This window comes from Lonchura striata, chromosome 10 (assembly GCF_046129695.1).
Source record: "Lonchura striata isolate bLonStr1 chromosome 10, bLonStr1.mat, whole genome shotgun sequence".
Lineage (NCBI taxonomy): Eukaryota > Metazoa > Chordata > Aves > Passeriformes > Estrildidae > Lonchura > Lonchura striata.
Window position 1 is genome coordinate 12681237 of NC_134612.1, and position 266150 is coordinate 12947386.

At 38.2% G+C, this 266150-nt stretch overlaps 7 protein-coding genes and 1 long non-coding RNA gene across 13 annotated transcripts; 3 read left to right on the forward strand and 5 right to left on the reverse strand.

Moving 5' to 3' along the window:
- Window positions 1-264: 264 nt before the first annotated feature.
- Window positions 265-55696, reverse strand: TFDP2 (transcription factor Dp-2). 3 transcript variants are annotated; one of them, XM_021536946.2, is made up of 13 exons: window positions 55519-55696; window positions 44444-44537; window positions 38922-38988; window positions 30156-30259; window positions 26940-27061; window positions 24498-24545; window positions 23215-23377; window positions 22545-22688; window positions 20228-20296; window positions 18462-18613; window positions 14078-14244; window positions 8716-8821; window positions 265-7825 (listed from the first exon to the last, which is right to left on the reverse strand). In XM_021536946.2, exons 2-13 carry the CDS (start codon window positions 44483-44485, stop codon window positions 7657-7659), a joined length of 1353 nt encoding a protein of 450 aa, XP_021392621.1. In that variant the 5' UTR covers window positions 44486-44537; window positions 55519-55696; the 3' UTR covers window positions 265-7656. The 3 variants fall into 3 exon arrangements, with proteins under 3 accessions (XP_021392621.1, XP_021392620.1, XP_021392622.1); XM_021536945.2 differs by having other exon boundaries at window positions 22545-22691; window positions 55519-55694; XM_021536947.2 differs by lacking the exon at window positions 24498-24545 and having other exon boundaries at window positions 22545-22691; window positions 55519-55692.
- A 1696-nt stretch (window positions 55697-57392) lies between these two features.
- GK5 (glycerol kinase 5) lies at window positions 57393-81566 on the reverse strand. Its single transcript, XM_021536941.3, has 16 exons — window positions 81428-81566; window positions 80293-80386; window positions 77246-77321; window positions 76744-76837; window positions 75614-75745; window positions 74521-74596; window positions 73843-73904; window positions 73681-73754; window positions 73298-73358; window positions 72071-72197; window positions 69427-69531; window positions 67002-67087; window positions 65706-65809; window positions 65152-65211; window positions 62826-62959; window positions 57393-61738 (listed from the first exon to the last, which is right to left on the reverse strand). Exons 1-16 carry the CDS (start codon window positions 81557-81559, stop codon window positions 61602-61604), a joined length of 1554 nt encoding a protein of 517 aa, XP_021392616.2. The 5' UTR covers window positions 81560-81566; the 3' UTR covers window positions 57393-61601.
- Window positions 81567-87003: 5437 nt separating this feature from the next.
- XRN1 (5'-3' exoribonuclease 1) lies at window positions 87004-121618 on the reverse strand. 3 transcript variants are annotated; one of them, XM_021536938.2, is made up of 43 exons: window positions 121437-121618; window positions 118596-118828; window positions 117259-117356; window positions 116804-116913; window positions 116585-116695; window positions 116278-116360; window positions 114026-114113; window positions 113735-113903; window positions 113454-113521; window positions 112192-112326; window positions 111193-111256; window positions 110348-110453; window positions 109604-109693; window positions 109291-109447; window positions 108839-108958; window positions 107979-108148; window positions 107059-107179; window positions 106868-106966; window positions 105715-105818; window positions 105082-105213; window positions 103675-103837; window positions 103416-103529; window positions 102852-102950; window positions 102585-102700; window positions 101591-101737; window positions 101189-101278; window positions 100114-100249; window positions 99334-99390; window positions 98538-98670; window positions 97513-97582; window positions 96241-96466; window positions 95481-95582; window positions 94735-94830; window positions 94393-94507; window positions 93799-93863; window positions 93306-93416; window positions 92844-92966; window positions 92373-92529; window positions 91881-92056; window positions 91552-91665; window positions 91354-91471; window positions 90208-90359; window positions 87004-90009 (listed from the first exon to the last, which is right to left on the reverse strand). In XM_021536938.2, the coding sequence occupies exons 1-43, from the start codon at window positions 121509-121511 to the stop codon at window positions 89719-89721; spliced, it is 5304 nt and encodes a 1767-aa protein (XP_021392613.2). In that variant the 5' UTR covers window positions 121512-121618; the 3' UTR covers window positions 87004-89718. The 3 variants fall into 3 exon arrangements, with proteins under 3 accessions (XP_021392613.2, XP_021392612.2, XP_021392614.1); XM_021536937.2 differs by having other exon boundaries at window positions 92844-92969; XM_021536939.3 differs by lacking the exons at window positions 87004-90009; window positions 90208-90359; window positions 91354-91471; ... (13 more) ...; window positions 100114-100249; window positions 101189-101278 and having other exon boundaries at window positions 101630-101737; window positions 102585-102626; window positions 121437-121614.
- A 1203-nt stretch (window positions 121619-122821) lies between these two features.
- ATR (ATR checkpoint kinase) lies at window positions 122822-161639 on the reverse strand. Its single transcript, XM_031505647.2, has 47 exons — window positions 161573-161639; window positions 160842-160933; window positions 159796-159939; window positions 158364-159256; window positions 157173-157360; window positions 155792-155986; window positions 155352-155578; window positions 154838-154990; window positions 154502-154694; window positions 153666-153925; window positions 153089-153279; window positions 152877-152977; window positions 152390-152561; window positions 151577-151744; window positions 150579-150773; window positions 150048-150233; window positions 149519-149611; window positions 148004-148134; window positions 147668-147811; window positions 146706-146799; window positions 145889-146014; window positions 144266-144472; window positions 143946-144059; window positions 142908-143023; window positions 141909-142029; window positions 140910-141047; window positions 139539-139746; window positions 138855-139033; window positions 137839-138003; window positions 137383-137474; window positions 136728-136819; window positions 136170-136347; window positions 134828-135004; window positions 134279-134438; window positions 133579-133758; window positions 132107-132249; window positions 131565-131662; window positions 130258-130490; window positions 129451-129585; window positions 128673-128873; window positions 128218-128361; window positions 127349-127499; window positions 126510-126666; window positions 126229-126382; window positions 125140-125291; window positions 124800-124905; window positions 122822-123492 (listed from the first exon to the last, which is right to left on the reverse strand). Exons 1-47 carry the CDS (start codon window positions 161629-161631, stop codon window positions 123319-123321), a joined length of 7980 nt encoding a protein of 2659 aa, XP_031361507.2. The 5' UTR covers window positions 161632-161639; the 3' UTR covers window positions 122822-123318.
- A 315-nt stretch (window positions 161640-161954) lies between these two features.
- On the forward strand, window positions 161955-204956 carry PLS1 (plastin 1). The gene is made up of 16 exons (XM_021536934.3): window positions 161955-162102; window positions 181461-181568; window positions 184946-185109; window positions 186240-186369; window positions 188021-188153; window positions 189054-189135; window positions 190423-190588; window positions 190684-190826; window positions 191900-191995; window positions 193150-193345; window positions 198261-198339; window positions 199385-199499; window positions 200262-200395; window positions 201296-201419; window positions 203433-203557; window positions 204021-204956. The coding sequence occupies exons 2-16, from the start codon at window positions 181499-181501 to the stop codon at window positions 204154-204156; spliced, it is 1893 nt and encodes a 630-aa protein (XP_021392609.1). The 5' UTR covers window positions 161955-162102; window positions 181461-181498; the 3' UTR covers window positions 204157-204956.
- Window positions 204957-206458: 1502 nt separating this feature from the next.
- On the forward strand, window positions 206459-224107 carry TRPC1 (transient receptor potential cation channel subfamily C member 1). 2 transcript variants are annotated; one of them, XM_021536927.2, is made up of 13 exons: window positions 206459-206707; window positions 207846-208000; window positions 209221-209322; window positions 210154-210356; window positions 210907-211038; window positions 212330-212525; window positions 213452-213788; window positions 215289-215428; window positions 217422-217565; window positions 220122-220297; window positions 220448-220649; window positions 221157-221351; window positions 222185-224107. In XM_021536927.2, exons 1-13 carry the CDS (start codon window positions 206572-206574, stop codon window positions 222410-222412), a joined length of 2346 nt encoding a protein of 781 aa, XP_021392602.1. In that variant the 5' UTR covers window positions 206459-206571; the 3' UTR covers window positions 222413-224107. The 2 variants fall into 2 exon arrangements, with proteins under 2 accessions (XP_021392602.1, XP_021392603.1); XM_021536928.2 differs by lacking the exon at window positions 207846-208000 and having other exon boundaries at window positions 206506-206707.
- An 869-nt stretch (window positions 224108-224976) lies between these two features.
- LOC144246803 (uncharacterized) lies at window positions 224977-227401 on the forward strand. Its single transcript, XR_013340514.1, has 3 exons — window positions 224977-225417; window positions 226847-227005; window positions 227373-227401. It is a non-coding gene; the product is annotated as an uncharacterized LOC144246803 (long non-coding RNA).
- PCOLCE2 (procollagen C-endopeptidase enhancer 2) lies at window positions 226397-249275 on the reverse strand. Its single transcript, XM_031505646.2, has 9 exons — window positions 249052-249275; window positions 247583-247691; window positions 240814-241069; window positions 239040-239164; window positions 235998-236134; window positions 234645-234799; window positions 231347-231430; window positions 228546-228713; window positions 226397-226955 (listed from the first exon to the last, which is right to left on the reverse strand). The coding sequence occupies exons 1-9, from the start codon at window positions 249138-249140 to the stop codon at window positions 226819-226821; spliced, it is 1260 nt and encodes a 419-aa protein (XP_031361506.1). The 5' UTR covers window positions 249141-249275; the 3' UTR covers window positions 226397-226818.
- Window positions 249276-266150: the final 16875 nt, after the last annotated feature.

The following is a 266150-nucleotide window of genomic DNA, read 5'->3' on the forward strand; positions in this document are numbered from 1 at the left end:
CAATATCCCTAAACATTTTGTGAGTTACCAAAATGTAACATGTCCAGCATCTCCCCATGGATAATGACACAGGAGGTTGCTCAGAATGACCAGCCCAGGAGGACAGAGTTCCCAGGCTGTGGTGTTGCAATAACCAAAGGGTGCAATGTTTCCCATTGAAGCAGGGCAGGTCCTTGTTTTCCTAACGAGGAGCACAGCCTGGCAGTGTTAACCTTGAGCGACCTTTTCTCTGCAGTGTTCCTCTCAAAGACAAGCTCGGTCCTGTTGCCTTGAAATTCTTTTATTCAGTTCTACAGTTAAGGTTTACATTTCAGTTCACAGAAAACTTGTTCTTCTCCAAAGCATACACAGCTTTCACCTCAGCCAGCCTGTCTGCTCCCCACCCTCATTTACAATGTACAATTCCCACTTGCAGCATTTTCAGTAAACATGGGATCAATTGAGTATACAGAAAAAGCTATAAAATTTCCATTACAAAAATAACAAGTATTTATTTACAAAGTGTTTGCTACTACAAAGTAATATTTCCTATTGGTTCAAATATACTATTTGCTAATGCCAGTGTTCCTATTAGGAAAGTAAAACTTTGTATATGCACTTTTCTTTATATCTTTGTCAGTGTTTAAAGCACATAAAATACTACCACATTATTTTTTTACACTACTCCTAGCCACGTAAAATGTGGTAGTGGAAATTAACACTATTTGTTCAGGACAAAAAAATCAGCACAGCTTAATAGCAGACTTTCTGCAAAAATAAAACTTTAGTTTATAATTTATAGGTATTTGGAAAGAAAGAAATCTATGGAGAATTCAAAAATATGCAGCAAATGAAGATGAATAGGAAACTTGGGCTTTCCTGAAGATACAAGAGTTTAGCACAAGAAAAGGGAGAAAAACACCAAAGTGTTTGTGTGATGCTCCGTGCCAATACACATCTTGGGAGAGAAAGATGAGTAGATTAAAAAAATTAATTAAAACTTCAAATCCCATATAATTAGCATGCTTGTAATTGGATTTGTCTCGTCCCACCTACCATGTTTACAAAACCCTGCTTTGAGTTCAGCATTGAGGTCATTAAATAGCTTTGTCCATGACTGGCCTTGTTATTAAAAAGTTTAATTTAAAAGTTAATGGACTTTCAAGTTGTTTCTGAATTTTAAATATAAAAAGGAAGCATCCCTACAATTACTTCCATGTAGAATATAGTGTATATTAAAATGTGCTACTGTAAAGGGGGGAGGAGGGCCAGACCTGCCTTTTCTACCCCTTGCTGCATGTCACAGCAGCTTCAGAACATGGGCTGATGGCACATCAGCATTCAGAATTCATGAATCAGTCCTCCTTGCCAAGGGCTCATCCACTGCCAGATCATCCCCCAGGTGCCAGCAAACAAGTCCTGCTGTAAAACTCTGCCTGTGCTTGCTGGCCAGTGTTTCCTGATGCTGAGTAGGATATGCAAATACAAAGCTTGTGCCTTGGTCCCAGGGCATGGTTTGCAGTCAGGGCCTGAGGAATGAGGACAGGCTCACATCCTACTTCTTACATGTTCATTCAAAGTAGGATTCATTTTTTACAGTAGGTGCTTGTGAGAGGCAGTGTCATAACATTTGCATATGCTTCTCTGAAGTATTTTTCATGTATACAGCATGGCCTTTAGGACAAGGGAACGTTTCAGAAACTTGTATGATAGGTTATGATTCAGCCAATGTTTTCCTGGGGAAATTCCAGGAGATCCACTTAATCCCTAAATTAGTACAACCAAATCTACTATTTGTTAAAGTTTCAATAGCAATTTAACAAACCCATCAAAAAGCCTGGAGACTGGTTTTGTGGACTTAACCTTTTCTAATAGTTTTAACTTTTGTGGCCATTCAGAATAGTTGTATGTGACCTGAAAATGTCAGCAGGAAGAGCTGTGGATATGTGATGTTCTTCCCTCTCTGGCTGCCTGGCTTGTGTGGGTGGGCAGCACGGGAACCAGGCAGTGTGAGGCATTCTCCTCTCTCAGCCTGGAGAGGAGAATAGGCTAAAACCAACCCACCAATAAAGACTCAATTTGTTTTGGAAAGTTTCTGCATAGATGAGTTTGATTTGCATCTACAACTGGGTTTAAATTTGACATTGCTGTATCTTGCTATCCCATGCTGTCCATATATCTAAAGTACCTATGCCTGGAGAAAGTTGAGTACTTAAGAATGGCATTTAGCGAAATCAGATTTAGGTGATTGCACTTTTCTAGCCAATACAGAAGATGAAGAAGAGATGCAAGCTTGGGCTACTGGGAGGTTCCTGTATCTGCTTGGAATGATCATGGCTCTGTTACAGAGACTGACCTGACCCAGGTTAGTCTGCTTTTCTTCTTAAACAAATGCAAAAGTATTTATTTGCTCCATATTGGTCCTAAGTAGGAGGCTTTCCCTTGGGATTTGGATGGTTACATCTCAGATGTTACTTCTGACCAATTTTGAGCAAGGATTTTTGGCGTCCTACAGTTTAGGTGGATATCCTAAATATTGGACTCTTCAGTACTGTCAAATATATGGAAGCAGAAAAGAAAACATTTGGGTTTTGTCTGATCTCTGGGTGGGCAGGCAAGGTAGTGTTAAAGGTGGAGAGTGGCTATATGGCTGAGATAAAGAGTCCTTGCAGTTGTTACTGCCAGGCTGCTGTAATGAGCACTCCCTCCCCTCCCTGTCCAGTGCCAGCTGGGGAGGGATTCATGGATGCCACCTCAGGCACCCAGACTGAAGGAGCTGGGGGGGCTCTTGCACATGCAGCTCAGCAGTGACCTGGAAGGACAATAATCGTTTGCAGATGGAATGAACAATTGGGATCAACACTGGTTATGGGTATTTTTTGGCAATATACCTGGACTGGGGAGAGAAAAGTTATTCACAGTCTCTTAAAAATACTCACCAGACAAAATTCTAACAGTTAAAAAGGAAAGAGATAATCTGCTTTGGGAACTTTGTTAAGTCTAAGGAATGAGTTTCATGAAGTTTTATGGTATCAGGATTGGGTTGTGCGAACACCTGCCAGTAGAAAATTAAGTACTTGGAGCTTTCCATGTGCTCAGGTAGGTGTGTGATGTCCACAACATCACAAATGATTCATTGGTGCATTGCTTGCAGACAGAGGCCAGAATTCAAGAAGTGGCACACTTTTAAACAAACCTCCATAAACAGGTCCTTGGCTTCTCCCTCCCCTGTTCATCACTACTGCTGCAAGAGGCACCACTTCCCAGTGCTGACACCTGGGACACCTTCAGCCTCAGAGTGACCCAACTGCAGCAGAAGGATGTCACCTCAAAGTATGGCTATTAGTAGAATTTTTAAAATCAAAAATTAAAAAAGCATACATAGTCTTTCCCCAGCTCATTACATCTGGTTATTTAATATAATGATGTTCCTGAGAGATTCCTGGAATGATAAGATATAACTGAGGTGAGTCAAGCAGAAGATAGCTTGCTTTGGTTTGTTTCTCTATACTGTACCCTGTGGTACTAGCTTTCATTTTAAATGAATCCAAACCCCAAACATCTTTAATTAGCTAAAAGGAAAGTCTTTACAATCAACTGCCTGGATTATTTTCAGCTAAAAAGGGCCAGTTAACTACAAAAATGAGTACTGCCCAGAGTTCAAATATGGTCAAGTTTTAGCCATACTCTTAAATTGGAGTGGTGGATTTGGTCAAAAGAAAGAGCACTTGAAATTTTAAACCTTAACTGTGGAATTCTATATTCAAGCATCATTTCGTGTATGAACATGTACTTGAAGGCCTCATTTTTCTTTAAGAAACAGCAGGGTTAAAATTTGGTTATTAGGCCTTTTTACATAATATTACTTCAGGCTGATATAGTTGACCAACAGAAGCCCTTCTCTGGGAATTCTGTATCCTCAGCAATTTCTAGCCACTCAAAAGGATTTAGGGCTATTTGCAAGCTGTAGTTTAAAAATTAAAACCCCCTAACCAAAATTCAAACACCTACAGCAGCTTTTACTGGGTTTATGGTGTTACTTTAAGTCATACCTTCAGTTGAGCTGATCTTATTTGTTAGATACACACACTTTCTAAGATTAGGGGGACTGTTGGCATTAATTCCAATGTGGAAATGAGAAGACTGGTGCGCTTTAATACAATTTTAAATACCCAAATCCACAAACATTGCGTCAGATTTCCATATAATAGAAAAATGCTGAATCCCACTTGGAGTTTTTAATCTAGATAGTGGAGCTGACAACTTTTTCTAAGTCAAATTTAGATTTTTCAAGCACCACAAAGTTAGTCCAGAAATAAAGTTGTTTACTACACTATAGCTATAAAGGCATTTACATACAGCATTATATTGCTTGCAGTCAAGTGCCTCCTGAATGTATAACCAAGAGAGAGTGTTCAAGACACAGAAACTTCACATAAATTTATCTTAAATATAAATTGCATGAAAATTTACAAAAAAAACCCCAAAAAAACCCAAAGTATGATCTAGTACCAGTTGCTGCTTTATTCCAGTCAGCGAATGTCAGGGGTATTGCATGAGGCAGGAGATTATGAGGGAACTGAAGAGAAAATGGGGAAGCCAGTCTTGGTCATGACCATTTTCTTGTGGAAAGCATTTGCTGGGCTCTCAGCAGGAGGGAGGGCCTGTGTGCTGAAGCAGCTGAGTGTAAGCACTGCCACGAGCTCAGTGAGAGCTCTGTGGTTTGTTAATATTCTCAACCCCCTTATTACTCACAATTGCAGCAGCTGCCTTTGGTGAGGTCTTGCATTTACCTGTTTTGGTTTGCAGTTTTTGTGTCTTTTTTAAAATATGGCAGCTAAGATCATCAGGAATGATGGAAAAGTTTGCCTGAGACCATACACAGGTGACTATTGCTGGATAAGGCCCCAAATTCTCTTAGTTCTTAGACTTTAGTGTAGCCACAAGACTGCAGAGCTTCAGCTGAACTTCATCCTCAACTGCTACTTGGCACAAGGGATGCCCAAGTAAAGAATTTACTTTTGAAGTCTCTTCTAATGTTCTAACTTGTTTTGTCCTTTGTATTCAACTAGTCCAGGAAAAATAACTTTTAAAGCCTTGGTTCAACTGTCAAATAAATGTTATTTGCTCCAATATTTTTTATTTTTTATCTTTATTTATTTGATAGTTTGATGTTTGCCAGAAAGCAAGCAGCTGTGCAGGCTGCAGCTTTGAAGGGCACAGACATCAGTGGAGGAAAGGTGTCACTGAAGATCTTCCCTCTGTAAAGCAGAAAGCCCACTGACTACTAATAAAATACATTCTATTCCTGGGTGGGAAGCCTTTTTTGCCAGGTTCTTATAGTTCAAAGTGCTTCTCTTTAGGAACTGTTTAGTGTTTTGCTGTTTTTACTTTTTACACAGATCTTGAGTGGGAAGTGTGAAGAAAGTGTAATGTTAATGTATTGTTGGGGAGAGGGAGGTATAAATACTTTGGAAAATATTTCCCTCATAAAGTATTCCTTAGGATCATGCATATAAAAGTTACTTTTGATCTGTCCTTTCCAATGAAAGCTTACTGACAGGGCATTTTGGAAAAAGCAATGGGTTTTTTAAGAATGAAAGTGATGATCTGTTTAAATGAAATGTCAATCATGAAGCTGACAATTCCATAGTAATATGTGTGAAGTACCTTTTCCCTTCTCCCGCCATTTCAAAAATGAGTCACTTGGCTCAACGCTCTGACTCTCTCAGCAAGAATATCTGCTTGTATCTGTAAAGCTTTTCTGGTATGGAGATAGTGTTACAGATTTGTGGAAGTGAGGGTGTGTAAAGCCCTCAGTCTGCTGTTGCCTGTGAGCCATGAGGACAGGATGGTCTTAACAGTCTTGCTCCAGGGGTGAATACCACAGCAGGCATTTTAGTTTGTGCATTTGCTATTCAATTGTGTAAAACAGATAGCTCAGTCAGGTGCAGGAGTTTGAACTATCTGTGAGAAGTTTCTATCTGGATGCTTCCATTTGTAATGTAAACGTGGGGGTGGTGCTTGTCTACTCCTCACAGTTTTATCTGTCCTGCGAGCAGCCAGCCCTGGGCTAACTCTGCACACGGCCAGGCAGCTCTTGAGCTGGAGCCTCATTTTTCTCTCTGTAGCTCAGCCTTGATGCTTTTGGATCTTGCTGGCCTGAGTGAGTGCAGGTTTGGCTGCAAAAGATGATGTGGACAGAGCTCAGGCTGTGAGAGTGATGCTGCCATTGCTCAGGAGAGCAGCAGCACAAGCTGCCTCATCCCCTGGCACAGGAACAGAGCCAGGACAGCTGCCTCAGACAGCTGGGACACCGGGCAACCACCTACAGACAGCGGGAAAACGGGAAAGATTTTCCTCATGAGAAATAGTTAACTTAGAGGCTAGGCAAAGTCCTGGACACTGCAACGCCATGGGAAGAGTACATCTACAGTGTATTTTGCATTGATATTCAAGGTTTTGGGTTTTTTTTAAAAGGTCTTTATGATTGGATGTGATATTAGCTGTGGAAAACAGCCTCCTGCTGCAAGTCTAATTTAACAGTTCACATAGGATATGTGTTGGGTAACTTGAGCCACAGATTATTTTATGTGGTTTGAGACAACTTTCAAAGGTGCATCAAGGTGAGTGCTACTGATACTGATACTTAAGTTACTGATAAGAAAGTCTGTCAGAATCCAAGCTGACCAGATTGCAAAACATTAAATGATGTATTGTTGAATTTTTTTCCCTAAGAACCTCAGCCTATGACTTTAAAAGTTATGTGACCTACCCACCCACTCCAAATTTCAAGACTGTCTTGAAAACACACTGCCTGAGATCCTTAACATGGTGGGAGACCTTTTTCAAAAAAACAAGACATGCTCTACTATCAAAGGGATAAAGTAAAGGAGAAGCTACACTGAATATGCTGTAATCTAGAAATACAATTTTTTTACTTATTTTCCATGAAAAAAGCTGGTGCAGAGAATACTGTTTTTTTCCTGACTGTTTTAATAATGGCTAAGAATAATCACTTATAATAAATTAGGCCTGCAATATAAATGAACATATGAACCTTTTATACTAATGTTACTTGTTATTTTAGAGTATCTAAAATGGATATAAACTATTTCAAGATTCATTTAATCACTTGCAATTTATATTACTTTAAGAATCTTCTATACAGCAAGTTGAACAGAAAAAAGCAAACATTTTAACAGCCCCTTTTCCCTATAACCACTTTCATACAAGATAGTTTTAAATAACGATTTTAGCACATTTGCGTGTGCTCTCTCTCCCCCTTTTTCTAAAGGCAGCACAGCCAAAAGACAACACAAGAATTGGCTTTTACTGACTGACTGTTTTCTTCTCCATCTGAAAAAGACAAGGGGAAGACAAAGATTTGAGTCCCAAAACAGAAAAGATGATCTTAAGGTGTACTTTGCCAAATCTCCAGGGACTTTGTTATTTTCCTCATTAGTTTATAAAACCAACTTTGCTCTGTCTCTGCATATCACTCTGTGTTCAGTTACACAATTCTTCAATTTCAGCTATGGATAAACTTGTTTTGAAGCTTCCATTTTGGTTCACCAAACGCAGTGGAAACCAAGGCAAGAAACCAGTAAAATCCAAACAGGAACTCCCATTAGGAATATTTGAGCAGCATTTTGTATATTCCATTTTCTACTGTCCTCATTCTGGGGAGGAAGAATCCTCATCTTCATCCTCTTCGTCTTCCTCGTTGAAGGAGCAGGGCGTCTCCCCCCGGGACGCTGCACTGCTGGACTGCTGACTGCTAGGGGCAAGCAGCTGCCCAGTTGCTAAGGCCACTTCAGCATCCAAACACAACCCTGGATTCTCACTAGCAAGACAACAGAAAGGGTGAATTTTAGAGGGTTTCCCATGAGGTTTTAAGCTTTTTCTTTTTGGCCTCAGCTTTTCCTTTAGTCGAAGAAATGAACAAGGAAAAAACCCGAAGTGTTACAGTAAACACAGCTATTAGTTAGGAGAGTTGCTAAAACGTTGGAAAGTTGCATAGAAAAGAATATTGGGTCACTTCCTTTTTTTTTCATAAAGAACTAGTAGAATTGCTTAAGCTGAAGAAAAAAAAAGGAAATCCATGACAGTTTCATTAATATACAGAAATGTTTGCAATATAAAATGAAGCTATTAAATGCTATGAGAAAGAACCTGCTCCAAAATAATAATCCCTATAATAATCCCTATTTCCATTTTCTTATGGTACAGGTAACCTCCAAGCAAAGTCTGGCTGCTGAGGTGTATTTAAGGTTGGAGTTTGCACATGGTGGTTTTTTGTTTGGTTGTTAGTCTTTAATTTAAAACTCTTATTAAGTTGTGTGGACTAAACTTCTTTCATGAGTGCTTAAATAGTAGTGCATTTAGAGAGCAGACATTCTTATGCATTCTTCAGAAATCATACTGGGCTTTTCTCCACATGTAATTATCTTTCTGTAGTCCATGCCCAGGCAGGAATTTAAGGTTAATCAGGAAAATGGGCTTGAAAGAGATTCTATTATGAAACATAGGTACAAAATAGCTGTTCAATGTTCAAAGCATGTTGATTTGACCTTTCAAATATCATTTTCCTTCAAGGAAGACAGAGACTTTTTTACAATCAAAATCAGCCATGATAATATCTCAATTCCTGCATGCAAATTGTATGAAATAGCAAGGTTACTAAAGTACCACAAGCATATATAACTATCCTTGAATAAAAATTATTTTATTTACCTTGATTTAGCATCATAAGTGCCTCCAGCTGCCTCAAAATGGGAAACTGCTTGTGCTGAACTTGAAAGTAACCCTTGGTTTATCCAGGAAAATCCTGCAGACATATCTAGAAGAAAACATAACTATTTATGGTAGTTACTTACATTTTTTCTTCCTTTTACAATTTTAAACTTTGCATTCTCTTTGTCGTTAGTTTCCCTTAATTTAGTTTAGAAAGTTTTACACTGTAGCTATGTCGTGTTTAATCATGATAAAATTATATCCTGTGTTTGTGGATGCACTTAAGCCTTGCACCCAGCTTTTCTCTCTGTCTGAAGAAGGTTAGCCTGGCCGGTGGCTGTGTGCAATCACAGCTATCTGAAATAAGAGTTCTGGAGTCCTTCATGGAAACTTACTGCCACAGCCTGACCCTGTGAAATGCCCGGACAGCTCCAAGTGCCTTGGCTGCCCAACGTGATGAAGGTACAAAAGGAATTGTATTTATTTGGGTTTGAGACAGTGCAGTGAAGCCACCCAGGCAGTCTCTGTGTCACTGTGTGTGTTTCGGTGGCCAAAGGCAGTTTCAGCTGGTGCTCTCATGGCTGGCTGTGGACATGCACAGACCATGGCAAAGGGCTGGTGCCAAGAATGGAAGACAGAGCCTGCTGTACACTGCACATGAGACATGAAAGGCACTCTCGTCCCTAGGGATAGGAAATGGTGGGGTTAAAACCATTAAAATGGTCTGGCAATAATGCCAAGTTTCTTTAGGTAGTTTGTTAAAAGTCCCCTGAGAGATGTGAAGAAGTTACTTACAAGCCCCAGGGTACTTGTTTTCAAATTCCCTAACAAGTTATGCCTGTCAGTTGTTTCCAGTTACACACATTTCTGCCTAGAGAATCACCAAAACCAGTCTACTGACCCAATTACATTTATGGGATTTGTTTGTTTTTGGTGTGTGTGTTTTTAATTTGTTTCTTAGATAAGACATTTCTATTCACCTACTCAAATTCTATCTTGACACAAAGTTAATATCAAAACAAAGTTACCAAGACTGCCTAGTTCTTTTCCATGGTACTTGCAAGTGGTTCCAGCTGGATACATTAAATTAGAAATCAGAGTCCTTACTCTTAAATTCTATGTCTAACTAAGCCTCTGTTTTAGACAGCACACTGGGACTGTACTACTCATAATTATCTAGAATTGTTCTGTAACATCAGGTAAAAGGAATAACTGTGGTTGTTACATACACATTTTCATTTGTCCTTCAGTGTTCTTGTCAAGCTTTGGTTCCTCTAGATTTAGCAATGCTGCCTAGTACAGGGACTGTTTTTGAAGCAGGTTGATGCAGCCATGTAAATTGGCTCAACATCCACTGGGATGGATCCACAGGCTACTTTGGTTTGTGCTGTGGAAAGCTGTTGCAGCAAGGTATTTAAATGTCGTGGTACAAAGCCAGGCTAGCAAGGGTGGTGTTCCTGGCAGCAGTCCTTGGAACATGATAGCAAACCTTGGTAAGTGGCAGTTTTAGGGTGATCTGTGAGGACAGAATAGATGAGAACAATTAAATGTAGATGGAGCTTGATGTCTTGCATCAAGATTGTCCGAAATGCAGATTTCATGTTACAGAGAACATGTTCTCACAGCTTCCTCCTGTCTGTGCAGGAGGCTAAATAATTTACAATGATTGCATTGTATTTAGACTAATAGAGCTGTACCAAATTGTTGCTCCCTGGTATTTTGAAGGAGTGTACCTGTGTGTACATGTTTAATATTTCAGAAGAATAACAAGACACTGCAAGTAATCTTGTGGTTTATTAAGACTTCTGGATAATAGCTCCTTAGTTTTCTTTTTGAAGAACAAAGTAGAAGCATGGCAGAAAGGTGATGCATAAAAACATATCCCTGCCTTGTATTTTCATTGCTTTATATTTCTAAATTCAATTTTCCAGTGGGCTCTGAGGAGCAAGGGATAAGAAGTTTGTGAAAGATAGGGAATTAAGCCATTTCCAGTATGGAAAAGTCTGTCAAAATAGAAGTGTGCCTACAATGAAAATACTTATTTCTTCTGGCTGTGTAGATCAATTACTAATAGCTACACTTAAAACCAGGGAAAGCAGTTTGAACAAACCTTCCCAACATTGTTATGTACTAGGCATACTTGTAGCAGATACACCTGGTAGAAACTTATACTTCATTTGAGAAGGCTCTAAAGCAATACCCTCGATAGCTTTACAGTTAATGTACAAATGCTGCATGGGAGTGTTGTTTACATCTGAACAAACTTGCTCAGGCAGTGGCTGCTCTTAGCTCTTTAGTTCCAACTCCAGCCCATTTTCTAGTCATGGATAATTATACAGATAAACAGCAGAGCACTTCTTCACACAGGGAAAAAAACAAGTCCTAAACTGCACCCCTTTGCTCACTGCCTTACTGGGAGACATAAGGTGAGATGTTGTTATCCTAACTGTTAGTGCCTCAGAAATCTTATTTCCTGCTATTTTTTTTTTCCTTTTAAATCTGCAGCCTCGTGTCTAGTAGCCATGACTCAAGGGTGGGACTTGGTTGTGTGTTAAGTGCCTTTAGGATGTGCACAGCCCAAGGGAGATATTACTCTGGCTGATGTTCTACGAGTTTATGCTTGCCCCAGGCAGTGGAGTATTTCTGCTCGCCAGGCAGCCTCACTCCCTCCTTCCCACTTGAGCTCTTCTGCCCTTTGCTACATAGTTCTACTTGTTTCCTTGTTGCAAACTCCTCTGCCAGACAAAGCCCGGACCTTAGCACCAGGAACCTGCTCAGGGAGAGCACACGGGAAAGCACCTGGGTCAAAATGCAGAAATGAGCAGGAATGTATAATTAGGATGTGTCCTTGGGATGTCCTCTTAAGCCAGTGCAAGTCTCATGTTTTAGAGATTGTCAGTTATGACAGTCAAACAACAGAAAAGTGTGTTACAGAAATAACGTAAGATAAACAGAATCTTTTCCTCTATGAGGTCAATATGCCTAAGCTTCATCTGATTTCAGTGGCAGTCATAGCTGGGGATCACACCAATGAAGTATTTAAAATGCATATTACAAAAATACATTTATTTGCTCAAATACTGTGAAACTAGCAAACCTAGAAGATACTACTTTTATGAAATTTGGGCACTTGAAGAATGGCTAAAACACATGATACTTCAAAAGAAAATTCACCAACAAAGCTTTGATGTGCACATCATCAGTTCAGCAGTTCCAAGCAATTTATGTGGCTGTTCAATGCAAATAGAAAGTTACCGCTTTTCAAAACTGAGATGGTCCAATATTTTTTGTCAAGTTAAAGTTTCTTTAGTTGAACTGGTTTAGACTTAGGATTCTTCCTGCTTTTCTAGTCCTACTGGTAAGCATTTTAGTGCAAACTATTGTTAGTGTTTGGAAATCAGGAATTATCTGAAAAAAATGTCCAGGCTAAGGTCAAACTAACATTGTTCCTGTCAATGCACTAACAGGAACACCTACTTGGACGTATTAGGACTGGACTGGCTTCTAGAGCAGTTGTCCATAGAGTCAGCTACTGACTCTTGATTGCAGTGTATTTACTCAGTGAATAAATAAGAGACCTGGATCTGGTTTTCCTGTATAGTAGTAACTGAAGCCATGGTTCTTGGAAGAACCATCATGACAATGTAGAAGTTACCATGAATTCTAGAAACCAGTGATGACCCTTTTATTTCCCTACTCTTGCTGTATAACAAAATGTCTAAAGACTCCCAAGGTTAAAATGGGAAGATAACAAAAAATATGTAATCAGGCAGATGCTGGCTTTTCAAATATTGTACAAAACATTTAAATCTCTTTCCTTTATTGGTCATTTACTACAATTAGAAACCACCACTATGCAATTCATAATCTTTAACTGTCGATTTCTGTAGCACAATTATATAATAAGCAATAATAGAATAAACATTTAATACATGCACTGGTATGTAAATTAAAGTACATATTTTTTTTTAAATATATATACTAGGAGGAATACCTCTGAGCTAATTTTTACAGAGGCTGAAACAGCTGAATGTAATCCATATATGAAGGGTACATTACTTGCTTTAATGATTTTTGAGTAAAAAATAAAATCAATGCATTTCCTATGATTAAAACTCTATATAGGTTCCAGGCTGCTGGTTTGCTATAAGGAAGTACTCAATAAACAGGTCATGACACAGGGCAGGTAAATTAATGCAGGCTTAAAATGAAAAAGAAACTTTAGTTTGATCCTCAATACATGGAAGCAATTAAGTAACTTCAACATCCCAAAACTATTAAAAGACACGGGTTCTGCTCCTTTCCCCTTTTTTACACTGCTGACAAATCACATGCTGATAAATAATGTTGAGTTGAATGAACCTGTGAGGAACAAATCAAGATTTCTTTCAACTTCTCTTTTTGTTGAGAATGCCATTTTATAAAGACTTCAGGTGCAATTTCAAAATTGACCAAAAATAAAATACAAAATCTTAGTTTTAAAACCCACAGGACAAGAGGACCAGGAAAACACAAATAAGTATTGATAAACATAAGCACATCTGATGTAGTTTGATATGTTAAGCCATTTAAAATGTACTACTTTTATCAAATATAACTGAATTCTAATTTATATATAGTAATGGAGAAGTTAGGGCAAGAGCTTCATTTCCTTTCCTCAAAAACAAAGGTATGTACACATTAATTAATCGGGTAACACTTCCTTTACAGATGAAGTCCCTTCAGAAACTTGAGAAAATGCTGGGCTAAGTTTAACCTGTGGGTGCAGCAAGAAAAACACACTGACAATAACTACAGGAAGTGAGAGCAAATTGTGCCAGCTCTAGTCCAGTGATGCAACACTGAAGGAGTTCTAGTCTTGTGTCTAAGCACAGCCTGTTCAAACATGGGAGGTAAAAGCCTCTGCCTGGGACACCTGTCCTCGAGTCTGGACTTGCTTTATTTAGAGAAGCTTAGTTCTCAGGTGGCACCTGCTGGCTCCTGAGGGATTACACCCAACCAGATCAAGATGCTCTTTTTCTTTCCTTTTCCTCAGTTTGGGAAGAGCTGCCTTCTTCCAGTTTGCTCCTCCATACATTCAGTTACTCAAAATTAACACTAACACATTTGTTCTTGCTGTCAACTTAGTTATTTAAGAAATCATTTCTTCAAAATGCAGCTCACACATCACACTGTTATAAATCAGTGTGCATTAAGTCAACAGGACAACAAGAAAAACCTTCCAAAATTAAAAGTAAAACAACTGGTTCATGTACCAACCCTACTAAGTGCCACAAACCCTGAAATTTACATACATAATATAATTAAATTTGCTTCAGTTAAGTAAGGTTATGGATTTGATCAGGAACAATATTTAACTTACCTGTGATGTAGCCTTCTAAAGCTTTTGGCACCAGTGACTTTGCAGTTCTTAGGTCCTCAGCTGAGCATTTGCCTGCTTCGAGCCCAAAGGACATTCCCATTCTCTTTAGCACCTCGCTGTCATCATGAATCTCAAAAGTATTATCAAAATTAAAGAGGTATTCAAATCTGCATATAAAAAATTAAAAGTGAGATGATTCTGAAAGAGCACAGCTGCGCTCTTCTTGCCTGTTCTTTCTCTGGCAGTTTTGGCATGTACTAAGGTAAGCATCTGGAGTCCTGGTTTTCTGTAAAGGGTCCTTAAGGAAAGAGAAGTGCAAGAAATGCTTTCTCTTTTCTGTGACTGGCATGCCTACAGGTTTAAAATGGCACATTCTCAATTAAAGTAACTTCACCAGTGAAGGAACAAAATTTAAAATTTTCTACCTCATTAAATAGATTCAAAGGGGAAGAGGGAGGCCTTAATTAAACATGAACCTTCATTTGCACTAAAGCCAGTAAGGTCACCTGAACCCCTGCCACCAAAATAACTATTTTGTTTTTCTGCTTTTACATTTCACTTTCTGTTCTAATGTGCAACACTCCTCCTGTGAACTGACCTATTTACTTTGGTACAATTTTGCTTTTTTGGATGCAGCTAGAAAAGCAGTCTGTTCAGAGTATTGTGTGTTCACAACCCACCGTTTCTGCTGCAGGACTGTCAAAATGTTTTTAACTGCAAGACAGCTTTAAGAAATGCAGGGGAATTTAGGCTGGTCTTACACTGTCATCACAGGTATTAAAAGCCTGGACACTTCTGGTCTGTAAAATAAGGCTTAGTTCTCAGTACCTCCTTTCCTGCTGACAAAACCTTTATCCTTGGAAAAGCAACTCATCTGTGAGATACAGTCTTTAAAAGATAACTCATGGTGGGTCTTCCATTATCTCTCCAAGCTCATGTCCATGTCAATTTGCTTGCTAGGTTGTTTTATAATACTTATTTTCTTATATCTGAACCAGGAAACATGGAAACTTTACAGCTCTTGAGTTTATACACACAATTTTTCATTGGTAATCTAATGCTTTGTGCTGAGTATAATTGTCAGTTACACACAGCATTTCTTTTGTGACTCATACCATATTACTTGTTAAACTTATTGTTTATGTACCTTTATTTATTTCAACATAATCACATTAAGAGGGAAAATAAGATGCGTTGTTATAATTTCAACCAGTACAATTACATTGCTGCTGCCTAAACTGGCACAGCTTGGTGTCATACCAAGCAATTACCAGCAAGCTGTAATTACTGACTCATAACTCAATTCCAATTTATGGCACAGGATCAAAAGCTGCATTTATTGATAGCTCTGCACTTCTCCCATGTGCTGTGGCCAAATACTGGCTATTAGAAAGGAAGGTAACTTATTTTCCTTTCCCACCAAATTTACACATGGAGAAATTTACAGTCTTCAGTGTTTCTCCAGTTTAGTTTCTGGAAGTCTGCAGTCACTGATACAGGAAATCCCTACAATTCTTCTATTTTGCTGTTAAAAACTTTTTGAGGATTTTCTTTCTTTTGACATGACCCCCTTCTGAACTTATGTAATCTTTTACTACTTGCATACAGTAGTAGAAACCTTCTTTTTGTCATCACCTGTTATCTTCTCTTAATGTCTCTCAATTTAATAAGCAGCTGTATGCAGCTATTCTCTATGCACGTTTGCCATATCACTCATTATTTTTGAGACACCTGGGAACCCCCTGTCCTCTGTCCTCTCCTTTCCAGGCCAAGAAGCCCATCTGTTCCTTCTGTCAAAGCCTTTCCACAGCCTCCGACCTTCTTGCTGCCTTCCTGTGTCTCTCTTGGTTATGCCATACTTTTTCCAAGAACATGAGAGTGTGTAGTATTCCAGATATAAAGCACTGTATGCATTGGCTCTGCATGCTTTACATTGTAGTCCTTACTGTTTTTCCTAGTAATTCCCAGCACAATTTCAGCTGTTACTGAGAAATCAATTTTTGTTCTCACAGGAATTATCTACTGGGCTACCATGTTGTTATTCAGTACTACAAGCCAGGGCCAGAGGCTATTAATACTGTGTATGCAAAATTTGGGTACACTTCCAGTCCCTTTCCCATGCTAAGTACAAATTCACCAATGATTTTAATCTGGATTTTCTGCTTCTAGAGGCAGTTCTGTCTGTAGTGGTACAAGTGGCCACTTCCTACATGTTCTTACTAATATACAGCATTGTATCTCCAGTGTTGTACACAATCTTCTGCATTTCCCCTTTGAGATGTTCCAATTTTCCAAGTTTCTGATACATCTGTTGTGAATAAATGCTTGTTTAAAACAAGGTATTCTGGTTACTTTTTCTTTCTTTTTCCTAGGACCAACAGCATTTATACAGAAGTACCACATACACTAAATAAATTTTTCCTGTTTATATGGGACTTACTCATTCAGGTGCCTCATCTTTAAAATGAGTTCTTAACTATTTCCTTTTTACCTGAAGACTTTGCTTTTCCTACTCCAACTTCAGAAATGCCATTCCCAGCATGCTGCTTGGCACTCATGTACGTTCTCAAACTCTAAGCAAAACTTGCCCAATACTCTCTCTTTTTAAAAATTTAAAAAAAAAAATATTTGTGAGACATTTCACTCTGTTTTGGCTGATTTTGCACAGGAAAATGCTTAGAGGACACAAACCTATTTTCCTTCTGATACTATATCACTCTTATACATATAACATTTTCAAGCAATTACTTTCTTTTAGGAGTTTTTCTGTAAATACAATTTTGAGTAGCTAATGCTGTGAGCTTAGCTCTTCATTTGACTTACTAACATCAGTACTTCATACAAATGTTATTTGGAGAAGAAAGGAAAATGGAAGCCCTTTAAAAAGTGGCTTTCAGTCTGGAACCAAGTGCAGAGCAAGCCCTCAAGCCGACCAGTGATGGAGTCAAGCAGCACAAATACTCTCCAATTAACTACAAACTGGGAATTCTTCAAACCAAGTCACCACCTTTGCTAACTGCATTATTTAGCAGATCAGTGTAACAGTTAGAGCAGTTTCTGGCACTGTTTACCTATTACTGCTGCCACTAATTAGTTGCACAAATAATAATCCCAGTGGAAAGCTGGCTTAATTTGGGTTGTACACTTAATGACCTCCAGGTGACATACTACCAAAGCTGAGTTATATAAATTGAAGTATCAACAACTTCAGTAATTTTGATGTGCTCACTTTTAGTAGGAGTGTTTTCACACAGTTGGAGAGCATAGAAGTGTGTTACACTGCTCTGGATCCCAAATGCCAGATTAATCTCTGATTACTCAAAGCCACAGCTCTGAAGTTTCAGTATGAAACTGCTCAACTTTCTAACAACTTCAAACCTAAATGTTTAAAAGAGCAGGAAGACCTCTATAGTGAGACTATAGAATAAAAGTATGACTATGCTAAATCAAAAATGATCGTAAAATTCCCAATTTGCTGAACTGCAGTGCTCATGAGAGTATTCCACAAGTTTTGTGACAGAATACATTGGACTTCAGTCTAATTTTCTACAAAAATTCAACTTTTAATAGTATTGCTGCTTTGCATGCTGGTGCATGGGTTACTAGAGTCTGTCTATTTTTGCTGTGTGATTGACTTGAAGTTCAGTACAGGATTTGCATAGCACAGAGTGAAATCTGTAATCTACAGTATTAGAGCAAAGCCAGCTATTTTCAGCTAATAAACTGATTGTGAGCTGATTACCAATTAACGTAACAGCACCTCAAACTTCAGCCATATTTTCACAGGATGAAGAGCACAAGCACCCACAATTATATAACTGGAAGATTTTTCAGATTAATGTGAATGCAATTGTAGCAGTTTGCTCAGACAGTATCACAAATTTCTGTATCTTTTCCTTCAAAGAACTTTTTGCTGCTTTCAAAGTTGTTATCATCACCTGGAGTATGTTACTTTTGTGTCACATGGGTAACTTTGTGTTTCTGACTGTGCATTTTAATGGCATACTAAGAAGAAGAATTCACATGGCTGCTTTAAAAGGTAGTGCTGTCCTAGTAAATAGTTTCATTCAGTTATTTCTTAATAATAATAACTTCATAATAGTTATTTCTTCTGTGCAGGGAATGCTCTTTGAAATGTCAGCCTGAAGTGCCTTTTACAAATGAAAGTCAGCCTGTTTTAACTAGTGTTAATAAACTCATCCATATTATTACTCCAGTTGCATTAAATATTGAAAAAAACAAGCAACCCCTTGAAGTGACAGTTGCAAATGTAAATGCAATAATTACTTCTAGTAAACTAGAACAATTTCCCTCATTTGTTTGAGGAAAAATTCTAGTCCACAAAGAAAATAAAATTATAAAAAGTAATTTCATAAACACTCACTTATCACTTGATATGCTGCAGTCTATAATTGTTCTTTTGCTAGTGTTGACTATTAAGAAAGGCAGCTGTATTGTGGAGGTCAAAGATGGAGGGCCTTGATTTTGCTGTTCATTTTGCTGATTTCTTTGTACCAAGTTTTTAAATGCTATTTGCTGTAAAACAAAAGAAAGAAAAAATTATCACTGTCAATAAAACAGCAGACACCAGTGTTTCCAAGAAATGGAACTCATAGGTCTTATTTACCAACTATCAATACCTCAATAATTTTTTGTCAAAAAGTGAGTTGTGGCCTTACTTTCTCTTGGCACTGGTGAAGTTCACCAGGAGCAGAAGTTAAACCCAATTTTTTGCACACATATACTATTGACTCTGTTTCCCCTCTTCCCCTCATTTTCCCTGGAGAAGAAACAAGAAAGGAGCAGCAAGGCTTGATGGAGACTGTTTTCCCAATCCCTTTGTAAAGGCTCTGGAGTAAGAGGTCTTCTCTGGTACTTTTTATGTGTAATTGCCTCAGGGTAAGAGAGAGCTACACTGAAACAAAAATTCCCCCACTTCCCATATCTGTATTTTTATTTTCTTTCCCTTCTCATCCATCACCTTCTCTCTCTCAAAAGAATTAGTTTGGAAATTCTCCTCTGGAAGTTATTAAGCAGATGATGTTTGTGACACCACTCTCTGCCTGCCGGTTTCTTATATCTGACTGCACTTGTATGAAAGTGTGTGGGTTTAGGAAATGTTATTTGAGGGACTGAAGTCAGTATTTACCCACCTGAGGCACTGCTTATTTCATTTAAGGGGAAAAAGATGGATAGCCACAATCCCAAAGGACTGGTAAACCCTTTGGCAATCAACATAATCAGGGCAATAATGACAGTTGTAGACAGTAAGGGAGTCAACTCTGTCAATATTCGGACTAAAAGTTAAGAGGGCCTAAGTTGCCTTATTTTCACTAGTGTAATTTTATGTTACTATTGGAGGAACTGCTGATGTATTGGGTCAGACAGATAGAATCCCAATTGCACCCTAAGCAGAGAAACAGCTTTTGATGACAAACAAAGAAGAAGCATCAGATATTTGAAAGTTTCAGTGAATATCAATTACATGAAAATTGTCTCAGTGTAGTTGAATCAGCAAAAAAATGTAGCCTTATTGTCTGTAATCTCATAAAACTGATTACATTTAAATACTAAAAATCTGCACAGACTAGAATGTTAAGGAATGCTCATAACTATATTTATGAAATGTTACTTTATAAACAAGATGCATTTGAAATATATTTCAGCAATTAAAGCCAAAAGTAATCTCAAAGGTATATGACAGAAAGTAAAGGTGTTGGATTTGCCAGACTTCCACTCTTAAGATCCAGAAATATCTATACAAAACAACTCTGCACACATTTACACAAGTTGTGAACTTCATAGCTTAGGTCAAAGAGAAAATTTGAAAAATGACTCAGGGTAGCTCTGGGGGAACTTAAGAGTCAACAAAGGGGACTTGTGAGTTGTTCTCATTCCCACTAAGGTGGGAAAAGCTTCAGCAGAACACTTAGGAAAGCTTGTGGAGTCTGCTGGTTTACAGCAGGCAAAACTGAACCACAGTGGCAGTAAGAGGTCCCTCTACCAGAATCCAGAAATGTCACAGGGGTCAAACTTTTCTCCTTAGTATGTCACAACTGTTAGTTAAATCTAGAAAGAACTTCAGAAGGTCTAACATGTTTGATTTGCACTTGATATTTTCACTTATGGGGAAAAAAAAATTCAATATACCTGCAGTAGCAGTTCTTGCAGCTGGGCTCGCTTCTGTTTTATCCTTTCAATCCGCTTCTGTTTTTCTATCTTAAAAGATAAATGTAAATGCATCAAGATACTTAGTTACCTTGTCCATTCCCTTGTGCCAAACTGGACAGGCGTTCTTTGTAAATGAAGGCAAATTGCATAGGAATAAGAGTTTATCCATTAAACAGGTCTGGCAGACTGTAATGTCTTCCTTTGTCAACAGTTTTAACTCCAGTAAGGATTTAATTATCACAAGAGACTACTATGTCCCCCCCCATTCTGCCTCTTTTATCTTGCACTGTGTGCAAATTGGTACCAAATCAAACACTTGCTCAAGGGGATGAATTGGGGTTTTTTTGCTTCTGCCCTCCACTCTTTTGGAATTGTGCATGTCCCACTGTTCTAGCTGCAAGCTACTAGACATAAATATATGGAGGCTGGGCTTCTGATCACCTATATCTTACAGTGACCTCCACTTTTTGTTTGAGACTTGATTAAATTGACAAGACTGCAGCAAGAAAAAGGGGCAGAGGTAACATTTTCTATGGGAGCACAGCTCTTGCAGCAGCTCAGTTACTGCAGGTTGATGTGGCCAAGCTGCTGCAGCTGGGACAGGGCAGAGTTGACCCTGCAGCTGCAGCAATGTGTGGAAATGTCCTCTGGTGCAATGCTTAAGAATTGGACTACTGGGGCTGAAAGGGCTTTTTGCTCATCATCCTCTTTGGTGCCAGCACTGTATTACTGGCTCCCAAAATTAAACTAAACTCTTAAACTCTTAACTCCCAAACTAAACTCTTAAATTACTTTTTCATTCAAGCTCTGAAACTAAATAATGTGGTATTTTAAAAACTTATCTGGCCCAAACTCCTCTATTTTATTTACAAGGTTGCTTTGTGGTGGTTCCCTCCTCACACAATTTAATGTTTAAAATGCATCTTTCAGTTGGCTTTCTGTGCTGGGATCTTAAAACCAGTCAGCAGTACAAACATTCAGGCATGGTTTCTATATAACGAGCTCTTTTGCACTGATTTTTGTACTGGTAATCTTATTACAGATTCACATTGTAAGAACAGTTGCCACTTTATACAGCCTTAAAAGCAAAATTAATTCTGATTTTCACACCATGAAAATACAGCTTTGTTTTACATTCTTTTCTATTATGTCAGAGGAAACAACATTTTTTGAAAAATATGCCTGGCTTCCATTTTGTGCACGTGTAATTAGAGCCTGAAACAGCAAATTGCATATGATTATTGAAGATAAGACAATGAAATTCAAGTTCCATATTTGTAACAATAACCTATACTGAGACAATGCATTCACAGGAATGCATGCAAAATGTAGATTTATCCAGAATTAAAAAAAAAAACAACATCCTGGAGCATAATGATTGAACTCATGCATTCTCCTTGGATGTAATGGAAAAGGACAGTAAAAGATTTTCTCTTACCACATCTAGAAAGACAATTGATGTAAATGACCCTGCACAAAAAGCAGTGTTCTGTACTGCAGAGGCACCCACCCACCTTTTAAGATACCTCATGTTCAAGTGTCACAAACAGAAATGTATTTGCAGACAGCCATTACAGCAGGCTGCAGTAAATACAGTGACTTGTGCTTTTTATTTATAGCACATTTGGCCTGAAGGACAGGCAACATTTGTGCATATAAATTCTGGCATCCCTGCAAAAAACACTGTAACTCTTAGCCTGCTGAAAAAATAATGGAAATAACTGATGAGTAAAACTTCTTGCTTTCTCTGGCAGATCATAACTAGTATTTGACATTCCAGCAGGAATTATGTTTCAGTTTAATTGCCTTTGAATTATATTTCCAAGTATAGATATTAATAGAGAATTGGTCTAATTTTAAATGTAAACAATTTTGTGAGCATAACTGAACCATAAATTCTTTTGACTTTCTTCTGGTTAATTCAAGGTACTACAGACTTTAATCTTAAAAATGATCCCTGATTTAATCAATGACCATTTTTGTAAGGTAAACAGCTCTTTAAAAAACTAAATCTAATGTATACTAAATGAAACTGAACTAAACATATGCAAACATATTTTTTCAGTTTATTCCCAAAACTAAATATAATGTATACTAAATGAAACTGAACTAAGCATACACAAACATATTTTTTCAGTTTATTCCCATATCAAAATTTGTATTTCCATAGTGCACAAGCATCAAAACTAATCAGGTTCAAATTAAGAAAAAAAAAAAATCCCTCTTCTATAAAGAAGAGCAAGTCAATTATCAGAGCATGTGAGTAAAACAGAATTTCCCATGTACCTCCCTTTACCTCTAGGTTCTGACATTCCTGAGCTGAGTTTGTAGGAAGGCCGATCCATCGGATTTCCTTCTTCTCCTTTGAAATGATGTTCATTGCCATCAGGACGTTGAGGGCATCGTAAACTCTCCGTCTAATATTTTTCTGATCATAAGCCTGCTAAGAAAAGAATACAACACTAATTACAACAAGAGAATTGAATTTAAAAAGGAAAAGCAATTTAACACATCCTCCATAGACATGGCTGAAATGTCAAAATGGCAGTTGTGGTCAGAGTGGTGTTAAACCACGATCCTTTTATCTGTGATACCCCTTAGATACCACACGGGCATGTTTGGTTGCAAATGGAAGCTTCAGGCCTTCCTGAAGCATCTCTACAGAAAATTCCATCATGGCAAGTCTGGCACAATTGAAAAGCCTGACAAGACCACATATACAAGAGTAGCCTTTCCTTAAAGTTAATTATTTTGGCAGATTCCTCTATGTTGTTTATAATTTAGAGGGAGTTCAATTCTTCATCTTAATTCTGTATTTTTAGATTTCAAAGGGTAAGTCTTTATATTTGAGAACTAGTTAAGTGAAGGAGAGTATAGACTGTGGCAGGACAGTGCGGAAACAGTATTCCATGATAAAACAGACAAATCTGTATTGGTATGACAAAATTCAACACATATTTGCTTACTGAATCTGTTGCTAGGTGGCTGTTAGAAGTTGTGAATTCTGATACGAGCTCATCAGCGACTTCATTGTATGAAGTTGTTCCTTTACGCTGAACTTTTTCACAAACTTTCATTGAAAAATGTCTCAGACCCTTCCCATTTTTATCTCCTTTCTTGCTTCTCTTACTGAAAGAGAAAAGTATTATTTTAATACATTGAATGTTAATAAGCTACTTTGTTTCACAGCAAAAGGTCTACCTTTTGTAACAGAAATCTGGACTATCAAAATGAACAATAAAAGTTTTGCATCAGTTTCTTGTTTCTTACAAGATGGCAAAAAGAGTGCACTAAAGCCCCTTCCTTGACTATTTCTACATTGGTAGCATTTGAACACATGCTGCTGGGAAGATGCTTAAAAGGGATTTGTAATTAATCTCCAGGTATTCTCACAAAAGAACAACCAGAAAAAAGAGGAAAATCTCCCAGGGTGATTATATACCTGGAAGCCATGTTTATGTGGAGCTCTCATGTGTGTGCCTAAAATAGAAAGGCTCAGACATCCCTATGTAATATACAGCAGGAGATACTAAACTTGGTCATTAGAGGAATTAAGGTGTGTCCATCAAAGAATATATCCACATATATACATCATAGTATATATACATATATACATCTATTCTATGATGTATGCATCATAGAACAGATACAAGGATCTCTTTTGTAGAGAGTAAGTACATGGTTATTGGGTTTTAAGGTGCCAAATTAAGAACTGGCAAACTGTCAGGGTTATTTTCCATTCACCTTCTTCCAGAAAAGCTAATGGTAATGTAATAGATAAAAACAGGAGCAGTTGTTTTTATCACACAAACTAGGTCTGGATGTGTAATTCAATAGAAACCTTTAAAAAGTTCAGCTGTGTTTTTGTTTATTTTTTCTTTTTTTTTTAATTAGTCTCATGGTTTCATTTGATAATGTGTTCCATTGTCAAAGAGACAATGGAGAGCTGCTATTTTACAGAAAAAGGGCTCCAGTCAGCAGTAAAATACTAAATAAACCATTAAAAAAAACAAACAAATAACGGTTTTCAAAATTGTGAATGCATCTAAGAAAATAGAATACAGGTAAAAGAAACAAAAAATAGTAAAAAGGAACACCAGCAGACTAAAAAAACCCCAAGAGAGCTTTGATGTGAAGGAGTGAAAACTGCTGAAAGAGGAACTGGACAGTTATCTTTCTGAAAGGCAAATATTTCTGAAGTAAAGCAGGTATGACTCTATACATAATATACACATTCAGCAACACTCACCTTTCTGAAAAATCTGACTCTATAATTTCTTGAGTCCGTTTTCGCTCCCTAAGACAAGACAATTCAAACTTAAGTTGAAAATAACATTATATCTGTAGACTACTAAAATCACTGTATATGGGGCCTAGCTGGTTCTAGTGTTTGCTGTTACATGTTTACTGAAAGGGAAAAATACAACACACAGAGCTTGACAGAATTTGAGGAAAGGTGTTTAGGACTTGTGGAGGAAGTTGTTGGAGCTCACTGCCAGAAAAATGTTATTCCAAATTTTACCATGCTTTGCCCACAGGAATTGGGGGAAGCCACTTCATCTGGAACTACAGGAAGTGGTGGTGTGAGCTAGATGTGCAAAGTCCATCAAAAAGGAGAAGATGGACTCCTTTGAAAATTCCTATTTAAAATTCTTACATATGTAAGAAAAATGTCTTTAAACAGTGCATAAGGCATATTTTCAAGACAGTGAATGTTTAGGAATCTTTAAACAAAACTCCAGGGTAAAACACTAAACATATTCCTGTTAGAGCTGATGGATACAGAGCTAAAGACAGACTCCGAAGAAGCAGCTGCCACGAATTTTGAACAGCAGCAGCAGTCTGCAATCACTGGCCATTCCTTATTCTCCAGTTTATTCCCCACAGCAAGCAGGAGCTGCTTTTCCAGCCCTACCTTTTCCTTAACCCAAGGCAGGGCCCAAGAGCTGTACTGAGCTGGGAAACGTTGTCTCCCCGTGCTTTCCAAAGCTGGGCTCCCAGCACAGACTTACACAGCTGAACACCTGACAGTGCTGGGAAGAAAGCAAAACAAAAAGGATGGGTTTGAAAACCTGTGCTTGAAAGCCAGCACACTTTGGTTGTGTGATCTCCCTCGGCAGCACCAAAGGGATTTCAGTCCATGGTGCTTAAGTGGAGGCTGAGCAGCTGGGGCTGGGGTCTGCCCTGGGCCAGCAGTGAGCGAGAGCTGTGCCCTGCTCTGCACTCCAGGCTGCCAGAGCCTGTGCTGAGTCCTGCCAGTGAATGTGCTCCTCTCATTTTGGAAATAATTTGGAGTCTGTAAAGTAAACAATGGGTAAAGCAAGCATTCTGAAGTTTCTTCAGCAAGAGCTTGCTACCTCAGTTCAGGAATACCACAGACCTTTCCATAGCTCTGTTCCTCAAGTTAAAATATGGCCTATTGTACGGATTTCTGCATGCATCACTATTGACTGGTCTGTCTGGAGTCATCTTGAGCCTAAAATTATGGATGAAGCAAAAGATAAAGCTCACTGGAAATCCTGTGTATCGACTTGGACAGCACACAAACAGAAGGATGGTGCTGCTTGGTGTTGTTTGATGCATGGCCACAAGGCTGCTCTGGGAATCACCACCACTGGATGACACCTTGGAAAGCAAGGCATGTCGATTCTTTGGTTTAGCAAGCTGTGAGAGACAGTAGAGTTTGTCCCTCTTCTGGGTACTGAAAGAGCACCTGTCTGGCCTCCACATTTCACAAAATGTGCAGGAAAAAAGTGACAACTCCTTTCTCAAATAAAATCAGAACTAAGTGCATTCAAAATGTATTTCAGGAAATGAACACTTAGCAAAAAAAAATCAGCTTAAAAACTGCATGGCTGGGCCTGCAGTTTATTAACTCTCTGGGGAGTAATTGGGAAGTACAGCCTATGACAGACCTTGCTCACAGAGTAAAATGGAGAAAGTCAAGGCACAAACATTGCACTCTCATTTCTGCTCTTTCCTAGATGCTCAATTTCCCACCTTTATTGTTGAAAAGGTAATACTGACATTCATCACTGATTAGAAAAATTAATCTAGATCCAGAAAATATTACTTTTTCAGAGGCAAATCACTACATCTGTTTTGAGACAGCTAAGCTCAGCAGCACTGATATTAAAACAAAATATCAAGAAACACTGTAAAGACCAGATTTAATTAGAAGAGATAAAGAGAGTCATGTTTGGCTGGAGCACCTCAGAACCCTATGAAACTTGTTAATATAGAACAGTAATAAAAATACCACACTGATTATATTCAAAGTTTTCTATTAGGGTTTATTCTTAAATGCCTTTTGAAGTGTTTTTGACAGTCTCTCCCCCTACAGCAGTAGACACCTGCTGCTGTGCTCAACAGCAGTGCTACATAGATATACATACCATGGACTTCTGGAAAAATAAAGGCTTCTTTTAACAGAGTCATTGTGACTCTCCATTTTTACCAAAAAACAGACACTGTCAGAAATCACAATTAAAGCAGACAGTGAAGTGACTGGTGCTTATAATTTGTGTTCACATGCTCCATCAGAAGTGCCTCCCAGTCTGAAAAGCACATGCCATACTCCATTTAGTAGTGCAAGAACGAGAAACTGTAAGTCAGTGAAGATTCAATAGTATAAATAGTGGAAAAGATGAGAAGAGATGCTCAGACATCTTTCAATGAGACTCAGCCTTACCCTGGGACCCAGCCAGAAGCCTCTGTTATGTGTGTCTGTGTGACCATTGTCGGAGCTGCGTTGTACGGACTCCCAATCAGAACACTCCCTGAACTGGTCAGCCTTTGCGGTGTGCTTATGATCTGTAAAATTCAGCAATAAAAACCACAGCTCTAAAGAAAACAGAAGTAATTACAGCCCAAAATTCATACTAAGCTTTGCACTAAGAAAAGTAATAATAATTCTGTACAAGAAGCAGTTGTAAAATACAGAAGAGATGGCATCAGAAGATCTTCATACAGCAAAGCCCTTACAGCACTGCTAGGTTTCCTATTAATTGTACCATACTACAAGAACCAGACAAATTATTCCAAGTAATTCCCAGGTATGGCAGATGGGATCTCTACCTATAGACACCCAATTGTTTTCTCATGAGTACATCTAGGCAACTTCTTTACCAATGTAATCAATACAGCCTTCCCTGTTTCCAGTGGACTTGTCTCTTGTAATTGTCAGTACAAAAGACAATCTGAGCTGCAGGCAAAGCTGCAGTTTCTAGCGTTCACAGGATCCCAAGGCACTCTGGCAACTAATTGTACATACAGAATTCAATGTAAAGTCTTTATGCTATAGATAGAATTTACATTTATGCAAACCTGGTGAAATTGTAGGTACACTGGTTAACACCAAGACATCCAGTCTCAACTTTTAAATCACACCCAAGTTCATTTTTCAAAGTAGGTCACCAGAATAATTTAAATAATATTTTAAAATGAAACATTATTGACAAAGCTAATCTTTAAAATATATCAAATTTAATTATTTTGATTCCATTATGGTAAGATTCATATCAAAGCTTCTTGGACAGTGCATTTTACTCTTATACCTTACCTATTTTTTTTAACTTTGTTTTGCTTTATTTATTAGTGACATTTTGAGTAGTAATTGAATTAAACTTTGTTGTTTCCTTTACTATTTAACTTATCCAACACCTGCGTAAGCATCCCAAGGCACTCTGGTAACTAACTGTTTTAAGTATATGCTGTAAGTATACAGCAGATACATAGTACTGCAAGCGTGTATATATATATATATATATATGCACATATATATATACAAACTACAGATAAGTATACAGCATTTGTTTGGTATCTATCACTATTGTTTAGACAAGTAGCAAAGTGGAACGTGAAGAATTCCCCATTTCCTTAGCTCATTGAGCATTACTACACATTCCCCCCTGGTACCATGTTGTGACTACATACATGCCTTTTTTGTCTTAAAGACATGCATTTATCTCATTTATTGTCTGCAAATGTACAGCTTGACAGAACCAAAGGAAAAGAGAATTTTAGAGGAACCAAACCACAGGTACAGGTTATGTATTTAATGCCTGGTTGATGCTGGAGAACCAAAGGCGCCTGGCTTTACCCGCTGCGGGCAGGAAGGAAGGGTCGCTCCTGTCACCTGCGTGCTGCTGCGGCTGGGGCAGGAAGGTGCCCGGGCAGGTTCGTGCTCGGGGCTGGTGAAGGAGCGCGGCGGCGGCCGCCGGCGCCAGCGGCCCGGGGCGAGGGAGGGCCCGGCCCGGGGCGAGGGAGAGCCCGGCCCGGCCCGGGGCGAGGGAGAGCCCGGCCCGGGGCGAGGCAGAGCCCGGCCCGGGGCGAGGCAGAGCCCGGCCCGGGGCACGGGAGAGCCCGGCCCGGCCCGGGGCGAGGGAGAGCCCGGCCCGGGGCGCGGGAGGGCCCGGCCCGGGGCGCGGGAGGGCCCGGCCCGGGGCGCGGGAGGGCCCGGCCCGGCCCGGCCCGGGGCGAGGCAGAGCCCGGCCCGGGGCGCGGGAGAGCCGAGCCCGGCCCGGCCCGGGCCGCGCCGCCGCCCAGCGGCAGCCGCCCGCTCCTGCGGCCTCTGCGCTGCTCCGAAGGAGCCGCGGCGGCCCCGGGGCCTGGAACCGCAGCGCGGAAAGAAACCGAAATAAATAAATTAAGCAAGCAGGGGGCTGCTGACACAGGCAGATGCTGAGGGAGCGCTACCATTGCCTCTCGTAAACATTCGCTCTTAAACAGCCTGGCACAACACAGCTGTATGCTGGGTGTCTTAGAAAGTCTGCGTTAATGGCTATTTATTAAGAAAACGTTTCCTAAGTATAGATCTATCCTTGCAAAGCAGCAAAATAAAAAATTAACAAAAAGAAGAATAAAAATGGTGTGTCTCACATCACGCAGTACCTTTTGCAACTTCTACCTGCTATAGAACCTCAACTTCAAGCAGGGCTCACTGAAACCAAAAGCAGGGCTTGAGAAGTCAGTCATAAGAACAGGAACTGCATTAAGTGAGTGCTCTCCCTGTTGTGGGCTATTTATTGCACTGTCAGGACACATCCTCAGAGGCAGATCTGTTCCAGTGCAGTGCCACAGGGCTCAGGCCACAGTGAGACAGACATCAGCACTGACGTACTGAGCTGCTCCTGGCAGGCAGCCCCTGGCCAGTGCTGGGGGCAGAGCTCTGTGAGCAGGGCATGCCACAGGGGTGGCTGCGATGTGTGTGCCCCTCTGCCCAGCTGGGACAAACCCCACATTGAACAGCAGACACTACTCGGGTGAAAAAGGCTCAACACCATTTTTATGAAACACATCAAATAGTTCTGTACTCAGGCTAAGTGCTTGGCAAGGAGGTATCATGTTACCAGAAACTGTTCACAGTCTTTATTGTCATACTGTTTAGCTCTCTGACCACCAGAAAAATCTAAATTTTTTCTCAAAACTAGATCAAAAATCCCTGGAACATCAATATACACATACAATTATCATGGACAGGAAAAAAGAGCTTTAAGAAGAGTAGTTCTAACAAGTCTAGAATTCCTACCAACACATCAAAGACATTCTCTGACAATGCTGGATATTTACTGGTGAGAACATGACTTAAAACATTCAAAGAGTACCAAGTAATGAGGGTTCTTTCTTAATACACTTGTGAGCAATAGTTAAAAGTGTCAGCTGGTAAAACTGTTTCAATTTCCACCCAAAGACAGGTACCTCCTAAGGGCACATACAAGAGCATTGCTGGGAGTGGCAGCTCCGGCATGCCAGGCCTGCTGTGCCCCAGGTCACCACCCTCCCATCCACGTGAGGCACTTTGTGGCTGAGGCAGGAAGAAGCAAGTTCCTCTCGTGTTCCTGTCTTACACCCCCAGGAAGTCACAGCCAGTTGCACAAGCTGGCAATACTGGGGTTGCAAAACTTACCATTTGGGGTCCAACATTCACGTTGATTGGTCCCAAGGTTTTTGGCAAAATTTTAGTCGGAGAGTTGGTGCTGGAAACTGGCAATGCGATTACTGAAATATTGCCTAAAAAGAATGGTAAAAGGAGAATTTTAAATTCGTTCCTTAGTAACCTGTGAAAAATGCTGTGGCAAATTCTCACACCACTCTAACGCTTTGGAATCAGGCTGGCTTTGTTTCATTCGCTATGAACACCCCCTGAGGTAACCTCCAGACCTCTCAGCAGATGTGACAAGGACACCTCACAAAACTACACCTTCACTACATTACTTTTAAAATGACATGTATTTTATTTCCAGAAGCAATTTATTCTTGCTTAAGACAAAGCACACACAGCCTGATATTCCTCAGCATTAGAAGTGAAAATTAATGAGAATACTTCTAAAATAAGCCAACGTACAAATCCTAATAATGTACATACAATCATAATCACATGTACAAAATATGCATCCATAAACCTTCAAAGCCTTAACTATTCCTCATCTGACTGTCCCAGAGTGTTCCACAGCCATTGCTGATGTAAGCCAACCATAGCCTGCACTGTACAGATGGAGTAAGTGATGCCTTTACAACTCACCTAAAGTCACAGACCAGGTAGCTGGATGTCACAATAAAATCTCGCATGCCATCTCTAGTGCAGGGTGTTCTCATCCCAAGATATTTATCATCTCTGTGACCCCAAACTGCTTATGGATCTAAATCATCCTGCCTTCCACAGAGAAGGGCAGCTCTGTGCTGAGAGCCCAAAAATACTGCTGGCTCATTCTCTCTCCCAAATTGCAACTTGTATCTCGATTATTGAGAATCAATGTTCAAATCAAAACTGTTGCAGCACCACTTCGACCCCTTGGGTGTTCAAACCGTTGTGCACAAGCCTCTCAAAGCCCTGAGCACATCAGCTTATCCAGACTGCCACTGTGGTGGCAGCAGCTTTTCCCTGTGACAGCATCAAAGGAGGGCTGGGAACTGATCAATCAAACAGCAGCCCCCGTTCCTACACACAGCCTGATGCAGCAAGGGGAGGGATGGATCTGAGGCACAACCAAATAGAAGGAAGAGCTGCCACTGCCTGGTAATCCAGTCAGCCTGGCTCTAGGCCAGGCTCTAGCCTGGCTCCTGTCATGAGGACAAGGATAGGTTCCTGGAGAGCTCCTAATGTTCTCTGGCGCTGCAGACAGCAGCTGAAGGCATCTGAGGTGACAGGTCCCTTCAGAGCAGCACAGGCACCACCCTCCTCCCACAGGAGCCAGCCAACACTCAGCTTAGCCCACATGGCCCAAGCTGACTCAGTGGTGTTACACATCCCTGCTCCCCCCTGTCTTTTCTCACATCACCTGTTCACCTCCACTGCCCAATTTTCTTTTCTCACTTGGTCCTGAATCATGGTCTCTTTTTTTACATTTTTTTAAGCATACCTATGTTTTCCATTAGGTTACTGAAAAATTATAAATTCAACAAAGTAACTTCTCTGCAACCAGAAGCAACACAACTGAGAGGGAAAAGGATCTTCTGCAGTTACAGCACAAACGTAGAGAAGATGTAGATTTATGCAAAGTCTCACCTTCATAAGTAATATTCAATAGATATATGAGAAATACAAGCAAATTGAGACTAGGATGTTCTAATGTTCTATGTAGATTCTTTTGGCATCTGGAGTAATACTACTTAATATTAATTTTCCAAAAGGCAAATCTGTATCCGAAAACATTTTCAGAAGCAGCTTGCATCTCTACTCAATAACATGAATAAATTCAGTCATGTAACTCACCTAGAAAAACAAATATAAACCTCCCACACTTGCAAACCCCCAGTAAATCTCTGCTCTGTTATGAAACATCTTTTGTGAGGTAGTGCCAGAGCAGAAGACAGTAAGTAATTCATGATTTACATACACTGTGTTCCCATGCTGAGCTCAAAATAGTTCTCTCACTTGTCAGTTTTACTTTTGCTAGAGGATTTTGTCCAGGATTTCCCAAGCTGTGCCAGCATATTCCATCAAAACCTAGTCTCTCCCCTCATTCCAGGCTGTTGCCATCAATGTCGTGTCACTTCCCAATACTGCTGTAGAAATTTTCCTCTTTTCTACTGCAACTGAAACTTTTGACCCCACTACCTCCAAGATCAGCTCTCATACTATTTCTCCTTGTCCCTTGTCTTACCAGGGAAAAGAAATAAATTATTTCTCTGGTGTAGACAGCGTAAGGTCACATGGCCAAGTGCAGTAAAATGGCACAATGTGGGTTTTGGCTCCCAGCTCTTTCACCACAGAGCTGCCTCCAGCTGCACTTCCCAGCCTGCAGGAGGCACGGGGCTGTCACATTTGTCCGTGCCACAGTGGCCAGTGGGGCTCACAGCACTGGGCAATGCACACGGCCACCCGCCACACCCAGCACTGGGCACAGCTCGTTCCCTTCTCATGCGCCACGCAGACTGGGATCCACGGGATCTTTGGGATCCAGCTGCACCTGTGACTGCTTTGAACTTCTGCATGGATGTACTTCCCTCACACAACATGCAGACCCATGGCCAAAGCCACACAAACCCACCAGATCTACTGAGCAGCACAGGGAAAGCCACTAATAAACCACTAATTAGCAGCTACTGCTGCACTGCGCCTTCATTTACAAGGCTCCTTGGAAAATGGAACATTGGCATCATTGGGGTAACTTCAGTAAATACAAGGGTCATTCAAATGACCTGATCTTGATTTTAAAAAGACATTTGCTTACATATGGTGTGTGTTTAAATGTCTTTTTGGCCAGAGTTACTGTCAATAAAAAAGATTTTCATCTTCTAATCCCTATGCAAATCCCTCATTTGGCAGCAGTACTATCAATCTTAAGAGTTGACCAAGTTTTCAAAGAAATGTTTCCCTGCCCTTGTTCTTACTTCTAATTTTCTTTATTGGCAAATATAAATATGTGGATGTCTAGATTTTAAAATACAGATAGGATGAAAAAGAACAAGTTTGTTTTTATAAGTGAGGTATTTCTTATCCACAGTGGCCAGAAAGAAAGAACAGCCAAATTCTTCACAGTAATAGGTTGCTTTTTGTGTTTGTTAGCAGTTGAAAAAATAGTAAACAAAGTTTTATCAATTACAAATAAAATATTCCTCCCTACCATTTTCTTTTTTTCTAAATAGTATCATGATCTAGATACTCATGTAACCTCAATTGCTTCAAATATTATTATTATATCATTATATTATTATATTTAGGAGGAAGTAGATGTGACAAATCATTCAACAGATTTCAGTATTCAACTGAAAGCAGAAATATCATCAAAATAACTATATATACTATCACAAAGCAACTGCAAAGGCTTTAAACATGACCAAATTCTAAATAAATGCCAAGTCTTAATAACACCCATCATTTGGGGACAAAAAAGATTACACTGATTTATGTCCTGGGGCACAAGAGCAGTGAGTACAGCGATAAGCTGAACACAATGAGACCCATCAGTCTTGAGTCACGGTAATCTCACTGCATGGATGGAAAAGGTCAGCACAGATGGATCAAAATGGAATGATTTGTATAATAATACTCAATTCTTATATAATGTTTCTCAGCAGTACTTTCAAGGCACAAAGGAGGTCGGTGTCATTATTCCCATTTACCTATGGAAAACCAAGCACATGGGAAAGAAACATTCTTAAAACTCTCATAGGGAGGCTTTAACTGCAATACACAGAGAGCCATCCCAAAGTGAGCCTCCTTAGCACTGAAGCAAATTCAGAATAAGAATCTGCCAGTGGATATATATATATATATATATATATGTTTGTCTCAGAACAAAAGCACTTTGCTTCTACACAAATTATTTTTCCATCCTTCAATTACCACTATCGTGGCTTCTCAGGGAGAGAAACCAGTTGCTATAATTTCATATTTTAAAAAAACATCATTGCTACATAACTATTATTCTTCCTGGCATTTGTGCAATAATTTTACTGGCGCACAAAAAGAAAAAATCAATACAAATGATCTTCAGCTTCAAGCAGTCACAGATAAAGTTATTAATGTTTACGTACATGTGTGCTCACATGCACACACAAAGCAGTTCACCAAACTCATTCTAAATCATGTGCCACCCTAAATAGCCTAATTTCACATAAATAACATGCACTCCTATACAAATACAAAGCTAAAGAGGTTTTAGTGATTCTTTTTCCTGTATAACTAAATCTGTTAGGTCTGCACATTAGTTGCAAAGATAATCAGAAACAATGTCAACTGCAGAATCTATAGAATCTGTCACAGCCAGTTTGAAGGAGACCATGGCTGATGGGGAGCACAGCCCAACCAGCTGGGGTTATACACAAAGCATACATCAACAAAAAAACCATTGAATTTTCAAACAAAACACCAGGCAAGTGTTGGTAATTTGGATTTCATATTCACAGCTCTGAACAAATGTCCACTTTTTAAAAGTGTCTCAAGGAACAGCCATTTTTAATAATACAGCCTACAGCTTGACAATGATGGCAAAAACCCCAGCTCAGAGCTGTGAGATATCAGCATCCCATTAGGATATTTTGGAATAACATATGTGATGTGTCCTCAGGCTCCTCTATTACACTAAGACAGTAAATGTACTTACCTCCAAGATCAGTAGGATAAAAGAAAAATTATTATCACATTATTAGTACACAAGTACTTTTCTTGGTACAATTCTTCATTTGCGCATTGCACAAAATTACCAGGCTACAAACCTAACTTTAAAAATTCCATAGAGATGAAATCAAAGAAATCTGTAGAAAAGAAAAAATAAAATGGGGCAGACAGTTTTTCAATGTACTTCAGGCTTACACTGAGCAGTACAATTTCAGTCTTTTACTGTTCAATTTGAGACAAATCTATAGGAGTTAACAGCTGTATGAATCTGAAAGTACCAGGCACAGGCCTGCAGGATAACTGCTGCTGATGTCTTGGTCATTTTAGCAGTTCTCTTCAAGCATACAATGAAGTACTTCTCTTACAGCAGCCCTGTGCACTAAGTTTTTCAAACACCAGCCATGTTAAGACTTAGTAAACGATAGGTACTGTGTAATACAAAGATGCATTGAAACGAGGTTCATTGCAAAGTTGTATCAGAAGTGAAGATTCCCACCCAAAGCAGGCTCTCTACAATTATGATAAGATTAATGGTTCCTCCCTCATGGAGCCTGTAGCAAGACTGGTGCTCTGTGGCTGGACTCCCTTTTCCCTCCACAGTAGTAAACAAAGAACAACATGTAAACTCATAGGAACTGGGAATACAGTAACAAAGAAGTATTAACTAAGGACAGCAAGATTCCTCAAAACCTTTGTATGAGTCTGCATCACATATTTTAAGTTAAGAATCCTGTACCTATGGCCCCAGGAGCAGCAGATGTGCCCAGTCCCACTCGTCCCGTGGCAGCCTCTCCTTCCCCTGGGCATGGGGTGCCCTGGCATCCAGCCAGTGCCCAGGCTTTGGCCGGTGCTCTTTTCCATTCAGTATCCCAAGTATATTCATTTACTAAACAATGAGAATCAGAGACATTTTTTTTTTCTGTCTGGGAATATTAAAATGCAGGTCTCCTACAGGAACAATTTCAATCATTAGTAATTTCAGGTAAGGAAGTGAAGCATGGCCAGTGCAGCTCAGCCTGTCACAGCTGGACAATTTTGACTGCAACAATAAGAATCTACTGTGTCACAGACCATGTGAAAAGGACTTTTAGAAAGGAGATATCCTGACTGTGCTGCATGGGCTACTAAAATATTTTACCCAGTGGTGGTCCTCACACAAGCAGTCCCTGGCATTAGCTGAGTACCATGGCCATCAGTCAAAAGCCATCTGCATGTAGCATTCCCTCTCAGATCCAAGGAGTGCTCATTTCAAGCAGAAGAAAGCTCCAAATGGAGGGGCTTTTAACCAAAAGAGCCTGTTACCTATGAGATAAAGGCAACACATGTAGGGAAGTGAATTGTCTGTTGAACTAGAACTGTTCAGAAAACAAAGTGAACAATATTTGAGTTAATGTGCTGCTGAGCACTGTGAAATTTCTTCTAGGCACATGTAAGAAAAAAATCTGGTTCCCTTCATAATTAGGCAGGAAGTATTTTTATGAGGATTACAAATTTGGATGTATATGCTTTGATTCTGCAATCCTCACATTTAGAACATCAAATTCCCTAGTCAATTTGCATTGCATTTAGATACACTGGGTATTAGAAATTATTTTTTGCCCTATACATCATCTACACGAGGAATAAAGACATAAATACTGAAAGTATTCTAAAAAGCCTGAATGTGAAAAAGCTGCATCAGCAAGATGACCATATTCACTAAAAAACACAGGAAACAAGTTAGAATAAGAAAACTGAACCCCCAAATAAACCAAACAACCTGCCAATCTAGTTAGAAACATTAATTCAGATTTAAAAATCAGCAAAAGTGACACAGCAGCACTCTAACACAGATCAGATTGCAATACATAAGCAGTCTGTGAACATTAACTTCTCCTGTAGCAAAATATACCAGGAAAACACCCAGAGGCTGTGCATGGGCTCTAAAGGTAAAGGACACTAAAGGTAATGGTGGGAAAGATGAATGGAGCATGATCAAACAAACAATGCAATGGCAGCACCAGAGTTACTCCCCAAGATGGTTCAGGGGAAAAACTAGCAGGGAAAGGAGATTTTGAAAAATGAGCCTGTGAATGGAAGAAAAGCAGAGAAATACATTTTGAAGTGCAAGGGTCACGTGATCAGTTATTTTGATTAGGCATTTTCAGTGAGAAAAAGGCAGAAAGTTTCCCCAGCACAACGATTATCTGTGGTGGTAAGGCTGAGGAAGGAGACTGCAGTGTCTGTGTGAGCACAGGAACAGCAACAGCTGACCTGGTGTAGCATCCTCAGAAAGCCAGGCTGCTGTCACCAGGCAAAGGGACAGGGCCATGGCTCACCCAGAGCAGAACAGCATTTTTCAAAATTAGACCCAGTAAACCTAAAATTTCACAACAGATTTCATGGTAAAATAAAAGATGAGGGCTTATTAATAAAAAGGAAGACATTTTGCAAGGAATTTTCTATGTGCTCAAGTTTCAGCATGGGAATCTGAAGTGTTCCATTAATGCAATACTGTTTGTGCTAGAGGCAAATAACAAAAACACACCACAATTATCTTTCTGGAAAGAAAAGAAAAATGTAACTGTTTTTTAACCAAAAATTTCTAGTCCCTGAAATCTGATGCTTTCAAGAAGGTCTTCATTAGAGCAAATGGCCTCTCTCCTTTGTTTTTGAGCATATCATATATCCATCATGCCACAGTCTAAGGGTACTAAGGAGGCACATTATAAATAGGCCCAGATATGTAGCAGTAAATTGCCTTTATTTTTATTATAGTAAATTATTTAATTTAAATAATGTATATTAAAAAAAACCCAACAAACAAACCAAACTGCCTTCACTAGGAAGATCACAAAGCCCTGTTAAGAGTCAGTGGATCTGAATGCCTGTTTGGAGTCTTTGCCCCCTCCATAATTTCCAGAGTTCAACAGTGGACATGCTAAAAGAACTAAAGGATATTTTAAACTGAAAGCAAGGGACAGCTTAGATACTGGCTGTATCTGTACAAGTTTCCCCAGCTTTTATGGAATATTTGATGTTCTAAGAAGAGTAATCCATTGTGAACAAAATGTTTTATTTCAATAGAGATGGCAACAATTTCTAATTATACCTCAAGGTTAAAAATAAAAGTCATTAGATGATAACATTTTGTAAAATATACAAAAATTGAGATAATGATGCAACCATCATCCCAAAAGCAAAATCTGATAAAGAGTGGGATATGGGTCACTGGGACATTCCTAACAGTAATGACCAATACTTTATAAAGTTATTCCATTATTTTCTGGATAAATCAATTGCTTGTTTCAGAAATTATTTGAAAATCTTGCACTTAGTCTTTTTCCCTAGCATCACAACACACTAATCACAAAACAATGAAGCACAATGTGCAATAAATAATTCTAAGCCTCCACCCATTTGTCACATTCTGCACAGTTTAGAAAATTAGGAAGATACTGTAGCTCCAGCCATTTTCTCTTTAGCTGTCTCATTTTTTCAGTCTCTTAGGTTTGATGGCATCAGCCAAAAATCAACCTTCCTGTTACTACATGCATTTGATTATTGCAGTGGATAACAGCAAACCAGTATTTACTTAAAAAGGTTGATTGAAATGTTTCCTGGTCTGCAAATCCTTGAGTTTTCTAATATAGATAAGGGTTTATTTTACTGGAATACCATAGCTGTTATGACTGATCATAAATTGGTTTTGACTCCAAAGTGATTAATCTAGAAGTGCTAAGATAAAACAGGACAGGACAAAACATTATTATTGTAAATTATGCAGAACATTTAGAAAGAAGTATGACATCATGCTTAGCCTTCTCTGTCATTCTGACTACAACAGAAACAGGGAACTTTAAGGAAATTCAGCATATTATTCACCATCAAGGAATGAAAAAAAGGGCTTATGTTAGCCTCTTATTATTTTTATCACACCTTCTTTTCCCCTCTGAAATTCTGAAGGCCTTCCCATCTTTGCTGCTGACACTTACATGTTGGTATTAAACAACTACCAGTGGGGATGTATGAAATATATTTTGAACATTTAAATTCTGAGTATCCCAAACGTGAATCAATCATATGCAGTGAAATAAGTCTTAATGTATATATGGAATAGAATTCTCTTACCTTTTGTTGGACTCTGGTTCTGATCTATAAATCCTTTCAAGTCTCCATTTGTGGAAGTCACACCAACCTGAATGAAACATTTTTGAAGTCTTAAAATATGATAAACCTTTCTATGTTTTCTAATATGCAACTAATAATATTATGAAAGCAACTTTCTGCATTATGAAACATCACAATCCTATGGACAGCAGAGTCTAACAAGAGTAGGAGACTCAAGGCAAGGTATCCAGGACATTTGGAAACTCTACTTTTAACTAAGTTGCTACCTAAAAAACACCCTGAATTTTCTGACTCTGTACTACATATGACCCAAGCAGCCCGTTCTGGCTGTTATGGTGTAAAGCACCATCCCCTCCATGTCAAAGGGAGCAGCTGCCACCAATAACACAGCAGAAATCTGCCCATGTCCAATTGCCTCAGTACTAAGCTGCACAGTCTAGAGGTTTGAGATGTGACTATTGATGCATTCTAAATACATTCCCTAGTCCTCAGAGATACCCTCAGTAAATCGGTGTAAGTTACTGGAGACACGGAAAACTTAAATCTTATACAGAATAGTGCAACTCAGACTTTGGCATGCACAAAAAGCATAGGAATGTGTAGTTTGTACAGAAAAATACAAGATCACAGCTCCTGGATGAGGAAGGGAAGAAATGAGAAGTCCGTCATATCCCAGCCTTTTTAAAATATTACAAAATTTGAGTACTTCTGTAAATCATTGGGGCAATGTGTTCCACTATCCAAGTTAAAAGAAGGTAATCATATGATGAAGGATCAAACATTTTGCTTTATTTTACAGCTGTATGTAGCAATAATGGAACCTATGCTAGGGCCACTTGAAGAATTTCAATACACTCCAGTTGGAGCATCATTTAATTTTAGATAAATTAACTAAAATAAACTACACAAGACAAAAGAATACCTACTATAAGCATTCCATCTCTCAGTTCTGATTAGAGACCTTGTATTCAGGAAATAATTTTTGTAGGGGAAAATCTGCACACAGCATTGTGACAGACTCTTGAAAATACTTCTACTAAGATATTTGTTTCCCCATCAGGAGGCACGTAAGAAGTGTTTCTGCACTACTCTGATTGTAGAACACTGCCCAGATGAGCTCAGTTATGTGCTCCCATAAACAAGCCCTTCGAGATGCTCGGTACAGTCCTCAGTTTATCTCAGACACTGTCACTATGGGCCGGCTCTTTCCTGCCCTTCCTGGCACACCCAGATCCTCCTACACTGGCAGCCTCGGGCTGTTGTGGTGCCCGCAGAGGCTGTGTCCAAAGAGGCTGTCCTAGTTTCCCTCCCGTTCCCGGGCTGTCTCCCAGCAGGTGGCACCGGTGCAGCAGCGATGCAGCAGAGCCCTAGCAGGAACGCCCGGGTTGGAGCAGGGCAAAGGGAGGAAGACACAAAACCGAACCAAAAGGTCTCCTTAGCACCTCAGGTTTGGTAGCAGATCCCCACAGAAAGGAGCAGCACTCCAGAGCTCTTGTGCGTGGGCACAAGGAAGGCACAGGAGGCCGCTGAGGTTGTGCTCCTGAGATTCAAGCAGAGGCCGGCACAGCTGGGAGCTGCACAGGGCAAAGCGCTGCAAGGCCCCGCCAGGGGAAGGGGCTGCACTGCTGCCTCACCCCTCTGCTGCCTTCACACAAACAAGTGACAGCTTCTCCCAGGACCCCTGCCTGCCTCTGCAGCAACTGGAACACAAATGGGAAACATTTTCAATCCAGGGAAAGAATAGGGGTCCACAGGGATAAATGTTAGATTACGGGCCTGAACTCATTTCAAGAGAAGGGGTTACGAGGAACATCTTTAAAGACAGCATTGAAATTTGTTCACAATTGAACATTCAGCTCTAGATCTACAAATGTACATTTCCCTGTTAATTCAGATCAGTGTTTTAATCAAACACTGACGATGATGTACATATACAGTGTCAGAATGAAAATTCAAACTTCTACATTTAATTCTCTGAAAGATTTAGAAGGAAATGCAACAAAGTACTTGACAGAGTTTTTGGTGTGCATTTGTACTTCAGTGATCCAAATGACACAAAATCACAGAAATACGTTGTTTTCATTACAATGATCATAGTAGCACATTTATAAAGGGCAGCATTTTTCTCAATTTTATAATCCTTGTATCTAAGTTCAGAAGAGCTTCAAAACAAACTTGTTCAAAATAAATTTCATGAGAACTGAAGTGAGAAATGTGGCAGATCTAAAGGAATTTGTTTCTCCTGCAGAAGAATGATCCTAAGTCCTCAGAAGAAGCAATGTGTGATGTAACATTACAATCCTGCTGCACAGTAAGACCTTTATAGGATTCCATTTCAGTGTTCAAGAGGTCCCAGGCCATGTTGTTATCTGAGACAGACCATGCACTGCTTTTGGGAATCTTGTACTGTAACAACTCCTAAGCTGAAAACAGTAAACAGTCCAACGCTTAACTGGTACCATTTGTTAACTTTCTGTACTGCTCCTGTGATATTTCTACTTTATAACACTGGCCCAGAGTGTCTGGATCACTGGGCATGGAAGGAGCTGGAGTCCTGCTTCTGTTCTGGGCAGCACAAGGAATCCAGCCATGATGGAAGATGAAGAAAGGACTTGGCAGGCCTTTGCATACTACTAAATATCTTAGAGGTTTGTTTGCCTTTCCTGTTAGGTGACTAAGTTTCCAAACAGGGTGAGGGGGAACAAAGCGTCACAGCCAGAGTCTTGGATGGGGCCAACTGCCACGAGCAGCTCTTGTAGCTTGCCTTGTAGCCCAGCCCTCTCTACTGCTTGGCTGGGCAAGTCTCTGTGACCACCCTCAGCAGTTAAACTTTCTTCCATGCTGACATGTGAAAGAGATATCACAGCCATTTAACTGACCTTATCTATGGCAAGACAGCCACCCTCTGAGAAGCACTGACAAATAACTTCACAATCAAAACTAAAAGTCTTTTTCAAAAAACTTCCTGAAGTTATATCACTCATTTGTTTGATTAAACTAAACTAAAAATAAATTTACCATGAGTATTTGCTCTTTTATTTCTCCATTTGTTAATACTGTTTTGGTGTCTTTTTACCTGAAGGACTGATGGGAAAGGAGATACAAAACAGGCAAGAAAAAAAGCCCACATTTTCTCATCTAAGTAAAGAATGAAATAACACAGTTGAACAGAGTGATTTGAATTACATCTGGGTAATATATATGGTAAGCACATAAACATCTCTTTTCCAAGAGAACCTGTAACTTTTATTCAACATTTTATTATTCATGGGGAAGGTTTTTCATCTTGCACACACATTCAATCTACAGGAACATTCTGGCACGTGCCTGAAGCACAAGCTGCCTTGGACAGAAGATTGTTCAACACAGCCTTTTGCAAGGTGGAAAGCTCTTCCTGCCCCAGCTCACTGCACGGAGTCAACAGGAGCACAGACACGCCCAGCTGAGGGGCAGTGACTGCAGAATGCAGAGGTGGCAGCTTCCTGCTGTGCACGTTTGACAGAAGGTACGTGCCATTCAAATGTTTCCTGGAAGATGCCCAAATTCCAGTACTTTAAAATTTCCTTTCCTTGATGCTTCAACATAAAGGAGTATGATGGAAGAAGTACTCTCATAGGGAAGCTCTCTCCCTCAACTCAACTGTGCAGATCACTAAACCATTTCTGACACTGTAACAAATACTAACATTACATTTGTTTTGTGCTGCAGAAATCCCCAGGCATATATAGAATCTAAACCCTGCAACTCTGCAAATTCAGAAGCATTGTGGCCTTCTAACAGCACCAGGAAATACCAGGGCTGACACTGTTCTGAGTAACCAGAGCAATTCAGAGTAACCAAGGTTGGGTAAACCCTAAGAAGTGCTACCAATGACACAAAGCATATGACCACTACATAAACAAGTAAACATGAAAACTGAGTCCTATATTCACCTGCACCACAGTAGCTCATTTTTTCAAAAAAATAAACCCATAAATATTAGGTATCTGACTAGGTTTGCATGATTTTGACATGCAAAATTTCAAAGCATGCATATCAATAAAATATTTATTCTCTAAAGTAACCACAGCATTGTGCTGAAGTAAACAACATAAGCTTATTTCTATATTCAGAACAAGAGTAGGTTACCCAGACTGAATGCCACGCCTGTTCTCAGAGAATTTCAAAACCCAAAGCCCTGATGGAGCCCTGAACAAAGCACCAAGCAACTGGGTTCCAGTGTCAAAGAGCTTTACACAAAACACCGGAGTATACGGTCTCCTGAAATCCCTTCCAGCCCCTGCCACTCTGTGACTATTACACGGCACTCCATGGATTTTATTGGGATTGGTATTTATCCTTTGATTGCATCAAACAAATTGTCAAAGCCACAAATGACCTGGGATTTATGCAGTTGTCCCACATACATAAGTAGAATTACTTATTTGTACTAGAGTTGAATATGACCTATGAAACAATAAGCAAAGGACTTTGAATATACACATCCGTTGACTTTATGTCTTGGTAAGCTTGAATCAAAAAATGAGATATAAGACACCTCAACGCCTGGAACTACACACCAAATGAAGTTATTAATAAAGTCGACAGAAATTTCCAATACTTGAGAATTAATTTAACTGGCACCAATCTAACCCAAGCCAATATGCACAAAAGTTTTTGCAGTTACTGAACAGAGCACCTGCTAGGCTACCTGCACTTTCATTGTGGGGCACTTCTTTGGTGGTGTTGGTTCCTAAATCCACTCAGATTCAACTAGAATGCAGGATGCCCTGTCAAAGGCAGTCAACAGGCAAATTGCCCAGGGCCCAAAGTCATACCCAATTCACTGATCACCAGGATTAATCAGAACTGTTCTCTATACAAGCTGTGTACCTCAGGAAGCACAGCTAATTAGGCAGAAAATTAAGGTCAGGATGTTAAGACTCAGAACTCAGGATAAAGGAGTCAAATATAGAGTCCTGAGATACCACTACAGGCTGGGTAATGAGCAAGCAAAGGAATGAGAAGGTCGTCAGCCTTCTAGACACCAAGAGTGTTGGAAACTCTGGAAACCAAGAGTGCTACCAACATTACCCAAAAAAAATGCAGTCTATTTTTTCTTGAGATCTGAGACTCAGACTCAGTAGTAGGATTTTACAGACATGCAAAGGTGAGAAGATTCAACAAAATGTGCAGCTTTCACACAAGTTTGAAGAAATCAAAGAATCACAGAATATCTCAAATTGGAAGGGACCTGAATGGAGCAATATGAAAACAGCATAAATCACTGTCTCAGTTATCAATCTGACCCACAGCTGAGTAAACTCCACATGCTTAAAGAGCTTTTAACCAGGATAAATTTATCAAAATACTGCAGAAGATGATAGGGGTCACATTTGTGGTATACAAAAATCAGATAAGATTTCTAAATTTTAAGGCCTTTGTGATTGATTTCTTATATTTGTCCACACAATTCTGACAGTCAGCAGTGACTGGCAGAATGCCAATATAAAAGGTAATACATGTTGAAGAGTTATACTTACATTTTTTGCCGTCATGTCAGACAGTATTGCTTTATATTTCATAAAGCCATAAGAGATCCCTTTTCATCTTCACAGAATCTTTAAAATGAACATCCTGTAAGACAGTTAATGAAATATCTTAGTTGAAATCCAAGCTTCTGATAAACCTGACAATAGTCAGGTTCTGCAGAGATACTAAGAATATTCATTGATTGGAATAGGCAGAGATTAAATCCTATATATAAAGGCCCAATTTACATAAAGCCCTGACTACATTAATATGTTGGCAAACCACATTTTATCATTACTAAATTTTTGTAATTAAAACAATGCAATTTTTCCATTTAATGCAGACTGGCTTTAAAAACGGAAGTGAATTACTTCTCTCCACTGTCTCTTTAGCCAACAACAGAGTAGGCTTTTAATGAAATGTATATATACAGAAAACAGAATTCAGAATTTTTAGGAAACATGCAAGAAAAAAACAATTCAGATCTAACTCATCTTTTAAATAATTTCATGTTTTTTTATTAAACCTGTGTAGTTAGAATTATAATATTAGAATTCCAGGAAAATACAAAAATTTTGGTATACCAAAAAGTAGTATAAAGTGATTTATTTTTTTTTAATGAAAGCTTCCAGAAGCCTTATAGAAAACAGAAGAAAAGTTACAAATCAATGCCGTCAGCGAAAACTATTTTAAAGGTAGAATTAACTTGACAAAGTGTTTAGGTACCTTGAAAAGTACTTTGTAAGTATTACTTACAGTTTAAAAATGGACTACAAAAGACATTTGAATTGCATTTGGATGAATAAGAGAGAGAGAGAAATGTTCATACTTTGAAGCGTGGAATCAATTCAGTAAAATTAGAAAGATACCTAAACTATTTGTCAAAGAAGAGTCATGACCATCAATAGCAGAACTCACCAGTTACAAAAGTAGAGTGCAATTCATGCCATTTTCTCTGTATTTTAACCTGTGTCAAGTTTGAGAATATGCCAGGGGTTTTTCAGTAGTGTGTGCACTAATGAGGAACTCTACCATCACATCCTATCACTGCTTTAGTAGTTTTGGATAACCCAGGAGAATTTTAAATTCTAGGCTGTTTCTACACATTTCTTTGTTTATTCAGACATAACAATTAAACTGGTAGAGGTGTCCTCCACTTCCTGTTGACCAAGTTGTACTTATCTTCCTTGGTGCCTCCCTTTACTGCAGCCATAATTAAGCAGTTACTCCAGCATGTGAACACCACACAATTCTACTAAGACATTCTCCTGTGAAAACTTGCACATTTTAGTTTCACCACAAAACATCCAAGAAAATAATACAAATTTTTCTCTGGCTTCAGAGAAGATACTACAAAGAGGTATCTATTCCCACCCTGGGGAAAGGAGCTACTGGATCTGGTAGTAATCCTGAAACCTGAGGCCATAAAGCTACAGAGGTCATGGCAAGGAGCAAATACTGAATCCTTGCAATGCATCTGAAAATTATGATCTTTGGTGCCTGTTCTTCTTCGAAATTTCTGACCCTTGCAGATGAACTCTCCAAATCCATCATCTGGAGCTCTGGCCAAAATTCACGTTGCAGTCTGACCTCCCTCTCTTTCTTTAAGAGGCTTTACAAGTAATTTACTCAAATAAAATGTAGTTAAGAACATAATTGCTGTGCAATTTTAACTCCTTTACAGATAAGCAAACTAAGTTCATCTTTGACAAGTTATTTGCTGTCAAGCTTAATGATCCAGAAGGTATTGTCCATAAAGTATTACAGTCCTTTGCCACAATGCTCTTCAGCCAGTAAGAACAGTTGGGATTCTTCCAGCTTTATGAACACATTTTGTCAAGCCCGAGAAGCCAGACTTTGTGACCCCACCATCTGCCATGACCTCTTGTCAGGTTCAGACAAAAGAACCGACACAGATGGCCTCAAAATGGAGATTTTCTTCATTCCCAGTTGCTGCATGTGCTTGCACCACACAGACAGAAAAACATAAAACTCAACCTTTTTTCTTCTTTAGCTGGTTTCTACTGAAATGAAGCTGCACAAAGACAGAGCTCAGAGCACATGAGACTCAAAGATTGCTTTTTTCTGAACTACATTTCTCCCTTCATAAGCTAAGCCTTGGTTTATAATCCACTCCCATAAATTTGCCTTTTGGTCATATATTGTACACTACAAAGAGCCAATCAAACTGTCTGACTTTGTAAACTCTGAGTTGTAGCTTCTTTTAGAACATATTTTCAAATCACTTATGCCATTGATATTAAAAAGCCAGTTTAAGCATTAAATTTACAAGAGCCCTGACAATCAAGTTCTAGTTACAGCAGAACAGTACAGGAGTTTTATCTGTACCTATTCCAACTACAAGTTAAAAGCCAGATCTATTCTGAAGTTTTGATGATTCTGACGCTGAATCGCAGTGCAACAAACAGTGCAAAACAGAAAACAGTTATCTGCAGAGTAACATTGCATTCCTTCTTATATTTATTTTCTATCTATCGTCCAAAGTCTTATTTTTAAATTATCCCTATAAGACAACATAACAGTCTGTTCACTGCTTTACCAAACTTACTCTGGTTTCTCTTCTAAAATTTTATCAGTCCTTCACACCCTCACCTAGAACAGCACCATGCAAAGATCCTCTTCAGTGCAAGAGTCCAGTTCCCAACAGAAAGTGACATTAATGTAATATTACATCAGTACTAAACACCTACAAATGAATACAACTATTGGACAATCACCTAAATTGTTATGATGAAAAGTCTTTACAGAACACATGAAAGGTAAAAAAAGAGATATTTTAGTATACTAGAATGATTTTTATTACCTCTAAGGAGTGATTTTTTCCATTGACCTGATAAACAGTATTGCAAAGTGAAAATTATTCCAGGTAATTGGGTCAGCTTCAGCTAAGAGGAAAGTGTGATGATGTATAACACTAGACTTTCCACAAGAAAGTAATTTATACTCTTCATATCCCTCTCCATAGTACTAACTTTCAACTATTACAAGACTGATTTCAGAAGACAGAAGTAACAAAAAGACTCCTTATTAATCAGGCTGATTTATGCAAAGCATCTACATGGCTTAGACCACCTGTTATACATATGCTGCTTCAGTGTGTCTCAAGTTTTCAGATCAGTAAAATTTCAGAATTATTAAGTACTTATCAAAAATCCACCTGCTCCCAGGAAGTGTTCCTCCAGCTTGTTCCTAAAACATGTTTCAATATCTAACTACTTTTTGAAAAAAAAAAAAAAATTAAAAAACCAAGACACAAATGCCATATAACATCCAGCTCCTCACTCAGTGCATCTCTTCAAAAAAGACAACCAAGGTATTTATTCAACAAGTCACATCCATAACATGGGAAATAAGTCACCACCTTCAGCTGTCACACAGTAATTTTTATTTTGAAAATAACATTAGAAAGTAGCTCTAAGGAAGCCCTTGAAAGGAACTCCCAGCATGACATGTATGAAAAAACAACTTATTTTTCCATCCTTTACTGTGAGCAACTGTATGCCTTCTAGAGAGACTGAACAAAGCAAGTCTATGTGACTTGACCACTAAATGATATAATAAATTTTTAACGAAATAAAATAATTTGAGAAGAGTAGTCAGTTTAAAAGTGTCATTGTTTAATCACCTTCACTTGACATAAAGGCTGCAGCCTGTGTGTGAATCCAAAGCACAATTCTCCCAACTATACAACACAAAAAGAAAATGAGGATTACTGCTTTAAACCTAGATCCAAATGAAAGATAAAACTACCTGAACCTAATTAGAAAGTGAAGATCTCATAGTCTAGATAAGATCGAGCAAAATGCCAATTTATCATCAGAAAAAATTAACTGACACCTCCTGGCAACAGCAATGATTATAACTCAAGTTTACACAGCACAGAGAACCTGCAAAAACAGAGGAGGCATTTCACAAGTTCAATGAGTATAAACTGTAGCACTTCAGCTCCATGAGGAGAACCACCAACCTCCCTGGATCGCTAAAAGCAAATGTCCCCTCAAGGACTTAATGTAGCAAATAGTGAGGCAACAAATGAATTGGATACCATTCACCACTTTTGGAGTGGATCCAAATGCTACATCCCAATTACTCTCACTATTTGCTGTATTTACTCACTGTTGTACCTATTATTTACTACCAATGTACATATTATATGACTGTACATGTAAACAGACTAGAAAAAGCACTGTTTGATGGAAGCTACTGAATATCCTGAATCCCAGTGATGAAGACAGGTCTGAGTGAGAAGAACACGTAACACAGGAAGAAAATCCAAACCTGGATTCAAACTCTCTCCTAGCTGAAAGTGCTCAAAGTCTCCATTCATTTAACTGCACTGCTGACCCTCAGGTTCTGCTGCTTCCCAGTCCTGGCAGTGCTGAGCCCCCAGCTCCAGCAACCTGGACCCGGATGCTCCTTCCCTCAAGGGACTTGGTTCCTTAGGCGTGTTCCTGGACATGCTCAGTGCCAGCACCAGCAGTGAACTACATGTCTAAGAACAGGGGCAGCACTCATGGCTTCTTTCAAAATCAGTGGGGTGAAGCATGTCTCTTATTGTCCAAATAAGGAGAACTTTACATTAAACATGTGGAATAATTCCCAAGCAATTGAACCTTCGAAGGCTCTTTTAATTCCCCAAACCAGCTTACTGTCAGTCAAGATAGAGTACATAGGGCCTGACATCAGCACAGTGGGTAACATTCATGCAGCACTTAAAGCATGGTCTGAAATGTCTTTTTGAGATTTATAGACAACTTTTATCACTACTAAGATAAATCAGGAATTAAGACAAATTTAGCTGCAGGGTTTTTTAAGCAGACAATCAATTCTATAAGCTCATTTTTTGTTCTCTCACTGTGTTTCTAGCCCATAGCTGACTACTACACAGGCACAACATTAGGAATCTGCTGCTTCCGTAGTATGAAGCAGGTAAAACTTCCTTTCAGAGAAAACAGCCCACTGTATTTTCACAAACACATTTTTGTCTGAAGAAATTTCATTTTCACAAAGGATTGACATTTGAAAGAAATTTAGTGACCTATGTGATGACTGTAAAATACCTTGGTAAGATGGTGTGCCAAGAATACATTGGCTCCTCTTTCAACCAAGCCCAGCTGAAAACAGCATCTTTTTGTCTACTGAGACTTCACACCAGCTTCTTCCTAACATCAGCCCATACACTGTATGATAGATCGGAGAATGCTCTAGATCTTAATCTGGTTTTGTAAATGGTGAGATTTAAAACTTCCAGAATTATCAGCGTATTAACAAATATATGGAAATGTTTAACCACACTGGTGAGATGTACTGTTGGCTACACTTCACAGCTGGAAGAATCTTAACATCCAATGAACTGAAGATAATTTTATATCTGCATTTAGTTAAAGATGACCAAGTTATATGGTAACAAAAAACTTTATTATGAAGACTTGGTAGCTATTTCTTCCATTTTCCTTATAGTTTGCTAGAAGCTTTGCTCTAGTTTAATGCCGTTATTTAACCTTACTCTTGCATGAGTTGAAGATTATTACAGTATTCACCAAAGGGTAAAGGTTACAAAAATTTCATACTTTTTTTGTTATAAATTGATACAAAGGCAAAAGGGGATTTTTCTGGTGATGAACAAGCTCATGAATACTCATTACAGCACACAGCATTACCTGAAGGGCACAGTTCCATGAAATATATTGCACTCTGAGATCCCACCCCTTCTAAGATTGCTACAAGGGATCTTCCACTTTTACCCACTTCTTCCACTTTCCACCCCTTCCCACTGCTGCACACTCTCACCAGCTCCCATTCCTACCTGATCCCCTCAGTGAGCCAGTTCAGTTCTAATATTGTCAGAATTCCAACAGTGGGGCTGACGGGGGGTAGAAGAAAGTGCTCCACATGCTGGGACCCCTGACAGCTCCAAGGGCCACTTCAGCCTGTGCACAGGACAGGACCAACCCTCAGACTCACCAGCTCTGCCTGGTTTTCAGAGCCATATCATGATTCCACTTCTGAAGAAAAGCATTCATGATCCCTCAGAATTTACTTATGGATTGAAATGTGACAAAAGGTTGGATATGGTTTGTTCATATGAAGACTACTGTATGCTTTTGAAGAATTCACTGGGGTGTGTGCATGCTTCAAAAATCCATTAGGAAGGGGGATATTTTTGTCTCCAGATCACAGCTTCCTCAATTTCTTTTACAGCAAGAAGCAGGATTAATAATTTGCTTTAGACAGAGAGCAGAAGTCTGCTGTTATTCCAAATCAATACACAGCTTGAAATTGTATCAGTTGTATGTAAGGAGTTACTGATCTAAAAAAAATGTTGAATGTGTTTTCAATTCTAAGTTGAATTTTAAATAAACTGAAGTTTACAATAACCCGACTACACCTTTAAGAGAACAGAAATATATTTCCCACATTCCTCAAATCTCAAGGTCAAGTTTACAACAAAAGGAAGTTACCTCACTCCTTCCTTCCAAGAAATGGAGAGCCCATACACATACAAGTTTCTTATTTCACTCTGAGGACATAAGCTCACTTTCACTTGCAGTTTCTAATCTCATCCATAATTACTGGTCATGTTACCACCATATATTCTTGGATGACCATTACAGTTCACAAGTGACTTTTAGTATGTCAATGCATTGGCATTCACAAACCTTAATGAGCAGCTACTGATATATCTGCTTTAATTCCCACAAATAGCTGCTACCAAGTTGAAGAATTCCTCTATACAACTAAAAGGTCACAGCCTTAAAGACAGTGGGTACCTGTTGCAAGTTGCTAATTTCTTTCTGACCTTTTCTTTTTTTTTCCTGTAATTTGCAATAAGAAAATAGTAATTGAAAATGGTCCCATATTCACACAGAACACATTTGTGTACACCATCCATGGCTAAATGGATTATGAATTCCTATCAAATTAACCTTTCCATATACCCAGCCAGATGTTATAGTCACCCAAGAGAGGTCAGTGAGGGACTCCACTGAACAAAAGTACTAAAGAGGTTGTAAGCCACAACTGAATCATTTGCTATTCCCACCCAACCAACACGAATCTGGCAGCAGCAGGAACCTGATGGAACAGGAGAAACCTGCCTTGCCAAACAGAGGAGCACACTCACACACACAGAAAAAAATAAATTCAGCTGCAAGACCAGAATTACATTCACAAATGGATTTTGGTCTATAGGTGGTAACAAAAATTCCATGGTTTGGACATGGTTTGCTCCATTCACTGTTAGCAAAGATCTGAGGAACAGAAGCACAGTCTCAGCTACCATCACTGCCTTCTCTGACCATTGTTTGTGTAAAACCTGTTGGTCAGGGCACATCCACTGACTGAAATAACACAAAACTAGTCAAAACAACATCACCTTTATAAAGTGGATGATTTCTACAGTTCATGTTGACTAACAGCAGGTTAAGAAGTTTTGTGAAAAACCTGGCTGTTCATGTCAATCAAATATCCTACAGACTGTAAAACAGGAAGATCCCAGTGCAGTGACAATTCTGGATAATGCCTTCAAAGATACCTCTAAACAAACCCCATTTGTGCTTAAATTATTTGGGAAGTTACCAATAATCAAGTTGTCTTCTCTTTTAAACCTTATCAAATCAGAAAGAATGAAACGGCCAACACCTGAATTGCTGCAGTTCACAACCAAGTACACTAACAAAACTGAACACTCATCTTTTTCCAGCTTAGTTCCAGGCTCCATAGTGACAGCCAATACTGGATGTGAGCTGGCTAAAGCACTATTTTTTACCAAGTCAGTACTAAAAAAATCTATAAGTTACTTCAGGTTTCAGTAGAGACAAATATACTCAAAAATGGCTTCACATTAGGCAGTGGATTTTGCAAACTGTGTTCTGAAAGGCAAAGAGTTTCTTCAACAGTACTAAGTGAATAGCTGGACCTCAAATTATTTTCAAACATCATCTTTCTTCATTTAATTACTGTTCTGTATTTCACCAGAAGCATGGTGTTCTACAAAGTTGTGCTCTTGTTACATTTCCATTATAATGGTCTTGCAAACTGAACTATTGTAGGCCTGCAGTTTAACTTGCTTAGATTGATTTTTATGCTAGAAATATTGAAAAGCATAAAAGTAAATTTGAACAGTCTCTAAAGCCCTTTATTGGAAATGGCACACAGGACCACAGGACATCAGACCAAGGAGCAAAGGAGTTCCTTTAATGAAACTACAAAAGTAAGATCACTTACTACTGCCTCAGATCTTTGCAGAAGAGTCATAGTCTACAAATCAAATAATGGGGGAAAAGAGAATTAATTTCATTCTAATACTGGATGTTACAAAACATACATGAAGAATCAATCCAGGAAGCTGTTAGAAAATTCTCACTCTCTACCACGTGTGCACCTTTTACAATATTTCCTTGCATATCCCTGGTTTCTCAGATCCCAGCACAGGCATTTGTGCCCTCAGCTCCACCATGGTATGTGGCACTATTACTACACCAAGACACTGGGATTGTTTTTCACCTAATACCTAAAGTTTTGTGACAAACCGATTCCAGTGGTTTCTTAGCTTTATGCACAAAAGAATATGCAGATGTATTTCCTTGCAGCAGAACAGACAGCTGATTTTCCCTATTTTAAGATTCACTGTTGGTTCATTAAGAGTCATGTATGGTGAATCTAACTGAAAAGATAGTGGAGAAAGTCTTATACCATTACACTCAAGAAATGAAAAAGCAAACAATTTAAGAAATTATCCCTTATTAGAGACAGCCCTAAGAACATTATTTTAAGGTAGCACACCATAAGAAATGCAATTCTAAGAACTGAATTAGACTGGCTATAACTAGAACTCATTCTGTTCCACATTAGGATGCAGAAATTCAAATATTTCTCTCTACATAGGATGGGCTGCTTCCCCCCCATACCATGCAAGTCACTACTCTATATTGCATTTAGAGAGTCACATTCAGCTTTCAAAGGCACAGTGACAAGGTCTGCACATCTAAACCAAGTAACATCATACACCCTTGAAGAGGATGTAATGCTGGAATTTTGGTCCCTGTTTCTTCACTAAACCTGTAACAATTTTAGCCAAAGCTACTGAAAGATCCTCACTGGGAGGGTGCTCACAACTACTCAGGAAGTGTGTCCAGATGCACCAGAGGTCTCTACAGTGCTGTCCAACATGGACAAGAGTAGACAGAGGTAAGGAATTCTCTTGTGTTACTGACATCTCCTGCAGAACAGCACTGCTGCTGCCCAGCTGGGCTGCTTGGCCTGTGCGTTTTACACGGGAGAGCTGCTGCCAAGATGCTGTTCTGAAAACTGTACCTTCCCACTTTGTAAAGGCCACCAGTCAGAACCCTCTGCAGCAATCAAAGCATTCCTTTTACTGGTGTGTTTTCCATAAAATTAATTCTATTAAGATAGTACAAGTCAAATGGTTTCTTTTTGCTTTGCTGCAGTACTGATTTTTGTTCAAAGAGGAAGTGGTTAAAAGCCAAACAATTTGACAGTAATATAAGATCACTCTTAAATTTACCCATGAGGCAATCTTATTAATATTTAATAATTTTCTTTTTTTTCCCCCTAGGATAGAAGTAAATAATTTGACCTGTTACTCTGTCCTCTTCTAAAGGCACTAGACTCACTTCACAGTAAGAAACTTTTCAAAAGAAAACTTGACTTTTTTTTCCTTTTGACCACCTCTCCCACCAAGACTTTTCTATAACACAAATTTCTTCTTAGTCCTCCATGGTTTTTTCAAAGTGCTATATTTAACACCCTACACGTTAGTTTGAACAGAAGTTCCTGAAATTCAATACTTCACAGAGTAAAAAACACCAGTGAGTACACACAGCATTGGCATACATATGGGCTGTGAAACACAGTTCTGCATTTGCCCTGTAACATTGGTCCTCTCAGTCTTTGCCACACTTATAAAGATCCCTTTTTGTGTATTTTTTGTGTATGTATAATCAAAAGAACTGAAGTTAATTTGGGAAGGGTAAAGGAATAGAGAAAATGGAATTTATTTCTTTTTTAACAGCATCCATTTTTACCAGCATGTTATTTTTGAATCAAAGATTGTACCAAGTTGCAATTTGTTACAGCACCACACAACCTCCAACATTTTACTATCTTTTGTCAACATAATTAAGCTACATCAGTGATAGTAGTTGAAAAAAAAGTCACTGTGAGCCATATTAATGAAGAGTCAAAAAAATAATTGAACTGCTTTCAGAATTATGAAAACCGACCAAGAAATAATTTGTAAAAAATGTTTACCCAGCATACTACAGTATATCAATTAAAACTATTCATTTTCTCTGTCAAATCAAGAATTTACAGAGAAATTACAGAGAAAATGAAACCCAAAGTTTCATTTCATTTCAACCCTTTCTTCAGAGGAGAAACCTTTACTCAGTGAGAGAGAACGCTCTCATTTGCGGTTTTCTTCCACATTTCAAGGAAGTTTGCTTATTCCGTATTTTCCTCCTATTGTTTGTATTCTCAGCTCCAACAGACGGTGTTTACACTGGGTTCACCTCTGCCGCTGAGCCCTGTACCGCTGGAAGCCCGGGCAGGCCTGTAACTCCCAGGAAGAGGCAGGCAGGGAAGTTTTGTTGTTGTTGTGCCGGACTGACCCTCTCCCGGTAGGACCCGCGGGTGAGAACCGCCCCGACAAGAAGTCCGGGCGGCACGGAGCAGGGCCGGGAGCTCGGCCGGAGCCTCGCCGCTCCGGGCCGGGCCGCCGCTCGCCCCGCAGCCCGCACAGCCCCGCGCGGCCCGGCCCCGCCGCGCTCCCCACAATGGAGGAGGCGCCCCGGCTGTCACCGCCGCCCGGGCCCGCCCGCAGGTGTCGGGCCCCGGCTCCCACGCTGCCGGGGCGCCCGCCCGGCCTGAGGCACCGGGGGGACGCGGCGGGGGAGACCGCGCTGCCCGGGGCACCGGGGAGGGGGCGGCAGGGCCGGCGGGACCGCGCTGCCCGGGGCACGGGGGGCGGCGGCCGCTGATGGCTGAGGAAAGGGGCTGTCCTTCCCCCCACAGCCCCCCACACCCGCCCCCGCCCCCCGCTCACCCGCAGGACCGGCCAGGGACGAAAGGTAAGGCGGGCGGCAGCGCGGGCTGGGCCCAGACAGCAACGCTGAGGCGACGAGACGGCGACGGTCCCTTGGCAGCCGCCGCGGCAAGGAGCGATCGAGTCGCGCCGACGACGCCTCTCGGCCGGGCCGGCGCCGCGCACTCGCCGCTGGCGAGGAGGCCCCGGAGCCGGGACCCTCGGCGGCCCCGGTGCGTGGCGGCGGCAGCGCCCGCAGCGCCCCCGGCCCGGCCCGGCCCCGCCGCCCCCCCGCGCCCGCCCCGCGCCCAGCGCTGCCCGGTCCTGCTCCCCCGCACAAGCTTGGCGGCGTCTGCCGGCCGGGAGCGCCCATTGGCCGCCGCGCCGCGTGACGTCAGGCGCCCTCCCCGCGTCATTGGCCCGAACCCGTGTGTGTACACACACCGCCCGCCAATCCGCGGGAGCGGGGCCGGGGGGGCGGGGCGGAAGGGCGTGGCCGGCCGGGACCGACCGGGACCCGCGGCCGCCGCCTCTCCCCCGCGGCGCGCGCCGGCCGCTGTCAGGGCGCGGGTTCGATCCCCGCGACGGCTCCGGGCGGCCGCACCTGTCCCAGCGGCGCCCAGGTGCTGCGGGCGGTACGGAGCGTATAAATACACAAACCCATACATATTTATAGGCCTGTATTTACACACAGCGCGCGGCGCCGCGCTGGCTGCGGCCGCCGGCCGTGCCGCTTATCTGCGAGGAGCCGGTGGGGCTGCGTCCCGGGATGCAAAGTTCAGCCCCGCCGCGGGCGCCGCAGGAACGTCCGGCCTCGGCGCGGAGCCGGCGGCACACGGAGGCCAGGGCCGGTGCACCGTGCCCAGCCCCGCGCTCCCCCTGCGAACAAAGGCTCCCGGGCCCACAAAGCGCCGGCGGGGCCCGGAGCAGCGACCGCGCCCTCGCACCTCCGCCCTGCGAGACCCGGGACCCGCTCCCGCAAAAACCCGGACCCAGCTCGGCGCCTTGGAAAAGCCTTAAGTGCTTGATTTCAACATCCTTAACGCTGTAAAAAAACTGTTTCAACGAAGCAGGGTTACATATTCTTACAGAGACCATATAAATAGAAAGCACTCCTGGGAGCAAAAAAAATAAATTCGGCACTAGTTCCATTCAGCACAACGATGCAACATTTGTTAAGTCTTTCTCGAGTGCAGCCAGGCACACATCCAAGGCGTGCAGTTACCCATTTTGCATATTTCTCTAACACAAACGCAGCTTAATGCCACTGAGCAAGCTGAGCAGAACAAGGTTTATGGGGACACAAACACTATTATGTGCTTTAGATTCCTGCAAAACATACATGGTAAGCTTCTGTTTTTCTTGCATTACAAACATTAAATACTCTAGAAAGACATATTTTTGATCCTGTACCCTTCACTAAAAAGGGAAGTAACACCAAAAAACCAAGTGTTCAGCCTATAAAGTGGAGTTCCTAAATATCAGTCTAAGGAATATTAGCAATATTAGCAAACAAGACCTTTATATTTATTTCAATGGGGCAGTTTACAACCGAAAATCTTGCATGTGCCTAGGAATTTGCAGATTGTGGTTTTAGTTTATTTTCATCCTGTAAAAAACACTTCCATAACATGTAACAAAAACTTTTATCAATATTGTCAGTGTTATGCAAGATACATTCACAAAAGCAATAGAATTGGAGTCCCCTCTAACAGGTACGACCACAACCACTAATATGACACACGCCCTGACAGAAGTGCAGAAGGCACACGCTACCTTCAAAAGGAAGCAAACTAGAAGCAACCAGGTTGGCTAGTTTACTGCACTATTATTAGTTACCACAGCTAAAGAAATACTTGAACCCAGCCTTAATAAAGACACTTTGGCTTCATAGATCTCTTTTTGGTTCGTTGGTTTATTTACTTTTTTTGCAAGAAACACTGATGAGCTGAAGTGAGATACTGGAACTGAGTATCAACATGAAAAATAGCCATTTTAACCCCCAAGGAGAGAGTCTATATACACACATCTAGACATATATGTATACACAAAGACACTATTAAGTTTGAAGGTGGTGAAACAATGACCAACTTGCTTGAGTGTAAGTATGCTACTTATGTAACATTCTAAAACAATACACAGTCCTTCAGAACTTTAACAAATCCCAAATTTTACCCCAGAATGAAGGCTGCACTGAAAAAAGAAAAACCCTTAGAATAGGGTTTTTGAGACATGCTAAGGTGGGTTGAGCAGCTACACCTGCCCTGCAGGAAGCTCTCGTGTGTCCCTCCATCACCCATCGGTGTCCCAGCCTCAGAACACCACCTTGCTCCCCCTGGCCAGTCAGATCAAGTCAGATCCCTCCTAGATGCCACCTCTTTCCCCTTTCATAATACATCACTTCTCAGTATCTGCTAGTTTTACTGCTTTCCTGCCAGTCCACAGCCCTTGCTGTGATAACCTGCATGAACATTAACCCAAAACAGCTTCCCCCTCACCACCACCCCTTTTCTCCTCCTCAACCTGCCCTGACTCCCCATAAAGCCTTAAACTAACACACTCCCAACTTCTGGGGCAGAGCACTGCCATATTCCCAACTCACCTGCAGGACTGTCACACCTCTTTGTTTCCAGAGGGGCTCACTTCTTTGCACTCTTTAGCTCAGAAAATAACACAATCCCATTGACTAGCAGGAAAGGGTTCTTCCCTCTTTCTCTTCAACTGGTGAGCCTTTTGTGCTGTGCCCTGATCCTGGAAATAGTGGGACTAGTTGAAGGACCTTGCTACAGAGATTATGCCAGTAGAAGGTAGCAAGCTTTCAGCAACTCGGTATTTTGCTTTTTTTACTTTCTCCTGACAGGAAAGCAAGTCTAAACACTCTTGTTAAAAACAAATGAGAGCAACTAAATTAATTTTACATAAAATTAGCTGTTAGAGTAGAGCAGAAAATACTGCTTAAAAGAAGACTACTCAAAACTTGGTTATTACAGTAAGTTTTTTAACACATCTGACTTGATCTTTTTTTTAGCTATGTAACCAAATTAATACAGCTGCTCAATATTTTCAACTATCTGAAGACTTTCATCTGCCCTTTCTCTTGATATACAACAATAGTAGCAAGATTCCTCCAACAATAGAGGGATTATTATGAGGCATCATTTTTCATGCCATAGTCCCCACATATTTACTAGGACTATATGTTATGAATTGTACAACTGCCAAACTGATATGACATTATCTACTATCAGCACGGTGGGATCTGTGAAGGCAGAATGCCCAGAGATCATTAACACATCTCAACTGTATTGCCAATCTTCACATGCCAATGAGCTGCACTGCTGTCCAATCCCAAGTACAACATTAAATTTCAACTGAGTATCTTAAAATTACAGAACTGCAACCTAGTTAATATCTGTAATTTTGTATTGTTACCTTTACTATCAAACTCAGTTGATAAAAAATGTAAAATTGCATATACTTTCCAAGAGAAAAAGACAAAAAAGAGACAAAAAAATTAAATACAAGCAAAAAGCAGCAAAAGCTGTCATATTTTAAATAAAAGTTAGTATGAGTGAGGTTCCAAAATGGTTTTAATGCCCTTCTGTGCAGCAAAAATTGAGATGCACAGCACCTGTAAAAATGTATCTAAAGCTAATTTCAAATCAATTATCAGGTACCACTTTCAGATAACATCACATTAAGGATTTCCTGGGAAGATAAAATCAAATTTTCTTGTAAAACATAAGCAAAAGAGGTGTTGATCAGTAATCAAATTTCTTCAAAATGTCAGTTTGTCTGCTCAGTCTTTGGGCAACTTCATGTCACAAGCTGTGGCACATGCTCTGATCTCCAAAGGTTGGTCCATCCTGGGAGATTTTCAGGCACCCTTCTGTTTCAGAGCCTTATTCCCTACTTTGAACCTCTCCACAAGAGAACTCGCAACTCTGCAGGCCATTTGAAAGGTTCCGCTGGTAAATACACTAAGGCCTTTTCTCATCCTTACTTGTAGTGAAGTTTCTCTGCCATAGATTTGAGGCTAGTGAAAGGAAATCAGCTAAAATTCCAGCTTCAAATAAACAGTGACAATGGTAAAATGGTTATCCAGAGTGTGTCCTCTAGGATACCACTTGGGGCAAGAGGACTATATAATGTCTTGGCTATCTTTTCTGTCTCTAGCTGTACCATTGCTAGGGTGAAAACTACCACCACTACAGGTGGAGTATCAGGCAGATGGTGCAGAGTTGCAGAGTGATTTGAACAGAATCAGGTTCAACTCCTGTTAGAGCTCTGGGAGCACTGCAACACTGCCTGCTCAGCCCAGCAAAACCTCCAGGCTATCAAGAGAACCTAAGTTAAGGAGCCTTCAACAAAAGGGCAATAGGGGGACATTATACCCAGGCAGATGTTGATGGAACTAAACCCCCTCAGTGAGAACAAAATGCAGAATAACAGTGACTGAGGCACAAACTTCTGCCCAGAATACCAGAGTTAAAGTCCTTCCGCTTGGCCTTGGAGAAAGAACCTTCTTGCTAATGAGCATTTTCTTTAGCAGTGACTTTGTGATGACAGAAGAAAATCCCAAGCTGAATACAGGTGTTAAAGCAAAGTAGTTGTTTCACATATCCTGTAACTGCAGAATCTTACCTTACAGCAGAAGGAGGAATGGAGGGAATCTTTTTGAAGGACTTACTATTATTGGAGTCTTGGCACTACAGCCTGGCATATTACTAGAAATCAGCAGACACACTTCCTTCTGTGCTTCATTTAAGGACTCACATTAAAGAAGGTTAAGGAGAATTGGAAAGATACCCGGAGAAAAGAAAATTGCCAAGATGTAGCAAAGGTTGAAGGGCAGAATATAACAGAAGAACAAGGAAAATGGCAGGTTAAGCTAAGGCTGACAAGTAAATGAGATGGAGGCTGAACACAGCTAGAGGAGATGCTCCAACTCAGGGTACATGATTGAAGGAAATCAAGGAAATGGTGTATGATTTGACCTTCTGTGTATCAGCACAAGAAAAATGAATTATAGTTCTTCAGTTCTCTTTCAATGATCTTAAATCTATAAAAAGTTTTTCCTCCAGTATCTATGGAATATAAATCACCCACAGCTTGAACTTTGTATTATTCTGAAATTAAAATGTTTAATCATTTTACATTTTGGAAGCTGATTTACACATAATCCTGAGAAAATTACAATAATTTAACATTAGAAATAAGCAATTATATAAGAATAATTAACTACACATTTAATTATATTTTATTTGTTTAAAAATACAAAAGTAATTTATAGCTTCAAAAATAAACTTTTTACTCCCTTTTAGCTAATAATAATAGGATTTTAAAATGGCCTTGAAGATACTAACAGTACAGATATTTACAAGTTAGACAGCATACCGGAATTAGTTGTAATGTATCTGTGCTGGCCACTCCAGATAAGATTGCTTTTAGTCTTTATAAATTTTTTTTAAAATTGAGCTACAAGCTAGCTACAAAGTATCAGCTACAAAAAAATCCTGTTTTTTTTTTAATGGAGTGCTGAAAGCCTATTTGCTTTTGTATTTCATCTTGATCTAGTGCACAAGTAATGTGATCACAGTGCCTAGTGTCAACTAAAAGGTGGTAACAGGCTACTACCAAAACAATGTCTTTGTAAGCAATTGAATTCATCATAACCCAGCCCCAACAATCATTTTGTTTTGTAGCAATGCCTAGGGGAGTAAATGTTCTTTTACCCTTCCTTGATGGTGAACATACGCAAGATTTTAAAGATCCAGAGGGAGGCTAGTTGCTCAGTGAAAAACCCATCACAGTTAAAACAGCCATGGGCAGTACATGGTAGGATTTGAGCAGCTGGGCCACCCAAAGGAGGTCACTGAAGGGACACAAATGCTGCAGCTGGACCACAGCTGCCACAGGGATGATGGGAAGGTTCATTACACTATGGTAAGTAATCCAGCAGCAGGGGGGGAACTGAAATACCACACAACTTATAATACACCATCACAAATTCCAGTTATGGCTTTTTACTGCCCTGTTAATGCCAATACATTATAAAATATTAATTAAACCGTCTTAATTCTTCTAAAATTAAACACAAATTTCTACCAGTGTGGTGAGTGTTTCATTGCTTGCAGCCATGCATCCATAGCAGGTCTGTATTCCTCTGAATCCTTTTGGGGCTCAAACACTGCTTCTATTCGCCTTAGCTTCTTGAGTTGTTTTTTGTCTGTCCAAAATCCTATAAACAGAAAATTCATTTTCCAGCCCAACTACGTTATTTTTGAGTTGTTTTATTCTATTTCCAAGAGATCCAAAGCAGAAACACATAAGAAATAATGACAGCTTTTCTTTTTACTCTACCATCAACTTTTTCAGAGGGAAGCATATTTTTAATATTGTGAAAATCCTTTCCAATAGGATCCACTTGTTTGGAATCCTGACAACAGCGCATCTGCTTAACTGGGACGGTTTCCAAGGAACAGCTCTGGTACACTGAAGTTCCCTTAGGTTTCAAACAAAATGCTTTTGGTTGCAGGTCTTTCTCAACAAAGAAGGGCCACAGAAACCAAGACTTAGCTGCTTTCCTACTGTCTTAAAAATTGTATCAATAGCAAGAAACAGCTGGTGTTACAGATTCCTATCAATTTATGTTATTAAATCCTTCTTGTCTGTCAAGGGCTGGCACTTTTAATTGCTAAATAAGTCTTACCCAAGCATATAATTTTTGCCTTCATTTGTGTTATTTACATATCAAAACACTTCAACAAAAACATGTTTTGTAGGTGCACATTAAACAAAACCATCAACCATTTATAGCTTTCAGTCTTGTTAACAATATGAAACAATTCTGTATGACTAGAGCTGGTTTTCCTGTTAATAATTAATTTGTACTTCCATTTCTGTGAAAGCCTCAAAGGATAAAGGCTGTGTTCACAGAGCACAGGACCCAGCCTCAGTGGGAGTGACAGAGCTGCAGGTAAGCACGGTGGCTCCCTGGCCACATGGTCCATCCCCAGCCAGCAGCACTAAGGCAGCACCAGTATGGGAATGGACATGGAATGTCTGACTCAAGGAAGGGGAGGCAGCAAAGACAGGGCTCACCTTTCTTCTCTACTAATAAATCCTTCTAATGGTACTGTACAGAGAAACATAAACACTATTTATCTATTTATCTTAGATTCCCACAAAAATGGCTACAGTAATCCTTTAGAGGGAAGGGTCACAATTACTTGAAGTTATGCCTTCTTTTTGTCTGATCTCTTTTCTACTGTATTTACAATATGCATTACAAAGGGGAAAATAAAGCCTTTTTAATGTCTACGTACCTGAAGCAAGGCCTGCTAGAAAAGCTGCACCAAGACTAGACATTTCCGCATTTGCAGGTTTTTCTATTTTCTTATTAATTAAATCTGATGTCATCTGCATGACAAAACTATTATTACTGACACCTCCATCAGCTCTATGGGGAGAAGGAAAGAAGTAGTTAAAAAAATGTGTTAAGTGCTTATTGCCAGCATTTCAGAAAACAACGTTTGGTATTTCACACTTATGCATAAATCTTCCTGTCACTCATGCACAAATGCATTTCCACTTTATGGGTAAATTTAGAGGACAGAACAAGGTGCCAAAAAAACAAAAAAAGAAGAAAAAAATAGTTTAGAAAAACTTGGAGAGGAATGGTAGGCAGACAGGGACACAGGACACTATCAAAAGCTCTGAAAGTTCTGTCTTTTAAAACTATACATCCTCTTGGCTGAAATATTAGGTTTTATAACAGAACCTTTACAAATTTATCAGCACAATATGACAACAGTCAAAACCATTACACCAAACAAACCCCTTTCACATGTTCTCAGACCTGAGGAAGTACCGTTTTCCTTAATACCAAATCTTTGTATTAGTTAGCTAGAATGCCTTCAGAGTTGCCTCTTTTTAACAGGAAGTTCAGAATGAGGCTTCCATCTGTCTATTTTCCTAATTTGAGAAAACTTTAATGGAGAAAATGAGAACTTATCAGTGCTGATCTTAAATCATCTGCAAACATCTTGCAAACAAAAACTAACAAAAGGCAACCATTGAAATGTCCTAGAAGGTTCATTATGCCCTTGTACCCTAATACCAGTCGTGTATGGAGCTGCTGTTCTATCAAATGTGGTGCAGAGAAGACCTCTAGTGTTTATTGCTATAGAAAGCCTTAGGTAATAAAACTCACTAGATGTAGGATGTGGGCTAAAGCTTAGGGCTCTTGCTCTGTGCTTTCCTTGATGGTGTTGAGACAAGCAAAGAGAAATAATAAGAACCCATTGAGGACTAATGAAAACAATGCCCAGAGACCAGGAAGGAACAAGGAATACAGGAAAGCAGCTTAAAAAGGAATGAATAAATTTATAGGATAAAAACAACAACAAAAAAAACAACGGTAACTGACAGATGCAAAAGATGTGCAGATGTAAAGATGGTAGAGCAGTTTGCAACCCTACTGAGTGTGTCTCATTATGTTTTAATATTTAATCCACAAGCTGAATTGCTACTGATTTTAGTTAAGTAATACAGACACTGTATAAAACTATAATTTTATATCCATGAATAAAAAAATAACATGAGCATACAATAAAAGGTTTATATTGCAATGTAAATGGAATCAGTATTCTAATGCTCCCTAGGCTGTATTTCTATACTTTCCGTTTTTTAAGAGTTTGCACTTTTAATGTGACTTTTCACATTTCCTATGTTAAAAAGCTTCCTAAGTAATCAAAGTTCTGGTACTTTACATCTTTTATTAAACCCCTACCCCTGGCTGTTTCTTCCCCTTTGCCTACTCTCTCCCAGTATGTGACGGAAAGCAGAAACTTTTACCTCCTCCCACTTCTGTATTCTCACTATTTTCCCCCACTGATAGTCTGATTCTGACATGCCTGCCAGTCTGTTCTTCCTTTGCAGAGGCACAGGAGGGATGGGAATGCTCACCTCTGCTCCTGACAGCAGTGCCATGCTGACCCCTGGCTGTCCGAGGGAGGAATTTTGTTGCAGAACTTTCTGAGCCTCAGAGGGCTGGAGCTTCTGACAACTGGTGTACTCAGAGAAAGTCCCTATCAAAATGTGAAATGTGCTCTTCCAGCATTGTTTGATTCAGCTAAATGTTGTGCAAGCATATTCTAGGGATTACAGTTACCTCACTAAATTCCATATGGCTCTTCAAAGACTAAAGCAAAACAGATGTCTTAACAATTGAATTCTAAAACTAATCTCCCTCTTTCTCTCCTAAATAGAACCAGTTTTAACCAATGTCTTCAAACAATTGTCTGTGAAAGACCCAACACAGAAAATGTCAGTATGAAAGAATGACAAAGGGTAGAATGACCTTTGTGCATTGCTATATGCACTCTAGTGCTACCTGAAAACATGGATATGCCTTCTTTTTAAATTGTGTTCCAATAATTAGAGTAGTTCATTACTTCCACACTAACAATCACCAATGCCAATAACTGTAGGTAGACTATACTGCTGCTTCAGTTACATTAACATTTGACTTGGAAATCATCTACTTCTAAACAGCAGAATTTTTACAGTAAAAGAAAATGCATAATAAAGCTCAAACCTGTTTAAAATCAAACTCTCATATATCTAATTTAAGAGTTACAGGGAACTTACCGAATAGTTCGAAGAGGAATGTGCACCTTCTTCACAATAATATCATAAAGCAGTTTGTTTCTTTAAAAAAATATTGAGCTGAATTAATCATTACATATTCCATAAAGTATTTTCAGTATCTACATAGTCAGAAAATAAATCGAAGGCAAGAAAGACCTCGGTTCTGTTAGAATGGCTGCAATAGCTGTAAAGTTTCTAGAATGGGTAAATGAAAAACCCAAACCCAGTGAAACTGATGTTTGGTCTTTGTCACTGTTACAAAGGCAAAGTGTGGCTAAATCATGACCCACTCTACAGCAAGTACTGTAGAAGGTTCATTTTTCCCACTGAAAGTTACTGATAGGTTTCTAGAGATGCAATCATTGACGTAACAAGTGGCTTAGAGTGAGGAAAGTAGGCCAACAGTGCTAACTGGAGTTTATCCAGCTATTCTGTAAGGGGAATATCTGAAGCCTTAAAGTTTTGACTTTTTCCTGAAACCATTTCATTTAATGGGAGAAGGCTTCAGATCTCTACATAAGAAAATGCAAGCCAGATAATTTAGCATGCAGTACCTGAAAGCTACAGATTCCAATATAGCTCGAACAAGATGGTTTCTGTTAGTGGAAGGTTTCAGCCCCATGAAAGAGGCACATAAATATGGGTCATCCCCAGAAACCTGCAGAAAAGATGTCACCATTAGTTCAGGGAACAGTATTTGTAGGCTTTTGTAAAAGAAGTTAAAGAGTAAGAAAAAAATAACTTACGACAATTACAGGCAGCATAAGTGAAAGAAGAAAATTGAGAACAATATGTAAGAGGTATATAGTGTTATTTTAGCTTATTCAGCAAACAGTTTAAATTGCTTCTTTCAACAGCAAAACGTTTAAGTGACTTTCTCCAAATCAGACAAACTAAAAAAGACTAATCCATACAATTTCCCTTTAAAATACATTTAAAATGTACACCAATTGTCTAGGACAGAGCACACTCATATTGCTGATATTGCTGTTCTCTAACAAGATTTCACACACCCCCCTCCTGAACTCCTGAAAAAAAATGAATTGACCCTCAAAAGTAATATGAAAAGAACAATAATACTTTATATGGATGTATGCTACAGCCTGTTATCAGTGACACTGAAGGAAACTGGGCTATCTGGAGAAGAAATTAAATTCTTCTTTGCTTTGTTCCATTAGCATACAGAATTTGGACAAAGGTAAGGGTAAGATGTCAAGCTTCTTCATAAAAAACCACTAGTCCTGGGAATGATCAGACTGAGTATGGTTAACTCAGACTTTTAGCAACACATCGAGAGATGAGCTCATATCACTGAAGCCAAACAATTACTAAGACTTCTGAGAGAGAAGTCTATTATACTGAGTTTGAGCATTCCCAGGAGTAGTGGGCAAGTATTACCTTTGCTTTTCATAATGCCAGGACTTGCAATCTTGCTAATATTTAGATACTTCTAAATATTCTGATGAGTTACAACCTACACCTTGAAAAAAGGCAGAATAAAATAAATTATTTTAGGACAGTGATTAGATTGTCTCAATGAAAGCTCTGCCCATCGTAGCAAAGAAGCTGTGACATTGGTTTGTGTCTCTGCAGGCACTGCCTGTGCTACCAGAGGAAAATAATTTAGTCTACCTGCCCATCACTGATTTTCTCAAGGGGAGGAATGGCATTTAATTACTCTGATATGACAATGGCCTTCATGTATTGCCATGAGCAACAGACAATAACCACCTCAACAGTACATAATAAATACTGCGATCAGATGTAAATTATTACCTTTAAAAATGTAAAGCCTAATTTTTAATGGGGTTAATAAAATATAATCTTGATTTTATTAATAATATTTTTACCTGAAAACCTGGAATGAAACAAACACCTTGAGAATCAGCAGTACTCTGTGCCATTTTTGCAGTTTCATCTACATTGGTGAAAAGTTCTGTAAAGATACACAGGTTGTAGGAAGTCATTATTTCCTTCAATTTCTTCATTTTGTCTCACTAAGAGAAAAACATCTAGAGTCACACTACTCCTTTTTTAGTATTTTCAAACTGCATGTTCTAAGGGAGACAATCTCTTCTCTATTTCATGTCCATCGGTCACATCAATAATCCCAAACTATTCAGATGAAGGCTAAACTTGAAAGGATCCTGTCCTATTTACTGTGCTGCAGCCTTTTAATCTTCAAGACATAAATGGGAATTAAAAATGATAGTGGCACCTAAGAGTGATAAAACCTTAGAATCATAGAACATATTTTTTCTCCCCATGTTGTTACTGTCAGTCCAACCACATAACTACAGAGAATATCCTTAATACCCACATTTTATCAGCACTCTTACTATCTTTACAAGTGACACAAAAGGTAATACAGCAGCTCTCATCACAATAATGCCTCTTGGATAGACACTGCTTTTATTCTCTGTCCAGTCAGATGACTCCTTTCATAACTTTACAGAAACTGCTTTTTAGCTTGTTCTCAACCCACATGCACTTCTTGTACTAACATCCCTCTTCCACAGTTCTAACTAATGATGTCCTTATGTGGCCACAAAACATGATTTTACAGAAGACTAGAAGTCTTCTGTACATGATACTGCTTTTTCTTGTCTAAAAAGGTGAATTTTCCTATTAAAGGTAAACTAGTTTAATCTAGCTCAACTTACCTTTGAAAAGTCCACTGTGGTAAATGTATCAGGAGTTTCAATTTACCTTTGTAACCTTTATGAATTTGTGGGAAAATGATGGATTCTACTGTGTTCAGACTAACAAACCTAAACCACAATTTTTTTCCTTCTTGTTGTCTTTGCTACTACTGAATTAAACATGTAGTACCTCTATGCCAGGACAGATCAAAAATTAAATAAGACTGACTTCATGATGAAATTCCACATACTACTACTTCTTAAAAATTCTTACAAGTTATAGGATTCCACTAAAAGAAGTCCACTAAACTAAGTTTGCCTTGCTGCAAAAATTACTATTTCCAAACCTTCCACACTGTGTCTCATCTTCATCCATACTGAGCCTCACCACCCTTACTGAGGCCATTAGCTTACCTTGTGTTTTGGCCCAGTTCTTTCTGTAGAGCTAAAGTTTTTCTGTTCTCTAAAGCTGATAAAAGTTTCTCAATTCTACTCCTTTGCAACAATACTTTCAGAAATAAAGGCCTTACTAGTTACAGAGTTTAAAGCAGCTTGCCTTTTATTTATCCCATCTCTAAAACTTCCCCCCTTTTTTTTCCTATGGTAGCAACAGTAGGTCATGATCATTTCACTACTGACTACCTAAAAATCTTTTATATTTCTGCATATACCAATGATACCTATTTTAAGTATAGATAAGTTCCATATGGATAATTACCCATTTTAATTTTGGAATCTGAAGTAGCAAGCTTACATATGTAGCACTGACACTTGAGACTGCAGCACTGAGCTGTGTACTGAACTGAGTAATTTCCTCCAAAGCCTAGTAGCTGTTACTCTCTAGGCTTAGTCATATGCTGGATGAAGATGTGAGGACCAATCTGGGTCATACTTAACCCTTAGGGATCCATACCAGGCATATAGATGTACACATGCACCTAAAACTGACAGCTTCAAGAAATGTGGAATTTTGTGGTGAGTTACACTTGAGGAAAATCCTCCCCAGACAGTCCAAAGTTTTGAGATATTAATCACTTTTTTCTCATCCTAGTAAAGAATGTACTCAATTTCTAAGTAAGCCAAGTAAATTTTCAAGTTCTAATTAGAATACTGAGAACAGTTGTCCTATGAACAATCAGTAGGTTTGAACATCAGCTACGACAGAGGTAGTATTTCTTTAGTCTGTCATTAAACTGGAATGCAAAACCTTTTATTACAAAACAATAACAACAGCCAAAAGGTACATTACTTCCATGTGAAGCAACAGTTACTTGCAAAATTCTTCATGTTATCTTCATATAAATCAAACCTGTTATTAGTTATGAGATGTACAGCTCAAGACCTCTCAAAAGCAAGTGAGGAGTAAAATGTTTCATGAAAATAAAAGTTAGTTAGACAGGATGGCCTGAAGCAGAGACTGAAGAGAAGATGATTGTGCAAACTAAACTCCCTGCAGCAAGCACCCTCAGCAGAGTGCCTACTTAAAGGACTGTGCATTTCTGCTGTCCAAAGCATGAAGATTACCTTCCTTCAGTTATGAATAATAAAATCAGACCTAGTGACACACCTATGAACCCACAAAACAGCTTCTTAAAGTTACATAATTCACTCTCTATAAAATGAAAGAAGTTACCTATATCCAGAGCCCATTTTATGGCAGTGCCGACGTCCGATATAGAGCCTTCAGTTAAATAAACAACTTCTTCCCCAATCTTCCATCCAATCAGTGGATAAAGACCTTAATTATTTTCCATGAAACAAAACATTCAGTTAAAATAACTGTTTCCAGAAAAACATATACAAACATTTCTCACAATAAACCCACCTAAAAAATATCAATTCCTTTGTAGAATTCCAACTAAAGTCCTCACTGGTAGAGGTTAAATGTGCTGTTTAAAACTTTAGTGATGGGATAGCAAGAGAACTGAGCAACAGGTTGTTAGACCAAAGTTAACCTAAAAAAATTGCTATCAAATTACCAAAAAACACCTTTAAACTGAAGATCCATCTGTGCCTACTTTTGTTTTTTACATAAAAGATTGTGCATACCTAAAGGGTTTCTAAAAGTCAGAGTGCTTTTCCTCAAAACATAAAGCATGAATGGGAAATATAAAACTGAAACAGACATATACACACAAAAAAAGTAACACAAACTTAGAGCACAGATCTTATTCACAGAAGAGGATGAAAGTGATGTACTTTTTAATTCCCTGTTTAATATGCAATGCTTCCTCACACAGAAAGCTAAAAAGAAAACAACTTTTACCTGCACTTCAGCTAGAGAAATGGCTTTTCAGGTCACTAGATAAGAACCCAAGTAGACAGTAGTCACTGTAACAACCCCACCCAATCCAGCACAGTAACTGTTGGAGTGAACAAAGTGCCTGTACTTTCTGGAGCCCAGCTGAGGATTCAGAGATCATGGGTAATGCAACAAAGGTAAACAAGTCCCAGTGTACCTTTACAAGGACCAGAAACGCATCAGAAGGATCTAGGGGCTCTCTCTGCTTTCTCAAAGTGACTTTGCTGATATATGTGTTCCTCATAGAATCATCTCCAGTTTGTTTGCCTGTGTGCAAATCAGTTGCATGGGAGTACCAGTGCAATAGCAGAAACTTGTGTTAGTACTAGGAGCACTCTGGTGCTTACAATGTAAGCCAGCACTGATTAATATCTGTATTTGTCTCTTGAAAGGGGAATGTTAACATATATAACTCCAAATCTTCCATGCAGGTGTCCCTTGAAATCTTTATTTTTTACCAAAGGTAGATTCACAAAGAAAATAAGCCCAAAAAATTAATCAAGACAAAGATCCTTAAAAAGAACAGCTAATTAGGGACAGAGACATCCATCTATCACGTGGCTTCCCTAAAGATGCTTACACCAGAGATTCTAGCAGTGTAACATAATCCTACCTCTAGGGAAGGGATCCCCATGACACTTGGCATGACCAGAGATATTAAGAAGCTTCAGACTACCAGAGGTAGCTTTAAACCTATACAACATGATTCCATCAATGAATTGTGAGATGGGCTGCTCTTGAAGGAACTACTTTCGTTTTCCTTTTTTTTTTTTAACTGTTATATGTAGGAGCTAAAAGTAGAGCAGAAACTAGAACAGCAGCTAATGAACAGCTTGCACAAAGATGCTGCAGGGATTCATCTTGCAGTCTTAAATACATATGTCAGCTTTAAAGATTGAACACACTACATTTCATGCCCAGGGCACTAAGAAAGCCAGGCACCTAACTTGTCCCACTAACCATACCCCATGACAGCTAAAGAACATAGGGAAAATAATTTTAACAAAAGTAACAGCCTAAAGCAGTAAAAGTTTCACAGCACTGCCTTAGAAGATTTTAACTCCTATCAGACTACAATACCTAAATTGAAAAACTTTACAGTGTGTTTTTTGCTATTACATTTTAACTAACTACATATACAGTATTTCCTAAATGAAAATATCATAATAACGACATAATTAATTAGCGTAAAAAGCATTTGCATTCATAGGGAATTCAATGTCTATGCCATTCAGTTCTGACACATCTCAAGTATTTGCCAAGGTCCTTCAAGACTTGAGCTGGTAAAATTCTCTTTATCACACTGCTGTCCTCCTTCCCAGCCCCGCTCCATTTTAAGCAGTAGACATCCTGAAATTAGTAACTCTTTAAAAATATCAGACAGAGCGAGACTGTGTCATCTTCAGTGTTTGCTCTCTTGACAAATAGCTATCTCTGACAAATTACTTGACAGACCACAGATGTTCAGAATGACAAAGTTTTAAACACTAGAAACACACAGGAGAGCCCATTTTACAAGACAATTTACAACTTCTAACCCTGCATTATTGCAGGTGCTTCAATGCATAAGGGCTCAAGGGGAGCAGCTTGCAGTGATTCACTGCAATATTTTGACATGAGAAGCCAGAGGACCAATCCCTTTTTTCTCCTATCCTGTGTAACACTGCTATGAAGAACAGGTGAAGGAAAAAAAAAAACAAAACAGGAGGGGTGCTGGTAGCAGATATAACTACTAATGATGCTAATTAAATTCTCTTCCTGAGAAGTTTACTTTAGCATAACCAAAATTTACATTGCTAATTAAAATTTTCCACAGTCTTTTCCTCTGAAAGAACTACCAAGTTGTTTTTCTACACTAACAGACAGAAGGAAAAGCACAGCCCTGTTCTATTCTTTTGTGTACCCTCAGCATAACAGCTATCAAGGAACAGCTGAAAGAATAAAATCCCCTAAAACCAAAATTTCACTGTCTTACTTCCCCGTGATGCAAAGAGATGCTCTCCAGTATTCACATTCCAAAAGCCACCTGTTCCCATTGTCAGTTTAACATCTCCTGGGTGAAAGCAGCATTCTCCAAACATAGCTGACTGCTGATCAGCTACCTGTCAATCCAACAAAAATAATGGGACAAGTCAGCTACTGACTACCAACCTGCCACGCTGGGTTTGAAAATATCTCTGTAAACACTCTGGATTTCTGAACACAAGTAACCATTCAGGAACTGAGCATTCTGAGAGGATTCATTTACAATTTCTTAAGCATTTGCAGGCCATTATAACAGTCAGACTGATCACTGGCATCAAATTACACCAGGCTTCACAATGTGAAGTGTCTGTAGTACTCCTTGCAACAGTGAAAAAGATTATGGAAACAAAATAAGTATTTTGTGGTTAATATTTAACAAGGATAAGGGAGGCATTTACAATCTCAGGGAGCAGAACAGAATAGCTTGGCCTGAATTCATTTCTCTCCACGTCGAAAGTTGAAGCTTTGAGGTCTTGTCTTCCTTTTTCCTTGATACTCCTCCTGTACCAAATTACTCCATGCTCTATTTTTCAACCATGATTATGGTTATTATATTATGGTTATTATTTACTTACATTTTTGCATTGGTGAAATAGTAAATTTACATCTAGATTTAGTCCACAGTACTTTAAATCAAGACAAATTCAGGTTAGCTAGGAGACAGTTTTTTCATTTAGCTCAATTCAAGCAGATTTTGCTCCAAATCATCACTTTATCCAAATTCTAACTCCTGAGGAAAGCACATGTTATTTGACACTTATTTTTAGTGAAAAATAAATAAGGCATAAAAGGTACCACAAGTGGATCTATTATCAAATACTCTTACAGTTGTTTGGTGTTACTGAAGTCAAGCCAGAATGGACTCTTGCATAACTTTATACAGAACAACTGATTTTAAGCCAAACACACGTTACCAGAGCTTAGAGTCCTACATTAAGTACTTAATAATTTGGTCACACAACCTTAGTGGACCTCAACATCTAGAAATCCCTTCTTGTTCCTTTCTCCTCCTTCTGCTTAAGGTTGTAGACTGGGATTTTGGAGAAAAATTCAACAATCAATTCTATTGTAGTTAAGTCACATAGAATAAATAGAGAATACTAATGAAAGAAGCAAGTACTAAATCAAAACCAAATAGAGTATAAACACAAAGATTTAAGAACGTATTTTCACTTACCATTGCCATTATTGGAATAGGTACCCCAAATATTTCAGAGTCAGTTGATCCAAAGTTGAAGCTTAAAACGAATCACATGAAAATGACCTTTTTGTTAAAATGAAATCTAGGTACATACAGCCTGGGTCTGGATCACACATAAGAGGTAATGCTACTGACTTATTTTAAAGAAAACATTATAACTATCACTTTAAGAAATACAGTAAAAAAGTTTTGCATTTTTTATACTTTTAATATAAGGTAAACTGCATATAAAATTATTTTTGTGCTCGTGTGTATTATTTGGCCTGTGCAGAATATTTAGTATTTCTTAATTAATCATAATTAATTTAGCAATTAATTTAATAGTTATAATATTCTTTTAATTATACCTTCCTAGTTACCTTGTGTCTCTCACTGATGGGTAAATAGACACTGGAATAGAAAGTAGATTACACAAAGTGGGATTCCAGCATTTCTGAAATGAAATGGAAAAAGTAAAAACATTAGTATCTGTCTGAGAAGCACAATAAGTAGCAACAACATTCTTTGGGAGCAGGACATACCGTAAAGGGTTCAAAAATGCCTGTAGAACTGGCATTTGAGTAATCTGTAGCATACACAGAACCTAGCATGAAAAGAAAGAACAAAGATTTTTAGACACTCAAATATTTTAAGAGTTTTCTTTAAGCATCTCACTGACTCCCATGAAATATAAATCAAGTGTGTATGAGCAAAATCACAATGATAAAATCAGCACAGAGATTTTACCTGCTGCTCACTATGCTGTGCACAGATTAATTACTCTATTTCCTCTTATGAACCTGTCTAGAACAGACAACAGCATCACAACAACTGCATCACAAGCATAATCTGACCCCTCAGGCATTAGTCCTCAGGACTGAAACTTGTAATTCTTCCACATTTGTAACAATTCTTTGTTCTTTTGCTTTCACAGGTACTTTTCTTCAATCAACACCAATTAACTCTGTTAGTCCTCTTTAAATCTTATACATTTAGATTACACTGAATAAATATATCCCTTCCAGGCAGGCCCAAAGAATAATTTATTCAGAAGTTCTTTTTGTAACAGTAAATACATTACCATTTTTTATCAAATATACAAAATCACAAATTGCAAAAAAAGTATCTGAATTCTAGGATAGATAAATGACAAGTAATGAACATAATTTCTTAGATTCCAGTGTGTTTTACTGATATTTAAGAGGAACTGTAATGTTCACCTTTAGTCAATCTATACAATAACCATGTGTCAACTGTTCCAAAGCAGCAGTTGTTTTTTTTGGCAGCTTCTTCAGCCTGGGAAAAAATACATGAAAAAAAAAAGTATTTACAACTGGGTACAATAAGAGAAGCGTATTTATTGATTTGTTACTGTCTTAATGATTAATCATAATGTTCTCAGATAATAAGTTCCTTATTGTAAATTTTTCTTCAAAAAAACTAAGTTTGCTATTTAACTAATATTATCCTTCAACTTCATGCTCCTAGAAGAAAATAAGAACACTGTCTTACAGCTGTTGCTAAGGAAAGGGAAAGAAAAGCAAGTAATCCTCTACTGTAAGGGCATCATAGCCTTATGAAAAGAAATTTACAGTCACAGTTATAGCAGTGGTGAAAGAGTGGTAGATAAAGAAAACAAAGTCCTGCATGGTGAGTATTAGAGCAATGAATATAACAATACATAGCTCAGGGCTCATTAGTCCACTAGATTAATCCAGCACAACTTATTCTACATGCATTTTCCAATTCAGAAAAATGCAAAATGAATTGTGCACCATGGTAGTATTTGTGAAACTGCAAAACACTGGCATAATGCAGTATGGAAAGGTAAGAGGTCCCATTGGAAATAAATAAAATCATCATGCAAAACCAGAGGGCAAACAGCTTTAAAACAAAGTACAATCACTAACTGTATAAATGTATCAAATGAAATAAGATGATTATGTTGCTTATGTATGAAGAAAGCTTTTAATTATGACACATTTCCTGAATGAGAGGAAAACTTTGTACAAATATAAGTTACTGTTTAGGTAGACAGGCTTTGAACATTAACACAGAAAAAAATCCTTTCTGGTTCTTCTGAGAAGAATGAGCAAAACAAAACTGAAGCAATTACTGCCAATAGTCACAGAATCACGGAATGGCCTGGAATCAAAGGAACCTTAAAGGGTTCCAGCTCCACAGTCATGAGCAGGGACACCTTCCACTACACCAGGTCACTCAAAGCCCCATCCAGCCTGGCCCCGAACACCTCCAAGTCACAAGCCATCATTATGACTTAAGAAACCTATTGCTTTTCCCTCTCCAGCTTACCTCATGTATGTTTTTAAAAACCCATGACAATTTCATAGAAGCTTGATGAGTTGAAAAAGTAAGAAAACTGGGTGCCAAATATCGATCACTCCCAGTCAAGAAATGAAGCACTGTAAAAATAACATGGATTACCTGTTTCAAAAGAAAACAGTTACTTAATTTTTAATCTTGCCCTTTAAAGGTTACTGATCAAATACCTTTAAAGGATGACAACACAGATGAAAGCTGCTGACATGAGATCAAATTCAGAAAGCTAAAACTCCTTTAGAGGATCCTTGAGCAGGATTATGTAAGGATCTTCATATCAACAGACAGCTTTCCTGCAACACACACCACAGGAAAGAGCAGCTGCACTAAGCAAAGCTGCTTTAGCACCTTCTGCTGGACCATTGACAGCTACTGCTCTGTATCGCCAGCACTGGTCACCTCCGTGAGTACAATGCATGATGTGGCTGACAGCATTACACGCTGTTATTCCAATGGAAGTTCTCTTACAGTTGGCAGGCTCATTATGACTTACTAGATTTACCAAAATTTAATCACTAATCAAGTTTTCACAAAAGAAGTAACTGGTAAACCAAATAATTTAATTTCTTATTGTGACTGTGATGGTTAGTTTTCACTTAGAGGAAAAGTAACTTCTGTTTTTGCACTTAGAGCAAATCTTTCTCTTCTAAAGGTATGAAGCACAAGCCACAAACAGCATAAAATGTACCTCTTATAGATAATATAAGCAAAGGGTACATGAAAAAAAACAAACCAAGAAACCAAAAGCCCAAACTACTTCCAACCCAGACCTACCTACATCCACAATCTACGCTGTAGTGGAGTCAACATGCAACGTTTTAAGGTAATAGATTAAAAAGTAACAAAATGAGCCTTAGACCTATAGGTATCTTCTCCTGTAATAATTACTTCAGGCTACCAGTACTGAACCTTTTTTCTTGAAACTATCTTCCATGCTAATATTACTCCCTTAAATGTTTATTGCTCAGTTAAATGATGGCCTCAGCACATCACATCACCATGTGAACAGGACACTTGCAGTATTCTGTATATTGCCCTCACTTGTTATAAAAGTTAAACAGGTCTAATATATCCAAGCATTATCCAGACTAGCACAGTTTTACCTTCAGCAGAAGGGAGTTATTCCAGGAATTCACAAGTTCAGCACTTCTTAAGTCTTGCCAACTTATGAAATTATGAAAGGGTTTCCCTGTCCTCCTGAAAAACAGTATTTCAACAATTAAAACTAGAGAACACAAATTGCCCAAAACATTCAACATTATTCACCATTTCCAATCAGGACAATAAACACTAGGTTAGTCCTATAATAACTGCTTATCCTCCTGGTGGATTTGAGGAGTTACTAAATCAGCACACAGACGTTTGGAGTGTCAGACTTCTCACCAGAACTAAAAAATATATATGTATTCATCTCTTCTAATGTATAAAGAACAAAAAGGCCACACACTCAGGATCTGTTCTGAACTGCAGTAAGGTGTGGCTGTGCAAACACAAAAGAAGATGAGTGACTTGACAATTTTTACTTTTGAGTTCAAAACTTCTACAGCCTTTTTCCATCCAGTCTATGAATACAAATTCATTTTAAAGAACACACAACATACATACTTGTGCCATGTAATGAAAGTTCCTCTTTGGGTGGAAATGCCAAGACCAGCAATTTGCCTCATGTGAAGTCCTGCAGCTAAAAATCAAAAATAAATCACAATCAAAAAACAAGCATTTATTTGGAGAAGCAAACAAAAATATAACTTCCCCAATATAACTATAAAATCTATGGAATACTTAGGAAAATAATAGTTTGTGAGAATATAAATCTCTACAAATTGTTCAACTGAGTGTTAAGAGCAGAGAAACATTAGAGAGCGCTGAGTGAGACAACTGATTCCAAAGCAGATGAACAAACCTATGTATTTTGCAAAAGCAGTTGTGGCACATGGACCCTTTCCACCCTCTGAAAGGCCTGCTGATAATTTATACGAACAATCCCAGAGACAGGCAGACAGATTATGTATGTCCACGTAATCAATTAAAATGTGTATTTCACATGGATAAATGTGAACAAAAGCACTAAGGGAAGTATCTTCACAGACTTAGGGAAAGAATTTCTATAAAGAAACAAAACTATAATGATCCTGCAGGCAGTAAATAGATTAGTATGAATACACCATAACTTTTTGCATCACTTTGATAATGACGTCTCACTTTAAATATTTCTTAAGCAATGTTTCAAAATTCCTAAGAAAGAATTTGCTTAAATCAGGTAGCGCTGAATGCAACAATGTATACTTTAAAGTCAATAGTACAAAAATGTGCATTTGGATATACATCAATTTTGTTGTTAAATCTTACCTTCAAATAACTGTTACAGAACACTTTTTCTAATGTAAGTGTAAATACTTAAATATGTCCATAGCCATTTTCAAAGCAATTCTGGTCAGCTTGCTAATTACCTCCAGACATACTTACAGAAGCAAAATGACATTAAGAAAATACACATAAAAAAATTTCCACTTAAATGACAGATTACCCACCCTGTCCTAAGTACTGTTACTCTGAAGGGCTCTCAATCCAGCTCCTTGAACAAATCACAGGTTAAGTAGGTCTTGCTCATACGTGTTCTCATGTTAATTTGTACATGCAAAGTTGCTCATTTGTGTGAGCATGTTGTGCAGACTCTACACCCAGCACCCTCTCAGTGACAATTACAGAAGGGGTTTCACAGAGAAAGGGCATATCCTGTGTTACCCAACTCTATGTGTGCTTCTGCACCTCCCCTTACACTGGGTCCTTGCATTCCTGCCAGCAGTGCTATCAATTCCTCAATCAGCTGAAAGTTAAACCAGTGCTTTCGAAAGGCAACCTGCTCCACCTGCCTGCACAAGTGCTGCTGGTAGCAGGAGGGTACGGGAGGAGGACCTGGGAGTGGGTGGCCTGGGAACAGCTCTATTTCTTTTTCAGACAAAGCCACAGCTTTCAAGTACTTCCACAGCTCACTAAGGACTACTGACATGCGTTACCCCTTCCCACAATCTGCATGGTCCTGCCACTTTCCCCGTGTCAACTATCGTGCTCTCCAGACACCTATGTAAGTGGAGCTAACTTCCACTACAGACAAAAACAAACCTAAAGATAAACATGGATATTTTTCAGTTACTCTGTCTTTTGGATGGAGGAGCACAGTAAGAGACAGACCGTGCAGCCAGAAGCTTCCACCTTTAGGTAGTACTGAACTACAGCATCTCATCCACACGTGCATGGAATGACGTTTAGCTCCGCAAGCCCAGCAAACCCAAGTGTCACTGTGTCCCTTCTGCTTGCAGACAGTCATTCCTGCCCCTGCTACCACACCCTCTCTTGCGTCAGCATAAACATTGGTGAAGCTCTGCTGGCATAAATAACCGGACAGTGATTTGACTCAGGAAGCTGCACTAGACTAGAAACAACTCTGTAAAAAACGACAGCACTGTGAGCTATGCTTACACACCCACTTAAAAATGACTTGCCAACAATGTGTGCAGCTTGGCCACAAGGAAATCTTCCCTTTTTAAAACTAGCTGAAAAGTCTTGCTTCCTGACTTGTCCCACAGAATGGAAATGAAGGAAGACAGTAAGGTCTTTGGGGGTTTAGGTGGCATTGCTTTTCTCATGACCAAACAGTTGTGGCTGCTGACAAAACAAACCAAGAGCCCAAAATAATCAGCTTCATCTTACACCTGGTGATATTTACTTTCCCTGTTCCTTAGGCAGCCTTCCAAGGGAAGGGACAAGCAGTTTTGCCATGAGCCATGTTTGAAGGCAGAGCAACACTGGAGACCAAGCAAGAAGGGCTGAACATGAGGAACTGAATGAATTGAATGAAAGAGTGCAATGTGCACACACAGGCCAAGGAGGATGGGGCACTGTGGCAGGGCAAGCTGGGGCCCAGCTGACACGTTCACAGAATCAACGTGGCATAGGTGATCCAGGATAGATGGCAGAACACTAGAGGTAGATTAATCTGAAAGCTGTGAGAGTTGTAGAGAGTAAGAGCTAGATTAGAGCAGCATCCAGAAAAGTGGGGGGAAAAAACCCACGAGAGGTTTGTCAGAAAAGGGAGTTGTATGTATTCAGTGTGTGGAGCACTAGGAATTTTTAGGCTAAAGTACAAATAGAAAAGAACATAAATATGGGAATAGGATAGTAAGAGCCACTAAAAGTTTGAATGGGAAAATGAGGAATATCAGGTTGCAATCAAATGAGCCCAGCTCTGCAGCATCCTGCATTCATTCTCACTCACACATACAAAGTGGTGGTAGAACAATGGGGCACTGGAAGGGGAACAAGGCTGCTCTCTGTTCCTGCACAGAGGCATCTGGAGGAACAGACACTGGGGAAGGATGCATATACAAAAAGCTGGAGCAACAAAGTGCTGGTACTGATGCATAAATCAAGTATTCACATTGCTTCTACTTCAATACTAATCTGGCCCCTATTAAAGGAAAAAGGTGATTGAAGAACCTTTATTTACATAATGATTGAATAGGCCTTAAAGCATGTTGTAGTCCTGTGCCCAGTGATGATTTTCAGTACTAGCTAAGAAATGGTTTTATTATCCAAGTAACTAACTTCATTAATTTTTTAAATAAATAATTTCTCAAAATGTAAGCCCTTACCTTGTACAGCCTCTTTTATTACACCAATAAATTGACTCCACAGCACTTCAGGATCTAATTCAACCCATCCAGGACGAGGATAAAGTGATTCTACCTGTTCGGGAAACACAAATAGCTTTATTATGATCCCTAGAAATCAGTAAATATATTTGAATTTGGGTTGTTTTGTTTTGTTCTTAATTTAGTGAATCTTCTGTAAAAGTAGAAACAACAGTGCGACTTTTAAAACATTGCTCAACATGGGTGTGTGACCTGTAGAAGAACTCCTTTGTTCCAGGGGAATAAAGAAGCTCACACCCCTTGAAATAAGGAAGTCCAAACCTCTTGGAATAAAGGAACCTGTAAAACCTCTTTGAGGAAGGAAGCAGGTGTCTCAGAAAGTCGTTTCTGCTGCATTGCTTAATTCAGACGTCGATGCCTCTGAGCTTCTCAGTGGCAGCACAGTAGGGCAGGGATCACCTGCCAGATGAGCTTTCAGTGTCGGGGAGAGTCAGCTCTATCCAGAGCAGCCCCTTCCATCTCCAAAACCCATCAGATTTCTTATACTTTTCCTTACTGCAAGGGTTTCATTGCAATAGGTAACAGTAAAAACAGTTAATTCTGGAGATTGCCTTAATCTTAAAATCACAAGCTGTACAAACCAAAAGCAGCCTGAAATTCATGTTCTAAAGCTGACACTTTTTCACAGAGTGCTGTTAGATGACGGGACGCGAGTAACCGTAAGTCCTAAGTAAATCTCCGCTATGCCCTGCTAACAAAAGTGGTTTTGTTCAGACAGAGATTAGTCGATAGGTGACCGAAGGTAAGATTACCGGGAAAGGTGGGAGGGGGTGAGCGCTCCGGTGGTCCCGGCGGGGAGCGGGCCTGTGGGTTTCCTTTCACCCCCCGGGAGCCGGAGCCGCTCCTGTCCGCCCTGGCTCGGGGGATGCCGCGCACTGGGACCAGCCGAGCTGGCCGAGAGCCGGCGAGCGCCGGCCCCGCCGAGCCCCGACGGGCAACCCCGCAGCCTCTGGGGGCCCGCTGGGGCAGGGAGAGCACGCTCGGCCCCGCCCGGCTCCCCAGGCAGGTGCTGCCCCCGGCTGCTCTCGCCGCTCGGCCCGGCCCGGCCCGCGCTCCGCAACCCGCCCGCACTCACCTTCCTGGAGCTGGAGCCCCTGACAGCGGCCGCCCGGTCGTAGACGTGGCACTTCACCACCGTGCTGCCCACGTCCACCCCCAGCACGTAGCGCGCCGGGGCGGCCCCGCTGTCGGGCTGGCCGCACGGCATGGCCCGCGCGGCCCGGCGCGGAGCGCGCACTGAGCGCGGCCGAGCCCGCCGGGGGCGGCGCTGCCGGGCCGATGGGCGCGGGCCGCGAGCGGCCGGCCCGGCAGCGCCGCCCGCCCGCCGCGCCCTCACCGCCACCGGGGCCGGCCCCTCGGCCCCGGGGTCCCGCGGACGCGGCAGGAACACGAAAGCAACGCGCCGCGTTTCGTCTGTGCCATCTTTACATCAATCCACCACATGCACTTAAAAAAAAGGCTTTTAGTTAAGCACCAAATGTTACGGGCTTTTCTAAAAGGCTGAATTCAGCGAGCGCCGCTGGGACAGATGCCCACGGTGCGGTGCTGACCGCCGTGATCAGTGTCTGATCCCAAGTTCTCCTTACACTAAAAGAGGTATGTTTTCTCCTGGGATTTGTCACTGAAGGCACTGAGTATCAATGAACAAATCACACATAGTTACACAAAGTCATGGGCTGCGGCAATTCACTGGTGCCATCAGTTTGCTTTACAGAGGGAACGGCACCTAAAATTACTGCTGAAACGGTTAGTGACAGAAATGTTCCCGTATTGCCCTTAGATGGGGTGGTAATTTTTAAATAGACACAACCAGAAATATTAGCAGTAAACCAATAAAATTCAGAAAGTTCAACCCCAAACCAGTACCAGTAGAATTTCATTTTAACCCAAATGTAATCAGAAGAGTTAGTAAATTATTTTTAACTAATTTAATTAGAGCAGAAAAAGCAAAAAAAATACATTGAAAGTATTTCTCCTCTGCACTTCTGCTTTGGCCCCTCTTAGAAAAAACCTGCACTATGAACAGTATTATATGAGATAAATCTGGCATTACTGGATCTTTAAACCAGAAATACTACCGACAGTGAAAGCCACATTAAGAAGAGGCTTCTCACCTCACATGAGCAGTCGCAGAGGTCACTGGGACAAAGGTACAGATGACAGGGAAGTGAAGGCACATGAAAGAGAAAGCCAAGAAACAACTGCTTTACCTCTCCTCTCTAAGGAACAACACATTACAAAATCAAAATCTCTTTGACTTTTTATTCTCTTTGACTATCTCTTGACATATGGCTAATAGATGTATGTCAAAGGTACCAAGTACTTCAGATTCTGATGAAGAGTACTTTCCTTCAAACTAATTTATCAAAACTAACAGCATAATAATTACTTAAAACTTCTGATGAAAGCTCCCTCAATAAGATTCAACATGTGTAACTGGTATAAAAGGCTAAAACCTCTCCAAACATTCAAAAATTAAGAAGCCTTAAATAAAAAAGGCATCTAGATATCCTTCATGTTTTTACAGTATCAATACAAGCAGGGTCTGCCTCACTGCAAGATTAAGCAAAACTTCAAAAAGAAAATGGATGCAGGTTACTTTTTTCTTTCACAAGCTCCTAATATAACAAACACATACCCTTTTGGATTGCATTGAAGTGGCCATGTAAAGTAGATTTTTTTCTTGCAGATCTTAAATTCTGTTTAATATGTTAACAAAGAACTTAGATGTGTGGAAAAAGATAACCTGAACCAACTTGTGAAAGTGTCAATGTACACATAATCTTAGTCATAGACAGCATGTATTAAAATTGCATAATTTATGAGAGGCTTATGAAATACAAATTTCTTATTATTGTTCTGTTTGTAATGTCATAAAATTAATGCAATAAAAGACAAATGTGCTTTGATATGTGCAGAGCGTGTCCATGCATGACTTTGTTGTTAGTTTATATTGGTCTGTTATAAATCATCTCATTCCCACACAGGCACTCTGTCTATCCAAAACCTTTGTCACCCTCAGAGAAAGATCTTACTGTCAATATGCACGAAAGCCCACAGGCAAGAAATATTCAATCTGAAGTGAAAATGTATGGACACTTTCCTGGTAGCAAGCCTACATAACCTATACCAGCACCTCGAGAGCATGTGCGTGCCACATCACTGCTCAGAGAGGGAGCTGGCACACCTGGGGCCACATACCAGTACCTCAGCAGCCATATCCCGTACTTCTGCACCTTCTCTGATGAAATCCTCAGTTTCTTTGCTCTCTGGAAAGCGTGGCTGGTCTTATTTTTTACTGGGTTATCAAACCAAATGAAGGAGTGGAGGCACTCCAGGGACCTGTACAATGCTGTAGCAAAGGAAAGAGTCATTAAGTAAAACCAACCAAATGGCAGAACATCAGGGTCAAGAAGATCCTACAGTGCTAAGTGGGGACAGCAAAATCCCTAACATGATTTATATTGAATATAATTGAATATTTTTAAGCAATGTCATCACATTCAGCATATTCTAGTTAGCTAGAGATAGACTTTATAGGATGATGTAAGAGACCTTGAGAGATGGAACTGGCACTGACCCAGCAGACCTAACTCCCAGAAAGAAAACATGATCTCGACACTGTCTTGATATTTTCTAGGACCAGATTATTAAATAAAATTTCCAAATTAACTGTATTTTGAATAGTTAACTAGTTTGGTTTTTTTTTAATGAAGTATTCTCAGGTGCATTTCTGTTGTGTTGGAGCATCTTCATTCACCTAAGGTGTCCAGTATGAATCAAACTTGCCACTGGCACTGCTAACAGGATTCTAGATACTGAAATCTTGTAGAGCCAAGACCCAAAATTTGTAATGCATGGGGGTTTTATCTTCCCTTCCTCAAGTTGTTTTTTTGGTCAAGGTGCATCTATCTTCCTACTGGCTCCTCAAACTGTGAGTTACCATTTTACCCACTTACTTAGCTCTGCTTTTTAACAAGTTGTAACATTAGGAAAGCTTTGATGTGAGGCCTTTTGTCAGTCTGCACATAAACAAGAAAAAGCCCACTAATTTCTGTTGCTCCATTGGCTGGTGCAGCCTACATCCATAATTTATTAAGATTCACCTAAAAACTTAACAAATGGGCCAAAATTAAAATGATCATCTTTGTGCAAATGTTGCTGCAATAATTTACCATATGACCCTTTCTCATTAGTTCCTCCTATACTCCTGCAGAAGTTACCACTCTCCTTGAAGTCAACAGACAGAACCACATGCAATGACATCACTTGATAAATCATGTTAGATTTGTGGGTAATTTGAGCTTTAGGTAGCCATGGGATGTTTCTCAAGGAGTTCCATTCTTGGAAATCATCCCACCCTCACACTTATGCAAACTGTATCAACCCAGCTGTTCTTGGGGCTCCGTGATGAACTATTACAAAAAATAACACATGGGAAAGTGGCAATCACATTAATTCCTTGATAAGGTTCATAATGTGGCAACAGTTTGGCATGACCCAGAGGGAGCAAGTAATAAGAGACTGGTTAACCCAGGATTATCACTAGAGGATTGCATATCAAATCTGTGCCCACATGGATGAAGTTTTGCACTGTGCCTGAGGCACAACTGGTCCTTCCTTTCTGCCAGCTCTGCAACACAACTAAACTTTGACAGGAAATGAGGTGGACTTTAGGACAATTAAGTTGTAAGCCAAGAATTTATCCACCAAAGCAAGTGAAGTGAAAACTGGTGTGCTTACTCTGTTAATGTTTCATATTTTGCCCATTATTTTACTCGGCCTAAGGAATATCTATTTGGAGAAGAGCAATGTGTATTAACAAGACAGTGTCTATAATCCTCTGGATGTCTCTCAAGGAATTATTGTGTGAACTGCAAATTACATAACTATGAATAATTTTCAGAAAATGAGTGATTGAGTTCCTGTGTGTGTATATATATGTGTGTGTGTGTGTATGTATATATATGTGTGTGTGTGTGTATGTACATATATATGATGGTCCTGTGTAACTAAAAAATCCAGGGCTGAATACCTCTTTAAAAGAACATTTATTTCAAATCTAGAACAAAAAAATATTAAGAAGACAGAAAAATGGCCATCAATGAGAGAATATCCAAAGAGAATGGATATACTAGAAGCTAACGGGATGAAAGAACACTTAAGAACTATTTTTTCAGTAAGACCTAGCTATTAAAAATAACTGCAATTATACAAAATACAGGACTAAGTCTGATTATCAATTTTCATAAATCACTGCCAATGCACTGATGTTTTATTGACCAAGTTTTACTAGAAAAAGTTTCAGAGCTTTTTCTGTCCTTTCAAATAATAGGAATCAGGTTTACTATATGCACTTGATGGTACTGTGACCATTCCTTTGATTTGTATTGTATTTCAAAGCAGAAATAAACCAGGAAATTTGTAAATTATAGAAAAATAAGAGTAAACACCCACTTAAAAATTGACAAAAATAAGGAACTGTTGTTGGAACCATGGACTCTTTTAAAAAAGAATAGCCACTTACCTCATGATATTAGATTCTTCAAAACATTTATCAGTTACAGTCTCAATATTCAAGGGTCCTCATGCACCTGAGTTTGAATTCTTTTGGCCAAGAGTGTGTATTCAGACTTGCCCTTATGCCCTTGATGTCACTGTGTCCCCTTTCCAGATACAGAAAGAGAAGAACATAACTGTCTCTCAGTAGTAAGGAAGGCTGATTACGGAATACTGAAGGAGATCACATTGCAAATAGAATTAAAAAACATCCTTATTGTAAGTAACAATTACTTCTTTGAGATTCCTCACCCTCAGGGGTCATCTATATAGTAGTTCAGATCAACTCAATTAAATTGAACAAAAGTCCTGTCATTTTTGAATGGGAGCATCCATGCAAGACTTACTCTGCAATAACTGGTAATATTTTCAAGTTATCCCTTTGTTTAAGTTGCTCGAGTTTTCTTTAGTGCTATATATTGAGATAGCAGAACTCACCATGCAGGGCAACAGCAGTTAAGAGTTCACCGACTAATCATCTGAAGACAATTTATGAAATACAAGATTTTATCTTGGTGTCTTTAAGTTGAGCAATATGACCTGAGTGTTCACACTAACCAGACTTGTTCTGTGCAGAAACACTAAGTTGCATACACACTTACATAAAGTTGAATCAGCTGGACATGCTAAGAGCGTAATCCAATCTTTATGCTGGTTGCTTTAAACAAGCTAATTCACACTAAAATGTGCAAGAAAGACATGAATTTTCTGCTTCTCAGCCAGCAGCTGGTTCTCTACGTTGTTAACAATCACTAGGACTGAGCTTACTGGAAAATAATCTTAATGACTTTTCTATGGGGCTGGGTTTTTTTAAATCTGATTGGTGAAAAGGACAAAAAATTTTTGGAAGATCACTATTATATTAAATGCTTTTAATTTCAAAGTGACCAACAGTCATTTGAAAAAAACTTCGTATTTTGATCACAGTTACAGTTGAAAGCCATCAAGAAACAGTCAGGAGGGCAGGTCCTGCTTCTGAGAATCACAAAAACTGAGTTTCATGGGATTTGATTCATTTAATAAACTTCTGGGTTGGAGGATACACAAGTTCCCACGTAGTATTTGGAAATAAAACAGTAAAAATAGGTAATGTTTCTTGTTTCAATATTTAATCCAAGCAGACACAGACAGTTTATAAAATTACTCTATTGCATTAGAGTTCTATATAGCATTTAAGTTTTATGAATGTTTTTCCTTCAGTGTAGCATATATTCATATTCCAAAATATCTTTGCACAGTCTTTGTGCAACTACATGCTAAAAATCTGCAAATGCACACTTAACACTAAACAGCACAAAAAATACATTCTGTATTCATTCATATGCAAATTTAAAACATTTCACTTGGCAGATAAACAATGAAAAGTTATTTTAAAAAAATCAGAAACTACAAAAATGCGCACATAAAAGTCTTCCCTTTTGGATTTTTAGTAAAATACTGCTCTGTATAAGATCTAATGAAAAACTCCAGTGCTTAGAAAATACTTTATATCTATGAGAAAAAGAAATGCCTAAATTTATATCTGAATGAGCTAAACATAATGACCTGGTAAAAATATAATCATGAAATCAAAGGGGACATGGCAAAGATCAATGTTACATCTACCAGGACATGTAAAACTGTAATAAACTGGGCACCAGGCAGTCACTTTCATAGAATAGAAAAACTACAAATCAGGGACGAATACAATATGCAGCAGTTACAGAATAAAGGGTTTAACCACCTAAATATACTACATATAGTAATTCCACTTGAAGAGGGAGCAGAAATCTTAATCTGAAGTAGAATAATTAATAAAAATTGCTGTGTTCACTGGTACATAAGAGTATAGCATCCTCCGTAACTGTTTCTCAAAAATCTGCATAAATTGGCTGTACAGACACATCAAAATTCTGTGATGCCAGAGTCTAACATAGCCTCATCTCTGTCACGGAAATTTTCAAATAGGTATTTTCTCTTATGATCAGATCATTCAGATAGATACAGTGGACCAATTAAATGTCCCATAACCACTTCTAAAATATTGGCATGGCAGCATCACATCAGTCTCATGTTGCTAATGAGAAAAAAAACCCCAAAAAAGAGAACCTTCCCTTCACAGAAAATGGCTTTGAACCTCTTGAGACTAGATGACTTTAAAGACAACAACAAAATCAATGTGTTTAATACTATATGAAAACTATTCCACAAGTTTTGTGATATAAAAGAAAATAAAATTCTGTAATCTTGTTTTTACCTCTGTGATCCTTTTTATAGAGCTTGCTGCTATTCTACAAATACTGCTGAGCCAACAACTGTTTTGGAGAAACGAAAATTAAAAGACACTATAACACAGTAATAATGTGACACTTCATACTACACCAAGAAATGAAGGCAAAAAAACAAATGAAAGAAAGTCTATGGACTTGCAGTCCCAGAATGAAACCAGTTCAGAAGCAACAAAATCACTCAAGTTTGCTTTATTTCTAGTTCCTAGGCCTTAGATAAAAAATACTTCTTTTTCTAGAAGAGATGAAAAATGAAATTTAATCAATGTCAGTAAGCAGATACCAACAGAGGTTTCAAACTTTCTTAGACTGAAGATTTTATATTAATGTCAATAAGATTGGTGCATGTGGGTTAAAAACAATACAAGGACTTTTGAGACTTCTTGTTTTCCTATATGAACAAAGAATCCCATAGTTCTGTCCAAAAATTCACGTCAGCTTTTCATCTGAATATTATTATGGAATCAATAGCAACAGTTCCTGAAAATTTAATTTTGCAACACAGAAATTCCCTCACAAAACTAAAAAAATATTAGAAGTCATTAGTTATTATTAAAAAATAACCTACTATTGAGAAGGTTTCAGGGCACAGACTATTGGAGGAAGAAATGGACTCTAAGTAAACATAACTTTGACAACCATACAGCAAAATGGGGTGTCTTCAAACTCTGGCCATTTTTATAGTTTAGAAAAAAATCAGGCTATCACAAGCATTGAGGAGGCTATGCACATCTGTATTAGATAACTTTGTTATTTTATCATCAGAAAACAATTAAATTGGTAGATTAAAAAAAAAAGTTAAATGTACGCTACCAAAGGGATCTCTACTTTGCAAATATAATTTTTCTTACTCAATACATCCTATGAATTGATCTCCTGGAACAGATTGTGCAAGAGCAACCAGTTTTTGCCACTCCAATACCAGACACACAGTAATACCTATGTTCTGAAAGCTGTAAAGCTGTTGCCCCCTAGTACAAAACCCAGCAGTTACTACTTAGAGGGGATTTGGCAGTTTCTCTGTAGTTAGCTTTTAGTTACACTGATTCATCTCAGAGGGACCTGGAGTGCCAATATAAAAGCTGCATTTAAATAATATTTAACTTCTGTCTTATTACACTATTTAAAATCAAGCTAGAGTACAAAATGTGCTGTTAAATACTGTTAGATGCCCAAGTTATTACTGTTCCACATCCCTCCCAAAAAGCACATCCAACCTGAGTTAAGGTTGCCACTATTATTGCTGCTCACCCAATATTGTCTGTAAGCCACTGTTTAGAAACCTAGGCACAAGGGATGGCATGGCAACCCTAACTCAGTATTTCCTGGCTTTTGCTAATTTAAGTGAAAATAAAATCAATTTTTAACATAATTTTTATGGTTTTAATGACAACCTGAAAACCATAGCAAATAAAATGTATCTCCTTCTATATTATACTTAAAGTGGCTGGTCTTTTTAATAGAGATTTCTGATTTTTTTAAATGATAGAACATAACAGTGGGGAAAGAGTTAAAGATAAAATACACCTAGCTACCAGATTTATTCTGAAGATTTTGGTGCGCCAAAATTGACAGCCAGTTTTCTTGGCTTTCGCTTGCTGGAAGTGTTTGGTGTTGATTTGTTATGAGGAACACTTGGAGTAGCCACATTGTCTTGAAATGAAACAGTGGATTGAGCAGCTTGAGGAGATTTTAAAGGAGCTGAAGAACTATCTTGCTGAATGTGGTCAGAAGACATTGGCTGTTCATTCTTTAGTGGTGCAGCTTGAGGGGAACTCTGAAACTCCTTGAGTTCAAAGTTTTTCTTGCTAGCAGCCCTTTTTTTAGTTACCTTTAAATTAAATAGATATTATTTAAAAGAATGCATTCTCAAAAACTGCAAATATTCCACTTTCAGAAAACATGCATACATATCTTAACAACAATTTTCTAATACTAAATACTGCTTCATAATGGGGTGTTGTCAAATTCATTTGTAGTCACATTTTTTTACAAAAATACAATATGACGACAAACCTGCTGCTCTTACCTGCAGAGGTATAAACTGGTTGTGAGAACCAACTGGTATAGTTCCTGCAAGAGACACATTTCCTGGATAGGAACCAGGATAATAATGCTTAGGCACTGGAGCACTCCAGGACACTGGACCAAACATGTGAGATGACGGAGGCATCATATTAGCTATGAAAATAAGAAACTTTTAGCTCTCTTTCCTCAAAAAAAAAAAAAAAAACAAACAAACAACAACAAACCAAAAAACAACCCACAAAGTTGCCAAGAGCCCAGGACTACTCCAAATACATCTGCCTGCATGTTGTTTATCCTTCCAGCAAAGACTCATATTATGCTTCATATTTACTTCAAAATAGCCAAGTATTCGGAACTACGCAGATGATGATACAATTAAGAGCACTGAAGTAATGATATCTGCATTCCAGAGTGCACATAATGTGGGATCTCCACATCTTCAGCTGAGCCAACTGTATCAGGAGAAAGCTGCAAGTTTAGACCATCATTTTGGAACACAGCAACCACAAAGAAACCACATGGAAAAGAGATGTAGTAGCTGCTGTGGGAGTTTCTAGGATGCTACAGGGGTGCTGACTCATTAATTCCTAGCTGTGATGGGAACTTCAGTAAAATATAAAACAACTGGGAGCCAGAATACAAAACAACAGCACTGGGACTTCTAGCAATTTTTAGGGGGGCTACTTACCATGCTCATGTTTGGCAGTGTACAAGAGGACTGTGATGTAGCACTTCAGTGAAAGTTGGTTATAGATGAATAAAAAGTGTTGCATGGAGAAACATTAATTATATGGGATGGGGGAAAATCCATGTTATAAATCAAGGAGGCTATTTCTTACAAATTCTGAACTGGGATTATCTGCTTTCAAATAATCACTGTTGTTTTGAAGGAAAAAAATGGAAAAAGCATCTAAGATTGAATAGATGAATACATTCTTGAGGAAAATAAATAATTTATAGAGATGATTCTTCATACTGAATTAATATGAACATTGATGCAAAGAGGGCCATGAACGGTTTTCAAAACTGTTCAGACATGCAAGTACACACATGAAGACCAAAAAATGGGGCTTTCTGGAAAGCATTCATTTTCATATAAAGAACATATCATGATATTATTTGAAATGTGTACAAGTCAAACACCTACCAGGGGGCTGTGCAAATACTGGAGGAATTGATCCAGGCGGTACAGGAACTCCTAGTGGTTGGTAATTTGGAAACACTGCTGGAGGTGGAGGTGAAGCGAAGTTTACTCCTATAGAACCCTATGAAGAAGGAAACAGAGGTTTACCAACAGATGCAGTGCACAGAGACCAAGATTTGAAGAGATTTTTCACATCCTCACCAAGCGCTGTAAAGCAAAAAGCGCAGCTTTCTCCTTTGCTTCAGCTTCGGAATGACACTGCGGTCCGTGAACCAATAAACCATTTGACAGCTTTATGTGGCAAACTGTCATGGTCTAGAAAAAAGAGAGAAAATTTTTGAGGATATTTGTATTGCTAACAAACTGTGAGACAGAAGCAGAGATTTGTTTGTTTGCTTTAAAAAAAGGCAACAAAGGGAGGAGCTAAGGTTTAGTTTTAGATAGATTTCAGCGGTCAGTTTAAATATTTAATATAGAACAGCTGATAGAAAGTTGAGAACTTGTACTTTTGCAGAAAAAAAACATTTTACCTGTGGTGTTTTTAGGAAAGAGAAATCTGGTTGCGACATTCCAAGAAGAGAACAAATACGAGAAAGCTCAGAAACAGTTGATAGTGCAGACTGTGGACAAGTGAAAGAGTGACCTCCAGTTTCTATTGTTGGTGTGCTCTGGGGGCCTCCAGGGCTGTGCTTGTTCATATAAGCAGCTGACAAAAGGGGAAAAAAAAAAAAGCTGTATCACAATTCTTTCCTTCACTAAAAGGATGGCAACTTGGTTATTAGCAAAAAAAACCCAAAAACATAAAAAACACTTATTTGATTTTTTCCTGTTATTTTCATACTGTTTAACAAAAACCAAGAGACTATAGCTGAAGAGAGTTTTAGATCCAAATACAAAAGTAGAACTAAAAAAAAAAGGAAATTTTATTACTATATTTTGATAAACAGAATCCTGCTGAAACTCTGTTCTAAAATGTCACTACAAGGTGAAGCTCTGAATTATGAGCTGATGGTTACACATACCCATTTTTTTTGTTGGTCTGTATTGCACAGCAGCTCCATGGCAATCCTGTCTACTAGAGGGAGCAGGAACATCATTAACTTGTGATTTAACTTCATTCCTTGTCTGCAGATCTGAGCCATCTATCTTCAAAATCTCTTTAAGCATCTGTGTTCCTTTCTTTAAAAATAAAATAAATCACTCAGGAACATGCTGACATCCAGACAATATGACTTCTTAACATTGATTATAATAACTGGTAACAGAATCTGACTTTTTATTTTCCAATCAGTTATATTTTATCAAATAAAAGGTAACAGCATCTTAGCATAAACAAAGGTGTGCACTAATTTTCTCTGAGAATAGCTAATTAAAAATCATTACTACATTTTAAAAAGCAGTATGAGGTTTCATGGAGATTCTTTATATAGAAGCATTGATGCTAAGAGAGCAGATGTTAATCTGCAATGTAATGATTCCTGCAGTATACAGACCATAGCAAATGACTGTGGTGATAGATGTTCCTCGTTTGTAGCTCTAGCTTCCTTGGAATAAGTCTGCACTTCATTTTCTTTGGAAATTTTCAAAGAAGCTAGAAGCCTTTCCAGTTCATTGTCCTTCTTAAATTAAAGAAGAAAAAAAGGTAGGTCAACAAAGTGTATTTACATGTAGATGCAAGAGGAAGGGTATATGAATTTGAGGTTCATTTTATTCTCGTTCAATTTTTCCTCTTTTAGCTTGGGGCAGGTCACAGTCATGTCTGTTCAGAGTGTGAACAGATACCTAGAGACTGCATCAAGTTCTGCATATGAAAATTGATATAAATTATTTAAAGAACAATTGAAGTTACACAGGTTTGTTGTGTTTTTTAAACATGAATTTTCAAACAAGTAACCAGGAACAACTGGAACAAAATGGACTGGAAACTGAAGTTACTCAAACTCCTTAGATCCTACCTTTCCACCTGTGCAGGGACCATCAACTGCAGCCTTCTGAATTAAAGGCATGTTGGGACTTCCATTCCTCTTCAAAAGTTTGACATTGTACTTATTCATACCTGCAAAATTCTGAAATAAATTGCAGCCATTATTATTGAATACTCTATTACTCATTATAACACAACCGTATTAGAAATGCATCTGCAAAGAGCTTTCACAAGCTAATTTTCTTAGAGGATTTCAGCTTATTGAACACCTAACATTTGTGTTTTCCCATTACAGTGTAGCTTTTAGAATCTAACAGGAATAGGAAAGTTGTTTGGTATCATCACATATTTCATGCACTTTCTCTCATATTCTGTCTATAAACCTCTAATGAAAAAAATATCCAAAATAAATGTGCTGACTAAAATAATCAACTAAGATACCAATTAAAGACAAATCTGTAAAATGATACATCACATCAGAATAAAATGAAAAGAATAAATTAACTCAGTACAGACAAAATTACCTGTTGGTTTGACATTTTATTATGTGGTTGACTTTCACCTCTTGTAGTTTTGGAATCTTCTTTAACTACAAAAGAATGCATTCTTTTGAAATGCTTTTAAAAGCTGTAACAGTCAAGACTCAAAACAATTAGTAACTCCATACAAATACAGAGATTTGCATTAATTTGAATAGTTTTATCAAATGTTTAATTTTAATTCATAGGTAATTTGGTTTATGCTTTTCTTCTAGGATAAAATAAAATTAAGTATATCCAATAATATATCTAAGTTTCTATTCTACAAATATGATCACAAGCAGATTTTCAAAGACACGTGGTTTTTTGTTTGATTTTTATATTAGATGGGTGGCAAGTCAACAGAACACAGAACAAGAACAATTTGCCTAAAAGCTCTAGGATTAAGTGTGGAACAATCTAATATGCCCACCAGAGACATTATTTGACAATAACAAGTGCAATACAATGTTTATAAAACTGTAATAAATGATTTCCTGTCAGTAACTACGAAAAACCAAAAAGCTCTTCAGACATTTCAATGAAGGTCAGATAAAGCAAGTAGTTCCCCTAAACAAAGTTTCTAATTGTAGTACTTACATTTTTTAAAAGGCTCCTGTTTTCTTTGCTGACATTTAAAGCTGCTGTCATTGAAGCCTGGCTTGTAAAACTGATGGCCACTTCCCAGCTTGATTTCCTGAGGTAGAACTGCACCCTAGGGGTTCAAACATCAAAGCTGAACCAGAAAGCTGGATATCTATTATTTACATAGTAGTGCCCTATGATTACCCCTTTCCAGAGCTATGCATACTCCATGTAACACCACTTTCATCCAGAGGATCTATTTGTAACATGAAGTTTTCTGATACAATGAACTGATGTATGGAATTAAGTACATTCATAGTTTGAATACAGAGATCTGTTATAAGTTTCTATACAAACCTTCTCATGCATGTTTTGCTGAATGTGATGAGACTTCCCAGAACTCTGCAATGACTGCCATATGCTGCAGAATTCATCATCTTGCTTACTCTGTGCCTGACAAAAGAAAAAAACAAAATCTCCAACAAACTCAGCAGCAATAAATCCAACTTTTGAACAGCTAAGTATATACCAAGATATTCTGGAAATTGCAAGTTTCAAATTTAACAGTCCTCAGATGACAGATATTTTCATACTGACACTAGTACAAGCTGCAGGTAATTAATTATGAAACAAGCTGTGGTAGTTGATTGCAGTTACAATTTTTAACAAGAATCACTACTAAAGTGAAATGAGATTAGTTTGATGATTAACTACAATGAAACTCAGATAACAGTTCAGAATGGTTTAAAAATCATGCTTTCATACTGAGAGTATTCTTAGATTTTATTATTTATGATTTATTTTGTGAAGTCTTGCCAGCAAGGCTCAATTACTTCATTACATTACAGGTATGTTACTTCAGAACTGAAGCCCAGCTATGCAAAAAAACACTTTTAAAAATCTAATATCTAAACAAGGATAACACAGGATATTATATTCATTCAAGAGCAGAGAGCAGTTCTGCTCCAGTCTGTATCTGAACTAAAACATCAGGTGTACTAAAACAAAGCAATTTATTAATCATGAGAAAATGACACCCACCCTGAACAGAGGGCCAAAACAGAGACATTTGGGTCCGATACTAAATGAATCCGAACACTCACTTTATTTTTCTGATGGCCACTCAGAAATGATCCTTTCTGGGGTGAGTTAGAGTTGCCCTGATTTTCAGCCCTGAGATTGTAATGCTGTCTTCCATTCAGTTGCTAAATCATTTAGAGAGGAAAAAAAAAAATTAATAAATGTTTCATTGTCTTACTTTTTCTTTTGGGAAGTACTTTTTCTTGTATAGACTTAAAAACATGAGACAACTATTTTCAAACACACCTATAGCAACATGAAGTTACTAAGTAAGGTAAGTTTCTTTAAAGAAGTCTCTTGCTAAAAAAATAAAGTGTCATTAAACCACCAAGAAACTCAATTCAAAACCTGGAATTTTTCCTCCTTTAATGTAGTTTCAAAGTAAATTATAACCAAGAAGCAAAACTGATAGGGAAGTAATGTCTTCCCTTTATATTAATGGACAAACACCCTATAAGGAAGCATTAACTGGATCAAAGTTTTAAGAAAATAATTGCATCTCTGTCCAAACACACTATTTGTTGACACAAATATGGTGTCACTGCTCCAAAGTATGTGTCTCTCAGAAAAGCAATTGGAGTTACTCAGAGCAAAACCACTGTCAATGCAGAAATTTTAGTCCTTTTCAGTATTAGATTTATTCATTTCTCCAGCATAAGAATTATTCTACTTCTAATATATTGACATAAAAACTAAATTTTATTTTGACCAACAAAGATAACCATGTCAATATTTCAGACTCTAGGAAAAAACATTTTTGTACAAATGTGAGAAAGGTCTTACTTGAGTAGGAACAAAAAGGGAGCGAGGAGAATGGTTGAGGCCTCCCAGATGCACTTTTTGTGAGCATACAGATGACAGATCAGATGCATATGAGTTGTAGTTATTCACTGCTGGCTGAGGTTTAACTATGGCCATCAGCTTTTGATTTCCCATTTCTGACCGACCACCATGAGACAGATTAATTAAGGCACTTGAGGGCAGGCGATAGCCTCTGGCAGGTGAGCACCTTGAGAAAAGTGAATTCCACAGTTGTTTCATGCAGTTCAATTATTGCCAAAGAACAACGACTCAAGTTTGAAGGACAGAAGCTGAAAACTATGCAGTATTGAAATCTAGTAGCATTGCAGACAACCTGAAACCCATGGCTCCCCTTTACCCTCTGGCTGTCAAACAGTAATTAGCACTACCCTCAGTTTATATTGTACCTTTCAGTGCCGAGCTTAAAGAAATTTTTAAGATGAGTGAATTGTTATAGCACAGTTCTGTAGTAAATATTTCTGTAAAAGAACCAGAAAACAATACTCTTTTATTTTTCAGAAATGAAAACTGAAGTTTCAGGTTCAGTAACAGAATTACAAATTGAAGTTAAGCAGCATTTCTGAACACTGAGTATTATCTGTGTTACAGGACATGCAAGGGCTATGCCTGCTGAATGCAGGTAGTAGGGAAGAATTTCCTCTAACTTCCATCATTAACACCTTAGGTAAAAGAACAGTAAAATGAAGCCTGCTGGGTATATCTGAGCACTTTGAAGTTTAGGTGTTTACTTCAATACAGAAGAGTTATCACACTTATAAAAACAAAAACACCTCCACCTCCTGAAGAACAGTTCCGGTTTTTAATGATTGGAATTTAGTGTCTAAGTATCAACTACTGAGTTCAGAGTCCCTCCTTCAGAGGAACAGATGCCTTCTGCCTAGTTTTTATCTACATGTTCAATGCATACTGATAAGAACCTATTTTCTACATATTTGTTTAGAAAGACATCTGGAGCTAGTGCTTTATTCTGCTGGTTCATATTTGCTTTCTGCAAGTCAGAAGTTTTCACATCAAAAAAGCCTGAAGAGCATTTCCACAATGTAACATGCTTCACAAAAAATTATCACTACTCAAAGAGAATAAAGAAACAAAAAAGAAATAAAAACTGACCAACACTGCCAAGAAACAAAGTATCAAAAAGAGACATTAAAAATACACAACCAAACCAAAGCCAACAATTCCATGCCATCTCTGCCAATAGCATGAATTGACTCTGAACTCTGCCACACAAACCTTATAGTGAGGCCTCCAAGGAATTCTTCATCAAACAAAACTTCAAAGAGCACATCTGTTTCTCTAGTAGCTATAGAAAACAAAGAACAACATCAACAACAGACCCCCAAATAATTTCTGAGTAATTTCATTAACAGGAAATTAATTGGCAGAAAGAGATGCAAGACACTTCTACATTCAGGCAGTCAGAAACTAACAGCTTTAATATTAACTTCTTGCATAATCATAGACTAACACACCTTCAAAATTATAGTAGCACCTAAGAGTTACGGAGAAAATATTTTTTTTAAAACTGCACTCTAGTCTAGTCTCTTTGAGATTGTTAGATGCAAACTGAATGAGAAAGCAACTACTGAAAGGACATTTGTAATACTTGATCTGAAACAACTACACTCTGGGGGACTCAATAAATCCTTGAAACATATTTATGGTTAATCTTCTTGTCAAACAAGCTATAAATATATGCTAATTAATGGCAAAATAAATAATAAATAAATAATGTATAAATATAATATTTATATAATATAAATAAATAAATATATATATATAACATTTATATTATATATAAATAAATAATACATAAAAAAACAAATTCAAAGTAAAACTATTTAAGACAAATCATACTTGATAAAGCTTTATGTTCAATGTAAGTATTAAGGCTAATACTTGGTTTTATGTCTACTTCACTTAACTTTGCCTACATTTTCCTGTAACTTCATTTTGCTCCTTTTCTGAACTGCCTTCTTGATATTAAAAAGAAACAAAAAGTAATTCCTAATTTATATAGGAAGGATCATAGGGTAAGTAATTTCTTTTTCAAATAACAGCTGTGTAACACATGAAATTAAAAGAGAAGGTACATTTTATTCAAAACAGTAAATATATTATTAACAGGTTCAAATTGCATATGCTTCATAGCAAGAAATACGTGCATTCACAACCATTACATAAAACACTATCCTGAATCCTGCTTTCATACTACTAGTTGAGCTGTTACATAGTTATAATCATGAAGAAAATATTACCTCCTTTAATTCCAATAATGGTGCCTCGTAGACCAACAGGAACAGAAAAGTTCTCTCTGACATTGACAACACGGTCAAACAGCCTGTACTCTGCATCTCGATCTGGAACAACCCCCTTCTGCTGTTCTAATGGCTGAGAACCAAAAGACTGTATTAGTGTATGCAACACAATAACAATTAGAATAAAAATGCATTTATAACAGTATCTGAGATACACTATAAACTTTCTGGGGAAAAAAAAATAGGAAAAAAGCCCCAAAGGAATAAAAACCTTCCCTCTCCAGATTCAAAGCAAACTTTCTTTTTTCCCCTTGCAACTCTCACTACTGCTTCTGCCTGAAAATGTGTTGTACACTAGTTGATCAAGAGGATCAATTCAGACAGAACTAAAACATCACATAAAACCTGCCTGTATCAGTAACATGGGCAAGAGGAACAGTTGGTTTTATGTGAAGAACTGAATAAAAAGGAAAACATGGGAAAAGAGACAGCAGAAAGCACATTTTATTTTGCCTTCATTATAGAGCCAGTAAGAACTGCAGAAGCATAAAGGGCAGAGGGTAGAAAAAACCTGGAAGTCAGTGCCCAACATGACAGACTTTGTAGTTAGAAGAAATTCTCTCTTCTTGTAGAGACAGACTACTGTTTCCAGAATTATTTTCTACAAGGCATAATAAAATGTTTCCTTTCATCAATATTGTCACAAAACTCCATTCTCTTAAAGTTGGTAAGCTTAGGTAAAATAAATATGATCTGGAGAACTTAAATCCACCCCCAACCCATTCACATCACTTACTCTGTACAGCAAATGGGGTTTCACAGTTACTCGCACCTTCTTGTTGCTCTTCCTCTGCTAAAGGAAAGGAACAGAAACTCTTTACAAACCAGTGTAGGAACAAGCACTAGAATACGTAAAACTAAACTCCTGAAAAGATAACATAGAATTATTTAAGTTTCTTTTAGATAATGATATAGAGCTTTAATGAAGTCTTTAGAGTAAACCTAGTTTTTTAAAACATGTTGGATTTCATACCAAACCGTTAATTGTCTAAATCCATATTTCACACCAAATTTCTAAGACTTCCTTGCAAGTTACTTCAAAAAAATGATCCCATTATTTCATTTGGTTATGTCCTTGGCTTTTATTTTAGTAATTTCTTTGCCCATTTTTTTCATCTGTGGCCTTCAGAAAATAACCTTCTAATTTTCTGCAAACCAAAGAGAAACTGCAAGAGAAGAACAGCTGGGATTTCATGTAAAAAGAATACTTTCAATATATTTTTCTACATATACTGATACCTGTCCCTTTACAAAACCACCAAAAGGCACAGCTCAGAGTATGTCCCATTGCTGATAAATCACCCCTAAATGCATGAATTTCTTACAAAGATTAATAATGAGCTCTTCTGAATTTCTGAGATAATATTACAAATCCAGATTTTACATTATATTCTGTATCCTTTTTCTTTGGAATGGCTAGTAATCTTCAATTGTCTTATTCAAATTCAAGAACTCCAAAAATAATGAGCACTGCCTTTTGGTTCACCCCTGCTCACAATGACACCAAGCTGCGTACCTTGCATTTCTCTACTTCTTCTTCAATTTTCTCAACAATGGCTGCATCCAAAATTTGCAAGTCACAAGATGAGCGAGACAAAGCAGACACAGGATGTGCTTTTAACCAGGCAACAATTTCTTGCACTTTCTCAGCTCTGAATAAAAAATGGCATGAATGAAAGGTTTTAGCTGCATAAACCAGGCATTTTATCATGCTCCCTAATTTAATCAGTCAAGTATTATCATATAGGTACACTGATTGTATATATTCATAAAGTAATGGAATCTAAAGGTTCTGTATGACTTAAGAAAAGTCAAATTTACTGTTTCAAAACCATAACGAAGTTTTGTTTCAGGAAAAAAAATTATTAAATTAATTAAAAGCATTCAGCAAATCAAGTTTGCATCCAACCAACAAACTGTGTCAAGATGTGATTATTGGTTCTGTGACCAGCTGTTTCTCGCAACACAGCAAGAAAGAACTCCACAAGGGAAGACTCTGGTAAAATGAAGAAAAAAATCAGATTCTTCTACGAGAGGAGCCCTACACTGGTCTATCACGAGGTAAGAGTCCTGTAGATTTACTGACTGAAGCCCATGGATTTGGTTTATTGTCTAATAACTAAAGCTTCTTAAAATTGCCATACTGTGTCTGGAACCAAGGTTGCTATTTTTCTCCCATATAAATGTACACTAAAAATGTGCAAATTACTTCCAACTCTGTAAGATTTTTCAAATTCCAAGTGATTTTAGACAATTACCACAATTACTGGTTATTTTAAAAAAATTATTTATGACTAATCATAGCTATGCTTACTGTAGTCTATTTTAAAAGCAAAAAATATGAAATAGCCACTGAGAAAATGGTATTTCTCATTTACTGTACTAAAGGTTGAAGTCTGGCAGAAACTTGGACTCCATGACTGAAAAGTACAGCATTCAAATAATGTTTTCAGCCATCACTGAACAATCAGGCTGCTGGAGGAACAGAAAGGTTTCAGGTACATAGCAGCCACTGCACGATCATTACCGGTTGCACAACTGTCAGTCTTTATTCTCCTTATTATAGGAAAGATTTAAGGACCATGGCTTACCCATTCTCATCCTCTCCAGGCCAAATGTCATCTTCATAGCAGATATCTTCCTGGTTGTTCTTAGCTACATAATTAAATAGTTCAGGCACCCTAAAAACCCCCAAATACATGGAAGACACCTTTAGTTTCACATCAGCATAAAGCACAAAAAAACTCCATCAAAATTAAGTCTGCTGGGCTTCAAAAGTTGTGAAGTCCAGATGGGTTATTTTTTACTTAATTTATTGTCATACTGCTAATTTTCCAAAGGCAAGCTGCAAATACAATTACTCTATCCCAGAACAGAACACTGGAATAAAAGAAACAAACTCATTGTTCTTAGAAGATCTGTGACCAGAGGACAAATTCCAACCATTGATACAAAGATGGGTAATTTGGATGAAGCTCATATATCCAATTTACCTTTCTAAATACTCAGCAAGTAGTTGTTCTACTGCAGAAGAATACATCCATTCATTTCCAACTTTCTTAGTATAGCCAGGAACTTCTTCATTTTTCTTATTGAACTTCAGGTTTAGCCCCACATTTGCTTTGTGATCACCATGAGGACTGGAAATAAGAAAAAGTTCATTAACTTCCAATATATGTGTGTTTACATACATTAAAAAAACCCTCATAAACATACATTCACGGCTTTAAATCACAAAAAAATTAAATTCATTGTATTGTTGACTTGTCAACATTGTGTCAGCTGTAAATGTCACAGGCCAAAAGCTGTGCTATGCTAGCTGTCCCCCTGTGTGCCTATACTTCACTGCAAATGAGGGTAGGAAGTATCTTATATTTCTTCCTTAATTGAGATCTAATCAACCTGGCATTTACCAAGCTGCAGAAGGATGTCCTTCTGGAATCCATCAGGAAGAAATGTACACATTAGATCACAAGAAGATGCTCAAGCATCATCAACCATATCTTTAGAGAGGAACCACAATTTTGACATTCACAGGACTATATGGATTCCTTCCCTTATGTATTTTAAACAGTCTTAACTAGTTCTGAAAAGAAGCTACAGGTACAATTAATCTCCCTATAGTAGCAGTAATAAGTACAATGAAATTAGATCCTGATTTAACTTTTTTAATCTCAGTATGGCAAAGTCAGTTTAAACTCCTAATTCGATTTTGCAAATAGCTAACCAGGAAAGTCAATTTTATGTCTATCTACAATATGAAAGCAAACAGAACTGTCCAGTGAACAAAAATGTAAAACATGCTTCTGACAGAAAAAAAGCACTGCGTATCAACTTAGTTTACAGCAAATACACATTAAAGAAAGCTTCAAATCACAAAAGAGTGTACACTTGATAAAAACAGCACTTAAACACAGCAAAAATTCAGCAGAGTTACAGCAGAATTTAGAAGCTTCTCTACAGTTAAAATTCACAAAAAGAACTTACTTCTTCTTTGATCCTCTTCCAATAAAGATACTCCCTGTAAATCTGGAGACAAGATATCCACTTACTCCAAGACGGCTGGCCAAAATATATGCAGGATTGTATTTCACAGAATATTTCTTTAAAATAAACAAACAAAACATATTGGCAATGTCTAAAGGATTTTTTATACAAATGAATGAAATGGAAGCATCTCTTAAAGACATTTACCACTGCAAAATCTATTTGATACATTGTTTAAGCTTTTACTAGAAAAGCAGAAGCACTCACATGCTGGTTCTGTATTAAAGTATCAAGCTGGGGTTCACATGGAATATTAAAAACTACCCGGATTCTGCCTTCTGGGATCACATCATGTGAATCGTGAACCTTGGAGAGAAACACCATAGGTTAGAAGTGCTATAAAAGTGCTTTGGATAACACACCTCATGTTCTACTTCATCAACAATTTTGCTGCAGTATGCACAGAAATGCTTTGGGATTCATCACCTTGCCTTGACCTGTACCGTGCTTCCTCATAGAGACAATCAGTCAGCATTAAACCAAAGGAATACATACATGACTGAAAATAACACAAATGGGAACCTTATGTATTATCCCAAAGAACTAAGAAAAATAATCCTGCATTCAAGTTCTGCTTTTTCGTCTTACAAAAGCAAGAAGAACAGGGAAAAGAGAAGATTCCTCTCTTTCTCAAACTAAACCACACGGAAATCCTAGATGAAAAATTTCAGCTAGCAAATGGCTACTACTGTCACACAACATCTTACATTATTTTAGATTTGCAAAAAGAAAAAATCTACAGGGAAAAATTATGAAATTACTGGAACTAACTTCTCCCATGCAGCCGTAGTAAGGAGATCCCAGCATGAAGGCTGTACTTCCAGGAGGAAACAAATCATCCAAAGTTTTGATGCTTGAAAAATGAGAGTCAAAGGCTTTGATATCCTACATGAAAGAGACAACAGTGGTAATCTTAAATATCGTTCAGTTCCAGTAGAATAATTACAAAGTTAATATAAATAGACACTTAGTTTAAAACATAGTCTGAGTCTGAAATAATTCAGAGAAGATACTGATCTTGTATATTTACCTTGACAACTGTTTGGTAAACAAAAGGAAGAACTTGTTTAGACCACTGCTTCTCCAAATAAACTTCTCCATTTTGGTTTAGTTGATATCTATTACCAGTGAGTAACTGAGCATATACAACTACTGATGTTTCATGGATAATTATTCCTTTCCTTCTCTGGTACCTGAATGCAAAGCATAACATTTAGCTTGACTACAATAAACAGAACTGAACCAAGAGGGTAGAATTAATTTATTGAAGTAAAATTAAATAAAATAAAAAACCCTCTTTAGAAGAGGACTCTGATAGTTTTCTTTTTATTTTACAAAGAATACCCAAAATAATTGGCTTAACCAACTGCTTACCCACTGTTGCACAGCCATCACTACAGAGCTCAGAGTATTAATTTAAGCACATTTAATCTTTACAGTAGAAGGCTAGGGGTAATTAAATCAGTTTACTTAAATGACAGATAATGAAATGCCAAATTGGCACCAGATTGATTTTTGCCTTTTTGCTTTCATATACTCTCTGTCATCTTTACATATACATTTGTAGCTCTCTAGCCTATCCCAGTATTCATAGCTAGCATTTTACCTACTCTGTTAGACAGAAAGACAAAATAAATTCCTTGGCAGCTCCAAGTGGGAGGTCCAAGGTCAGATTCTCTTGGAAGCCAAGGTTGAAACCAGCTCTTCAAGACACGTTTTCATAAACAAAGTTTAGTTCCTGTCTAAGGGTGGGTGGGGGAGAGGAATTCAGAAAGGGTTGAACTGAGGGGGAATTACCTCATCACTATGTCTCTAATTGGGGATTCTTGTTAGTTATGCTAATTGGCTAAACACATAAAAATTGTATGTGGTTTACTAAGTTCCAGGTACATCTTCAGGTGCTTTCCATCTAGCCCGCTGTGCACCTAAGGATCCTTAAAAAGGTAAGCCCTTTTTATTATAGAACTGTGTCTGGCTTGTGATTTTAAGACCAGCAAGAAGGCATCAAAACTACTGTAACTCATTTATAGTCTACTGAGCACCCACACTCTGGAAGAGCAAGAGCTGTATTCAAATTTAACAAAGCTAAGCTATTTGAGTTGCAAGTTGATTCTGTATTACTTCATTCTACATTCCTTCAACTGAAGATTGCTAACACCAGAACAGAAAACTGAGAGGGAGAATAAATACTGAAACTCATTCATTTTAGAGTTCTTTTGTAACAGCATCTAACTTTGGTTACCTCAGAACAGACTTAATATATTCTGAAATTTCAACATCAGCAATTTTATTTTGTTTTAAATTTAAGTAGACTTGATTAACATTTATCATCAAGTATGCAGCAGCTCTTCTGTGCTACTTAGGTCTGTAATACAGGAACAAAACACAGCCAAGACATAAAATGCAAAGCTACACTTCAATTTTTGAAGTTACTTACTGCTCTGAAATGCCTTGAACTTCTTTTACCCACATGCTTTGCTCCTTATCTCCAACATAAGCCACTTTAGTTGGGGGCACTGCATTTCCCATGTAAAGCTTCTGTGTGCCATGTGGTTCTTCCAAATAAAACCTTGAGAATATTATGACAGATAGGAAATTTAACCAAGGAAGATTAACCTAGACATAACCAATTGTAACCAAGACTAAAAATAGTTAGAAATTACTTGATAAGGATGTGGAAGACTTGCAGCATAATTTTCCTCAATCCCTTCCACAATGGGCCACACAGCATGTTTTTAATAAAAAATACCAGTACATGTTATATTCATAAAGGAGGATTGTATAGAAATGTTCACTGTGTGGATTTCTCTGCATGCCTTTTTCCCTCAAAACTAAGAAGGAACTCTCCCAAGCTTCTACATCTGTAACAAAACAGTGAAGGACTAGAATGCTATAGAGGCAACCAAACCTCAGAATAATGTTAAATATTTTTCACCAAGCAGCCTTTGTTACATTTGAACTAACTGGTTGTTAGTTTTACAATAAAATCAAAATTTCTGTGCAGCCAAGGAACTCAATTTGAAAAAAAAAAAAAAAGAAAACAAAGAACTACATATCAGGTAACTCTTACTTAGTTTCTCCATCTGACACTGCAACAACTCTGGCTTCTTCAAGGTGGGGCCAGTTAACAAAAACTCGCTTTCCAAGTACTGAACTGGCAACATTTTCTACCATCTGAAAAAAACCCCACAAGTCTTATTACTAATTGTTTAACATATTAAAATATTTCTGTTACAGTATTTTCAAGCTATTTTTGCAATAAAAAATACAGCAGTTAAATAATAGATTTTCTTGCAGAATAAAAAACTCTTTTTATCTTACTAAAATATATTTGATACAGATTACATAATCCCCATTTAAAAATGTGGCTTTCAACATGTTGTGTGTGTTACTTGGAAGACCTGGGATAATTTGTATGTCTCATATAGGTTTGCTAAGTACTTCTTTTGTTAAATCACTTAAAACTATTTGTGTCTCTGGGACACAACAAACAAAATGACCATTTAAGATTACCAAAGTATTTTGAATGATATAATTATATATCACATTGAAAAAATGAAGAATAGTTATGCCCACAACTTACTAGCATCTGTAAATTCAGTCTCATATTATGTTCTTTTTTCCTAACAAGTCTCTATTTTTTAATATATTAATTGGGCTTATTTGATTTTTCTTGCCATGTATCTTGAATTCCCTATCCCTCTACTGTAATATCATATAATATATTGTTTTCCTCTTCTCTCCCTTATTTCTGATTTTTTTTTCTGTTCTGCACTTGTCATTTGATACTTTGACTCTTCTCTCTAATCCATCTATCAAACAGCCTCATTAGAGTGGAAGGTGTTAAGTCTGCTTTGCTGGTTAAAAGGAAACACTTTTTAAGTGGTCATCTCTTCAGCTAGACAAAAGACAAACACCACTGGTCTGGATAGTGTTCCAATGCATTTATACCACTCATGAGCCACCAGCTCCTTACCCAAGAACCTCTAAATGCTACCAGAGAAAGGCCAGAAACTCAACTAAGGACACTGATATTTCATATTGTGAAATCTGGAAAATGATAAATTATTTTAGCAGATAATCAAAGTTCTAGACTGTTTCCCACAGAAATGTTAACACCTCAAATCTGACCATTTAACAAATTCAGACTTCTTAACAGTCTTTTGTCCAGCTATGGAGCTTTTTTTTTGTTTGGTTTTGGTCTTTTGGAGCTGAATGCTTACCTGGTCCTTTGAGTTCTCATCAACTATGATTTCCAACATCATGTTCTCTCCATGGCTGCTTTGCTGAAACACTTGTACACCACTTTTTTTAAGGTAGAACTAGGTGAAACCAAAACAGCACATAAAACTTGAGCTCTTACATAGTTATCTACTACATACAATTGAAATTCTGGAAAAGAAAAATCTTTTACCTTATGTTTAATGTGCTTCAAAGTAGGAAATCCACAAAAATATAATGCACTCTTGTTGATTTTAGTTATCTTATTGTGGGTTATTTCTACGTGCCAAGCATTCAAAGGTATTGTTTTATACCTAAAAAAGAAGTGGCAAAACATTTGCCAGTGCAGATTGACCTTCAGCTCTAGAAAAAATAATTACTCATTCACTCATTAATTGACAAACCATTTGCTTTCCAGCAACTAATTGATGTCATTTGGAATATATAGAAAGGATTATAAAAAACCCCATGCTATTGCTGCAGAGAGGATGTTCATAAGGAAAAAGACAAAACTTCAGGATACATGCCAAACTCAGTCTTTTAAATAATTGTAATTACTCAATTCTAACTAGCAATGGTTCCACATGGTATCACTCATCTTCATAACTGTCCACTCTTTACCAACCGTAACCCAGCAACAGGCATTCCTCCTCTACACTGCTTTAAAGTTTGACTACTGTTAAGCTTATGTTTCCATTTCATCTTCAGTTTCTGTGAAATAAAGCTGGCTAATTTCAGTGAGAAGAAGATGAAAAACAAACTTGTGTTTAATTCTCTGCACTGGATCCAGATGCATACATTTTAAAAAAACCACTCTGGAATTAGCATGCTAGTAAATGATCACTGTTCATCAGATACCTGTACCAGATATCTGATACAAAGTTTAGTCATTCTCTGGTTTGTTCTTGACAACTTAGCATTGGTTCATCTGTTTTGCAAAGTAACATCTGAAGGGACAAATACCTTTACTGTACCATTCAAAGGAGGCAACATCCAATTCAGTATTTCTCATTTCTCAGTCTACATACTGGCATATGCAAGGTTTGGTTAAAATGTTAATAAAGATCCTCCAAATACTTTTAGCCTGCTCTAAAATAGTTACGCCAGCATTACCTCGTGTGACATCGTTCTATTGCAGGGAATTTCTCTGGCCATGGTGACAGGTACTGGAACTCAGCATCTTTGTCATACCAGTACATCAAACAAGCACTGTGAGTGTTTCTTCGTTTCTCCTCTTCTTTTAGGCCCTTATTACAGGATTCCATGGCCTGCAGCAGTCGTTTCTAAATTTTAGAGGAATTAGCACATGTGAAACTGCCAACAAAAATTAGCATGGAAAAAACTACACTGGGAAAGTAACCCAAGAAATCCAGATACCCTATGTTCTCATTGTCCAGCTGCAGCCTCACCCTTCCCCATGTCCCTGATAAAAATGCTCTCTGAACAATTACCATGGAATGGCTTTAGAGAATAATCACCTTTCTGCAAGCCTGTTTCCAAAAGGTAGCCTTGTCTAATACTGTTATCCTATATGCAAAAGCAAAGTACTATTTTTTGCTCTCCATAACACTTCCCTACTACTGGTGTACATGTGAAGGATTTACTGTAAAAATACTTTTTTTTTCCAAGTGTTTATTTTATTTTTCCTACAGATGTTCGCTATTTTTATATGTACATAGGAACAGAATATTTTTCTCAAAGAAACGGAACTAAAATATTTGAATAGCTGATTAAAAACATTAACAACACCAAGCCCACAGCCATTATTTAGGACTTCTGCCACCTAATTTAACTTTACTTGTGGTAACTTAATCTAGACTTACTCCTCAAGCAGTGAACATTAATTATTCTGTGATCTTATCGAGTGTTAATTTAAACTTCCACTTAATTTCATGTCTAACTGTTGATAAATTAAGAAATTCAGAAGTTTTGTAGTGCAGCTTTTACGGACAGCAGATGCTGAAAGAACTCACCTCATCAATAAATGGGATTAATACTACAGCTTCCCATTCCTGCTGTTTACCATTTAGGTCAGTTTTAAAATCAGGTGGATAATATTCTATAATAGGAGAGTCTTGACTAGTCATCAAATGCTAGGAAAATACAAGAGATGACATCAAAAGCAATTTAGCACTAATTGTAGGAAGAGACAAAGCTTGTCTTAAAACCAATTCAATGCTATACAGGAATGAAACATTTAACCGTCCTAGCTGGAAATTGCTTAGCAAATGTAAAATTTTGTATTTATTACTAACTTTACAAATGCACTACATATAGTCTCAAGTAGCATATTTCATATACCTAAAAGATAGAGATAGAATTTAATTAATAAGACATGCAAAACCACCAAGAATAGAGTAAAATAAAATAAAGCAGACACTGGGAAAGCAGTGGATAGATAATGAAATTTAATTCTATATCTTACCTGGTAACATTTAGGTAGCAGATCTTTGCTAGCTGCTGGAAGTACAGCAAGAAGCTGTTCAAATGGCATGAAAGGTTTTCCAAGTTCAAATTTGATTTTGAGTTCACTTATGTTGTGAATATCTGACAGGTAAGGTGCATAATGATAAGGGTAATACCTGCAGGTTAAAAAAACCCCTAAGTTACACAATGTAATTAGAGCACAGCAGTGTTCACAGATCAGAAACAAACCAAATTACATTAAATGTTCCCAGCATAGAAGGTGAGATACCACTCTATCTTTCAGAAGTCTCTAATTTCATGTTTTTTCTTACCAGCTCCATGATTGAACTCCATGGTAATAATAATGCAAAATCCATTGTATTGCCTGCACATAACATTCAGCTTGATCAGCTAAGAAGGCACTTAAAAGAAAAAGGAAAGATACTTATTAGTTTTCTCATTTTCACTGGTATATAAAAAGTACTTAGCACCTTGTACATAGGGATGAAGACAGAATATTTTGGGAACCTAATAATACCATGATTTTCTAGATTCATTTCCTCTCTGTTCCTCAAATACTTATTACAGAAAACTTGATTTGCAGCTCTGTTTGCATTAGGCAAAATCATCACCACTGTAGTACTCTGCCATGTATTCTCTGCTTTTGACATGGGATGAATATTCTGTCTTTTATTAGAATCACAAAATGTTGAGGGTTGGAAGGGCCCTTACATATCATCTTGTTCCAAGCCCCTGCCATGGGCAGGGACACCTTCCATAGACCAGACTGCTCAAAACCCCATCCAACTTGGCCTTGAACACTTTCAGGGATGGGACATCCACAACTCCTCTGGGCAACTTGCTCCAGTGCCTTTCCATGCTCACAGTAAAGAATTTCTTCATTATTATCTAATGTAAACCTACTCCCTTTCAGTTTGAAGCCACTAAGCCTTGTCCTGTAACTACACACTCTTGAAAAATGTCTCTAGTACATATTTACAAATGTATGTCTCTAATATCTATCTCCAAAGACTTATCTTCAGCATTTAGGAATTAAAAAAGAAGTATATACTTACTCAGATACTACTTCTACACCCATTTTAGTCATGTAGTAAGTTCTTTTGTATTGCCTAAACTCGGTTTCAAACAGATCATCATCTTCTGGTTCATCTTCCAATGTGGCTGGAAAACCAGTCATAAAAAGAAAGGGTTAACATTCACTTTTCTACTACAATAAGGTTTGAAAGCATTCACTTCTGACATAATGCCTTAACTTTACTCCTCAATTCAAAACTGTAAGTACTCACACCTTCCTGGCACTGAATGTAACATGAAACAATCAAACAGAATCTTTACCCAGAGAAATTCTGAAATTTTTAAGACAGGCAACCCATTTTTTAGCCCAATTACAAGAACAGAGAAGGTATTATAAGATGTCAGAAAAAAAAATCAGGGAAAACATTAAAATAAATTTTAAAATTTAATTATGTTCAGCAACATCATCTCATATCATATAGTAATATTTATACATTTTGGCAATTAATTTCAAAACATGAGCAAAAAACATTTCCTACAAATAGAATGAGTTTAAAACCAACCACAACCAAAAATCCTGAAGGCACACAAAAATGTTTCCCTGTCTCCCCATCTAAGAAAATACCTATGCATACAATTATCAAAACCTTAATATTATTGAAGGTTTGTTCATTAATTCCTTTAACTCATCATGGAAATACAGGGTAGGGAAGAAACACCTCTAAAGCTTTAGCCCCACTCTCCCTCACCAGAGCAGCTCCACTTCCCAACAATTGACTACATGTCTTGCATTCAGGCTCATCTCTGACATGCAATTCTTACAGTTCTTTGAAATCTATACACACATTTTTTGTTATATGTGTATTGAAAAATTATTTGCACTTACTTTTAGGAGTCACTTCACCTTCATTTTCTTCTAAAGCAGCTAAAGATATAGAATTTTCCTGAGCCTATTAAATTAGGATTTGAGATAATGTAAGAATACAAGTTAATGCCCAAACCCCATTCAAAACTTGCTACAATCAAAATGTATAAATATTATTTATTTTAAAATCAATTTCCTTCTCTTACAACTGCTTCAAGAATATTATTTGAGCAGACAAAAAGGACAGATCATACAAAAGAAGCAGTCTCAAAACATTAACTACTCAAAAAATACCTGAATATTTGTGTTCCAAAATGCTATCCAAAACTGCTCTGTACACAAAGAACAGGATAACAATATACAAAGATAGATTAAATGCAAAGGAATTTTCTCCTGCTACTCTACACCCTGCTGAAGCATATAGTGAAGGGCAGTCAGTGGAAGTGGTGGTGGGGAACTTGACACTGGGGCAGAGACAGGATACTGTCATATAGCAGTGCACACATATACAAGGTGCTGTTCCTTATTAATTGGTTATATCTAGAACCACAAGTTTAATACTGATCTGAGATACCTCACCAATGAAATTGCTCGTTCCCTATTTGCTGTCCAGTGGTTAGCCAATACCAGGATTGTACATGAATATTCTATCAGTGTATCTGAAATATATGGAATTTCCAGCAGACTATGCATTAAAAATTATGATTATGAAGCATGGCAGGTTTGATCATAACACACACAAAACTCAAGTTCTGCTGGTTTTGAAGAACAGCAAAGCATTAAATACATGTTTATGAGACTTTAAAAGTCATGAGCATCTGCCCCTGCTGAACCGTTTCATCACTCACAACCAGTAATGCATACAGGCAGAATGCAAACTGTTACAATTGACTACCTTTTCTGGTTTGAAAAAAATCTCAAACCAGAGGTTTATGCCACTTTATTTGTCTAAGATTAAATTACTGATTTGCAAAAAGTAACATTCTTATTTCTGAAACTGTGCATATATAAAACACTGACCTTTTGTTTCTTTTGTTTATTTTTTCTGGCTTCCTCTGCTGCAATCCCAGCTGCTTCATTGAGGTATTTATTGCCCACTTTACTTTCAAACCATTTTAGGTCAACAAAGACTTCACTGAAGTGTTCACGATCAAACTGTGAGATTAAAGTAAATTTGCAAATATTTGAGGGATGTCAAATTTAGAATGCCAGATTAACAATGTCTTTGTAGTAGTGCATTAGATTACATCTAGAGTCATCTGCACATAAACATTTTGCCCTAGAGATACAACTAAATAGATTAATACTAAAAATCCTGTTTCTCAGCAATTTGTAACATACAGCCAAGCCATATTTTGTTTTCTTTCAGTAAGGCAGCAAGGTGTAACAAAAAAGAATGAAATAACTTCTACATTTCACTATCAACTCTAGAAGTAGTACACATATAGGGTCTGGGTAATACAGCCTTATGCCACAGGTCTAACACTTCCACAGCTCTATCCAAGAACCAGAAAATAAGGCTGAAGCAGGGACAACAGATGATCTCCCTCTTTCCAAGTTCAGCAGAAGGTTTAATCCTTTCCATTTCAATATGGCCTATACCTAACTTCATCTCTAGGATGGATTAGTGCACCGGCACTTAACAGGATTACCTCCTGTACACCAGTTAGTTCATGAACAACACTGATGCCTGCTTCTCAGAGATGCTTCTTGACCTTTACTAGTGATTTTCATAAAAAACCTGGAAACAATTCTCCCCTCCGAGACCTTCAGACATACCCCACAGGAAACTAACAGCAGGGGAAACAAAGAACATCACTGGCTGCAGCAAGCCCTAAGAACACACAAAAATCACAGACAATTCTGAGCTGGTAGAGACCCACAAGTATCACTGAGACCAACTGTTATGTGACTGGCCCTACAGGGACTGAATCCACATCCCTGGCTTTACTGGCATCTGCTCTAACCAGCTTTACCTGATACTGCCACACACTTTGATGGGAAGTGAGTACCATGATTCTACTGGTGAATCCTCATTTGACTTGCAGTATTAAAAGCATTGTGCTGGCTAAAGTACAGATCAAATGATTCAATCTTTTTCCTCTTACACTATAAGATCAGACAACAACTGATTGGATTCCATCTGTTCAATACTAAAACAGTTGATTAAACCACCTGTAAAACACAGCCATTTAACAATTCATTAAAACTATGGTATGGTGCATTTTAGGGTACCACACTGAGTTTAAATTCAACATTCTATAAATTTCGAAGTTACTTACATCTGACAATTTTGCAAGGTATTTCTCAAAACGTTCTAAATTCAGGTGCCCATTTTCATTGATGTAACCTGTTAGGAAAATTAAGTATGCTTTTGAACTAACAATTCAACAACTTTAAGATTTGCATTTAAATACCGCACAGGTAATAAAATGCAGTCTTGCTGCCTCTCTAAGGAAAGTGTAGTAAATGCTAAACATTCTAATGTGAAAAAAAGGTCAATAAATACAAATACATCAATGTTAATGCTTCTACTTTCCACAACTGAACTTAGTCTTCTCACCTCCCAGTTCTGGCAAGATAGCCATGTATGTTCTATAAAGTAGCGGCAGTGCATCATGATTAATGTGTAAATGAGGTAGATGAGGAATAAAATCATTTCCTACAAGGAAACCCATTAAGATCCAATCATCTATTATCCTTTCAATATCATATTCAAAAGAAATCTTGTCCTGGAGGAAAAATAGAAAGGAAAAAAGAACAACACTCAGGAGTATAATTTTTGTTGTAATTTTTGCATAAAGACTTCACACATTCACATATTTTTTCCCATCGCCGCTCCATTAGAACTTACTTTTACTGGGGAAAATTCATAATCAATATATTCTCTCATCAGTGATAAGTGCAGTAAATGAAATGTGGTTTCCTCTGGTGCACACACTCTGTAAATTATTCAAACCACCAAGTTAATTATTTATAAACACACTTTCAACATTAATATTAATAAGTCCAAGGTTACCCAAACACAAGAAATTTCACTAGGATTGTATCTTCATAGAAGAAGTAATGTATAAACATTTCCATAAATCTTTTTTAGGATTAATCTGATTTAGTCTATAAAATTTTGCAGTAGAATCTTCTAAACAACAAATGTGATTGTATGGAGAAGAACTAACTTAGAGAACAGCTTTGTAGTTCCATGTCGCAGTAACTATTTCCTAAATCCTTATCCCATTGCTCAAAAAAGAGACAAACTATTTTTCTAACTATTCTGAATGAGAACAAAGTACACAGATTTCCATCTAAACCACCTGGGTTACATTTGTAGTAATTTGAAATGCTTCTTGTAAGAGATCAATATGCTCAACTTGAAAACATACTCTGTATGTATTATTTTGTGGCTTAAATGCAGCACTAAAAGAATAACAAACCTACTGCTTGTTTATGGCATAGTCAAATAATATTCCGCCTTCCTTTCTTCTCTTTGCTAAAACTACTCATAAAAACCCTAACCCAACATTAGCTCCAAATCAGTTAATACCTACATCAAAAGATTAATGACCTAAATCACATATTTCAAATTAATAAGGGACTATTTCACCTTGTAGACACTATAACTAGCTGAGATCACCTCCAATGACAAACCAGCATAAATACTTGTTTCTTCACACATAAATAGGAAATTTCAGAAATGATCCTAAGAGGAACATGTGTGTGATAGCAGCCTTCAGATAAACCCATGTAAGACAAATTCTGAGTTACACTGAGCTTCAGAATTGTGTCATTTTTTAAATGCAATTTTCATATTGGTATTAAAGAACTTTGGCAGTTGATGCTATAAGACTCTAGAGACATTCTGCCCTTATTCTTCATTGCACTGGACTTGAAAATCCTGATAAGACAATTTGTCGCTATGAAAAAAATCATGGAGAGACATCAATTTGTATGTATTTTTAGGATTTTCAAATTTCCAAATGTAAGTATCAATAGAAGTGACAATATTGACAGAAGGCAATTCCTGTAACTTACAGAAGTAATTTCTTGTAATGAGCAAAATTACTCAGAAATTACAACATGGAACAATGCTGGGGGGAGAGAAGAATAAATAACACCTTGCCTTTTGATTTCATACTTTCACTAATTAATCTTTCAAAAAGTAATCACACTCTTATTTGACTTTATTTTATTTTTTAGGAAGGTAAAACCAAGGTTTCACTTTGATTAGATGTAACATCTTTAAAAAATATTGCAGTGCTGCATGCCAACACTACCCATGAGTATTAGTGAAATGTTGACTGCAAAGACTGAAAATAAAGCATATTTCTGATGTTTATCATATTGTCCTTGGCAATTAAATATTCCTTTATTAGCAAAATGTATGCATTTATCTAAATATTTATGACTTATCCTGTGGTATCCAAAATCCTTTCAGTGTCAGAAATGTTTATTTCTGTCTCTCCTATCTTCTACCTTTATGTACCCAATATATACTTAAGGTCCTTCCCAGAAGGAATCCAGCCACAAGAACAGTTATAAATTATTCCTGTATTACTTCAGCACAGCTCCAGGTATATGCACAGCTCTGGAACAAGTCACTATCTTCTGTTTATAGACCACGAGTTATTTCAATTGGGCAAACCCTCAATAATAGCATCTATCCAGCCATTTCAAGAGAGTTTAATTTAGTAATCTACATTTATGCACAGAACCTCAGAGACAGATAAATATATATATATACACACACACACATTTTAGAAAGCTAATATCTGCCTAACACAGTTATGGAAACAGTGTCAATACAGCCCAGATTGCTCCATTTAATTACATGAAGAAAAAAGTAAAACATAGCAAAGCTTTACGGATTTTTTTTATCAGCTGTTCTAACAGCATACATTTTTCATGCAAACCAATTAAAATGCACAATTCAGCATGCTGATTTCTCTAATTTCATGATTATTCTAACCCAAAGAATAAATTAAGACTTAATTGAATTACAATGCAATCAATAAAAAAAACCCAAATAACCACACACACCTGTTTTAGTCAACCAGTATGTTTTGGATTTAATTTAATAAATAAAGTCAGAGTAAAATTAAATCAATTCACCTTTGAGCCTTCTTACCACCAAATCTGACTTCTTCTCTTAAGAGCGCAAAGTGTGCCTCATGACTTGTTAGTCCCAGCATTATCTATTACAAAGAAATATCAGAAAGATCTTCTTAAATTTTTTTAAACTTTTCAAGTAGTATAAAGAAATTTTGATGTTTAGTTTCATTACAAATTCAAAAGTTTGCAGGAATACAAAATTATATGCTTGCTTCAAACCATTTTAAAATCCTGTAAGCTTAGGAAGATATCAAAAATGTAGACACTTGACAAATCCCTGTTTTCATATTATTTTAATTGCACATACCAAGTCAGCATCTAAGCCATAGAGACAGTGTCTTGTGTTTGGATCATGATGGGGCTTTGCTTTTTCTGATCTGATGAACTCCATAATTTTATGCTCACCTTCCCCTGGAGTCTGGACAGCAAAACAAACAAACAAAAAAAATCAAAACAATATTCAGCAGTACGTATTATTTTGTAAAAAAAAAATATTTAAAATAGGATAGTAAAAAAATATAATGACCTCATGGCCTGATAAGTAGACTGTTATTCCTTGCCAGGATTTGTCTGTAGAAATCTTCATATTTACAAAATATTTAAGATGCTCATTCAATCTGGCCATGAATTCAGTTCCTGAAAACAGAAACTTAAGTTAAAGTTTTTCACTAGTTTGCATTTACATACCACAAGTATTAAAAGAAATGCCAACAAATAAATCTTCTGCCAGAGATGAAGGAGATGACTGGTTTCTTTCCTAAGACATTTCACTTTTTACATAATAACCTAAAAATTTTTTAGAACAAGACAGCATTCCAACCCTACTGAATGTTACTAAAACTTTTGTACAAACTTTCTTAAGCCTTTATTGATTTTGTCTTCTATTTTTTCAAAAACATGCCTAAACATAGGGAAATAGTACCAAAATACAGATGACAAACCATAAACACTTAAATTTAGATAATCAACAAGTTATCTTACCTGGTGTAATACAGTTGGAGTCAAATCTAGCTTCTGTAGGGAGCGTTTCTCCCTTTTCCAATGCCTTTTTTATTTTGTCCTCTGCCTCTTTTGCTGATCTAAAACAAAACAGCATTAGAGAGAGAGCAGAGAATGAATCTTATTATTCCAATGTTAATATCCTAAGTACAACTTTATGCCAAAATAGATATAGTTGATTATTTAGAGTGCTTAAAAAATAAAAAAGGAGAGAAACTGAATTCCTGAATAGAGTTTGAACTTCTTTCTGATACAACTAAGGTAGTTTAAAAATAGCACGTTTTTCATAGAAATGTGATAATGTGTTACTATTCAAAAGCATCTACTATTTAGATTACCAAAGAGACCATACAATAGTCGATCACAATGAATGGCTATTAATGTTGAAACAACAGGAATATTTGTTATCTAAATATCTGAAAATGCTACCCTAGAACAATAACCGTAACATAGTTAAACAAAGCAGCAGGTGTGGAATTCCAAGGGAGTCATGAGTGAACAACTTACCATGCCCAGTAATGGAGAAATTAACAAACATCATGCCAGACTTTCCTGGCCAAGAATTTCCTAAACATTTCTGAACCAGAAATAAAGTAACCACCAAAGTCCTAGGTTTTTGTCTGGCCCTCAATTCTGCTACAATTTTCTCTTAATCTCTACTTCTTCTCAACCTCTTTGATTCCTTAAAGAAAAAAATCACATCAAAAATCAAACCACAAAAAAAAAAATCCAGTTGCTTGAAAATATTTTCTCCTGTTCCTTTCCTGCAGCTTGTTTACACTGTGTTTCACTCACCATCCAGGTGAGTGAAACACAGGCTATTTTTTCTTATAGCAATCTTAAAAAAGCTTCCAAATCTCCCCAAACATTACTGCAATTCTTAATCCACTTGTAGCTCTGTGTCTGAGCTAGCTTGGTAACTGGTATCAATAGGAAATCAGTTTCATTAGAAACTTGATTTTTTTCTATGCCTTCCACTACAGCTACCAAATAGGCATATCTAGAACTAGCATTACCAAAGACTCACAGGTTATGAAGCATTTGGAAACATCTGGAAGAGCTCCACAGGTATTTTCGTAAGAAAAAGCTCCCCTTGTCACCAAGTGCCACATACACAGGGAAAATTTACGTAACAATCAAACTTTCCTCCTGGAATCCTGATTTAACATTTTAAAGGTAGTTACCCTCATTCAATTAAAACTACTGTCAAAAGCACAACCACTCACCATCTCTCTTACTTTTCATGGCACACATTTCAGTAAGTGGGTTCTTTTAAGTGTTTACTTTCCTCAAGACAGAGTCAGAGCTGATCTTCTTACCTAAAACGTCTCCCACGCTGCTGATTCATTTTCGCTCTTGGAGCTACTCCATCAACCGCCATGAAGAAAACCTTTCTTGGTTTAATAATGCGAAACAGTACTTCCAAATAGTGAAAAATATTGGCAAAAATCTTATCTTCTGAGATTCTGAAGTGGACATCATCATCATTGGGATGTGAACACTGATGTATAATGCCATTCATGTCCAGGTACAAGTTGTCAAATTCTGGAATCTGCAAATGCCACAGTTAGCACCACTTGGTGAATGCAGCCGCTGCCCAAGGCACACCTGAGAGCACTCTGGAAATGAGCTGAGGTGGGAAGACCTCTGTGGAACCTCCTGCACACCAACAGGCACAGTAAGAATATCTGGACAGGGTATGGGTTTGCCTGCACATGCAGTCTGTTACTTTGATTTTTGTCAGGGAGCCAAGTCAGCTGAACAGGTTACTACTTTATCCTGGCTGTTTCTGGAACTTCGAGACTTTTGTCCCTGTGCTCCGACTATCTTCTACATTGTAAAATGGAAAAGCAAACCAAAACCACTGTTTTCAGGAAGATTTTTTTTTCTTTTTTTTTTGTAAGCCTGCACATTTAATTGATTCAACTTTTCATAGCTGCACTACAAACAAAAAAAAAAAATACAAAACTGAGCATGCAATTTCCAACAATATTTCCAAGCAAAGATGGCTTAAGAACCTTTAGAGTTCTCCCCCTGTTCAGCAGCTCCTACCCCAACCACTGTATGCTGTCTCTTTAGTTATGCTTGTGAGCATCTTTGAGTCTAGAGAGTGGAAATTACCACCAAAAGCAGAGAGCTGGCAATAATAATATCAATTTATTACCCAGACTTTCCAAACAGAATTTATCTTTCGTTTAAGTTCTCTGCTATTCTAACAGCCTTATCTATAGCAGTCATACTTTCTTTTCAAGGAAAAAGAAAGCCTTCCCAAATGTACACAAGCAACATACAGAGAACAAACACTGGTAAATGTATGATGCAAAGGGACCAGTACTACCTCAGTGTCACCAAAATGCACCACAAGAGCAACTGACATTAAAGAAATCTCTTCCCTAATCCCTCAGTAAGACTGCTCACAAAAATCCCCCTATCATCACACCTAGGAAAAGGCACTGCCAACTTGTTACAGTTTTCTACAAAACTACTGCTCACACATCTTTAAAGGCACCTTGTTGGGCTTGCATTCATCCTCCAGATGAGAACTGTAACTGTCTTAGAAAGAGAAAATGGTGAAGAGAAGAAATTAGAGGCAGGATCAGGAATGATCCCCAATCAACTGCTGTAACTAGCCTTCTGTTGCACATCATGATCTTTAGTATGGTTCAACTCAGCAACCAAACTGCTCTCAGTGCTTTCAGATAAGTGAGCAGGGCAGTGCATAGGCAGCGTCTTAAAGACACAAAACCAAAAGCTTTTACATGGAAGCAACATACATAAAAGGTCCTATGTTTTATTTGAGAAGAACAGCTATAATATGATTTAACAATAATGCTGTTTTATATAGATAGTAAAACAGCTTTTTGATTTATTAGTTTGGTTTTTTTTTTTTACTCTTAGCGTATACTCCAGATGCCAGCATGTGTCAGTCTGTATCTTCAAGTGATCTGGAAGGGTTGTGTTTACTGTTTGTCTTAAGAGCTCTAGCTGCCTCTTTTAGAAGGCATCAAGGGTGGCACCCTCTGCTGCCATACCCCTGGTTAGAGTAGACACTGCTGCCTCCCCAGCTTGCCAAAGTTCTTCAGCACAAGTTTAAAGATGTGTCAGCAGCCCAGGCTTCTAAGGAAACAGCAGAAAAGGCAGCATAAACTGCTGCCACCTTGCTACACAGATAACATTAGACACTTCAGAGAAGGCCAACAAATCATAAGCAAAGCCCTAAGCTTTGAACACTGCTTTAAAACTATCAGATAAGGCCAAACATCCAGGCTGGGAATCACTTGAGCTGGGCACCTTAGTTACACGGACACAACAGCTATTTAATCTTTAAAAATCACAGGTGTTCAGGGAAAATGTATTAATATTCAAACACACTCTCAATTATCACCTATCTCAGAAGATCCTTACTCAATCTATAAAACCACATCTGTGACACCAGCTGAAAATGATAATTAGAAGCACTTGTATCCAACAGGTACCAAACATGTCATCTCTGAAAAGATGACGTCTTTGTCCAACTATTGGAAATATGATTTACGGCTTGAGTTTTCCAGGCTTGAACATACTTCCCGGTTCAGCTACTAACACAAACTGTCCGACGCAGGCGACAACAAGGAAACGCAGCACAGCTGTAAAACCTGTCCCTCGTCATTACCGCGCCACTGGCCGTCAGCAGCTGTAACTTTTCTGAGCCCAAGAAGGAGCAAACTCCGACCGCGGGCTCCCGCGCGGCCGGCGGGGGCTGCCGAGCGGACCAGAGCGAGGGAGAGCCCGGCGGGGCGGGCGGGCGGCGCGGGCCGGGACCCGCCGCTCCCGGGGGAACGGCGCGCTCGGTCTGGGACTGCTGCCACCATCGCCGGCCCCAGCCGCGGCCACTGCTGCCTGCCAGCGGCGGGCTCGGCCCGGCAGCCGGGCTGTCAGGGGGCACCGAACGCCTCACCGCTCCCCAGGGATCGCCCACCGCCGTCCCACCGCTTTCGGCGGGTCCCGCTGAGCCGCACCGCCCCGGCCGTGGGCGAGCCGGGCCGGGCCGGGACTCGGTGCCGCAGGGCCGCCCGGAGACGGGGCCCGAGCGCTCTCCCGCTCCCCCGTCCCGCCGAGGGGCCGGTCAGGACCCCCGGGGCGGGCCCGTGTCAGGCAGCGCCGCTCCGCCCGCAGCTCACCTGATGCTCCTTCAGCACCTGGCTGAGGCAGGGGTACCGCTCCGAGATCCACCGGTAGAACTTGGGGACCCCCATGGCCACAGCTCCCCGCCGCCCTCACAGCCCCGCCGGAACCAAACACGGCGGGCCGCGCTCCGCCCTCCTTCCGGCGCGCCGCGCTGACAGCGGCCGAGCGCCCGCACCGAGAGCGAGCGGCACGGAGCGGCGCCGGAGCGGGCGGGCCCGGGCCGGGTCCCGCCCCTCGGCTGCCTCACCGCCGCCCCGGTACGCAGGGCTGGGGAGAGCCGCGAACACGCGGAGCCCCCTTTGCCCCTGTCCCGCCCCGGTACGCAGGGCTGGGGAGAGCCGCGAACACGCGGAGCTCCCTCTGCCCCTGTCCCGCCCCGGTACGCAGGGCTGGGGAGAGCCGCGAACACGCGGAGCCCCCTTTGCCCCTGTCCCGCCCCGGTACGCAGGGCTGGGGAGAGCCGCGAACACGCAGAGCCCCCTTTGCCCCTGTCCCGCCCCAGCCCGCGCCGCAGATCTGCTCCCCGCGCGATGGCACCGCCCGGTGCAACAGCTCCTCGGGCGGCTCTCTGCGCTCCGATAAACCGATAAAGCCTGGGAAAAAAACAGAACGTCAGCGCTCAAACACAACACCGGAAACACAGTATGTTCCAAATATTTTACTAGGAAAACTCGGCACGTTTATGGGACAGTGACAACACTTCTAGATTGCGCACTTGATCGACGGAGAAACAAACGCCCTAGAAGCAGTTGCAGACCCATTATTTTACTTTCCCAAACCTCTGGATTTCAGCCGAACAGAGCAAACATTTGAGTGTCACACGGGTGTGAACCTGTAATCGAAATCTAACAGCGCTGCTTGTCTCTCAGAATAGCAGAAACAAAACCACAAAAATTCTAATAATAGCCTACTGTAGGTTAAAAAGGTGTAATTTTTCCCTATCTCCCCCCCCACCCCTCATTTCCCTACATTTTGGATGCCTAGAAAGCAAGCATTACTGTAAATTAACATTTGCCTTTCAACCATATTTTAGTCTACTCTTCTCTGTGCAAAAACACCTTTTCTGAAATGGAGTCTGAAAAATACTCCCTAGAGCCGTGTTTTTTCCAGGGCGGAAGAGGGGATGCACAAAGCTCTCGGGAGCCTACGCGGATGGTACATTCACAGCCACAACCACCTGCCCACTGCCCTGGCCTTACAGCCACACTGCCAGCGTCCTGCAGCTCCCTTTGTCCCATGTCCTTCGGGAGGTTTTTTTAGAGCACTGCACTGAAGGGCTAAGGAAATAGGTTCAGAATATGGAACCACTTTACCAGTTTACTCACGCTAAGATTTAAAATCCCAAAAGCTTTCCTAGAAATAGCCACACAACAGGAAAGAAAGTTGAAGAAAAGTTTACTGCTGGAAAGAAATACTAATAATTTTTAGAAAGTCCTTCTGCATATGAATACAGAAATTGAAATAACCACTTTACATCCTATCAGTATTAAACTTCATTGTTTTATTTTCTAATCTAAGCCAAATGAGAAACATGTACAAAAATATACAGTACTTTATAGAGTGCATCTGTCAACATCATGAAAATCTTTCATTTAGTCAGAGACTTGCAGAGCCTTGCATAGTCTAAATTTTAAGCAGTTCTTACGTACTGACTTTTATGTACAAAAGGTGAGTCCTAACACCTTACACATCTGCATTCATATCATTCTTGCAAGGGCACTGTACATTTTACACAGATATTGGAAGACCATAAACCTTTTCTTCTGCTTGCAGCCAAAAATCAACAGAAGTAACCACGTACCACTCACTGATTCCCTCTCAACAATATTACAGCTACAGTACTTGTGGATGCTATTATTCCAAAGGGAACAAATATCACATATATGGAGCCCAGCCCATATACATCTGGCAGAGCAGGTTGTCATCACTTGCTTCTTGAATGAGGTAATGAACATGCCCTTCAATAGATAAAGGTAATCCTTTGATTCTGTTTCTAGTCTTAATGACACCTTGCAGCCGTTGTTCTATATCAAGGACATGAGTTTTGGCCTGCAAAGAAGAAAAAAATTGGTACTATTCATGAACTTCCACTTCTCAAAATAAAACCAGTATTCCTTAGGATGTGTTTGAAATCATATTATAATTTAACACAAAATCCAGATGCCTATACCAGCTACATTGAAAACAAAGGCTACTCACTTATAAGAACAATTCTCTAGCATGGATATATTATTGGCCAAGCTATAACTTTTGCCTTACATTTTTACAGTTAAAAGTTACCAAAGGAGACTGAAAGAGCTATATAAATATATCTGAGAATTGTTAGAAAGCTTATTGCATACAATTAATTTCAAATAAATGCAGCATTTTCCTAGCCTTGTTCCTGGACTTCTGGATAAAATTTAAGTCTGGAAAATTTAGATCAAAATTTGAGCATCTCAAAATGAGCTGTTCCAAGGCCCACTGGAGTTGCTAGTTCATACCAATTACATTCACACATTTTCTTTTAAATCTCAAGCACATCGTTGGCACTTCTCCAGAAAAAGCAGTTAACATATACAATTATGTGGGCGGTCTTGTAAAAGAAAATTTTTGTAAAAGAATGTAGACATAGCTGGTTAGAAACTGTTTGAAGACCAAGAGATTTTCTGTGCTGAAATAGAACAGGTAAATTCTTTGTTGTCATACAGTTTCAGTGATGTAGTTTTTCCTTATCTTAACTGTGTTTGTTAGTGCTCCCTAAGTATTGTCTGCTATTACACATTTATTTTCATTAAACTGTCCTTAAAAAAAACCCCCAAAAATAGAAAGGAACAAATCAGAAATTTTGCATAGAGGGAAGATATTAAAAATTAAGCTATACTTTGGGTGAATAATACAGTCTTCAGCAGCAGCTAATAAAGAAACAGTATGAAATCTTAATTTTAATCACATCATTCTCTATATGTACCAGGGCATATATTTATTCAATAATAAACATCCATTCAGGAAAAGCATGAATATACACATGGAAAGGACTCCAGAAGTTACCATCACTGTAAATCTGGAGGACTCTGCAAGTGAGGGGTAACAAGATGCATCACTTCTGCTGATATTTTCCTTGATTTAGTAACACCAACAAGAGAATGACAGGCTTTTTTGTTTGGTTCTTTAACAGATAAATTACATTTTTTATCAGTTAAAAAAAATCTCGTCATGGATAAAAATTATGAACAGAAAGATAACAAAGAACAAACAGAGAAATTTTTAAATGGAAGAAAAAAAAAAATGAAGTTTTCATTAGGAAGTATGTAATTCGTAACAATAATGGACATTCCACATTTGAATACCTTAGGCTGTGTTTGTTTTAAACTCACCTTTTCATTGACAACTTCTCCAGTTTCATTCACCTGGGCTTTTGTATTCCCTTTAACAGGTTTACTCCATTCCACAAGAGGATCATGGAGAAAAGTCTTTAAGACACTAAATAAATAAAAAATTTAGAAAAGGATATGATACATAAATACATTTAATTTTCAAAACATAAACACTGTCAGGAGCCTGTAGCTAGTGCTGAATATTTATATAGCTTTATATTTAGCTCTATGTCATGGTGAGAGTGAGCTGCAGGATAGGCATATGCTCCAGCAGTTTCTGTTTCACACGTTTAGACTACAGACAGCTTTGGGGAGTTTGTAGCAGAAGTAGTTGCCGTACCTCATCAGAGGCTCCCTCTGATCACGCATCAGCCTCAGGGTGACTTCACAGGCTCTTCGGAAGAGCCCTTCTGTTCCCATGGGACCCATCCCATTAACCATGTTGTGAGTGAGGCGGAAAGGAACAATTTCCGGAACTTCAAAAGTTTCTCCCTTTACATTGAGAAAAAGAAAAGGGATGCCCTAAGTGTTTTAAGCATTATTTGCATTGGTTTTAAGTTTTTTCCTCCCTCTTTGTCAGTGGCGGTTTCCTAGCTGGCAAGATATGTTTGCTCAGCTCACAGTCTTACTCAGATAAGGGGAAATTACACAGAGTAAAAGATAACATTGTCCAAATAACCTCTTTCCCCCTTTTTTAACACACTAACGCAGGGAATAAAATTTTGTTCTTAAATACATATTTATGCTCTGTAGTCTCATTGCAAAAATGCTAACTTTTCTTTTATAATCTGCAAGTTTGCTTAAAAACATTTTTTTAAATTGTTATATAGGACAATTTAGACTTACTAAAAAGAAACCAGAAGAAATAACCTAACAATATTTCTACCTCACTTATCAGAACTAAAAAGGCCACATGTCCCACACCAAAAACATCTTTCAACTGGAACACCAAAACTCTAAATCCCAATCTGGCCACAATTTCTGCTGTTTATTTTACAGAAACGTTGGAATTTTTGTGAATTTGTGTGAGAGAGAACAAGAAATTCTCCACAGCAGCAGAATTCTGAATGTAGCAATTAGTTTTGTTTGGAGGGTGATAGTGGAGAGAGGAGAGTCACAAAATAGAAACAATCTAAAATTTGGGCTGTTTCGGTATATCGACATCAGGTCATCTGATACTGGCTAAATCAAAAAGTGATTTTAATTGAACGCAGCACAGAGTCAATCACATCCCCTTTATGTATCCCAGGCTTTTTTGGGATATAAATACAAGACAAAGTGAGACAAAGCACACAATAGATATATTAAAGTAAAATGGAAATAAGTAATGGAAAAGAAATTTATAACTTACATGCATATAAGACAGGAGAAATTTATAACTTATATGCATATGATATACAGAGCACATTCAGCAAGTGGCATTTCTCACCTTATTGAACAGGCAGTTGAAATCCACATGCACACACTCCCCAGTGAAAGAGTCAAACAAGATGTTCTCCCCGTGGCGGTCTCCCAGCCCCAGGATGTAGCCCACCATGGACATGACGGCAACGGAGCGGCAGTAGGCTGACCTGCTGTTGTACCTGTGGAGATAGAGCAGGCAGAGCTGAGGCTCTGCTTGCCTCACCTGTCCTCGTCCTGTGCTCTCATTAATTCTTAGGGAATACACAAAGTAGATGCTCTTGAGCTGACCCAACCCCAGTCACTCACCATGAAGTAGGGTCAGGAAATGTTCTAAGAAACCATTCATGAAAGAGAGGAGGGTGACGAGGTAGAAGGACCTCTTTGAACATTTTCAGCTTTTCAGGCAAAGGTGCTGACTTTGGAAGCATGTGCTGCCGCAGTTCTTTCCCAGTCATGTAGATACCTGCAACAGACTTCCTCAGTTAGGCAGAAGAAATCACCAAATACAAAGCCTTATATGTACTATTTAAATATGGTAATTTAAAGAAAATAAGTTTCTCTGTAAAGTTGAAATAAATGATCAAATGAAAAATAATCTATAAACCATGTTAGTTGTGGGGTACAGGAAAGTTTTCCCCCGAACTTTTACTGCACTGATCAGAAAGCTGCTTTTTAACAAGAAATTCAAAAGAAATCAGATCTTTTCTCTGGAAAGCTGCTGTATTCCTAACCTTGACTCAATTGTATATTATCTTAATTATCTCACATAAATGTAACAGAAATGAAAAGTAAAAAAATCAAATGTAAAGAAAAAGTTCACAGTATTTTTTATTATTCAGTGCTGCACCTATATCCCCATGCTGCTGAAACAATTTATGTCACTATATGTAGGAAAGTATTAAGATGCCTGTGATACCAGCTCTTGTAAGGAACTTGTTCATTGCAACTACCAACTCTCTTCCATTTAAGAACAAAAGTCTACCACACATATGAATAATAATACATTGCTGACAGATAAAAATACATGTGACTACATCGTCCTAGAATTTAGCCTGACTCTTGCCATTTGTTTCATTTACTTAATAAGATACAAGCTCTTCAAAAATATCTAAAAACCTTTACTATATTCTAACATATTTCTTTACCTTTCTCCTTATAAAGTTTTATCAGGATATTTCTTAGACCAGCAGTGTTATTCACCCACTCAATTATGCCACATTCATCATTTAATGGAATCACTGCGTAGGTGCGGATATGGAGCTCTCGCCTACGGGACTCTGCATCTTTTCTTAAGCACTATTCACAAAAGGAAAATGAGATTAACACAGAACACAGATAGGATCAAAATGGATCTATAGCATTTACATTCTATCTATAACTACCTTCTAATCACACAATCTAGAATTTACAAATCTAAGCTTCACAGTCTTGCAGGAGGTCAAATGAAAGCAAAATGTGCATCTGTTCTCCAAAGTAAATTTAAAATTTAAAAGAAGAGGATTTTGCAATAAAATAATCAAATTGTATAACTTGTACATGGCTTAAATCCCTTAAAAGCAATATTTGAAATAAATACTTTAGTGTTTCAGAGATGGCGTCATTTGCTTTAACCTCACAGAAAACATGGTACCTTATCCTTAAACACACTGCTGAAAAGCAAAATAGAACAAAAATAAGAGGTATGGCAATATTTCAGTATCAAAAAATTAATGTACCTATGTTTTAAAAAATATATTAGAAATTACTAAATATGAAGCATGACAGCAGAAAGTCTGCAGATATTTATTTATTGTAAATAACCTGCCCGGTCTATTTTTGCTGGAATAAGGAATTGTTTTGGCAGAATATTGTAATTTGTTATTGTTTTCACAAGCCTGTAAGAAGTCATACATTATCAATTGCTATTGTTTTCTTCCTAAAGCTAAATTGGCTTTTTTTGCTAGATAGCTCAGTGTTCTGTCCTGGTCAATAAGTATAATGCACCTAATGCACCTGATTGTCTCATTCATCAAACCTTATTAATAAGGGAATTGAATTCCATGAGCCGGCAGTCTTTTCTCAGATCATCTTTTGGCTTGCACATCATAATGTAAGATTTCCCATCTGAACCTTTCAAGGTGATCTTTTTTGGCTTTTGAAGTGAAGCAAGAATTTCCACCTAAGGAAAAATGAACTTTACTAACATCTGTATCAGATTATCCAAAATAAAGTGTAATTTTAATAAACCACTGCAACCAACTATGTTAGCACTTCCACAGTGCTGCAGCCTGTTAACCTCAGACCAGAACTTTATCTGAGTGCCAAAGGGCCACACCTGCCTCAGGCTGCTGTGACAGAATCCACTCAGTTGCCACAGAAGTAATTATGGAATTTCCTACTTACTCCTCCCATTTCTAGAGAACAGAGATGTATTTGCAGCTATATTTGTTTAACATGGAGTGAAAAAGCAGGTGACAACTAGAGCCTTACCACATCATCAAAGCCTGCAATGTAGGCCCAGCAGCCAGGAAAAGGGTCATGGTTAGCATGGGTACCAGGAATTGAAGGAAGAGTTGGTATCATTACAGATTGTAAGGGAATGAGAATTTCACTGAATGTGGGCTCTTCTACTAATCTTTTCAGTGTTTTGAAATGAATATTCATGCTTAATGTTGAGTTGTTTCCATCAACCTTGAAAAAGAAGGATGACCAAAGTCAGAAATAACCTTTAAAGTTAACATTAACTAATAAACAGACTAGAATAATAAATGCTGATTGTAATAAGAAGAACAGCAAGCTACATTTCAAATTAAATAATCAAGAATAAAATATATCTGGCTGATGTGACAGACTTATTTTTCACTTTGAATATAAATACAGAATAATGAAAGATTTCATTTAGTTCTACTTTTATTATCACGTTGATTTGTTCATAAAAGCCCAATCACCCTATTTTTACAGTAAAACTGTGAAAATTAATGGGCATGAATGATATGTGAAAGTACAAAATAATGTAAAGTCCATGCACTGTTAAACAAGCCATTATGTACTGAAAGTTTTTAAAGTTTGCTCAATTTAAGTTTCTGCTAAACTGCAGTAACATTATAAATATATAATAATTAGTATTAATATATAATTATTCATATAATAAATTATTAACAATATAAGTAATATTATGAATTGACTAATGAAAGCAGTCAGAAGCAGCTTTGTATGAGATTCTTGAATAATCCTACAACATGCACTCGTTTGTTTATTTTCTAAGTACCGGTTTGTTGCAGAGTTCCAACAGCTTGTCTGTAAGGCGTGTGGCATCTCCAATAAATTTTGCTAAAGTTTCCTTCATGTGAATAGCTCTGTTTAGAATTTCCTTACATCTATTGACTCGCATAGGGTAAGAGGACTGAAAAAAAAGGAAAGTTAAAATTTATTAAACAAAGAGTTGAAGAATCCTCCCCAGTAAGTAATAGTCTTATTGCTTATCATATTTAATATCTGGAGAAGGATGTACTTTAATTGAAAAGCTGAAGTGGTACTGTTGGTGGGTGTGTGGGGGTTACTTCTGAAACCATTATTGGGAGTCCCACAATATAAAGGCCAATATTCAAGAATATGTCAGTGTATCCTGAATGTTATTTCACCAGCCTCATGCAGCACACTTCTCAGTCTGCTTTGGAATGTCCTTACTGCTAAGTAATTACTTGTACATCTACCTACTAAGTTGATTCTTTGTTTATAGGACATAGGACTGAAAGTACTATAACACAATTAGTAAATGCAACAAAATCTGTTGCCCATAACTACACAATTCATCAGCTATTTGTTACTCAAATTTCCTTTCCTAATACACCATGCAAGTTTGGATGCATATTAGCATTCTGATTTGGAACATTTAAACTGTAGTATCGGAATTAAATCTGCAATAAAATAATTGGCAGTGATGGCATTGATACCTGCTTCTGCAACACTGTATCACAACAAATGAGACTCTCAAATCCTTCTTATCAGCTTAAAGTAAAATGGGTTATATTTACATTTCTGAGAAAAACAAGTGTAGCTATACATATCAAGGTACCTTGGACACCGCAGTCATCATCCACATTGCTTGCTGTGGATAGGCTAAAAACACCTTAGCAACAATCACCATCAGAACTGCAAAGACTTCATCATGAGAATGGCAGATTCGAGAGATGAGCTGAGAAAAGGCTGTCAGGAACTGGTAAGGTGCCAGGTGATTTGTGTGCTCTGTAATCACCTTGTTTATTTTAGCCAGGTCATTTTTCATTTGAACACGTTCTGAACGACCTGCTGAAAAATGAAAAGACCATATTCCTGGTTCTCCTCACTGGAAATTGAAAGTAATTTAAATCAAGGCTTTAGAATAATATTTTGTTGGCAATTTCATAAGCCAAAAAAAAATTGCAGGCAACAAAAAGCTCCAACTGTAAAGTTCTTTTTAACATAGCATACAGTGACTGAATGCATATGCCATTTAACTAAGCAGAATACCATGCAATTAAATGTCTTTAAAATGACTTCTTTAAAATGATATGGTAGGGATAGAATAGACTAAACACTCCATGTATTTTCCTGATAAAAGGATTCTGATGTTCTTTAATGGAGAGAAAATGAAGAAAGTCTTTCCATGGGATGAAATTGGCACATCTGCTCCTATCTTCCTATCTCCACCCCTGTCCCTGAGCTTGAGTTTCACATCAGCACCTCAGAGTACAGGATCTGATGGGCCTGCAGCCAAACAGTTGAGCTAAGTGTGCAGAATGAGGACAAGATCAAGGAGCACAACTGTCTGCTTCACGCCAGACCTGCAAGCAATGTTTGCAATTTTTATTTGTACCAAAATCTCCCACCAAAGTACATCTGTGGTGTTAGTTTCTCATGCCTTCACGCTGCTGCCTACAAGATTTCCCCCCCCCCTACAGTTCAATAAAACGAGGTGGAACATTTCAGTAAAATTCCTTAAAAGACTGAAACCAAAACAAACTGAAAAAAAGCCCTAAGGCCTAACACTTTACTGTAGCAAGTGCATACAAAACAATTACTTACTCATCACTCATGAGGCACCTTAAAAGTGGTGACAAGGGGCATGCAAGGATTTTCCCTGTATCTAATGCCTTCAGTTACCCAAGGACCAATGCTGTCTCACTACATACTTGAAAAAATTCTGGAAGATTTAATTTAAATAATTAATACTCTCCTGCATATTAACATCCTGTATTTTACAAGAATAATAGTACTTTCTTGTTTCCATATAACCTCAGGCAATAAAGCTAAATGAAAAACTGTATGTATATTTCACCGTTCTTTCAATCATCTATTCAAAAGAATGACATGGAAACTGTGTACTGGGAAAAAATGTTCTACCTTTATCACATTCATATGCTTTTGCTCCAAAGTCCAGCCATAAAGACAGCATTCTTGGCATTGACTGATAAATGAATTGGTTTCCATACTGGAGAGACCTGTGATTAAATGTTTAAATCGAAGAGTGATATATATTAGAAGTAATAAAAATTTTACATTCTCATTCGTTTAATGTTCCATTCTAACTTTAGAAATGGAATATTTCTATACTAAATACTTTCTATACTAAAATACTTCTAACTTTATGTCAGCATTTTAATGCATCTGCAACAACCAAAAAATAATTAAGAGTTTGTTTTTATTAGTCAAAACCACAGATTAAATAATTAACTGTCTGACAAAAGACACAATTGGTTAGTCAGAAGTAAAATTAATTATGTATGAAAACAAAAAGGAAGCATGTAACATTTTGTTTTACAACAGTGCATAAAAATTGGAGTCAGTCTGAATTGGTGAAAGACAATATATTCCTACAGAAATGGGTTTTTTTCTCAGTATAATTGCCATCCTTTTACAAAAAGTAAGCAAAGTTCTCCTCTAACCTCCCAAAGTGATGAACTATGTATCTAATCAGATCTCCTTGTTTTTCCATCTTGTTGTCAGTTACCATCGGCATTAATTTATCATAGTATTTTGCAAGATAAAAATGTCCATCTTCCCATTCTGGTAAGAAAACTGTAACATCCTGCAACATAAAAATGAGGTAATTACTTCTGAGAAGATGCTAACTTAAAAATAAAATTAAAAAAAAATCTCAAGAAACAATCTCATGTTATGTTGTGCAGAGTACATGCAAAAAAATTATTAATTGTTAACCCTGTAACTCCAAAAAATTCTAATTTTGCCTCAAGATAATTGCTTCTACAAACCAGAAGTCTGTTTTTAAAATGCCTTTTGCTTTTGGAGAGACACAATTCAAGACAGAATGATAAGGGATTCCTGAACTAGGAAAGATCATACTTTAATTAAAATCAGGTTCCTGATCCTAATAACTCAGTACTGAGTTTCTTAGAGTTTTTTTGTAAAGTGAAACAGCATGATGTTAACAGCTGGACTTGGGGCATCTTTCTGACCTTAATGAATCTATGATTCTATATATTTCACATTTCTGTTTTCCTTCTAAATCAGGATTTTTAAAATAAAAAAAAAAAATCGTGTGACATGTATTAGAAAAGAAATAATTGGTGAGAGGCACATCTCTTATCTAATAACACTGGCTTATTTCCTGTGCCAATACTTAACAGAGAGTACTGAGTGTCAGTGTTCTTATGGAATCCACTGAAATGTCATTTGTTTACATTATTTTAACCTTCATTAGATTTGATACATTTACATTTTTACATTTTACAGAAGTATGTTATTTAGTAAGACAGAAGTAACTATTAACAGTATCAAATTCCAAAACTTGGACAGGAGACATGCTGCTTTTAAGGAAGCATAAACATCTGCATCTCCTACTGTTTTAGAAGGCAATATTAATCAATGCCAAAAAAGTATTTCACAGGCATCACAAGATGAAGCATGCAGTACAGTATTGTTCAAGAAGATCATACCAGTTTGTCCCTTTTCCTAGTTCTTCATAGACTGGAAGCACATTTAAATCACAGTTATAAGTCACTACCAGAGAGAAATAAAACTGAAGAGTAGTGCAATGCATTGCATCACCAGGTCAACTGTGTGTATTTGGAGTAGTCCACATTTTAGTAAGGAATTCTAATCTGTGCAAGCATGAGAATAAAGTCATACATCTGTAATTTGTTTATTTAAAATGAATTAATGAACTGCTATGAACTGTAGTCTCCCCTATACTGATGTGTTACATTAAACCTAGTTAAGACAGGTATATCTTCACAAGAACTGCCCTCCTCCTACAATGGATGCACTGTTTAATCCCATTTATGTTATACTTGGTTGACACCACCAGGAGCAGAACAATAAGCAGAACAATAGCTTACTTAAGGAATACATTATTATTCAGAGCTCCTGCCTTGTTAAGAGTAGTATTCCAGATTACCTTATACTTTTTCATGACTGCATTGCTTTCAAAGTTAGCAGTTTCTTCCATAAATCTTCCCACTAGCAGCATTGCCCGACCATGGATGAGCTGATTTTTGCTATTGCAGGGTGCTTTATTTTCAGGGAAGCATAATTCAACCCCCTTTTGGAGAACAATTAGTGCTTCATGAACTTCACCCTAAGGGAAAGACAGAAAACATTTTCTATACTTTTAATAAGAGAGATACAAAACTTCCCGCTTAGAGTTGTTATTAAGGAAAGCTATGTCCCCAGATGTGTTCTAGGCCATTCTGGCTGTGGTAACTGAATATTACTAACTTCAAATGCTTCTTGTATTCCTTGTTATCTCAGCATTGCTGTGCCTTTAGGTGTACCACAGTAATTTCTCTCATGTTTGCTGCCTACTGCTATTAGTTGAAAGGAAAAAAATTAAGAAGACGTCTACTATAAAGATAATATAAATTTGCCTGGGCTGCATTGACAGAGACAGGTAATCCACCAGTTTTATACAAAGGTGCTAAGAAGATGAGATACATAACAGGGCTGACCAGCACCTGGAGGATCAGCTGCAATGTATCAACTGTCCAAGCTGACATATCTTGTTTTATATATGCTGTGTGCCATTTTTATCTTGAAGAAAATTTAAAATATTATTTTCTTGCATGTAGGAATTTAAATTCCATTTTTGTTGTTCTTACCTTGGACCAGAGCCACTTTGCTCTTTCTACATAAAGTTCTGAGAGTGTTGACTCCCCAGCATTCAGCAGAGCATTATAGGCAGTCTGGTGATGCCCAGCTTTCCTTGCAACTCTAGCACTCTGGAGCCAGCACTGTCCAACAAGCTCGCTGTAATCCTGGCTACAGGGATATTTTCACAGAAAATTAAACATTTCTATTTTGAATGCTACTTTAAAATCTGAAGTAAAAATCACAATGTGTTGAAACACAAGTTGAATTTCTCAAGAAGTTATATACTAAACATCAATAATTTAAAACTATTTTAATACATTTGTTTCACTTTTTTTTTTCCATTTAGGACTAGAAATAAATACACTTTGTCCCCGTTTCTTGCTTCTCTTTCCTTTAGACACTGCCTCTCCTTCTTATTTTGAAAAGACATAATATTGGGGGACTACTTTTGTCTAGAACAAATTCCCAGAGTTTTATCTTCTCTCTACTAACATATATATGAAACCCCAGAGTATAACTGAGAATACAACACAGACAAGAAACAGTAATGTCCTCACCTTTTACTGAGACTAAGCAAAGCCCTTCTCAGTGCTAAAATGGGTTCTTTTGCTCTGTAAGAGTTTTGGGTCATTTCAATACGAGCACACCAGTTGAGGGAATCTCTACTGTGGTCACCATCTGGTTGCTGAAACATTGGCCCAATACTGTGTTCCAACTCACACAGCATATGCAACCTGTGTTAGCAAAATAGAGGCAGAAAATTGGTGAGAATTTATTACTGTTTGACATACATACAAATTTTACAAAGTTTTTGCTTTTTTTTTTCTAAAATTTGGCCCTGTAAATAATGTCACCCAGCAGGATTTATTCTAAAAAGCAAAAATGCAACAAAACCAAGCACACAAAATCCAGGATTTACAAAATTATTCATTTTTTTATCAATATTTCTTTGCCAAGCTGCTGAAGAAAGAGACAGTGTAGATCACTCAGAGAGGAAGTCAACCTTTAGAAAGAGTATTTCTATCCATTATTTTCAGCAATAATTATTCAGAAAGTCTTACATTTTCAACAAATCCCATTTTAGAAGCAATATACTTTTACTTAAAAAGTGAAGTTATTCCATTTATTTTAAAATACCATTACTGTTCATATCTGTCACTGTAAAGATGGAAAGCTGAGTGGCTGTAAATGCCCCAGTTCTCACTGGCAGAGAGAAGTGGGTACAAATGTAGTGGGTACATCTGACAGAGAAAAAGTGATCCTTGAAAGGCTTCCAAGTAGCCTGGATCAGTGGCTAGAGGAAACTACTTTGAAACACTTCTTTCTCAATACCCAAACTTCATTTCCCAAACAACAATGCAGAAACTAAAACAAGCACTTCAACTGACTTCAGCCAATATCTTGCCATAAGGATGCATTTACAGTGCAGAGGAAGGATTAAGTCTATTCAAAAAGGCTACTTTTTAGTCTACTGCAGCCAAATCAAAAGTTTATTAATAAAGAAAAGGGATGGGGTTTAATTCTTACTACTCTTTCTTGATTAAAAAGGGAGTGCTTTTCAGCCTCCTCCTCCATATAGGTCAAAAGCAATGCTCTCAAGTTAACGGCTTTACTGGCCTATTTGTACTACTTCAAGCATGGAATTAAATTGCTGGTTTTTATTACCTGATGTTTACATTTGCTTGCTAGCTGCTTTGGAAAGACCATACCACATAGTTTTATTGTGAATTTTTTCCATGGAGGATAAATATAAATTCCTAATTAATCAAAGGTTTTCCCTTTAATATAAAAAAAGGTGTCAAAAAATGTACCATTTACTGTAGAAATGCGAAATTCTTGCTGCTGCATACTTGATACATGATTTCTGATTTTAAAAATAGTGCCATGAAAATGAGAAACCTGATAATGTGTTCATATCCTCGCTGATAAGATCCTCTTTCAAAGCTTGCTGCTGAAAGGGGCACAATCTGTTCTGCTCGAACAACCTTGAGTGTCTCATAAAAAGCTGCTTCATTTTTCTTCTTGGCTGATAATAATAAATGTCCCAGTCTGACACTCCAAGTAGTGGACTTCACATCTTTTGGGAGAAAAAGAAGACTTCTTCTTTAAGCAGCTTAACCTGAATGTGCTAATTTGTCTTAACATACTACTGGAAAAATAACTTTTTCTCAGAACTAAGTAACTGCATGTTATCAACACTGTATAATTCAACTCCACAATCCACCCAGCCAAACAGACTCAAAAGATACACACACTCGAAACTTCTGCTCAAAGACTATACAGGTTACAATCAAATTCAGTTACAAAATCCAGAACACACTCAGAACCAACCTTCCTACCAGTGAAATCTAAATCAAATGACAATAGCTACCCCTTGATTCAAGATGATTAAACTAAAGCATATAATTGTTCAGAAATGCAATGAAGTATTAATACTTTTATGTAATGATAACGTACCTGAAGCCAAATAATTTTCCAGTAAATCCCACTGTGATAATTTCCAGGCTGCTTCCACTCTGTAAGTGTTCAACTCAGAAATCCATTCAGACCTATTAAAAGAAAACAAAAGCAATACAATTTTGTGCTGTCTCCTCTCAGTATGTTAATCCTACATTACATTAGCAAGTGTTCTTTACATAAAACTTACTTGAAAAGAGGCAAGATAAGCTTGCTTCTAAAGAATGTCAGTAAAACCAAAGGACATGCATTGATAACAAGTAAGATCTGTACAACATGATCCCACAACTGCAACCTCCAAATAGTGTATTTAACTTCTGTGGTACACATCAAAAACTACCAGCTTTTAATCCATCTACCTATTTGGCTAAAGAATACCAATGGAATCAATGACATGGGAAACAATGCAAAAATCCTATCTAAGAAATTAAAGCACATACCAGCACTGCTCACAGTGCTGACAAGAACTATGAAAATTTCTGGACTTCCTGAATTAAATAATTTATAGATAAAGCACTCAAAGTTTTCTACCTAATTTAATTATGTTTAATAAGCCTCAGATGTTTGATAATGAGCAGAAATGGCTACTGAGGCAGAGATTTATACCAGAGCTTCATATTATTCAAATGAACTGCGTATTAGATGCTTATAGTACCTGTTTGCAAGCGCTCCATTGACCTGAGTTATTACAGCAGATAACTGACCGAGGCCTAACATGGACTTCACTGCACCATGATAGTGAATGATCTAGAAAGAGGAAAAGAAACCAGAACAACAAATGAAAACCCCACATATACATTAATGAAACTCATGGCAAATCTGAAGGAAGAAATATGCTCATTTGGGTGTGTTTTAGAATACAAAAAAAGCATAACTAATTGCACCATAAGATAAATGAACATTCAAAAACTCCAGTAAAATATTTGTTTCAGTTCATAAGCTACTTCCAACAGCAATAATTATTTAGCAACTGGCACAATAAACACTTAGATTCCTATTTTACTTAAATATTCTGAAGACCTTTTTTAGCCTTACTCATCTGTGAGCCAATAAGATTAAAAATAATAATTATATGTATTAAAAAAGAAAAAAACCCAAGTTTTTTATTTACCTGATCAGGCTCCAGTTGGATAGCCCTATCATAGCAGGCTGTTGCATCTCTTAACAAGCCAATACTTTCATGCTCAAGGATCTGTTCCTTGAGAGATGGCTCTGCTTTCCGAATGGCGCTCACCCCAGCCACTCCATCTGGCTCGTGCATAGCAGCATACAATTTCTGTATTCAAACAGAATTGGATGTGGCCATTAAAAACAAGATGTTATTTTAAAGATATCCTGCAGAATTGCAGAACTTCTTGAACACGGAGCACACACTACTCTGTAGGATTAATTGGCAATAAATTTTCATTGAAGATGTCAGTTTTGCCAGGCTCCTGACAAAGTTGAGCTCTACTTCTCCTTAGCAGACAGTAATATTTATGATCTCATATTATTACACATTAAGTTATCTTAAACCATCTGTATGAAGAGCAAAATAAATACCCTATTATTACATGATAGCATAAAGATGATTCTTTTGGTGAAAAAGCAACATACTAAGTTTCTTTCAAATTTGAAGTGCCACTGAGGAATACAAACCATAGGGAATCACAAACAGGATCATCCACAAGTTAAAATACTTCTTGAAAAGAATTTCTATAATTTGCAACACCTATAGCATTGGCTCTTTTTCTACTTTAGAATAAGCCACTTAGAATTTTTTCAAATCTACTTGGCTTTTTTGGTTTTGTTATTATAGTTGACTATATTTTCTGGCAAAAGGCACAGAGCCAACTTCAAAGCAATAAATGTTATCTTATCAACAAACACACATTTAATTTTTTTCAGGAATTTACTGTATTTTATCATACAATAGAAATCTACTCATTCCTTTTCATATAAGAAGCATGCCAAGCAAGAGAAACTACTAAATATTGCTGAAACACAGATGACTAAACACTTGTATTTAACAAGTGCCCAAATAAATCTTTTCTTCTTCCCATCACAAAGAAGAATTTAACCAACTTTATTTATCATACACATTTTCATTTTGAAATAAAAAACAGAAACCAAAAAGAACTTCAGAACCTGAAGAAATCCAAGATGCTCCTGAATATTTTGTTTCTTCTCTGTTATAAATGATTCAAAGTGCATCACAGCCCTGGTGTAAGCCTTGGAACGAAAGGAGGCTACAGCCAGTGTATCCTGGGGAATGAGGTCTAGAAAACGTGTCACATTTTGATATTCTCCATAGTCCTCACTTGATGCTGTTGAAAAAAGGACAAAATAAAAAGTTTGTCAATTGAGGTTTATAAGAATTACCTTATGCATAAAAATCCAATTAATTAATTTAACAATATCATGAGATAACTGTACTAATTACAGAACGTGGTTTCCTCTTCTGTCAACAATAATTCATTTAAAACAATTCTGGTGAACTTTCTACATCTTGCAAGACAGCACAGAATATTATATATTATATATGTAATATAATATTATATTCAGTTAAATGGAATGTTTATAAAACTACCAAGAAATTAACACTACATTCTTCAAATTTTAAATGTGTATTTCTTGCAACAGGCATTCAGAACAAGTCACCTGGGGTAGAAGGGGTGGAAATTACATAATGACATTAAGAAATCATAAAAGGGATTACATATTATACTAATACTGCATTTGTAAATGGTCACAATGTGAAGCTGCAAACATAAATAAAATTCTTTTTTGAATAATGTTAATGCCATTTAAAATAAAATAAGCATCCCTCACTTTTTAGATCACTTCTGTCTTTGCTAGATTTGCCAGCATTTTTCTCAGCAATGAGTGTTTGAAACTTGTGTCTTGCCCACTGAGTGAGATGATCCAGCATGGAGAACACTGTCTGTGTGCTCAGCTGGCTCAGATCAGATGCACTGTCCTCAAGTCTCCTGCTGGACTGGTCATCGTGTTTCAGAACTGCCATAATCTCCATGTAAACCTACACAAAGGCAAAAGATAAAGTGTCATACCTGCAGCAAAATAGCAAGAAACAGCAATTAACACCAAAATCAATCTAAAATACTAGATATTTTAAGTGTCTGTTTTAATAATTTGGAGATTATTTTAATTATCTTGTCTCACAATCTCAAAAGGAAGAAATGGCAAACCAAGCAGCAGCTGTTGTCAAGGGATTTCATACAGGGAGAAAGTCTTGAGGTTTCAAGACACAAAAATGCTACTGCATCTCTTCTACAAATACAATACTTCAAGATTTGGTAAGAATAAAGTTATCTACTGGATACAAGATTGCAGATCTACTTTTTTGCTTCTATTTAAATAAATGTGATGACAAAATATCTGCTTCTGTTTGTTTTAGTTTATAAAATACGAGTTAACATAAATAACAGATGCTTATTGTGGATTACTTGCCCACAGAGGAAGAATCATCACACGCCTCTGTACACCCACAATATTTAAACACAAATATTTTAGCTGTGAGATTTCAAATTAATGGAACATAAGTTATACTTTTCAGTATCTTCTAATTCCTTGGTTTCGCCCAGGACATGATTACAAAGAGTCCTTGCAAACTTGCATCTCTCTGTACATTTATATGCTGCTCCCAGTAAAAATGGCAGCACTTGGACAAATGCACTGACAGCTCAAGAAAACTGAAGGAAAGCAGGATGATTTCTCCCCCTGCCCTGCTTTGTTACAACACATCTACAAATCCTGCTCCCCATGAATCTGGCAGCTGAATAGTTTATCCACTGAAACTATAATTGCATGCAAAAGAGAGGAAAAAATTATGAGTCTGAATTCTTGGAATTATACAAGTTCAATTTACTGTCTGTTTTTGTTGCACACTTCCTCTTTGTACCATTCCAGCTGTTGATGTTACTGCAGTCATAATTAACTACATAATACCTCATCCTAGGCCCAGCTGATGGAAATCCGCAGAAAATAGTTCCAACGCAAACTTTTATGAGTATATTCAAAACCCTGTCAGAAAATTTATATTATTACTTCTATTATTAATACACAAAAAGGAGTTTAACACCTGAACAATTTATTCATGTAGGCCTACAGAGCTGAGCAGCTCTTATGAAGAACAGCTCCTGACCATTTCTGTGAAAAATACTACCATCTTACACATCTCACCTCTTGCTGATCCTCCTGACTGCATCCCAACAAAACATAGACAAGGATGTGTGGAAGCAGATAAATTGTCACTTTATAGTCATTTTTCATCATAATACTGCAGCAATCAAAAACTTTCCTGGCAAGATCATGTCGCACCTACAGAAAAATATTATTTCCAGGAAGAGCATCATTACAAAAGTGCAAATATATGAACAATCAATAGATTTCCTTTTGTTGATGAACACAAATTCTAGTCCATCAAATAACTTTAAGATATCTGTCTCCTACAGAAGGTTCACCAGACTTAAATCTGCAACAGGGATACCAGATGGCAGCTGCTATTACATGTAGCAAGTGCTGACAGCAAAAAGACAGGTAAGCACTGCTTACATTGCCACTTCTCCATGTGATTTACACCATTGTGAGCTTGCACTGGCCATAGAAAAGAATTTAAGGCTGAGAGAGTCTGCCACTAAACTTAGCCTCTCTTCTGCCCTTAAAAGCCTGCAGAAAGTAGGATATTATGAAGACATTCAATTCTACTGTCTGAAAGAGGACAGTGTCATTACTAAGCTTTTGTAATTCAATTCAATTCTTACAGTGGCTGATTTGGAAGTGACATTTTCAGTGGGTCACTTAGATATTGGAAAGAGAAAAGAAAAAGAAGATAGAAATATTTTTTATGTACTGGGACTATGAACCTGCAGGGAAATCTTTCCAAAACTGAGAAGGTAAATCCAGAAGCATTTCAGACACTTTTCACAGGCATTTGTCCTTGCACCCAGTTTCACAAGAGTAAAAAGACAAGTTTCCTTGATTTTTAGCTTTGACACTGCCTGTGAAGCCCCGCCAGGAAGCAGTGCTGGGGAAGGGGGAGTGCAGCACCCTGCTGAAGAAGCAGGAAAGTCCTGTAAGAGGCCTGTAGCCAACAGACATATTCTTTGCATCCATCCCTGACCTGCAGAAATGGAAATGAGGCTCTTGCAAAGAGCCTTAAAGAAAGATTTATTTTCTTACCTTTGTTATAAGATAACCTGCCCAAGTTGCTGACCATTCTGCAAAATTATCACCTAATTTGCTTAAGTAAATTGGCTTCTTCACCTTACACCAGTTTACAGCCTTCTGATAACTCTTGTACCTGTAATTTTGAAATATCCATTTAATTAAACTATCTTTTCATTTAATATAGTAAAAAATAGCACACTGTTAGTTATGAAATTTTCTCACTGGAGCAATATTAAGTTCTGTCTTCTGAAACTTTAAAAGTAGAATAAAAACCCCCACTTTCAGTAGTTAACATCTTTTATTCTAGAGCTTCTTAAAATTAAATATGAAATAAAAATTCTTATAACTTGTTAGGTTGTTTGTAAGTATATCTTAAAGTGTTATTTGTAATCAGTTTTAAGAAATTAAGTTTGATAAATATTTGAGTACTATGCTCTTGACAGGAAAAACTCAAGAGTACACATGAAAGCCGAGAAAGGCCAAAATGTATGTTTTCTAAAAAGGTAAATCTTATCACAGGTGAGCATGACTGCCTTCATGAGGAAATAGAAGGGAAACATTGATTATTTCAAGTTAAGACACCAACATAATTTGAAGTTTCGTTTTATTGAAGTAATGAAAAAAATAATGTGAAGAAAAAGTCAAATGAAAACTCGGTGAACTCCTTCTACTTCTATAGAAGGTAGGAATAATAGGATGCTAGTAGATTTGAGTAGAGGGGAAAGAAAAACAAAAGTTTCAAAACATCATATAAGTCAATGCTCTAAGGACAAACAGGCAGACCTGGGCAAAGTATGAGCTCTGAGTTTTCCTTGTTTGATTTAGAGAGAATTACATTCAAGTAAGTAATAATTCAGCTTGTAGTAGAAAGACCTTATTTCAACTTTGTATATATACATATCACTCTTCCCAGAAGAGCGAGAGTCACAAAACCATATATGGTTAATACTAGCCTGGAGAGAAAACCAAACAGATGTGTTATGAAAAGCCATTCCTTAAACTGTCATATACCGTGTGTTTAAGTGGGGTTCCAAGATCTCCTGCACATGCTCAGGAAACCTCCTCCAAAGCCTGGAGCCAGGGCAGTCAGTGCTTGTCTCTCTACAGTCATAGATGGACAGTAATTCCTGAAAAGGCATGGTTGCATCAACAAGTTAGCCCTGAGAATTTTTATGACCACAGTACAAAACCTTGTGCATATGACCAAAACCCAGTGTGTATGGTATGATCTTTCCAATCTGAATGATTCTATGATAAGTAATGGGATAGAAGTTATGGAATGCTTAATTCAGAAATCATAACTAAAAAACTGTTATCCAGCACTGTTAATCCCATGTTACCAGGCAAATTTTGATTTCAACTACTGATTCCCCAGATTCTCCAGCTGGTGTTTGGACCACATTATCTTGCATTCTTCACATCTGCCAATAAACCAGGACCAGAATTTAGTCTGATTCCTCCTTGTGCAGGGAGTGCACAATCTTGTGCAGATGCTAATAAAATTTTTATCCTGCTGACTACATAGGGCCATCTATTTTCTCCTGGACTAAAGAACTATCCTGAAGTTTTCACAAAGATATTAAACAGCAAAAACAGCAAGAAGAAAGAAACTAAAAACCCCCATCCACTAAATAAAACCAGCACAAAAGACTAGAGCCTGAAAATAAGCGTAGGCTCCCTTTCACTTACTTCTTAAAAGTGTAAGCAGAAACCATCATAGGAATACTGCTTTTCATTTCTGCCTGTGCAACCTGAACTAATTCTAAGTCACTCTCAGGATTACTCCTTAATCCCTGTGTATGGGCTGCTAGTTACCTCTAAAACATCAGATGTTTCCTAAAATATTGTGACACAAAAGCAAACAGATCGATCTTGTTTAAGAACTACCCAGAATACTAAGTGTACTTTCCAACTGAAACGTGTTACAGAATGAAGTTTCAAACACTTAAACATATGCTTCAAAATGAAAATTTGTATTGCATAGCTCTAAATTCAATGTTACAGAAAATAATCTGTGAAATAAAAGTAGGATCTAACCACATATGTTACCTGAATTGCATACGCTGCAGAATCCTGAGCACGAACATTGTCAGCATAAGCAAGGAAAGCTCTGGTCAATTCCATTAACAATCCATAGGCAAAATTTGGATCTTCCACTCCAGCCTTAATCACAAACAGAATGTCAGTTTTACTAAAACAGAGTAATAGCTATATTTTTAAATAATCACTTGGAAGTGTAACTCTAAATTGTTTTAGGGGAGACAGCAAGTCCAGATTTTCAAAGGGTCTAGAGAGAAGAGGTTCCCTCCTCCCAAGGACTTTTAGAAGACCCCTAATGCTAAACAAAATACTACTGCAATGCTTCTTACCACAAATGTAAAGTGTTTTCCTTGAGTTTCACTTGTTGAAAAATCGAGCCTGCCAGGATCTATGGCTCCCAGTTCACCTAAACATTCTCCACAGAGCAGTCGTGCCTGGGAATTTGCATCCTGGCAGCCGATGAGAAGCACTGTTACCAGCTGGGAGATGACTGGCTCCACAGTTTCACTGTCTGTGACATACTTGATCAACTTCTCCTAGGAAGATGAATAATCAAGATGAGTTATTCTACAACAATACTTGTAAATTATCTTTGAAATCTTCAGCCAGTAAGTCACTTCTGATTCCATTTAGCCATGAGTTCAGGTTGTAACCACAGTCCAATTGCACTAATCTGCTTCTCACCCTAGGAAGGACTAAACAAATGTGTGAGGGATTTGGGCCTCAGTTAATGCTGTCAAGGCGAATATTGTATTTCATTGTCATGCACCTCTCTACTAACTTCGTTCTCCTTCTCTATCTTACTTCTTTTCTGTGTTATCTTTTTGACTTACTTATCTCTCTTCTTATGTGTTCCAATACTTCCTCCCCATTTCTCTCATGCAACTGCAGTCATACCTTCTAGGTTTGCTGCCACTGCTATTCTTATTATTTGCCATTTCTTGGACATTTCATCACTCTCAAGTCCTACAAAGCCTAGGTTTCAAGTCCTTTGATCAATGCCCATCATTTTAATTGGGCGTTCTTTCTTTTTTTGCTTTGGCCCAGCTTTTATTCCTCAGTTTCACATTTAGTCCAAATACAGAAAAAAATCAAGATGTTTGTCATTGTTATGCTTAATGAAAACTGAAACCACAGCCAACATAACAGAGCAAATATTTCCACAAGCTGTGGAACTAATTAAGTTTCATTTGCCTCAATTATTTTGCTAGACCTCTAACTCAGCAAGACATGGCAGAATTTTGCTGACCTGAGCTGCAAGAATTACTGGTTGCCCAGGAGCACACAAAATTATTGTTTGTTCTTTTAGCGGGATGCTTTTTTTTTTAAATTTTCGGCTAAAGAGCATCTCACAATCTTATAATTACTAAGGGTAAAGATTTATTACTTTTTTTAATGGGTCACATACACACTTTGGGCTACTAACCACACAGAATTGTAAAGCAGTGTCTTCAGCTTGTACATGGCTATAATTTTTTTTTTAATATGATAAATGAGTTCCATTTTTTGAGGGTAGAAGACAGAGAAAGAAGAGGAAAAAAAAGGTCTAAGGTGGTCCAAGGACATCTTAATTCTTTCATATATTACACACACATGCTTGCTTTTATGTATGAAGCTCCTGATGCAAAAGCCATACATGCCCTAAACAGACAGTAAGCCCACATAATAAATTGCTGAAATGGACTTCTTAGATACATCTTGCCTCAGAGTTGAAAATAAAACGTACACTAGCCTTGCTAAATCAGCATCACAAAGTTTTTAAGGATTTGAAAGTGTACCTACACAGAGGTGTCATGAAAAAGAATCTATTTCCCCCATTATATAAAGAAGCGGCTTAACGACCTGAAGAGAATAACTCAGTTCAAGTGAACACCCTGTAACAACAAGGATAGACTTTTGGTCCAGATGCTAATTTGGTTTATTTTTAGTTCTACTGAAGGAGGTTTTCATACCTGGTTTCTATACAATGTTTCTTTCAGGCTGGTAAGTGCATGAATCCGAACATCCACATTCTCATGCTGAATAGCTTTCATAGACAGCTGCAGAGCTGTCTGCAAGTCTGTGCTTTTGGAGGATTCCTGAGCATGACATAAGACAAGTTAAGTATAACAGGAATATGACTGAACAGCATCTCAAAGAACACAAGCAAGAATACATGGAAACAACTGCCTTTTTGCTTACATTTTTGCCTATATCTATATACCATTGTCTTCTTGCCTATTTTAAAAAAAGTTTTACTCAAAAATGTGCTCTATTTTACTTTTGGGTAAATATAATGATGGTGTAAATAAAAATTATAAAATCAGAAGAAAACGCTTTGCTTAAAGTCTGTTTAAAATCAAATTAATTCCTACTTTTGTTGTATCACTCCCACAAAATAATTGCTACTTCCCATCTATTACCTAATCACAAGGAAATGAAATGGACCATAGAGTACTCCTAATAAGAGACAAACTTTGCCCCATGTAAAGACAATATGGCCATAGCTAAAATTGTCCACTTCTCATTCTAAAATCTGTCACAAAAGAGAAGAAAAGTCAGGGTTCAGGAAGATGCTACAGAAACAAGAATGTTGAACATGAGTATATTTCATTCCTAAACAAGAATCAGAACATGCTTCAAACTATGCCTGTGATACACAAAGCCTACTTTGTGTACCAAGGCAGATGAATATATTTCTACTTAACAATACACTTTACATGCTTTCCTCAGTTGTCATGAATTCATTTTATGCAATAAAGCCATGCAAATAAATAAAAGAATCTCTACCTTTCTGTATTCCTGTAGGACAACCTGAACTTCTTTTAGTTCAGGAAGGTCAGGTAGAAAGTATATTTCATGTAGAAAGTCTCGTACTGCATCCCTGATAGTTATCAAAAAATATTGCAAAGAATATGGCAAACATTAGTTGAATAAAAAAAAACCAAAAAACCCTAAAACCCCATCAAAATAAAGCAATTAAGAAATCTCTTTCAATATTGCTACTATGGCCTTCTACAAGAGCCCTATTATTCCTATTAATACCTTTTATTGTGAAAGCTGTTGGTATGATACAATGCAAGAAAAATGAAAACCCATCAAAAGTAATCAAGATATTAATATCAACATTCCTAAAAAAACCCTTTTAAGCTACAAAACGTAAGATGAAAAAGAATTATGACTCAACCTTATCTTCACAAAGGTTAAGTCACGAGAATTAAAGTATTTTGTATTAAACTTTGATTTTATTCTCAGTTGGTGTGACCATTTGAATGGAATGTATGAAACCTTACTCAACATAATAATCTGTGCACTTCACAATTATACCTCTATTTATTGAAGAAAATAAAGAACTCATTTTCTCCTCATTTCCAATTCTGTACACTTCTCTTTAGCTTAGAGCAAATGTTAGCAATCAACATTATTCTGTAGAGGGAACTAATTTTCCATATCAGCACAATAAGCACACTGAAGAAAACCTGGCAGGCTTCAGTGTCCAAATGGGTTGTAACTTGGCCACAGCATCATATATATTTATAAGGGCAATATAAAAACCCCTTTTCAGATGAGGCTATCACTTGTTACATTTCAAGACCTCAACACAAATCAGAGAAGGGACAATTTTATAGAACAATAACTATTTAGCAGAAAACAAGTTTTCTCCTCTCAGTGTTTAATGACTTGAACTTAGAGCTATCCCCATTCCTGTTGCAAGATTTAAACCATATAACTGAAAATACTTTGTGCAGTACCTGTTCTCCACTATGAGGAAGTGGAATATTGCTGTGGTTTCCTTGGGTTGGATATGTATGAGGGGCAATAACACTACTATCACATGGCTGAGCAAGGAGCCAAGGTAGGAATGGTCGAGACTTCGAACAAAGCAATCCCAGGCTCTAAACAAGAAAAGGCAACAAAACAATACAATCGATTATTTTCTCTGCAGGAAACATTTCAGGTGAGTCATAAGAAGCACTTTAAACTATTTCAGCACTGTGGTTTAGATTACTGTCCAGAACAAAACCAAACAGTATATTAAAGGACAGAAATAGCAGGGATGTCACTGTTTGGGTACACCATCAGTTCACCTGCAACACAGTTCTGGGAAGTCATCCTTGTATCTCAGAGCTGTTCTCAGCGTGGTCATCATCTTCACTCTGACAGAACTGATGTGTTTGGGACCCATGAGCATCATTAAAGACCTCAGGCTGTTTAAAGCCTAGACAGATGAAAGTAATTTTAGTGTATTAGATACTCAGGAAAACATGTAAGAGTTACATTTTCTATTAAAATCAGGCTACCCTTGCTTAAAAAATCATACCCTAAGACATCAAAATTAGTTTGATGTTTTAATAAAGAATTTGGGTTTAGAAAAAAAAGGGGGTGAATCTTTAATGATAAGATTGTCATACAACCCTACATTATCTAGGCTGTTGACAGATCATGAGGGAAAAACTGTGGACACCAAGGAGTTAATGATTACAGATGTCTATTATAAGACATGATTAACTATATGTCCTGAGCTGAAACGAGAAGGCTTAGGAAAAATAGAGGAAATACACAAACTTGCACTTAAAAGAAAAATCAAACCAAAAAACTCAACAGAGTTGATATATAGCTGCTCACAGAAGTGACTGGCAAGTATTAGGGATCAGGTAATAGCTTGGTTGTCAATGAAAGACAGAAGAGAAATACTGAGATGCAGGAGATATTTCAGTCACAGTAACACTACACCAAACAAGGCACTAAAATGTCCAGCATGACAGATCAGTAACACAGGAATAAACCTGAGCTTGAGAAAAGGTCATGCAAGGAGAAACTCACCACGAACAAAAAACAGAAAAAAAGAAACAATAGCAGGTGCAGCAACAGCAATGCTATATAAGTTAAGAAATTCAGAAAGCATGAAGAAAGGGGGCTATGAAAATGAGAACATCTTAACATGAATATCTGAAAATAAAAAAAAAACACCAGAGAAAATGCAGTCTGTCAACACAAAGGTTATGTACATTATAGCATTGAAAACCTCCTGCAGAAGTGATCTACACTCCATCTTGGAGGAGGCTAAAAGGCCAGTCTTGTGGTTAGAAGCACTGCTTCAGTAGGATTTTCAGTTTGTCTCAAGCTGTGAGCTCTAATTTCTCTAAATGCACTCTAGGGCAAAGCTTAAAGGAGCTGTTCTGTGAGAACCAAAACTAATCTCTTGGATTTCCATATTTTTTCTTTACCTTTCCCCCTTTGGTGTCCTTATATAACCCCATGCAGTAATTCCAGTTTTCTCCCATATGCCCTCATCCTCCCACTGGTGTTTGTTTCACACACTAAAAATCATACACTTGGATTTCTCCCCTATAATTCCTGATTGACTGACTTGTTGCACAGACCATTTCTGACTGAAATATGCAATACACTATTAAAGAAATCAAGAACTTTTGAGCTTACACAGAGGTCCTACTCACAGTGAGACCATCAGTTTTAAAGAATCATTTTGGGACCCTAGTATCTTTGAGACTCCCATGGATGTTGGATGATCACACAAGTCTGGAATATTATAACAGTCCTTGTTTATTTTTGTTTTAATATTCAAAATTAAGTTTACACACCATTTTTTTATCCTCAATGCCAACACTGGAACTCAGTAACTGCATGTTAAAAAAAGCCAAGATACCAAGCAATTTAGGTTGCAGATAATCAGCCTGCAGAGAGGAAAAAAAAAGTTAAAACCCCAAATAATCTTAAAATTAACACATTCCAAAGCCTAAGAAATTAAAAAGCAGGTATGAAATGCTAATTCTAAGATACATATGAGAAGAATTCCAAATACATAACTACTTAAGAAATATCAGTGCTATTGATAGACATCCCTATTAGGCTGTGGGTCTTGCTGTTTTGTAGGATGTTAGGATTTACATGTGTGCCGTTGGTTTGTTAGTGCACTTTCTGTTTTGATTTGGTTTTATGCATACTTGGTATGGACCTCTCTGTTACAGAAACACTTAATAAGAATATTAGCCTTTCTTCCACTTTTTGCCTGAAATAAGTGATGCTGAGAATGGCAAATTGTCTTCACTCTCACAATGGCCAAAAAGAAGTTCTTGAAAAAACTGAGCATGAATATTTTGATGTCCTTACCATTTGCTCTGGTGAGGTTATTTCCCTGGGTCCCTGATAGGGATCATCCTGAGAGGCAAATGAAGCCAATATGGACAGACCATTGAAGACTTGCTGGTAGTGCTCCCCGAGCCGCAGCAGTAATTCGTTATGCAGGCCCTGGTAGTCCTGTCTCAGCAAGCTGCCCAGCTCTATCTCAGTCTCATTCTACAGTCAAACACAAAGCCTTCATTCAATCACAATGTAATTACGGCACTGAGAGACAAGAGGCAATGGGCTCTGGTTGGTTTGTTATAGAAGCCAAAGTAAAAGCTTTCAAAGAGCTCAATGTTAGACAAACCAAGCTATTAGAATTTGCTAAGTTCATAAAATATCTTGGAAACTTTCCTCATTGCCAATGGAAGTGATTATAAACAATAAGAAAAAAAAATTTCCATATGCAATTTCCCAACCTCTGCTTTGCAATACCTTAATTTAAATAAAGCAGAAAGCTCACTATACATCAACTGCTGCTCCTAATGTGCAGTTGTAACAGAGAAAATGCCAATTTACCTTGAGGTAATGCAGTGCCCGCTCCAGCTCATCCTTGGTGCAGGAACAGACCAAGTGAGAGAAGATGTATTTGAAGTTATTGATTAAAATCTCCCTTCGGTTCACATTCAGTTGTTTTGCTATGGTTCTGATAAGTGTGGAGGCTGCAGGACTGGCTTTGGCTGCAAGGTCTGGAAGCAAAACTTGCAGAGTCCGCTGGTAAACAAAGAACTACAGTTAATGGAAAAAACAAACAAACAAACCCTCCAAAACCCCAGGGTTAGGCTAAGTTCCATTTGTGTCAGTACCACAACATGTGTCTGGTCATAATTATGACCATAGGTATGAACAGAGAAAATATTTAATAAGATTAATATATCTAGTAAATATGCAGATAGAAATAATTACTTCAGGAGCTGCTTCATCTAATCCATACTAAGAAATATGTAAACAAAAAGTAGGCTAGCATTTTTGTATCAACCCAGATTCCGCACGAAAGGAAATCTTAAAAATACCCAAAGAAACCAAAAAGCCAACATTCCCACACACAACACTCACCCAGCCTATGATTCAGCTAGAACACTGCTGGCTTAACAGTTGGGCACTTCCCATCTACCAACAAGCAAAACACAAATATGATTCTGAAGCTACTGGAACAATTTACCGGAATTTTAAAGTTCCAGTAAAACAGATATCTAACAGATCAAAAAGATCTGTATCCACAGAATGGTAACTTTCTTCTGAAATAAGAAAGCTGACACCATGCAAAATCACACCTTACAAAGGATGCCTCCAAGTGCACCAAATCATCAATACAGACATACTTAATGAGCATTCTAAACTTTAGCTCCTTATCCATCATACTTGAGTTGGCACTGTAGCCATCCCTCTAAATCTCCTTGATAAAACTGTTCTTCTGCACTTGCACTCTCACTTGCAGCATTCCCAAGAGAAAGTGTGGATTAAAATTGAAATTCACAAGCACAAACACAAAATATCAAAAGGACTGACCAACTTACTGAGAGAAAGCGATTTAGATCTGGAAAATCGAATACACTGGCAATCTCAGATAACATGTCCAGAGCCATTTCTCTCTGGTGAGCAACTGTTTCTTTCTGCAGTTCATTGCCCTGGCATGGAGCACTCAACACCACCATCTGGCTGGAGTGCAGGGATTCCACTAGAAACTAAACATGAAGAAATAGGTATTTAGTATTATTTTCCTCCCTGTTCACGCCCTAAAATTAAACACAGAAGTTTCACTGGTCTTTCTATGCATCATTTTCCTCTCTCATTTATTGCACATAGATCTATGATTATTACTTTGCAACAGAACTGGATTACCCACTTAATAATTACATTCAAATTTGCAACTCTGGATTCATTGCATTACTAAAAAAATATTCAAAATTACAAAGATCTGCTTTTGACAATTTTCTTTTTAAACAGAACTTCTTGTCATTAGATAATGGATATTACGAAAAACCTAAATCAATCATGGCAGAATTATGCCTGTGCAAGGCTGACTTCAATTACAATTTTAAACCATAGTGTCTTGCAGCAATAGTACTACAGAATGCAAGAGCCTCTATTTCAGAATGAATAATCTAGGAAATAAAGCAGAGAAGCAACATTACTGAGGAGAGATCACAAAAAAGTTAAAGATTTCCCATTAGTTCCTGAATGTTTTAGAGTTTTTCCTTAAAACAATTTATTTCTTGTCCTATTAGATTTCACTTAGAGCAATACTGCAATTTTGACCTTGACTTCCATTTTCAAACTATACACAAAGAACCCAAATATATGCACTTTCTAAACCACACTCTTTTTACCTGACAGATTGGCTTCTTGTACTGACTGAAAAAAGCCTGGAGTTTTATGGCCTTGGCTGCTGCCAGGGCCCGGATTTCCGTGTACGCTGCTCCGGCCACCGAAGGTGACTTGGACAACAAACAGTGCAACAAGTGCAAGAGGGCAAATGGTACCAATTCTCCTTTGGATGCCCTTACAAAGTAAGTAGAATAAAAAGGATTAAAAAGTAAAACGGAATTGTTGCATTTATAAAATGACTTAAGAACATGCAATTGACATCATGCAAAATGTGTCATGCTTGTATTTGCATGGCTTATCTGTATTTCCTATGACAGGGCAGAAGAAAATGAGGAATGTCGCACAGGAATCAACAGCTCTGTACAATTGCAATGGACTCAGGGAAAGGATGACTTCAATATAAGTAATTTAATCTTACACTTAAAGAAAAGGCACTTTGTATTGCAAACTGACACAACTTAGCAGTTTTCAAGATACTATCAAAAATACCTTCCAATATCTCCTGTAGTGACAATCAAGGTATCTTTAAGCTCATTATTTCTTGACATTTTGGCATTTGTGTAGGCTTCTTTCATCCTTGAAACAAACAGCTGGTACACAGGAAAACAAAAACAAATTAATGTTAACATTTGACACTACAAAACCATAAACAAAAACCATAGTAAGTTAGGAACAAAACACAAAAATAAACATGAATTCACCTCTTTTACAAATCCTTCTTCAGAGTCTAAGGATTCTAGTATGTTCTTGATGCAGTTACTGAAAGCCACTCTTACATCTTTGTCTGGATCTTCCATTAGACTTAATAAAGACCCAACAAGAGTCTTCACACTAGACTCATCAGTATTAAAATCCAGGTGTTTGCAAAGATGAGGTATATTTTCTATAAATGCTGGATGGCATGGTTGGAGGAGGAAAAAAAAACCATACTTTTAGTACTTTTTGAAAATCTACTGAAGTGCACAAAAGAGTGAGGCAAATAAACCATGAAGTACACTTTATTTTTTCAACCAAAAGAATAAATCTTGTAAAACCTAAGAAAATATTTAAAATTCAGATTTTATCAAGTATTATATTTTTAGATGTAGCCCTAGACCAAATTTAAGCCACTGACAACATTAAATATCAGCAGTGATATCAATTGAAATACAACACTTCAAACATGAGTAGAATTATTAAAATCCAACATAGAATAAAAGGAATGGGGAAACGTACAGATATAGTGACTTAGTACCTCAGATGGAAGTGTAAAATGTTACTAAAGGTAAAGCCACATACCTAGCTTTACTGAACTGGGTGCTTTGCCCTCAAGTAGAATGAAAAAGGGCTTGAAAACACTGGCTTGCAGAGAAGAGGTTCTTCCATGAGCAGAAGTCACAGTAAGGCTGCTACACAAAATATCATGAGTAACATCCTTAATTGCAGAGTCTGCTAAGAAAGGCTGTACATGGAATGGACCAGAAAGACAACAAGATAACTTCCCAACTATAGCAGCACAAGCCTCCTTGACTAGCTCAGATTCATCTTTGATTTGATTTCTGAAATGGAAAGAAAAATGAAATCATTTTAATAAATCATTTACCTAGAAATCTGTTTTTCTACATTGTCTTAGTTCTCTAACTACATTGAGAGTACTATCAGGACAGGTTAAGGATCTGTCTCACTAAATCATCTTTTTCCTTTTCAGATCACCCTCATGTTCTGTTAAATGTTTGAAGTAGCACTGGGCATGGTGAGGCTGGCATGCAGTAAAGAAGAAACTGAAGACTAACACAAAAGGACAGAAGACACCAAGATATATATGAAAAAGGCAGAGAAGCTGCAAAGATTTTAAGAGACATATGGATACAAGATGGATTTCACTGACAGAGATATCTCCCTTCCCTCCCTAATTTAAATTGGGGTCTTCAGCTAGCAAAGGACCTTCTATACTGAGATGGTAAGTGAACAGTATTCTGTCACACAGACATCATCATGGGCACCTATTCTGATTTCTGAAATTAAGATCTAGCAAATTTCATATGAAATAAACATTTATTTTGTGCTTATACTCCATTTATTATTTGACCATTTTTCTTTTTGCACAAAGACAGAAAAGCTGCATAAATACATACAAAAGAGCTCCGGGAATCATGCTGCAGGACTGTACAGGATGAAGCAGGAGAGAGAATCCTTTAACACAAGTAGCCCGAATTATTTCATGGTGACTTTGTAATGCCCAGTGATAAACTGATTTTCTCCAATCCAGATGAATGCTTCTTGGGAAGAGAGTTAAAAGAAACACACAGTATGACTGAGTTCGGGGTGCTAAAGAGAAAAAAAAAAGCAAGCAATTACTTGATTTAAACTTTTAATACCATCACTTATCATGAGAAGGCAAATAAAATAAATTTACTTTAGAATAATCATTCCAAAGTGGAACTAGGCTTTATATACTTTAACATACTTACAAAAACTCTGTGCAGCTTTTTGACTCAAAACTACAGGACCAAATCCCCAGATAGACGGCTTAAAAGAAGACTCATCAGGATGGCTGTAAATCCAGGGTAGAGACAGCAATCCACATAAGTCATCAAGAATCTGATCATCCAGTGGAATTTTCACTAGGGGGAAAAAACAACAAAACAACAACAAAAATATACTTTTTCAGCTCTATAGAGTTTATAAAACATTTTATGTTCTTAATTTACTATAAACTATTACTTTTTCTATCAAAAAAGATTCATAACATTATTCCCACATGTTGATATCCTACTTCTTAGGCATGTAATAACAAATCATATAGTGCTAAATCATAACCTAAATCTCCTATAATAACCTAGTAACCTAAAAATCTCCTAGAAAAACCTAAAAAATCTCATTAAATAGATGCAACACATGAGTAGCAGAATGAACGTAACTTTGGTATCTCTGGATTTGTGTGAAGACTTTTCAACTTAAAGACAACCTTTAAGGGTTTCTTACCTTGTGCATATAGCAAAGCATCAAAGATTTTTACCATTCTGTCAATCACTTGTTCTAGATTAACAATCTGCGTAGCAGCCTCTAACAGGTTTCCGCAGACTCTCACTACTCTTGTGGTAAGATCAGAGGAAATCCACTTGAACTGAATATTCACCATTGAATCCAAGGAGCTTGGAGTATTCTTACACGTATCAGAGTTACATGGATGAGACACTCCACGTTCTTTACTGTTAAAACAGAAATCACATCAATGCAACAAATGCAACAAACAACATTTAATATTAACTGCTTGTAAGCCAAGTCAGTATAAAAATGTACTTCTTCAAAATGTACAGGACCCACCCAATATTGATCCTGATACACAGACAAGCATTAATTACACAAATTGTAATGAGTTACATGAAACTCTTGGTCCCACAGCTTCCCCTTGGTACTTTTACCTGGTGGAATCTGTTGGGGGAGAACAATGAACTATGCACAGAGCAGCCAATCGCAGAATTACAGCAATCCCTTCCACAGTCTGAAGAACATCCCCTGGCAGAACTTCTTCCTCAAGGACAGATATTAAGGATGCAGCTTTCTTAGTGATGGCATTCCACAGAGCACTCTTCAGTTTCATGTTTACAGGGCTAAGTCTGCAATTTGACCTTATTAATTATTTTCCAACATATACTTTATTTCAGAAAAGATAATCGTAGCAAAACCAGAACTAATCCATATTTGATACAGGATTAGGAAAATACCAAATGAAGCTTTAGCTTAAATGTGTTTTTTGGAAGGAAAATATCCTAACTCTGAATTTTAGTATGACTCATATAAGACTTATCTGAAAGGCTATAAATGCATAACTCTACAGTCCTTGGAAGGTCTTGGCAACTATAAAACAGTAAACGTTATGCCCATCATTGAGAAAGGCAAAAAAAAGAGAATCCAAGGAACTACATGCCTGTCAGCCTAATCTTATCCCTAGGAAAAAGTCTTCCTTGAACTCATTTCTACCTGCATGAGGGACAAGAAGGAGACTGGAAACAGCCAGCATGTATTTATGACAGGCAATTCATTCATTCAATTCCTTTCAAATGAGACAGGCAGCTCTGTGGAGAAAAGTGGGTTGCATGTTCACAAGACTTCAACTGTCTACAAAAATAGGCTGACAAGATCTTCATGAAGAAGACAAGTCCTGCAACTGGCAAAAAAAACCCCAACAAACCCTGATGCAATAGAACAGACAGAGCTGACTAATGAATGAGCAACTTTGGAGAAAATGACGCAGCAGGCTGGTAGAAAAGTGGAATATTAGAGCAAGTGTGACCTTCTTTCAAAGAAGGTCAACTACACCCTGGGCTGCACACAGAGTGAAGGCTGATCACAAGCCCACCCCTGAAGCACAGCATGCCCAAGCCAATTCTGAGTGTCCAAAGACAAGAAAGAGATCAACTGCTGGCACAAGTCCAAGATAATCATGGCGCACAGCACAAGCAGAGGCTGAGAGAACTGGTTTTGTTCACCTGAGCATAACTTGTCTTAACTAGACCTGCTTTAAGTACATCCAGTGCAACAGCACAGCCACACACAATTCTGTCACACTATGGATGCTCTCAGCATTGTTTTCAGTGTGAAAAAATGAACAAAATTTTCATTGAACACATTCAAAACATTCTCTTTAATTAAAGTTTGGCTTAAAAATCACCAGTAGATTTTGATCCCTCAAAATTTAATTTTTTCCCCCTGAAGCTCTTTCAATCTGTTAAGAAGAAACTGCCTCAAGAAGTTGTCATTCATTATTCAAATTATTATAAAAGTAGTTACTAAGTGTCATACATTAAAGGTGCAGGTGATTTCTTTTGGTGTTTTGTGGGTAGGCTCAGTCGTCGTCTTTTCTCTGGAACTTCATCATTGCTGCTGCTCCACCCATCAGTATCTGAGCTCTCCAGCTGGTTCTGCTGAATCTCCTCAAAGATTTCTTCTGCTTCTGTTTTTAATGCTGTATACAGTGGACTCACCAAATACTGGGATGGACAAACAACAGAGGTACCATGATGTATGCTCTGCCTTACTTAAAGATTCGGCATTATCGCTTCTGATTTAAAATATTAAGTTGCAAAATATCATGGTAAAAAAAAGCTCATAAATACTTTTCCATTCAAAAAACTTAATTACAAGATGAAAGCTCTTATGAGCAATAAAGTTTCCTGTGCTGCTACCAGAGAGGATGCAGCTTCTTCAGCTCTTTTCCAGTTCCTGCTGTAATACCTTGCTAACAAAACCATCACAGAGACACACAACGTTCAACAAACAGGTAGGATACACAGATGAATATATGGAATAGAGGCACTCAGCATATCAACAACTCATTATCAAAACCTTGTTATGCTTCTTAACTAAAACAGTGTTTACTTAGGTTGAGTATCACGAAGAAATTTTTTATTAGGAGGGTGGTGACACACTGGCACATGTTGTCCAGAAGTCGTAGATGCCCCATCCCTGGAAACACTCAAGGTCAGGTTGGGAAGGGCTCTGAACCCTGATCTAGTTGAAGCTGTCCCTGCTTATTGCAGGGAGTTGGACTAGTTGGCCTTTAAAGGTCCCTGCCAACATAAACCATTGACTCAATTTTAATTTAATCTTTTCTGTCTACCTGTCTCTAACAAACATGACTAAGAGCAAATGGTTGGAAAGGAAGAGCATCTCAAACTACTGCACACTACTTGCAAAGCTGCCCTCATATGAGTGCACTCTGGGCTTTACTCCCATCTTGTATCATGATTATGGACAGACAGTTGTGCCTGCATAGCTTACAGTTTAATACACCTGAAAAACAAGAGTTCAGCTACATCCAACAGATTTAAGAACCCTGACCTATACAAACATGTGAAACAGTTGAGAAAAAAGGAGTATCAACCTAAACGTGAAACTAAAAATTAAATTTCCTAGATTTTCGTCTTTGCATAGGTATAGGTTTTTGTATATGATCTATTCATACAATAAATTCAGTTTTTAAAATAAACCTACCTCTTGTTCTTCCTGAGTTCCAAGCACATTCACAAAAATTCTACATATGGCAGTGATACGGGCTTTTCTTATTTGTAAGGCAGATTCATAGCCAGTCGGAACAAACTCCAGAAAATACTGCAGTATATGGCAAAAAGCAGTTTTCAGCTTTTCAGACTGAAGGCACCTAAAAACATCCCCTTCAAACCATGAGCAGAGCTTCTCTAGCAGCATATTCAAGTAGACAGGTTCAATATTTTTGTAAGAATCTGCTTCAAAAGGCAGCAATGTCCTCACCAACAGTAAGAGTGGTTCTCCAAAGAGTTCCGATTCCTCAGTATCCATTTCAAGTGCTGAATGTAGAATTTCAAAAAAGACCGTGAAGAAAACACTGGCCAGCTGTTCTGGAGGTCCTCCTAAATGAATTAACTTCACCAAAAACTTCATTGCCAAAGTTTTAACTTTTGGACTGCCATACTCTAACAGTGAGCAGCCTATCCCCCAGAGAATAATATCTTGTCTTACAAAAAAAAAGATATCTGCAACAATATTTGTCAGAATAGACATCAATACAACTTCCAAATATTCTATATTTGGCATACTCATCAGCTGTAATGGTGCCAATCTTAAATATCCCACTTTGTCACTTATATTGCTGGAAAATCTCTGTACAGTCACTGGCCAGACGAGTCCATCTCCCCAGAGATGCTTCTGTGTATCTCTTTCATGCAAGATGATTAAGTCTTGAAAAAGCTGTAGCAAGTCTTTAGTTAGTGCTTCAAAAATGGAGCCATTCTTCATTTTAAACAGAAAAAGTAAAGAGCAGATGACATCACAAATGTTCTTGTGCAATGTGTTGCAGCTTGGAGCTGCAGCAATACGAAGAAGCCTTGTTATGATCCAGTTACTAAATTCTAGGACAATAAAAGAGAATCTTTATTATTAAGATAAAAACTAAACTCTCCAACTGAGAACCTCCCTAAGAGCAGATTGCTTACCACTAAAACTAAACACATTGAGAGAAATGCATGTAGGCATCGTAAACAGAGTCTTCACTGGGATATTTATTCAGCAGATCTCATTGAAAAAGAGGAAAAAAAAGAGGGGGAAGAACATGGGGGTTGGGAATGTAAGACACACACTTTACAGTGGAATTTCTAGACATTTTCCTCTGTCCAAAAAACACCCTCAGGCAATGAGTACATGTACACCATATCTCATCAACAGTATATAATGATATATCTATGCAATGGTAATGGATAATGTCAAAATCTGTCCCGAGAAATTTCCATTATCACAAGTGTTAATCCATTCACAATATTCAAAGTCTATCATCATATTAACTTATAAATTTATAATGATCAACTTACATATCTGCCTTTTTTCCCATTCTGTTGCAAATTTAAATCTTGAAAATACCAAGCTTCAACATAAACATTTTCAACAAACTCACCAATGCAACTGCATTCAGTTTCCTCCTGATTTCCATCCACATTTACAAACATAAGTGGGGAAGACTTCATGATATGTTGAATAAAATCCAGCAACATCACAGAACTTGGCTGTGAATCTGATTTCTTAATCAGTTCCAAGGCAACTTAAAAAAAAAAAAAAGAAGAAATCAGCATGGCAATAAACCACATAAAATTGCGCTTACACTTTATGAGAAAATAAAAAATATAAAATATTATGATATGGTATTAAACCCTTCAAAATATTTATTGAAAATATGTTTATTAATCTATGAAGATAATTGTATGCATATTGTAACCCTCTCTGTGACTCCAAACTGTATGAAGAAAAGTATGAATTACTTATTAAATATTATTAACCCCAAACGCATTAACATTCAGTTAAAATTCTATCCAACTGTGTATTGAGTGAAGAACAGCAAATACTTAACATTTCCCTAGGTTTACAGTCTTGATAAAAAAACAATGCTGGGAATTGTTTCAAATGCCCAGAATATAAAAGGTTTTAAATGGCAAAGTCAGCTTACTGAAGCAGAAAGTTTAACAAAACACTGAACATATCTAATGCTGCTCCATTGAAACAGGTATCTGACTCGTATCAGATTTATCCAGATCCTGCAGGGATCCTATCCAGTGTTAGTTAGAACAAGAAGGAAACTATCTGAGATTCAGACAAGATTTTAGTTCTGAAAGACACATGTGAATATTAAGAATTGCAAGCTCTGTTACTCATAGCAGTGACATTACATGACACTCCTGCTTTTCAATGTTGTGAGCATTCGTTTCCATACAACCCTGCACTACACTCACCCCTCCTTCCTTGGGGGTCTGTGTGTATGGTTTATTTACAAGGGAACTTCACATCCCAATGCGAAATACTTCATCACTGACTTTATTAAAAACTAGGTAATAAAATGGCATTGTATTCAACTAAAACTTTCTTAATAGTGTCTTAACTTTTATTTTTGGCAGGAATTACTTAAAGTATAAAGCAGACAGTTTTATATTAGAGGATTGCAATGCTTACCAACATCTACATCTGTAAGAATTCTGTCAATGAATTGGCAAAGTATTTGTCTTGGTTTCTGCACAACTGTGTTGTATTCTTCTGGACTAGCACTGCAATTAGAATGATATATTGATGTTACCAATTGTAAAGTACAAAATAATAACTTGGAAGTCTATCTCAACAGTTTAATGTTAAACACTCATTTTCTTCTAGAAGTCTTCAAAAATAAACATAAATGGTTTTCTTGGTGGTGTATAGTGGTTTGAAGGTGGGGGGAGGCGTGGTTGGGGTTTTTTTTCAATTTTCTTGTTTTAGTGACTGGCCTGTCCCACAGCAATCAGGTCTCGTAGGGTCACATCTTCGGTATACAATTGTACCTCCACATCAGCTCGCTGTTTATTGCTGTACAAAGCTACAGTGCCCGTGCTGCCATTAACACTGCAGAGGCCGGCATGCTGCAGCTCGCGTGGCTCTCAGCGAGCGCTCACAGCACACGCAGCCTCGGACCGGGCACTCTGAGGCACCAGGCCGCTCACGCCGGGATGTGCCAGCGCCACCCGGGAGGGAGAGAGGAGCACCGGGCAGGTGGCGGGAGAAGGGCCCAGCTCAGGTGAAGGCGCGGGCCCGGCCGCAGGACACCTCGCACACCTCCTTGTCCCCCTCCCCGCCACACCTGCCGGGCGCGCCTCCCCAGCGCAGCCAGCCCCGCACACACACGCCCTGCACGGCGGCCGCCGGGCCCGGCCTACCCGGCGAGCTCCCGCAGCGCGGGGATCATGGAGGCCATGCCCAGGCCCTGCTCCGCCATGGCGCCGCTTTGAATCAGGCGGGCGGCGCGGGGCGGGCGCGGCGGGACGGCGGCCGGCGGGGCCCAAACCTCCTCCCCCGGCGCTGCTCGGCTTTAACCGCTTCGTCCCCGGGCGCGGAGCGGCCGCGGCGGTTCCGAATCGGTCCCCGATGGCTCCCGCGGACCCCGCGCCGCCCCGGCGGGGCTCTGCTGCGCGGAGCGCTGCACGGACAGGTAACACCCAGCGGGGCCGAGCGCACCCCGCCCGGCCTCGGCCGGTTCGGCAGCAGCACTGAGGGGCCACACGGTCCCGGCGGGCGCCTGGCGGAGTACGGGATGCGCGACAGGAAGCGCCGCAGCGCTGGAAGTGGCTTAAGCGAGGAGGGGAGCGCCCGCGCTGTGAGGAGAAACTTCGCTGCCAAGGGAGCGCTCGGTGCAGCTCCCTCTCCGCCCGCCGCCTGCCCGCCCCGGCGGGACGCACCCGGGTGTCAGGTGCAGGACAGCTCCGCCGGCCGCCGGGACCGGCCCCAACGCCCCCGGCCCGCCCCCGCCATCGCCCCGCCCGCCCGGGCTGGCCCGCGGCAGCAGGTGGTGGCGGGACCCGGCGGGCGCCGGCGCTGCGGGACGCGGCCGCGGGGCAGGTGGGCAGCGAGCGGGGCCGGGGCCGCTCTCGGCTGCTGCCGTGTGCCGGGGCCGGCGGGAGCGGGGCCGGGGCCGCTCTCGGCTGCTGCCGTGTGCCGGGGCCGGCGGGAGCGGGGCCGGGGCCGCTCTCGGCTGCTGCCGTGTGCCGGGGCCGGCGGGAGCGGGGCCGGGCCGAGGGCGAGCGGAGCCGGCGGGCGGGCGCGTTCGGCAGGTGAGCGCGCTCGGCGCTCCTCCGCACAGGTAGTGGTGAGCAGCGTGTGTAAGATAGAGCTTTTCTCTTTTGCTGTTGTTGTTACTTTCTGAGCACATGTTGCTTTGCGTTACGTTTCTTTTGCGAGCCGTTGGCGTGTGTAGAGTTCGGAAGGTGCCGCGGAGAGCCCCGGAGGGACGCGAGGCGGGCGCTGAGCGGGAGCGTGTGGCCCCACCTGGGCAGCGAGTCCCGAGCGTTCAGGAGAAAAAAGAATAAAACAAGGGCTTATGGGCAGGTGTGAACTGCAGAGAGAGTACGCGAGGGGACACTCAACTCTGAGCTTTGTTTTTGTTACTATGAGCTCTGGCTCTTTATGCATTTGTTTGTGAAGTTTGCTTAGCGTTGTTTCTGGGTTGAAATAAAATCCTCTCGGAGGATAATTCTCTTGCGTGTTTCCACTGTGCTAGGGCTGTGTCGCTTGCATGTAAAACAGCCCACGTGTGTTTCAATTACTTGAACCATTTCAGATTAATGCTTTCGGGAACCTATTGCTATATTTCATTCAGAGATAGTTATTTTTATTCTGCAAAATATATGTTTGTCATTTCAGTAAAATTCTGCTGGCCTCTTTAAAGGCCGGTAAATTGGCAAGGACCTAAAATACTTAAAGAAACTTTACAAAATATAACTGGGTTTTATCTTAGTTTGGTTTTCAGCATGTATTGCAATGTGTTCTACTAGCTAACTTTGTAAAATGTTAGTCTTTCTAGAGTAATTCCTAGAGAAAAAACAGGAACCCTGTTTTATGTGGTTTGTTAAAGTAGGATTTTAATGGTTCAGAAAGACCAAGTACATCTGGGTTTTGTTATCAGTGTTATTTTGGACACAAGATTTTCTAGACCATTTCAATTTAAAGTATCTATTGTTGTGAAAACAATGTTCTGAAGTGCAAATTTCCAAGACTGAAATGACAGTCACACTAAGGAAGGTGTAAACTGTACTGCATGCCAATTTAATGTAGAGTTAAAACTCATGTATCAGCCCTGATGAATGTAAGAGAGAGCAGGATACTGTTGGTATATTAGGAAGTTCAAGAAGACCCTGTTATCCTAAGAAATAAGCTAAATTTAGTGAATCATAAGGTGATTGGTTTTGCTGGTAAAACATAGGTGTGGTACATAAAGTGCTTAATTTTAAACAGTGCTTTTTCATGGGAGTCTCTGGAGTCAACAGTGAGATCATATTAGTATAGTTATTGTAGAAATGCTTTCATTTGTCACAGGTAGAATGCTACATGGATTTGTTGTGTTGTTTCTGTGAGCATTTACTGAGCATGTAATTCAGGCTTTCTTCTTGTTTATAATAAGTACTTCTAACAATCAGCAGAGAGATCTTCTGCTCCCCATTCTTACTGGGAATTTTACTTCCCAGTTGCAAAGCCCCATCTACTGACTTTTCACCATACCATCAAATTTCCCCAGCTACCATGGTGCTAGAAGATTCCACATGAGAGTGCCCATAACAACTTCATTGGGCTGTGAGGATGCTCACACAACCTAGCGTTGTATAGACCCTCCAGGGAAACAGCACCTGAAACACCTGGTTTCATTTCTTGCTTTTCTTAAACATGGGATAAGCATCTCATTGTTTCTTTCTTATCTCATTGTGTTGCACTTTATGTCTCTTGACCCCCAAGAGGAGAAGCAGGCATGTTACCACGTGTGCAAAGAGAGTCACTAATTGTTAATGAAGATAGTGTGCCTGGAGACCTTCCGTTACTGTCCCGAAGCTGATTCATATTGGTGAAAGGAGGCTTAGATGAGCAGAGCCCATCTTGTAGAACTTGGGTCAGGGGAAGAAATTTATGCAGATAGGTACAACCTAAATGTCAAATTCAGTGTCAGATACAGCACTTCCAAGATTTCTGCTAAAGCTGCTGTTACTTTTTTTTTTTTTTTTTTACTCTTTTTTTTTTTTTTTTTCTGTTCACTTCCCTACTTGAGAAGTCCTCTCACTTTATAGTTGCATGATTCTTCCACTCAGGCCTCTCTCTTTCTTGGCTTTCATTGTTAATTTACCACATGCCTCTGCTGGTCATTGTACTTATTTTAAGACACTGAGTGACTTTGCATTGGACCAGCAGGTCTGAGAGGACAAGAGCATGTTAATTGTACTTTTATTCCCTCTGTTGTTTAATTCTGAGGCATGATCACTGTTCTGGGGGCTCATGTGCTCTGTGGATGTGTGTGAGCTGTTCCCCCAGGAGGCTGGTGTGACTGCAGTTCCATCTCAGCTGTCCTGCGGGCAGACCAAAGGATCCCATGGAAGTGCACATGAGTGATCCCTGATGCTTCAGGAGCAGAGAGCTGTGACCTCACAAGCTGACAGCGGTGGTGAGGGGAAATGCAGCTCAGATGGTGCTCGGGGGTCCTGTGAGCTGGACTAAGTAGTTTCACTCAGTGTCAGGGTGTGCTTAGGGCTGCTGCAGTAGCACCGAGAGGCTGAGTGCTCCAAGCCACGTTTCCCTAGGCACTCATGCAGGTGCCTGACCTTTGGACACAGGACACTGCTCCTCTGCACTGTAAGAATGTGGATCTCAGCACTCGTGCCTTTTATCTCTGCCTCTGTTGCTTAGTCAACTGGGCTGGAATGAAGTGGCACAGATTAAAATTCTGTGTCACCCTGAATATTGGTGTGATGATTAAACAAGACAGTAAAAAATGGAAACAGTAAATGGTGGTAAGGACAACAGGCAAGCCAGAAACCTAAAAGCAGATTACGTACACCCGTACAAGAGGGAAAAAAAGTGGGAAAAGAAACCATGTACTACTAAAATCTATTTAATTTCTAAATATAATCTTGTCAGATCCTAGTCCTGCAAGCACTTATTCATGTTTTTTCTATGAATAAGCCTACTAATACTGATAATGTAAAATACAGTATTTAGTCATTTGGAGAAATGGCAGATTATAGATTTTTTTGGAACCTAGTTTTATTATTTGTGTAGCAGCAATTACTGTTTCTTTGTTTATCTGCGACTGCTACTTTTAAAAATAGTTGCCTATATATTTTTTCCTTACTTTTTTCTTGCTTCCCAGTATTTCTAGAAGAGTGTTATTCTTGAGGCTAGTAGCTGTGGAGGAAACTCTCAGAGCTATATTAACCACTAGTATCAGTGTATCATCAAGACTTTTCTAGTTTATAATTTCTGAATGAAAGTTAAAATTCCTGGAATCTATTTTCCTAAATAAAAATCTACAGTCTGGAATTTACTCTTTAAAAAAAAACTTGTAGCCACAGTGATGTTTAAACATCCCTTGAAGTCTAAAATTCTGTACTAAAATTGTGCAGTGTGCATTTAAAATGTCATTTAAACTACATTTGAAAATTCTAACTGTTGAAATTATGTAGGTTCTTTTATTCTAATATTTCTTCAATGAAAATCTGAAAAACTCTACCAGCTACCATTGCTCCAGTTTTCAGGAAGTTATTGTTTTCTGAGAGTCTTATTAGAAGCTACAATTTTCCATCTGATTCTGTGTTCTGTACTGGTGAAAACTGGAATAGAGTTTATGTAAGAGGATATTGATAAAAGTTCTGCTAAATGTCCACTTTCCCCATTGTGTTGCTTACTATAGAAATCGGTGCAATGGAGGAGGGAGAATGGGAATTCATGTTCTTTGTCCTTTTTCCATCTTTTTTTGGAAAGCAAGTAAATTAAATCTGTATGTAGTGGAGCACTATTTATCACTTCTTTGTTCCTTGGTGAGTATTTTCCCAGTACCTAGAGCTTTCACTACTCTCTGAGGATTTTGTCATTAGACTAGACATCAGCTTAACAGCCTGCTATATGGAAATACCTAAAGTGAAAAGTTTAGGCATACTCTTATATGTAAGACTTCATGTGAAGTCTCTGTGTAATGTTCTGCCCTTCTTATTGCAGTAATTAATTAAATAAAATACTTTCATAGCATTCATCATAATGTCTGAAATACTTCACGTCCATGTTAACTGTTTCCTTAAAAGCTCCAAAAATCACCAGGTCTACATAAACAGATTAAATAAATGTAGGGCAGGACTACCAGCAAGCAACTGAATCTAATCCCAACAAACAACTATCCCTGGGCAAGGCTCCACTGTACTGTGGCAGAGAATAAGGAAGCAATAAATTGTAAATGTAGTTCTGGCAAAAGATACTGAGCTGAGCAACTGCAATTGCTGTTCAGCCTACAGCCTAGGTTTGAAGACCTTCTGTGGAAGGTGTCTGATTTTCAGGCTGACATTCAAGGAACAGTCAACTGGTGATAGCAGTGTGATTTGTAAAGCAATATTAACAATGAAAATAACACCTGACTTTGGTCAGATCAATATGGATCAGGATTAGGTTACTGACAAAACCCATTCTGCATTGCTGGTTTCTTTATCAAGGTTTTTAATTGTTGTTGCTAAATCATTCAAAAAGGGCTTGAAACTGAAACAGTAAGGATGGTTTCTCTATTCTCTGATGTATAATATTTGTGATAAAATTACTAATTATTTCAGCTTTGATTCATCTGGTCAAATGCAGGGAGTGCTAAATGTTAGCCCTGGCCTTATTATTTATATGATTATTTTATATGCTACTTCTAATTGTAACTTGATGTGGAGATGTGTACTTGGTTACTGCTATTACATACAGGTGTCCAAGGAGAATAAAGGTACTGCATCACAATAGCTCATCAGAGAGACTGGTATTACTAAGCCTCAGAAATAAATTATGCATAAAGCAGAATGTGTGCTTCTCCATGCATGCTTTTGGTGGGAAAAGGATTATCAACCCACTTGCAGGGCTCTCTTGGCAGATGTTTCCTTAATAATAATAGTCACTAGAGGGGAAAAAAAAATCTGGATCCAGTATTTCCCACTTTTGTTCAATTAGTGTATTCATCCTTTCATCTTGTTAATAATCAGTGCTTGAATAGACTGATTAAAACCACTGACATTTAGAAAAGCTGAAATACTAAGTCATGTTATCAGCAAGATTCTGTTTATTTGAATGTGATTTCAAGAGTTCATTTCTGTCAAAGATTCAGGACCCACTCGTTTCTTTCAAACCAGGTGGTCTCTGATAGGTTTTATTTTCCAGAATTTTTACAGTTTGGAATGTTATTGTCTTGCTGATTTATCAAGCTCTTCTTCTAATGTCACATCTCCTCTTCTCCCATTGTGTTTGCACATGTTCTACTGCTTCTCTTTGCACTAATTTATCACCTTAGAAAGGGAAATTAAATTCTTTCTTTCATATCTTAAAGGTAAGGCAATGTAAACTAGTATGATGTTATAATTTTCCATTGAGCTGATTACTTTTTTTCTGCAATGTTTCTAGTCCTTACAACCTAGATTTATAGAATGAAGATTTATTTAACTGAAGCTAGTGAGGATTTCCTCCTCCCTTTCCAGGTAATATGATCTGTTCAATGTGAAATAACTGAATATAAAGATATATTTCATTTTACTTATCACCCTTATCAGCCACTTAATTGTGGCTGAGTATTTAATTGTATGGGGCAAAATATTTTTCACATCACAAATTATAAAATATTAGAAGCACATAAATTCAGATTTTATCAATAATTATTTTTTTAAAAAAGAGAGTTATCATTTAAATCATATCAATAATCCCCTTCTTTTTTAGAAGAGTTAGTTGTCACTTGCCTAGAGTTGCATGTAGAGGTAACTACTTCACTAGTACAAGACCTACTGGACAAATTCTTCTAAAAGCTTATACCTTGTTCATCTTAATCATTGACATTTATATGTCTTTGATCTCTCAAAAGGGATTTCATTATTCTGCTATTACCAGAGATTAAAAAAATAGTTATAACTAATGTGTGCACTCCTTAAAATTTCCAGCATCTTTGACCATTCTGCTTGAAACTCAAACCTGAGATTGGCCTCTTCACCATGGGCAAGGTGCTTTGGTCACCTCCTACCAAAACTGCTTCCAAGAGAAGCTTGGCAGCAACACAAGACTTGTTTTTGTCATGCCAGAGCAAATCCCTACTTCTGGCATTCTTGTTGTGTTTGTTTTCATAAGGTGGCTTGCACCCTGAAATGGCAGCCCTTGTGCTGTGTGAAAGACAGCTACTGGGTCAGCCACGCTGGGCTTTTTAGTGAACATCTGTCTGATAGACTGACTGCCTTGGGGAAAGTAGAAATTGTCTGTAATAACAGAAGTACATATTTTGCTTGCGTTCCAAAATTTCTTTGTGCTTTCCCTCCTGATTTTTTTTTTTTTTTTTTTTTTTTTTTTTGGTGTGGTAAATCTATGGAACAGACCCTTCTGCCATATAGTTTATTCTTTAAGCTGCCATTCTCCTTTTTCCTAAGTAAATTAAGATCTAGGCATTTAAACTCAAAAGGATTAATCCATATCAGCCCTCCCCAATGAAATAAGTGTATGTTGGATGAGTGATTGACTCGAGTCTGTGTGCTGCCTAAGAAGTGCTTCATTAAGATGTCACTTCAGTTGTGCTGCTTCCCACTGGACTCCTCACCTAGCAGGAGATCAGACCAGCAGTAGTGGGAACACTTGGGAAGGTAAGTATGATGCTGACTTGCTGAGTGACAGTAACAGCACAGTAAATATTTCTGTGTCGTGTAGAAACTTAAAAACAGGGATTTAAATATAGGGTATTGTTTAATGTTCAAGAGCATTATTTTAGGAGACTTAGATGAGTTATTTTTCATTGTCACCATCTAAAGTGACAGTAAACAATGTGACAGAGTTACTGAGTTTTTGTGAAGGTCAGTAGGAGTAGGGTGATTCCTTTGGTGTAGACTTATAGCTAACTTAAAATTCAAAACATATCAGTTAAAGTATTACGTAAAATAAAATGCTCATTTTATATGATCTCCTCCAAAGATGTTTTGTCCTTGTGAAAGACCTGATTTACCAACAAACTGATTTATCTGTTGATCACAGTTGATCATCTTATCATCAAAGAGTCACTTTTTGGCTATGTATTTCATTTGCCAAATATGTGAAAATCTGCTCTCAAAGTCTGAACAAGTGTTATGACTTCAGAGTGGTGTAAAATATTAACGTTTTCCTTTGAAAGTGTCACAGTTTGGAAAGGCTTTGGACTGTAATCTGGCAGTTTTGGAATCTCACTGAAGGCTGTGAGAGTAAACAATTGTCACTTCATCGTGGCACATCTTAACATGGCTAACACAAAGCAAATGTCAATACATTATATTTAAGAGTATTCAGTGTTTCAGCAAAGAGGCTCATTAGACAGGTGATCCAGCTTACAGGATTTTCTGTTCTGTAAGTATTGTTCCTTATAGCAAGTACATACTAGGTAACTGTATAATTGTATCTGTCTCATTTTATGGGACTTTAGGTAATTAATTTTAAAGCAACAAATAATTTTTTTAACTATAATTTTTTGTTTTGTAGATGTTTTTATTAACCTAACATTATTTTGTAAGATGTTTTTTTTCATGATACTTATAAAAAGGAAACAAAAACTCAAATTAACAAACATCATAAACACTTTTATGCATTGTTTTCCAGCAATGAATAAAATTTTCATTGTTTTAGTAGAAATGCCTGGATATATCTTTTATTTAGACTTTTTTGTAAAGTCATGACATTGTTGCATAATTGCAGTGTATGGTTTAAATGCTTAGGATTATCTGCTCCTATTGTGAGCTCAAACTATCAAAAAAGATAAATTGGTTTAACTCAAGATTTTGATAGGTTTATTGTTTTTTTAAATTTTGATCTCAGATGTTTGCAAAAAACATGTCGAAGTTTTCACCAAAGCATCAGAAGTAGTTTTCATTAAACAATATAAAATCATCTCCTAATCATAGTAATCCTAAGGCTGAGATTTTGAATAAGTAAGTTACAAAAAATTTGCTCAGGAATTTTGTTCTTTTTCATCTACAAAATATGATTAAAAATGACACTTGGCAACAACAACTGTAGATGTTTTATTCTGGCCTAATTACTAAAAACTACAGCACCAGCAAATGAGCTTCCTGTGTGCCCCAGATAGTCTTCCAGTTTAGAAGGTATGAACAATACTCTATTTAGCTTTAGTTACTCAGATTTACTAATGTGCTCCTTTTATCCTCAGCACTTGGGCAAACATAGCTCCTTAAAGCTATGAGCTGGCAAACAGGTAGCACTGGGGCATCTTTGGGCTCTGCAGAGACCGCCTTTGACGTGCTGCCGGTTGCTTTGGCCATGTATCGTGGAGGACCCTCCTTTTCCTCTAGCTGGACCAATGAAAAAAGAAACCCAAAAATAACCTATGAATTTTCCATGACAGAAAATCCTGGCTTGCTTGCAGTATAGTCGCTGATCTGTCTAATCTAATAATCTTTTGAACCATGTGGAGCTGAAGGAGGCATTAGTGGGTGTCAGAAGGCCATACTGCCATCTGATAATTAAGGAAAACTGGAAAATATTCTGGCAGCATGCATCTGTTCAGTACCATTTTATAACTGCAATTAGCCAGAGTATGAAGAATATATGGCTGTAAATTCAACTGCTAAGGGCAGAATGAATGCATTTCTATCTTTGCTCTTAATGATATTCACGTGATTCACTTCTGGGGTGACCTTAAAACTAAGTTCATTAGTCAGAGTTAGCTGTGTCTCTGCTGGAGTTTTACTATTTGTAGCAAGCTGAGGTTTCCTACTTCAGCTACCAAAGAACAGGCACAGGGCAGGATAAAGGCAGTTTTTGGAGTGTTTCAGTTGTGCTGTTTAACACCTCCCTCCTCCTCTTCTGCCTCTCAGACTGTTTGTTCACAGAGAGCTTTGCTCACAATTCTGCTTTTTCAGTTACGTGGTAACTAAATGTTATCTTCATGCTCAAAGAAGAGAAAAATGGTTCATAATGTTCTAGTTGGCTTAAGAAAAAGATCCTTTTCTGAAGTTATGAATGCCATAGAAGGCTAAGGCCTATTCCTCAGCAAAAAATAAGGAGTACAGTATGTTTTGCCTCTCAAGTGGCACCACACCTGGAAGAAACAGAGGCTTGGGACAAATACTGACAGCCTTGCAAAAAATCAGTGACATTGTAATAGATTAAACAGTTGAAGGTAAGTACACTTAGATTGGAGTAGACAGAATGAAAAATCCAGCAAAATCTCAAAAACTGTGAAGCTCATAACTTAATTGTAATTTGGCACAGTTCGTGAGATTGCGAAAATACACAAGAATCTATTTAATTCTAAAACAAATTTCAAGTCTTTCCAGTTACTGGAAAGCAGGGCTTAAAAAGTTAATCTGATAATAATGGGAAGTATTTGAAAACAGAAGACAGGCGTACTCCATATTTCATGGGGTTTTTAGTTGCTTACGGTCTAATTTGTAGGGTTTTTTTGGAAAAGTTATTTTTGTAATCCAGACTATTGCTCCTCATTAGCTTTTCTGTTTAGTAATTAACTAGCAATTCTATAGTTTATTAAGGAAATAAGAGAATAATTAAAGCATAAACTTCAACCTATGAATCTTACTTGAGAGTACTGGGATACCCAATAAGTCTTACTGTCAAATGAGGGTTCTGTCCACACATCATGAGATCTAAGTATGAGATTTTTATTGATACAGGTATTTCAATAAAGAATTTCAGGATGTTTTCCAACTGAAATTTCCTTTAAAAATAATGCAGCTTATATTTGTCATGGTAGTTGCATGCTGACAAAAGCTGCATGTTTCTAAACCTAGACAGAGATAAAGTATCATTTGCTCGTGTGTGTTTTAACTCTCTCTTTTGGTGTTGTAAACTTGATATGTCAGCCTATGCACAAAGGAGTGACTTGAGGATGGAGTTCCTGAATGAACTTGCTTTTACTAGTGTAGCCTTTCCATTTATATTTTAGTGTAGCTTGCTCTAATGGAATGTCACAGACACACCAAGTTTGGACTTAAAAACTAATTGTTCTTCAGAGCAGTTACTGGTAATCAAAGGGGTTTTATGAGTAAACTCATCAAATTTTCTCTGTTATTGGTACTCTTTCCTTCTAACATGTATTTGTATGCTGAAACTGTTAGGATGCTTTGACCTTTGTAGGAATTCATTTTGCCACAATTCCTGTGTTTGGCTGCTGCAGTTTTGCTTCAGCCTGTATTTTTTCCTTGCTTTTGGTCTCAGCATCTGAGGTAGAAGCTCCCAGTGTTAATTGGAAAGCCTGATCCTTGCCAGCTGTGGCCCTCCAGAGACAGGGCATTTTCCTGGTCGATGTGTGTATGCAATCAGAAGTGATGCACAAGCAAAGATATTCATATGGGGACAAGGTTGGTGAGGCAAAGGAAGCATTTGGAACAGGAGGAGCAAGAAAGGTGCTTGATGGGAGCTGGAACACGTTCTCCAGGAAAGAGGATCTAGTACATTTGTGTCCAGAGAAGCCAAATAATGAGTCAGCATGAGACATAGTTTTCAGTGTAATAAGCTGATTTTTGGAGAGTATCAAATTGGAAAAGGCAAATTATATTGATGGTGAGAAGAGATAAGGTGTCAGATAAATGCAATAATACATGATATTGATCAAATTTTCTCTTTAAGGCTCAGTCACATGCTTCCTGGACCAGCATAAACATTTTGATGTTTGCACATGTAAAGAAATTTCTTGTACCAATTTACCTTAATTCTAACTGTTACTTCCTTGCTAATAAACTTGAATGTAGTTCTGCAATCATGGATTGCTTAAATACGTTGCCATGTGTGAAATGGAAAAGCAGGAGTTTTGCTTTCAGAACAGTGCCTTTAAATGTTTAATTTATGATCAAAATTCCATCTTCATATTCTTGGATAAAAAGATGAGGTGATAGGGTTGCTTCACTTCTGTTAGCATTATTTTTGTGGGTTATAGTGGGCAGTTTAAGTAGTATTCTTGAGCTGTCTAAGAAAAACCTGTTAATGACTAACAAAAATGAAGTTTTTGATTGAAAATACAGGTACCTTTAATGGAAAATAGAAGTAGACCCGATGGTAACTATATTCAGTCACATATCAGAAACACAGAGATTAAAATGGGTCTCTCAAGTGTAAGCCATACAGCAGAAATGGGCAGCAAATTTTATGCCAGGATTTGTGAATTTCCTTTTTAAGGACTAGTTTTAACTGTGTTAGTAAAAGGTAAAAAATATGCTAGACTTTGGACAATAAGGTGGAAGCAAAGCAACACCAAAATTATTTATATTAGGAAGGTTAGAGCCACACCCACAAAGGTCACATGTACTACAATTCTAGTGGTTTCTACAAATGTACATTTTCCAATAGGCTTCAGGAGACACTTATTATAGGATTTGCTCAACAAATTGAAGATCATCTGTGTGATCTTGTGTTCCAAGAGAATTCTGTAGTCCCACTTCTCGTACTATTTTTGCCTATTATTTCCTGCCTTTTTGTTGCAATTGTGTGTCATTAACATCATGTAGATTTTATTTCTATATGGAATACTTTCTTATTGCAAAATCAAAATATTAGTAATGAACTATGAAACTGAGACTTTGATTGTTTACACTAACACTTGTGTTTCCATGGCAGCACCAAACGAGCTGCTTCTATCTCTCTTGCAATTGTATTGCACTTACTTATTTCCAAAGTTTTTCATTACTTTATTTGTGGCATGATTATTAGAGATTCTGAAAATGGGTAAATCCATGTGACTTAAATTGAAGCTGTTGGAATACAATTGAAAAACTTGTTCTTAATAATCATGGTACCTTTGCTGTGGTAATAAGGAAGATGTCCTCTACCTGAAGGCCAGAGTAACTAATCTCCTTTAGGCCAGTTCTGAGGCTTGATAGGATGTTCCAGAGATGAACTGCTTTAGGTTGGTGGCACACCTTCTGAGCTTCTGATGTCATCCAGACATTTAAACGTGTGTTTCCCAGCTGTTTGCCTACCAAGTCATAGTCTCAAACTTCTTTAAACAGACCTAACGGGACTATCCTTTTCTCCTCTAGAATGTAGTCACTCAATTCTTGTTTATTCTATTTCATAGATTGCTTTTATTCACAATGAATTCTGAAAACACTAGTGGAAACAGACTTATTAGTAGATAGTTGGTATGTTTATGTTAAAAATTAAGTTCTTAGCCTTTTGTGATTTTTTTTTTCTTGACTAAATATTTGTGTGGTTGAGGAATGAAAACCATGAAAGATGCTGAGATAGCATAAAAAGTAATTAAGATTTATGGCTAGAGTGTACTCAGGTTCTTCCTACACTTCATTTTCCTTATGTCAGTACTTCTCCCGACATAATTTGGATACCATCTACATTCTGTTATTGAACTTTCACCAAGCTAAAGGCTGTCCATAATAAAAGTGACAGCAAGTGCCACTTTAGCAGATTCACTGTATCTAGCTTTTGCTTTGGGTCAGAGTTTTTGAATCTAACCATGTTAAAAATTCTGCAGGGAATTTTTGGTTTTGTCTCTTTAATTTGCTGTTGTATTATGGCTCACATTTATTATTTTCTATGGTATACTTTGATTCTATAGTCCATAATTTATTGGAAAGGTATTCTATTTAAATTAAAATGAATAATATAAAAAATAAAGATTGTTAAGATACTGAATCTTGATATTTTCATCACAGAATACATAAATATTATCTCAAACGTAGAATGTTCTTGCTTCAGATGAAGGGGTACATTGCTTTTGTAGACAGTGATTTGTGTTCAGAAAAACAGAAGTGTTGTGTCTTATCAAGAGATGTATTAATAAAATCCTGTTTCTATTTTCCTAATACTTATTTACCTGGTGTTTTCAAGTCCTAAAGAAAAGCTGCTTGTTGCATGGAAATGGTTTTCTATCAAGCAGGGAGCCCTGGACACATTGTGTTACAGAAAAATTTAACTCCTCTGCTGGTGTGTTACTTGTGGAAGTGATCTAACCATAGCTACTAGTATTAAGAATAGCAGTATTCATAAACATCAGAAAATAAAATTAGAATGTAGTAACTTGTGTGATAGCTCTTCAGGGTTGGTGTTACTGACTTGTGTCACCTCAATGTCCCAGTTTCACAGAAAATGTCACTATTTCACTATTGCAGATTTTCTCTTGATGACAGTATTCACAGCTTTGTGCTGGAAACAGGTGAAGATTGTAGAAATCTTAAAAAAATAGCTAATTAACCAAAGCAGAGTGGGTCACATGTGAGCTGAGATAATCCATTTGGGCAAATTCAGCCCCAAATGTTGCTGTAGCTAGAATGTAAAGAGGTTAGGTTTGCAGAACATTTCATGAAAGGTTCTTCCCTGAACTCAGCCTGCAACAGCCCTTTTTCAAAATTACTTGCCTACAAGTGGTATAGGCAAAGGTAAGGTTTCTGTTGATATATTTTATTTGGAGTGCTGAATGCAACAACACAAAGCACAGGCAGTTTGAGATCCTCTTGAATGATGCATGCAAAGGAAACTGCGTGAAACCGATACTGTTGATAAATTTGCTAGTCTGAACAGTCAGCAGCCAAAGGAAGCTGGAGGCATTTTGTTTGGATGAAAAGGTATCTGACTGAAGTAAGCTTTTATCTCCCTTATAAGAGAGTTGCTCTTAATCCTGACCTGAGACTCATGAAATAGTTCTGTACTTACACCACAGTAAGTGAACTCAGAGCAGGCCCACGACCAGGCTAATAATTGGATATCTCAGCTTTTTTTACTTCTTATTCATCCAGGTTTGTCTTAAAGGCATAAAGGAAATATTGATTCTGTTACTGACCATAGCTACTGTACTATGTTGAATAAACATGGAGTGGAATACCATGGAGTGAGTAATTAATTTCAGTGTACGTCTAGTCCTCCTTTCATGAGATACATGTTTTGTGGACACAAAATTTATCACTGTGACTAGTTTGATAGTCTTACTTTAGCAAAGGTCAGTGCATACAGTTTTGGGCAAAGTTAAAAATATTATTTTTCTCTCTTAGATTGTATCTTGTTCACTATGTAATGTTGTTCATAAAAGACTGAGGAAAATTGCATGGATTACTGGTTTATATGTTGAATATTGGTTTATATATTTCTTCATTGTTATCCTTTAACTTCTAGTAATTAAATACTTCTGATCATCATAAATATATCCAGTCATGTTCATAAACCCAGGCTGAGAAATATAATCTCTGAGTGTTCAGATTGTGAAGCTTCAGACTGACTGTATCATATTGGAAGGACTTTGCTCTTCATGCTCCTCTGCTAATAACTGTAATTGACACCATAATTATGCCCCATCTCTTCTTTCAAAAATTAGCCACGTGCTTTTAATACCTTTATTTATATATATGTACGTACACAGATATATGTATGTATATAGCTATTACTTTCACCTTTTGGTGCTTTTCTTACTGCATTTGGAGTGGATCTATTTTTTATCTTTTTTCTTTATAAAGCCCAGTGCTTATCAGCCTACAGGTGTGTTAATTTAGTTCTTTCTGAGAGCTGGCCACACCTGGGATACTGTGTCCAGTTTTGATTTGTGCCACAAAGAAAAATGTGGATAGGCTGGAGGAGCTCCAGAGAAGGGCCACAAAGATGATCAGAGGACTGGAAGCCACCGGATTCGTTCAGCCTTGAGAAAAGGTTTAGGGGGGAGATCTTATCACCACGTTCCAGTATTTAAAGGGTGGTTACTCCCTTTTAAAAGAGGGAAAAGAGGAGGGGTAATATCTATAGGTTGTTCTGGGGACACTCCAATTGGTCAGAAGACAATGTTTTACAAAGTGGAGCAGTTAGCCATTGGAATAATCTCCCCAGGGTAGCGGTGCATTCCCAAACATTGGACACTTCCAAGATTAGGCTGGGCAAGCTGCTGGACCATCTTGTCTAGACTGTTTTTGTCAGGAAAGGTTGGACTGGCTGATTCTTGCAGTGCCTCCCAACCTGGCATTCTGTGATTCCATGGCTGTTGCACAATGAAGGCTTCTTTCCCTTTGGATACCACACAGTGCATTTCCTTCCTAATGTTGTCTCCTGCAGCCTTACTAGTGAGATGGGAAAGATAAGCTATCTTTCCATGTCCTATACCAGGGCAAACATCAGTAATAATAAAACTACAAAGTCACTGAACTCTAGTCATTATTCATTTCTTCATAATGATTGAGACTTATCACAATAAGATAAAAACTTACCTTTTCTTAATTTAATTCAGATTAATCACTGCTGTTTTATTACAGACCACCAGTACAACACCTAAAACAATTTGTCCTTTCATGTTATGAAAGGATCAATTCAGTTGGCCCCTAATCATCTTATTATTTGAACGACAAGAATAATCATGACATAAATAAAAAGTTCTTTCAGTCTAAGATGAGTTAGGGTGGGGAAACCCACAAAAAATAAACAGAACAAACAAACCTAGGTAGTTTTATCTTCTTAAAAAACATCAGAAACCTCGGTTTGTGTGTTCATACCAGGCAAATATTCTGTATATTAGTTCCATTGCTCAAATATTTATTATATGCAGATATTTCCAGTAATTTTTTAATTAGCATTTCCTCTTTCCTTACTGTCTAAAGGGAATATGTGACGCGTATTCTTGTTTTAAAGTTTCTTTTGTGTGTTTTATACCTTGCAATGCATTGTTTTCTCACTGAGACTGGCTAGAACTCCTAGTTAATTCTGGTAAGATTAAAAAACGCTAATAGTGCTTGAAAGCTATCCTGTTCTCATCACATTGACCTAAAGAGTCCTGGATAACTAACACAGGAATAAACTGTATTTTGGGGGGATTTTTTCCCATTAAAATCTGTAGCAGATTCAAACCCAAATAAGTGGAGAATTTTAATGTTTTGTAATTATAGATAGTACACAGTACTAACCAGCTGGTTGTTGACATAAAAGCACAACCTGTATATGCAAATGATGCTCTCTTGGCTGTAATTAGAGACAAGAGCTTTAAGAATGATGCAGCAATAGGCAGTATTTGCAGCAGGAATGGAGGAGGTGTGCCCCTGATGCAGACAAAAAGAACAGCAACAAAAGAAAATAAGCTCTCGAGTCAGCATTCTAAACTCCATTGTCACTGCAGTAGCAGCTGCGTGTGGAAATGGGGCAAATAGAATTTGAAATGGAAAACTGGAAAAGAAATTGCCACTTGCCTGCATGGATGGAGTCAACTATTGGGCCTGATTGCCAATTAACTGCTGTGTTTTTTCTGACAGCTTTGATAACAGGTCAAAAATGTGGCAGGAGTTTTCTTTCACCTACTCCATCATTTGTGGTTGCTCAGCTATAGATACTCCTCTGCACACAAAAAAATACCATGATGGTACCAACAGTAGTTTGTGTCTGTCTTATGTTTGGTGTGGATGATTTCCAGCAGAGTCCAGCCAATTGTCTTTAGATTGAAAAAGCCTTCCAGGCATAGAAAGCAGGCTAGGATACATAAATATTGTCAGTTCATACTGTGCACATTTTCAAGGACTAAAAAGAGGATCAAGAGTACTTCAGCATTAAAAACAGTGTTTCTACCTACCCTATCCTGGAGCAAGAGGAAATGGTTTCATGTAGACAGAGACTTCAGAAAATCTAAGTGTCATATGAATGCCCTAGAATACAGAGTAATGTTCTCTGGAAATGAATATACCTTTGAACAGGTAGTCATAGTTCCAAGTCCCAGATACCTCTGGAGGCTAAATCTTGTCAGAATTGCCTGTGCCCTGCGTTATCTTGGGTGGTGATGAGCCTGGGTGTGCAAGGTATTTATTGGCTTAGAGAGAACGTCCCTGCTTGTGGACTGGAATTGTCTGTAATGTCTGACTCGTTAAGGTGTTGTCTCTGAATGTTCAAACCCTGTCTCTCCTGAATGCCCAAACCATGATTGAATCACTTCTGCCATTTAATTGACCAGATAATTTACCCTGTCAGGATATCATAGGCTATTTAAGGCTGTCTCTTTAGAGCAGTTATTAGCTTTCTTTTTCTGCTTCATTCAAGAGCAGATGTTTCTACTGTGTAGCTGAAATAATCAACGTCTTTGGAAATCAAAGACTGCTATTTTATGAAATAGAATATTATGCAAAATCTGAATTATTAATTATAAAAGGGCAGGAGTGAAACTAATTTTATGCAATTTTGCAGAAATTGATAAGATCTGAGTCATGATAATGGTAAATACTTAACTTTAATGGTGCCAGCAAAAATGCTGTTGTTTTTTTTACTTGCATAGCTAAATATTTCACTTATGTCATGTCATTTCTGTATTTCAGAGGAGTGTCATCTGTTTGGTTTTCAGGATTTTTTTTTTTTTTTTTTTTTTTTTTATTTGGAGACATTTAAATTTCCTTAGTAATTTGAATTTAATAGTTTTATTTTTTTCACCAATTTTTCCATAGTTCATTATTTCTTTAATTGCCATATCACGTTCCCAGTGAAAGTACTTGCATTTCCAGAAACATCTGTGTAAAGGGTTATTTTTTATGTATGTATATTTTAATTATTTTTTTCTTTTCATTATGGACACTGGTACATGCTATAAGTAAGCTTAGCAAAACAGGTAAGAAGGATTTTAGTACTTAAATAAGATCTAGTGACATGAAGGAAAAAGACTTAACTTGCCACCCACACTCAAGGCCATATCCTGTGTGACCCACAGGAGCAGTCCCAGTGAAGACACAGAAAATACTAACCCAAGTAAGGTAGACAAGATCTATTTAAAACAACCCATGTTGTTTAAGAACTCTGTTTATATAGCATCATGGAAGACAATATTTCCGCAAAAGATGGGAGGCAAAAAGTACAGCCTTTCCTAAGGGCATCCAACATGATTCATGCTAACACTGATTGTTGAAGTCAGGTTTCCTTTTCTAGAGTGTTGTCCAGTGGGTAACAGTCCTGTTCTGCTGGTATGCATGATTTTTGACAAAGAAGCAGCTGTATATAGCAGATCAGAATATATTTATTCTGAGTTTGGCCATTCCGGGAATATATTTTTTCTTGCTCTAAAGCAAAAGCACTAAACCAGAAGGAAAACTTAAGCAAGTTTAGAACAACTTTGATGAAAATACTTATGTGAAGTGTATTTTTGCCACTTTTGGCTTATAAGGTAAAAGAGAAGATGAAGCTTGAATATTTAGGACAGGCATAGCCCCTCCTGTAGCAGCCTGTGCTTTCTCTGTGTCTCCAGCCTGGTGCTGCTCAGAGTTTAGTGCAGGCAGGCTTGTGCTGCCCTGGGCTTGCCTTGTGTGTGCCAGTGGCTCTGTACAGTGGAGAATGGCAAATGCAAATATAAACTTGTGTGTTGAAGCAACTGCATGTGGTTCTTTACAAAGCTGCACTTAATACCGATAAATCTGAATCATCCTGTTGTAGTAAAGCTTTGATAAGAGGAAAAATCTTTCATTGGAGTTTATCAACTCTTGTGTAGGTGTCTTCAGTTTTGTTCGCTTTTCTAAGAGGTCAATAGAGAAAGATTCCCATTGAGACTCCAATCTTTGTTCAGTAAAAGCCTTCATTCAGCTCTTGGCAGTGTTAGGAGATAACAGTGTCAGAAGAGAGGTAGAGTTCAGGTGCTGGTACCTCGTGGAGTTGTGGCAAGACGCCCTGGTGTTCTCTGATGGATTGTAGGCAGTGTCCCGCTGAGGTTTGTGTTGTGTAAATGTTGGAGTGCTCAGTGCTTTGCAGGGCTAGATCCCAGCACTAACCACTGCTTGGCAATGATACTGCATCTCACATAGAAATTAATGTTTCCAAAAATTGCTTGTTGAAGTGTGAGGAGATTTTAATGCTGGAAAACCACTCAAACAGTGGAGGTAGGTTGCTAGCCAGTGCTTATTCTATGTGAAAACATCAATTGTATGTAAACAGGTACTATTATTGTGAATTTTCACTCACTATTCCAGTGAAAAGAATTGTTAGGTATTTGATGTACCTTAAGGTGTTGTTTGTAATGTTTTAAGTGCGCCAGATCTGGACGTGTCACTACGGTCTGGTACCTCATGTTGAATAGATCAGTAACTTACATGTGTCTGGAATTACAGCCTGCCTTATATCCTACCTGTTTATTGTTATTATTAGGTGTTAGCAATTGAGGACGACACTTCTGCTGTCTGAAGATGGAGAACAACATAACTACTATATCTCGTGAAGAGCTTGAAGAGCTACGAGAAGCATTTGGCAAAATAGGTGTGTTTTAAATAAGGGAATCATAAGGATGCCATTAACACTACAAAACGGTTTAGGATTTGTGGAAGAAATCTTTATGGATTATGGCTTTGATAGAGCTGTGTTTTCCCTCTGTATTGCCAGTAATAGCTAAAAAAATGTAAAAAGAATGTTTACATAGAGCCCTTTATTTTCACTGGAACTACATGTGTTAATTTCTTTTAACTTCAGCACTGAAAACAGACACATTTTCTTGCAGGGTGGTAGCATTTTCTGTGTTATTGTATATGCTACATAGTGGGTCTCAAAATTCAGGTTTCTGTACTTCTTAATTTGGTAAAACGTTTGATTAAGCTTCAGGTGTTATATATTTTCATGTTAGATTACTGACACTTGGTTTTTACTTGCATGCTTTGGTGAACTAATAATTTCATTTATTCAATCAGATTTTATTTTTTGAGAAAGCTAAACTTGGAGATTTTTTATCTTTTGTTAATAAGATTGGCTTAGTTATGCCAATGTTGATAAATAACTAGAGTTTTGTATGTTTGACAGGATGTTTACAGTTTGATCAGGGCACATAGAAAATGTAAGACATTACATAGCAGCTAACCCTTTTTTCTAGATTGCACTGCTCTTGTGAATGTTCATATCTGCTTTATTTCTTATTTATTGACATTCTGAGGGGTGATTTGTAACTGTGCAGCTCAGGAAATCAAAAAAACATATTTGTAATCAGTCATGATGGGGGAGCAGGATCATTTTAGGCAAGAAGTCTTAACTATTAGGAGTCTTTACATGGTAAAAAAACTATTGGGGAGCTGTATCTTGGAGCTTTGGAAGACTGTGAGTAGTATGGAGAAGTTAAGAGGGAATTATTCAGGTTCTGCTAATACAGGCATCACATGATGTCCATTAGAGAGTCAGGAAGGTTAAAATAAAAAGAACTAACTTTACAATAAATAATAGAGCAATGAACCCATTGACTCAGGATATTGTTGAGACCAAAGAAAGAGTAGAAATTCTAAAGGGAGTTGGATACATCCATGGAAGATAATTCATGAGTTGCTGTTAAACAATCATCAGGACATCTATAACTCAAGTAGTTGATATCCTGCAGATGTTGGAATGATAGACCAAGGAGGAGAGCACTATATACATGTATCAGTGTACTAAGAGATCTTAGCATTGGTAGTGACTCACTGGTGTTGTCTGACAGCTTTTCTATATGTTTGGTTTTCACCAATACTATCTGTATTCCTTCTTTTTCTCCGTTCTCTGCCTGCATGTTTTCATATTTCTGCTTGAAGAGTTGTCTATACTGCTCCTACTCACTGAAAAGCATTTTTTCGTTATGCTTTCTGTAAAACATAAAAATTAAGCATCATTAGTTTTTAATTTTTTTTTCACATTTCTAATGTCTTTATGGATAAAGTGCTTGCTGCTAAATTGGTAAACTGAGAGAAGGCATTTATTTAACTCTCAGCTTGTCATCATGGAAACTTACCCTCAGTGAAAGATGAACCTGGAGAAATAAAATAGCTGGTAATCTGAGTGAGCCCATGAGCATGTCCTCTGCTGGTTAGACCATCCCTGTTATTATGTATGGTCGGTCTTACATGTCTGCAAGCCAGTGGATGAATTAGTACATATGCAGACATCACGTTTGTGTATTGATTTGTTAACTTTTGATAGTATCAAAACCACAATTTTTTTTTACCCGGCATTTTTAGGCTTTTATCTACAGTGAAACGTGGCTGCCTTATGAAGCTGTACAGAAGCTACATAGTGTAGTATAGATTACAATATCATTACTGTATAGCAATTAATTATGGCTGGAGATGAAAGCATATTTCTCTGTTTGCCTTTCTGTAATGAGAAGCATTCATCTACTCTGCTATTCTTGACTCAGTTCTAATACTAGATACAATATGAAGAGATGTTTTTAACTAGTAAACGAAAAAAAAGCCCAAAAGTGGGAGCACCTTGACAAGTCAGAGAAGTGGCCACATCATCTGCTTCTGTTTCTGATTCATTGTGATGTTCTCTTAAATGTCTTAGAAATGTATCATTTATAGAGCTGGTAAAATACTGTTAACTAGTATTTTTCAGGAGCTTTAATGTCATCATGAAAGTCACTGAAAATTGTTGTCAAAAATGGAAAATATTAGCATTAAATACAAAAAACTATGGACATTATATCCAGGCTTACTTGGCAGGATATGATTTCTTTTGGACTTAAATTTGATTGGACATGATCTATACTGTTTATGAACTACAGCTTTTTTCCTTTTAAAAGAAGTACTTCTCTTCATTGTGTAGCCTAGGCACAGGTAAGGCTATTTTACTGGACATGCTCAAGTTCTGCTTGTATAAATATGTATATACATATATAGAAATATGTATAGATTTTAAAATACAGGAACAAGTAATGCAGTTGATTCATTTTTGTGTTCCTTTGGATAAAAATATCTGTATGTAAAATGATTCTTTATTATACTAGGATGAATTCAAGACAGCTTTCTGCAAAGAGATTGGCCAAAGGTGAAAGTACAGTACTTTTGATTGTCTCTGTACTGCTGCATTATTCATCATGAATAACACAAATGATACTCAATTTATTTTATGTGATACGGCTTTTAATTTCTTTCCACAATTTCAAACCTCTTGTTGAAAAAAAACATTCTGATACTTTGCTGTACATGACCATTCCTGCCATGTGGCCTTGGGAGCCAAGTGTAAGGAAAGGTGGTAGCTCAAATGGCTCCCAATAGAGCCAGTTAACAGATAAAGGAAGGTCATCTTTAATAAACAGATAGAGATCGTAACAGACGTATTCTTCACAGGTAAGTCAAACCACATCAAAAGCTTTAAAGAACAGAAAATGTTTATCAGATACTAGGATAAGAAATAAAATGCAGTCAGGCAGAGTTCTTGGTGTTTTTTGTTTGGTTGGTTTTTTTTTTGTTTTTTTTATTCTAGGTTTTTCTTGTGGAAGTTTGCTCTTCTAACAACATGCATCAGATTTGAGCTTACTGATTGCAAATGGTTTAATATTGCAGTAAGAATATATTAATTGATGTCCCTATGACTTGACTGTTTCTAGATAATTTTGTTGGGAGTCTTAAAAAAATTAAAATCTTCACTATTTGCAAATTTTCTATCTTGTTCTATCTGTGCTCTGGCATACTAAGATAGTTCCTGAGAAAGCAAGATGGCTCAAGTCCTAGATAGTTGTGCCTCTAACCTACAAGCATTCTTTCATACTTCTTATTTATGTGAGAAAAACAAACACTCATCTCCTAGAACTGTGTTTATCCTGCTTCATTTATTCTTAACAGTTACCATACCTTAGTACATGATGCATGAGTATAACAGCTTGTGCTTTCATTCTACAGATATTGACAACAGTGGGTATGTCAGTGATTACGAGCTTCAAGACCTGTTTAAAGAAGCAAGTCTGCCCTTGCCTGGTTACAAAGTCCGGGAGATAGTAGAAAAAATCATTTTAGTGACAGATAGCAACAAGGATGGGAAAATCAACTTTGAAGAATTTGTCTCTGTAAGACCTTCCCTTTGGATGTTTCTCTACTGTCTGATATCTACTGAGAATTAAGTGGTACAACTAAGTATTATTTTTATATATAACTATTATTTTGAGTTTTCTGTGACAACCTAGAATATCCTATATAGTTATTTTCTAATTTTTATCTTTCACACTCCTATTTAATTTAATGGTTCTGATTTCAGCAGCATGTGAAAGAACAGTCATTGCAATCAGTCTTGTTTTCTGTTTCCTCCAAGGCGAGGGGAAGGACTACATTTTGTAGGAACTGTTGGGTCAGCCCTGGCTCTGACAAAAGAGCAGACAATTGGATACCAGCCTCTGAATGCTCTTAGTAGTGCTTCACTATGCTTAATCTCTATACTAATGGCTGTTTATTATGGGAATGAGGTAAAATTTTCCCTTTCACTGAGCAGATTTGAAAGCTTTAGGGTTTTCTAATGAGAATCGCTCACTGGTGCGTTTTAAAAGAAACAAGAACTTACCAGGCTGTTGGTTTGTGGGTGTTTTGGGATGATGATGTTTTGCTTTGAAGTTAGAGTACTGCTGCTAATTTCAGAAGGTTGCTTGTTGAATTACTGATCTTTCTTTCTGAGATTCTGAACATGCAAGTATTTGCTTCCAGATATTAACTGTGTCTTATGCTTCATTGTCGTCTGAGACCTCTATAGTATTTGGGCAAACCTAGGACATACTAACATATCCATTGTGGTTTACATTGCAAGCAGGTGGAAAACGGTATTAGCTTGATAAAGGAGGAAGGGCATGTTTAACTGTCATGTCATAACCTTTTACATGCAAGCCATGTGGGGAAATAATCACCAAAAATGTGTGTGTCCTTAGTTGTGTTCTTCAGTTTAGCAAAATGTTGGTGGAAAAATTGTGTAGATATTTGTATATCTATATTTTTAGACAGCATGGCTTAATAGAGGTATTCATTGTGAAATAATATCTTAGATACCCAATATAGCTATTGACATCCAAACAGTAACTATTTTTTTTAACAGAAGTCAATATAAATACCAAATTCAGTCAGATTAACTACTGACTCTAGACTACTTATATGAATTAACATTTTTTTGAAGGTACAATTAGTCACAAAATGCTTTCTCTTTTTTTAATTTCAGATAATTCAGGAATTGAAAAGCAAAGATGTTAGCAAATCTTTCCGAAAATCGATAAACAAAAAGCAAGGTATAACAGCGATTGGAGGAACATCAGCAATATCTAGTGAGGGGACACAGCACTCTTATTCAGGTAAGAAATAATTAAACATGGGCAAATTTTCCATGGAGGAAGACTCTTGGAATTTGCACTACAGATAAAACAGACCCTAACTGAAAACTGTTGGCAGTAAAAGCAAATTAACACAGCAAAAGCCTGTGGAGATAGAAAAAGTAGTTTATTAACTCTGTTCAGTTGTTGCTTAGTTTCACTTTTAGTTGCACTTGGAGGCAAGTTGGGCATCTGTGTAAGAGCAAAAGAGGAAAACAAGCACTGACATCTTGTGGGGCAGGGGCAGGAAATGACCCCTTTTGGCATACTTCTGGTAAATCTAGTCAAGTTTTCATTCAAACTTCTCATTAAGTTTTTGCCCTAATTATATGCTAATGGACTCTTATTCCTATATTCAGAGAAAAAATGAATGAATCCTCATTTTCATTTCCAGAGTGTTAACTAGTATGAACTGAAACCCCACTTACAAACCATCCCATAGCCTTTCTGGATGGACTGCCCTCCTCAGCTGTCTCTGCCATTACAGAATTGTTCGCTCGCACATGGGTTTTGCATAGACTGTCTCACACTGAAGAAGCTGCTTTTAATATTTGATCTGTTTCTTTCTACCTCCCCCTGCTGTATGTAATTTAAGTTGGTAATTGTGCCTAATTGCATTGCAGCTCCTAGCCAGAATGTGAACCACCTTCTAGGATCATATTGCAATGAGCAATACTGCAACTTTTTTGATTGATTTAAGCCTGGAATTTGTCTCATTCCAGATTGTGTTAAGGTTCTGTAAATGAGGAAGATTTACTTTGATTAACCAAAGGTCTCTTTCAGTAGGATTCCAGCACCAGCTATACCTGGTACATCCTCAAAGCAGGGGATATGCTTCATCCCAAAGGATGCCTGTAGGGCATCAGAGGTGATTCTTTAGATGCAGTTTTATTTTTGGTGGAGAGAAACAAGCCCCACTAGAGCATGATTCACCTGGCCTGGCCTCACCAGACATATAGTTTATGATGGTGAAGTGTGCTTTAGAATTTCACATTGTTTCCCATTGACAATGAAAGAAGTGTAGTGAGTCAGGTGCTTCTTGAGGTGAGGTGAAAACCACCTGTACTGTTTGGGAATTTGGATACTGAGACTTGAATGACTGTTATCAAAATAAGCTTTCTTAGATACATAGTGATAAATTATGCATTGAATATGAAAGATAATTTAAAACTGAGATGTTAAACTTTTTCAGTTTCTCAAAGCTAAAGACAGCTCAGCAGTTCAGATCAGTCTCAAAAGGCAGCCAGTCTCTGAAGTCCAGCAGAAGGCTGAATGAAACACTGCATTTTAAACAAACAGTGCATGGAGTGAGATGTTGCATATTTCAGATGAGACATTTTTCCCTCTTTGTAATTGCTGAGAAACTAAATTTGAAGTCAGCCATGAGGATACCTTCCCTATGATGTTCCTGTGATATTCATGTTATTCTTCAGAAAATCACCAGTTACTTTGAGGGTGTAATGGGAGAAAGGTCAATCTATACTTAGCATTTTTTGTGTTCTTTCTCATTGGTCTGATTTTTTTAATGACTGACCTCTGTGAAACTAAGGGGTTTTGTTGCAGATGAACATGTTTGACCCAAGTATGCTGTTCATAGAAATATTAATCTTTTATTTTAATGCTTTCTTGTCAGAGGAAGAAAAAGTTGCTTTTGTTAATTGGATAAATAAAGCTTTACAAGATGACCCAGACTGTAAGCACCTCCTTCCCATGAACCCATCAGATGCCAGTCTGTTTAAATCCCTAGCAGATGGCATCCTTCTTTGGTGAGTCCAAGGCTGTGAGAAAGAAAAGAAATTGATCTCAAAGGTTAAATTCTGATCACAGTGACATGAATTAGAAAACTTTAGACAGGCTTGAACATCAAGACCCCACTCTTAAATATTTCAATCTGGGTGCAAGGTGGGGAAAATCTGTTTGCCCATAGAAATGTGATTTTTAGCATATTTTCTATGTGACTCTGCATATGTTATAGAAGCAGTTATCCACTTCAGACCCATAATTATACATGCCAGATATATGCAGGCTGTTTATAAAGGAGATAATTAAACAGTTCATAAATTCATTACTTGAAATAATTAAAAGTACTTGACTATTTTAAATATTTTTAAAAGTTACTAATTATAGTCATTAAATCATGGGCTATCAGGAGCAAAAATCTGAATTAAATCCATGGCAAAACATAGAGCATATAGTAGGTCCCTTAACTTTAGTCTGCTGTAACTTTCTAGTTAAAGTGGATTCCTGGTACTTAACACACCATGGTAACAAGGGATTAGCTGTTAGTATTGATGTGAATTAGTCTTTGAAATCCATGTAGATATGAGGTACTACAGAAATGCAGTGCAGAAATATACTGATTATACTACAGTTTTTCAGTAGAGACCATTTAAGTTACTTTGGTTTACAGTTTTAATCTCGGGAACTTTCTTTGACAGTTATAGATATGATCTATTAATTATAAAATGAAGAAGCAATATATTATCTGGAGCATTCTAAATGAATGTGCAGTTATTTAATAGGAGAGAGGAGATTTAGAGGATGGTCTTTTTTTTTTAATCTTGTCAGAATTGTTTGCAGGTAGTTTAGTGTTAGTAGTTTATAACCAAATAATATATTTTCTGAGAAATTGAAGTTTTAATAAACTCTTGACTTTTCTTTCTTAGCAAAATGATCAACTTTTCACAGCCAGATACAATTGATGAAAGGGCTATTAATAAGAAAAAACTCACTCCTTTCACTATTTCTGTAAGTATTGCATGGATAGGAACTTGCCACAAATGAAAAAGTAAAGTATTTTTCTGTTTTAATGACAGTTCTCCTGGTGGAGAAAAAAAAATTTAAATGGTATGTAGTAAAAAAAATTCTGAAGTATGAGATTTTATTTTCTAATAAACTCTACTGTATTCTCCTATTTCTTAGATAATTTACAGAAAAACTAGTTTTTTCTTGTTTTCCCTAATTCTCTCTCTATAAGCTATTTTTGTTTTGCCTTACTGAGTACCTGAAGAAAATAAATTTAGACTTTGAGTGGATGGCCAGATTATATTTTAGCCAGAAAGTAACTGCGTGGCTGTATACTCTGTGAAAGGATGATGCACTTTCAGTACTGGAGAGCAGCTTTGACAGAAGATGAGATTTATTTTAATTGTGAATGAAGTCATGGGAAAGTCTGACAGAAACAGTTTTTAAAAACTAAGAACTTAGTTAGAGTTTAAGGGTACAGGTCTGGACAGGGAAGTAGATCCATAAGTTACTAACCCAATAAGAAAAAATTGTGGATGAAAAGCCTCCATTAAATGACAGACTTTTCATTTTAGGCAGTGACATTAAAATATGAAAAGTTAAACCACAGTATGTCTTAAATCCTCCAAGTGGGTTTTGTAATCACTATTTATTTAAAAAACATTTGTCAGCAGAGGTGATAGTGCATGTGTTTCTGTTGCCTCTGTAGATAATAAAATATGACACAAGAAAATAGTAACACTGGTGAGATCTGTCAACATCTCCGACAATCACTAGCTTTACTTTGAGTGCCAGGGTTTTGAATTGTCATGATTTTCTTATGCTCTTCATTCAATTACTTTAACAATTGCTTGAATAAATGTGTAAGATTTAAGATGGGATGACAGTGATGTCATTAGTATCCTGCACTGGATTCCATGCAGGAATTCCATATGAACGTGTTTTTCAGGATCAAGCTTCTGATATTTATACAAATCAATGCAATGCATATACAGCACATGCTAAGCAGCATTGTTTAATTTGTATAACTGATACTTAGGAATTGCAAAATATATTTTGATTAAAATATTCCTCAGTAATCCCAGCTGCAGAATGTGGTCCACAACTTTTTGGTGTGTCCATATTAAACACTGTCATTGTTTTCATTAAATTTTGGTAAGGTGCAAGGTAGTTCACAAAAACCTCCAGAGTGTTGTTTTCCATTGGAAGCCATTGAACTAATGCATTATTTCTTCCAAAGTTTAATATGAACAATCTCCCAAGTTTATTAAATGATGATATTCCAAATAGGAAAACCTAAACCTGGCTCTGAACTCAGCATCTGCCATTGGCTGCACGGTTGTCAATATTGGATCACAGGATTTGCAAGAAGGAAAACCACACTTGGTGTTAGGACTCTTGTGGCAGATCATTAAAGTTGGCCTTTTTGCTGATATTGAGATCTCCAGAAATGAAGGTAAGAGTAATTCCAGGTGTAGCAATGCCAGCCACTTGGAATTAGCTCAGACCACAATAGCAGTGATTTCAGCTTTGTTTCAAACTTGCTTTTAGCTCTTATTGCCTTGCTAAATGAAGGGGAAGAGCTGGATCAGTTAATGAAACTTTCCCCAGAAGAGCTCTTGCTACGCTGGGTGAATTACCATCTGGCCAATGCAGGGTGGCAGAAAATCAGTAACTTCAGCCAAGACATTAAGGTATGTAGTTATTTCTTCTCATAATCAAACACTCTGGTATTAAAACACATATTGCATAGAAAAAAAATTGTCAGATCAGAAGAGTTTAGATAGAATACTAATCTGCTTTACCTGGCTGCAGGTTTATCCTGCATTTTTCAACATTGAAAGAGCATTATTTTGATCTCTTCTATTCAGTTGCTCATCCCCTGTTATTATCATATCACAGTGCAAAGTGAACATTTCCAGCAAGCTGATAGGGAAGTTCTGATGTTGTAAGATGGCTACTGGAGTTATTTAGGATAATTTGCACCACCTTACTAGCTGCCTAATAACTGCCAGTCACTGCTTTGCTGGTGTGTCAGCTGGCTGCCACAGGGGCTGCAAGGTTCCTGGGGGCAGATGGCAGAGCTCCATAATTCTCTCTTCAGTCATTCTGCAAAGGCAGGCAGAGCAGTGCAGTAGCCCAGCTGATGAGAGAACACAACTTTTTAAAACTGAAAGCAAAGGGGGAAGATTCCCTTAATGTGGTTAGACCTCCTTTCATTGGAGAAAACCATGTCCTTAATTGTAAGTTACATATTTTCGAATGCTACCAAGAAGGCTGTTATTAAAACAGACTGTAAGGAGGGTTTTATATGAAAACTGCTACTATGGTAAAAAAAATGATATGGTTTTTAAGAGAAGCAGTAAATACTCCTAGAACTAGTAGGGGTTTATTTTTTCTTCTACTTTGTTACTGCAAAATGGATCCTTTTTTTGGGTGACTACATAAATTTATGCTGCTGAATATCTTTATTACAACAGTCTAGTTAATATTCAGCAGAATAAATTTAACTAGCATTGTCCAGACAAATTAGTCGATATTCCTTTTCTCTGTCATCTGGCTAAGTAAGTTCTATATGAAATAGGGTATAGTAAAATGGCTGTATGACATCATCCATATTCACTAAAATTAGGGTGCTGTATTTTTAACTCCTATGGCTTTTGGATTGGACTATTAGAGTAATAAATGTCGAGGAAAGGCTACATACTTGATGCTTTTTTTTTTTTTCTTTTTTTCCTATTTTTTAATGTTACACTGTTTGTTTTAGGACTCAAGAGCATACTACCATCTGTTAAATCAGATTGCACCCAAAGGAGATGACCTTGAACAATTGCCTATTAAAATTGACTTTACAGGATTTCATGTAAGTATCCAGAAATATAAAATAGACTGGAATTATCTGAGACATCTGTGTATGTATCCAACATTCTGGTGACTAGGTTGTCCCTGAATCCTCTTCTGTTTCCTAAGGTGTGCAAAAACTTAGCCAGATTCCTCAGTGATATAAAAGCTTAAATGAGGAAAAACTTGAGTAAATTGTACAAACTGCTTAAACTGGATAATGCATCCTGCAGTCAAGTGTTTGGAGCTGTTTCACTTGGAGTAGTGTATATTGATTTTCAGTTGGGTCATCCAACATGAATATTACAACAACCTGCTCAGTTGTCCTCCTCTGGAATTCAGACAAGGAAGAAGAATAGACTTCAAAACCGTTGTTCCTTCCTCTAACCAAATAGCATGTGGAAACACTTGTCTAAGCTGCTTCATAATGCCTGTTGGAAAGATTATTCTGGGAGTGCATTTGATACAAAGTTGAACTGCATGCCTGAGATACCTATATATCAATCAGAATCTAAAGTATAATCTTGTTATTCATTATAATCATGAAACCCATATGCAAAATTGTTTTCTTACATGTTTCAGGTCTCTTAAAATCCTTGTTTGCTTTGTTTGTTCTTGTTTGGGATTTTCTGAGAGTGACAGAGTAGAAGTAAATTTTTTCCATGTAATTTCCTATAGTTTATATGATCAAATTTTGTAATAAACCAGTATATTACTAATACAGACTAATGAACAAAGCATAAGTTGCCAACTTACGATGATTAAGAGAAAAAACATTAAAACTACAAAGTTGGAAGCATTCAAACTCTTTCTGATTGTTTTGGGCATGATCTGGAATTACTTGAGAATACTAGCTTAAAGCAGTGATGGTGAATCTTTGCTACGTGTAGGAGGATACACAATATGGGAATCAACAGCCTGGAAATGGAAATCTAATCTCTACACTCCTGGCTGCAGTTGCTGTGATTCATGAGGAATGCTGTGCTAACAGCCACAGAAGTGAAGTACAGTAGAAGGCAGAGGGGAATTGTCACAGGCTGTAAGAGCTAGCTCAGGCATTGGCAGAATGAGGGAGGAACTGACGTGGGTCATTTAAAGATTTCCCTACCTGATGATTCAGTAAAATCTAGTACTAGACTTAACTGTAAATTAACTTCTGTTTGTTTTTCTTTTTAGGATAAAAATGACTTGAGGAGGGCTGAATACATGCTCCAACAGGCAGATAAATTGGGCTGCAGACAGTTCGTAACTCCAGCTGATGTGGTTGCAGGGAACCCTAAGCTCAATTTGGCTTTTGTTGCAAATCTTTTTAACACATATCCAGCCCTGCACAAGCCTGACAGTTCATCTTATGATCTCAATTTATTAGAAGGTACTCAACTTTCTAACTATACAGAAGAGAAGACTATTAGTAGTTTCTACTTAGGTATTCGTTCTAGTCTGTGATGTAGGATCCTTGTGTGGTGGTGCCTGTGTTTACTTTACTAGCAGCCAATATAAACCTTAGCAGAAAACCCCAGTAGCATGTATATTGTTCACTTGTGTTAGCCTGACCAAATGGTTATTCCTGAATAACCTTCTGTCATCCATTTGCAGGAGCAAAAACTGTCCTCCTACTTTCCTTTCAGTTTCCTGTGCTGCTTTCCATGCTGTTTATATTTGAGCTGATGTACAAATTCTAGCTGTTCTTTGCAGTGCTATCATATGTAACTGTAATAGTCCTTAAAAGTGGTTTTCACATAGTGCATTTATATATATGCGTGTGTATGTTTGCTGCTTTTTAAAGTAAGAAACTTTTTTCTTAAAGGCTTCTGTATCAGCAGCCTGTATTAATCTATGGCATCAACAGCCTGTATAGATCCTGTCATATCAGGGAATTTGGCCTTTAACTGTACGGTTCAGATCTCTAATGCCAGAGATAAAGAGATAATGGGTAACAATCTTTGGCTGTTGCCCTTGCTGTGGACCAGCTAATCCGGGATAATGGAATGGCTCCTACCAGTGTATTTCACAGTTGTTCACTGACCTCAAAGGAGTGTGAGAATCAGGGGTGCTGCACTCAGGAGAATCATCAGCAATGTTCACATAGTCCTCTGCACTGCTTTCTCGTGCCTTCCTCTTACTGTTCCTATCAGGTTTCCTTTCCATCTAGGTGAGTCCATCTTCCTTTGTTCCTGTTTTTTTTTTCATTATGTGTCTGTGCTGCTGCATCCCTGTGTCACAAATCTTGTACCTCTCAGAGCATTTCTGTTTCAGGCTTCTTGCTCTTCTAGCTTCAGCTGGGTGCTAGCAGTGATAAAGGTTGTAGAGCACAGGATGTTGTCTTCCCTTTTCAGCTGTGATAGCAGTCCCTGCTGGCCAGGACAAATGACTGAAGGAAAGGTCTGCTCTTCCTCTGCTTCAGTTTTGTTAGAAATGTCAGCTCTTGGAAATGTATATAGGAGCTGTGTGGAGGTGGAATACATTCCGTTCAGCTTCTCTGCTCTGAAGATAAAATTGCTGGTGTGATTTGAAATACTCAAAACTTGGTTAAATTTGGAAGTTTTCAATGGCATAGGAAAAAAGAGTTGAATTATTTTCTGGACTTTTCTGAAACATTTAGATGGAGATCAAAGTCTCAGCCAAACCAGTTTAAAAAGTTACAATCAACTGAATGCTAGACTGTGATTTTGTAATGATAAATACCAGCCAAATTTAACTTAGTATTTACAGTATATATTTTAGAGATGGATAATCACGCCAATGTTATCTGTTGAAAGAAAAGTAGATGACTCCTTTTTGCCCTCAAATAATAATTCCCTTGGTGTCAAGTAGATCTAAACTATCAACATAGTTATTTCAGCCCAAAGACAATGTTGTTAATGTTTTTTATCCTGTTAATGTATTATTTGTTTTCCATTAAGTTCTGTGTTTGTACTGATGTTTTCTCAAGCTAGTGATATAAAATATGACATTGATTTCTTAATAGTTTCATCATAGATTGTCTGTTGAAATCTGACTCATATTTTATAATGCTTTCCTGTTTTGCTTCATGAAATGCAGATTTGACCCCTCCTAATGTAGGTACTGTATTTAGTACTTTTCTGTACTCCATAAAAGTGTTTATTCTGCAATTTTTCGTTCTTTTTTTCCCTATTGTTTAATCACCTGTCTTTTTCTGGTTGATTTTTTGCATTGTTCTTACATTTTTCTATTGTTTTAATATGCCATCATAAATAAAAGGGAAGGGAAAAAGCCCCACAGCATATAAAACAAGGGCAAGAGTTGCAGTAAGTCAAATGCCATACAGGTATTTTGGAGGGTTTAGCCAGTAAGGGCTTTCCATGAACCAAGATTTCAAGCTGTAGGCATGTGTGAGTGAGTAGAGCTTCTTGAAAGTTTTCATTTTCCTGTGTACATTCAGTCTTTTCAGGGTCTGTCCCACCCGATCAGCATGGTGTGGCTGTCCTCTTCAGTTAAAGACAGTTAATGCTGTGCATAAACTGACATCCACCCTGATAATGTGTCTGGTGATCTGCACTGAAATATGGAGAGCATAGCTCTCAGGAATACTGACATAGCAAAATGAACATTGGATACTGTGTGGGGGTGGAGAGCTCAGTTATTGCACCACCTTTGCATATTGCTGCTGATCTAAGGAGCCCCTCGCTTGTGGGGAAAGCAGCAGTTTGGAGTCAAAGTCACAAAGAAAGCTGAGTACTTGGGGGGAGGAAGAGGAGGGACTTGTGTCCACCCACTTTTCCTCCAGCATATATGTCCTGTTGCTTGGATTCGAGGCAGCCTTCATGGCTGCCACCAGAAGAGGGTTAAGTACTCCCACTTAGGCTGGCTGAACTTTGGATGCAACTGTATCTTGAGTTCAGTTGTGTTCCAGAGATAATCTTAGATTTATTCCAAGTTTCTTGGATTCTTGCTCCCCTCCCTATGGCTGCTCTCCACTCAGTTCCACAGTGTAATGATCTCAAAAAAAGAGATGGCAATATATATAAAGGATACTACCAAATTTGCTCCTCTCTCTTTTGTGTAGCTCTGCCCCCTTTCTGCAGTTTCCCAATGATTTTGGCTATCTGCTGCACCACTCAGCAGAAGATATGCTCCTGATAGGATCACAAGGTATATTTTGAATAAAAGAATAGAGAGAAAAAATCGGTCAGTTCTCAGCCGTCTGGAAAACTTATGAACACTCATGTATTGCATGATAAAGTGGCTTGTTTTGAGTGGCATATTAAATATATGCTGGGTTTAGTTCCGGGACTCTCACTTTCCAAAAGGGTCCTGGCCCAGCCTGCATGCTCTTGCTTCTGCTTGTCTACTTTGGATTCTCCTGACAATGTTAAGCAAGCATTTTAAAATCCTCAGTCTGAGTGCAGTTGCTGAGTATCTGGTTTTGTGGCTACGCTGTTTAGTAAGAGTTCACTAAATAACCTTGGTACTGTCTTTGTAATGGACAAGTATTCCTAAAAGCACTTTGCAGTCAGTATTTTAGGTACTGCAAATCAACTCGAAGCTCAGTAACCATAAAATTATTTTTAAAAGCACAAGGCACTTGCTTCAAAATACTATCATCTCAAATATATTCTTTAGAAACTTAAATTATATATCATTCTTGAGTTATGATTGTTTTTAAATGGAAAAACTGATATTTTTAATAACTTTGTCACAAAGCGTGGTTGTTCTTTTAAATTTTTAATGTAGCAAGAAATACATGAAACAAAGCTCTCTGATCTTGCAAAATAGTATTTTTCTTTGTTTCTTCTGTTTCATCAGTGGCTCTGTGGTTATTTTTACAAGTAAATATTTGAAACAAACACTAATTTGAATTGCATATGAAAAAAAAATTAGAAAATGTATCAGTAAGCTGAATATCAGCTATTTTATAATAATGGGAAAGGAAAGAACCTGGTAAGATGGCTGAAACTTTAAAAATAAAATTTATTCTCTTAGAAGCTGTAAACTACAGCTGAAATTTCTGAAGTCCAGAGCTTTTTCTATAAAAGGGTAAGAGACCTAGATTAAAATGGTAGCTTCTATCTAAAATTCAATGTTATGACATAGGTCTAGGCATGAAAAGATAATATTAAAGAGATTTTCTTTCTAGTCTAATGATAAATACATGTTTACACAGTAGCTTCATTTTACAAAAATATTCTCTAGTCAGTCTAGAAGTGCAGTACTAAATGAGACAGTTGTCATGCTATATAGACTTCATCAGACAAACGTGGTATTGTTACCCTCTAAGGAGCAAATGAAAACAGCAGAGAAAAATTTTGCTTAGATATTTGTGCTTCAGTCTGAAAAAATCTGCTCTTTCATTGTTTGGAGAGGTTTTCTCCCTCCTCAGTGTCTTCCCTGTTTTCTTAACTGTGGATTATCAACCCAGGGGAACAAAGTGATGAGGTTATTCCAAGCTTACATATTCAGGCTAAATATTTTCTCAAATGCTCCTCTTTGATGCAAAAGAAAACAGCTTATGCAGCACTGATTCACATGTATATGGCTACAGAGATGTTGTAAAATTTAGGTAGAGTTATATGTAGAAAATTAATTCATTATTGCAAGCTGTAACTTTATAGAGAAAGATAATTAGGTTAGGACTCGTGATTGTAATAATAAAAGCAATGTATGTCAGGAAAGTGAAGATTGGGATTTACTTCTAATGAATTTTCTGCAGTTATTATAAGTAGAATTGCTAGTTAAAATTGTGAGGATAACTGGCCCCCTCCGCAGTATAAATAGCTTCACAAAGTTAACCAATACAACACTACCTCTCCATGTTTTCAGTGCAAAGAACTAAAAAAAAATGAAATCTGTTGTTTTGGGGAGGCCCTTTGCAAATTAATATTTACAAATTCTGTGAGGGGAGAGTGGAGTTGTAGTGCCTCATGTGTTAGTCCTGACTTTTAATTAAAATATGTTATTTCTCTCAAACTCTTGAATGCAGTTTCCACTTATTTTAGTTTCAGGAAATTATTATTAATCATGTCCATGATATATGAATTATGTGAAATATAACAAAAAATAATTTCTGTATTTTATCAAATTGTATTTACTGAGATAAATATAGTCTAATAATACTACTCCCTGTAGTTGCCCTGCCCTGTGCCCAGAACTGAGTGAATCTGAATTGCATAGGATTGCCTTGCCTTGTAGTATAGACTACTGTTTGGGAAATGATGAACTCTTTTTGGGGTGGGAGGGGGGTGGTGAGAGATATGAGAAGCATTTAAACATTGCTCATTAAAGTATTTTCTCCAATAACTTATACAGAATTGTATTTGTCACCATAGGAGAAAGTAAGGAAGAAAGGACTTTCAGAAACTGGATGAATTCACTGGGTGTAAGCCCATATGTTAATCATTTATACAGGTAAGATTTTTTTTTTAAATAATTATTTGACTTCCCTTGGGTAACAGGGGAAGGAAGAAAGAAGAGGGGGATGTTGTATTTCTACTAGAATAGTGATTTCCAGGTTTCCTCTTCAAAACTGGTCTGTAGGAACACATTAAGCAGTATCTGACTTGAATATTCTAGTTATAATCTAGATAGACTAGAAAATTTAAGGAGGTTTAAATCTTCCCCCCTCACTCACTTGTACATTGAATTACATTTTTTAAAAGTTGAGATAATTGTATTTTATGATGCATCATTTTTATTTTTTCAGTAGACTGTAAGAAGCTCTGCAGCGTAGTATTCCCTCAGATGAAGGGCTTTATAACAAGATTTTTAGATGCTTCTGGTCACTTTCAAATTATGCCAGAGGTTGTTTCAAATCCTGTCAATAAAAGATGAGATTGAGGGAGCAAATGGGAACATCTGCTTGTATGTTTATTTACTAATTGGTTTCATTATTTCTGTTTTTTGACCTCCGTAAAGTGATCTGTAGGTAGCTTAATGTGAAGAATTTCATTTGTTAAGTAGTTGATGGGGATTATCAGTATTGCAACATATAATGGGAAAATAATACCTTTCCTGCTATTCTTCTTTTGCAAGATAAGTTAATTGGTTTTGATTATTCTTTAGCAAAATACATCTGTAGGTATCTGCTGATAAAGCATGAGTGTTTAACATTTGGGAAAGTCCTTGGAGAACTAAAGCTAGATCAATAAATTAAAACTCTTTTAGCATCTATTTTGTCATGCCTACCTTATGAAAGTAATTATTTAATTGAAGCCAGTGACTCAGCTCGCTTCACTAAGATTTGTGAAACTAATGAAATTAAATGCAGAATTTGGTGTATATGATTGCAGGAATCAAGCAATAGAATCTAGGCCAGTTTCTTTACAGAACAGCACCAGTTTTTATTTAAGTGTCTGGAATTTTTCAGCAACTTAATTACACTGGTCTCAAGTACTTACTTTGGTTGTCAATCTGTGCTTTTGTGCTTAAACCAATTGTTTTGCTCTGGGTTTAGTGACCTTTCTGATGCTTTAATCATCTTCCAACTGTATGACATGACGCGTGTCCCGGTTGACTGGAGCCACATCAACAAACCCCCTTACTCACTGCTCGGGGGCAACATGAAAAAGGTGGGTGCATGCCCTGGGAGGCAGCCCAGCTCCACTGCCTCCCACTGTGCTGATAGCAGTCTGTGCTGTCGAGATTTCTGTGCTAATGACACAGTCCTGGGAGAAAAAAAAACGGAAAATATATTTGTCAGATGTTATCCCAAAGAATAAATATATCACCTTGGTTTCTACATGTGGACACCTTTTAGCGATATGTAATTTATGGCCTGATTTGGCTCTAGAAGTGGAAGCTTCAGGCCTAACGTGGCTGTTGTTGCTGGATGCTCCTATACTGTGAGCCATTTCCTCCCAGAGCAGTTTTATTTGCTGCACAGAGGATTTGGGCAAGACTTGCAGAATCCAAAGTTTCACATAGTTTTGTGATTGTTGTGAAGCCTGAAATGTAGAGGATAAAAATTACTGCCTGCTTAAGAAGAACACATTTCAATATCTTTAAAAGTATAGTTTTGAAATAAATATATTTTATTCACTGCCTTAGTGGAAACTTGGTTTTCTCAAATGTGGAATCTTGCGTAATTGTACTTATAGTAAAAACTGTGTTATTTTAATCACAGTGTAGCTAGACTGGAAATATTTTCTAGCTTCAGATCTTACTGTAGGTAACAGTAATACAAAGTAATTTAAAATACTTTTAAAAAGTATTTTAAAGTAATTTAAAGTATTTTAAGTAATTTAAAGTACTTTAAAATACTACAGATTATAGGTCTGTATTGCAGAAATACTAATATGTTTTCATTATTTGCACACAAAATTTATTTTTAGATTGAGAATTGCAATTATGCAGTAGAACTTGGGAAGACAAAAGCCAAATTCTCACTGGTTGGTATTGCTGGACACGATCTAAATGAGGGTAATCCAACTCTGACTTTGGCTTTGGTATGGCAGCTGATGAGGAGGTAAGTTAGGCAGTATATTATAGATGTGAATATATGTCTGTGCATGTGTGTCTGTAAATCAAGGCAAATTAAGGGTAGTGTTCAGGTCACCCAACTGGTATTGTAGTGAGCAATCTCTAAATATCCCTATGCTCAAAGATAAAATTGTATATGTGTTTTGTAATTTTATATACTGTGCAGTGATTGAAACAGCAATTTATAGTGACAATTAAAACCTTATAAACTAGAAACTGTGACTAAAATTATAAATCCTACAGCAAGTAAAAAGACCTCAACTTATTTAATGTTGTTTCCTTGTATCTTTCTGTAAGTAGAGATTAATTTAAATATTTGTAAAACCCAGGGAAGTGGTGATACATATACTATAGAAGTTAAAAAGGTAAAAAATTGTAGGCCATCACAGCTATAGTTACATTAGTATCATTAAATCAAAATGATGCTACTGTATTGAGCAAGTAAAAAATTATTATAAAGTGATTTCATTAAGGATTGTTTTATTGCAAATGTTTTTTCTCAAATTAGTTTTCTCAGACCTATCTCAAAACACTTAGTGATTTTTGTTCTCAGACTGCTGTGATTCAGTTTTTTCCCCTACTAGGATGGTAGGGAGCCATTTAAACTTAGAAAGTAAAATTAATTATGATGTACTGAGTAAAACAAATGCATGAAGATGATACAGTGAATATTATGACATTTGGGATATTTTATTATTTTATTCAGTAACCACTGAAAAAGTGATTTTAAATGCTATATAGTTTGTAAGGTAAGGGTAACTTACGAAGAAGAGTACTTGGCATTGTTACTGTAATGAAGTAATATTTTACCTCTGCTTGTAGCTTTGTAAGAGAAGTTGAGTTCTACCACTCATTTTAACTTGGGCTTTTGTTCTCTTCATTGAAGGTATACTTTGAATGTACTATCTGATCTTGGAGAGGGCGAAAAAGTAAATGATGAAATTATTATTAAGTGGGTGAATCAAACACTTGCAAAAGCAAATAAGAAAACTTCAATTATAAGTTTCAAGGTAATCAATTTTTTTTTACTTTTCTTTCCACATACAGTAATACCTGGGATTTTTAACCGGATCTGTTAATGATTTGGTTTGAACAGTGGCTCTCCCATCGACTAGCAAAACTGGTTATGGAAATACTTCTGCTAGTCTTTGAATCTTCAAAAGCACTTTACAAATATATTGACAAGTAAAAGAATTTATAGTAGCTGCAGTAAGATACAAAGCAAAAAGCCCAAAACCAAAATAACTTTAAACTTTCAAAGGGGCTTCTAATCTGAAATTACCAGTCTTGGGCCTGGCATGTCGTATATTTTCCAGGTTTTTGTATATAGGCACTCTCATGCTTGTACAAACAAGAAAGACGATTTTGGAAATACCACTTCTCCTAGGATCTGGTTAAAAGGATGTTCTCAGTGTGACAGAGCCAGGAGAGGGAGCCCAGCATAGCCAGCGACACCTTGTGTCGTCCTTGGCACTGCTGAAGTGCAGCAGGCCGGGGGAAAACAGGACCTGTTCCCGTCCAGCATGTAAGAACATATTGATAATGAAGCTTTCCTTCCACATTACTTAAGTGTTCAAAACGAAAGAAGCCATATGTGTGTGTCAGGTGTGTTATTCTGTGCGGATCTCTTGCTCAAGAAATGGCTGATTAATAATGGCACACAAATGTAACATTCTTGTACAGGTTCATTTTATAACCTAAAACACTTGTGTCTCTGATTCAAAACAGGAGAACCTAGCAACTTAAGTATTCACTATGTTATGAATTTTAATTAGGTAAGCGTCATTAATCAAAAAATTTAGTAAAAATATTTTAATTTATTTTTAGAAGATAACTCAAGCTTTCATTTTCTTATGAGATGTTGTTGCTTCTCTTCTACAAAAAGTGTTATAATGGTGGTATTAAATAAACTGAAAGTATGACAAGAATCTGTCCCAGTATCTTGCCTTTGGTATGCCTGTGTTTTTGGGGGGACATTGGTTGTGTTTTTAAGGTCATTGAAATGGTGATTTTAAGATAATTCAACTGATGGTTAACCAACAAAGATAAGGATGTACTGATGTAAATGACACTTTTCAGTATTCATTTTTTACTACTAATTTTTTACAACATTCACATAAATATTGCCTTTCACTCTTTGGGTTTTGGGATCACTACGGCAAGCAGACTTTAGAGAAGTGCCTTATATTTCACTGTGGACCATGAAAGCCAAGTTCTATTGTATTGCCATTAGTTCAAACAGTAAAAATTATTAAGGTGTGTCTTATAGTGCTGGGGACTCCATGAATTTAATGCCTTGAAGCAGAATTATATTAGTATTTTTAGGTGTATAATTAGTGATGGCTCTGTGGGACTTCTCTGAATTGGCAGTCATAGTTCTGACCTGGTGACAAAGGCAGCTGTGCCCCGTGGCTGCGCTCAGCCACTGCAGGGCCTGAGCCAGCCTCAGGGCACTGGCTGTGCTTGCTTTGGCATCAGCAGCTCCTTCTCTGCCCAGACAGTTGGGATGGAATGATGGCAGCAGGAGGACTTGCTCTTTTAGAATCTCTGTGTATTAAATACGAAACACAGACTGCTCACGCTAGCTCAGAATACCATCTCGGTTGAAATATTATAGAAAGAGTGAGCCATAAACTACTGGAGAAAATAGTTCCATGGAAAGAAAACAAGGAAAATATATGTTTGGGGACATGTAAGGATCTTTTTTATTGTCTTAAAAGTCTGGTCCTTGAACTTCTGTCAAAATTCCCTTCCTTCCTTAGGGCTTAAGGAGGGAAGTTTGATTAAATAAATTTAAACCATGTGTGCAGTAGTGATACCAGCATGGTGAGCATTATAATACTGATGGAAGAAAAGAACATTAGAATTCATAAAGGGTGAGGAAAACCTTCACACTATGAAGTAAGGAAACAGGCTTCTATCTTTCAGTATGCATGCAAGATGTGCTGTAGGTTTTTTTGCATTTTGAACATGGAATACTCAAAGCAGATTGCTTAAACTAATCCTGAGTCTTTTTCTTTTAGGACAGATCAATTAGCACTAGCTTACCTGTCCTAGATTTAATAGATGCCATTGCACCAAAAGCAGTTCGTCCAGAAATGGTCAAGAGAGAAGACCTTTCTTACCAAGACAAATTGAACAATGCCAAGTAAGTTTTAAATGAATGCTTCATTTTTTTCCTGAAATGCAGGAAATGCATGAATTCACAGTGTAATGCATGATTTATGGATTTATTAGGAAAAAGATAATATTGATTTTTTAAAATAGAATATAAGTTATAATGTTATTTATTTTTCTAGTGTATCTAAAATAAGAACTAAAATTCACAGCTGATATGACCTACCACCACTGCACTGAAATTGGTTTCTTAATAGTTTACCATACCTCATACTGTTTTTGACTAAAATAAATGCTTTGATAGCCAGTAGTAAAACATCTGCCAGTACACAATAATGTCCATTTTCTTCACAATAATGTCCATTTTCTAGTAGAGCCTAAGTACTGTTAAATAGGCATATACTGCTACTGAAATCTGATTTAGTTGTTGTGAATTTTGACATATTAGTAGAAGCCAGAAAGATAACAGTATTTGTTGTCTCTTGTTTTCCAAGGTATGCCATTTCAGTTGCTCGAAAAATTGGTGCTCGTATTTATGCTCTCCCAGATGATCTGGTTGAAGTGAAGCCAAAAATGGTGATGACAGTGTTTGCATGTTTGATGGGAAGAGGACTGAACAGAATAAAATAATACAGACATGTAATATAACTTTCTGCCATGTTAAGCACAATGAATGCCTCGCAGTTTACAGAGTTCTGAAACTTAGTATGAGAAATTGTATGCACAAATATCAGTTATCTTTTAATAATATCTTTATAATAGTTAATTTTCTTCAGTTTCATAACACATGAATTATTTATGGCTAATACGATTTTCAGAACATGTTCATTAGCAAATTAGCATCATAGATTTGTATTGCTTGGAAAAACCCATATGAATCAAGCTTCATTTGTATTAGTTTCCATAGCACTGTAAGAGCCTGCATTATTTTATATATGTTGTTTCAGGACCAATTATGAAACACTGTTTGATTTTTGTGGGTGTTACTTATATGTAGTCATACAAGTCTCAAGGTGCATTCCAATCCTGTTGGACTCCAAACTGCACAGAAATTATCATCCTTGCCTTATTCTTGGAGAGCTTAACTCTTGTTGGAGCCAATGAGTCTTGTCATTGACTTCAGAGCAAGTAAAGGTCTATGATAATGTCTGATTACTAATGAGTACTGATTAAACTGATGAAACTTTTTTGTGGGAATTATCTTTAAATATATGTAGTAGTTCTGTTACTTAGCAGAAACTTTTACAAACCATGTTGTATGAAAAAAACAGCAATAGAAAGCAGAATGTCCTGTCATTGTTAGGTCTGCCCATGTGCTAAGTTTTGCAGTTGGACTAAACAGCTGTTGGTTGAGTTTTTTTAAATCTTTTCATAAAATATTGTATTAAGAAAACAATAAAGAGCTGGCTAGGCCACTATGGAATTTCTCATTACTGTATTGCATTTCTTTATATATCATTTCTTTGATTTTTTAAAAAGTGTGTATCGTGTGCAGAGGTTTTGTGTAGAAAGATTGGTGCGTTGTCTGGATGAGATGAAATACGTATTTTATCTTGGCAATTTTAAAGTAACTATTTGTACTTCTTTTTCATCAGCTGTATATATTTACTTACCAAGCTGGAGCTGGATATTTAATAAAGTTGTTACCAGAAGCCAAACAATAAGAAAACTAAATCAAAATTAAAGATACTATTTTTTTAAGTATGAAGCTTCTACTTTCTCTCAGGTCCTGAAGCCAGTCCTAAGTGTGGCAGAACCGGAGAATCCTGATGAGCAAGCAGTTGGACTAAGTTTTACATCTTCACTATGTGTCACACAAGGTAGCAATACTAAGGGATGCATCCATCCAGTTTCTATGATATAATGGGATAAAGGAGACTGAAGGGAATTAAGTGCTCAGATTTGAAGCCATTAGCCTCTGCCTGTTTACTGGTTTGCATTGTTGGGACTTGATTTACTGGGTTTCTATTCCTAGTCCAAGATGATGATAGAGATTTGTACAGAATTTGAGTTCTGGCGACAACTCAGTCCAAGTCCTCATTCAGGAGAGGCTATATGGAGACTTAGTCTGTATACTGTAAGAATAAATGATCTTTTATTAAATTCCAGAATCCTCAAGTACTGTATTTACCTGCCAGACACTTGGTACCTTACTCCATAAAGGCCACTATTTCCTGTTTTATAAACTATTGCCGTAGCTGTGCAGAGTTACTTCAGAGTTGCTTTAAGGAAATGTTCATGGGCAACCCTTTGATGCTGTGATGAGCAGGGCCGTAGTTCCTGTAGCGGCTGGGAGAAAATAGATTTAAGGGCCGCCCATGAGGTGCTGCAGCGCGCCCTGGCTCGCGGGCAGGCTGCGGCTGCCGGCCCGCTGCGGGGCGGGGCAGGGCCGCGCTCGGAGCCTGCGCACTGCGGCGGGGAGCGGCCGCCCGGCCCGGCCCTGCCCGGCCCTGCCAGCCCCGCCCGGCCCGGCCCGGCCCTGACCTGCCCTGCCCTGCCCGGCCCTGCCAGCCCCGCCCGGCCCTGCCCTGCCCTGCCCTGCCCTGCCCGGCCCGGCCCGGCCCGGCCCGGCCCTGCCAGCCCCGCCCGGCCCGGCCCGGCCCGGCCCTGCCAGCCCCGCCCGGCCCGGCCCGGCCCTGCCCGGCCCTGCCAGCCCCGCCCGGCCCGGCCCGGCCCTGCCAGCCCCGCCCCGCCCTGCCTGCCCCGCCCGGCCCGGCCCGGCCCGGCCCTGCCAGCCCCGCCCGGCCCGGCCCGGCCCGGCCCGGCCCTGCCAACCCCGCCCCGCCCTGCCCGGCCCGGCCCTGCCAGCCCCGCCCGGCCCGGCCCGGCCCGGCCCGGCCCTGCCAGCCCCGCCCGGCCTGGCCCGGCCCGGCCCTGCCAGCCCCGCCCCGCCCTGCCTGCCCCGCCCGGCCCGGCCCGGCCCGGCCCTGCCCGCCCGCCGGGGGTGACCCGGCCGGGGCCGCTGCCCCGCTCGCCAGCGGGGCTGAGGGGCGGCAGCGGCGCCGGCTCACCGCCCCGCCCGGGTCCGCATGGGCCTGGCGAGCCATGGCCGCCCTGTACCAGAGCGCGGACCCGTCCGCCTCGGCCTCGCCCAACAAGCTGCTGGCGCTGAAGGATGTGCGGCAGGTCAAGGAGGAGACTACGCTGGACGAGAAGCTTTTCCTGCTGGCCTGCGACAAAGGTACCCGGCCCGGGCCGGGCTCCTCGAGGTGTCGGCGTCTCGCCCCGAGGCCGGAGCTGGGCCGGCTGTCAGCCCGGCGCTCCCTCCCCTCGCCGGCGGTGCCGTGGGGCACCGAGGGCTCCGGGCCCGCCGGCTCCTCCCGCGTTCGTGAGGGCGTTCGGTTTGTGTCGGGGCAATCTGGGAGGTGTTCGCTGTTTAAAGAGTCTCTGAGTAGAGAGCTGCAGTGAAATTGGGGCGTATTGAGACATCCCCAGGATAAGCGACATCAGTATCCTGCGCTTTGCACCATTGGTGGCGGATGGGAAGAGATTTGTCTTTCTAAAATACGCTGCTTGATTTAAGCCTGCATTTAGTTACCTTTGAGTGGAAACGTGGCCTTAAATCAAACTGGTCTTAAAAGATCTGAAACGTTGGTCTCCAGGATGTGCTTTTAGTGATGTGCTGCACGGCTGTGCGTGCTCGGGGCCTGGCAGGGCTGCAGGAGCTGCGTGCTCGCCCGAGCCACCTTAGCTCCCTGCCACGGGGCATTCCTGCAGTGGCATTCGCTAGCGAGCTTAGCAGTTCTGCTCGGGGACTCTCGGGGGTGTATCTGCACAGCCCGTGCAGTCTGACCTCAACATCAGAGGAAGCCATGGCTTTCTCTCTTTAACTATAAATGGAGGTTCAGAGAGCTAAAAGGCTGCATAACAAAAAAAGTAACAAAACCCAGTTGTCTGTGTAGCAACTGGTTCAGGACTCTTCGTATGTGTTTTACTGTATTCTACATGTACTTCTCCAAGTATTCTACACTGAGATCTGTCTTGGTTGTGGTATTCTGTGTTGCAAAGTAATTTGTTACTCTAGAGACAGTTTTGGAAAGCACTTGTACTTTTGTGTGTGTTTGTTGTTAGGAATGAAATTAAAGGGGTAGATAGAAATACATGTCCAGTGCTTTCCTGAAGAAAGTCTTCTGAAATATCTCTAGTTTTCTCCCTGATGAGAGAATGCTCATCTACCTTGACTTCTTACTTGTCTGATTCACTCAATGACTGTTGTCAGCTATAGAATAGTGTCTTGTTTGATGGTAGCTGGTACTTAAAAGGATCCCATGCTTTTATTTCTTTATAATATGAAGTGATATCCCTACCTTACTTTGCAGGTGACTATTACATGGTTAAGAAACTCTTAGAGGAAAACAGCTCAGGTGAAATGAACATAAATTGTGTGGATGTGCTTGGACGAAATGCTGTTACTATAACCATTGAAAATGAAAACTTGGACATACTACAGCTGCTTTTGGATTATGGCTGCCAGGTATCCAACATATGGTATTAAAAATGTTGAGTATAGTCATATATCTTCTTTGTTAATCTGTCAGGATTTGGACATAAACACAGTCTTCCTTTTAGGCAGTACAATTGTTTTTCCAGTAAATTGGAAAAAGTAATTATAAAAGTGGTTTATTCTTGCAAGTTCACTTTTATTGGCATGACAAATGTATAAGTAACATTTTCTATTGTATTAACAAGCTTGAGTTTTATTTTAAATGTTACTCCTTCTGCTGATATAATGCATACATTATCCTCAAGAAAAAAAGTACGTGGTGTGAGTGCCTTATATTAAAAAGTGTAAAATGCAAAAATCCCTTTGGCTGTAAAGTATATTAACTTTTTAAATGGTAACACAGAAAACTTCACATTATATTAGTTGATTTTAAGTTAGGGCAAATATGCATTGCTGCAGTGTTTTCTTGTTAAACTTGATCTGTGCTTGATGGCAGGGCAGTTTCCTACCAACAAGACTTCCTTAAATGTGTGCAGCATCTCTGCTACTGCTGGGAGAGGTGAAGCTATGATATATTAAATATGTAAGGCAGGGAAAAATAGTATCTTTTGTTATATTGTTTGATATTGGGCATGAATAAAACCACAAGCTTTTCTGTACCTGAATTAGTGGCAGTAATAAAAGCTGTGTCTTTTTCTTTTATTTTTTGAGAAAAATTCCAAATTTTTGGAAATTAATCAAGAAGAATAATATCGACTGTAGGGAAAATGAAAAGTTGCTTATCTCAGCACAACAGAAGGTGCAAAAGTGGTTGGATACCAGCCAAGAAAGAAAAAGCTTCTTTTCCTAGCTGTGCCCCAGAATTACAGGTGCAGGGCTGAAGTATCCCATATGCCTGAGCTGTGTTACATTAACACTTGCTTTTAATCTGTCTAATAGACCTGGTAAACTGGGTCTTTAAACTTAACTTTTTAAGTCTTCTGCATCATCTTTGTTGGCAAGTAATTTATTCAATTGATTCCTCTTCTGTTGATGCAGTGATGCAAATTAATACTAATACTATGTGAACTCCTGCAATGGCAACCTGAATTTGTATCCTGATCATATGCCTGGTAATAATACAGAACATCATTTTAGTACTTCAAAATTAAACTTAAAAATATATTTTTAAAATGCAGTTTGGTTTGAATTTATCTCTGTGCTGTTTAGGTTGCTGCTGTTTTCACATATGTTTTGTTTTCTTTACTTAGTCCTCGGATGCACTTTTGGTGGCTATTGACTCAGAAGTGGTGGGAGCTGTTGACATTCTACTTAATCACCGACCAAAACGATCCTCCAGGCCAACCATTGTGGTTAAGTGTTGTTACTCCTTGACTTTTGGTTGGGGCTGTGAAGGCTGTTGATTTTTTTTTGGTATCTGTACTATTTAAAACAGTGTTCTTAAATTCTGCATTTGTAAGGTGATCAAATGTGGACACCAGGGATTCTTTTTGTAACCTCTTTTGTCTTGGAAGATGAAATACATTATTTTGCTTTTTCACCTAAGGAATCCAGTGGCTTTATACCTGCCAAATACGTGCCTAGTTCAGAAGAGAAAAAAACCTAGTGGTTATAAATCTTTTCTAGTAGTCTGTTTGCAAGGTTGTTAGCAGCCTTGACGTATAAAGTGTTTATTCATGTGTTGAATCTTCATAGATTTTCAGAGCAAATGTTCAGACTTTCACCTTGAAATTAATCAATTGAAGCTTACCTTGTCAATGCTTTAGTACCAAAAAGCTTTTGAAAACACAAAGTGGAGGTGGAGGCAGGGAAGGAATAAGGTGTTGTGTAACAGAGTATGGCACATTCAGGATTTTTTTTTTTTTTTTTTTTGCACTTAAATAGTAAATTACGTAATTTTTTTCACAAACTAGAGCAAAATAACAATTCCTAAGATCCTGTGTGTATTGGAAAAATAGGCAGTACTTCTGTGTAAATTAACCAGAAAAGTATCTGGGTCTGTTTTTCTTTTTTAGTATTTGTCTGACAGGTGTTTGAATGCTGTTACATATTTTTCTTTCTGTTCATGTTATGAAACACTGGAAAGTATTTTGAAGAAGTTCTTGATTGAGCAATTAAAAACCCCCTTACATGTAGTAGAACTGTAGGTAATAAATTTAGATACTTCCTACATTTTATTCCAGAAATTAATGGAACGTATTCAGAACCCAGAGTACTCAACAACCATGGATGTGGCACCAGTAATTTTAGCTGCTCATCGTAACAACTATGAAATTCTCACCATGCTGTTGAAGCAAGATATATCATTACCCAAACCTCATGCTGTGGGGTGTGAGTGCACACTGTGCACTGCCAAAAACAAAAAAGATAGTCTGCGACATTCCAGGTAAGACTTAGCAGTCATAAACCATAATAAAAAGATTCTTAATTCATTGCCTGGGTCACATTCAATATGTTTCCTTTTTCTTCTTAAGGTGAAATTTATGAGTGGATTCCTTTAATATATTGTAGCTCTTACTGTGAGGGGTGGTACTTCTTGGGCATGGGTTGTGCCTGAAAGGGCTGGTGGGAGGCAGTGGCTTTGTTCCATTTTGGTTTTAAACTTCTAGTCATTGTGCATAGTCACTGTGTGCCTTTCCTTTCTACCAGGTGTGTCTCAAACATTCTGGCTACCTTTGCTGTGGGGCTATAGGGACTATGCAAATAAAATTTTTCTCAACCAGTTTGGCTGATTTTGAATACTTAGGGGTTCTAAATATGTAATGTACCTTTCAGGACACCCTGCAGTTAATGCAGTTAGTTAGTGTTTGATTTAAAAAACCCAATCGTTTTGTCTTTCAGCTGGCCATTTCAGGCAAACCTTTGAAACAGGTCCTGATTTGGGGCTGCTAATGAAATAAAACATCTTTGTTTTATTTGCTGTTCTTTTGTTACAGGTTTCGTCTTGACATTTACCGGTGTTTGGCCAGTCCTGCCTTAATAATGTTGACAGAGGAGGATCCAATCCTAAGAGCTTTTGAACTTAGTGCAGACTTGAAAGAATTAAGCCTTGTTGAGGTTGAATTCAGGTAGGAATTGAAAACACAAAAAATGTTTAATATTTTTATATAATTTCAGGTGTAGAAATATGTTTGCATTAGAAAAAGTTTATTCATTTTTCTAAGTGGCGTGTTTAAACTGATAATTAGGCATAATAAGTTACATAATATAATTTATGCCTCCTTAGTAGTAATTTCGACAGTTTAATTACTTTAAATCCTTTTAGGTATAGACATTTTGATGTGTATAGTTGCACCAACAGTTCAAATTTCAGCTCTACTCTGCAAAAATAAACAGAAATTATGCTAAATGCTGACTTACTTGGAAATTATATACCTATTAATCATGTCAATGTCTCATTAGTACTCTGCACTTTTTGCTGTATCACAGTAGAAATATGCAATACCTTGTTTATACTGACCTGACTCCTGTTGGGAGTTGTTTTGGGTATTGTTTCTTAATTTTACTCATTATAAACCTTTGAAGAGTGCATATATTTAAAATGTGTATATATTTAAAATATGCATATGTGTGTAGAAGACTTAATGTTGAAAATGCTCTGTATGATGAACTAACGCTCAGTGTAACTTCATGTTTAAACAATGCAGATTTTTACCATTTTGTAACATACCAGCACAAAAGCTTTCCAAGAATGTGAAAGCAAGTCTTTATATAAGGTAAAATTCTACTTTCCTAAATACATGAATTTTCTAAAAAGGTGAATTTTCTGCATTTTAGCTGCCTATCTTTCTTAATAAGAGTTCAGTTGTTGCATTTTTGTGATAAAATGTGGCACTAAAATTGGATGTGTGCAAGGGGAGACAAGGAAATCATGTGGTTTCTTTTCATGTGTTTAATCCATTAATACATAATATTTAGTGAATAGACTTTAGTTTTCAGATGACAGAAATAAAGCAAAACCCCAAACTATTTCCTGTCCAATGGGAAAGTCCAAGTGATTACTTACCAGTGTCCTATTTTCTGACAGCTACACTTTCTCATGTCCTGGAAATAGGTCTGAGCTTTAATTCTGTGTATGAAACTCATGCCATAAGAATTTGTATGCTGTAAATTTGTTTGCCAGATTTTCTCTAGTGATCTTGCAAGCTGAACAGAAATGGAATTGTCATGTTACATGGTAAAAACTAACTAACTCAGAGTTGTCTTAGGAATGCTTGGATCTTGACATGGGATTTCTGGGGTGGTTTCTTTTAATTTGTCTCAACATAACATACAATCCCAGCCAAAAAGGGCTAGTTTGTGATGTAATGGAAAATACAGGATCAGTGTAATAGTACATACTGCTTCTGTGTGTTTCAGAAATGATTATGAGGAGCTCGCTCAACAGTGCAAAACCTTTGCTAAAGATTTACTTGCACAAGCACGGAATTCCCGGGAGCTGGAAGTGATTCTGAATCACACCTCCAGTGATGAACATGTAGACAAGCGAGGATTGCTGGAGGAGAGAATGAACTTAAGCCGCTTAAAACTTGCAATCAAATATAATCAAAAAGAGGTTTGTCTTTGCAATAACTTGATAGACTTTCCATATCATATTTTGCTAGTAATTAATTACTTTGTTGTTCTGCCTCCGGACACAGAAGTGGAAATAAATTTGTGGGAGTTATAGAAGAGATGGTAATATACAGGTATCAGTATGTGACACAGGGATGCTGAGGGATCCTTCAGTGTTTACTGTGGAGATGAATGTAGTGTTTTCTGTATTGGAGTATAGGCCACTGCTTTTTTATGAACAGCTCTGGTAGTGGTAATTATTTATTCAGTTCCTCATTAAATCCTTGCCTAGAGAGGCATGGATCCTTAGGTGCCAAACATGATTTATCATCTTCTCACTGGTCATTAACTGTTCAGCTTTGTCTCAGGCCTTGCCTGTGCTGTTCAGTAATTAGGTTGGACCTGTGCTGGTATAACTGAATAGCCCCTCTGTTCCAGAACAGCAGCACTTTTTATGCCATCAATATGCAACTTCCTCCATGCAGTAGGTTATTGTAATTTTTGTCCCTTCATAAATTATAACTAGTTTTCTGTGCTGGGAAGCAAATGGATGTTGTGGGATTCTAGTACAAGGACCAAAGACAGAGTGAAAGTTTCCTTTTCATGCAAAATCCATTTTTAGTTAGCATTTGCAAAAGGAATTACGTAATTCTGTCTGTTCTACATGTCTAGGCTTAAACTGTTTGTGAAACTGTTGAAATACATTATAAGTCATAAGCTGTAGTTCTGCTTCATCAATCACGCTGAAGTATTTAGGTGTTTCTCTGGGTTTGAGCATAGCTTGCTTTTAGTACAGGGCTTGGAAAATAACTTTTATTGTGCAGTATACATATGGTTAGAAAATTAATATTAATGATGCAACTTAGTAATGTGTGTGAAGAAACCTGAGAATGATTCCTTGTTTGTTTCTCCCCTCCTTCCCCCCAGTTTGTTGCCCAGTCCAACTGCCAGCAGTTCCTCAACACGGTGTGGTTTGGGCAGATGGCTGGCTATCGGCGCAAGCACACCTGCAAGAAGATCCTGACTGTTCTGATGGTTGGCATTTTCTGGCCAGTTCTGTCCCTCTGTTACTTGTTAGCTCCTAAATCTCGAGTCGGTCGAATAATTCACACTCCTTTTATGAAGTTTATTATTCATGGAGCTTCATATTTCACATTTCTGTTATTACTTAATTTGTACTCCCTTGTCTACAATGAGAATAAGAAGAATACAATGGGACCAGCCCTTGAGAGAATAGACTATCTTCTGATAATATGGCTTATTGGTAGGTATGATTTGAGTGGATTGCATGACAGTTTCTAAATATATAAAAAATATATGCTAAATATATTTTAAAATGCCAGTTTAATAGTACATCAGCAATACATAATAACTCAGTCTTTCCTGACCAGTTTTATAATGCTTGTTTGGAAAAGTAGTTAATAACAAAATTTGGACTTGCTGCACAGTTGGTACATGGCTTAAAGATAGAAGTACATGTTATGTGTGCTTATGTGTGCATACTCCATCTTACAAAGAGATTGGAGGTGTGCATTTACCTCATGCTTGTTTCAAAACAGAAAAACAAATACTATTTTCCTATGTTATGGTTTTCTATTTCTGTATGTCATTGTCACCAGTTATCATAACTGTACCAGAAAGGCTGCATGTCACTTCTGGTTGATGCAGCAGAGGGAGCACAGGTATAATTTTTGTTGAGTTCCCAAGAACTTTTGGTTGAAAGTTCTTAACTTTTACCTTGTTTTTGGTTGTCTGGCATGCGATTGTTTTTACATTAAAATTTATCTTTCTTAATGTAAGGTAATTAGATATGTATGATTTGTTTAATTGGGCTTGTAAAAAGCAGTGATATGGTAAAAAACAACATAGTTTTTATTTTAAGTAATTCTGAGGGTAAGTTATTTGGTATTTTAGATTGAGAGGATTTTTGTGTAGTGGTGATTTTTTTCACAATTGAGCTGTATTAAAACTGTTTTTGCAGATTTTGGAAATATGTAGTATCCTCCACACAAACACAGGTCTTAAAAGGTACCCGAAAACTTCAAATTTTGAGTATAAGTCAGATTCCTCCTTTGCTTTGAAATTAAATATTATAATTTAATAAATTCTTTTGTTCCACCAAGTCTGCTGACAAAGTGTGTTATGAGGTGGTCTTGGTAATTTTAGTTAAAGGTTATCGAAATATATTTTTTCTGCATGTAATGTGGATTTCATGTAGGATTTAAAAATTATATCTAAGCAAACATAGTCATTAAAATGGGGCTATTTTTCACATCATTGAATCTCAGGTTTTTAAATAGTAATTGCATTTATAGTTTAAATCCTTACTTTGGAATGATATTATACTGATTCCTTGAAAATATTCTAAGTTGATTAAGAACATATTTAGAAAATATTCTGCAAAATCAACTGGAATCAAGAGAATCAAGTAACAAGGATTCACTTACGTTATTGTATTCCACAGTCCCATTAAAATACTTTCTAAATATCATTGTCAGAATGGCCACAGAAGAATTTGTTACACTTTGGGCTAGTAACAAGTTTAGTATTGTTCTGCATGGATTTTCAAAATCATGAATACAGGTGTCTTCCATGGGAGAATAAGCAACAAAACTCAGTTATTGTGTGTGTAAATATTATCTTCTTTATTTCCTTTCAGTGATTCTGTAACAAATTCAGTGGAAAACACATGGTGATCATATGTAAAGTAATACCTGTTCAGTGCAATGGCTTCACTTCCCTGGGTTTTATTTTTTTCCTGTAGGAATGGTGTGGTCAGATGTTAAGAGGCTCTGGTATGATGGTTTAGAAGATTTTTTAGAAGAATCCCGCAATCAGCTTAGTTTTGTCATGAATTCCCTGTATTTGGCAACTTTTGCCCTCAAAGTCGTTGCCCATAACAAGGTGAGCACGAGTCTTCATAGATCAAAGCTCCCCTGGGACTGAGCAAGTATGATTTTAGTACATTGCTGCAAAATCCCTGAAGATGTATTACACGTGGTGTGCTAGCAGTAGGGTGTTGTGGTTCAGTGGTCAGCATTAGTAGCAGCCTGTGATGGGCTGCAGTGTGGGCTCTGGGCTCTGATGCTCCGTGTGCTATGGGCCATGGAGGTCTCGTGACCTCGGGTCTTGTTGCACCTTGGTCTTCAAAGCACCATTGATCAGGCAAATGGGAGTTAGAAAACACATCAGGACATGTCCAAGTACTTGGAAGCCCTAAACAGAGCTACTGTCTTGCTTTTAATAACTGACTGATCTTCAAATGGCTTGATTTTTATTTAGAAAAATGCATCTCATCAGAGTGGGCATTTGAGCTTGCCTTACTCCATTCAGTACTATGCAGAAAGAGAGTATTCTCTGTGTTTGGATTGCCTAGTGCATTTTTGTTACAGAAAGTTTTATTTAGCTTTTGATTACATATATTTGAATGTCATAAGTGGTAGATTTTTAATGGGTATTTGCTTGGTGGGGTTTTTTTGGTTGGGGTTTTATTTGGTAGTAAGGATAAAAGCCCTGAGACCATAGAGGAGCCTTTTCTTGTCTCTATGAAAAGCCATCTGGATTTGATTGAAAATACAAGTTTTGAAAATGATCATTGCCATTCTGTTGCATGTGTTGTTAACCACACAGCACATGGCAAACTGCCAGACCAATTGAATGTGAATATTACAGCAAAATTCAAGCCAGTGCAGTAGCACCATTATTGTGTCTTGAAAACTGCAAGTTGACAGCTGTCTGGCAGTTTGGAGGGAAATAAACCAGTTCTTCCCAACTTGGTGTTTGGCTCATTTTCCCATCCTAGCATTGATTCAGAGGCTGGTAATCATTTGGAAAGGAAGGCCATATCTTGGAAAAAAAAATAGAGGGAGAATTGGGCCACACTGGGATGCTTTCCCAGCCATTTGCTTTGCAACCAGCATGTTTCTAGTAGTATTTCCTTTGCTGAGATAAGAGCCATTGTTGCCAATTTAAATTGTAACCAATTTGAAGATGCAGGAGTCCTGTCCTGTACAACAGGCACATAATGGGGGGTTTCCCCCTTTTATATGGCCAAATTTATTTTTATAGTTTATGAATCACATAGAAAACCAATTCAAAATATTCAGTATGCATCTTAGGTCCATTATAGGCCCCAAAGCTGGAAGAACTAAAGGAAGGGTCTCTGTAGCAGAAGGATTTGTACATATGCAATTGCAGTGTGTAGCAAAATACTTAGCCCTGTTTCTTGCCATCTTTATGCAGCAGGCTTTTGGGTGTTATTATAAAGCAACTCAGAGTTCCTTGGTTTTTGAATGTCCATTTTGAGACAGCAGAAGCTGGTAATGTAAATGATGAATGTTCTCAGCCAAACCAAAAGTCAGGAATTTGTGAATATTCCCTGAATAAAGCAACAGTTTACTTGTGACTCCCATTCTTTGTAGCCATTCATAAAATCTGTGGAAGGAGCCCCAAGTCATAAGTCTTTCCAAAACTGGTTAAGATCAGCTGTCACCACATTGCAATTGCATGTGTACCTTGGTTTTCTTTGTAGCATCTCAATATTGATTTTGACTGAGGGCTATTATACAAGGCAGTGCACATGATTATATAGTAAAAATCCCAAGTCCCTGTTTCTATAGACTGTGCAAAATAGAGTAGAAGTGAAAAGAGAACAGAGGAATAAATGGTTTGAATAAGGGAGTGGCAGAGTTAGGTGTTGAATTCTCTGATTTCTGGCTCCCTCTGGAATGGCTTTTAAAATGCCTTTATCTGAAAGAGGTGTGACACCAATGAGTGAGATATGTTAGTTTATTTTATGCTCTTGCCTGTTTTGGAAGTAGAAGTAGGGAGAGGTGTATGGCTACATTCCTGTATTTATAATGTTAGTGATCTAAACTTGTCCTTTTTTATGTTGCAGTTTCATGATTATGCTGAAAGGAAGGACTGGGATGCATTCCATCCTACCCTGGTGGCAGAAGGTCTTTTTGCCTTTGCCAATGTTCTTAGTTACCTGCGTCTCTTCTTCATGTACACAACCAGCTCCATTCTGGGACCACTCCAGGTGAATATCATTACTGGTTGAAAAAATATTCAGTAAGACTTTGGATAATTTGCTATCCAGAGTCTTACTGAAAATAGGAAAAAACATTAAGAAAGTGAAAAGTAGAAAGAAGTGATACTGCATTGAAGTTTAATTTTTTAAAATTAATCTCTTGTGTAAAACATACTGATTCAGATGAAAAAAAGGTAAGAAAAAGAGTGAAAGACCTTGTGGAGTTCAGTGAGGGCATTTTTCCTTGATAGCTGTACCGATACTGTCTTTTTTGTTTTCATCTGTTCTAAGCTTAACATACCACCTAAGTTTCCACAGTTTGGAAAGTATAAGAATCAGGTTCTTCCTGCAAAGTTTTATGCAAATAATTGCCTTAGCTTCTTATTTCTAAAAAGATAGATGAATAAGTATGTAGCAAGGAAGAGTAATCTAAAGCCTCTCTGTTTATGTCTGTGATGTCATTGAAGTTGCACCTTGAGTTGTGAAAATTGCTTTTGTTTGAAAAATATAAATCTGTCTAGAGTATTGAAATACTCACGTATTTATTGGCAGTTATAAAAAGGAAGAGCAGGTTTCTTCTTACTTGGAGCCTTCCAGTAATGATGACAGTAAAACCTCCCACTTTTAATTATCTAATTTTCTGTTACATATTTTGAATGGAAATGTACTTGCACACTTGGAAAAAAATACTGAAGTCTTGATGTTGCATTAAGCATTAAGGTTGTACAAATTGATTAAACACTGAAGTCTCTCCACATTTTAAAGAGATTCACTGTTTAATGTGCATGTTTATTTATGTACCAGATCGTTCACAAGTTTTTATTAGGAGGCTGTGTTGTGAAATTTTCCAAGTAAATAAAAACAGTCAACAGTCACCCCATTCAGAGGCACATAGGAGCTTATTACTGCTGGCCCGTAGGGCTGGTGCAACAACTCTTACAGTATTTTCTGAAAGTAGGTCACAAAGTTCAGCTGGAGATAATCAAATATGGGATGGAAACCCAACAGTGGGGGGCGGGGGAAAGCAGCTACCCTGTTCTCTTGGTTCTTAAGAGTTATTTTTAAGCCTTCAGTTACTTGACTCATTGGTTAATAAAACCTGTTATAATCCAGATTTGTACGTTGGCTGTGTGGGGTGGATTTTATTATTAACAGAAGGTAGAATAATACTTCCCTAGATGAGATAATTAGATTTCAAGTGCTTAGAAATTGTAAATACTTAGAGATGGAAAGCATGAATCTGTGAGGAAAGCAACTGGCATTTGGGATGGGCTGTTACACTCTCTTCCAAACAAAATAATTTTGGGCAGTTTGCACTTTTTGTACGTTCCTGTTTCATCTACTTTCTCTCTTGGCAGGAACTATGTGTTAAAGGGAAAATGTTTTGTCATTGGGATTTGGGCTGGGTTTTTTTCACTGAAGGGTTGGATATGATGAAACAGTTTGATGTGGAATACAGTGATCCTCTGACCAAACATGCACAGAACTGGTGCAGAGCTCTGCCCACAGTGCAGAATCTCCATGACCATTACAAGCTGTACAGACTCTGAATGTGTTGTGCTGCAGGAGTTACTTGGTGAGTTCCCAGCAGCAAAGGAGAGAGCAGGAATTAATCTCCCAGTAAAGCTGTACTTGCAAAACCTGGCAATTGTGTTACAGTTCTGGACTATGAGTCAGTACAGATTTTGATTCATACAGGACTGGGCTTTCCACACACTGATTTATATAGATAAGATCCACCCAATCCCACATTACTTATATTTGCATGCTTTATAATGGTACACTGTTCTGAAGAAGTTTGTAGGAAGAATAATTAAATTATATAAACCATTTATGGTGCGTCTGTGTAAAAATTTGGGCTTATGTCAAAAGCAAATCAAGGTCTTTCCTGTGTTGGAAAAAATAACAAGCAATATGATTTTTTTTTTAAGGTGCTGTATTTCTAATGTTGCTAAGTTCTGTATAGGATATTTTGAATTGGAAATTAATGATCTGAATTTACTGTCATAACTTGTATGCTTTATCCTTCAATTTCTGCGTGTCTACATGTGTTTATTTAAAATCATACATAAAACGTACAGTGAGCTAATTTTGTATTCCGCAAATGGGCTTTTGTATACTACTTTTTTAATTAGTGATAAATTATTCCAAATGTTTTTATTAATTCAGTATTCTTCTAAGTGTTTTCTGAATTTCTATGATGGCATTTATGTTCAAATCCGTTTTATTTACTGCTTTTGTCTGTTGACCTGTGAGTTCCTTATTACCATTGGTATTGCAAATAAGTAACAAAGTGTACATACTATTGCTTATGGTGACTTGGAGGATATTAATTTTCCAGATAATGTTAAGATTACTTACATATTCTTTTTAATATCTAGAATTTTTCTCTGAAAAACAGTACCAGGCTATCTCCTGACCTTAAGGTCTGTTTAGCATATAAAAATTTAACTTAAATATTTAAAATGTAAATAGATTTTTTTTCTCACTCAAAGGCTAAAAGAGACAATACAAATAAAAATAACTACATGTTTTACTAAAATTAGAAATGACTCTATTTCACAGATTTCAATGGGGCAGATGCTACAAGATTTTGGAAAATTTCTGGGCATGTTTCTTCTTGTCTTGTTCTCATTCACAATTGGATTGACCCAACTTTATGATAAAGGATTTACTGTAAATGAAGAAAAGGACTGTGCGGGCATTTTCTGTGAACAACAGAGCAATGACACATTCCATTCGTGAGTTTGAGATCTATAAAATAACTGTATTGTTTTAGCCTTTAATACCTAGTAATTAAACATAACTGGATTTTTTCACTGATCTTGAATTTATGTTAAACACTTCTGGTGTTAGGTTTACCTAACCAGATTTTTTCCTTGTTTCTGTAGGTTTATTGGTACATGTTTTGCTCTCTTCTGGTACATATTCTCCCTGGCACATGTGGCAATCTTTGTGACACGTTTTAGCTACGGTGAAGAATTACAGTCTTTTGTGGGTGCTGTTATTGTGGGGACCTACAACGTGGTGGTTGTGATAGTATTAACGAAACTCCTTGTGGCAATGCTCCACAAAAGTTTTCAGCTGATAGCAGTAAGTGGTGTCTGATTAATTACCAGTTACCTGTATCTTTGGATTTTACACAGATTTCTTCGTATGATGTGGAAACTCACAGGCTATAGATCTCATGGATGAGCTCTGTCTGTGAGCTCATATTTTTCCTTCAAATAAGAACTTTTTATTTACTTTTATTTAAAAAAATTGTTATTTCCATGTTGAATACGTACAGGGCTTGGTCCACTGGGAGTTGATTACTTTCTTTACGCAATGGCTGTTCAAATGCTGGTTTTGGTATGTGTGGTGCTTTGGCATTTCATCTGAAATTTATACTAGGAATTCAAGAAGGATGTACTTGTTTTAAGTATTTAATATTAGAATATTCAAGCAAACCTATTAAAATGCTCTGTAATCCATCTGTTAAAATGCTATATAACCAAAATTAAATAATGGTCAGTTTTTCAGGTATGAGCAAATTAAACCTGCAAAATAACCTATTCATATTTCTGTTCCTTTTCTCTGTTAATGTTTCTGATGTTTTAGAATCATGAAGATAAGGAGTGGAAGTTTGCTCGTGCCAAGCTTTGGCTTAGCTACTTCGATGATAAATGCACGCTCCCTCCACCTTTTAACGTTATACCCTCTCCCAAGACAATATGTTACCTTTTCAACAGTCTCAGTAAATGGATCTGCTCTCATACATCAAGTGGCAAAGTGAAACGTCAGAACAGCCTCAAGGTGAGGAATGATTAGGCAAGCTCTGAGCTCTGCAGCTGGAAAGGTGCTGTTTGCTGAAATGAAAATGCAGATTTCTGCATGAAGCTGCCTAGTGAAAGGTGAATGCTACTAAGATAAATAGGAACTGCAGAATAATGGGTGTTGCATCCAAGATAAATAAGTGTTACTTATTTCTACTTAAGTTAGGTTTTATTAACTTGTGGTTTGGAAATTTCAACCCACTTCCCTCCAACTTCCAAATCGCCCAGAAACAGTCTGAAAAAAAAATGCTTTGATTGAATGAAAACACATAGAAACCTCAAGGAAGTATGTGCTAATCTCAAAAATGGTGAGGTTAGAATGTTCTTTGGAGAAGGTAATTGGTTTTAAACATATTACAAAAGTGTCAGAATAAATAACCAAAAAAGATCACTGAAGCCTCTCATTGTTAGGGAAGGGATTTTTTGTTTGTTTATTTTATAAACACTTTTCGTACCCTGCAATTTTGCATACTAATTTTGCATCTTCATGCTGATGAAAATAACACTAAATAAATAAATTCAAGCACTTCATGGAATTTGCACTGAGAGACATTCAGGGTTACGGAACTATTGATTGCTTACAGAAAAATTACCAAGCCAGGTAGATAAAATTTTTCAGTTTTGCTGATACAGCAGATTATAATTTAATTTGGATTTTGTGGACAGTTTATATGAATTGTATATTTGCGTACATCAGGATGTAGTTAAAAAATAGCTTTGTTACTTTGTTCATGATCCTTCTCTGTAGAATTGTATACAGGCTTTAGGGCTCAAAAATCACTTCCATAGTAAATATGTTATGTTTGTTTAAAGGAATGGAGAAATCTGAAGCAGAAGAGAGATGAGAATTACCAAAAGGTGATGTGTTGCTTAGTGCACCGTTACCTGACTTCCATGAGGCAGAAGATGCAGAGTACGGATCAGGCCACTGTGGAAAACCTCAATGAACTGCGGCAGGACTTGTCAAAATTCCGGAACGAAATGAGAGACCTGCTTGGCTTTCGAACTTCCAAATATGCTATGTTTTATCCAAGAAACTAAGACCTAACTTTAAACAAAAGGTGTGTGCTTCAAAATACCCATAGATGAAAGTGTTGACCTAATTCTGCTGCCAGATCATATAGGCAAGATTATTGCACAAAAATACATTTGAAAATGCAGTTGCATGAGTTGCAGGTCGGTGCCCAAGTGGTCAAAATGAATTAAAAAACAGATACACTAATTTTCTTAACCTCTTAATCTTGGTGTGTATATAAAATTTGTATATAGGAGTTTTTAAATGTTCCTCAGACTGTCTGTGGCTGTCAGGTGTTAGAGCTTCATAACTAGCACAATGTGTTTCTTTCTTCTATTTTTGCTGTTTGTTCTTTTTTGATACTTGTTTTTCAAGTTGTGGGAGAAGACAGGCTTTTTAAAATGAAAATCCAGCCTGTTTATTTTTAATAGAAAAGTCAGATAAAGAATAATAGAAAATTTCCAGCACAGTTGGAAATGATGTATGACTGTAGGTTACAGTGGATGTGAAGACTGTATGGCTCTGAAAGAGGCAGTTCTAGTTTTGTATGATAACACTGACTGTAAACTAACATTTATGGAATACAGCAAAGCAAATCATTAACACTTTTCACTTTTGTGGGAACATTGACATTTTAAACACAAAATAGACCAACCATTTCTTGAATGTTCATGGTTATGTGTAAGACAATCAAACCCTGCTTGGATTTTTCAGCAGTGCCTCAATAGTATATTTTAATATACATGTTAGGATTGAGAACAGAATTTTAAAATTAATCTGTGAACATTTAATGTTTAATATCTTGGGTTTTTAAAATCTAGATAAATTATTTGAATTATTAAAACCTGTGATTTCATGAAAATGAGGTGAAGCACATGAGTACTATTGTTTGCAGTGCTGAACAATTCCTGTGCACCATTCTACTTTCTGTGAGGTCATTGAGTCTTGTCATTGGAGAGATGTATTTTCAAAGGGTCTGCTTGACATAGGTTTTACATATCCTACATTTAAATTTGGTTTTCTTTTTTCCTGTTTTTTACCAGAACTGTTGCCAAGCTAGACTTTTCTTTATGTCAGGTATAATGTGTTTTGTGAAAATAGTTTATCTGACTTTGCTTACAATGGACAGTAAGGGCTTTGTGGATTTTCTGTGCTAGAGGGTCCTATTATGGCTTTATATGCTTATATATAATTCAAGGTGACAAATTGTAACTGAGAAATGTGAGATTCCTGTATTTTTAATTACAAAGTACATATATTTATGACAGCTGAAGGATTGATTGACAGTTTTACTGTTATGATGGTGCTCCTCTGAAATGGTCGTGTGTCTGGAAGGCGCAGGTAGCCATTGTGGTCTTTGACTACACTTGATTTTGGGAGATTGACAGAATGGGGGCTTACATGAATGTTTACTTTTTGAAGGAATTCTTATAAAACTTTCTTGTAAAGGTAATATATTTTCCGTACTATGAAATTATGTATTTCTGAACTAGGTTTTAATACTCTGCTTTCAGAAGTGTTAGACTATAGAGGGATTCTGATCTGAGTTGGCTTTTCATGGGAATAGGATGTTAACCTCCTGGTTCAAAGCAAAGAGGATCTCTGAGTTTTGTATTTGAGCTGAGATCTCATGTTTGAATAATGCACCAACATAAAAACTATTTGCTGTGTATGTTATGTATATTCAAGAAAGGAAGAAAATAAAAGCTCTTTGAAAAATATTGTTGTATTAATATTTGTCATATTGCAAACACATTATATAAGTTACCACACTGAAAGAATTTTTTTGTCATGTAGAGGTAACAGGTGTAAGGAAGGTAGCTGGTGTTGGTGAGCTACTGCCTCTTTCCTTCTGGACCCATCCCGTTTGGTTCAGTGAAATGCCTTCATGCAGTGCCATGAAGTGGTGCTGGTTCCAGACTACTGGGTTGGGTCCTAGATGCACCATCAGCTGTTTGGCACTGGGATGGTTAGTTCTGGGAACTGGGGGTGTTGGCAGTGTGAATGAAGGAGCTAATGGAGCTATTTGAGTGCTTTTCATACACTGAGCAGAGTCCATCAGAACTAGCTTGGTCAGTGTCTTTGGTGCTGTGTTCTACTATAGTGTAGATGGCCTTAGGAAGAACTGTTGCACTTCAAGGCTCTCAGAGGTTTTGGATTGGGAGTTCAGGAGTTTTTACTTGTCACTGAAATAGAAACCTGCAGAATGAGAGAGACGGAAAAAAATTTGTTCTCTGCCATACCTCAGTTAGATCACATTATACATCTCTGTTTTATTTGAAAGCTGCTGTGCTCCTCCAAGCTTTGTGGCTGCTAATCACCAAGTTCTTTGTACTCAGTTTTGCCCCATCATTTAGATTTTTCTCTAAATGATTCCTATTCCAAGGTCTCCCTTATGCACTCTCACAGAATAATTCTAGACAGGCACTGAAACAAAATTTTACATATTAAAAAAAAACATTTGGAGAATAGGGAGCTTACATGGCTATAGGATTCAGAGTTTCCTTGTACAATTTTTTCTGCGAGTCATGAACGGACTGATTTTTTGAGATGACTGGAAAAGGTTTTTTCTTCCCTTTCATATTAATGTCAGTTTTGGCTTGAATCTAACTTTGCCTTGATAAATGAAAAATGGACATGAAAATTTTCATGCTTGCATTTGGAACAGGAAGGTCAAAATCACTGATCGCTGAAAGCCAACTTTATGCTCATGCTGAACTATGGTCTTGTTATTTCTGTAGAAATTATTTCAGAAATCATGATAGATAATTTTGATTCTGTTTGGTTGCAAGTTTCATTTCAAAATTTTTAAGTTTACAGTCACTACAAACTGGGTTTAAAAACTAGTAACAGTTCTTACCTGTGTTTTGTAACCAACTCTTACTTGAGAAAACTGGCACTGATGCTTGTTCTGTTCCCTGTTTCAGGCCTACTGCTACCAGTGCATTGATTTGGGAAAGGAACTGGTGTAAAGGGAGCATTGAGAAGAGCAGGCAGGAGCTCTCCCTACCTTCCATTTGGCAGATGATGAGTAAGCTGCCAGTCCTTTCTTGACTCACTGAAAAAAGCTGTGTGACAGATGGCCATGTCATCATAAATAAAAATAGATTGTTGTAGTTCAAGACAGCTCCGAGCATGACTTCCACATTGCTTTTCTCCAGGCTGCTGCAAAGAAATATAAAGAGCACTGTGCATGAAGTCCGTTAGCCTGCATAGGAATTAGTGCTGGAAAATTGAAATTCCAGTGTAAGAATTTAAAATTACAAAACTACATCTGCTTTGCAAAGAAAGGTTCCGGTTGGTTCCACAGAGAAATGCTGTTTGGTTTGGTCAGTCGGGCAATGGAATCTTTGAAGTGTGGCTGTAGCACTGAGCTGTTGGATGTGAGCTGCCAGCAGAGCCTCTTTGTACCTCTGTGCCCCCCTCTGATCCTTTTGTCCCCAGCCCAGTTACCCATAAAGTCTGTGGAAGAGGCTGCTGTGCTGCCGAGCTGCAGGGTGGCAGTGCCTCTTGGCATTGCATGTGAGAATCCATCAGTGAAGGGAATGCATTCCTCTGCTGGAACAAGCAATGGGTACTTCCAGTAGGGACTGTTTCATCGCATTCGTTTCCTGCCCATAGTCACAGATTATCCAGAAACTCTAGTCTGGTATTTATATACAAGGAAAACAAATACTTAAAGGGATCTTTGATTCTATATGCACCTTACCATCACTAAATTAATTCCTACCTTCCTCTGCCTTACCTTACAGAACTTAACAGTGACATTTACTGAGTAGATAGTCATCAATAGAAAAAAGTGTGGGGTTGTTTTACAGCTGTCTAATTCTTTGAAGAGTTCCTGTTCTGATCAATGATTCACTGACTTCCATGTAAGGAAAATCAGCAAGAAGTGTAATGTCAGTTAAAATGTGCAAGGCCCAAACCATCAAAAGCATGTAAATGATCAAAAAACAGTTTCTATACTTAGCTGTCCCACTTTAAATCATCCACCAACTAGTTATTAATAATTTATAATCTTAAAATACTTTATTAAGCACTGATAATAATGCAGAAATCCATGTAATAAAACAACTTTAGAGAAAAAGCTACATTGAACTGAGTTGCTATAAATATTGCACTTAGAATTCTTATTTTACGTACAAAACTCCTTAAAAAATTGGACAGTTATAAATTAACATCTTCCAAGTAATTGGAATTTGTATGTTTGAGATCAGATGGCTGTGCTGCACATCATCAGCTGTCAGCCTTAGGAGGGTCTATTGTCACCTTGTACTTGTAATGGATTCCACTTTGTGCCAGCTGTGCTTATGTGGACAGGAGGGAAGGAGGAGTCAGCATGGTCATACTGTTGGCAGTCAGTTGTATTTCTGTGACTTATGCTAAGTTAAAATTATTTTTCAAGATGGATTATAGAATGCAGCTGCAGAGTTCAATTTTGACATGTTTTGTTTTTCAAGGCATTTAGGATCTTTGAGTTCTTAGTCTTAAAACTCATGACAAAGCTGTTGGGAAAGACTTTGCCTCTACCATCTTCTTCTACCTGGCCCATGATGATGTAGTTTAAACCTAGAAAGGAGAGAAAGAGATTACAAATCAGAAATCTGGGATATCAGTTGGTAAGTATAGTTCTTTACCTGTGGTTTCTGTTTCTTACCAATGCCTTCCAACATTTTTTCCTTCCTATCTGTAACATTTACTCCCTTACCTATCTTTGCCGTGCTTGTTACACCACAAACTACAGTTATGTAAAAATCAAGCAGATACACAGCTAAGTGTGTACTACATAATTAAAGATATAGTGATAGTCTTTAAACTTAGACTGTCAAGTGAGTCTGAGAGGCTCTAGAAGTACCCATCAACACTGGATAACCTAACCACTGTCACCCAGGGTGGAATATGTCTCATTAATTTTGAATATTTTCACATTTGTTCAGCTTGTAGATTAAATGCCTTTAATTCTTTTCATTCCCTTTTCCTCCACAGAGATGTAAATATTTTCTAGATACACACAGAAGCATTCAGGCAAGGTGGACTTAATGAGTGGTAAGACCTGGCTTTGGACAATTTAATTGAATCTGCATATTTTTATGCCTTAGAAGGGTTGGGGATTTGCAAGGTCTTGGGCTGTAAGGAATGGTATCACAGGGATATAAACAGAAAAGTTCAGATATTATGTAATGGCTCTTAAATAATTCATTGAGATTTAGGATGAGAAACAGAAGTGTGCGGTTTGGAGCCAGAAGTCTGCCTAAAAGGAGAGAGTTTGTTTCACCAAGGACATTACTATGTCTCCCAATGTGTAGTTTTCAGATAACTAAAGGCAAAAGCTAATTTCTGATCATGGTTTTTCACTTTGTTACTGCCCACTTTGAGTTAATATGCTTAAGCACTGGTACTATCTGGAATAGTATCAGGGTTTTTTTGATACTTATTAAATTATTTTGACTGTTTCCTACTATGGCTCCATTTATGTTCTCGTGTTCTACCTGTTTTTAGGCAAAGCTAAAAACAGTTTTATTTTTTACTTAGTTACTTCAATAAAAAATGCTCTTAGTATTTCTTTTAACACCTTTACCACAATTAACTGGAATTTATGTTTGTTGATCTCTGTATAATATTATTTAAAGTAGCTTTTAGCAGTACTGGCTGTTTGCAGATACAAAGTGGGCTTAATACTATGAGTATTTCTGTAAAGCTGTAAATAATTCAGGAGATACACAACAGTGGAACTTGATTTCTGCCATTTCCTGTGAAATACTGCTCTTCTAGGTTTAGCAGGCTGTTGTCTTTCCCTTCTAAACAACTGTGTATAAAAACTAGCTCCAAAATGCATATCTGTAAACATAAAATCTATCTCAGCTTCATCTGAGAGATGAAGCTGAAAATGACATTTTGTCTTGCATCAAGTGGCTTTTAAGGAAAAAAGTTTTCCAAACTCCTGTGATCTACGTGAGCCTAATCCTTTTGCAGTAAAACAGAAAAATGCAATAAACCCCTGAATTACTGGTTATTTATTTTAATACTAACTGCTGATTATAGGAAAAAAAAAAAAACAACATGGTAATTTTATTGGTTTTTCTGGTCATATTTCAAATTGTAGTGTTTACAACTGTTATCTTTTATAAACACACAAAGCAGTTACTATTGTGTACTTACCTCTCCTGATGAGAGGACACTGCTTACACATAACAAGAATCTTGGCACTCATATTCTTGCCAGCTTGTTGGATTGCTAAATTTCCCTCCTTATATACATTAATGATGGATACTGTTGCATGCAGACTGCCCGCCCGTGTTACTGCTGTGATTACAGTTCCAGTTATTACTAGAAGAAAAGATATTTTATATATTTGGTACATTTTTATTATTTTGAGACATAAATTTTGAGGCCTCATAAAAATTTATTAAGTATATTAGTGCCTAATAAGGAAACAAACAGTACTGGGAACACTTACTGAAAATATGAGTATCACTGCTAATAACTAACTCACTACTGTCAAATTTTGGTAGCACCAAATATTAAATTATTGTACAATGTGTCAGTCTTGTGCAAGCCCAGTTCTCTGATTTCAATTAAAGAGTACAATTTAATACTACTTTTAATGAGTCATTTTCAAATTATGGAGAAGTTGAATTAAAACTTGTCTAGCCAAAATCTGAATTCCCACCTCTCTGACACTCCCAGATGAGTAGCAGGGAATAGTTAATGGCCTAAGAACTAGATATTGGTCTGTCTGAGGCCTGATACAAACTTAGTTATTTCAGCTGAATATAGTTACACATTTCTAGTTACCATCACATCTCCCAAAGACCTCTCAGTAGGAAAATCAAGATACTTTCTTTTCCCTAGGATGACTAAATTAATTAGTAAGCCATCTTTATTTATCAAAAGGAAATGGTAATTGGTATTAACAATTTGGTTTCTTCTCAGGTCATCTTTTTAATTCAGATATTCTATCCTAGGATAAATCTGATCTTCAATTATCAAGTGTGTACAGCCAGATTTATTTTACAAAACTGCATAATCCATATTTTGGGATTTTGTAAATTTGTACATTATCTTCCTTTAATGCAGAGCTTTAAATTAAATAGAATGTTCCAGTTAAATCAAGAGGGAACTGTGGATGTTAAAGTGCTGGGTATTGCAGCTATATTTCTAGAAACAATAAAATTAAATGTATTATGAAAGAGAAATAGTTATTCTTTTCTAAAATCACAAATTCTGCAAATAAACTCCAAATAAATCATATCTATGAACAAAAGACTTCCTAATCCTACCTTAGGATATACTTGCATTCACAGTAGCATATAAAGTATTTTTACTCTCACTCCTGTCACAGAAAAAACTGAAAAAGGTCAAGTATTTGACAGAAGATGGGAGAGAAGAATGTGATTTATTACTGTGATGCTAGAGGAAAAAAACCAAGCTTTATATAGGATCATTTACTATGGGCCACAAGAGCTGGAGTGTGGTTGTGGGAACCCAGGGCAAGGGGAATATTCCCCTGTCTGCCCTGGGGTGCTCTGACTCCCAGGAAAACACTGATTTTTACCCTCATTCATGGAGAAAACTTCCAAAGCCTCAAAGTAAACTATAAACCACAAAAGTGTGAAATAGATTATAGAGATTGTAGATAGTAGTGTAGTATGTCACATGGGTGAGAAATTTAGGTTTTAGGATTTTTAGTATGTTATAGATGGGTTCAAGATGGAGGATATAGGGTGTTGTCGCAAGTTCCTTTCTTCTCTCTTCCTCTTCTTCTTTCTTCTTGGCTTTAGGTGGCATCTTGTAATTGGATAGAAAAATCTGCATTGCAGGTCTTTAGGGGTCAGTTATTGGATTAGAAAGGAAAATAATTTAGGTGTCACTTCTTAATTGGGTAGTTTAGTTTTTAAATAGACTTAAAAAGACCTTGCAGCACGAGATTGTTATTTTTGTGCTGTTTTCATGCATGCAAGGTCTGGGTGCAGACAGCGTGCTGAAGTTTTGATAAGATAACAATAAACAGAAGCTGAAAACTGAAGCAGTCCAATGCATCTCTCGTTTCTGACACAGGACTGCTCCAGGAGGGGCTCCCCTGCCAGGGGAGCCCCCAGGAGTTGCCCAACTCGGGGCCCACAAACTACATGTGGTCAGTAAGAGGAGACCATTTACGGTTTGGGGTTTTTCCCTACCTGTTTCTTTTGTGTTGGACCAGCCTGTAGGGGCTGCAGGTTGGAAGGGGCTGGTGGTGAGGGCTGGGAGGGGCTCCCTGAGTCCACCCAGCCTCAGGGTACAGCCACAGCCTCCCCTGCTGCTTGGGCACCATCAGGCAAAGACGCCCTCAGATCCCTTCAACTTCCTCAAATCTCATGGGATTAGCAGTGCAGTAAGAGAGAGTCATCTTAAAATGAAAATAGGGTGGTGGCAGAGAGTTTTCTCATCAAATTGCCAGGCATGTTATAGGGGATTAAAAAATGATTGCAGTATTAATAGGGAAAATACCCTGACACATAATAGATCAGTAGTGACAGATGCTAATACACCACAGACACCATTTTTCCTGACTGATTTATGTCTGTGTACAGACAGCAGGGCTTGGAATTTTCCATCCCTTCTAATTTCTTTTCAAAGCATTTTGGAAGTGTATACACTGTATTTGTGGAACAGTCAGCAGGTGCAGCATTACATGTATTGGCTGGTTACAGAAAATGGAGATGACAATACAGTAACTGAATCAATGAATCCTGAGGTTGTCTTACATTGTCATTTGCTTTTCAGATTGAGAAGGTATGTTTGTCTCAGATACCTGTGCAGTGCCTATTTCAGAATATCTCCAATGTCAGATACATAGATACAGTGGTGTAAAATATAAGACTATGTATTAATGGTAACATAGAACTACATCTGAGAAAATTTCCCTGAGTCTAAAAACAAAGTAGAGAATGAATAAATAAAAAGAAACTTTGCTTCCTTACCAAAGTTGCTTGAACAATAATTGCTTTCCAGAGTCCCACTCCTTTTACACTTCTGCTGGCACAGGGCAACTGTAGGTTTCACAGCTTTTTGAAGAGCAAAAAGGAAATTGAAATTGAAATGAAGCATTTGATACAAATGAAAAGCAGTATGTTCAAAAAAAGACAAGAAGAAAGAGGAACAATCCTGATGTATGCATGAACTAGACCTGGCATTTCAGGGGATGAGCACCACAGTAACAATATTCCTTTTCTCTGCTGTCACCTCCAGTCATTGTCTTTTCAGGTGTCTCAGCTGTGTCTGTTCTAGTGGCCAGAGAGAATGGGATGCTACTCAAGATTTTTGTGGCATTTGAAGTCACTGCTGTTGCCATACAGCCCTAGCAGAACACCTGAGTACCACAGCACAATGGTACAGTAACACTTCTGAGAGAGGGGGTGGCCTTTGATTGGGAATTACCGCACTGTGATGAAAGGGATCAGAGTTCAAATTCCTGACCCTTTTTTTCAATGAAATTTTTCACACAGCTTCATGCCAGGTAATGTTGCATAGTTTTTCTTCATTACATTTTGAAACAAGATGTTTGAAGTATGGATTTAACATTAGGGATTGACAATTCCTTTCTGAAATAGAATGCTTTGTTTATAAACAACTGAATACACTTGGCATCTTTTCCATACTTGAGTTGATGCTCATAGTCTCTTCATTCCATGAAACATCTTGGGATGCAGTACTTTAAGGGTTTTATGTCCTTTTCAAATTTATTTGGAATTAGTCAGTGACATAGGTATTGGAAACATGAAGGTGAGACTGACAGAATTTTTAAAAAATCCTACAAATCCCTACATAACCTTATTTTCCAAGAAAAACTAAATTAGTTATGACAAGTATCTTTGCAGTTTTTTACTTTAGAATGGAGGATTTTGCAAATTTTATTCAGTCTATATCTTTTGAAAAAAACCTTCTGACTAACTTTCAATCAGTAGTTTATACTTTTATACTTGTACTTCTTTTTAACTGAATAATTTTACAAGTTTCTAAGAATAAACTAAATTATATTAAAATTACTTTGCCTTTAGTGCAATGGACATGACTGTTAGAAGACCTGCACTTCTCATTGTTTTGCCTTTCAAATCCTAAGTTTAAAGCTTAGGCTTCATAGTTTTTTATTTATTTTGGGCTGGTTTGTTCCTTTTTCTTTCTCCAGTCTTCTTGATATTTCAATCTTTAGAAAGTTAAATGCCTCCCACAAGGAAAAATGTTTTAAAAACAAGTTACTATGTCAATGTACAGGTCAGGCAAGTGCTTCCTATCTCAGTGCTATATAACAGCACACCAAAAATAAGAATTTAATGTTCCCTGAGTCTTTCAAGTTAGTGTCCATAGTAGGACATCCAGCAGGTAGATGAATCCCAGGTGCATGCCAGCATGGTAGCTGCTAGAAATTTATTGAGATGTTCTCATTTTTCTAAATTTAAAACTGGGATTATGTGTTACAAAATAGTCTTGTTTGGTCCTTTTAGGGCACTTTTTTTTTTTTTTTTTTTTTTTGTCCAGTTTAATAAATTTTGGTTGGTGACCAACTTTGCTATGACTTGTCAGCAGAGGCTGTCTATTGTTTGTAAGGTACTTTAGCAAAACAAGAACTGGAGAAGAACTGAAATAAAAGTTTAGTTGTCTACCACTTTACATATAGGCACACTGACAGGAAAATGCATTACTGTATCCAGTGATGTAAAGAAGTTAAATACCTCACTACAGGTATTGGATTAGTCTTTATTACTTTTACAAATGTATTTATAGCATTTATTTATTTCTGCAAGTACTAATATTTGTGTGTTACATAAAGACTGACATAATTCTTGAAAGAGCCTACTAAAGTTTAATATTTTATTCATACCTGGAGTTCTGTGCAAGTTTAAATGGATCTGATTTGCAAGATAATAAGATGAGTCTCTTTGAACTGGACACTTCTGAATGCCAGTGATTGCTCAGAAATGTAACTGAGCTGTAGAGCTTTGGTTTGCTTTGGTTTGTTTTGAAGATCAGAAATGCCTACACTGTGCAAATCTGATCACACCTTGAAAGGACTTCTTTTTTCTGTCTGCCTGACAAGTCTTTTGAACACTTTGCCTCTGTTGTCCTCTCTGTTTTTATTTTCTAATACTGATGCTGTCATGAAAATTGATTTGGAGTTAATTGGTAAATTTCACCTCTCGTGCCTGTTCAAAACCCTGAACAGGGCTCCTGACAGCCTGGGTTACTTGAGACCAAGTGTTCCAACAAACGAAGTCATTAACAAGTGCTTGAGAGTGAATAAGAGCTGAATTATTTATTGTAGAGTCACATCAGAATGATTTACAGGTCACTATGATTTCATTTTTTAAATGTTTATTTTCATTGATTTTGAATACCTTCATTAGCAGGATTAAAGCACCACAGCTTCTTGGTTTCCTGCTGACAAGCCATTGCTGTCCTGATTTGTGATGTGTTTTAAGTACAAATCAGGTTATGTCTTGCAGAAACATCATAAATAATTTGGTTTTCTGCTATAATTGTATCTGAAATGCCTCACATTCAGGTTATAGAAATTCTAAGAATTTATCCCTTCAGTATCTCAGTAATAAGGTATTTTTGGCAACACCTTCAGATAAATCCAGCTCTGATCTTTCATATTTGCTGTCTAGTCTTAAATACAAAAGGAGACTTAGTTTCAGTGAGACATATTTCTCTGTAAGTTCCAATCACTAAGCATTTTCAAATAAAAATTATTCTAGGAGAGTGTCATATTGACAAGGTTTGACAGAACCTGAAGAACATTTGGCTGCCATACCAATTTTGCTTGATCTTAAAAACTATATGAAGAAAAATACAGTAAGATTTTTACATATCAACCTGTATAGAAGAAAGAGTTCCTTTAAGTAAAACTATTTCCCAAAATATTCAGAACTTTTTATTCAAAAGAAATTAGCTTCTCCATTCTTCTATGGAATGTGCTAGTTAACTGTCCAAAATTGAGAAGAGACAGGAAAATTCTCTGAGGTGAAGTAAGTTACTTTTACACTGAACTCTTGCCTGGATAGATTTCCTTTAATAATGTTAAGTGTATTCTCCCTTGAGTATATTCCAGTACTCCCTTGAGTGTATTAATTTTAATGAATTCATTCAACATTTAAAATACTAACAAACCGTAAAACTTGAATTTTTAATGTAATTTGCTCTTTTGTATTTCTGTAACTCTCTCCTTGTCCTGGAATAATTAACTTTTATAGGAAATTAAATAGAGCCAGTAAGACTTACTTGAGGTAGCAGGGACTGTTGTGGTTGTAGGCAGAGCTGTAGTTGTGAGTAACTTTTTTGGTCTAAATTTATAATGGCCAATAAAACCATCAGCTGTTAAGCTTAAATCAGATAAAAACTGAACGAGCAATTCATTTTTCTCAGACAGAATAGGCCTAAAATAGAAAACCAAAATAAAATATTTCCATTCTTTCACATGTCAAAGCCAAAAAGCATTAATAACATTCTTTAAAAAAACCAACACTCCAGGCTAATACTGAAAAATATGTGATTCTTTGCTGACATGTCACACACTGTGTTTTGAGGATGAAACTCATTTCCATTAATCACCTAATACTCTTGATTCCTGAACTTTAAGTCAATATGAGTATTGTTAAATTCTTCCAGTGACTCCATTGCAGACTTCACTTCCATGAAATGGAAAGGGTCAGATTAGGAAAGAGGGAAAATACATGGAAGAAATCCTCAGTACACAGGGGAAGTAAGTAAATGGGGTTTTTTAAAACTTGGCTTTTTTTAGTGAAAAAGATATAGCACAATTGGAAGGGCTATGAAAATTCATGAAGTACTGAATTCTACAAGTCTTCAACAAACCCAGCAAAAATAAAATGTTTTGGGTTGTTACTTCTGTGGGCTTACTTTTTATCCATGATTAGATATTGATTACCCAGGACTTCTTCAAAACCCTTAATGAGGTCTTTGAAGTAAAAACTTGTTATTGTATCTTTTTTTTTTGGCAGATTATCAGAAATCAGTTTACTATGATGGCCAGGTCTGACATAACCAAAAGTAAGGGGCTGATTAACTGGAATTCTTTGGATTTACAGCTGCCATGGTGGTTGCCCAGTTTAGACTTTCCTTGCTTTAGTATTGACACAGCCTGTGAATGTAGGAGGGCACTGATTATCAGCTGCCAAGAGCTTTGTTCTGCTTCCTGAACACCAGGACTACAAGGCCAAATCTGAAAAATCTGACCCAGTCTGTGTATCCTGTCTTTTTAAAAAGGGCTGAGAGGAAAATGAGTCACATAAAGGGAGGAATGAGCCCAGGGGCTAGAGAGCTCAGCTGGATCCTTTGTCCTTCAGTACCTATAATCAAAACATACACATTATGTTAACGTTCAGCTACCATTACTATTACACAGTGGTCTAATGAGGCTTGTGGGACAGGGTTAGTCATGGAGAGAGAGAAAATAGAGAAAACCTAGAGAGAGACAATTTCTACATGTTCAGTTTGAGGTACAAAACACTGCATTTAATTTAAAAATTAAAATCTTTTATAAGCCTTGGACAGAACTGTTAGCAAAATGACACATAGTGGTGGTGAAGTTCACAACTAAAGGAAGTTACTCACGCTGGTGGACTGTCTCCACAGTACTTCCCAATTCTTTTAGCATCATTGATCTCCCCACCATTAAACACTGCCACGTAGTCATATCTGCAGTAGTTGTCTCTCTCCACATCAAACTTCTCAAACTTTAACTCTATTAGCTAAAGGGAAAATGGAAATAAGTTGTTTAGATTTTGACATGCAGAATTTATTAATACTTACTGTAGTAATTGACATCTTCATATGAAGTACTATTTAATTTTTCTTTTGATAAAGGAAAACTCTTTAATCCACTTAATTGTAAAGTATTTTAATCCACATGACCTCTCCAATGAATAGTTCAGCATATGACTAATATTCTGTAAAACATTTTCTTCTCAAATGTATGCAAGTAACTTCTGATAAAGTTATTTTTATGAGTGAATGTTAGTAGGTGTTAGGTGTTACAATACTCTTAAAATAACTACAGCAAATGTAAGCAACAGAAAAGGAGCTTTTAATGTCATTTCATCATTCAAGATATGCTAAAGAAAAAGCATAGGCAAAGTTGATCCGAGGCATTTCACTGACTTCATTAACAGCAGGACCTAAATCAGTGGTTGCCAATGCTGTGTATACTTGATGCAGAATTAAAAATATTAGTAATTAAAATACTGATAGAAAGAAAATTAGCAAATAGTAAGACTAAACCCAAGAGAAAGTAATTACTTAAAAGAACAGTGTTTCCATGTCAGATTTCCATAATTGTTGAGGCTTTACAAGTCATAAATGTGAACTCATATCATACTGGTATTTCCAATACTTATGCTATTATCTCCAATGACTTACATTTATGGATTCTCTACTTAAGGAAAAACAAAACAATGCACAGGAAAACAGAAATGGAATCTACTAATCTGAAGTCCTGCAGAATGACTGTCAGTCATGTGTGGCAAGGAAGGGAAACACAACCTAACTGCTGCATGGAAACAGAGGTAATATATGTATTTAGGTTGCTTCTTTAGATGAAGCACAACAGTATTCAAATCACCTTCCCATAAATAGCACAAATAAGGCTTGAATGACAAGACTGATTTATGCTGATTGTAGATCAACCTTTATAAAGATCTGACTCAAAGATGGTGTTAAATCTTCTAAGACTGTACAAAGAAAAAGAAGTAATTTGTACATGGCATGTACTTTATTTGATTACTGATATATTAAAAGTTATCTTGTTCTACATTCATAGTAATGATAGCCTGTTATCACCTGATGTCTTAGGTTTGCTTGGATATCGTTTTGCACTATTAAGATGTTTAAGGCATAATTTTACTATTTTTTTTCCCCATTAAGTATGAGTAACCTTGAGGGATTTGATTTCAGAGATGACTAACAGGCTTGTTTCAAAACCCTCAGTATCATGATGAAAAAATGCACCTTAAATGGAATACTCATGTGAATAACATGCTTGTGATCAAAAAAGATGGTATAGGAAGCAGTAATGCAACTGGGAATAGAAATGCTAAATTTTTCCACAGCAGGCAAAACAGCAGGCCATAATATCTACTTCACTATTGTTCAATAAGTGCACTTTGCACTAATAAGTATTTTATGATAGAAGCTCTTCATGATCAGGAGAAGCTTCTTCATCTTCTGTAATAAATGAAGTAATTATTGGTTTGTATTTGAAGCAACAAAACAAGAGTGCCTTGTTTTATTGCTTACATCCTTATGAAAGGGAAATAGAGATGACACCTAAATTCTGGCAAATGGAAGACTGGGGAGCTTTTTATATGCACTTGAAGAGAGATGCTTATTCACTACTTAATGGAAAATGGCACTGTCAAAATTCTGCCATTTTTCCATGCAAACAACCACTGTTGCAGTACATGAATAATATATTTTTGGAAACAGGTAGATTTATGGAATAGAATCATCAAAAGGCACAGGATATAATGCCCTTATTTTTATGCTGATACAGTCTTTCTCAAATCTTCTCTATGAGCTTAGGAAAAGTTCTTAGGTTTATCTAGAGACATTTGGAAAGAACCAAAGTAATCTGCAGTTTACAGATAAGGGTTTAAAAATCACTGCCTATCTATAGGATTGTTAAATGGCCTGTATCTAGCAAGCAAGGAACGTGCATTAAAAAGGAATACAGGAAACACTAAGCTGACATACTGCTTCAGTTCAAGAAAGGAACTGTCTTGGTAAATGCAAAAGTAGGAATGATCAGAAGAATATATTTATCTGGGGCAGCTTTTTTTTTTTATTTCAAGGATTAGTCATGAGCAGAAGATGAAGAGGAAAGTCATCTTTATATGTAAATTAATTTAAAAAGCTGAATGTGGCAAGAAAAGCAACCTACCAAACATGCTTGTCAACCAAAACATTCAAGCATTGTAGACCTCCTAAGATACAGAGCAGATGGCTCAGCAGCAACCAGAAAATGTGCAGCTAGGATTGAGATTTGCCCTACAGTGTAGAGAACGCGCTTGTGTTTGCCATGCATGGCACAAGAGCTCTCTCAGTCTGCTGTCACATCTCCTCAGCTCCTAATGAAGTGGTAACATGCTCTCATGGCATCTGGCTAATTAAGCAAGCATGTTATGTGATGGAGCCTTCAAAATACGAAATAGAACAAACTGCTTTTACTAAATTCAATCAGCTCTACCTGGGCACCTCAACAGTAAACTGCAGCAACACCAAAAATGCTCAGACATTGTTAGACTTAAATGCTGCGTTGGTCATCATCATGTTTGGTGCTGAGATGATCACGTGCCTTGACTTCGTTTGCACGGTATTTTTTGAACTAAGAAAATAATGTTTAAACCCTCCTTGGCTTAAAAGCCTCAGCAGTCACAGCTGCTTTAAGAGGTTTCATTCAGGGGGCCGTACCAGCGCTGCTGAGGGAGCACGGGAGGCACTGGGGCGGTGAGGAGGAGGAAGGTGGGGTGGCGGAGCTGCGCCCGTGCTCGCTGTCCCTGCCCGGCCCGCTGTGCCCGCCGGCTGCCACCGCGTGTCCCGGGCAGCCGCCGGCTCTCAGGCTGGGTCCCTGCGCGCTGAAGCTGAGCTGAGCTGCCTTACCTGGTTCTTCGGGGCCACGATGTGCCAGGAGCAGGAGACTCCCGCGGGGTAGTCCCGCTCCGGCCAGTTGGGCGTGTGGAAGGAGCCCGACGGCTTCTGCAGGCGTCCCCCGCAGTACTGGTCCCCTGCAGAGAGCGCGGGCTGAGCGCGCCGCGGGGCCGGCCTCCGCCCCGGCGGGCTCCCCGGGGAAATCACAGCTGCGGAACGGCAGCGGGCACCCCGGGGAAATCACAGCTGCGGAACGGCAGCGGGCTCCCCGGGGAAATCACAGCTGCGGAACGGCAGCGGGCACCCCGGGGAAATCACAGCTGCGGAACGGCAGCGGGCACCCCGGGGAAATCACAGCTGCGGAACGGCAGCCGAGCGGACACAGCATCCCTGCGAGCGCTGCGGCTGGAGGAGCCAGCCCCGCAGCCCGCGGGGCAGCCGTGGGGGCCAACAGGCACTCCCAAAGAACTGCAGCCTGTGCCGTGCTCTTGATGGAGAGGGGTCTTTTTTGTCCACATTGCCTGCCCTCAGTTCCAAATTAAAAACTCCATCAGGTATGTAATCCTTATTTACAATATTACTATGAACTGTCTCGTTAAATTAACTATATCGGGTCACAGTTATTTAGTGTCTCTTTCAAGAAGTTGTCAATACGAGGTTACAACTGCGGAAGGCCCGATAAATTACTCATCGCCTTCACTGCCTCTGCCCAACAACCTGTCTAGCCTGGCATCATAGCAATAGCAAAAGCCTTGAAAAAGGGTCATTAACTAGGGCAATACCACCTCCCTGTGACCTCCCAGCCTCTCACTGTCCATACTCTTCCCAAGCGCCAGGCAATGCCTTTATGTTTAGTAATACCTGATGAATTTTGCTTTGATATGTTTCTGTAAGTGGTTTTAAACCAGGACAGAAACAGACAATCCACAATATCCCCTGGTACACAGGCCACAGAGAAAAATCATCCTCTCCTTTCCTTTGCAGCCACTTGCTTGTCTAGTTTTTATATTGAAAGAGATGGACTGAGGTCCCCAGTCACTTCTTCCACACCAGTCATGACTTCAAAGCCCTCTGTTACAGTCCCTTTGACTTCCTCTTTTCCAGCATGAAGAAGTTCATGCTGTGTAGTTGATCTTTGTGTATGTGATGTTCTTTTAACTCTGTCATACTTGTCCGATTCCTTCCAATAATTTGATCATATTCAGTTCTGAGATGGGAACATCAGAGAGTCACACTTTATTCAAGATGTACATGCATTATGGATTTATAATGGCATAGTTTTTTTGATGTTATTGTTTGATCTTTATTTTCTTTTCTGAAAATTATTACATTTCTGTTTCTTTTTTTGATACCTATTAAGCGCTGGATTGATGCTCAACTGTAGTTTTCATAAATTATCAACTTTAAACCTAACATCTCATTCCAAAACAGTAAGAGTCAATTCAGAACCTGCTGTACTGTAGGCAAAGTTAGGGTGTTTTCCCTTTATATGCAACATATGTCTATATTGAATTTCATTTGCCCTTTTAATGGCTAGCTCTTACCAGTTTACTACTAGGTACAGTTCTTCAACTACTCTTAGGCTGACAAGTGTTTCTCCTTACTACTTGATGAACTAAGATGACTAAACAGTTATACTTGGCTATTTGCTAAGCAAGGTAATTAATAAATATTTTGAATAACACAATGCTTAATATCTCTGGCACCACATCTTTTTAAGCATTCATGTGGCTCTGGGTAGAGCTGAGTTGTATTTGTCTTCAGCACATATATAATGGTTAATTACCTCTTTCGTGTGGTTCTGCAGCAGAAAACTTCGCAATGAATCCACTTCCAGCAGTATTAGCATCTGAAGTCATCTGCACCAACATTTTATTGCTGCTGGATACCAGGGCACCTGGTTTCACAGTGCCACAGAACCTGCCGATGCGCTGCCCGTTGGCATGGCCGCTGTATATATCCACAAAATCATAGCGGCACAGATTGTCGCTTTCCAGGTCTAAATACCGAAAAGAAAGGACCACCACTTTGCCCTCTGGGACCTGCAGAGACAGGGAAGGAGGGAGACATGCATCTGGAAATTGTGACCACATATCTATTGCATCCCACTGCCTGCATGACTGTTTTCATATCCTTCACTCCTGTCAGATGAGCTCTTTTTGTCAACTATATTCCAGGTAAAGCAGTTTTTAAAGTAACTTGGACCAATCCTTAATACAAAGCACTGGCCATCTCTTGCCATTATCTTATTTCTGATCGAGAACATCCACTAGTCAGGCTCATGCAGTTAATCATAAACCAGTTCAGCTTGGTGTGTTTCTCTTTTTTTTTCTACTGAAAGTGTGGAATCAGCCATGCAGCTCCCTGTCACCAAGCAAGGTGAAAAAAAAAAAAAAATTAACATGAAAAAAATATGGAACAAGCAATTTACCATTTTAAACAAATAAAATGGCCTCTCTCAAGTTTCATGGTTTGAAGGAGTTTTTAATTTACTGATATGCATCTCACATTTATAAGTAAAATTGGAAACTTCATGGCTAACACTGTACAACCCTAATATTTAGTTACTGGAGTGGCTGCAGTGAAAGAATTGTATTTGGAAAGACACTGTAAAACTATAAACAGAGAATTCAAAAGAACCACTAGTGGGTGTCCTCAATATAAAAGAGTTTTGGTTCTGAAACATCTGAGGAAACATAAGACAGGGCAAATCTTCTTACATGTCTGTATCTGTGGACATTGCAAAAGATACAAGAGTACCGAGAAGGACGTAAATTAAGACAGCATAATGGTTTACAAGGAGGAGAACATTTCCTGGGACATGGTTACAAGCTTTTAAGAGAAAAATCAGCATACTGAGAAGTGAAAACTATTCTAATAAAGCACTTAATGCTGTGTAAGAGAACTGAAGAAGGGAAACAGTATTTTAAGGTATAGAGAGACCCTAGACAGGCAAGTGTAATTATCTGCATTCAATCCATATCATGGTAGAGTGGTTAGCTATTAAAATAATTGCAGCTGTTCCGCTTTACTGAGACACTACTATAATCTTCTGCTTTAAACATGCACTTAATATATCTGCATTAAGTTCATATTTAAGCCACGTTATTTAAGAGTTCATTAATTTTTTCATTCCTTAACAGTGACTCATTTTAAAACATTGGTTTGAAATAAATTAAAACTAAACTGTTCCTATATGAAATTGCCAAACTGTTTTAATATTGAGTCTCAACAGTTAAAAATTGCTTGTCAAGTATAGATGGAAGTGACTGCTTTAACCCACAGAAGATACTGATAGAGGCAGCAGCTCTAGATGTACTGAAAAATGTGTTGTAGGTGTGTTCAAGTTACTCTTTCATGTGGCTGTTTTTATGTCCAGTGCTGATACTGGTCCTGCAGCAGGACAGACTTCTGCTTGAGCTGTTCTCAGCTGCCCAGGGTCCATGTGCACACTTCCTGACCAGCTCCACTACAGTTCCTGCTGCTGATTTCAGAGAATTTTCCTTTTAAGTTCAAAGTACTCTCAAAAATGCATTCAGGGCCCCTGTGCTGATACACATCACTGCTACTACTACAAAACCATAACTCACCTAATCTTGTATTTATTCCTTCAATCACTGCTCTCATATCTAAATCTCTTATTACATTCACTTGTCTTCTGGTCTGAATCACTAAGGAGCATTAAGGCTTGGTCATTTTAACATAATATGAGCTAAAATGAATTTGGTATTCCTGTCAGAAGACCTGAATATTATTTATGGTTGTATTACAAAAGTCTGTGTGATTGGGCAAGTCAATTCAGAAATGCTGACAGTAAAATTAGTTAGAAAAAGTCAAATTTCGGCAGTTAGATGACAGAAGCCTTTTATCGAGAAGTATGTATGTAAAATAGCAAATGCTATTTTGGTGTGAAACAGTCATTTTCATAAGTTTGTACAGCTGGTATGACAGGATGCAAATGGGGCAACCTTTAAAGGTTATCATGCTTTAAAATAAACTATCATGCCTACTCTTTGCTCATGTTTAGCTGAATTTAGGGAGGTAAGTAATTTAGAGAAATGTGGCAGGCCCTTAATTACAGTTACTACTTACTTCTATTACTTTTATTTTAAAAATATACTTGCTTATTCAAATATTTGTCATTCACAAAAATTTGTTCCAGTATATTAAATCACTTAAAATTTTGTGGTCTGAGTAGATGACAATCAGAAGTGTAGAGGATGGTGGTTTCACATTCTGGCAGCAGCTGTTCCAGTTTGCAGCTACTCCCAAGAAATCTTGTGCTAAATACAGGCATCTTTGCAAAACTGTACTTTTCTTTGATTTCTACCACTTTGCTTCTTTAAATGTTGAGAATTAATGTGCTAAAATCTGCCAATGATTATCCCAGGACATTTAAAATATTGTTCCATGAGAAACACGGGGGAGCAAGCAAATGACTCAGTATTGTTTACTTTGAGCCACATCTGAGCCTGCTGCAGTAAGATGGGATACCTCAGAGGGAGAACTGGAAGGAATTCAGCTCTTAAAAGAAAAGAACAAAAAAAAAAGAGGGAGGAGTCAAAGGAAGAATGATGTGATGCTTCTTCTGCAGGGTGTGCCTTATTTTTGTTTTATCCATCCAGCTGGTATCTTTCAACAACAGAGGCACCTCATCCTCTGTCTTTCAATGTCAATGAGGGCAGCTGACCCATACTCACTCTCTGCTTCCCTTCTTATTTTAACCCTATGAACTTCTCTAGGTTCAAAAATTATGATGCTAAACTAATGTAAAGGATGCCTTCCTCCTGTGGAAGGCTAAAGAAATGTTTAGAGGGAGTGTTTGTAGAGCATAATTCCCTAAAATTATCTGTGTAGATTACTAACCTCTTCAAAAGGGCATGATTATTCCATATATACAAAACACCTCAAAATAAGGTCTTGAGATTGTTTTTGGTTATCATTCATTTCAGATATTTCATATAATGTTAATCAAAGTTCAGTTACCTTAAAAGTAGTGTTTTTCTGTTGTTGTTCTGACTGAATACAAAGCCCTCTTCATCAAAATTGCCTGGTTTAGACTATTTACTTTGAAAATAATCTTTCTGGGGGAGGAAATCCCTTAAATGCCAACTTTCATAAATATATTTTGCCTAACTTTTAAACCTTTATTGTGTTGAATATATTTTGATATATGTTTAATACAAAAATGCTGATTATATGTTTTGCTACAGCAGTCCCAGATAGAATTGAAAAATACATCAGCTACCTGCAAGCCAAATGTATTATTTCTCTCTACTGAGAATGAATGTGGATGTTATTTGGAGTTACATCCTGGGAAGAACCATGATTTCTGCCTAGTTACTTGTTCTCTATCTCCATCTCCAATTTTAAAAATTTGTATTAGCTTGCCCTTCCTGACAAGGGTGCTGGATTCTTTTTCTTTCTGGCAATACAACCCATGTGTAAAGACCTGTGTTCTACTGGAAGGGCAGTTTTACAATGACATAGGAAAATTAATGTTTAAAACATAGAAAAAATTATTTAAAATATTCTGCTCCCTCAGGGCAGATTCCCCAACTGCCCTAATAAGTAAATTTTTCAAACTTTGCTTATTGTCAGCAAACCTGCTGGAACACAGCTCCTGAACCTATAAAAACATAACCTTACATAACTCTGACAGTTTTCAGTATTATTGTTGCACATAAAGTTGTTGGAGTTTTATGGGAACTAAGCAGTCTGCCAGAAAAATACGGGACAGCAGTCCAGATTCTCGGACTATGTGACACATTTATGTGAGGTGATGGCCAAGAAGGATTACAGAGTATTAAAAGTAAGTGTATATGACATATTTCAGATAAAGCTATATACATTACTATAGGAAAGGAAATAGCTGTACAAATGACTTCTTAGCAAAGCCAGTGAAAAGCTGCTGGGTAGTCTGCCAAGGCTGTAATAGAACCACAAACATGTGCTGAACACTTCTTAGAGCTCTTAGAATAGAGAAGCTGTTTTCTTTAGCCAGCTGAAAAAGTCCCAGTCTCTTGAAATAACAGAGCCATAATTGAGTTAGACTCTTCCAGCTTTAGCAAACTAGTTGGAAAGATTTCAGATGATACCTGAATGCTACATTGCTTTATCTGTATTGCGCGTAATGTTTTCTAAACCTATTTTCCTCTAAAGAACGATTTAGCTCTCATTCTGCCTGCCTTTCTGCATTTCTTGTGCAGCTGATGAGATCCTGTAGTTGAGAAAACAAGAGCTTCATGCTTCTTCTGACCCAGACACAAAGTGAATCAATGTCTCTATCAGTCTTGCAGACTTGTCAGCTCCTGCATTAGCAGAATGTTTTCAGAAAGGTGTTCACAGCCCTTGGCTAAAACGGACAGGCAAATGTCTTAGTCACTTTCTAAAATCAGATGCTAAATGAGGAAGACTAACAGTAACTACAGAGTATTTCTTTATGGTAATATAACTGGCTTTCTTATTTGGGTGCTATTGCAAGCTATTCTAAGCCTCAGCAATATTTGGTGAAAGGATTTTGTTGTATAAATTCAGACCCTTGAGTGTACCACTTTGCCACAGTTTGGTAAACCATGGTCTTTTTAAAGAGAGTACAGGCTTAGTCTTGCAGGTTTATTAGTCCTTGCCTTCCCTACATCCTTCCTGCACACCCAAAAGACACTGAGCATTCTACAGTTGATGGGGGAAAAGAAATCAGCTTGGCTTAGTGAACATAATTGTTAAATAAGACAGGGGTTAAATGGGCTGAAGGCAAAAGCAAGCCTGGACTACTCCAGTTGTGCAGCCCTTCTCTGGCTTTGGGCAAACTACAGAGGACAAGCAGGAGGCAGTCAAATGGCAGCACAGCAGAAAACTGGAAGTCAGGGTGTTCATGAAATGAGAGAAGCCATCGAGTTCCTGCCATTGTCAAGGAAGCTCAAGTGCAGACACAGCTCTGCCATAGCTTTGTAGTAATGCTTCTCACCATGCTCAGCCTCACCTGGATGTTGTAAGCAACAGCCACATAAAGCCTGCAATTAAACCACTCTGTACAGACTTTCTAAGTACAATAATTTGTTCTCTTGTCCCTCTACCCCCCATATATGAAGGGCAGATACATGGCATGATTCAGTAATTGCTTCTTTAGTGCTGCCTCCATTTGTTATCTAAGTTTTTTAGTGGTAAAAATTTCATGCTGTTATAAGCAAAATTATTATTTCCCTCCAGATTAAATTTTGAAATTTTGAACATCTGAGTTATACTGGTAAACTAACTTTGTATGTTTTTCCCTTTTATTTAAGGCATGTGTGTATGATTCCAAATGCAATTTGCATGTGCTCTTCAGATTGCAAGGTGGGCTATGCTGATTGCTGTCACCTCAGCCCCTTGATAGCAAGGAAGCAAGTTTATGGGCATGCACCATGTTTCACATCCTCTTCTGGATGAGGTCAGACACAGATCAAAGGTAACCTCTAACTAGGCCCCAATAATAACACAACAGAAAGGTGCAGAAAGCAGCTCTGCAGCTTCACTGGGATCTTTCAGATCAAACTATTAAAATCACATCACTCATTTGGTATGAGAGTTGTTTTAAACTGAACATTGTAAACAGATCAATGTCTCCTGCTCTGCGTCAGCATCTCTATAGTAGCAGGAAACAATTACCCTGTGACATCCTATTCTCCTGCCAACACCTAGCCTGTGATGCAGTCTTTCAACTGAAGTTGTCTTTAGTGATCCTGTCAACACACAGACTAACTTATTTTTTATGCCTTCTGATTTTTACTGTAGGCCCAAATGTCAGAAGAGTTCTTGGTGCACTGTGTCTAAAAAAGAGGAAATTTAGTGGGCAGTTTCAGAGGGTTTAATTTGTGCAGATGTGAGGAAGAGTAATCATTCACTCATATCACCTTCTCTGAGTCTGTGGATAAGGACATCCAGAACAGGAGTATTTAGTCCTAGTTGTTTCATGGAATCTGTTGTCCATGAATCTATCATCTCTGCCCCACAGTCTCATTTCAGCATCAAAATATCAATGGTACCACATGGTTCCATTTCACATAGTCATTTATAAATGTAACACTTCCCTACTGCTGTCAGCCTGCTGTATGACAGACTCCAGATGTCCTGGCTGGCAGAACACTGCTAGCAGCACACTTCAAGCAAACCTGCCTGAATTTTTTTAGATTTGATTGAAACATTTTTATATGTCTTCTTGCCAAGAAGTTTTGCTTTTCATACTCGCCACCTCAAATCTTTTCTTTGCTAGAACTCACTATTGCTTTCCACAACGACAGAAGGAAAGATGTTTGCTTGTAAGTGGGTTAATTTAAAACAATTAGAGGTGCATCAGAGAAGTCAATGAAAATTTGCTTCTGACATGAGGCAAGGCCAGTTCTGTTTCAACCACTATTATCAATACTATATCAATCCTAAAAGCTCCAGATAGTTGAGCTACTTTGAGTTACTGACTTAATTATTACACATAATGTTATCCCATGTAAAACACAGTTTAACAACAAATAGCTGTTCATTGTCTTCAGCACTGATTTTGTGGTATTAAAAATTCTTACGGTGATTTTCCAAGTACACTTGCTGTTTGGTGGGTAGACGCCAGGAAATCCTTCACTCCCAATAAACCCTGACTCTCCAGATACAACTCCTCCGCATGTAAATGTAGGCCTGAAAATAATAGAAAAAAAAAAATCATTTATTCTTTGTATAAGAGGCCCAAACTCTCTTAACAGCTTAAATATTGAAAGCCATTGCTAACATGGAACATGTTTTATTATTTACATAAAATCACTATTGACATAGAATGTGCAATTTAATGTGTGAAGTTAGGTGTGGAAAGAATTAACTACTTAGGCCTTAATTCTGGGTAGGCACAGACTGTTATCCCTCCCTCCCTTTTTACTTCCTAAGATCAGTGGTGTGCCAATGTGACATATTGCAAATTGCTATTATAATGGGAAAATAACTATTAAAAAGTCATTAGCAAAGCCTTTTATAGTACATATAATACTAGTTAAAATAGCACTGATATAAAAATTACTTCTCATTCCTTTCTATGCTTTGAGTTTATATGTTTTAACCAAGGAAGTCTTTGGTACTTTTGTCTACCTCAGTAGCACAACCCACTCTGTGCTGAGCCCCGCTCCTGGTGCTGAGCCCTGTGGCCCAGCTGTGCTCAGGGCTCAGCTCAGGCGCTGGCGCCGGCTCCGGACACGCTGCACGGACACGCGAGAAACCCGGGAAAAGCCGTGTGGAACCGCTGCTACCGCTGGGGCCACGAGGGTGAGCGAACTCCCTGCCAAGCTTCCGGCACCGGGATGCCTCACCCTGTTACAGTTATGTTAGAGAGGCTGCCGGCTGTCTCGCAGGGTCCTGGGCTCCGTGGGAAATGCTCCCGCCTTGATGCAGTCACGGGCACTGAAACACCCGCGCAGCCCACGGAGGCACGGTGGGAACGCGACTGCGGGAGACGAAGGGAGGGGAGGGGACGCGGGACCTGTGCGGGGCAGGGCAGGCGGTCCCTGTGCGGGGACAGGGCGGTTGTTGTGCGGGGACAGGGCAGGCGGTCCCTGTGCGGGGACAGGGCGGTCCCTGTGCGGGGCAGGGCGGTCCCTGTGCGGGGCAGGGCGGTCCCTGTGAGGGGCCAGGGCAGTCCCTGTGCGGGGACAGGGCGGTCCCTGTGCGGGGACAGGGCGGTCGGTCCCTGTGCGGGGACAGGGCGGTCGGTCCCTGTGCGGGGACAGGGCAGGCGGTCCCTGTGCGGGGACAGGGCAGTCGGTCCCTGTGCGGGACAGGGCGGTCCCTGTGCGGGGACAGGACAGGGCGGTCCCTGTGCGGGGCAGGGCGGTCCCTGTGCGGGACAGGGCGGTCCCTGTGCGGGGCAGGGCGGTCCCTGTGCGGGACAGGGCGATCCCTGTGCGGGGCAGGCGGTCCCTGTGCGGGACAGGGCGGTCCCTGTGCGGGACAGGGCGGTCCCTGTGCGGGGACAGGACAGGGCGGTCCCTGTGCGGGACAGGGCGGTCGGTACCTGTGCGCGGGGGTGGCGGGACGCGCCGCCGCCAGCAGCGGAGGCGGCAGCAGCAGTAGCAGCAGCAGCAGCGGGACGGCGGGCGGCATCTCAGGGCGGCAGCGGCGACTGGGGCAGGGCTGGGGCCGCGGAGCCGCTACTCCGACCGCTGCCTGCTCCTCCTGTGGCTGCCAGGGCCGGGGGAGGAGGCAAAGGCTTCCGCCGCCCTCCGCCCCCAGGGCAGGGGCCGGGGCAGGGCCTCCGTCTCTCCCGCGCGGGGCGCGGGCGCTGCCCGGGGTGTGCCCGGCCCCGCCCCGGTGCCGCCGGGGCTGCGGGCTCGGCCCGGGGTGTGCCCGGCCCCGCCCCGCTGCCGCCGGGGCTGCGGGCTCGGCCCGGGGTGTGCCCGGCCCCGCCCCGGTGCCGCCGGGGCTGCGGGCTCGGCCCGGGGCGCCCCGGCCCCGCGCACTCCCGGCGCTGCCCCCGCGGCTCCGCCTGGAGCCCGCAGCCCCCCGCGACGCCCCGCTGCCGTCCTCAGGTGGCACAGTGCGGGTGTTTGTCCCGAGCATGAATGAACTCAGTGTTACCGGCTGGGCAATCGTCTGCAGCTCCGCCAAAGCTTGAAAAATAGTAATGCTGCTTTGAAATTTCTTCTTTATTTAAATTCTAAAGTAAACTTGAAATGCTTCGTTTTGTTTACCAATGGGTAATCCTGACCCATTTAGTAGCCTTTTCACTCTGGCTGTGAAGGATACTCTTTAAAAGGCTGTGGCAGCGCATGCAGTGATGAACTCAATACTTGGGTGTATTGCAGATTTTGGGCCAAAGTTGTTCAACTGAGAAAAGAAATTAAAAATTAAGTCAGTATTCTTATTTTGAACACAGTATTCTTGTTGGACATGGCATTTGAAAAACACCACATTGTTAGTGCTATTGAACAATGACATACAGATTATCACATCAATAAGTGATAATTTATGTTCTGAGTGTTGCTTTAAAAAGAACCTGTTCCTCTTACTGTTTTTAAGTACTTCTTCCCATATGTGCCTCTTGCAGGAGAAGGAGGTAAGTCTGTAGAAGTGCTCAGGCACAGCCAGTTGAACAAACTCGAGGAACTAAACAGAAATTCTCCTGCATATAAGGAAGAATATAAGCCTATTCTCTTATTTTTAGCTCATTTATTGAGCACTTAACATTCTTATTCCTGCAAAATACAAAGAAGAGCAGTCTCACTACCAAAATGTTAAAGAAGTGCTGTTGATTAGAGATGGTGTTCTGAGGATTGAACAGGAATTGGATGCTGCAGTTCAGCAGTCATGATACCTGTACTCTGCTTTCCACAGTGCTGGGTAAAGGAGGCAGAAGACTAATCTGAATTCATGCTTGCTACATTTCCAAGAGGGATTTTGTGGGAGAGAAGGTGCAGCTGCTATTGGAATGTCCCAGATCTTTGGAGGCAGCCTGCAAGACGACTGGTGAGTAAGAGCAGTGTTCCTGTGTGCACAGAGGCACTGGAAGACAAGAAACAGCAGAGGCTGGCGGCTGTGTGGGTTTGGCAAGGCCAGGTTTTTAGGAATGCAGGTGTGTTGACAGCCAGGTGTGAGGGCCTCAGGAGAGGCTGCCACACATCCTCCCAGTGGGACTGGAGGAAGGAGAAGGACACATCTAGGCAAGACTTGGTGCAGGATTGGGGCAGGAAGTCCAGTTCACAAAAAGGGGGCTGTGGAAACAGAGAACATAACATTGCAAGATCAAAGACAATGTTTGGAGTTGGGTTTTGAGCTGATTTTGAGTGACAGAAATGAAAAGTAAGAAAGTTAAATAAAAAGGAGACATTTACTTTTACCATGACCAATGAGATGCTGATTAACAGCTAAAAGTTTAACTACTGCCACTAGGTATATTGGGTGTCGTCATGAAGGTATAATAATGATATATTATATTAGCTATAATATATTATAATGATAATAAAAATTGCTATGTCTGGAATTCAATGTGTATGACAGAAAGTTGTATAATCCTCACAACACAGACACATGAGTTCCTTGCTGCTCCTTTCTGTCAATGTGTTTTAGTCTAGAGACAACCCTCTATTTTGTAAGAATATTTCAGGCCTTATATCCACTGAAGAGCTGTGCTCCATGCAAAACCACCACCAAAGGCTGTTAGATCCCATGGATTGCATGTCTGAGGATTCCTTTTGTATGTGGCTTCTGCAGATTTTGCCTCATCTAAAGGTAGTTTTACACTTCTGAACAGTTAACACCTTCAACAGGTTCTGCATTGCCACCCAAGCATATCTACAGATCTGCTCAGCAACAGAGCGATTCAGGCCCTTGAGCAAATTGAGGTGATGAACAGGCTGCTGGGAAAGCTCCCAGCCCATGCACAGCCCGTGCAGCCAAGCTCCTGCACCTTTGCCAATCAGGAAAACATCAACATCACTCCCTGGCACTGCCTGTCTGGGAGCACACCCTAAATGTGTATTGCCTAAACACCCTGAATCTAGTGTGCTCAAGTACTTCTTTAGAGCCCACTATTAAATAGATCATGAATACCACAAGTAGTAAATGACAGACTATAAACAAGGCTCTCAAATTAAACTGCATTTACCAAATGTAAATTATGTTGCTAGAGAGAGTTCACCCACAAACTAACCCAGAGATGTCTGGCTGGTTTCCATCAATGGCTGCAGAAGGAACAGAAAAGTAAAAGGCCAGTAAGAAGTTACCCATAAATAAATGTGTTAGCATTGACATTAATCTTCAGCTAAATTATGATCTGTTAGGAACACAGAAACAGGAGTGACCTTTCGTCTTCTCCAAGCCTAGTCCTCTGCTCTTGCAGGGAACCAAATAAAACAAACCATTTTATATACTGATGATATTTCATTTTTGAAGTCAGGAAGCTGCTCAATCAGCATCTGTTAGAATCCCTATCTTTTTGGGATAAAACCATGGAATGCACACTTAGGAATTGTTTGTAGGTAGTGGATATAAATTCTGCTAGAAAAGTTTTAAGCTTAGCCCCAGAAGATGGCAGATTTACAGTCTCATGCAATCTTAATTATGCTGCCTTGTGTATGTATTCTTTACACAAATGATGCATAGGTTATGTGACAAAAACAGTATGAAGTTGCATAAGCAGAGTGTCTTTATTAATGTGGACAAAAGATGTCTAACTTTCGACAGTTGACATTGCAGCAGAAGTTTTCTACAGTAGTTTATTTTCGAAGGTAATAAAAAATATTTTTTGTCATGTGTCCCTGAGGTGACAGACCTCCAGGCTTGGAATGATGAATCTTTAGTGACAGACATTTAATGTAGGAGCTACAGAGCTAGTGCCATAGTAATTATAAAAAACGCCTGGTGTCACAGGGGGTCATTGCCTCCCGCAGTGGTCTGGCAGAAATGCCAGCCTGAGTGACCCCTCTTCCCCACCAGCTGCTGCCAGCAATCCTGGGCTCAGTTAGGGATGCTGGTGATCCAGGGGTGAGGGCTTCTCCCTATCAGTCACTGAAGAATGATATTTTGTATACAAAGCTGACAAGAGACGAATTTCCTAATGAATGTCTGGCAAGTGAGACCTTGTCTGCCTGAAAATGAGACAACTACTGAAGTGGATAGTGGAAACTGAAATGTAACCCTGTGTGACAGACTGTCCCTGAGATGTTCTTTGAAAAGACTGTGTAAATGTTGGTGCAAACCTCCTGTGCCTCATCTATCCCATGTATATATATTCTCCCTGACATCTTCCTTCTGACAAAGTTAATTATAATGTTGCTGTGCAGCTGACAAAGTGGCCTGATGACCTGACTGAACATGAAGCTTACTTTATACTCCAGCTTTCAGGCTTCTCACCAAATCTTCTTTTCTCTGTGGAGAGCCACCTGGACAAAATACCTTGGCATTTTGTACCATGGCAAAAGACCTTTCAGTACTCTCTTGGTGTTTCTGTACAAGCCCTGTTCAGCTGACACTGTGAAATTAATCTAAATTTATATAAATACTATCAACAACCAGTCTTTATTTAATTTGAATCATAGAATGATTTGAGTTAGCAGGGACCTTTAAAGGTCATCTAATCCAACACCCCAGCAATGAGCAGGGCCTAGATGAAGTTGTTCAGAGCCCCACTCAATCTGACCTCAAATATTTCCAGAGATGGGGCATCCACCACTTCTCTTGGTGTTGCCATCCTCATAATAATAATAAAAAAATATTTCCTCATATCTTATCTGAGTTTACACTCTTTTAGTTTAAAACCCTTACTCCTTGTTCTATTGCTACAGGCCCTATTAAAAATTTCCACCTCATCTCTCTTGTAAGTCCCCTTCACTTATTGAAAGGCTGCAATAAGGCTGCTCTTGAGCCTTCTCCAGGCTAAACAACCCCAACTCTTTCAGTGCAGTCTTAAGTGCCAAGATCTCGATATTTTCCCTTCCAAAAGAACTTTGGTATTTCCTGCAATTGCAAGTTGTCCCTTTTCATAATAGCATTGGAAAACATGCAATAGAGAGGATTTATCCCTATTTTCTTGAAAATTCAAGCACCTAAAATTACTCTTGCAAACTGATATACCAACCAGTTCCTAGGATTCCTAAATTTGCTTAGATCTGTAAGACAAAGAGTTAGCCATATTACACCTTCAACTGAATCTGCTACTTCACAGAAATAAAAATCCACACAAGAACTGTCACTGGAAAACTTGCAGAGCCTCCACCCTTCCCCAGGCTGAAAATTTCACTCTTCTCTTTTTTTGTCTGTCAAGTTTTGCTCTTGGCTCATTTATCAAATGACAATATGGTTTCTGGCTTTATATAAAAATGTCTGTGATGAGCCATAGACCTCTCCTTCCCTACTTCTTCTGATACTGAGGTACCAAAAGTAAATATAGTATTAACAGTATTCCCACGTCTTAGGAATTTAGGAAATCATTAGGACCTAAGCTTACATTCTTTAATTAACTTCTTTTTGGTCTCTTTGCTAGTTTTACCTCAAGTAATGTCATATTTAATACAAAACTTCATATTTCAGTTTAGCATTGAGCAGAGACCGGACATGATGCATTAATCATAAAAGCAGTAGAGTTTTTCAGTATGAGTTTTCTAAATTACCTTCTGGTGTTTCCATTTGTCAGCTTGGGTAATTCTAATATCAGTTTCTACTTGCCTCCTCTCTTTATAGGAATACAAACGGATATAATTTTTTTTTTTAAATGTTTTACCTTCTATTGTTCAAAGTCAGTTGCTTATTTGCCAGCTTAAGAAAAATATTAAGGAGAATTGTGCTGATTTATCATTACTTGAACTGTTTTGCATCATAATATAAAAATTATAAATTAGATGATTACTGCTAAATTGCAAACATTCCTGTAACCAAAGAGATCTAATAAATATCAAGCAGGATGCTTGAAATATTGATAATGTGAGCAGATGCTCCTTCATAGTACAAGACCCCTAAAAGATTGTTTCAACACTTCCAGTGAAGCATCCCAGGGTCTATTGACCAAGAGCAGGCACTTACAATGACAACACAGCGTTCACACAGCAGGGTGAAATGGCTAAAGTACTGATCAGAATAATGGATTCTAAAAAAACCCATTTTTAGCAAGTGCTATATCCCTAATAGGGCATTTTAAACATAATAGTCCAAGACAAATACTCAACTCTGAAAGGAACAGGAGCATAAAGTATGGAGTAGAGGGCCCTAAAATAAAAAAAGGCAGAGCCCCTGAACTGGCAGTGAGTACCTGTGAATCAGGCAGCCCCATGGCCAAATCTTCCAGACAGAGAAGAGAGGAGAGGAGCAAGGCAGCTCAGTCTCGTCAGGTCAACTTCTGAGCTCCAGCACAGGGCAGGGCATCAGCAAGGGTCACAAGGTGCTATTCTTATCTAGATAGCTGTAAAAGCTAATACAGATCAGCTAGCCAGTCTTGTAATCTAAATCAGCAAATCTTCCAGTGGATAATATTATGAAACAAAATCACAAAGCAAATTCCATTAGCTTTGGTGGATGTGAGAAATAAACCTGAGATCATTAATTGTGTTGTCCTTGTGGAGGAAATAGGAGAGCAGCTAGGAAATTTTGTCACAAAAATGGAAAAAATAGACTTTCTGTTTCTTGGTACAAAATATAATTAATGAGGGGTATATATATATATGTATAAATCATCCTTGGAGGTATTTTTCTTATTTAATGACAGGACTCATGTCTGTATATGAATAAATTTCTGGAGATTTAGATCAGAGTCTGGTTTATAGATTGAGACATGAAAAGAGCTGACATTTTGAGCAATCTCCTGTACAATAGCATCCTTTCCCTTCCAAAAGCACCACCTCCACTAGACACTGTTGAACTCAGCTCTGACCTGAATGAAGAAAGTGAGAGTATGGAGCCAGTGCTGTTAAATGACATAACTGGTGCTAACAAAGTGCTGATGGTCACAGCCACCTTCCCTTCGAGCTGGCTGCAAGTGACACTGGAGGCACAGGGTAAAGGCGCATGGGAATGCTCTCAGGAGTGTGTGCAGTGAGAGGCTGTCAGGTACTCTTCTTGCAGATGTAGGGAAAGAAAAGTTGCAAAAGGCATTAAGGGTGCTCCAGAGACATCTCTTTCAGGATGAGACTGTGCTTTCAGCAAGAATGGTGTCAAAACTAAAACTGGAACCTTGAGCAAAGAAGGTAATTATTTTGTGTGTGTGTGCTTTAATTCTCTGGTGTTCAAGAAAGACACTTATATCGTCTATAAATAAGTAGATTTGTATTAAGGCATCTAGTTTCAGTTTCCTCCCCCTATTTTTGTTCTTTCCTGTCTTCTGAATGCTGTAGTTGCAGGATGGAGATATTTCTAAAGAGAACCAAATGTGTTATGCTGCCATACTCTATTGCACAGGTGATACCTGGGACCTGAGTTTCACGGTGCAGTTTCACATGTAATTAGTTTGCTGTGACTGGCAACACAGATTTGAAATCAGAACTAAGCCTTGTGAGAAACTGTTTCCTGCCAATGCTCTCATTGCTTTTCCTGAATTTCCCTCTACATTATTTATAGAGCTAGACATAAAAAGGAGAACACTTGTATCTAATTTATTTACTGTAAATGCTCTTATAGGAAGAAAAGTGTTGTTCAGCCAACTAAAATGCCAATTTCCTACTTTTACTGATAAGAAAACTCCCTATCTGCTTCCAAATTACTATAAAGGGGACAATGAGAAAAAAAGCACTGTACAAAATGTGCAAATGATATGACAGCCTGTACAACAAGAGTTGGGAGAATTCAATCAAATTTCCATCAGCTGTAATAATTTTTGCACTTGTTTTCTTGGCTTTAAAAGGAGTTCCTGACTTAAATGAGCAGCTCAACAGCTACATCTGAATGGTAAACTGGGGGAGCCTACATCTGAAGGACTTCCTTCCTCAAAGATGGAAATCCAGAACAGGGAGAATACCCTTTCTTTAACAGGCAGATTAGGCCAAGCCAAGAGAGCCAAAGTAATTGTGAGGGAATATCTTGATACAGTAATTCTCTGCCAGGTGCAGCATCATATTGATGGTACAGAAAGACTTCCTGGGTTCTTCCTGCTGTTCATGCTGTGCCCTCAGTTGTCCTTATTCAGCACAGAGTCCCTGGCAAGAAAGTGGGTGTTGAATCACTGATGTTCCTGTGCAACAATAAATTGTACCAGGGCTGGGCAGTTCTGACTACAGGAATTACAACCAGTCCCTATGGCCTACTTCCCATCAGAGTACAGGGGTCATGGAATGTAAAACTAGGGCCAAATTATTTCACTGGTGGCTGGAACTCAGCTATTTGCCATGTGCATTACAATAGTGAGTTTACTTTTTCTAAGTGCTGAATTACTGCCCTGGGAGATGCACACATGCATTCCAGACCAGAATTCAGAGTCTAGCCTAATATTATGTTTTTTAAACACATCTGTGATCTATTATGTTGCTGGGTAATGATTTTCACAGAATCCTTGTTTTTAAATACGCAAAGAAATGTCACTGTCAATATCAGTCTCAGCATGGTATTGCAAAGAACACATCTGAGTACTAGATAAGTGCTTCTTGCTATGGAAAAATTATTACATGTCATTAAAATGTTAAAGGATTAAGGGGAAAAGTTATAAAATAATGGAAGGAACATACATGGAATTTTAGGGAGAAGTCTCTCTGGGACCAGAGATGTCTAGATAGTAGTAATTTTAGCTACAAAATGTATCAGAAAAGTAAGCTAAACACTGGAAAAGCATTATGGAAACAGCATTATGTGCCTATTTTAGATATAACTAGTACAAAAATGCTTGAAACTTATATCCAGTTCTAACTCAGCAGCAGCCATTTAGTACATTAGGAACCAAAAGTGCAGTTCCAGAATCAAGCAGCAGTTTATCTTTTTGTATTCCGGGAGTTGCTTGTTTTAATCCTTTCAAGAGCCTCTGACTAGTTTTGTTTTAGCAGTCTCTGAGGAAATTTCTCATATCCACCAAACAAAATAAAGGTCAGACTGAGTAAGTAATATTGTAATTTAATTTCAGTGTTCCTAAACTATACTTGACTTCAGATTGAACATGGACAATTGAGCACAGGCAACTGTTTTGAAAGAGTCTTTATGTTTAAATCCTTCTCCTCACTTACTGAAAGGGTACTTCAAGATGAGAAAAATCTTTCCAGAATCTAAGCCTGGTCTTTGGGCTTATTCTTGAGATAAGAGCCAAATTTCATTTTAGTCCCAGCAGAAAAGGAATGAAGACTGCCTGCCTCTACCACATAGCATTTTCTGGTGGATGGGAAGCATCTTTGAATAAGGAATCTGAGAATTTTCAAGGATTGGTGAGTATTTCTTTTAATTTCTTTTGTTACTTGTTCTGCAGTTCTACCTGTACTGCTGTAACTCTTCCACTTCAAAGCAATTATGCCTGGCATTCAGCGTGCATGAAAGGCTGATGCAGCTCTTGTGCTGTTTTATGTAATCCATCCTTTAAGAGGTGCAGTGCTTTGCCTGAGGTATGCTGAGCCAGCATTCCTTCATCTTTCCAGATGTACTGCAGTGCACTGATAATAATTATTCTGTGCAGTGTCAAATAGCAAGGAATTCCTGCTGTAAATAGGAGCAGATGTAGATATGTGATGTGAAGTATATAGATTCTTGAAAGGGCATGAGAAGAACTGATTCATATGGAGCTGAAGTGCAACCAATAGGTCATGATTATTATACTGTCTATCCACTACAACATCTCTGTATTCAGCTTTCCAGCTAAGTTTTCAGAACTCTGGGCTCTTAGGAACTTAAACCCTGCTGACATGTCTCTCTGCCTTGACACCACTCTAAAATGTTTGCTGGCCTGTCTCTTGGTTATCACCCATCTCATGGTTACAGGTTTTACCCAGGTAAAAGTGTGACTCTGGATTCCTTAAAAATTTTCTGTCATTATTAACACTGGAATCTCTTCTTAAGTACTCTTATTCAATTATCTCCTTTTAATGTAAGTCCAGTACATATAATTCAACTAAGTAGCTTCTGAACTCAGTGTACTGTGTCTCTGATGTGCTCTGGATTGTTATTTTCTGAATTTATATGTCGTGTTCACTTTTACATTTTCTGTAATGCAGAAGAAGACTCCAGTATCCATTTCCAGTCAAAGACTTAGACCCAAGAGGTTTTCACTGTAGGAAAGTGATGAGAGGTGTGATCCAAACTCAACAGGACTTTTGATTTTACTACATTCTTGTGTTCAGAGATTATTGTGAAAATTTTGACTCCATTTCCAAATTATTCAGCTACTTTGTATTATACAAGAATCAGGGGTTAAATCTGACACTTGATTTTGGGTAGTTTAGCAGTCTGTTCCACCCCTAATTGCAGTTTATTTGTTTTGGTTTAGTTTGGCATTTGAACTACCCTTAAAATATAAGTATATTTGCTAAACTGAAAGTTTTCAGTTAAGGAAAATGAAGTTTTTCCTGGCTGTGGATTCCCAAATTGCCCTGCCTTTCACAGAAACCCTTCACTCTATGACAAGGTATGCTTCAGAAAATTCACAGTTTTTAAAGCAGAAAGCAGAAATTATCTATCTGACCTTTGATTAGACTAAGATAAAAGGCATAGAATTTGTGGAGCCCATACTGGTAAACAAGATATTATTAGAAGACTTTCTAACTTAGGATGAGCTAATAATTGACAATACTTAGACAAGAAAGAAAATCTCAGTACATGGGAGCTGAATATGATTTTTCATATTTCTAAATGAAATTCAGTTTCCAAATTCAAATTAATTTGGTGCAAACTATTCCATTTAATGCTAATGAAGGATTTTTAATGGAAGTGGTTGTCAAGACAATGACACAAATTGATGTGCAAATCCCACAAAGAAAGTTAAGATTGCATTAGTGCTCCTGAAGAAGTCAGTGCATGCCTTACAAAATCTAACTCCTACCTGTGTTTGAGAGGAATTCTCCTCTGCTCTGCAAATTCAGGTTTCTGCCTCACAGCAGTGACCTGACCATCAGTCCCTTTCACTGGAACAGTCCCACTTTGTAAAAAATACTTAAATATTCATGGAGCCAGCTGGTGAGAGAAAAACAATGCTCTAGTCTGATGGTTCAGTAACCCTCCTGGGGAGGGTGGAGGTGTTAGTCTCAGTCCCAGTGAATGTGTAATTATTTATACAAAGTAGGACAGTGTCAACAGGAAAAATGACAAGTCCCATCTCCTAGAAAATTTCCTTGCAGGAATGGAGAAGTCTAAAGGAACAATAATGCATTTGCCAGAAATCTGCCAGGTATAGTTAACAACACTTAAACAAACTCTAAAAATAATTTACAGATTATTCCTGAAATAGCTAAGCTTTTGGATGAATAGATGTTCTTCCACATCTCTGAGACAGACCTTGTTCCTCATATTAAGTGAACAGGCCTTTCATCCTCCAAAGCAAAACAGCCCTTAAAATAGAAATCATTCAGAACATATTTTAAGAACTTAGCATCTCATAACATCATACCTCCATCCTTGCTCCTACTGACATCCATGGAAGGAAAGACAGTATTTATACGTCCCACAAGCAGATCTGTCTCTTGGAGAATGCTGCTATAATGGTTTGTGTCTGACAGGAATAAAGAACTCTTGAGCCCTGCCTGCCAGTTGAATAGCCCTGGCTGTATGGAGCTCTAGCAGTAATGTTTGTGCAGAGTCTTGCTGAAAGCATCGTGCAAGGCACGACTCTTTGGCACAAATGAGTTTTCACTGAACCAGCTAAAAGACAGACAATGTTTCAGACAGCAAATTCTCCTTCAGAGCTAAGGCAGAAGGAGCAAGCTTTAAGCTATGTGCAGGCTGAGGAGAACTGCTCTCGCTTTATCTCAATTTGTGAATTAGACAGTGTGCCACAATTTCCTAACATCTTCTTACAGTTTTATGAGTTTCTATAAGAGAACTCAAAAAAGCATAGGTAGTTCTAGTGCATATGCCTGACCTACCGACACCCAGCTTGACCAAACTGGCATCAGGAATTAGAAATTCACCACCTCTGGCTTTAAAAAGTGAATTAAAAAACCATAAGAGGTTTAAGCTTTAGTCATCAAAAATCAGAGCTGCCTGAAAATTGTTTTTAAAGCTCAGCTGTAAACAGTGTTGTAATAATTCATATTACAGTAAGTATAGAGTCATATCCCTTTTGTTAGTAATATGTTTTGCCAATAAAATGACTTTCATAAAACTAAAAAAATTCATAGTGTGAAAGGCCTTTCAGAGGAATGTATTATTAAAGCTCAGTAGTTTCTGACATCTGGAAAGAAATTCTGGACTGCAGAGCAATAAATGACCTGTAATCTTTAAAACATATTTTCAGATGAAAGATTTACAAAGAAAATTTTGAATGTTAGCTGCTGAAAAGGCAGAGAAAACTGTCTTACTCAGAGACGGATGGGACACAGCAGATTTCTGCATCTACACATCTTATGTAAAAGCTGTAAAGAACAGGCAGCTGTCATCAAGAGGCAAAAACCCACCAAGTGATATTGTGATGAATACTCAAAAGACTGGGGTGTCCTGCAGACTGTCCCTGGCCACGCGCTCACAGGAAAAAAGCTGTTCTCCTGGCCCAGGATGTGCAGGCAGTGCAGATATAAAGCCCTCTGCAAACTGAGTTTACAGCTGCCTGTCCTTGGGTGTCTGATCTGAGTTTTCAGACAGATTTCATTACTCTGTGCAGCCCTGCTCCTGCCTGTGGGCTGTGGCTGTGGCACACTGAGTGTATAACCTGTGTCCTTGCCTCAGCTCACTCTGGTGGTGGCCAAGGGTATAAGGCTGGGATGGCAGCACTGCAGAGCAGGGAGCGTGAGGCTGGCATCCCTGGGGAGCTGTGGCTGTGCAGCTGCAGGATACGAGTATGAAGGTTTTGCATTGTAGCTCAGAGACCCCTGAAGCCTGGCAGCTCTGCATCCTTTTTGTCCTTCCTGTTAAGTCTGTTGGTGTCACATAAATTCTCTGTAAGTTTAAGATAATTCTTAACTGGGCATTGGTGAGAACTGTAATGAACAGGGCTTATGCCTTTATTCATGTTCACTTCTTTATTAAAAGGATTAGCTGGGCAGGGGGCTTGACATGGAGCTCACCCACACTGCTGTAGCTTTTTCTGGTAGCCAAAGGGGGAGAAGGTGTGCAGAGCCTGTTCCTGGGGTCTCCATGGCACACTGGTAGCCAAAGAGTGAGGGGATGTGCAGAGCCTGCTGCCAAAGTGCAGCAGCAGCTGTCCCCTCTCCTGCCCTCCTGGGAACACCAGGAAGAGTTGCTCCTTTGTTCCTGCTTCCCACAGCCCCGTCCAGTCTGGTCCCCTGCAGGCTATGGTGACAGGTCAGACACAGACCAGGGATGTGGTTCCCTTTTCCCCAACCAGCTCACCCATCCAGCCCCCTCCACTGTGCCCAGCCTTCCATTTAGGGGTGTTTTCATCCCCAAAACCCCCTCCCATGATTCCACCGGTCTATTTTGCATCCCAATCCTAGTGTGGGAGGGGTTGTAGGTGATTCCCAGGAGCAATTAGCTAATTAACAGTTCAATGTTAGTACTTAGCTCAAGCTGAAGTGTCCCAGCTAGGCTGTTTTGTTCATAACAAGAACACTGCACTGTAACTCCAGCTGGACCAGAGAATGACTGCCCCCAGTAGTCAAAGCTGAGCAACAGCTTATAACTATGTTGTTTTATTTTGTTGACAGCTAGTCCCAAAGCAGCTGATACTTTTGCAACTTGATCTCTTCATGGAAGTAATTAAGGGAATGTGAGAATTTCAAGAAAATTCTTTCAGTTAAGGGATAATGGTCAAAGTTTTATTTCCCCCATTACATTTCTATTTCTTCTACTATGTTCCCATCATAAAATAAAAATCTTTGAATATACAATTATAAGTGAGATCTGAAATTAAAGATTTAGCCTCTATACACCCTGGAGATGGTTGTCCTTCCTACCTATAAAGAGCCATATGAAATCCCCAGAGTTCTGTTTTAATTTGTGTAAGAGGAATTGTAAACATGTCACTGAAACTCCCCCCCAAAACCTTCTGAAGAGTGCTGTAGATGAGAAAACTCCCTGTCATGTGAAGCCTTTCTATTTTTACCATGTCACTAGGAAGAGTCACTGTTTACTGTATTAGCTATAACCTAATGATTTATGTCCTGTGGCAAATCCAGGACTGGAATTGTTGGACAGGTTGTGGTGTTTCTATTATTACAAACCTGTTACATTTGACATTGAGCATAAAAGATGGAGCTCATACTGCAGAACATTTCTTATACTCCTGAGAGTAAATCCCAGCAGTTATTACCAGAAAAGATGCTGAAGCCTCTGAGTTCTCATTGATTGGACTTGCAAGTCGATCAGTCCTGTTGAGATATGTAAAATCTGTTGACAAAGAAATGATGACTGATATCCTAAGAATAAAATCTAATTACAAAACCAGTAAATCTTGCTATTGCCAGAGCAAATTCCTCAGACACCAGAATTTCACTCTCAAAGGGTATTTTGTATGTAGACAGGTTGTGTGTTGACTTAGTTTATATAATGTGCCTGAAACATCCAGAAAAGCTTTACCTATAGCTGGGCTGTGTGAGGAAATAAGTGCATTTGGTTTTCAATGGCCTGTCAGAATAAAATATGTTTTTACTGGATTTAACTGAATGTACAAGCATGATTGCATGTTGCCACATTTCGACTGTATTTCAAGTGGGATGTAGAGTTATTTACTCTTTTGTGCTAATACAACCAACTGTATGAAACAGGAAGAGAAGACTACTGAAAGGCCACAGGCAGTAAGTAAGTCACTTGTATGTCCTGCTGTGGCAGCAGCACATGTAGCTACACACAGATACATGAGCCTCAGGCAGGGCACCAGTGTGGCACTGACACAGGGAGCAGTGTGCTGAGCACAGCCTCACTGCCTGCTCCACCTTGGCTCTTTTCAGAGAGTTTCCACACACATTCAAGGCAGTTGTCAGTGTTCTGCTTGCAACAGAAGGAATCAGATCGCAAGAAATTTGGCTTCAGGCTTGAAATTTGTAAAGGGAAACAGATGAGATAGTGAAGTTGGGTCAGAAAGTGGGAAGAAATAAATGAAAGGAAGAAAGTTGTAAAGAGAGTTGAAAACACTTTGATGAGAAGCTACATATGCATCCATACAATAAGGCTGCTAACTTTCATAGCTTGTGCCAACACAAGATGTAGGGATCACTGGGCAGCTTGCACAGGAAGTCATAATACTGTAAAAATTTTCCATATGCTGGTGGACCAGATTTGCTCAAATCCCAACTTTGACAAGGGCTGTGGAGATCATCTAACAGCCTCAGACAGCAGCTCTGGATTGTGGCTGTGTCCAGAAGAGACTTATTTGAAAGATGAACAATGGACAGGAAAGCACAGCTGTCTCAAGGGTCCTGTATGATCTTTGGCATAGGTTAGGAGTGATGTGTCACTGGCTAAAATGAATGGGAGTTCCCCAGGAGAGCTGGGCATGGCAAGCCAGGAGCTGATGTCTGTGTCTGTCACTGAGACTGTGTCAGCTCTGCCCTACAAACAGCATAGCCAGTCCAACAGCTCCTGCAGGAAACTAGCACGCAGGGCTTGAATCATAGCACTGTTACAATATTCCAGTTAACACTGCAATGTTAGAGCCAAGAAGGGGACTGCAGCATTTCAGAAAGTACATTTTAATGCCCTAAGGTGTTGAAAAATTGCATGAAATATGTGTGTTGTTTGACATCAGCTGGGAATATGGTAGGCAGGTTCTATGAACACGGGTCAGTCTGAAACCTGAGTAGCAGAGAAAGAGTTGTTCCCATGCAGTAGGCAGCATGCTGTGCTGGCTGTGGCAGGGTGGTCATGGCATTGTGCCAGCCAGGTGTGCTGCCTCCTGGCTACCTCAGGCTTTACCAGGGCTCATCCATCTCACTGGGTCTGGGCCAGGAAGGAGCCATTTCTGAACTGATGACTTGCAACTGCTCAACTTTGCAAGGTGCAATCCTGCATAGGAAGATACTTTCAGATTTTCTTTTTTACTGTTTGCCTGTTTTGTTTCTTTGCTTGCTTGTCATGCTGGTTTTAAACTACTATATGAGTCTAATGAGTTAATCTGCATCTGCTGTGGTATGCATGTGATAAACGAAACAGATCAAATGAATTTATTTTAGTCAATATGTTTAAATAAAAAGTCAACATGGCAAGATGCATACTTTCACTCTGATTGATTTATGTTCAGTTTAAGTTCCAGGAATGTCTAAGAGAGTGGCATCATCCCCTTCAAAACAGGTTTGGTTTTTTTTGGTTGGTTTTTTTTTTTTTTTTTTTTTTTTTTTCTATTGGATTGTATCAGCAAGCCGCTGCCTGTAAAGCATTATTTTTGCCAGACGGCCAGATCTCCGTGCCAGCTTCTCCCTGAGAGTGTTCCATGGATGGGGCCCCGCGGCCGTGCCCAGCCCCGCTGCGGCTCCTGCCGGCGGCGCCGGCCCCCGGAGCCCGTGCAGCGGCTGCATCCCCGCGCACAGCGCCCTGCTCCTGCTCTCCGTGTGCATGTGCTGGGGCAGATCCAAACCATCTGAATTAACCGACATTTTTTGAATATATGTGAATAATTTGTTTGGCCTTGCTCATTTCAAGCTGAAATTGAGGATTCGATCCAACTCAGACCTCAGAGAGCAGAAGATCCTGAAATTGGCTGGAATAAACTAACACATTTGAAGCATTAGAAAGCAGGCATTCTTTATCTGTGCAGGACACACAGAGGATTTTTTTTTTTTATTCTGTGTGTGTTGTGAGGCTTTACAACAAGGTATTTATCCATCATAAACATACATATTCATTAAAACGTGGTTCTTATTTAATACATAAACATTACTTTCCTAGAACTAATTTGTATGTATCCACCTCTAACATGAAGTCCTTTTTTGGTCCTGGAGAGTCATAAAAGTGGTCTTTAGTGGTTGTATTCACTGAATGCTTTTATATTAAATGTAACATTTCCTGAACTTTTTCTTTGGGTATGTGCTGTTACTTCTTTGTTACATGACTTGCAAAAGAACACTCTAGTCCTTTTAATCTGTTTGTCCACTGGTTCCAGCCATGTTTATCCTCCTGCGGTCATATTTTTACATCAATTTATCTTTTTTTTTTTTTTTTTTTTTTTTTTTTTTTTTTTTTTGTCATATAGTCTTTAAGCTCTATGCAGCAGCTTGAGGGAAACTGAAAATTTCTATCCTCTATATAATTTATCATTAATGTCTGAGTTAGAAAATGGGGTTTGTTTTCTTAAAACTGAATAACACCAGATCTTATCTAGGAAACTCCTGCGTGTTGACCTCAGTGTCCTCCATGGGTCTGCTGGGCACAGACTAATGTTGCAAAACTTTTTTCTGAGCAGCAGGCCTGAATCTCTCTATTCTGAGGTTCCCTTGGCACAGCAGGCAGGCAGGGCTGTCACTGCCTGGTCCTCAGGCTGCTTTGACTGGTGTGTGGGAGCTGCCCTGGTGGGATCAGGTGGCTCCGTGCCATGGAGGGACTGGTGCAGCACAGAGATGTGCTGTGCCACGCTGCATTCCTGCTGCAGCCTCTGTGCCAGTACTGCACACACGGATGTCA

What these genes read in the sequence shown, in the direction of transcription:
- TFDP2 (XM_021536945.2), bottom strand. Translation starts at nt 44,485, where the DNA reads ATGAAATATAAAGCAATACTGTCTGACATGACGGCAAAAAAT. An exon ending in GAACCAGAGTCCAACAAAAG is followed by an intron (nt 30,260 to 38,921) that starts GTAAGAGAATTC and finishes CATTCTTTTTAG; the next exon opens with GCAATATTTCAGTAATCGCA. An exon ending in TTTAGAAGGCTACATCACAG is followed by an intron (nt 8,822 to 14,077) that starts GTAAGTTAAATA and finishes GTTTTCTTCTAG; the next exon opens with ATATGTCTGCAGGATTTTCC.
- GK5 (XM_021536941.3), bottom strand. Translation starts at nt 81,559, where the DNA reads ATGCCGTGCGGCCAGCCCGACAGCGGGGCCGCCCCGGCGCGCTACGTG. An exon ending in ATAACTCCCTTCTGCTGAAG is followed by an intron (nt 75,746 to 76,743) that starts GTAAAACTGTGC and finishes CTTTTGAAACAG; the next exon opens with GTAATCCATGTTATTTTTAC. An exon ending in TCTAGCAGGCCTTGCTTCAG is followed by an intron (nt 61,739 to 62,825) that starts GTACGTAGACAT and finishes TTCTGTTTATAG; the next exon opens with GATTTTGGACAGACAAAAAA.
- XRN1 (XM_021536937.2), bottom strand. Translation starts at nt 121,511, where the DNA reads ATGGGGGTCCCCAAGTTCTACCGGTGGATCTCGGAGCGGTACCCCTGC. An exon ending in CTTGGAGGCCTCACTATAAG is followed by an intron (nt 96,467 to 97,512) that starts GTTTGTGTGGCA and finishes ACTTTTCTCAAG; the next exon opens with GTGCTCACCTGCCAGAGGCT. An exon ending in GTCCCTGCACAGGTGGAAAG is followed by an intron (nt 92,970 to 93,305) that starts GTAGGATCTAAG and finishes CTTTAATTTAAG; the next exon opens with AAGGACAATGAACTGGAAAG.
- ATR (XM_031505647.2), bottom strand. Translation starts at nt 161,631, where the DNA reads ATGGCGGAGCAGGGCCTGGGCATGGCCTCCATGATCCCCGCGCTGCGG. An exon ending in GGGCACTGCATTACCTCAAG is followed by an intron (nt 150,234 to 150,578) that starts GTAAATTGGCAT and finishes GTTTGACTGTAG; the next exon opens with AATGAGACTGAGATAGAGCT. An exon ending in TTGCAGGCTTTGATGATGTG is followed by an intron (nt 128,362 to 128,672) that starts GTAAGGCTCTAG and finishes ATTTTTCCTTAG; the next exon opens with GTGGAAATTCTTGCTTCACT.
- PLS1 (XM_021536934.3), top strand. Translation starts at nt 181,499, where the DNA reads ATGGAGAACAACATAACTACTATATCTCGTGAAGAGCTTGAAGAGCTA. An exon ending in ACTTTGAAGAATTTGTCTCT is followed by an intron (nt 185,110 to 186,239) that starts GTAAGACCTTCC and finishes TTTTAATTTCAG; the next exon opens with ATAATTCAGGAATTGAAAAG. An exon ending in GTATGGCAGCTGATGAGGAG is followed by an intron (nt 200,396 to 201,295) that starts GTAAGTTAGGCA and finishes TCTTCATTGAAG; the next exon opens with GTATACTTTGAATGTACTAT.
- TRPC1 (XM_021536927.2), top strand. Translation starts at nt 206,572, where the DNA reads ATGGCCGCCCTGTACCAGAGCGCGGACCCGTCCGCCTCGGCCTCGCCC. An exon ending in TTTTGGATTATGGCTGCCAG is followed by an intron (nt 208,001 to 209,220) that starts GTATCCAACATA and finishes TTCTTTACTTAG; the next exon opens with TCCTCGGATGCACTTTTGGT. An exon ending in GATAGTCTGCGACATTCCAG is followed by an intron (nt 210,357 to 210,906) that starts GTAAGACTTAGC and finishes CTTTTGTTACAG; the next exon opens with GTTTCGTCTTGACATTTACC.
- PCOLCE2 (XM_031505646.2), bottom strand. Translation starts at nt 249,140, where the DNA reads ATGCCGCCCGCCGTCCCGCTGCTGCTGCTGCTACTGCTGCTGCCGCCT. An exon ending in TGCAGAACCACACGAAAGAG is followed by an intron (nt 239,165 to 240,813) that starts GTAATTAACCAT and finishes CGCTCTCTGCAG; the next exon opens with GGGACCAGTACTGCGGGGGA. An exon ending in AACAGTCCCTGCTACCTCAA is followed by an intron (nt 231,431 to 234,644) that starts GTAAGTCTTACT and finishes CTCTTCAAAAAG; the next exon opens with CTGTGAAACCTACAGTTGCC.